Genomic DNA, 284,906 nt, shown 5'->3' on the forward strand with positions numbered 1-284,906 from the left:
TTGAATTCTGACAGTTTAGCTCCCGCAGCCCTCCAACTGAAAGACTCCCAGTGAGAAAGTATTTACAATGTTATGGATGACGGGGTCGTGTTCACCCTTCTCCTCCACTCATTATTTTGGGCTTTTATGGAAAGCAACTCAGATCAATTCAGACCTGTCATTGAACAAAGACATTCCTCGTGGCTGTATCAAACAGCCGACACGACGTATGGGTCACAATGATCGTTATTGTTGTGGTCGTACTGAGGGTACTGTAGCTTCGATAACTGGACTCCTCGTCTTCTTGAACATGTCGGTTGCTCAGGTAAAAAACTTTCATGATGTATGAGGTATCCTACAGTCTTTTGAGCTGATACATTGGAAGTGAGTGAAGAACAGTTTATTAGTCTACTGATTTACAAATGACATATTATCCGATAATTAACCATTTATGAACTACAGTGCCTAAAGGAAGTAATGTAATGTATTCACACCCCTTGACTTTTTCCACATTTTGTTGTGTTACAGCCTGAATTTAAAATGAATTCAATTCCGATTTTGTGTCACTGTCACACCCTGACCTTAGAGAGCCCTTTTATTCTCTATTTTGGTTAGGTCAGGGTGTGACTAGGGTGGGCAATCTATGTTTTCTATTTCTTTGTTGGCCGGGTATGGTTCCCAATCAGAGGCAGCTGTCTACCGTTGTATCTGATTGGGGATCATACTTAGGCCGCTTTTAGTTCATACCACCTGTAGTTGGTGGGATCTTGTTTGTGTGTAGTTGCTTTCTGCACTGCATGTAGCTTTACGTTAGTTTTTATATTTTGTTGTTTTTTCGGTGTCATTTTAATAAAAGTAAAATGTACACCTACCACGCTGCACCTTGGTCCAATCCATCTTTCAACGAACATAACAAAAGATCCCACCACAAACGGACCAAGCAGCGTGGCCAGGAGGAGCAGACATCCTGGACATGGGAGGACATCTTGGACGGTAAGGGATCCTGGCCGTGGGAGGAGATCCTGGCCGGAAAGGATCGCCTTCCATGGGAGCAGACGGAGGCCGCAAGGGAGGAACAACGACGATACCGGGGTTCGCGACCACAACGGAAGCCCGATAGGCAGCCCCAAAACATTTTTTAGGAGGGCACACGGGGTGGTTGGCGGAGTCAGGGTTTGAACCAGAGCCAACTCCCCGTACTCACCGTGAGCAGGTGACCGGGCAGGCACCATGTTTTGCGGTGATACGCACGGTGTCTCCAGTGCGCATCCACAGCCCGGTGCGTGCTGTGCCAGCTCCCCGCACTTGCCGTGCGAAAGTGGGCATCTGTCCAGGACGGTAGTGACGGCTCAGCGCGCCTGGTCTCCAGTGCGCCTCCTCGGTCCAGGATATCCTGTGCCGGTCTACGCGCTGTATCTCCGGTGCACATTCACAGCCCAGTGCGTCCTGTGCCAGCTCCCCGCACTTGCCATGTGAAGGTGGTCCTTTGTCCAGGAAGCGTTGTGCCAGCTCTACGCTCCAGACCTCTAGTGCGCCTCCACGGTCCAGTATATCCAGTGATGATCCATGGCCCGAAGCCTCCAGGGATGATCCATGGCCCGGAGCCTCCAGTGATGATCCATGGCCCGGAGCCTCCAGTGATGATCCATGGCCCAGAGCCACCAGTGATGATCCATGGCCCGGAGCCTCTAGAGACGATCCATGGTCCGGAGTCTTCTGGCGACGATCTACGGTCAGGTTCCTCCGGCGATGATCCACGGTCCAGAGCCTCCGGCGACGATCTACGGTCCGGTTCCACGGAGCGATCCGCGAGTGGAGCGGGGTCTACGTCCCAAACCAGAGCCACCACCGAGGCTAGATGCCCACCCGGACCCTCCCCCATAGAGTCAGTTTTTGAGACCGGAGTCCGCACCTTGGGGGGGTACTGTCACGCACTGACCTCAGAAAGCCCTTTTATTCTCTATTTTGCTTAGGTCAGGGTGTGACTAAGGTGGGCAATCTATGTTTTCTATTTCTTTGTTGGCCGGGTATGGTTCTCAATCAGAGGCAGCTGTCTATCATTGTCTCTGATTGGGGATCATACTAGGCAGCTTTTCCCACCTGTAGTTTGTGGGATCTTGTTTTGGTACTGTGCTGTTAAGCCCTACTAAGCTTTACCTTTCATTTGTGTTTTTTTTTCTTTTTCGGTGTTCATTGAATAAAATAAGATGTACGCCTACCACGCTGCACCTTGGTCCGATCCTTCCATCAACGAGCGTAACAGTCACTGGCCTACACACAAGACCCCATAATGTCAAAGTGGACTTGTGTTTTTAGAACTTTTCAGAAATTAATAAAAAATGAAAAGCTGAAATGTCTTGAGTCAATAAGTATTCAACTACTTTGTTATGGCGAGACTAAATAAGTTCAGGAGTAAACATTTGTTGAACAAGTCACATGAGTTGCATGAACTCACTCACTGTTTGCAATCATAGTGTTTAACATGATTTTTGAACAACTACCTCATCTCTGTACCCCACATAAAAGCATCTATCTGTAAGTTCCCTTGGTCCAACAGTGAATTTCAAACACAGATTCAAACACAAAGACCAGGGAGGTTTTCCAATGCCTCGCAATTAAGGGCACCTATTGCTAATGGCAACAACAACAACACTTTTTCAATTCAAATTAAAAGCAGATATGGAATATCGGTGCGAAAAATGAGATGTATGTCCTGAATACAAAGTCTTACATTATTCTTCACCCCTTGATCAGAAATATAATTTGCAGCATACTTCTCCAATTTACTTAACCATTTAGATTTTACCTGCTGATTAAAAGTGAATTATGTCTGCATAAAGTATCAGCATACACTGAAGACTTTGTTACTGCATGGAGATGAATGACTGTGATAATCAAAGTAGACTAAGGCTGTCAGGTTTGATCAGTGTCATTGGTCAGAGTCTTTTCTCTCTGTAGTCTGGCATGGGATCCCATGGTTTGGCTCCAGTCCCGGGTTTGTTACAATGACTACAAAGCCTGTTAGCAAAGACCCTGTGAGTCACAAATATGACCATACGGTCGAAGAAACTAACCACATCCCTGAGAAATACATTCTATTACGTTGATATTGATTACTGAACTGTTAGGTCTTGCACGAAAGGCATTTCACTGTACTTGTGCACGTGACATTAAAACTTGAAACTTGAAGTTAACCACAGACATTGGTCATGACAATGAAACTGGTAATGGGTAGCAGTGATTGAGTCTTTTTCTTATTCTATGAATCACCACTCACCAGGCAAATACTAGTTGAGATGGAAAGTTGGATTTGTAGTCCACTGCAACTCAAGACTAAGTAAAACTAGGCCTGTCTAACAATTGTACAAAGTTACGAAAGCTGACAAGTTTAGAGTCAGCAAGGTTATGTGAGGAGGTGTCGGCAAGGGGGCAGGGAATGGTGTGTTGTTGTTTCGATTGCACCCATGGAGAACGGCCTAATCATTTACACAACTGAGCTTGTACTTCACTACTAATCTGTCACAACTTCCTCCCGAAGTCGGTCCTTCTCCTTGTTCGGGCGATGTTCGGCGGTCGACGTCGCCGGTCTTCTAGCTATCGCCGCTCCACCTTTCATTTTCCATTTCTTTTGTCTTGGTTTTCCGCACACCCGGTTCACATTCCCTCATCTGACTAAACATATTTTACCCTCTGTTCCCCCATGTCTGTGTGTGGAATTGTTTGTTTGTTACGTGTGGTTCGCATCAGGCTGGTTTGTGCCGGGTATGTGTTTGACCTGTGTGTTTTGTTTATTGTACTGTTTGTGTACTTTGGGCGCCATCATGGACTACGTCGTCCAAACAATGGCCCACTGGGAGAGACAGGGAGTCCCTCCAGCGCCCTCCCCAGCACAACAGGGGTCTCCACTACTCGCCTCTCCTGTACCCGGTCCCCGTGGGATTCGTCTCGCCCTTCCCGGGGAGTTTGATGGGACGGCAACACGCTGCCAGGGGTTCCTGCTGCAGCTGGAACTGTATCTGACGACCGTCTACCCGGCTCCTTTAAGACGTGAGAGGGTGTCCGCCCTCGTCTCGTGCCTCTCGGGGAAAGCCCTGGAGTGGGCCAACGCTGTGTGGGTAGAAGGAGATGCGGCAGTCTTCGACCACCCGCCCAAGAGTAGAGCGGCGGGTGAACGTCTTTTCCACCTGAGGCAGGGGATGAGGAGCGCCCAGGACTTCGCCTTGGACTTTCGGACCCTGGCCACAGGAGTGGGATGGAATGACAGGGCCCTGATCGACCACTATCACTGCAGCCTGCGTGAGGATGTCCATCGGGAGTTGGCCTGCAGGGGCACGATCCTCACGTTTGATCAGCTGGTGGACCTGTCCATCCGGCTGGACAACCTGCTTGCCACCCACGGACCTTTTAGACGTAGCTCTGTCGGTTCCATCTCCTAGCACCACCGCTCCGGTGCCTATGGAGCTGGGAGGTACTGCGCTCAGGGAGGCTGGAGGAGGGTCCTTCACGTGCATCATCTGTGGCCGCAGAGGGCACACTGCCGGTCAGTGTCGGATTGGTTCCTCTGGGGGCAGCAGGCAGGGCACTCTGGCGTCACCCCAGGTGAGCCTGCACCATTCTCATCCAGGGCCCTCTCCAGGGATCCCCATTGTTCCAGTGGCTAAGCCCTTCCCAGTTCATGCCTTAGACAGTCGACTAATAGGGTCAGGGTTAATTAGGGAGGCCACTGCTCTCCTGGGTATGGTGACGCAGGGGGGTCACAGGGAGAGAATCAGTCTCGTCCTCATTGACTCTCCTGCGTTTCCCGTGGTGCTAGGCCTACCCTGGTTAGCCTGTCATGACCCCACTGTTTCGTGGCAACGGAGAGCTCTCACGGGGTGGTCATGAGAGTGCTAGGGGAGGTGTTTAGGGGTTTCCGTTAGTGCTACTATGGTGGAAAGTCTAGACCAGGTCTCCACCGTGCGTATTCCCGCCGAATATTCCGCATTGGCTCTCGCCTTCTCCAAGAAGAAGGCGACTCAATTACCACCCCATCGTCGGGGAGATTGTGCGATAAACCTCCAGGTAGACGCTGCACTTCCCAGGAGTCACGTGTATCCCGTCACAGGCGGAGACGGCGGCTATGGAGTCAGGGGTACATTCGGTCCTCCACTTCACCTGCCTTGGTGCGCAAGGTGCTTGGTCGACTGTTGGAGTATGACCTGTATGTCAAGGCTGAGAAATGCCTGTTCTTCCAGCAGTCCAACTCTTTCTTAGGATACCGCATCTCAGGGGTGGAGATGGAGAGTGACCGCATTTCAGCCGTGCGTAATTGGCCGACTCCCACCACGGTAAAGGAGGTGCAGCATTCTTTAGGGTTTGCCAATTACTATCGGAGGTTTATCTGGGGTTTTGGTCAGGTAGCGACTCCCATTACCTCTCTGCTGAAGGGGGCCCCAGTGTGTTTGCAGTGGTCGGCTGAGGCGATCAGGGCATTTGATCACCTACGGGCTCTGGCGCACCCGGATCCTTCTTTGGCGTTCATGGTAGAGGTGGACGCGTCCGAGGCTGGGATAGGAGCCGTGCTCTCTCAGCGCTCGGGAACGCCACCAAAGCTCCGCTCCTGTGCCTTCTTCTCAAAGAAGCTCAGCCCGGCGGAACGAAACCATGATGTGGGGGACCGGGAGCTGTTGGCTGTGGTCAAGGTGTTGAAGGCGTGGAGACATTGGCCTGAGGGGGCTTAACACCCTTTTCTCATCTGGACTGACCACCGCAACCTGGAGTACATCCGGGCAGCGAGGAGACTGAATCCTCGTCAGGCAAGGTGGGCCATGTTTTTTACCCGTTTTGTTTTCACCCTTTCTTTCAGACCAGGTTCCCAGAATGTTAAGGCAGACGCAGTGTCCCGGCTGTATGACACAGAGGAGTGGATCCTACCCCCATACTCCCGGCCTCCTGCCTGGTGGCACTGGTAGTATTCAAGCTGGACGTGGAAATTGAGTGGGTGTTACGTGCAAAGCCCGCTCCCCTCCAGTGTCCCGCTGGGCGTCTGTATTTTCCGTCTGCTGTCCGTGACCGGATGATCTATTGGGCCCACACGTCACCCTCCTATGGTCATCCAGGCATCGGTTGGACGGTGCGCTGTCTGAGTGGGAAGTACTCGTGGCCCACCTTGGCTAAGGACGTGAGGGTTTATGTTTCCTCCTGCTCGGTGTGCGCCCAGTGTAAGGCTCCTAGGCACCTGCCCAGAGGTAAATTACACCCCTTACCCGTTCCACAATGGCCTTGGTTGCACCTGTCGGTCGATTTCCTCACCGATCTTCCTCCCTCACAGGGTAACACCACAATCCTGGTCGTTGTGGACCGTTTTTCCAAGTCCTGCCGTCTCCTTCCTCTGCCTGGTCTCGCTACGGCCCTACAGACTGCGGAGGCCTTGTTTACACACGTCTTCCGGCACTACGGGTGCCTGAGGATATAGTGTCTGATCGGGGTCCCTAGTTCACTTCGAGGGTCTGGAGGGCGTTCATGGAACGTCTGGGGGTCTCGATCAGACTTACCTCGGGTTTTACCCCGAGAGTAATGGGCAGGTGGAGAGAGTGAACCAGGATATGAGTAGGTTTCTGTGGTCTTATTGCCAGGACTGGCCGGGGGAGTGGGCGGCGTTCGAGAAGGACTTTCCTGCACCTGACTTACCTTCAACCAGTTGCGCACATCATGACATAATCAAAGCAAAAACATGTTTCTGGGAAAATTCCAGGGCTGGATGGCATACCAGTGGAAGTATTCCAATCCTTTTTTGATATACTCAGAGGATCGTTATTAGCGTGTTTTAACCACACCTATGTAAACGGTAGATTATCAGACACTCAACAAGGTCTGATTTCATTATTACTGTAACAATGATACAAGTGGGAAATGTAAAGATCCAGTCCATTAAAAAAATTGGAGGCCCCTTACACTTCAGTATTGTGATGCAAACATGCTGGCAAAATGTATAGCGCATAGAATTAAAAAGTTATTGTCAGACATTATTCATTCTTATAAGATTTTTTTTTTACATGGACGATTCATTGGAGATAATATAAGGCAAGTACTGTAAACAATATGTCCCACCCCTCTCCTTGTTCGGGCGGCGTTCGGCAGTCGACATCACCGGTCTTCAAGCCATCGCCACTCCACCTTTCATTTTCCATTTGTTTTGTCTTGTTTCCCTGCACACCTGGTTTACGTCTCCTCATAATTACTATGTGTATTTAGCCCTCTGTTCCCTCCATGTCTGTGTGGGATATTGTTTATTTGTCAAGTTTGGCACGCTTCTGGCTGGTTTTATGTATTACCTGTGTTTTGTGGCAGCCTGTACTTTGTACTTTGTTTGTGGTACTTTGTGCTGCCTTACTTGTTTTGGGCATTTGGTTTTGGTGATGCTGTTGCATTCTGGTCTTACTATTTGCCCCAGTAAAGTGCTTTGTGTTCACTCAACTCTGCTCTCCTGCGCCTGGCTTCCATGCACCAGCTACACCCACCATTGACACAATACAACACTATGAAAAATCTGGGAAACCTGCCCTGCTGTTCATAGCAGACTGAAAAGGCTTTTGATAAAGTTCAACTGGAGTTTATATATAAATGCCTGGAAGATTTCAATTTTGGAGAATCTCTTATAAAATGGGTTAAAACCATGTATAGTAACCCTAGGTGTAAAATAATAAATAATGGCTACTTCTCAGAAAGTTTTAAACTGTCAAGAGGAGTAAAACAAGGTTGTCCACTATTGACATATCTATTTAATAGGGCCATCGAAATGTTAGCTATTAAAATCAGATGCAACAATAATAGCAAGGGATTAGAAATACAGGTGTCATTGTAAACATGATTCATGTTTTCTTTTGAATCCACGACTTGGATCCCTCCACAGCCTCATTTGTATCAGGTAACGACCTGGGGAACAGTTACAGGGGAGAGGAATGAGCCAATTGTAAGCTGGGGATGATTAAGTGACCATGATAGTATGAGTTCCAGATTGGGAATTTAAACAGGACACCAGGGTTAACAACCCTACTCTTACAATAAGTGCCGTGGGATCTTTAGTGACCACAGAGAGTCAGAACACCTGTTTAATGTCTCATTCGAAGACGGCTGTAATGAACACGAGGGGAGACAGAGAGCTGGTTTCAAGTGCAGGGCGCAGCAGGTGTCTATTGCAAAGGACCACAGGAGGAGGCGGGTAGCTGGGTCCAGGGACAGGCAGAAGGTCATACACAGGGGTCCCGAAAGGGCAACAGTACAGGCAGGGAAAAGGCTTGTAATTGAGTCTGGGAGATTAGGCAATAGGTAGATAACAGGAAATCCAATAGGCTAATGTACAGGCAGGGAATAGGCAAAAAGCATCGTTAGTGAGGCAGGCAATACACGGGAGGAGTAAATCACGGGACAAACAGAGCTCTGAAAGACGTGTGTCACAAAACAAACAATAACTCACAGTGATGGGATGCAAAGAACTGAACTAAATAGTGTGTGATAATGAAATACAGTTGTCTGAACAGGTGATTATAATTCAGTTGATTGGGATCTAGAAAGTGAGCTGCGTTCAGGGGTTCTAGGTGTTTGAGAGTGTGAGCTGGAAGCAGACATTACAAAGGCACCCTACACAGGGCAATGACCCCAATCACTGCCCTGGGGCATTGGGATATTTTTAGACCAGAGGAAAGTGTGCATCCCATTGGACCTCCAACACCACTTCCAACAGCATCTGGTCTCCCATATTATATTACGTATTGGATCCCTAAAAAATACTACTTTTACTTTACCATGTAGTTTACCAATAAAATGGTGTGATGGTGATGTGGATATACTCGGTATACATATCCCGAAGAAAAAAAAAAAAATGTAACCAGGAAGGCTCATTGCAATCTCTTTTTTGTCATGCCCTGATCTGTTTCACCTGTCCTTGTGATTGTCTCCACCCCCTCCAGGTGTCGATAATTTTCCCTAGTGTATTTATCCCTGTGTTTCCTGTCTCTCCGTGCCAGTTCGTCTTGTATGTTTCCAAGTCAACCAGCGTTTTTCCCCGTTCTCCTGCTTTTTGCATTCTCCTTTTTCTAGTCCTCCTGGTTTTGACCCTTGCCTGTTTCTGGACTTTGTTCCTTCCTGCCTGACCATTCTGTCTGCCTTGACCACGAGCCTGTCTGCCACTCTGTACCTCCTGGACTCTGATCTGGTTTTGACCTTTTTGCCTGTCCACAACCATTCTCTAGCCTACTCCTTTTTGGATTAATAAACATTGTAAGACTCCAACCATCTGCCTCCTGTGTCTGCATTTCGGTCTCGCCTTGTGCCTTGATACTTTTTCAAGAGCATCCTGGCCAAGATAGACAGCACCTAGTCATTACACAATTAGACAGACAACATGAAAAACTTCTAAATTATCTCACTTCAAAACATTTTTATAGAAAGTTAGCAAAAATCGATAAGATCTTGCTACCATGGAAAGGTAAATACCTTTATATTTGTGGAAAAATCACCCTGATTAACTCTTTAGTCATATCCCAGTTTACCTATTTGCTTATGGTCTTGCCTACACCCTGAGCGAACAATTTTTTTTATTATATGAAAAAAAAATATTACATTTTATTTGTAACGGCAAGCCAGACAAAATTAAACAGGCCTATTTATATAATGAATGAATTGGGAGGGCAGAAATGATTAAATATTAAAGCATTAGACCTCTCACAAAAGGCTTCAGTCATACAAAAGTTATACTTAAATCCAAACTGGTTCTCTAGCAAATTTGTAAGAATATCTCACCTAATGTTCAAGAAAAGCCTTTTCCCCTTTATTCAGATTACAGGCAGACTCATTAGATCATTTGTTTTGGTACTGTCTATATGTAGCTTGTTTTTGGTCACAGGTCGAGAAATGGCTGAAGAATTGCAATATTTACCCGGAGCGAACTTAGCAGATAACACTACTAGGTGATTTGAAAAGTCATAGTCAATCGATAAATAACAGAATAATACTTTTAGCAAAAAAAATGTACATTCAAATTACAATCTGTAGAAACAATGAGAGTAGAAAGGTTCAGAACTTTTGTGAAACATCACAGCACAGTTGAAAAATATATGTTGTATTTTGTAAAGTATTAGTAGTGTATTTTATATATTGTCTATTGTAAAGTGGCTGTTCCACTGGATGTCTTAAGGTGAACGCACCAATTTGTAAGTCGCTCTGGATAAGAGCGTCTGCTAAATGACTTAAATGTAAATGTATATGGCAAATAGAAATCCAATATGGATGGTGTTAAGAGGCATTAGAAGAAGACAAAAATGTATGTTACCAATTGAACGACATCCATTGCAGGATAAATCAATGTGAAAGTTTACATAGCTGGCCATAATGGATGTTAAATGTAACTTTATGGCTTGGTTATGTAGGCTTCGTCTAACCAATCACTTTCTAATACATATAATAATTGTCATGCCCTGACCATGGAGAGCCCTCGGGGTTCTCTATGGTGCAATAGGTCAGAGCGTGACTAGGGGGTGTTCTAGTCTTTAATTTCTATGTTGGTATGAGTATGGTTCCCAATTGGAGGCAGCTGATGATCGTTGCCTCCAATTGGGGATCATACTTAGTATGGTGCTTTCCCACCTGCGTTTGTGGGATATTGTTTCGTTTTGGTTTAGTGCTATGTGTGCTACGAACTTCACGTTCGTTTATTCTTTGTTGTTTTTTGAAGGTTCACTTTATTAAATATGTGGAACTCTACACACGCTGCGCCTTGGTCCGCTCATTATGTATACAATGAACGTGACACAATATCCCAACACTACAGGACCAAGCAGCGTACCATGGAGGTAAAGGAGAGCTGGACATGGAAGGAAATAATGGGGAGATGCGAGACCCTTCCTTGGTGGGAGTCGCCAAGGAGTATAGGAGGACAGCGACGACACCGGGGTCCGCGGCCACAGAAACCCCAAGATTTTTGGGGGGGTGGGAACAAGGGGCTGTCGGTCGAGCCGAGGAGAGAACCAGAGACTGTCGGGGAGTCGATGGAGTTGTTTGAGGACGGAGATTGTAGAGAGATGATGGTTAGGTGTATTCTGCAGCGCATTCGCCCTGAAGAGTGTCTTCCCAGCCCGGTACGTCATGTGCCGGTTCCTTGCACTTGTCCTGAAGAGTGTGTCATCAGTCCGGTGAAACCTGTGCTGGCTCCACACACCAGGCCTCCAGTGTGCCTCCCCAGCCCGGTACATCCTGTGCCAGTTCCTCGTACTCGCCCTGAAGAGCGTGTCATCAGTCCAGTGCCACCTGTGCCGGCTCCACGCACCAGTGCGCATCCCCAGCCTGGTACATCCTGTGCCGACTCCCCGCACTCGCCCTGAAGAGTGTGTCATCAGTCCAGTGCCACCTGTGCCGGCTCCACGCACCAGGCCTCCAGTGTGCCTCCCCAGCCCGGTACGTCCTGTGCTGGCTCCCCGCACTCGCCCTGAAGAGCGTGTCATCAGTCCGGTGTCACCTGTGCCGGCTCCAAGCACCAGGCCTCCAGTGCGCCTCCCCAGCTCGGTACGTCCTGTGCCGGCTCCCCGCACTCGCCCTGAAGAGCGTGTCATCAGTCCGGAGTCACCTGTGCCGGCTCCCACGCACCAGGCCTCCAGTGCATCTCCCCAGCTCGGTACATCATGTGCCGGCTCCCCGCACTCGTCCACCAGTGCATGTGTACAGTCCGGAGCCTCCAGCGATGGTCTACAGCCTGGAACCTCCAGCGACGGTTCAGTCCGTAGCTTCCAGCGACAGTTCACGGTCCGGAGCTTCCAGCGACGGTCCACGGTCCGGAGCTTCCAGCGATGGTTCGCGGTCCGAAGCTTCCAGCGACGGTTCGCGGTCCGAAGCTTCCAGCGACAGTTCACGGTCCGGAGCTTCCAGCGACGGTCCACGGTCCGGAGCTTCCAGCGACAGTTCACGGTCCGAAGCTTCCAGCGACAGTTCACGGTCCGGAGCTTCCAGCTATGGTCCACGGTCCGGAGCTTCCAGCGACGGTCCACGGTCCGGAGCTTCCAGCTATGGTCCACGGTCCGGAGCTTCCAGCGACGGTCCACGGTCCGGAGCTTCCAGCGACAGTTCACGGTCCGGAGCCTCCAGCGACGGTCCACGGTCCGGAGCTTCTAGCACGGCGTCCAGTGCCGCTCCATGGCCGGAAACTTCCACTGCCCTTTCTCTGCGCCGGTGGCCAGTCCGGGCACGGCGTCCAGTCCTGCTCCATGGACGGAGCCTTCCTCTGCGCCGGTGCCCAGTCCTAACCCTCCCCATCTAGTTTCAGGTTTTGCGGTAGGAGTCCGCACCTTTGGAGGGGTACTTTCATGCCCTGACCATGGAGAGCCCTCGGGGTTCTCTATGGTGCAATAGGCGCGTGACTAGGGCGTGACTAGGGTGTGTTCTAGTCTTTAATTTCTATGTTGGTGTGAGTATGGTTCCCAATTGGAGGCAGCTGATGATCGTTGCCTCCAATTGGGGATCATACTTAGTGTGGTCCTTTTCCCACCTGCGTTTTTGGGATATTGTTTTGTTTTGGTTTAGTGCTATGTGCGCTACGAACTGCACGTTAGTTTATTCTTTGTTGTTTTTTGAAGGTTCACTTTAATAAATATGTGGAACTCAACTCACGCTGCGCCTTGTACCGCTCGTTATGTATACCACGAACGTGACAATAATACGATGAAATTATATCTTTACATTAAAAACAATATCAGAATTCCAGTCAATCCAATAAATGTTATACCCCTTGATCTTCAAGAATAGAATTTGGAGATATTGAAGTATAGATTAGCCAAATTGTTTTACCTGAGCATAAACCCCAAACTAAGGACTTATTAGCCAGCCCTACTCTGTTGTTTAGGATTTTGTTGTCATGGAGGACTGATTGCATTCATTGATTCGAGTTGAGAAATCTAATGCTGCACTCATGGAATGGCATGCTTTGAGCACTACTGAAAGTGCTATTTACATGTAAAAAATGAATGCCATGTGCTGCAATTGCTAGAGGCCTATTATTTACCTTTTTGTTGGGTACACTTTGATATCTTGATAATATGCAGCTGTATAAAGGGCAAATCCACAGTTGAAACAACACAAAACGGCTGCACCGCCTCTGTTTTGGTCAAAAGCTGAGGGATGGACCTGGAGAAATGTAACCACTCTCAGATTAACAGACAGATCTATGGATGCAAGGACTGACCATTATTGGTATCAAATGTATTGTTTTAACCATGTTATGAGGCTATATAGTGTTTGTTTACATTGACAATGTAAACATTCCAGAAAAACAAGCTTATATTTTGGGTTCTCATGGAGTGTGACAGTTGAACTAAGCTCATGAGGCATTTATAAGCTATATTCTTCAAGAATCAATGGATAAATATACAGTTGAGGTCGGAAGTTTACATACACTTAGGTTGGAGTCATTAAAACTCGTTTTTCAACCACTCCACAAATTTCTTGATAACAAACTATAATTTTGGCAAGTCGGTAAGGACATCTACTTTGTAATTTTTTCCAAAAATTGTTTACAGACAGATTATTTCACTTATACAGTGGGGCAAAAAAGTATTTAGTCAGCCCACAATTGTGCAAGTTCTCCCACTTAAAAAGATGAGAGAGGCCTGTAATTTTCATCATAGGTACACTTCAACTATGACAGACAAAATGAGGAAAAGAAATCCAGAAAATCACATTGTAGGATTTTTAATGAATTTATTTGCAAATTATGGTGGAAAATAAGTGTTTGGTCACCTACAAACAAGCAAGATGTCTGGCTCTCACAGACCTGTAACTTCTTCTTTAAGAGGCTCCTCAGTCCTCCACTCGTTACCTGTATTAATGGCACCTGTTTGAACTTGTTATCAGTATAAAAGACACCTGTCCACAACCTCAAACAGTCACACTCCAAACTCCACTATGGCCAAGACCAAAGAGCTGTCAAAGGACACCAGAAACAAAATTGTAGACCTGCACCAGGCTGGGAAGACTAAATCTGCAATAGGTAAGCAGCTTGGTTTGAAGAAAACAACTGTGGGAGCAATTATTAGGAAATGGAAGACATACAAGACCACTGATAATCTCCCTCGATCTGGGGCTCCACGCAAGATCTCACCCCGTGGGGTTAAAATGATCACAAGAACGGTGAGCAAAAATCCCAGAACCACACAGGGGGACCTAGTGAATGACCTGCAGAGAGCTGGGACCAAAGTAACAAAGCCTACCATCAGTAACACACTACGCCGCCAGGGACTCAAATCCTACAGTGCCAGACGTGTCCCCCTGCTTAAGCCAGTACATGTCCAGGCCCGTCTGAAGTTTGCTAGAGCGCATTTGGATGATCCAGAAGAAGGTTGGGAGAATGTCATATGGTCAGATGAAACCAAAATATAACTTTTTGGTAAAAATTCAACTCGTCGTGTTTGGAGGACAAAGAATGCTGAGTTGCATCCAAAGAACACCATACCTACTGTGAAGTATGGGGGTGGAAACATCATGCTTTGGGGCTGTTTTTCTGCAAAGGGACCAGGACGACTGATCCGTGTAAAGGAAAGAATGAATGGGGCCATGTATCGTGAGCTTTTGAGTGAAAACCTCCTTCCATCAGCAAGGGCATTGAAGATGAAGCGTGGCTGGGTCTTTCAGCATGACAATGATCCCAAACACACCGCCCGGGCAACGAAAGAGTGGCTTCATAAGAAGCATTTCAAGGTCCTGGAGTGGCCTAGCCAGTCTCCAGATCTCAACCCCATAGAAAATCTTTGGAGGGAGTTGAAAGTCAGTGTTGCCCAGCAACAGCCCCAAAACATCACTGCTCTAGAGGAGATCTGCATGGAGGAATGGGCCAAAATACCAGCAACAGTGTGTGAAAACCTTGTGAAGACTTACAGAAAACGTTTCACCTCTGTCATTGCCAACAAAGGGTATATAACAATATATTGAGATAAACTTTTGTTATTGACCAAATACTTATTTTCCACCATTATTTGCAAATAAATTCATAAAAAATCCTACAATGTGATTTTCTGGATTTTTTTCTCTAATTTTGTCTGTCATAGTTGAAGTGTACCTATAATGAAAATTAAAGGCCTCTCTCATATTTTTAAGTGGGAGAACTTGCACAGTTGGTGGCTGACTAAATACTTTTTTGCCCCACTGTATATCACTGTATCACAATTCCAGTGGGTCAGAAGTTTGCATACACTAAGTTGGCTGTGCCTTTAAACAGCTTGGAAAATTCCCGAAAATTATGTCATGGCTTTAGAAGCTTCTGGTAGGCTAATTGACATCATTTAAGTCAATTGGAGGTGTACCTGTGGATGTATTTCAAGGCCTACCTTCAAACTCAGTGCCTCTTTGTTTGACATCATGAGAAAATGAAAAAGAAATCAGCCAATACCTCAGAAAAAAAATTGTAGACCTCCACAAGTCTGGTTCATCCTTGGGAACAATTTCCAAACGCCTGAAGGTACCACGTTCATCTGTACAAGCAATAGTACGCAAGTATAAACACCGTGGGATCACGCAGCCGTCATATCGCTCAGGAAGAAGACGCGTTCTGTCTCCTAGAGATTAATGTACTTTGGTGTGAAAAGTGCAAATCAATCCCAGAACAACAGCAAAGGACCTTGTGAAGATGCTGGAGGAAACAGGTACAAAAGTATCTATATCTGTCACGTTCTGACCATCGTTCTTTTGTGTTTTCCTTGTTTTAGTGTTGGTCAGGACGTGAGCTGGGTGGGCATTCTATGTTGTGTGTCTGGTTTGTCTATTTCTATGTTGGGCCTGATATGGTTCTCAATCAGGGGCAGGTGTTAGTCATTGTCTCTGATTGGGAACCATATTTAGGTAGCCTGTTTTGTATTGGGTTTTGTGGGTGGTTGTTTCCTGTCTTTGTATTTTATGCACCAGTTAGGACTGTTATGGTTTTCACGTTTATTGTTTTGTAGTTTGTTCATGTTTGAGTTTTCTTATTAAAGAACCATGAACTATAACCACGCTGCGTTTTGGTCCGCCTCTCCTTTCCAGGAAGAAAGCCGTGACAATATCCACTATAAAACGAGTCCTATATTGACATAACCGGAAAGGCCGCTCAGCAAGGAAGAAGCCACTGCTCCAAAACCGCCATAAAAACGCCAGACTACGATTTGCAACTGCACATGGGGACAAAGATCGTACTTTTTGGAGAAATGTCCTCTGGTCTGATGAAACAAAAATATAACTGTTTGGCCATCATGACCATCGTTATGTTTGGAGGAAAAAGGGGGAGGCTTGCAAGCTGAAGAACACCATCCCAACCGTGAAGCACGGGGGTGGCAGCATCATGTTGTGGGGTTGCTTTGCTGCAGGAGGGACTGGTGTACTTCACAAAATAGGGTCATCACAAAGCCCTGACCTCAATCCTATAGAAAATTTGTGGGCAGAACAGAAAAGGCGTGTGCGAGCAAGGAGGCCTACAAACCTGATTCAGTTACACCAGCTCTGTCAGGAGGAATGGGCCAAAATTCACCCAACTTATTGTGGGAAGCTTGTAGAAGGCTGACCGAAACGTTTGACCCAAGTTAAACAATTTAAAGGCAATGCTACCAAATATTAATTGAGTGTATGTGAACTTCTGACCCACTGGGAATGTGATGAAAGAAATTAAAGCTGAAATAAATCAATCTACTATTTTTCTGAAATTTCTTACATTCTTAAAATAAAGTGGTGATCCTAACTGACAAGGAATTTTTACTAGGATTAAATGTCAGGAATTGTGAAAAACTGAGTTTTAATGTATTTGGCTAAGGTGTATGTAAACTTTCCGACTTCATCTGTATATAATTTACAAGTTCAAAAATTGAAGTCGTTCAAAAGTGTGCGAGTTTGTGTCCATTAGGCCTATAGATTTTTTTATCAGCATAAATTAGATTGAGCAATAAAAGCCCCACTTTTATTCCATAGGCTGGGATCCGCACTATGCAGCTGTTGCAAGAGCCCATTTTTCACTGGCTGTCGACTGGTTTCAAAAACAATGATTGATAGGCAGCTTAAACTTCTTGAATTCAACCATTTATTGGGTTCAAATGCACATTTAGATTTGTGAACAGCCATCCACAACAACCACAATCCGTAAGGCGCAAATAGCTAAATGAGAGAGCAGCAGTGTGATTCACATCAATGTGCTACGTAGATATCAATAATGAGTGATATCCGTATCACCGTAGACTACACCACTGCTGTCATCCTTACCTCCAAGCGTTTATTCAAGTTGGATCATCTTTGGAGGCCGATAGCAGTCGCACCATTGGAAGACATACCTTGGACACTTGCCTACAAAAGACCGTTTCTGCTACTTTCCATCAAACACAATTGGTGTGTCATCATAGTGGTCTCTGATTTATGGTCAGACTCGCTCACGTTGGACAAATTTAAACTTGCAGGGTTTTCAATGCTGATTTGAATGTCATTGAGAAAACAGCGAAGTGTCAAAGATTGTTTTTTGCAAACATCCTTTCTGAATTTAAAAGTAATCCTCGAAGTAATCATCTAGTTTTTCAAAAGTATCTGTAATCTGATTACAATATTTTTTGCTCGTAACGTAACGGATTACAGTTGCAGTTTTTTTTGTAATCCCTTACATGTAACGGATTACATGTAACCCGTTACTCCCCAAACCCTGGCAAAATCAAGCGTCTACAAAGACCATCTGAGCAAATAAAAGGTGTGGCATCGCTCATCTATCTCCATATCAAATTCTCTCAAACAGCGGCATGATCTCCCATAAACCTCAGACCTCAAAGACAAGAGGTGCCGTTTTCATATATCACCACCTGCGATCTGTCTGATCATACAGCCAAGAACGCACTGATATCCTTGTGAATGAATACGTCAGAACAGCTGACACAGATTTGCTTCTTTCCTGGAAGTTTTGCTTGCCTCTTTCTCCCATCCAATCCTCCTTACTGCTCTTTCCCTGCTGCACTCATTTAGCCAAAGTTAAAGAAACTATTGTTAAAGGAATCTAACCATACTGTATGTAGCAGTGGCTAGTAAAAGTCTCCACACCCCTTGCACAGTCTTCACATTTTGTTGCCTTAAAATAAAATTTAAAAAATGTATTGAATTTTTTATTTTCACACTGATGTACACAATTATCTCCACATTTCCAAAGTGAAAGAAAAATGATACAAAAAATTCCAAATGAATAAAAAATGTAAAACGCAGATGTCTTGATTGCATATGTCTTTACAGCCCAGAGTAAATATTTAGTGGAAGCACATTGGGCAGCCATTACAGCTGTGAAACATTATGAATAAGATTCTACCAACTTTGAACAACTCTTAGGGCAACATCTACTACATGACCAAAAGTATGTGGACGCCTGCTCGTCGAACATCTCATTCCACAGTCATGGGTATTAAATGGAGTTGGTCCCCCCTTCGCTACTATAACAGATTCCCCTCTTCTGGGAAGGCTTCCCACTAGATTATGCAACATTGCTGTGAGGATTTGCTTCCAATCAGCCACAAGAGCATGAGTGAGGTTGTGCACTGATGTTGGGTGATTAGGCCTGGCTCGCACTCTGCGTCCCAATTCATGCCAAAGGTGTTCGATTGGGTTGAGGTCAGGGCTCTGTGCAGTCCCGTGAAGTTCTTCCACACCAATCTCGACAAACCGAGGACAGACGATTTTTATGTGCTATGCGCTTCAGCACTCGGCGGTCACATTCTGTGAGCTTGTGTGGTCTACCACTTCGCGGGTGAGCCGTTGTTGCCCCGCGATGTTTCCACTTCACAATAACAGCACTTACAGTTGACTGGAACTGCTCTAGCAGGGCATGAATTTGACAAGCTGACTTGTTGAAAAGATGGCATCCTATGACGGTGCCACGTTGAAAGTCCCTGAGCTCTTCAGTAAGGGCATTGTACTGCCAATGTACAGTGCATTCGGAAAGTACTCAGACCCCTTGAATTTTTTCACATTTTGTTACATTACACCCTTATTCTAAATTGGATTGATTTCATTTTCATCAACCTACACACAATACCCCATATGACAAAGCGAAAACAGTTTTTTAGACATTTTTGCAAATGTATTAAATATAAAAAACATAAATACCTTATTTACATAAGTATTCAGACCCTTCGCTATGAGACTCGAAATTGAGCTCAGGTGCATCCTGTTTCCATTGATCATCCTTGAGATGTTTCTACAACTTGGAGTGCACCTGTGGTAAATTCAATTGATTGGACATGATTTGGAGAGGCACACACATGTCTATATAAAGGTCCCACAGTTGAAAGTGCATGTCAGAGCAAGCCAGGAGGTCGAAGGAATTGTCCATAGACCTCCGAGACAGGATTGTGTCGAGGCACAGATCTGGGGAAGGGTACCAAAACATTTCTGCAGCATTGAAGGTCCCCAAGAACACAGTGGCCACCATCATTCTTAAATGGAAGAAGTTTGGAACCACAGAGACTCTTCCTGGAGATGGACGCCCAGCCAAACTGAGCAATCAGGGGAGAAGGGCCTTGGTCAGTGACCAACAACCCAATGGTCACTCTGACAGAGCTCCAGAGTTCATCTGTGGAGATGGGAGAACCTTCCAGAAGGACAACCATCTCTGCAGCCCTCCACCAATCAGACCTTTACGGTAGAGTGGGCAGACGAAAGCCACTCCTCAGTAAAAGGCACATGACAGCCCACTTGGAGTTTACCAACGGGCACCTAAAGGACTCAGACCATGAGAAAACAAGATCCTCTGGTCTGATGAAACAAGATTGAACTCTTTGGCCTTAATTCCAAGTGTCACGTATGGAGGAAACCTGGCACCATCCCTACAGTGAAGCATGATGGTGGCAGCATCATGCCGTAGGGATGTTTTTTGAACCCGATCAAACATCTCTGGAGAGACCCCCAAATACAGGTGTGCCAAGCTTGTAGCGTCATACCCAAGAAGACTCGAGGCTGTATTCGCTGCCAAAGGTGCTTCAACAAAGTACTGAGTAAAGGGTCTGAATACTTATGTAAATGTGATATTTCAGTTTTTTATATTTTGTAAATTTGGAAACATTTCTAAAAACCTGTTTTTGCTTTGTCATTATGGGGTATTGTGTGTAGATGGATTGATTTTTATTTTTGATCAATTATCAATTTTAGAATAAGGCTGTAATGTAACAAAATGTGGAAAAAGTCAAACGGTCTGAATACTTTCCGAATGCATTGTATGTCTATGGAAACTGCATGGCTATGTGCTAGATTTTATACACCTGTCAGAAATGGGTGTGGCTGAAATAGCTGAATCCACTAATTTGAAGGAGTGTCCACATACTTTTGTATATGAACTCAGCAAAAAAAGAAACATCCTCTCACAGTCAACTGTGCTTATTTTCATCAAACTTAATATGTGTAAGTATTTGTATGAGCATAACAAGATTCAACAACTGAGACATAAAATCATAAACTGAAAAGGTTCCACAGACATGTGACTAACAGAAATTGAATAATGTGTCCCTGAACAAAGGGGGGGGGGGGGGGGTCAAAAGTAACAGTAAATATCTGGTGTTGCCACCAGCTGCATTAAGTACTGCAGTGCATCTCCTCCTCGTGGACAGCACCAGATTTGGCAGTTCTTGCTGTGAGATATTACAACCACTCTTCCACAAAGGCACCTGGAAGTTCCCGGACATTTCTGGCGGGGAATGGCCCTAGCCCTCACCCTCCGATCCAACAGGTCCCAGACATGCTCAATGGGATTGAGATCCGGGCTCCTTGCTGGCCATGGCAGAACACTGACATTACTGTCTTGCAGGAAATCACTCACAGAACGAGCAGTATGGCTGGTGGCATTGTCATGCTGGAGAGTCATGTCAGGATGAGCCTGCAGGAAGGGTACCATATGAAAGAGGAGGATGTCTTCCCTGTAACGCACAGCGTTGAGATTGCCTGCAATGACAACAAGCTCAGTCCGATGATGCTTTGACACACCGCCCCAGACCACGAATGACACTCCACCTCCAAATCGATCCCTCTCCAGAGTACAAGCCTCGGTGTAAAGCTCCTTCCTTCGACGATAAACGTGAATCTGACCATCACCCCTGGTGAGATAAAACCGCGACTCGTTAGTGAAGAGCACTTTTTACCAGTCATGTCTGGTCCAGCAAAGGTGGTTTTGTGCCCATAGGTGATGTTGTTGCCGGTGATGTCTGGTAAGGACCTGCCTTACAACAGGCCTACAAGCCCTCAGTCCAGCCTCTCTCAGCCTATTGCGGACAGTCTGACCACTGATGGAGGGATTGTGCGTTCCTGGTGTAACTCGGGTAGTTGTTGTTGTCATCCTGTACCTGTCCCGCAGGTGTGATGTTCAGATGTCCCAATCCTGTGCAGGTGTTGTTACACGTGGTCTGCCACTGCGAGGACGATCAGCTGTCCGTCCTGTCTCCCGGTAGCACTGTCTTAGGCATCTCACAGTACGGATTTTGCAATTTATTGCCCTGGCCACATCTGCAGTCCTCATGCCTCCTTGCAGCATGCCTAAGGCACGTTCACACAGATGAGCAGGGACCCTGGGCATCTTTCTTTTGGTGTTTTTCAGAGTCAGTAGAAAGGCCTCTTTAGTGTCTCTTTAGTGTCCTAAGTTGTCATAACTGTGACCTTAATTGCCTACCACCTGTAAGCTGTTAGTGTCTTAACCATTCCACAGGTGCATGTTCATTAATTGTTTGTGGTTCATTGAACAAGCATGGGCAACTGTGTTTAAATACTTTACAATGAAGATCTGTGAAGTTATTTGGATTTTTACAAATTAACTTTGAAAGACAGGGTCCTGAAAATGAGTTTATATTGTACATTCATAGTTTTTGTCAAAATTGCTCAAGCTCAGTCAATTTGTTTGGGAGTCATTGGTGGACAAGCAGATTTAAGTCAGGAATGAGACTGGAGTATTCAGGAACACTCGACAGCTATTGCAAAGCCATTCTGGTGTATATTTGGCATTAAAATGTGTATAATTGTCCCACTGAAAAACAAAACTCTATCCCAGGGTTTGGTATTCAGAAGACTGAGGCAGGGTTCCCTCTAACATTTTACCTGGGCTTTGCTCCTTTCATATTTCTATTTATCCTGGCACTCCAATCCCTGCCGGTTGCAAGCATACCCATAACATGACAATACTTGAAAATACAGAGGATCGACAACATTGCTTTCACTCTACAGTACAGGCCTGTATGACCAAGGAAAAAGAATGAAGCCTGTGTTTTTGAAAAATCTGCTCCAAATCCTCCATTCTGTTTGCAATAAGGCTGTTAAGCAATACTGCAAAACAACAAGGGCAAATGAACTAACTTTTTGGCCTAAATAAAAAAACTACAGGCTGGGGTCACATCCAATACAACACAACATCATGTTGTGGGTATGCTTCTCACCGGCAGGGACTGAGGAGTAAATAGAAATATTGAAGGAGCAAAGCCCAGATAAAAAGTTAGAGGAAAACCTGCTTCCACCCGGTCCGGTCCTGGGGAAACCAGAGCTTCCGCACCCATCTCTACAACATGACCCTGTCTCACGGACGCCTCCGTATCCCCCAGTCTGGACGCTATTACCTGTATGCCCAGGTTTACTTCCGCTACCCCTCACCTCACCCACGAAGGGGGTGACCCCCATGGGGGCACCTCCAGCTACCAGCTGGTCCAGTGTGTTTACAAGAAGACATCATACGCCAGGCACATTCAGCTTCTGAAGGGGGTGGGCACCAAGTGCTGGGCGCCTGACACGGAGTATGCCCTCCACTCGGTCTACCAGGGAGGCCTGTTTTGAGCTGCACGCCGGAGATGAGATCTTTGTCTCTGTGTTGTCACCTACAGCTGTGCACACAGAGGACTAATCCAGCTATTTTGGGCGTTCCGGTTTGACCAATGACCATGGAGGTTAAGGATGGGGAAAAAGTTATATCACACAAGAGAACACTAAGCATGGACATAGACTGAACAAAAATATAAAGGCAACATGTAAAGCGTAGGTCCCATGTTTCATGAGCTGAAATAAAACGTCATAGAACTGTTCCATAGGCACAAAAATATGATTTATCTCAGATTTCTCGCACAAACTTGTTTACAACCCTGTTATTGAGCACTTCTCCTTTGCCAAGATAATCCATCCACCTGACAGGTGTGGCATATCAAGAAGCTGATTAAACAGCATGATCCTTACACAGGTGCACCTTGTGCTGGGGATAATAAAACTGTGATCTAAATGCAACACAATGCCACAGATGTCTCAAGTTTTTAGGGAGCGTGCAAATGGCATGCTTACTGCAGGAATGTCCATTAAAGCTGTTGCTAGAGAATTGAATGTTAATTTCTCTATCATAAGCCTCCTCCAACATTGTTTTAGAGAATTTGGCAGTACGTCCAACCAGCCTCACAACCGCAGAACATGTGGGCGAGCGGTTTGCTGATGTCAACGTTGTGAACTGAGTGCCCCATGGCGACGGTGGGGTTATGGTATTGGCAGGAATAAGCCACGGACAATGAACACAATTGCATTTTATTGATGGCAATTTGAATGCACAGAGATACCGTGATGAGATCCTGAGGCCCATTGTCGTGCCATTCATCCCCCGCCATCACCTCATGTTTCAGCAAGATAATGCACGGCCCCATGTCGCAAGGATCTGTACACAATTCCTGGAAGCTGAACATGTCCCAGTTCTTCCAAGGCCTGCATACTTACCAGACATGTCACCCATTGAACATGTTTGGGATGCTCTGGATCGTCGTATACGACAGTGTGTTCCAGTTCCCGCCGATATCCAGCAACTTCACACAGCCATTGAAGAGGAGTGGAACTATATTCAACAGGTCACAATCAACAGCCTGATCAACTCTATGTGAAGGAGATGTGTTGCACTGTATGGAGCAAATGGTGGTCACACCAGATACTGACTGGCTTTCCGATTAACGCCCCTACCTTTTTTTGAAGGTATGTGACCAACAGATGCATATCTGTATTCCTAGTCATGTGAAATCTATAGATTAGGGCCTAATGAATTTATTTCAGTTGACTGATTTCCCTATATGAGCTGTAACTCAGTGAAATCTTTGAAATTGTTGCATGTTACATTTATATTTTTGTTCAGTATAGATTACACATTTTCCTGACAAGTCTATGGACAGACTTCAAATCATCCATGGTTATGAAATAGCCAGCCACAGACTTGTGCACAGGCCATTTATACAACTGGCTCACAGGTGGCTTGGCATCAACAACTCTACATTAGAATGGAGGGGTGTGGGCGAATTGGCATCACACTTTGGTACTGAAGCACAATCACTAATAAGTATCACCAGCACTGAGGGAAGAGGCCATTAGAAAGACAAAGGATGTGTGAATTCTCCCCAAACACTGTAATGTAGAGGTATACAGCACTACCAGCTACCCGAGGCAACTAAAGCCCTGGTGTCCATAAGGAACCACTCTTCTTTTCTGATAAACAAGAACTCATTCAGCAGGAGGGTTCTTTTAGTGTTGAATGTACCTATTGACAATATCATTACAAGCTTTTGTGGTGGATGTGGTTTGATAACTCTAGTTAATTATGGATAAGAAACAAACAATGGGCTCTTGAGGGGTAAAAACAAGGAACAATTAACTTCTTGTTGATCCTGCCATTATCTTCTAATTTGTACAACATCTTTAAGGGGTGTCAGTAAGGCTACAAGGGATTTTGGTAATGGCCCTCTTGGGAGACCTTCATTATACTGAGAATTCTGCTATTTCTTCTGCTTAGAAATTAACTGCAGTAATTACTGAGGGGGGGGGGGGGTCAGTAACAACTTTTGTGTTGCTCTTCACTGTGGGTGGAGGTATTACGGATTACCGCAGTTAACCATAGTTGTACTATTCTTTAGTCATACAAAGAATCCCGAGCTGGACAGTAGAACACTAAGTATAGTCTGAGCCAAGTTTGAACTTCCTGTTAAGCACTACGTAGACTCATATCCTAAAATGTGTTGACGGCAATGTAAAAAAAATAAATAAAAAAAAGACTTTTCTTGACTGTGTATCTGACTATTGCTTGAAACAATAAACAAGATTTACTGTCAAGACATCTTCACTTTCTCGTGATGGGCATGGAAGGCCACCCAGGCCGTTCACCGACAGCAGTGAGTCATACTCTGGTTAGACCCTCAGGGATAGACTTAACGGGTTCATGATGTTGGGAGTGAGAATGACTCCAAACTCGTGTACTGTACTTGTACATGAATAGAGCACATATCTATTCATGTGAAAGTTAACATGGTTTTAATTCATAGCAAAGTTGAAATGACAGGGGGAATAAATTATTCATCTTTCACATTTTTGAATCTCAGTTGCACCTCTTTACATGAGATGGTAGTGATACAAAACCATTGCAGATGGTAGTGATACAAAACCATTGCAGATGGTAGTGATACAAAACCATTGCAGATGGCATAAATACTAATACATACAGACACAGTTTAATAATGTAACTCTAGCTACACCCCCCCCCCCCCCAACAAAAAACCTGATAAGTACTTTATTTGTAAATAAAGTGCATTAAAAATGAAATATGAGACCCTACAGTTAAAATGAACTACGGTATACAAGTAATACAACAATGGAGACACACTTATGGATAAAACAGGGTGTCAACGAATCCATAAACCTAGCTTAAGAATGGCCACCATCAACCTGCTCAAGGTAAAAGTGAGATTTGAGCATTCCTCGCAGGGCAGGTTCCTCAGCTCGGTTCGCGTTTAAGAGCGTACGCTACACTTTAGTCGCTCATTCTTAGTGTGGACTTTGACGTCGTACGACAACGAGGGTCTCGTGAGACGGTAAGAGAATGAGTTAAGAGGGAGAAAGAAAGAGATCCAGAGTTCTTCACTAGTGTTGACAGGCCAGTCCTCTCTCTAGATCCGCCAGCCCTTGCCTGGGGCTTTAGCAAGAAGACAAGGATGTGAGCGCAACAAGAACACTGGACACGTGTGCCCCTCTCAGACCATGGACAGACGAGGAGATAACAGGAAGACGATATGAGATGTGACATACTGGAGACCTCTTCCTCCTCTCGATCACTCCATAATACACCAACACTGATCTTGTCCATGACCTCAGACTGCCTGTTAAGACTGATCATCACTGACTTGATGATTGTGTAGTGTGCTGGATAAAGTGATCGGTGTACTTGTGATGCAAGTATATGGGCGCAATAAATACTAGTCACTGAAAAGGTCATGAAGCTCAGAAATATAGGGGTGCGTCTTCAAAATGAGTAATGCATATTTTCATGGTTGCACTTTTGAGTGTTACTGATCAGTTGATAAAGTTTAGTAATCAGTCCCTCCTGGATTGCACCGGGCTTTTTGGTGATATTTGCAGGACAAAAACCTTGACTTCGCTGCGGCAATTCTGACATTTTGCATGTGCTGATGAGGGAAGCATTTTGTTGACGTGTGGCTTGATTGAACCACATTACGCTGTAAATGTGCAGTGATTGGCTGAAATTCACTGTTTGCCCTGCGGTGATGGGTCAGTTTAACGCAATAATTAGACTGTTTCACGTGGAAATTGTGCGGTGATTGGTCAAATGTGCAAGCCATCGCATAATATGCCAAATTGACTTAGCAAAAAAAGAAGAATCGATAGCAGAATTCTGGAGAGACTGAGCCGGTTAGTGCTGGTTAGCGCACAGTAGTGCCTCCCTGTGGTCAAAGAGGATAACCACAGCACGCATGTTTCCGAGGAAGGTTATTTTAGTCTGTTATAGTGTGTCTGTCATCTCCTGGTCTGTGTCAAAACCACCACCCATTACATGACAACAACAAAAAGACAATGCCAAAGAAACATTCATTTCTTTGGAGCTAAAGTGTTTAGCTATTACACCCGGGAAAAAGACTTGAACAGCGACATAAATATGTCAGGCAGACAGTAACTTCACACTTTCAACTGTGATTGATAGGTTGAAGCTGATTATTTCCACTCCTAGCTTAGTGATTGTATGGCGGTTAAGTTTTCAAATGGCAGTGGTTTGGCTTGTACCTCAGGATTCCAGACTTGGTCTCAGCTCCTTTAGGATCCTTGGTAGCTCTAGGAGACACATGCTATACCTGAACAGCTGACGAGGAAGACCACTCCTGCCTACACGGCCAAGGGGGGAATTTTTTTTCTCCCAGTTACCGACGGTCATTTAATAAGCCATAGACTTTTTCCTAAATCCAGTTCATCGTTTGGGTCAATCCTGGAAAGCCAGCTTGCTGTTGAAGTGCAATGAATTCTCTGCTTCTATAGTTCTAATGAAGCGGTCAGTTGTCACTGTAATGCTTTCAAAAGTGGGAGGAAATCCACTAGTTAGACATGAACATAGTGCAATGGATTTGGCCTGGAGACCGGCCTGGGTAAAAGCTGTGGTTCTGCAGCTGGTACTGAAGCATCAGTTGAAGAGGATCGAGTCTGGGTCCCGGTTGGCTATCTGGGCCACGTGCTTCAGAATGTCCTTCTTTGTGATAATCCCCAGCAACCGACTGCAAGATAGACAGGGACAAAATGTCAGAGGTCTGGACTTCTTACCATATACAAACTCTTTTACATAAATAAGTTCTGTCACTTTTTTTTGTCTGTCTTGGGGTTTCTGTTCAGTTCTACTCATGAATGTACACTACCATTCAAAAGTCTGGGGTCACTTAGAAATGTCTTTGTTTTTTGAAGAAAAGCACAAAAAAAAATGTACCATTAAAATAACATCAAATGCTGATTAAAGAAGCAATAAAACTGGACTTCTTTAGACAAGTTGAGTATCTGGGGAATCAGCATTTGTGGGTTCGATTACAGGCTCAAAATGGCCAGAAACAAATGACTTTCTTCTGAAACTCTTCAGTCTATTCTTGTTCTGAGAAATGAAGGCTATTGCATGCGAGAAATTGCAAAGAAACGGAATATCTCGTACAACGCTATGTACTACTCATTACCCATTATGCTGATAATGGGCCTCTGTACGCCTATGTAGATATTCCATTAAAAATCAGTTTCCAACTACAATAGTCATTTACAACATTAACAATGTCTGCACTGTATTTCTGATCAATTTGATGTTATTTTAAAGGACCAAAAAATGTGCTTTTCTTTCAAAAACAAGGACATTTCTAAGTGACCCCAAACTTTTGAACGGCAGTGTATAGAAGTAGTGGTTCCTAGCTACATAGCTAGTTCTCAGTAGCAGCTTTACCCATTGTGTGTGATGAGGCATTGGCGCAGGCCCAGCTTCCTGAAGATGTCCACCACAATGTCCATGGCGGTGTGGTCTGTGACAGTGAAGGGACTAAGGTCCATGATGCCCCGAAGCTTCAGAGGAGGGGGCTGCTGGGGGGCTGAGGGGGCGTGTACTCCGTGAAGAAGATCCTCGAGGTGCTCACTATCCCATCCTGACGCTGTCTGGCATTATCTGAGAGGGGAGAGAGGGTTTTTACAGAGGAGTGGCAGAGACAAATAAAAAGGTTGTAAATACACTGCTAATGACATTGAGAACATTTACATAATAATTAGTCATAATTAGATATTAAACTGATTACGGCAGAAGGCAGATTACATTAGTCATGTTAACACCTTACTCCGCTTGTCTTAAAATTAAAACACCCATTTTTCTTTTCTTTTTAAAAAAAAATCTTTTGAAATATTAGGACATGTAAACACCTTAATCAGCATTCCAGCGGTATATTTGATCTACGGATGTGCTAGCACCAGCTGAGCGAGCCTCCCTCTCTAGTGCGAGTGAAGTTGAGCTCAGAACAACTGAATGTACGCATCTTAGAAATAGTTTGAACATACAAAGTTTGTATGCCCCGACTCAAATATGCGTTCCAAAAATAACAAGCCCGCTGTGGAAACAAAAGTTTATTTTGATTTGGCCATTTTCGGGCATTGATCAGTGCCACCAGTTAGCCTGATTTCAGAATGTGTCCGTGCAAACAAGACAATTAGGGAAATCGTTCTTCTTGCAAAGCACGTAAACGTTTGAATCAAACCATCATATTCACCTGACTATCCACTATAATTGCCTTATTGTGTCCATGTAACCACACTCAGTTATGATGAACATGTTGGTCAAAAGCCAGCACCTAGCACGACACAGGACGATGACCCAACATCCATACCTATGGAGATGGTGAGGTCCCTGCGCAGCACGAAGCCCACCAGGCGCTGGGACTCATGGGAGACCACCACGGGGAAACCGCTGTAGGTGGTCTCTGTGATCATGGTCTCCACGTCCTCTACCGTCATGCCGTCCTGGGTCAGTACGGAGAGCGGCGGGTCATTGCGACGCGGCCGCATCACGTCCATGGCGAGGGTCTTATGGCTAAACTCCTCCTTGGCCTCCAGGAAGGGGTAACCGTTGAGGCGGATGTGCGCCTCGTAGATGCCCTCGCGCCCGATGGCGTCCGCCACCCACTTGCTGGTCATGGCCGCGGCCATCAAGGGCACGATGTACTCCAGCCCTCCGGTCAGCTCGAACATGATGACCACCAGGGATACGGTCATGCGGGTCACCCCACCTGTGGGCACAGAGAGAGGGCTGGAGGCAGAAGTCTCGAGGCTATGCCTCATGTCGACATTTAACCAGGAACAAAGGAGTTCAGAGTAAAGACAAAACCAAGTGAAGAAAACACTCGTAGACATGCAAGGTGCCAACATATAGCACTCTTGCAGGCCTTACCTAAGCAATCAGCAGGCCTTACCTAAGCAAGCAGCAGCCCCCACCATGGCGTAGAGGCCTGGGGTGATGCAGTCAGCACCAGGAGAACACCAGCCCCTGAAGATCGCCCAGTCATGGTGGTAGTAGGCCAGCTGCTCCATGCCTATACCCAGCAGCCTGCCTGCAATCGCCCCCACCGCCATACTAGGAATGAACAGCCCGGAAGGAACCTGGAGGAACAGAAAGACATGATTTATAGAAAAGACTCAAATCCCATGGAAGAGCTCGCAATGAAATCATACAAGTAAGCAGTGACATCTCTAGACAGATGTGCCATACAGACAGGCTACGGTAGAAGGAACAAGGTCCTCTCATACCTTCATGCCGAAGGTAACCACGGTGATGAGCATCTTAAAGACAAGGGCCAGGGACAGCTGCCACATGGCCGTGTAGACGTCATCTCCAGCTGGACGGTCCGGCAGCTCGTTGCTGCTCTTGGTGACGTTGGCGTTGTCATAGTTACACAGCTTGGAGGAGTCCAGCAGGCCACAGTCGTTGAAGAGCTCAGAGATGAGCTCGCTGGTGCTGGTGCGGGTGTAGCTGTTAGGGAAAGCCACCACTGCCGTGACTGCGGTGACAACCAGCACCTCCAGGACCGGGTAGTGGCCCAGCCACGTGGTCTTACGCCGCCGGCACCACGCGATGTTGGCTCGGATGAAGAAGGCGCCCCAGATGCCGCCGAAGATGCCAAGGAGGACGAAGGGTATGAGCTCCAGGAGGTGCCAGGGGGTGTGGAACTCCACGTAGAACAGCACCAGGCGGCTGTTGCCAAACGGGTTGATGGAGCGCAGGGTGAAGGCTGCCACCAGGGCCGCGAAGAACGACCGCCACAGGGTCTTCAGAGGGAAGTAGTAGCTCACCTGAAAGGATCATGAGGAGCAGAACAGTTACCATAGACAAATGTCAACATTTGAATTGAATGTTCAATTTAACTTGAAGAGTAGTTCAACTTGAATCAGAAAGCACATGGCTTCTTCTTCTTATGCAAATCTAAGGCATTTCTCACCTCTTCCAGACTGAAGAGCACTCCTCCTATGGGGGCACCAAAAGCCACAGACACACCAACGGCAGCAGCAGCAGACAGAACCTGACACAAATAACCAAGGAGAAGGTGGTGATCAGTGTGTCCTTACACTAAGACTTTATAACACAGCACGGCAACAAAGCTGAATAACAGCTCATATAATGCTGTGAATCAACGGCAAATATCTCAGGCGCAGTGCTAACAGAATTGAGAACGATAATTGCTGGCACTGCACTTCCATTCATACTAGCTCGCTGTGGCAGGGGAGAACAAGCATCACCCTGGGGTATATGTTCATTGAAATCGTAAACCCACAAGACCATCTACAGGCTATTTATAATTTCATGGGGGTTTCCCGTGCGGAGTCTGACTTGAGGCTCTCTCAAATTCTTTTGACACGGTGTCAACGCAAAACAACATCAGTGTTCCTAGTTTTTGGAATTTGTGTCAGCTCCATGAAAAAGACTGTCAAAGGTTAACCTGTCCATCCATATAAAATGTGCAAATGTTTGTGAATAGCCCACTGCCATTGTTCCTCACCTCTCTGCGCTTGGCCTCGTTCTTACGGTACTTGGTGAACAGGTGGCATAGGATGTTGCCACAGCAGCAGGCCACGTGGACCAGGGGCCCCTCCTTCCCCAGGCTGAGCCCCGACGACACAGCCAGGACTAGGGTGATGGTCTTGATGATCAGGGTCCACTTCCCCAGGTACCCTCGGATGATGAACCCACTCAATATGGTTTTGATCTGGGAGAGAAAATAAACATCACGGGTAAATGAACCACATCATTTGTCCTCTTTCAAAAGACATATCAAACAAGGCAAGAGGCATAAAGTAGTCATACCTCTGGGATTCCAGAGCCACAGGCATAGGGGGCGAAGGCCCTGACCAGTGTCACAGCCAGAAAGGCGAATAGTAGAGCCCAGCACACGTACATTAGGTAGTTCGTAATGTACGCAAAGGGACCCTGCAGAGAGAAATTTCACAATAAGACTGACCAAAATAAATCACGTTAAACAAAAACAATGGCTTGAGTAGTACAATTTTAACCCGCCTCTGTCGTGCCAATGATGAGCTCGGCCCAGCTTTTCCACTGGGGACACTTGTCCCTCTCCTGGAAGGTGGTCTCGTTGGAGGTCCAACAGCAGTGCTCATGGTTGAACCAGAACCCGTTCAGACAAACCCCTTCCTTGAGGTCTGTCATCCAGTGGGCTGATATGTCGATCCCACCTGCCAAAGCACCTGGAATAGACCACAAGGTAAAATTACTAACACTATCAATGGTTTCCAGGGTGTTGCCGTGAGGGGTTTAGTAGAAGGAATCAAATGAAAAAGTCTAATGATAAACATCTGTATCCGTTTAGACTGACCTGACATGAGTCCGATCAGCACCATGAGCAGCCATCCAGAGAAGGCATCACTGACACTCTTCACCAGCGCCCATGTGGACTCTTTACTTTTACTGGTAAGCTACAGAGAAAGACGTAAATATTCAGCTGGGCTGAAGTGCGATTCGGTATACCCTTTTTCCATTGTTCACATTCACTCTTCCAAGATCTCGTCGAGCCAATCGAACCCAATACTGACATTGGCAAATTAAACAGAGAATTGGAAGAGTAAAGAAAGAGACTGGACAATTATGGCATTCTATTGGAGTATCTCTCAGGGGCCTAGAATTAACAATTCTCCCTGCTTTTGTCTTAGAAGACAGTCATTTAATGCAGAGACAGGACAATATTTTTGAACAAATGCTCTCTAGATTCTCATGTTGCTTGTCATTGCAAAGACTAAAGCAGAGATAGAGATAATGTGACAGAGTGCTACTACAGAGTGATTTTTTTTAACCCTTTTTGCTCCCCAATTTCGTGGTATCCAATTGGTAGTTACAGTCTTGTCTCATCGCGGCCTCGGGAGAGGCGAAGGTCGAGAGCCGTGCGTCCCCCGAAACACAACCCAACCAAGCCGCACCACTTCTTGACACAATGCCCACTTAACCCGGAAGCCAGCTGCACCAATGTGTCGGAGGAAACACTGGTGACCATGTCAGCGTGCACCTGGCGACCGTGTCAGCGTGCACTGCGCCCGGCCAACAGCAGGAATCGCTAGTGTGCGATAGGACAAGGACATTCCTGCCGGCCAAACCCTGCCCAAACCTGGACAACGCTGGGCCAATTGTGTGCCCTATGGGTCTCCAGGTCGCGACACAGAACCCAGAATCTCTAGTGGCAAAGCTAGCACTGCGATGCAGTGCCTTAGACGACTGCGCCACTCGGGAGCCCTACTACAGAGTGCTCACGTCACTTCCCGTTGAACGCAGAACGAGGGTGAGCTCTATTTGATGTTTTGGAAAGTTTTGAAAATCTATTGAAAAAGTTTGCTTAATAGCTTTTGAGTTTGGATCCCGTGACATGGTTGGCATCAGTTGCTGAAACCACTACTATCTGTCCTGTGATCCTACCGACCAAGGCCGGGTCTGAGGAGCTGCTTGGCGTAGAAAGTAGCCCAGTTGCTAGCTAGCTAGCTGCCTATCAAGCTAGCAGGGTTTTCTTGAGGGCTTGAACGCAGCCTGTAACGCGGCTGCGTTAGTGATGTAAAATATATCACTAGCCACTTTAAACAATGCTACCTTATATAATGTTACATACCCTACATTATTCATCTCATGTGCATACGTATATACTGTACTCTATATCATCTACTGCATCCTTGTGTAAGACATGTATCATTAGCCACTTTAACTATGCCACTTTGTTTACATACTCATCTCATATGTATATACTGTACTCGATACCATCTGCTGTATCTTGCCTATGCTGCTCTGTACCATCACTCATTCATATATCTTTATGTACATATTCTTTATCCCCTTACACTGTGTATAAGACAGTAGTTTTGGAATTGTTAGTTAGATTACTTGTTGGTTATTACTGCATTGTTGGAACTAGAAGCACAAGCATTTCGCTACACTCGCATTAACATCTGCTAACCATGTGTATGTGACAAATAAACATTTGATTTGATTTGGGTTAGCCATTGTGGCTGGGGCTGCGGATTTTCCTGGGCTTGTGACTGGCTAGATCCCTGCTGTTTGTTGTTGTGTTCAATCTACCCTGTGACCTGCCCTGTCTGGAACTGCGAGGAGTGACAGCTTAACCTACATTGCAATAAAATGCTAATTAATTACTTAAAATCATACAATGTGATTTTCTGGATTTTTGTTTTAGATTCCGTTTCTCACAGTTGAAGTGTACCTATGATACAAATTACAGACCTCTACATGCTTTGTAAGTAGGAAAACCTGCAAAATCGGCAGTGTATCAAATACTTGTTCTCCCCACTGTATCAGACCAGCGGGACCGACAGCGTGAGCTGGAAGGTACAAAATAGTTAGACACTCGGAAACTTTCAACAGAGAAGAAGAAAATCTCTACAACTCCATGCTCTCTGGTCTATAGCTACATGTTGAAATGGTTGGCAATTTAAATGGCTACCACTCTATAGACCAGTTACGAGCAGCGCCAGCTGAATACGTTACAAATTAGGGATGCATGATATAAAATCTGTGAACATATCTGAATCGGCCGACATTAGCTAAAAATGCCAACATCGGCATCGGCCCGATGTCTAGTTTAACGGCGATGTGCATACCTATATAATCCAGCCACCTATATAGCCACGTCAAATGCTGCGCTTCACGTGCAGCACACCATTCCTGACATAGCCCACAATGTCTGCTGTGTGGACTGAGCAGTTGAAAGAGTAAGAACATTTCAGCGAGACAACTCAAAGGTGAAGGCCATTAACGCCAAGATAATGGAATTAATGGCCCTCAACAATCGACCGTTCTCTGTCGTGGGTGAACTAATTTATTTTAATTTTACCTTTATTTAACTAGGCAAGTCAGTTATGAACAAATTCTTATTAACAATGACGGCCTATGGGACTCCCAATCACGGCCAGATGTGATACAGCCTGGATTCGAACCAGGGACTGTAGTGATGCCTCTTGCACTAAGATGCAGTGCCTTAGACCACTGTGTCCATGTGTGTGTTAACTATTTAACTGTACTAGAATGCTTAAAAGGCCGCTAAAATCAGTGCATCACTATTACAAATGGTTAAGAAATCTACAAAACGAAAGACAACACATTCACAGTCTGCAGCTGAGCGCCACTACCCAACACACATGCCCAAAGACAAAAGGAAGAACCGCAAGCATCGCACAAAACACAGGGGGGGTGAAATGCCAGAAGGGGGGAGGGTGAAATGTCAGATTTTCTGTCTGAAATGCCAGTTCCCTTTGCGTTTCCTGGCAGTGAGGGACTGCTTCAAAGACTATCACAACATGCACCAGCTACGGTGAAAGTGAAACCTAATCATCTTTACCTGGGATGTAAAACGAACAAGAATGCCATTTTAAATAGATCAGCTCATTTCTATTTTTGCACCTTTTTTTTTAGTGAAGGACACGTGTCTAACCAAGTTTGAGTTTGATAAGACTTTTTATGTATATCTGTTGCTTTTGTAATTGTTTTTGTAAACAGTTCATTTGTATGTGGGACCAATACATTGGATATGCCTATAGGCTAAACGTTCAGCTACTTTGTAGAGGTTGAAAAAACACATGGATATCCCCTGTATGTACCCCGACACCCACACAATGTTTGAGAGAGGTTGGTGTTGTAGAAATTGAGTTTTATAGTGAACAATAACTTTTAGGCACATCCAAGTGTACAAAAACAGTGCAATTACCACATTCAAACTCTTTGGACAGGTTGAAGGGACACTTGAACGTACCCTGGATACCCCATAACACCAGCACAATGTTTGAGTGAGGTTGATATGGTAGAAATTGTGCTTTTATACTGAACAAATAGCATTTAGGGATTGCAAATATGTAATAGCACTGGAATTATCTAATTTAGAGACATATGCCAGTTTAGAGAGGTTTAGGGACACTTGAAAAATGTCCTGTGACCACACTTGACACCACTAACTAAAACATCTGCCCATTTGTAGTTGTTACAGTTGAAGTGGGAAGTTTACTTATCAGACTTGTGGAGGTCTACAATTTTTTTTCTGAGGTCTTGGCTGATTTATTTTGATTTTCCCATGATGTCAAGCAAAGAAACAGTGAGATTGAAGTTAGGCCTTGAAATACACCCACAGGTAGACCTCCAATTGACTCAAATTATGTCAATTAGCTGATCGGAAGCTTAAAAAGCCATGACATCATTTTCTGGAATTTTCCAAGCTGTTTAAAGGCACAGTCAACTTAGTGTATGTCAACTTCTGACCCACTGGAATTGTGATCCAGTGAATTATAAGTGAAATCATCTGTCTGTAAACTATTGTTGGAAAAATGACTTGTATCATGCACAAAGTAGATGTCCTAACCGACTTGCCAAAACTATAGTTTGTTAACAAGAAATGTGTGGAATGGTTGAAAAACAAGTTTTAATGACTCCAACCTAAGTGTATGTAAACTTCCGACTTCAACTGTATGTCTATCAATAACATTTTTTCCCTGATGTTGTTCACATGTTGTGGAAGCCATCTGATGCGTTTCCAGCTGTGGGAATCAATAATTCACTTATAGCTTGTCAATGAAAGATTACTTTCAAAATATATATATATATATATATATTTTTAAATTGTTATTTTGTGTGTGCTTGATCTTGTGTATTCTGAACTATGTAACTCCTATCTTCTGATTGTTTCCACATAATCTTCCAGATGTTTTCTTTCCAAATATACCAAGTTTTGGCATGTCAGAATCATGTAAATTACACATGAATGGCAGTTACTCGTCTATTTTGGCAGAAATCTACATTTTATATTACATTTAAGAGGTTAAGGACCAAACAATTTACAGGTCGCAAATAGTTGGGAGATTTTTGATGTACCGATTCCATGGCACATGTTTTGGGTATCAGTTCATAAACCAACGCTGGATTCAAAACTTATTTTCCATTTTAAGTTATTATACAAAATTCTTGCAAACAATAGAATGTTATATAAATGGGGGATACAACCATCCCAGCTCTGCAGATTTTGCTGCGAAGAGACAATCATTAGATTACTTGTTTTGGTACTCTCCATATGTAGCTTGATTTTGGTCACAGGTTCAGGAAGGGCTGAAAAATTGCATTTACTTGGAGCTAACTCTTAAAATAGCACTGCTGGTTGATTTGAGAAGTCATAGTCAATTGATAAGTTGGTAAAAATGTATATAGTAGTATGCATGAGCTGGAATTAAAAGTGTTGTTGTCCATTAGTTTACTCCAATTAGGGGAGGGGTGCTAGGATTAGGGGAAAATAATAAGGAAAATATATATATATTTTTAAATGTTAATATTATATATATATATATTATTGACAAAAATATATAAATGGGTGACTGGAAATGATGCAGACAATTACATTGTTAGAAGCCACAATATAACTGCACTATTAAAGCTGATCTACCTATTTTTTTTAAAGAGTGAAATTGATGCCTACATTAATAACAGTGCTTTAGACCAAGGTTGGATTACTGAAAAGGAGAGGGATTTCCTCATCACCTCTCACCCAGTATGTTCAGCTTACTATGGCCTACCTAAGATCCACAAGAAACTACCTGATCCTCCTCTGAGGCCTATAGTCTCTGGTAACGATCGTCTCACAGAACTCCTATCCCAATTTGTCTATTTTTTTCCCATTAAAAAGTTGGTTCCTTCCCTCCCAGCATTCAATACCGACACCACTGATGTGCTAAAGACCCTTGAAAATGTCCAAGCTGAATGTAATGATATACTTATAACTATGGATGTTCAAAGTCATTATACAAACATCCCCCATGCAGAAGCCCTCTCCCACTAGCTATAGCAGATACACACCCTAAAGGTCTGCTGCCCCCTTCTGGTTTTATTTGGAAATTAACAAAAATGGCGTTATCTATTAACTTTGTTCATTATGCTGGCTCTTTTTACCTAGAGTATGAAGAATACAATTGAACAAAGCTGAATAAAATGGAAATAATATTTTCTCCAAACAATTTGAGGGAGTATGCACATGCAGCTAGTCTGTGCTGAGCGTTAAGAAATAAGTATTCCTATATGCTTAATTTAGAATTATTAATGTAACTTTGGTTGTTCTACAAACGTTGGGCTATGTTTGGATTTTGAATACATTGTACGGCATAATGTGACTAATGATGATTTGAAAAAAGGTCACAAGGTTTTTTTGCGCAGGCTGCACACTACATCAGTCACAATTTGACAAGCACTTGATAATGCCTAGAATTTCACAGCGGCATCCCCTTTGTGTGTCCTTAATTCACCCTAAAAGAATCCATGCCATTCGCAGCCAGTGGCCGTAGTGCCCTTCTTCATGAGTGCTGCGAGCTCCATCACATGATCAGGTCTTTCTCACAGGCTACAAGTGAAGACAGACACATCGGGGATGCAACTGCACGCGTCCTTATCCAATTCCAAGATGCATATTGAAGATATTGGAAGAACTGTCCACATTTACTTTTCATCAGCCAACAAGACGAGTAGGCCTAACGATCAGCAAAAGCACTAGCCTATGTCAATCTACTATCCCCAATAGTGCAAAGGTTGACCTATTCTATTCTGTTCGAGAAATAAATATTCCAAACATAGACTGGGACAGTTGTGGGATGCGATAGATCCCAAATTAAACAGATCAGAACGTTTATCTTAAAATGTTGATAAACTATTAGGCTATTTCTTCACATTATAAGCGCAGCAATGCGCACATGGTAGTAGGCTATAAGTGCGAACGTTCCATTAGCGGAAAACACCATTATCAAAAGTGACCGCAAATGCAATTATGCTTGCAATGCTTTTATTATAAAGGTGCATTTTTATGGTGAAAATGATCTTCCCCAAACTTGAAACTCACGCGCTGCTTATATATGTTGATTATCAATGTTACCAATGTTGATCCAAGATGGCGTAGCAGTCGGATGTGTGTTTTTGTCTGGTCTCCTGTCCCGTGTAAACATTGTTTTTCCCTGTATGTTTTTTTATTCCATGTGTAACTCTGTGTTGTTGTATGTGTCGAACTGCTGTGCTTTTATCTTGGCCAGGTCGCAGTTGTAAAGGAGAACTTGTTTTCAACTAGCTTACCTGGTTAAATAAAGGTTAAATAAAAAAATATGCTAGTTAAGCTCTACACCCCTTGTAAAGTGGATTAATGTGGTTAATTTTAAGAAGTTATTTGGCCACTTTAGTTGTGATACAAACCTTATTAAAACATATAGGCCTACGGGCTAGGCTACATGAGGTGTGCGACTATGTTTCGAAAAAGTCACACAAAAAAGGCACTGTTTCTTATGCTGGGCATCATTCACAAGTGATAGGCTAATATTATCACCCATTAGACTAGTCTTGATTTAAAATTATTTACATATAATAAATAATATATTTGTGAAATTTGTTTCCGATTTAGAATGGACCATGATTTAGAATGCACCTGCTTTCGAAACAGGGGCAGCGTGAAGTTCTTAATATTAGGAAAGTTGAGAAATAAATATAGTAGGCCTAGTCTATAGAAAGCTGATCCTCCTCTTTTTAGTAGAGGCCATCACTCTCTCTTTTCTCACGCAATTGCATAGTCTATTGAAATGTTGCGCAACATGAGCTCATGGACTCTCATGGAGTGTTTGATTAGATTTTCAAATACATTTGCATTCATGTCAGTGTGATTAGAGGGACAATAGAGTGCTGAGTACCAGGTAGTTAGGCTACGAATTACCAAGTTTGATAGGCTATGAATGACCATGAGCAGCATCAGAGCATGAAGAAGCCTAATTACCATGACCGTGGAATTTGACTGCCTTCATGACTCATGACCGCCGGTGTGGCTGTAATACGGTCACTGCAACAACCCTAGTTAAGAGTTAAAAGAACAAGGAAATAAATAGTTGTAGGTCACCTCTCTGTGGCGGTCGCGGTCTTTGGACTTCTCCCGCACCCAGTCTATGGTGTTAAAGTCCTCATAAGTGCCCACCCCTGGCACCGGATCATCCAGCAGGTCCATCAGTTTAGGCACCCCGTTCACCTCCTCCATACCTGGGTTATCCCCTGGACGAGAAGGGAGAGACGTGAGGATTTAAAAGTGTCACATATTCTGGTGTGAAATAATACAAATAAAATAACACATTTGCAATACCCATGATTTGTTTTGGCACAAAAGATGTGTGTGTAAAATCAATACAACACAGACAGGCGTTGGTCTTACCAGAACATTTGTCTCGGTCCAAGGGTGGTACATCCTCTGTATTCGAAAAGTCTAACGTCGCCCCTGCTATCTCCACCATGTCCTCGTCACTTGTGCTGCTATCGTTGCAATATCCGGTGTTATCCATCGAGAATCCTAACGGAATACACACAGCATAAGGTCAGGGTCCAAAAGCAGAGAGTTCAAAGAAATCCTCCACCTAACTACATTCGCTAAATTAGCTACATCTGGGGTGAGACGTGAGCTAGCTAACGTTGGCTAGTTAGCTCTGTCTGTTTTAATTTATTGTGTTCGACTGGCTGTTGTGGTTAGCTTCTAGCTAAATACTGACTGACATCAACCGGCATGGAACCTAGCTAGCTATTTATCTAACGCTAACGTTAGATAGGTGGCTGGACAGCTAACTAAAGCTAAATTAACTAGCGCGGTAGCATCAGCCACACACTCATAAACCTTGAAAGCAATAGTAAGCACAGAGCTTCCTGTGCAAGCACATACTATTGACATCATATTAATAAAATAAAACAAGTCGTTATTATTACTTCGTTGGATGGATTTCGACAGATAACTCCGCTCTGTTGTTATCCTATCGGATTTTAACCGAATTCCAACAACTTCCTGCCACAACAGACATTGAGAGCGGATCCCAGATGCTAATACTGATCAGTTTATCGTTGATGGATTATTCCTTTATTTCCCCAAGGATTCTGGCTAGAAACCCGTCACAATGGAAATAGAGTAGATTTTATTTGACTATTGAACCCACCAGTACAGCAAACAAGGATCACATTATGCCTAGTCCCCAAACTCATTGCCAATGATGATTCCCTGGGCGTCACACACAGACCTGTATATTTGCATGTATGCAGATGATAAAGTTAACAGCATTAAGTATTTGGGTGTATTTCTTCAAGCATGCATTGTAGAAGGTTCAATGACTCCTCAAAACTGTCAACCTCATTGTTTTCTAGAAAATAAACACAGCACAGACAATGGTGAGAGTTAGTATCCTAGTGTACCCTCGGTTGAATAAATCAGACTTTGTCCACAGTGCATATGTAGCCTAGTGACCTTTCCTTGCCATCTCTGCTTCATCTGCACCAATATTTGGACATAGGATTAAGTGAAAACAATATGATAAGTAAATCACCTTCATCAGTTCAGTACTTTCACGACAATCAATGACTGGAATGCAAGATGGTAGATAGCCAATTCAAATAAAATGTTATTGGTCACATACACATGGTTAGCAGATGTTAATGCGAGTGTAGTGAAATTTTGTCAATTGACATGTAGGCTGGTCTACAGAATTAGTCTGGGGTATGAGTCAGTACAGGTCCATCAAAGCTGGGACCAAGAGACTGAAAAACAGCTTCTGTCACCAGGCCATCAGACTGTTAAAAATTGAGTCACCACCAGCCGACCCCCTGTATGTGTTTCTGTTCCAGACTCTGACATGCTTGTTATAATATTTATTGATTTACATTTTTAGGATTTGTGTGTATTGTACTGTTAGGTATTACTACACTGTTGGAGCTAGAAACATAAGTATTTCGCTGCACCTGCATTAACATCTGCAATAGCATCTGCTAAATATGTAGGAGACCCATAAAATTCGATTTGATTTTTTAAATAATCAAACCTGGTATAAAAGTCTGTGCATGGAGACCTAAAAACTTCCCAAAATGATTGTGTTATTTATTAGTATGACAAAACATCCAAACATGTCACAACACGGGTCATGAATTACATCCTCTAAGTCACCCTGTGGATATTTTGTATTCCCTATGGCTACATTGTTTCTGGTCCTGGGGCTATTATGAATATGTATGACTAATTCTGAATAATGAGTGGAAGCTGCATGCCACAACTCATAATCCCAGTTCTTAACACGTAAATCTCTCTTTCCCCTGCCACTGCTCCACCAAAGATTAAGCTATGTGAAGTCCCACTGGGCACACACTGGTTGAATCAACGTTGTTTCCACGTCATTTCAATGAAATGACGTTGAACCAATGTGGAATAGACGTTGAATTGGCGTCTGTGCCCAGTGGGGATTTACAGCTAAATTTAGGAACACAATATGTGGTAGCTGTTTATATTTTTGTTTTTTTGTTTGTTAAATGCATGATTCTGCTGATGCAAGATCTACTTTGATTGAACTTTTCATATTAGGGGCCAAAAGAAAAAGGAACACTCAAGTGATTTGGACTCATGGGTTATTCCATGCCAGGATGGCCCAAAGATATGTATGATGTTTTGGATCTTCCTGAAATAAAATACATAGAAAGGTCCTTTAAATAAATGGAAACATAATTAATTATTGGAAAATGTGTGACATTTTGGCTTTACCCGGACCTTCTTTTAAGATACTACAATGATGAGTCTGTAGATGAAGCCAGTCTGGGTGACATTTGAAACCTTACCATGTGCTCTGAAATATGAGGAGTGTTTATACTAATAATACAATTTCTTTTTACATACATTTAGGGATAATTAACCATATACATGTAAATATCTCAAAAGTACAATTTTTGATGTTGTTCATTTTTAGACATGTGTTTAACAATATACTCTATAAGTACATACAATTTCCAGAGTGGGCTCTCTGGTACATTTGAAGATATGACCCATGATATACATATAATTTGGCATTATAGATCATTAATCAACCACCAGCAGAGGAAGTTCCCTTTGAATCCATTTTCTGATTCACTCTGTTGGTGGTGCTCATAAAATGAAAAATAACTTCAAAAGTAGCAGAGAGCCCACCCTGGAAATGTGATGTACTTGTAGAGTATATTGTTTAAAACAATGTTTAAAAATGAGCAAAACCAAAAAGGGTACTTTTGAGATATTTACTTTATATGTTTTATTATCCATAAATTAATGTAAAGAAATTGTATTCTTAACACTACTCATATTTCAAAGCACACGGTAAGGTTTCAAATAACACCAAGACTGACTTTGTAGCATCTACAGACTCATTGTCAGCATGACGGTTCAACCTACTGCTACTTCTTTAGCACCAGATAGGTCTCTGCTTTGCTATCCACAAGAAGCTGAAAGGATCCAAAAGATTGTTGCTCTGACTTGCATCGTCTGAAAATGTATAGATTAACAGTGAAAATGAAGACATTGACAGTGAATCCACATCAACATCATCCTCACCAACTTTAAACATCTGCTATCTGAGCAGCTAACCGATCGCTGCAGCTGTACATAGTCCATCGGTAAATAGCCCACCCAATTTACCTACCTCATCCCCATACTGTTTTTATTTATTTACTTTTCTGCTCTTTTGCACACCAGTATCTCTACCTGCACATGACCATCTGATCATTTATCACTCCAGTGTTAATCTGCTAAATTGTAATTATTCGCCTACCTCCTCATGCCTTTTGCACACCATGTAAATAGACTCTTTTTTTTCTTTTTTCTTTTTTTTCTACTGTGTTATTGACTTGTTTATTGTTTACTCCATGTGTAACTCTGTGTTGTTGTCTGTTCACACTGCTATGCTTTATCTTGGCCAGGTCGCAGTTGTAAATAAGAACTTGTTCTCAACTAGCCTACCTGGTTAAATAAAGGTGAAATTAAAAATTAAAAAAAATATTGGGATAGAAGAGAGCAAAATCTCCAGGTTTGTTAGATAATAGTTGGAGAGAGAACCATGTCGAAGTACTGACCGTGGGATGTGCTAAGTTCGCATACAGAACAAAGAACTGACCAAAGACCAAGGGCAGACATCAATCTCCGTTTTATGTGTAATACACACCTAATGTTGTATCTTGCATGCCGTCATATCTTGGACATGTGCCAGTTTTAAGTGATCTCCAATTATCTACTTGAAAGTAATAGGAAGAATGCTGTGCATGTAAATCGTAACCTACTAATGGAAATCAAAGACTGGATAAGAAAGTCAACACATAGATGAAAATACATCTGTAGTATTAACTGCAGTGTTTTTTGTGGACATTAATGTAGTACTTACTATAGTGTTTTTGTTTTATTATCTTTGACATAGAAGTCAAGGCTTTCGCTTTACAGAATCCTACTGGAGAAATACTAAAATATAACATTTTCCATAACCTGTAGGTAGGTAGGACTGAGGTCTAAACGGATAGCTTAGAGATTCTGCTCCTTCTATAACCTGAAGGGAACACAATATATGGTCTGTACTTGAGGTTTCTCACACATGGGTGGCACAAATTGGGATACAGGGGAGGAGAATGGGCAAGGCACATGCACATTTTAATACTGTAGTAATTATATTTGTTTAAAGTTGTGTTTTTGCAGACATTACTGGGCTCCTGAGTGGCGCAGTGGTCTAAGGCACTGCATCTCAGCACTAGAGGCTTCACTACAGACCCTGGTTCGATTCCAGGCTGTATCACAACTGGCTGTGATCGGGAGTCCCATAGGGTGGTGCACAATTGGCCCAGTGCTGGGGTAGGCAGTCATTGTAAAATAGAATTTGTTCTTGACTTGCGTAGTTAAAGGTTTAATTTTTGTTTTTAAACTGGCTTGGTTTATACATTAGCTATGCTTAGAAGTGGAGGAGCCCGAAATTTCTCCCCAATCAGAGAAGACTTACTAATGCCTTCATACAGTCAACAAACCTGTTGGGAAACTTCAAAGACATGGTGAAGCTTAGAGTGCAAACTGTTTTAATGTAGGCCAGGGATTTAAACATTCAATGGAGTGGTTCTCGGTTTAAGGTATAGTCAACTCACATGTACATCAAAAGCACTTTAACTTACATTTGTATGTGTTGTATAATACTACATCAAGAGCCTGAAACAATGATCACCAGTCAACATTGCATAAATGTCCATGTAAACACTATAAGATGTTATACTGTACTTGTAATATGCAGGATGCAATGTTAACTGAAAAGGGTGTAAGCAAGAAATGCTATTATCAAGAGGCAAAATATACTTTTATTCCATTTAAATAGCACACCAAAGATTTGCTCACAAATATTTTCATAAGAGGAGAGTGTAGAGAAGTCAATGTACTCTGCCTGCCCACCTTGTTAAACGAGAGAAGACAAACTAAAAGCTCCAAAAATAAAAAGCTTCTGCTAATTTTGATCTTGTTGTTTATTCATTGTGTTGGGGCGGTGAGTTGGAAGCAGGTGAAACGTTTTAATAAAACAAAACCAAGAAAGACACTAACATAAGGCAGATACACAAGTGAACCTGGGAGAGTGACATAAAGGGGAGGAAAAGATGAAGGCAATGGAGTCCAGGTGCGCATAATGGTGAATCCCAGGACCGGTGGTTAGTACTCTGGCTATGCCGTCCCAATGGAGGGGAGGAGCAGGATCAGATGTGACAGTATGCTGGGGGATGACCCCAAGGACGAGGAGCGGGTCGGTCGGGCGCAGGTGGAAATCACAGATGTTGGGGTCCAGAATGTCCTCCACCGGAACCAAACACCGCTCTTCTGGGCCATACCCCTCCCGGTCCACCAGATACTGGAGCCGACCCCCACAATGTTGGGAGTCCAGTAGGGATCTGAGAGTACAGCGGGCTCCCCTCGATGTCCGGGGGGGGGGGGGGGTTCGTGGGGGACAGCGTCAGCTAGGGGACCTGGAACCACCGGCCTGAGAAGGGAGACATGAAAAAGAGGGTGAGATATGGTATTGACTGGGTAATTGTAACCTGTATGTCACCTCATTGACCCTCCGGAGAACCTTGAATGGACCCACAAACCGGGGGCTCAGTTTCTTGCAGGGCAGACGGAGTGGGAGGTTCCTGGTAGAGAGCCAGACGCAACCCCCAGGATGGAACACAGGGGTCTCACTGCGGTGACGGTCTGCCTGCTCCTGATGATTGACAGCGCGCTGGAATCTCACGTGCGCATTGTTCCACACTTCCTCCGGGCACTGGAACCACTCATCTACCGCAGTAGCCATGGTCTGGCCCGGGGTCCAGGTCCGGCTAGAAACCCAACACACTTGAAGGGGGTCAACCAAGTGGAGTGAGGTAGAGAGTTCTAGGCGTACCCACTCACCCTGCCAGTCCTGACAGTGACTCCTCAGGAACCTCCCCAGCTCCTGATTCATCCTCTCCACCTGCCTGTTAGACTGAGGCCGATACACGGATATGAGGCTAACCGTGACCCCAAGCTTCTCCAAGAAGGTCCGCCATACTCGGGATGTGAATTGTGGGCCACGGTCTGAGACGATGTCCTCTAGAAGGCCATAATGCCGTAAGACCTGCTAGAAGAGTGCCTCAGTGACCTGGAGAGCAGTGGGAAAACCAGGAAGAGGGAGTAAACTACATGACTTGGTTTCACCACCATTCTGGTGGTGGAGTGATTCTCCATCAGAAGGGGGAAGATCAGTAACAAAGTCAATGACAGATGGGACCAAGGTCGCTGAGGCACGGGAAGTGGCAGGAGATTCCAGGGGGACTTGGTTTGAGCACACACGGAACAGGAGTTGACATACCGCATAACATCTTGCACCAAGGTGGGCCACAAGTATTTCTCAGTGATGGAATGGATGGGGCAAGAAATACCTGGATCTCCAGAGACGACAGCTGTGTGCCCAGGTCAGCAGCCGATCCCTTATCCCGGTGGGAACGTAGCTGTGCACGGAAGGACAATTCCGGGGTGCAGGCTCCCGCTAGAGCCTGGCGGATGTCCACATCTACGTCCCAAACCACTGGACTCACGGCTCGGGAGGATGAGATTATGGGTGCCCTCTGGACAGGAGCCTCTCCCGAATCGTAGATATGGGACAGGGCATCGGCTTTGATATTCTTAGAACCTGGGCGATAGGTTAGCGGGAAGTCGAACCTGGTGAAGAGGGCCCACCTGGCCTGGCGCCTATTCGGTCTCCTCCCTGTCCGTATGTACTCAAAGTTCCAATGGTCGTGAGGATGACAAATGGTTCCTTGGTACTCTCCAGCCAGTGTCACCACTCCTGATGCCAACTTCACCACCAAGAGCTCACGATGGCCAATGTACTTCCTCTCTGCAGGGGACAGTTTCTTGGATACAAATTTTAATGTGTCCCCCTGTCTTTGACAAAACTGCCTCCACACCCACCTCCGATGAGTCTACCTCAACCACAAAAGGTGTGTGGGATCTGGGTGTTTTAGCAGGCGGGCGGAGGTGAAACGCCCCTTGAGACGAAAGGCCTTGTCGGCTGCTGGAGAGCAAAGCAACCTAGGTGAGAGGGGTCTTGTAAACTGGTGATGAAGGGGATGTTTTCCTGTTGATTGGGCTCCACAGTGAGGGTGAGTGGTTGGGAGATGTGTGTGATGGTTCCGAATCCTAGAGGCCAACAGTCTAGACCTTGAACCGGAAAAGGAGAGCCTGGTTCTTCGCTAGGTTTCTTCCTAGGTTCTGGACTTTCTAGGGAGTTTCTCCTAGCCACCGTGCTTTTACATCTGCATTGCTTGCTGTTTGGGGTTTTAGGCTGGGTTTCTGTTCAGCACTTTGACATCAGCTGATGTAAGAAGGGCTTTATAAATACATTTGATTGAGAGGAGAGCAGGTAGGTAGTAATATTGAGAGAGGCAAGGGTCTGATCCATAAAGTTCTGTGGCGCCGGAATCCACTAAAGCTGTAGACACAGGGCATGAGGGACAGTCAGCCAGAGTGATGGGTACCTAAAAGAGTCGAACAGGAAGAGCAGTAGATGGAATACTCACTCCTGGTCCAGGTGATGTAACATCACATGACCATCCCTCTGCTCTAGTGGATCCCAGATTCTGAAGTAATGGACACCGCTGGCGCTCGTGCCCTCCCTGGCCACAGTACAGACAGAGCCCCAGCTGCGTCGTTCCGCCGTGGGAAGACGTGTGACCCCTACCGCCATGAGTTCAGGGTCTGAGCCCAGACACTCGCCAAAGGAGGGAGCGAAGCGATGTAGATGCCAACGCTCCCGGAGGAGGTTAACCAGACGGTTAGTGTGAGGTTGTCATCTCGGCAGGCCAGTTCTGTCTGGACCTCCTCTCGCAGACCTCTTCTAAATAAAGTGCTGAGCGCCGGCTCATTCCATCCACCGGAAGCTGCTACTGTCCAGAAGGTAAGCGCATACTCAGCAGCCGTCTGATTCCCCTGCTGGAGCTGAAGCAGAAGCTCACCTCCCTCTCCGCCCGCCGCTGGATGATCGAAAATACAATTAACACAGAGCCATGAACCCCTCATAAGACTCAAGCTACCCCTCTCCTACACGGCCGTAGGCCATTCCAATGCCCGCCCAGTCAGCAGAGAAATAACCGTGGCAACCTTAGACCTCTCGGTGGTGGGAGCTCCCACCTGAGCGGGTTGCTGAATGGCCTGACTCGTTGGGTAGACTGGCTCTATAATGTCCTCCACTGTTGAGACGTTGTAGACTGCGGAGAATCTCTTCCATGGCCATCCCCAGTTGATCATGGTGTTGACAAAGAAGGTCGCCTTGTTCATTGATCGTCTGGGAGATTGTCCTGCTGCTTCCATATTTTTAGTTGGTATTCTGTAATGATGCGGCAGTGAAGTCAGAAGCAGGTGAAACGTTTTAATAAAACAACAAAACCAAGAACACGCCACTAACATAATGCAGACCACCGATACACAAGAACAATACCATCTGTTAAGTGAACCTGGGAGAGTGACATATAAAGGGGAGGAAAAGATGAAGGTAATGAAGTCCAGGTGTGAATCATAATGATTCACAGGTGCGCGTAATGATGAGTTCCAGGTGTGCGTAATGATGAATCCCAGGACCGGTGGTTAGTACTCTGGCGATGTTGTCTGCCGGAGGGGAGGAGCAGACGTGACACATTGACTGCTCATATTGATGGAATATATATTTCCACATTTTGTAGACTTTTTGGTTATAGCTTTATTTGTGTATATATATTTATATATATATATATATATATATATATATATATACACACTTTCAAAACTTTATAACTTATATTTAACTTGATGTTATAGTTTATGACAACTCCATCTATTGACATTGTTACGTTGTTCTTTAGAAGATGCTAGTCAACTGTACACTGGGTATAGGCCTACTGCACACAGAAAATACAGACCAACTGGTCTGTGAGCAGCCAGGGGCAGTGTAACAGATACTGTGAGCAGAACGCACCCTCCTAGACTTTGACATTTGCTTCCCTCTCATGTTCTCATCCGATGGTGCAACTACATAACAAGCTGTATTAGAGAGAATGTCAGCGAGGTTTGAGGGCTGAAATTCAAGCAAAACATCAAGCAACATCATGAGGAGCCGTAGTAACTCTGGGGTGAAACTCGACAATTATGCGCGGATGGTTACGAAAACAATACTACGTCACCAGGTGAGTGCACTGTGGGCCTATTTATGACAATAGGTTACCCTTGATGTGCTGTATGTGTAGTAGCCTACTTATTTACCCATGTTCAGATCATGTAAAGCAAAAAATAATAATCCCATGACTGACACTTAAAGGGAAACTCCTCTAAAAAACTATCTTTTGGTCTTGTTTTTCATTAGTCAACTGTTGATACAGTCCCAAAATGTGTTTGCATGACATCAGTCAAGTTTTCAAGATATTGGCCTCATGAGGATGTGATCGATGACACTTTGCTAGAAAGTCCAATATCTTGAAAACTTGACTGCTGACATGCAACACATTTTGGGACTGTATCAACAATGGACTAATGAAAAAAATATATATATATATAGTATTTGAGTAGAGCTGTCTTTAAGTCAATCTCCGATCGATTGCCTGGGGCTAAGTTAACCTCCCCTTTCATATAAAAAAGTAATGACCATCATGCTTTTAGGGAAAGAAGATTTTGTAAGTATGTTAAATTGCGAGTTTGACCAATTCCAGTCCCCTTGCTTAGTGGGTCTGGGGTATTCCCTGCGATCATTTTTATGTAGACGGAATGAGAGGCTCAGTTCTAGGGACTTTTTAAAAGGACTCCAACTCCAAAATGAATTTTTATTGAGGTTCTACACTGATCTAAAAAACGACCTCTCCAGAATCCATATGACGGATATCTGAGGCCCCGCTAGGCCTAATTACTAACTACCAAACAGAAACTGAAATAACAATTTACAAATATAATTTGTATTTTAAACTGCACTGCTTGCCTGTTGGAACAATTCAGAATTTGTCACATCAGTCAACATAAACGGTGGTTAGAATTCATTCACTATGACTGGCTGATTGTGTGTAAATGATAGTGGATTTTGATTTACAATCAATTGAAATTATAGGAAGAAATAAAATGTCAATGATTACTATTAGTTTGATTATTATTATAATTGCATGTGAATGCTTACACATGGGTGATATTGTGTGTAAACATTCATGTTAAGTATGTATGTATGTATGTATGTATGTATGCATGTAATCACCATGTATCTGTGTATGTCCAGTGTTACTGAATGTGATGCTATGTTCCTCTTATGACCAGGATCCGGTGACGGGGCTTCTCCCAGGGGACCCGGAGAACCACCATGCCTGGGTCCGGGACAATGTTTACGGCATCCTGTCTGTGTGGGCCCTCAGCTTGGCCTACCGCAAGAATGCTGACCGAGATGAGGACAAGGCGAAGGCCTACGAGCTGGAACAGGTGGGAGGGCCCTTCCAGTTACCTGTCTGTCTCAAACCAGTATTGTTTAAAAAAAGTTTGAATGGGAGTAACGCAAGTATATATTTTCTAATACCTGGCTGACAGTAACCCCTATAATTATCTTCACGTCTGTCCTTGGCATAGGGATTTAGCAGCTGTAAATAGACCTAAATTGGTCCGGCCCATGGTAGGTCAGTGTGTGTGTCTGTTCCCACATGGAAATGCCAGGGGGCAGGCCATTACGCTTGGGACGGGTTTCAGGTTACTCTGATTCTGCTGGCTGATGGGGGAGGTTGAAGGTCATGGTTGAGACTGGGTGCTGACTATCTCTCCCTCTATCTCTCCACAGAATGTCGTTAAACTCATGAGGAGCCTGCTGCAGTGTATGATGAGGCAGGTATGCAGGCAAGGATTGTGCCATTCACAGTTGTAATGTGGGCCATGGAAAGAGTTTAATCACACTTCAGCTTGCATGCTGTGGTGGTTCATTTCTAATCGAGCAAAAGGAAATCAAAGGAAAGGTCACTGTTTGAAATAAACATGTCAATAAGATCAACATACTGTACACAGATGACAGAATATGACCTGTGGCTTCTCTTTTAGGATTAGCCTACAAACTGCTTTTTTTTTATTGACCTCAAATGAACTGGTCTTAAGTCCTGGTGTTTGTGGTTGTTCCATTTTTCTCAGATTGACAAAGTGGAGAAGTTTAAATACAGCAAGAACAAATCTGACTGCCTGCACGCCAAGTATGATTCCCAGACAACTGCCACGGTGGTGGGAGACGATGAGTGGGGTCACCTGCAGGTGGATGCCACCTCCATATTCCTGCTCTTCCTGGCCCAGATGACTGCATCAGGTAAACTCATACTCCACTGTGTGCCCCAGTGGCATCGGCATGATTTTAGCAATGGCGTGGACGCATTTCAGCACAGGGTCTGGGGGTCTCCCCCCCTCCGGCATTTTCTGCATTTAAAGGCCCAGTGCAGAAACAAACAAAAAAATATCAATATCAAATTGTTTCTGGGTAACGATTAAGTACCTTGCTGTCATAGTTTCGCATTAAAATGGTCAAAAAGTTCCAAAAACAGATTTTAGCCCCAAAAACGAATTCAAGCAGTAATTTTGCAAGACTGTCTGGGACTGATCTGAGTGGGGAGGGGTAGGGCGCCAAAGCAGTGCATTAACCACAATGTGGATCAATCCACCAACATAGAGGGGCCTAATGGGAGGGATATGTAACCTGGAAATTAGCTGTTATTGGCAGAGAGGTTTCGAACGCTCTTTGTTATTGGTGTATTAACTTATACCACCTGGTGATGTCACCTGGCAAGCCAAAATTTCACTCATGGAAAACCTGTTGATGCGAAAGTCCTGTGTAGATTGCATTTTCAACCAACAACCATTACATATCACATAACATTTTCACACTTTTAAAGTGTTAGTTTCTTCAGCTGTTGTATAACTATGATACAAAATACATGAAAAACAGAATTGACTGCACAAAGATTGCCATTTTTCCATTCACTATAATTGTGTATCCTGTTTTCGGCTAACGATGCCTGCAGTACCGCGGTCGGCCTTGAACTTCTGTGGTTTCAATACAGGGGGCAGTCATTCTCCCCTGATTTGCACCCAAAGATATTGAAAATGTCAGGTTCCTGTCATGCCAAATAGTGTAAGCTGGCAAATAGTGTTCACCCCCTGCGTCACAATGGGCTAAAACAGGGTCACACAGGGTGTTTTTTGGTAGTCTTACAAATCTTCATGGTATCAAAAGTATACACCACACACACACATGGTTTTGGTTCAAATTGAAGAAGACACCTGTCCCATGTCAGATATTGAGTTAAATGTGTTTAAGTTTGGGTTTACATCCCAATATTACACTTTATATACAGAAGATTAAAACATTTTTAAAAAACACTTGTTTGTTGTTATTAGGTGTACACGAAGAGGGCTATTCAAAGATGCTCTGTTGGTCAATGATCCAGTGTTCATTTTGTAGATTTAGTCTTAGTCACATTTTTGTCAGTTGAATAATGATTTAGTGTAGTTATTGTCAACATTTCGAAAACAGTGGGCCATTTTAGTCAACGAAATGCCCTTTTGTTTTTAGTCACGTTACATTTGTATTGCCTCATTAACCTATAGTAAGCATACATCACTGACTTTCATGTGCACAAACATACATAGCCTTGTCCTACCAGCATATTTTTCTGCATAACATATCTCATAAAGAAAGGGGGAGTGAGAGAGGGGGGGTAACTCAAAACACATTAGCTAGATCTCTAACACTAAATATATTACCCACTGCTAGTAGTCATGTATTAATCTAACAGTAAATGCAATGTCCTAAAAACACGATGCAGTTGTACCCTGCAACTCTATATGCACTTGCAATGGCTGATGCGCAATTGCGCATTTCCTGTCTAAAAGCCATATAACAAATCCCAGTTGTAAAATAGTTGCCATTAAGCTCAATATTAAATCAAACATGTTCCTTTCCTCTCAACAACTAATTAGCTCACATTTGTTTCTCTTTAAATAAATATGAGCTTGCGCGCGTTGTAGTATTCTCTCCTCGAGCTGTCGTGTGCTGTGGAGCTTTTGTAAGGACTGTAAGCCACTGTCAATTATCATTACAAATGATTCAAGTAGTTTCTTCAAAAGCTATGGATTTCTCCCAATTGCTTTTGAAATGTTCGAGAATCAGACGCCTTTTTTCTCTCCCGGAGCGCACATCATCAGCCCGCTCATCACAGCAGCAGCGAAACAGGCCCAGGGCCAGGGCAGACACGTTCATTACAGGACTCATGATGATAATGTAGTTTACTGTTTGACCAAATCATGGTTTTTAGCAGCCCCCCCAAAAAAATAGGACGTTTTGAGCGAGGTCACCATGTAATGGATGTTCAGCTCGCACTAATGCGACCAATGGGAAATTTGACTCACAGCCAAGTCAAAAGCTAACTCAATGGGAGTAAATGATCGCAGACTGGAGCCCTGCCCCTTGACATACTATAGCTATTGTAATCAAAGTTCTGTCGTAAGTAGTGGTCTGATAGGTTGCAGCAAGCTAACTAAGTAGTCTTATCAATCTGTTATTACCTGAGCGTATATGTTGGAATGATGCGCTTTCAGATGGCTCTTGAGGTTGATATTATTTTTTTCCCTGTCAACGTTTCTCCCGTAGAAACGTGACATTTGGTCTTGTTTGAATCAACACAATAAGCAAAGTGGCTCCGAACGTAGCCCATTTTTCTACCGGGAGTTTGTGCCACCAGGTTGCTGCCAGATTGGAAAACAATTGGAGGACAGAGAGGTGACTGGTGAATGACCTGTGCTGGGTTTCTCAAAAGCGTTATGAGCACTATGATCATCCTAATTCCATTGAAACTAAATGGACGAAAGATGATTTTAGTGCTCCTGCTCTGAGACCAGGTTGCAATGCTACAATGGTTTTGGGAAACCTAGCCCTGGGCTTGGTATTGATTTTCTACCCCATTGCAACATTGCAATGAGAAAGCCTTACTAAATCAAGCATGATTTTGATTGGACCCAACAAATAACACTGAAAAGCTCTCAATCTCCAAAAACTATTGTTAGCAAGATACGCTAGTTAGCATTAGCTTGCGAAACTACCTCTTAGCTTCATTCATACTGGACACATAGACATAAAAATGGTATCCCTCTGAGAAAGTCCCAAAGTATCCCTTTAACAAATCACATAATAAGTTCCATGGACTCATTCTGTGAACAATAATAGTGGTTGACATTTTTATGACCACCCCATCTCTACCACACGCATACAATTATCTGTAAGGTGCCTGAATCGAGTAATGAATTTCAAGCACAGCTTCAAGCACAAAGATCAGGGATGTTTTTCAATGCCTTGCAAAGAAAGGCAATGATTGGTGGTTCTGTAAATAAATGTAAAAAAAGCAGATGCTGAATGTCCCTTTGAGCATGATGAAGTTACTCATTTGGATGGTGTATCAATACAGCTAGTCACTAGAAAGATACAGGCGTCCTTCCGAGAGGGGTCCAGCTGCAGCATCATCTCTCAGAACCCTTCGGGTCTCTACGCTGCCACCCACTGATATGTAATCTCTCAGGAAAAGTGGTGGTTTCGAGAAGAACCATATAATGAGAAGTATGGGTTTCAAAAGGTGCCACTCAAGATGTTGTTTGTTTTCATTGCTGCCAGCTAACGTTAGCTACATTAACTTATTAAAAATGAATTAATTTTACAATGTATTATTTATTATTGAAAATTTGAAATAATAATAATTGAAATATCTAGTCATGGCGGTTCTAGTAGTTATGGAATTTCAGAGCTTCTAGTGTTAAAAGACTACTTTTAAAATGCCCACTTCTCCTTATATGGTTCCTTTTGAAAGCCAACTCATTTAAAAAAAAATAACTTTTCCTGAGATGTACTGAGATGACATATCAATGGGTGGCAGCATAGAGGCCCTGAGGGATGACTGCTCTGAGAGATGAAGCTATTGGTCCTTCCTAACTCAGTTGCCAGAGAGGAAGGAATCTGCTCAGGGAGTTCACCAAGGCCAATGGTGATTTTAAAACAGTTACAGAGTTTAATGGTTGTGATATGAGAAAACTGAGGATCAACAACATTCTAGCTACTCCACAATAAATTACAGAGTGAAAAGAAGGAAGTCTGTATAGAATACAAATATTCCAAAACTTGCATCCTGTCTGCAACAAGGCACTTAAGTAACACTGCACAAACTTTGGCAAAGCAATTAACTTTTTGTCCTGAATACGAAGCATTCTGTTCCAACACAAGATATCACTGAGTAACATTGACAGGGCTTAAAGAATTTTCAAAAGAATAATGGACAAATATTGTACCATCCAGGTGTGCAAAGCTCTTAGACTTACCCCCAAAACACTCACAGCTTTAAGGTGTTTCTAACATGTAGGGGAGTATAAGGGGGGTGATGTCATGTCCTGACCTTAGTTCCTTTTTTATGTCTCTGTTTTAGTTTGGTCAGGGCGTGAGTTGGGGTGGGCATTCTATGTTGTGTATTCTAGGTTTTGTATTTCTGTGTTTGGCCTGGTATGGTTCTCAATTAGAGGCAGCTGTCACTCGTAGTCTCTGATTGAGAACCATACTTAGGCAGCCTGTTTTCCCACTATGGGTTGTGGGTAGGTATTTTCTGTTTAGTGTTTTTGTTGCACCTTGCAGAACTGTTCGTTTGTCGGTTTGTTGTTTTTGTTTGAGTGTTCATCTTTATTAAAAGTATTATGAATACGTACCACGCTGCACTTTGGTCCTCTTCTCCTTCTCCCAACGACAATCGTTAAAGAACTACGCACCACAACCGGACCAAGCATCGTGGTAACCAGGAGCAGAGGGTTCTGGACTCCTGGACTTATATTAGGAGATATTGGAAGGCAAGGGACCCTGGGCACAGGCTGGGGAATATCGCCGTCCCAAGGAAGAACTGGAGGCAGCGAAAGCTGAGCGGCGGCAATATGAGGTAAGGCAGCGCAACAGGCACGAGAGGCAGCCCCCAAATCTTTTGGGGGGTGGCACACGGGGAGACTGGCGGAGTCAGACGATAGACCTGAGCCAACTCCCCGTGCTTACCGGAAGAAGTGCAGTACTGGTCAGGCACCGTGTTATGCAGTCAAGTGCACGGTGTCGCAGGAAGTGCTCATAGCCCGGTGCGCTATTGGCCAGCCACCCGCAAGTGCCATGCGAGAGTGGGCATCCAGCCAGGGCGTATTGTGCCGGCCCAGCGTGTTTGGTCTCCGGTACGCCTTTTCAGCCCAGGGTATCCTGTGCCGGCTCTGTGTACTGTGTCTCTGGGGCGCTGGGAGGGTACAGTGCGTCCTATTCCTACGCTCCGCCCGTGCCGGTCAAATGTGGGTATTGTGCCTAAGGGAGAGGTGCGAGTGGTATGCACCAGATCTCCAGTGCTCACCCACAGCCCGGTTCAACCTGTGCCTGCACTCTGGAGGGTCTGGGCTAAAGTGGTCATCCAGCCTGGAGGAGTGGTGCCAAGGCTGCGCACCAGAGCTCCAGTGATCCCCCACAGCCCGGTCCATCCGGTGCCTCCTCCATGCACCAGGCCTCCTGTAGGTCTCCCCAGCTCTCTCCGTCTCCTCCCTCCAGGTTCCCCCGTCTGTCAGGAGCTGCAGGAGCAGCCCGTCTGTCAGGATCTGCCGGAGCCGCCCGCCTGTCAGGAGCTGCCGGAGCCGCCAGTCAGTCAGGAGCTGCCGGAGCCGCCCGTCACTCGGGAGCTGCCGGAGCCGCCCGTCAATCGGGAGCTGCCGGAGCCGCCCGTTAGTCAGGAGCTGCCAGAGCCGCCCGTCAGTCGGGAGCTGCCGGAGCCGCCCGTCAGTCGGGCGTTGCCGGAGCCGCCCGTCAGTCGGGAATTACCCGAACCGCCCGTCTGTCGGGAGCTGCCGGAGCCGCCCGTCAGTCGGGAGTTCCCGGAACTGCCCGTCAGTCGGGAGCTGCCGGAGCCGCCCGTCAGTCGGGAGCTGCCGGAGTCTCCCGTCTATTCAGGGCCCGCTGCAAGGGTCCCCAGTCCAAGGTCGGCGGCGAGGGTCGCCGCTCCAAAGACGCCACTTAAGTGGTCTAAGACTATGGTGGAGTGGGGTCCACGTCCCGCGCCAGAGCCGCCACCGCGGACAGATTCCCACCCAGACCCTCCCCTATGGGTTTAGGTTTTGCGGCCGGAGTCCGCAGCTTTGGGGGGGAGGAACTGTCATGTCCTGACTTTAGTTCCCTTTAGTTCCTTTTTTATGTCTCTGTTTTAGTTTGGTCAAGGCGTCAGTTGGTTGGGGTGGGCATTCTATGTTGTGTATTCTAGGTTTTGTATTGGTTTTGTATTTCTGTGTTTGGCCTGGTATGGTTCCCAATCAGAGGCAGCTGTCGCTCGTTGTCTCTGATTGAGAGCCATACTTAGGCAGCCTGTTTTCCCACTATGGGTTGTGGGTAGGTATTTTCTGTTTAGTGTTTTTGTTGCACCTTGCAGAACTGTTCGTTTGTCGGTTTGTTGTTTTTGTTCGAGTGTTCATCTTTATTAAAAGTATTATGAATACGTACCACGCTGCACTTTGGTCCTCTTCTCCTTCTCCCAACGACAATCGCTACAGGTGAATATTTATCTAATCAAGATATATAGATGCTTTATTTATTTATAAATGTTATAGTTTTTTCTCCCACTTTGACATTACAGAGGATTTTGTGTAGATGGTTGACCAAAAATTACAATTAAATACATTTTAATCCCACTTTGTAACACAACAAAATGTGGGAAAGGGGTTGTGAAAACTTTCAGAAGGCACTGTAAGTTCAGCAGGAACCTGGAATACAATATACAGTACATAGACATAAACAGTGTCACGCCCTGACCATAGAGAGCCCTCGGGGTTCTCTATGGTGTTTTAGGTCAGGGTGTGACTAGGGGGGGTTTCTAGCTATTATATTTCTATGTTGGTGTGTGTATATGGTTCCCAATTGGAGGCAGCTGATGATCGTTACCTCTAATTGGGGATCATACTTAATGTGTCCTTTTTCCCACCTGCGATGTGAGATATTGTTTTGTTTAAGTGCCTATGTGTGCAACGTATTTCACGATCGTTATTGCGTTGTTGTTTTTGGAAGTTCCATTATCATTAAGATGTGGAACTCTTCTCAAGCTGCGCCTTGGTCCAATTATTCATACGACGGTTGTGACAAACAGTCACGAATACAATTTAAATAATGGGCAACCCTTGACGTTTTCCACATTTTGTTGTGTTTTAATTGTAATTTTTGGTTAATGATCTACACAAAATACTCTCATGTCAAAGTGGAAGAAAAAATATAACATTTATCCACCTGGATTAATTGGATAGAAAATTATTGGAGGGGGGTTCAAAAAGCCCTCTTGAATATTGAGGGAGGATGTGTCACCCCCCCCTCTTATATGTCAACTGCTCCTATGGTGTGCCCTCTCCTCTCCTCCAGCATTGCTGCAACCTTAATAGATGCAGTCCGGGATAAGCACGCAACATATGGACGTAACCTATGAAATGATTTTGGAATCTATAGAAATGCATTTATTAATCTCTACATTTTGTTTTTGACAAGTATATTACATTACAAAGACCTGAATGCATATTTTGAAATGATATGTGAACTGAAGATAAACATTCAAAAGTTGTTTTTCAATCCTGTCTGCTGTCATTGGCAGGCCTTCACATCGTCTACACTCGGGATGAGGTGGACATCATCCAGAATCTTATGTTCTACATCGAGGCTGCATATAAAGTGGCAGTATGTAAAAATAAAAATATTTAAAAAAAAATTGGACATGATGTTGACGTTCAGTGTATTTGCAGAGTGCTACGGTAGCCACGTGTCTTTGATCTAGAAGTATGAACCAGTTGTTAATCAGTTTGATTTGTGTTGATTTTCGCAGGATTTTGGCATGTGGGAACGTGGGGACAAGACAAACCAGGGGATTCCGGAGATCAACGTCAGCTCAATCGGCATGGCAAAAGTAAGTTGTCTTTTACACAACATGTACTGAATATCAATGTCTGTTGACTTATACTTATGGAACGCTTGTTGATAGCACAAATCACGGACGCCAATAACACTCAGCCAATTCTGTTTGCCCCCCTTCCGTCTTTTCATCAACTAGCAACTTATAATAAATGCGACCTTTTACTGTGGGTGATACCAATGGGTATTATTTCAGTGTCATAGTAATGTGTGCACACTGACAAAGGGATTGTCATATTGACAACAGCCATCTATTTTCCCATGTGTGTCTGTAGGCTGCACTTGAGGCCCTGGATGGCCTCAATCTGTTTGGCGCCAATGGGGGTCATGAATCGGTAGTCCATGCGTTAGCTGACGATATTCAGCGCTGCACGGTAAGCCTTAGGATGGCCATAGAGCGAGGACAGGAGCCCAAGCTCCCAGCGACATGTTCACACTCACTTTCTCAAGTCTTTGAAGAAGACATTACTCTCTCCCTCCCCCCTTTCTCTCTCCCTTTTTTATATGGTCAGTCAATCCTTAGTTCCATGTTGCCAAGAGCTTCCACATCCAAAGAAGTGGATGCTGGGGTTCTGTCCATTATCTCGTACCCAGCGTTCGCTGTGGAAGATATTGACATCGTTAATATGACCAAGGAGGAAATCATTTCCAAGTTGCAGGTGAGGTTGTCCTCTACTGTTACATTCAGTGTTGTCCTTGTTTGGAGTTTATCTATTAAACATTTTGTGTTAAATATCAGCCTTTTAATTAATAGTCTGGTATTAACTGCCGAGGAGAGTGTGGTGAAACGTGTGGTGTATTGGAATAGGAAGGTGATGACAGGGCCGGTCAGTGCGGTGTGCCGACATTCTCTGTCTGTTAGAGCAGAACACTGTAATGACGACTGTAGCATGAGAGCACAGCCCATATGGTCGATGTGTCACTAACTGTCTCTCTATCTTTCCTCTTAGGGGAGATATGGATGCTGCAGGTTCCTCAGAGATGGACACAAAACCCCCAAAGAGGTGAAAATTATATTTCATATTTATGTTTTGCCTCTTTTTTTGACTGGCCAAGATATCTACCCCCACAGCCTTATTCCACCTTCAACTGATGAATGGATTCCTTTGTGTAATTTTGATATATTCTGTACATGTTCATGTGAACTCCAGGACCCCAGTCGCATATATTATGAGTCATCTGAGCTGAAGCTCTTTGAGAATATTGAATGTGAGTGGCCACTTTTCTGGACTTACCTCATTCTGGATGGGATCTTCATCAACAGCCCTGAGCAGGTCAGTCAGGGGGGATGCGGACATACAATGGCCAGGGTGTAATGGCTCCATTCGGAGACCGCGTCCATTCGGTCTCGTGTGTGGGTTCAATTGTGATCAAGAGTTTGCCCTGTGTCATCAGGTGCAAGAATACAGAGATGCCCTGGAGGCTATTATGATCAAACAGAAGGATGGCCTTAGCCTGTTGCCTGAGCTCTATAGTGTCCCTGCAGACAAGGTGAGGGCCACCCCCATCTACATTCATTATCATAATAACTGAGTCCACATAGAATATACAGCAGGTAAAATTAGTACTGTGTGTTTTATACAGGTAGACGAGGAGTATGAGAATCCCCATTCTGTAGAGAGAGTTCCCATGGGCAAGTTACCTCTGATGTGGGGACAGTCTCTGTACATACTGGGAAACCTGATGGCTGATGTAAGTCAATCTATTCACTGTTTTCGGTAACACTTTATTGGGATAGTCCATCTGTAGATGCTCTACAGACTATCTACTAACCCTAGCTCTAACCCTAACCCTAACCCTTATTGTAAGCTTAAACTTAACCCTCACCCAAACCCTAGTCCGAACCTTAACCCTTATTCTAAGCTTAAACTTAACCCTCACCCAAACCCTAGTCAGAACCTTAACCCTTATTCTAAGCTTAAACTTAACCCTCACCCAAACCCTAGTCAGAACCTTAACCCTTATTCTAAGCTTAAACTTAAACTTAACCCTCACCCAAACCCTAGTCTGAACTTTAACCCTTATTCTAAGCCCAACCCTAACTGTAACCTTAGCAAGCAGTTGCTTGTCAAGTTGGTTGGCAGTATGTCCATCTGTAGAGCATCTATAGACTAGACTATACTAGACTAGACTAATAAAGTGTGACCCGGCTTTCCTTTTAATTACACTACACAGGGTTAGTCAAGAATGTTCATTATTGTTGAAAATGTATCATTATTTCTCATTGAATGGATGAGGTGTTTACAAGTACCCAAACAAAATGTAGAGTGCATTGAAATCTTAATGCCATGAACTACTATGATCAACATGATTATTGTTGCGTTATATTGTACGTAATGCCCTTGTGACTCTCAGCGGTTATTTCCTTTCTTCGAGACCAAAGTTTTATTTGTTTAGTTATTTTTGTGTTGGAGGGGTTAATGGTCCATTTCAAATTCAAAGTTCATAAAAACCTGTACCCGTAGGCTGCCAAAAAAAAAATGAAAAAAGTGTTTTTAAGAAATATATACAGATTTTAATACTAAATTCAGTGTCCCATTCCCCGAACCCCACCCAGCCAATGTGTCTCCATCCAACCCCCACCTCCCACTCCCGGAAACCATGTTTCGCACCCTTTCCCACCTCCCTAGGGTTGTTTGTCAGTCAGAAGGTGAATGGTACACATTCTCAATTGTCTCAAGGCTTAACAATCCTTCTTTAACCCGTCTCCTCCCTTTCATCTACACTGATTTGAAGTAGATTAAACAAGTGACATCAATAAGGGGTCACAGCTTTCACCTGGATTCACCTGGTCAGTCTATGTGATGGAAAGAGCAGGTATTTTTAATGTTTTGTACACTCAGTGTCTATACAGAATGTTGTTTGTACGTATGTGTTGGCCTTTGTGAATTGTTTCTTTGTATGGGTTGGGATTTAGCCGAGATGATTCTTTACAGAGTCAAGTATATTTGTCCAGGCCTCAGTTGTTCCTTGACGAGCACCATTCATTCGTTCTGTTGATAATTCTGATGTTAGAGCTTCTAATAGTAACTGTATCCACTGGTGACTTGGGAGAGAGTGATGTGATTACCATCTAAGAGCCAACGTTTTTCACAGCTGTGCTGCCTACCAGCAGTAATCGTCTCTGATTGACTGAGAGATTCAAGAAGCTATCATCGTTAAGTAACATAATAGATGCAAAGCATTGAATATTTATATTCATACACTTCAAAATTAATTTAGTAACTTTGCCCCAGAAGCATTCGACTGCAGGTCACTCCCACGTCATATGGAGGAATGTGCCTACCTTATTTAGGGGACATAGTGAACAGTTGGGGCCAATCTCATCGTAAAATGTTTCCTTGCTGTTAAATACAGTCTGTGAACAAATGTTCATGTATTTTCTGATCATTTATTTATAAAGCCTATTCGGTAGTTTGGTTTCCCAAGGGACTCCATAGCCCAGCATAGCTGATCTAAGTTGTAAATACAGAAAAAGAAGTTGCCTGGTAATGTGTATGTGTCTTTCAAATCTTGGAATTTTCTCAAGCCATTATTGTCCAGTTTTTCAGCAAGGGTACATATTCCACATTTGGACCACTGGGGGGGGGGGGGGGGTGCAAATCAAACGATCAAATGTATTTATAAAGCCCTTTTGACATCGGCCGATGTCACAAAGTGCTATACAGAAACCCAGCCTAAAATCCCAAACAGCGAGCAATGCAGATGTAGAAGCACGGTGGTTAGGAAAAACTCCCTAGAAAGGCAGGAACCTAGGAAGAAACCTAGAGAGGAACCAGGCTCTGAGGATTGACCAGTTCTCTTCTGGCTGTGATGGGTGGAGATCATAACAGTACATGGCCAAGATGTTCTAAACTTCATAGATGACCAGCATGGTCAAATAAAAGTAATAGCAGTGGTTGTAGAGGGTGCAACAGGGCAGCACCTCAGCAGTAAATGTCAGTTGGCTTTTTATAGCCGATCATTCAGAGTTAGAGACAGCAGGTGCGGTGTAGAGAGAGAGAGTCGAAAACAGCAAGTCTGGGACAAGACAGCACGTCCAGTGAACAGGTCAGGGCTCCATAGGCGCAGGCAGAACAGTTGTAAATGGAGCAGCAGCACGACCAGGTGGACTGGGGACCTCAAGGAGTCGGGCCAGGTAGTCCCGAGGCATGGTCCAAGGGCTCAGGTCCTCAGAGAGAAAGAGAGAGAATTAGAGAGAGCCCACTTAAATTCACACAGGACACCGGATAAGACAGGAGAAATACTCCAGATATAAGACTGACCCTAGCCCCCCGACACATAAACTATTGCAGCATAATTATTGGCGTCTGAGACATGAGGGGTCAGGAGACACTGTGACGCCGTCTGACTATACCCAGACAGGGCCAACCAGGCAGGATATAAGCCCACCCACTTTGCCAAAGCACAGCCCCCACACCACTAGAGAGATATCTTCAACCACCAACTTACCATCCTGAGACAAGGCGGAGTATAGCCAACCAGGTCTTATTGTAAAATATTGGAGTATGAGCATGCCATTTTGATTAGGGTGAAATGCTAGTGCCTGGAAATACACGTTCAAGTTTGGTACGGATAGTCCTATGTCTTTCCTTGTTTGCAAGTTTGTTAATTTTATTCAGGCTCGCTTACCTTGCTACATACATTTTGAAATAGCACTATGGATTTTTTTCCCAATAGCCAGAAGGGAGAGTATTTGGTTATTTCGGATAAATGTATACAACGGAAACTGACAAATTCTCAATTGATTTCCATGTCCTTATTTTTTAGGGTTTTTTAGCCCCAGGAGAGATTGATCCTCTGAACAGACGGTTTTCCACTGTATCCAAACCTGATGTTGTGGTTCAAGGTAAGATTGTTGACAACTCCATTGTGTCCTCCTCCCAGAGCGCTAAGAACCTTGGCGTGATCCTGGACAACACCCTGTCGTTCTCAACTAACATCAAGGCGGTGGCCCGTTCTTGTAGGTTCATGCTCTACAACATCCGCAGAGTACGACCCTGCCTCACACAGGAAGCAGCGCAGGTCCTAATCCAGGCACTTGTCATCTCCCGTCTGGATTACTGCAACTCGCTGTTGGCTGGGCTCCCTGCCTGTGCCATTAAACCCCTACAACTCATCCAGAACGCCGCAGCCCGTCTGGTGTTCAACCTTCCCAAGTTCTCTCACGTCACCCCGCTCCTCCGCTCTCTCCACTGGCTTCCAGTTGAAGCTCGCATCCGCTACAAGACCATGGTGCTTGCCTACGGAGCTGTGAGGGGAACGGCACCTCAGTACCTCCAGGCTCTGATCAGGCCCTACACCCAAACAAGGGCACTGCGTTCATCCACCTCTGGCCTGCTCGCCTCCCTACCACTGAGGAAGTACAGTTCCCGCGCAGCCCAGTCAAAACTGTTCGCTGCTCTGGCCCCCCAATGGTGGAACAAACTCCCTCACGACGCCAGGACAGCGGAGTCAATCACCACCTTCCGGAGACACCTGAAACCCCACCTCTTTCAGGAATACCTAGGATAGGATAAAGTAATCCTTCTCACCCCCCCCTTAAAAGATTTAGATGCACTATTGTAAAGTGGCTGTTCCACTGGATGTCTTAAGGTGAACGCACCAATTTGTAAGTCGCTCTGGATAAGAGCGTCTGCTAAATGACTTAAATGTAAATGTAAGATGATTACATCAGGCAGTCTGAAAGAAGAAAAGATATTGACCTCAGTAGGAGAATACACATATTTGTATTCATGTGTACAGTAGGTGACTGTGATAAATTGCAGTACAAAAGATGCCATTTGGAAGAGATTGTGCCTAACTGAGTCTCATAAATCTGCTACAGTGATTGAAATAATACATTCTCTTGGTGTTAATTGTTTTAAATGACTATAATAAACGAGAGACTCCTTTAGCTCTTGAGGTTCCTTTAAACTAGACAAAATTGAAGTGTTCTTGTCTGATTTGCTTTCAGTGTCCATCTTAGCTGAGACGGACCACATCAAACATCTGTTGATGAAACAAGGGATAGATGCTGATACCTTGGAGGACATCCATCCTATCAGAGTCCAACCCTCCAGGGTGTTGAGCCACATCTATGCAAGGCTAGGTGAACTGAACACTACACCTAGAGATGAATTAAAAGGATAAAGATACAGCCTAATGCTTGTGCTAATAGCTTTTGTTGTTTATGATGTTAATTTAACTTCTTGGCTTTAAGAGCCCATTTCTGTGATGTGTAAGCCAGGTTTAGAAATATAATGTATGCCATGATTGTCCCAAAAACTATTCATCGTGTTGGCCATGCAGGTCGCAACCAGAGACTAGGCCTCACTGGGAGACCATACAGACGCATTGGCACTCTGGGGACATCAAAATTCTACATCATCCGTGACACTGTCTTCTCCTTCACCCCTCAGGTGAGATGAAGCCCTGTCAGGACATGTTGTGTGTTAGCTACCAGCTGTTGATTACACTCAACACGGACATCTCCCTGTCTCTCTTGTTATGTCCAGTTCATTGATCATCAGGAATTCTACTTGGCGTTGGACAACCACATGATATTGGAGATGCTGCGCAATGACCTTTCCTACCTGGCTTCCCGCTGGAGAATTACCGGCTGTCCCACGGTCTCCTTCCCCATCTCATCCAATATGCTCAGTGAGTCACTTGAACTGACCACCGCCCCATCATGACTCTGCAGCCTAATCAAATAGTATACCGTACGTAACGTCCTCCTGACAATCCACTCTCTGGAACTCTATTTCAGCTGATGACCACAAAGAGCTGGACCCTGCAGTACTAGCCGTTCTGAGAAAACTGCAGGATGGTTACTACGGCGGAGCAAGGTGAGGTGTTCCTGATAGAAGAATGGCTAATTAGATCGTGGGATTGAGTTCCACCGACTGGCCTATTAGAATGATCAACGTCAGTGTCAAAACCAGAAAGGGACATTTCCTAAAGGGAAATGTGTGTCTGTGTGGTCTGGAGGTATTTAATGGTTGTGAAACATTGTTAGTGACGGCAGAAAGTAGTGGTGTAGGGATTAGTAGTAATAGGGCCTTCGTAGGCTATGTGTATGTTATAGTGAGTTATTTTAGGGTGGTTGGTAAGTGTGGAGTTATTATAGTGAGCTAGTATAGTCGGCTAGAGTGAGTACTTAAGCTCTGAGCAATGTTTTAGTTTGAACGTTCTGAATGTTCTGTGGACATGATTTCAGTTTAGAATGTCGAAGCCTTTATTCCGCCATTGAAATGAATGGCGACGCAACACGCTTTATAGGTTATGAAGTGTGAGTTAAAGCAAAAAGCTGTAGTGGAGCAATCTAAGTTGAGTCGGTCTCTGCACATTTCAACTTTGGGTTGGTGTTTGTCGTGGAAACGGATCAAGAGCAGTGGCGAATCTAACATTTACCTTTGAAGTCTACGGAGCTTTTACGCAAGTGTTGAATGGATATAGTTTAAAAAGCACAAATAACATCAACAATACTTTATAAATTGGGTCAATATGTTGGTTTGGAGTATGCAGCATAAATGGTTCAAGAGCAGGAGAAAATCCAAATCCATCCTATTGTAACCTATGGAGAGTTTATACTAATATAAAATGGTTGTAGTTGAAAAAGTATAATCAGTATAAAAATCATTTTGACAAGCAATCAATTGTGATTAATTCAGCACATTTAAACATTGTTCTTGAACTGTTTATGGTTAAAAACACTAAACCAATTCTAAAATATGCAGACTTACACAACTTACATTGCTTGTCAAAAGTGTGTTGATACTACTGTATGTATACTTTTGGAACTATAACCATTTTACATTTGCATAAAAGCTCCATAGACTTCAAATGGTAAATGTGGACACGACGCCGGCAAATCAAAATATTTTCCATTGAAGCCTATCGAGCTTTTATGCTAATTTAAAATGGTTATAGTTAAAGAAGTATACATGCAAAGCTGAATACAAGCACCCTATTCCAGTTTTCAAGTTTGAATGGCGTTTGTAGCTTAAACGGTTAAAGACCAGTTACGACCGGAATTTTTACGATTCTAACCAATGAACATTGGAATCCATTGGGAGTTATGCAAATATGGTTGTCGTGTGAAAACTGTAAGTAGCATCAAAAAGTTGTTTTCAAGCACACTGAAGACAGTCAGCCTGCACACTTTAATGTTGTTTTGGTGTTGGTAGCTTTTACAGTTTTGGCACTACACGTGGCAGCGGAAAGCAAAATAATAATACGAGTAATTGTCGGATTTTCAAAGTTGTTCTTGCTTTCAGCAAGCACACCTAATGACGTTGGTTGCTCTTCCCCTCCTCATGCAGGGTTCAGACAGGGAAACTGTCCAAGTTCATGAATACTTCCTGTTGCTCTCAACTGTCCTTCATGGACGATGGTGAGCAGGGTGGTGACTACAGTGGTCACCATGACAACAGTGTCTGTGTGGTTACAATGCTGTTGAAGCTGTGCATGGCCTGATAGTGTAATGATGTTAGGGAGATGGGCTAGAGTGGGTAAAGCCTAGGAAAATGACTTTTGTCTCAGGCAAAACATCACAAGATCCTAAAGTTCATCTCTAGCAAAAGAAATGTCAGAAGAAAATAGGTTTACCTGTTTTCACGTTGCCGTAAAACCTTGTCAATACAACAACAACGCCTGTTTTGATTGTTACTTCCTTACCCTGTTGTCAATTCCCACACAACTAACCATCTTAAAATCTCCCTACCATCTCGTAAACCATCTCGTACCATTTCTTACATTTGACATTTCTTCTGTATATTTACTGGAGTCTTCGTAGCTGACTGATAATAAGTCAGCTAACTGACAGTGTACTGGCTGGCTGCACGTGTCGCTCATTTTGTAAGCATGCTTATAGATTCCTTGAAAGGTCATTTACCTGTGCGTGCGCGTGCGTGTGTCCCACTCTTTTCAGAGGTGGATGACCTGGCTCAGTATCTGGACCAGTTGCTGTCCATACCGAAACACAGCGAAAAGATCAGCTCCCATAAAGGCGGTCTGAACCGCTTCCGGGCGTTGGCCAGAAAGACCCGTGAGATGGTCTCACTGGTGCACAAAGCACGGGAGCTCGACATCCACAGTGAGCCGCGTGCCTTCTACTCTATACTATCTGTCGTTTTGTGGAGGACTTTTTTGTTGTTGTTATTTTCTTGAAATGTATTTCAGATAAACCACACACACACACACACACACACGCGGTCACCATCTGGGTATCATGACAATGTTCCTCTGACCTCTCCCTCCACAGACGTGCACATGTACCTCCCAACCAAACTGTTTCGCTCCCGTCAGCCAAACCTCCACCTGGTGGATGTGGATGGCAGGGTATGGCATTGTACCTTGTGAATGTCATGTCTGCGGATTGTTAACCAGTGTGATGTTGTATCCACTGAGTTGTGCACCGTGTCTCTGTCTCCCAGAGCTCCAATGCCACACCTCCAGCCCAGATGAATCTGCCCAGGGACACGACTGGAGCTATAGACTACCAGGCCCTGGTGCAGGTGCTGAAGCAGACCCAGAACCTTCAGGATCAGGCCGACATCCTCTACATTTTCTTCAAAGACAAGTAAGGACCCATTCTAAACCACAAATTCCCTATACCCAATGAGTGGTTGGTTTTGCTGGTTCATACTAGCTAGGTAGATTTTGTAGAGATGGGCTGATTTGTGTTTGTTTTTCTGTGTGTGCGTGTGTGTGTCAGGGGTATGGACTGGGACACTAAGCTGCACGGTAAAGGCTCCACTGTTAGACGGCTGCTGAGCAGTCTGTACGACAAGGCTGGGAACCTGAAACTCTGGGGCCTCGTCCGCATGATCTCTGGCATGCTCCGGAAGAAAGTGGAGGAGCTGGATGAGGTATCTATCCACTCACTGCCCATCTCACTGTCACACCACACCATTGATAGGACCGGTTACACTTGAACTTGGTGTCGGAAATTAGCCGCAGAACCACAGACACATTTCAAATCCATTCATAACGGTTTATCCTCCTTACTCATGTTGATTCATGCACTGTTATTTAGGTTAGCCAACATACATGGTTGATCAGATCCAAAGTTCTTAAATGACAGGAAGGTAGTGCCACGTCTCAGGTGATCAGATATACCATTCCAATGTTTTTTTTTACCTCTGAACTTTAGGTGTTTTTTTTGTTGCTTTGTTGACAGGCCTGTTCAGATCTGCTGGCCCACCAGAAGCACCTGACAGTGGGTCTCCCCCCTGAGCCAAGGGAGAAGACCATTTCAGCGTGAGCTCACCGTCCTCAATCCTTCACACACCCGGCACCCTCATGACAGTATTCAGCATATATTTTTAGAAAGAGACCAAATGGAAAGACAGAAACAAGCTCTGCTTTGTGAGTGATGTTGTCATTGTATCCACATAGCCCCATGCCCCCTGACATGCTGGCAAAGCTAATTGATGTGGCCAGTGAAAATAATCTGACCATCGCCATTCTCACTCAGGTAAGGACGATATGAACGCCCGTGGCTCAGATATTCAAATTATAATTCTGAATGCAATGGTTACTACTAGTCCCAGCGGTATGTTGCGTATTGATTTGTGCCTCAGCGTGCTGTAAGCTGGTGTTTGTGTTCCCCCTGCAGGAGATTATGGTGTTCCTGGCAATGTGTATCCGCACCCAGCCAAAACTCTTCAGTGAGATGTTCCGTCTCAGGATCGGACTGATCATCCAGGTCATGGCTACTGAGCTGGCCCAGTCTCTCAACTGCTCTGGTGCGCTGACATAGCACTAATGCTAGGGTCAGATGTTACAACCTTCAGATTGATCTTAGCGATGGTTCCTTCCATTATGTTATACAGTATACGATGGCATCACTACATTAGACGTTTGCAGACAGTCGGACACATTTTTAAAGCGACCATTTCTATCATTTATAGGTGATGTGTGTCTTTGAGATGTAAGGTCAGAGGAGGGAACATGTAGAAACAAGTGTGTGTTCTCTGTGCGTGTTCCAGGCGAGGAGGCCACGGAGTGCCTGATGAACATGAGCCCTTCAGAGCTAAAGAACCTCCTGCACCACATTCTCAGTGGGAAAGAGTTTGGCCTGATGAAGAGTGGTGAGTGACAATGGCTTCGATCATCGTTGATATTAGTAGCTTACCGGAGAGCTGCTCAAAAACCGGCACGTACGTTTTCTCCGTTTCATCCTACTTGTATTTTGTCAAGTAGCCATTTTGTCTGTGGTGTTCTTTATTTTAAGTGGATCATTCTTTCCCACTGTATATTTGCAGTGCGTTCGGGTGCAACAGGTACAGACTCCATTGCCATCCAGGATATTTTGCCTAACTCTAAGAGTGTGGGCGGTAGCAAACATCAGAGTAAAGTGAGGAAGCTGGTGAGGACACTATACTGTGTTATGTATGACTGCATGGTGATCTACGTCATCAATACAGACATACCATTGAGGACGTACTAATGTGCCCGCTGATCGATTTGCCTTTTTACCTTGTGTTTTTTTGCAGTCCTTATCCGTGCATTCCCTTGACATCGAGCACATTGAATCAGGGGTGAGTGGCTTGGGTCAGTGAGTACAGAAAGTAGAGATTGAGCATGCACATGTACACGTGTGCATATACACGGAGTGTACAAAACATTAGGAACACCTGCTCTTTCCGTGGCAGACTGACCAGGTGAGTCCAGGTGAAAGCTGTCATCCCTTACCGATGTCACCTGTTCAATCCACTTCAAATCAGTGTAGATGCCGTGAGACCATTGAGACATGAATTGTGCACGTGTGCCATTCAGAGGGTGAATGGGCAAGACAAAATGTTTAAGTGCCTTTGAACGGGGTATGGCATTAGATGCCAGGTCTAAAATGATTGCCACCCTTTTATAAAGATGCGCAAAAAAAGACTGTAAATTATACAATACAAATACTGAGCTATATTGTATGTAAAAAATAATATATATTATTTTATACTATATTTTATACTTATGCTCAGGGAAAGAGATTTTGTTTTCAATACTTTGCGAGGATGACGGCACTGAGCCTTTTTCTAAAATGTTTTATGAGATTATAGAACACGTTGGGAAGGATCTTGGATTATTCCTCCATACAGAATCTTTCCAGATCCTTGATATCCTTTGCCGGCACTTATGGACTTGCCCTCTTCGAGTCAAATCACAGGGTTGAATTTTTTACATAAGCAAAAGCAAAAGACAACTTAACATTTACATACATTGATGACATCACACTTGCTCAGACCCACATCTTCCGACAGTATCCACACCCAATGATCATCAAATCAAATGTATTTATATAGCCCTTCTTACATCAGCTGATATCTCAAAGTGCTGTACAGAAACCCAGCCTAAAACCCCAAACAGCAAGCAATGCAGGTGTAGAAACACGGTGCCTAGGAAAAACTCCCTACAAAGCCCGAAACCTAGAGAGGAACCAGGCTATGAGGGGTGGCCAGTCCTCTTCTGGCTGTGTCGGGTGGAGATTATAACAGAACATGGCCAAGATGTTCAAATGTTCATAAATGACCAGCATGGTCAAATAATAATAAACACAGTAGTTTTCGAGGGTGCAGCAAGTCAGCACCTCAGGAATAAATGTCAGTTGGCTTTTCATAGCCGATCATTAAGAGTATCTCTACCGCTCCTGCTGTCTCTAGAGAGTTGATAACAGCAGGTCTGCGACAGGTGTGCTACCTGTCCGGTGAACAGGTCAGGGTTCCATAGCCAAAGGGCAGAACAGTTGGAACTGGAGCAGCAGCACGGCCAGGTGGACTGGGGACAGCAAGGAGTCATCATGCCAGGTAGTCCTGAGGCATGGTCCTAGGGCTCAGGTCCTCCGAGAGAGAGAGAATTAGAAAGAGCATACTTAAATTCACACAGGACACCGGATAAGACAGGAGAAGTACTCCAGATATAACAAACTGACCCTAGCCCCCCGACACAAACTACTGCAGCATAAATACTGGAGGCTGAGACAGAAGGGGTCAGGAGACACTGTGGCCACATCCGATGATACCCCCGAACAGGGCCAAACAGGAAGGATTATAACCCCACCCACTTTGCCAAAGCACAGCCCCCACACCACTAGAGGGATATCTTCAACCACCAACTTACCATCCTAAGACAAGGCCGAGTATAGCCCACAAAGATCTCCGCCACAGCACAACCCAAGGGGGGGGGGGGGGCGCCAACCCAGACAGGAAGATCACGTTAGTGACTCAACCCACTCAAGTGACGCACCCCTGCTAGGGACAGCATGAAAGAGCACCAGTAAGCCAGTGACTCAGCCCCTGTAATAGGGTTAGAGGCAGAGAATCCCAGTGGAGAGAGGGGAACCTCTTGCAGAGACAGCAAAGGCGGTTCGTTGCTCCAGAGCCTTTCCATTCACCTTCACACTCCTGGGCCAGACTACACTCAATCATATGACCCACTGAAGAGATGAGTCTTCAGTAAAGATTTAAAGGTTGAGACCGAGTCTGCGTCTCTCACATGGGTAGGCAGACCATTCCATAGAAATGGAGCTCTATAGGAGAAAGCCCTGCCTCCAGCTGTTTTCTTAGAAATACTAGGGACAATTAGGAGGCCTGCGTCTTGTGACCGTAGCGTACGTGTAGGTATGTACGGCAGGACCAAATCAGAAAGATAGGTAGGAGCAAGCCCATGTAACGCTTTGTAGGTTAGCAGTAAAACCTTGAAATCAGCCCTTGCCTTAACAGGAAGCCTGATGTTTCTAATGCTTGTAAGACTCTGCCCCATCTAACTTCAGATCATGTTGTTTGTCTTTTTCTGTCTATTTTTTTTCTATATTTTAATAATAAAGCATTTGACCCTTCCATTCTCTTAACGTAAACCAGAGGTTTTCAATGGGCTTCAAGTCCGGAGACAGATGGCAATTGCAAAATGTTGATTTTTGTGGTCGAAGGATGTCAAGGATGTGGAAAGATTCTAAATGGAGGAACGGTCTGAGATCCCTCCCAATGTGTTCTCCAATCTCATAAAACATTTTAGAAAAAGACTTTGTGTCTTTATCCTCACGAAGCGGGTTCATTCTATAATACTCAAAACAGGGGTGCCAATAATTTGGACCCATTTTTTAAATTACCTGTTGAACAGAATCTCTTTCTCTGAGCAATTATGTTAGTATAAAATAATATTTCCCTTTTTTTACCAGCAATATAGCTCAGTATTTGTATTATTTATTTTATACCGTGTTTTTTGCTCATCTTAATCAAGGGTTCCAATATTTTGTACCTTACTGTATATATGAATATGTACAGTACTTCAAATCATGCCGTTTGTCTTTTTCTGTCTGTATTTTTTCAATATTTCAATAATAAAGCATTTGATCCTTCCATTCTCAGTCAAAGGTTTGGACAAACCTTCTCATTCATGTCAATGGCGTGCGTCCTGGGAGCGGAGTCAGGTGCAGGAGAGCAGAGAGTTGTGAACAGGCGCACACTTTATTGAGGCAGGAGAAACTAACAGACAGACGTCACTGCGTCGAAACCTCCAGCCAATGCAGAAGTGAAAACGCGCAAACAGTCACAGTAATACTGTATAAACACAATGACATACCTCGTGAAATAGAACACGGAATAAACGCATACCAGTAAAGCGCGTCAACATAGACACGTAACACAAAACAATCGCGCACAAAGACATGAGGGGGACCAGAGGAAAAAATACATGTAGTGTGATTGGGGAATGAAAACCAGGTGTGCAGGGAACAAGACAAAACAAATGGATAAATGAAAAATGGAGTGACGATGGCTAGAAAGCCGGTGACGTCGCGCACCCGTACAAGGAGAGGGGCCGACTTCGGCGGGAGTCGTGACAATTCAAGGGTTTTTCTTTATTTTTACATTGCAGAATAATAGTGAGGACATCAAACCTATGAAATAACACATATGGAATCATGTAATACAATGGACATTAGACCAGTGGAAATCTGTCCTTTGGTCTGACGAGTCCAAATTTGCGATTTTTGGTTCCAACCGCCGTGAGACACAGAGTAGGTGAATGGATGATCTCCGCATGTGTGGTTCCCACCGTGAAGCATGGAGGAGGTGGTGTGGGGGTGCTTTGCTGGCGACACTGTCTGTGATTTATTTAGAATTCAAGGCAGATAACCAGCATGACTACCACAGCATTCGGCAGCGATACACCATCCCATCTGGTTTGCACTTTGTGGGACTATCATTTATTTTTCAACAGAACAATGACCCAAAACACACCTCCAGGCTGTGTTTAGGGCTTTTTGAACAAGAAGGTGAGTGATGGAGTGCTGCATCAGATGACCTGGCCTCCAGAATCACCCGACATCAACCCAATTGAGATGGTTTGGAATGAGTTGGACCGCAGAGTGAAGGAAAAGCAGCCAACAAGTGCTCAGCACATGTGGGAACTCCTTCAAAACTGTTGGAAAAGCATTCCTCATGGAGCTGCTTGAGAGAATGCAAAGCTGTCATCAAGAGAAAAGTGTGCAAAGCTGTCATCAAAGCAAAGTGTGGTTACTTTGAAAAATATAAACTATAAACTATATTTTGATTTTGATTTAACTTTTTTGGTTACTACATTATTCCATATGTGTTATTTCATAGCTTTAATGTCTTCACTATTATTCTACAATGTAGAAAATAGTAAAAAAAAAATATATATATAATTAAAAACTTGATTGAGTAGGTGTGTCCAAACTTTTGACTGTACATAACTTCTGGGAATACAATACCACAAATATGTATTATGTGATAAACTCAAGTGGTTTTATACGATCTAACAATGAAGAGAAAGCTTAACTATAAGTGTTTGTTTTCCCCTGGTGTGCTCCAGCGGTACAGACTCCCATCCATCGAGTCGTTGCAGAGCGCTACAGAAAAGATGGCGGTGAGAGACAGCCGCCATGGCCAGTGGTTACGTAGGAGACGTCTAGACGGAGCCCTCAACAGAGTCCCTGTCGGCTTTTACCAGAAGGTCTGGTCCATCCTCCAGAAGGTGAGATGCTGTGGGCGACAGGTACTCTTTGCACAGTAGTCCAAACACTTTGTTCTAGCTGGTACATGTACAATTAGCATCCGTGAAACTTGTTTCTACCTGGTTCATAGATGTAATTGCCCTACTTTATTTTTCAGTGTGACGGTCTATCTATTGTGGGGTGCATTCTCCCAGCGTCAACCACAAGAGAGGTACGCCCTAAAAGATCTCCAGGCTGAGCCACATCAACTTCACGTTACTCCTTCATCTAAATGATTTCACCTTCCTGTACTCATTCAAGCACATGCTCACCTCTGAACCAGATTTGTTCAATATCACACTACATGATGCACTAACTATTTCCTATCCACCTCCCCTGGGGGGGTTGTTGATCACAGATGACCCCCGGTGAGATCAAGTTTGCAGTGCACGTGGAGACGGTGCTGAATCGCGTGCCCCGGCCAGAGTACCGCCAGCTGCTGGTGGAGGCCATACTGGTGCTCACCCTGTTGGCCGAGGTGGAGCTGGAGAGCATCGGCAGTGTCATCCATGTAGATAAGATAGTCCACATGGCCAGTGAAATGTTCTACCACGACCAGGTCAGTCAGTGGCCATACGGTAGTCTCACCTCTGCTGGCGAAACAGACCGCTGTTCTTTCAGCATTGATTTTCACAGTGGAACATGTAAAATAAACATTGTTTATTGTGCTTGTTATTCGGTTACATTTACTATTCATGTATTTACTACTATTCAGTTACATTTCCTGTAAACCCCCACATGTTAAAGGACATTAAATAGCACATTGTCTTTGCAATGTCATCCTTACATTGTGTCCATATTCCCCTCTTCTGCAGAAAGTGCTGGGGGCTGACGACACCCTTCTGGAGAAAGATCACTCCAATGGGATCTGCAGGCTGCTGTATGACAGCGCCCCTAGTGGCCGCTACGGCACTATGACCTACCTCTGCAAAGCTGTGTGCACCTACACCCAGGACTTCTTGCCAAGCGGTGCATGTGCCATCCAATGAGCTTCTATTAGTCTGTGCCCTCCAATTAGCTAACAGCAACACATACTGTAGTAGGGCTCAGAACCTGAGAAAGGCTGATTTTTATCTAGTCACCTGACCTTTTCATCATGGAGTTGAATTTGTTTTGATATATCCCAGCAAGCCTGTGCCTGACATGAACAAATCGTTGTGAGGGGTCCCAGTATTTTAAATACTAACTTCCTCTGATATGGCAGATTATTCTCAGAAAAATTAATGAAGATAGGTTTCCAGACTTGTTATTTACAGCAGGTAGATATTTCTTACCATAAAGATGGTGCAGTGATTCTATGTCAAGAGTGAGCGGTTGTCGCAACACTAGTGGTAGTGCTGCTTTTGAAAATGATAATTTTCCTATTGTGATGTGACAGGTGTACTGTATGGATCTTTGATTAATACAGCATAGTGGCAATCTTGTACACTTTGTGAGTGACAGTGCTTCAAGGCCCTCTCATAGCCAACTGGCATGATGCAATCTGACAATTATTCACGAGTATGAATGATGCTTCAACCTGCCGATATTCGCTGTCAAGGTGATTACCTGTATATATCCAATAGAAACGTGCATTGCACATCTACCAACAAGCGGTCACTGATAAAAGGTACAAAAGGATACAATGATGAGGACCGCTGCAGAATAACGACATAACTTGAGCAACATATGACATTTTATTCAATTGTCTTCCAAAAACAACAACCTCTGCATTTAAAAAGAAAAACCAATTGTTTATAACAATGTAATTTAGCATTGACAATACAGTGTATTGTGTTATCAATCCATTTGATGTAAACAACAACAAAAAAGGAATGGAGCCTCACTTCCAAAAACAGGACATCCTAGACAATGCTTCGTTTCATCACAAGGGAAAAAAAAAAAAAAGTTTTCAGATGGGCAATATGGAGTAGAACACAGTAACCAACAGATGGGTATACTGTGCTCATTGTTAAATATGCATAAATGTACATTATACATCGCCAGAGTACATCGGGCAAAAAGTGACAATGCACGTTGACATCCTTCAGTGGCTAAAAGATCAGGGAGCGAGATTTTCCACTGCAAGCGCAACGGTAGATGACCAATATTGGCAGAGAATGACGTGATCCAATGGAAGAGGGACAAGACTGAACATACTTGGAGAAATCCTAAAAACTCGGAAGGAAAAAGAGCAAGCGCTCAACAAATGTATTGAAAATAGCAACGTTTTAACAAGGAGGGGTTTACAAGACCTGAATGTCTAGCTAGCTAGGTGATGCATAGCATTTATATTCATGTCTCACAAAATGTGTGGTCTCGTAACTGAATAGGTATTTGATAGGAGCTTTGAATTGCATTTCAAATGCAAAAAAACAAAACAGTTATATCTGGTGGGACACACACATTTATGAACGCTAATGTAAAAGAGGCAAGTCAAAATCTCATGGAGAAATTCCTAAACATTTGCAAACACACCGGTAAGTGAAATTTCACATATGATCATGCTCTTTACCGGGCACACAAGTCAATAGAAAAAGACAACACTAATCATGCAAGAAGGAGACTTGTCGCTGAAATCAAATTCCTCCAAATTGGATATCAGCAATGTGACCGCGGAGAAAAAGCTGCGCTTGATGACTTTGGTGCAAAATGTTCCTGTTACGGAGAGGACAGTGTCCACTGCCACAATGAAGACACTCTTGGTAGACCAGTTGTGATACTGTTGAACCTAACACACACACACACACACACCCCCACCCCCATCCCTCATCAAGATATACACAAACATCACAGACGTACACCCCATGACACCGCCAAGCACAATGACCCGCACCACAGACACGGCAATAAACAACCCCCGTCTCCCAATGGGGCTATCACTTACAGAGAGAGCACATGTCAAAAAACATACAAGGTTACATACAGAGGACAGCGTTAACAGTCAGAATTGGTCTATGGGACAGCGTGAACTTGCATAAAAGCATTCAATTGACACAGGTGACATTGAGACAGAATTACGTTTCAAAGAACATCTACAAAATGGAAGCCGGTCACAGGGCACCGGAATGCGGTAGTCTTGACAGAGCCCATGATTAGCAGAATGAGAGGCTCTATAGCAAATCTAACAGACGACCGACTTGTATTGAGACACGTTACGACACTCGACTACTCATGGCTAAATAGACACTACCAGATGGCCTGGATGGCTTCAGTGACCCCCACTGACCTCGGAGGACCAGAAGCTGGGAGGCCTCGTTGAGGAACACTACCCTGTTTATCTCACCGGGAAGGGCATGGAAATATAGAAACACAATAAATAGAAAAACAAGGATTTCCCCCAGCCCCTTTGACTGTACATCCCAGCAATGGTTTTAGTTTTGTGCAGTAAAACGCTCGCCCCCCCTCCAGGGTTTGTGCTATATATGTCGTCTGTCTGTCACAGTTACGCACACCGGGGAGTTTCTGGACAGACACGACCCTCGATCACATTTACAGATCTCTCTACTTTCCTCTTCGCTTGTCCTCTTGCCCTCCGGCAAACAAAACAAAAAAATGTCCAGGACAGCAAGCTAGGGCTCTCTCTGGGGCTGGAGTTGGAGCGTGGCAGATAGTAGCTGACTTACTGGAGCGATTGTCAGTTTCACTGTCTCGCGAAGCAGTCTCTCAGAAACGAGCTCCTCAACAACATTCTCCATGGGTTGGTGGGGAGCTCCACCGCAAACACACTGCCACTCAGAAACACAACAATGACACATGCGACAACTCATTGGGCATCGACCTGGAGCGATACGAGAAGAAACACAAAGAACACTCTCCCAACGTTTACTCACTGACATGGGGGGGGGTGCAAGACTGGTAGGACCGTTACAAGGACAGTGTATCTGTTTCAAAGAGCAGAATCGAAACGCGATGGCGGGAAGTCCCATGCTCCGTTGTGGTAGCTAAAGGAACATGGATCACGTATTTAAACTCAAATAGCACCGAGCAGAGTGAACAACGGGTGGCACGGCAGAGGCAGAACGTGTCATGACCTACGACGGTTCCGTGTGAAATGAGTGGGCCGCCTTCACTTCTTTCATAGGAGTACACCGTAGGTCTATGTTGGCATGGAGCACACCGTTTAAAAACAAGAGTACAGTGGGCAGCCCTCGCCACGCAGATCATGGCTTTCACAGGAACCGAAGAAAACATGACACAATAGCGGTTGTACATTTAGATCAGAGTGCACCGCAAATGAACACACAGACAGATATACTGTACATGCACACACACGCGTACACAAACCATGTGTCTCCAAGCCATTTATCCAATACTATAACTGGTTGTGAAACAACAACAAAAAAATGGAATGAATACGGAGTCGACTCCAAAATGTTTGGTGAACATCGATTGAAACGCATGAAAACGGTAGCTACCGCAACTCTGACATGAACATTGGGGAGAAAAGACGTAGGAGTGTTGTAGTGGTTTGTATGAGATCCTAATTGGACAATGCGTATGTACACCCGTGGCAAAGTTCACATTTGATTAAAGTGCGTGCAAACTATCAGAGAAAGAGATGTCCATTGACACTGACGGATGGGGGGGTGAGCCAAGCTCCAAACTGGAATGCAGCTGTCGTCATAGCATGGGTTCAAACAGCATGGGTTCAAACAGGTCGAAACGATACCCATTCAAATGAGCAAATCAAATACAGAATGAATGTGAGCGGGGACTTGTCAAAGGACTTGGATTGGGACTCTTATATCAGCCATGATGCAGAATGTAACAGAGGTTCCATCCCACAGGGAGGCCACTGAAAGAGCACCGACACCAACACATCACCGGTCTGTCTCCACCACAGTCTTCTGCTCCTTTCTCTCTTCCACCTTGCATTTGGTTCTGGATTGGTTCGTCTCTCTGCTTTTACTGTCATGGTAAGATGCTCCCAGTCCTACATGAAGTGCATCTGCATAGGAAAATAAGCCTGTTACGGTTTAATAATATCCGTCTAGTTTTAAAAAGGCTTGAGACTGGATTATAAATATCGCAGTAAAATAAAAAATAAAAACGGGTACTCTAATACCAAAGGTTTCATAGTAACAAGATCTTAAATAATTCCAGAACCTAGTGGTAAACAAACAGTAGTTAGCATTGACAAATTAACTATTAAAAGGTTAACATTATAAAGCAGCAAAGACAGCATTACAATTATGATTAACATACTTAGGAACTGATGCCTTGAATCATGATTCACATGCCAGAAGTGGTTGGGGAGTGGACAGTGGGATTACCTGGGCTCCTGGCATGGGAGCGAATGGATTGGTGTGCCGAAGGACAGGTTGGTTGTACATCATATGCTGTGGTGCCATCATAGGGACTCCACCCATCTGCCCCATCTGATGAGGAGGCATCTCCAACAGGGAGAGAGAGAGATGAAATGTAAACTGGGTATCAATGGTCTTGGTGTACAGATCCTCCCCCCTTAGACCCGACCTTATATTGGAATTGTTATTTTATATTGTGTGACGTTTTATTCGATTTCTTCCTTGAGTTTATTCAGTAAATGTTTTCTTAACTCTATTTCTTGGTTAAGGGCTTCAGGGCATGTAAGTAAGCATTTCAGGGTAATGTCTACTACGCCTGTTGTATTTGACGCGTGACGACAAATACAATTTGATTTGACTGTTAGACCTGGGTACTGTACCACGGGTGCAGATCATTCCTTACCATTCCATAAACAGGCACTTGAGGTGTCGTCATAGGAAAAGCCACTGGAGCCGGAGCCTTACGGAGAGAAAGGGCGGAACGGAAAAATGAAAGACCAGTAGAGCACACTGAGAAATGGACTTGTGGAAGAATGCAGCGACTCCCTCTACAGAGAGTCACGTACTTACATAGCCAGTATAGATCATTCCATTCTGCAGCAGGGTTGAGGAAACGAGGAGGAGGGAACGAGGCAAATGGAGATAGGAATGGATGGTGGATAATTCAGTGGGAATTTTACGAGAGAAGACAGATGAAACGCGAAATGAGAAGAGGAGAGACAAATAATTAGAGTGCAAACGAATTCAAATAGACAAGAGGGCAAATGAGAATCACCAGCGCCTGTGGAAGAGCCGCAATAACCACTTCCATTTTTCGAAGATGTGATTTTCAGACGCTCATAGAGTTTTCTAATGTGTGCTACTAGATTTCATAAGGAAAAAGTACACTACCTTCTGCATTGCTGGCTTGTTCTCGGTATTATATTTGGTGAGCGTGACCAGGCGTGTATGTCTCACCATTTGTGGTATGGGCATAGGTTGAGGAGCCATGGGGGCATGATGGTTCCAGTTGGGGCTGGTGCACATGGTTTTGGACTGCCAGTGAGTCCCTCCTGTGGGCTTCTTCTCTACCAGCTGGGCCCACTGGGGCTCTGGCCTGATGGACAAACAGGGTTCAAATACAGCCACAGCATTAGAGCAAGACAGATTAGATCAGGATTCATAAATGCTCGGATGAATAGCTACATCCAAATATATTACTGTAGGTGCTCTCAGCTCCTTTCAAAATATCATATACTCACTTTTTGGCTGGTGTTCCTCCGAACTGCAAGTCTGGAATATGAGCGATTAAGATATGTTACATGTTCAGATGTGGTTACAGAGCATTACTGTGTATGACCATTTTATGACTACTGAAAAATGTTAGAATATGCAAAGCTACATGTAAAATAGGGGGGAAGAGAGACTCACTGCCAACAAGGTTGGCTAAGGAGGAGTCCAGGTCAGTGGGCATCATCTTCCCCCCAGATTGCAGTGGTATCCCAGGGCTGTGGATGTGTGTGGGCTGAGCTGGCTTCAACAGGTCCCCTGGGAGCCCCAAACCTGAGGACAGAGACATACAGGGAGCGAGAGTCAGGCTCCGGGTCTCACAGGGAGCGAGAGACAGGTCTGGCTAATGCGGAGTGATTTGTGCTTTTTGAGGTCGGTTCGGTTTCGGTTTGATATTTAAAAAAGGAATCAAGGAAATGAAATAATAACAAATTATTTTAGAGCTTTTTACTGGAAATTCCAAACCCCAAAATAGTGAACATTCAATTGCCAAAACATTGAAAATATTCCATAGTCTCTGGCATGTCCACATTGGGTAGGCATCAATAGAAAAATTGCTATGAAATAATACAATATTTCCGTTCTGTATATTACTTCATTTTCATGACTAATATTTTTTATTCAGAACATCATCTCGGTTTAGGAAGTAGCAGCCAGCCAGCCCATCTAACACAGTGGTATTCAAAGTAGGGGTCACGACCCCAACTGCAGTGGGGTAGCCAAAATTAGGAACAAAAAATTAAGAGTACAGATTATTGTATGGGACGATATACAAATGTTTGAGGAAGATCATTTGAAATATACAATTGTATTGAGTAAATGTCTTGATTGGTTTTATTTTCATTTGACGAGAAAATGTAATTGATTGAAGGTCATTTGTTGATTTCAAAATCTAAATGTATCGATTTTAAGGTTGCATCATCGGATGTGGGGTGACTTCGAGTTGCAAGAAATGATTGGGGTGGGGAATAGGATCTCCGCTGAAAAGGCTTGAATACCACTGATCTAACGCCATCTCTGTGCTCCCCATACTGTACGGTCTTTAGTCATCCTATTTAGCTAGGCTAGCCTGCCTAAGTATGCTGCAGAGCTGTCTGACTAAATCATTTAACTATTCAAGGTAGATAACGCATACTTTCACGAACTGTCTCTATTCCTCGCTGTCGTTGTGTACGTTCCTCTCTCATTGCGGTCTGTGTAAATCCTAATTTACCAGGCGGAAAAGTGTATCAGTCTCTGTCTGAGCCGGAAACGACGAGCGCAATGGATTATGGCAATTGTCGTTAATTACCACACTTTGGCGCTGAAATAAGTTGAATATTTGCTTCGTGAAAACTACAACTCCCTTCATCCCAGCGCCGCACGTAGTTCTTGACATTATTTCTCTCGGGAATGATTTGATTTCTCTCTAGAGAAACCGCGCACTGGGCTCACAAATAAAACACAACTCAATGGAATTCAAGTAATAGTACTGACATCGGTCAATTAGTTGTTTAACAGACCTGCCAACCCTGTCCAACTTTTTAGAGTACCAGACGCGTGCGGCAAATTGGAGATACAACTTGTAATTCTAGTGCAAGTGCATTTTTAAAAGCATTGGCTCTATAGCTAATACCGGACACTCATTGGGTATGCATCATCTCGCAGTCTTCTAAACTTCCGACTCCATTCAATTTATTTTTGATTATACTTTTATAATGCATTTTGTGACGTGGATCATAATTACAGTCTATCCGATTGCGTGATCCTCGTAATGTTGTGGAAAATACAACTAACGGGACGCAGAATTAAAATGTATATCACACTCGCACAAATGCGACCAGGTATTTTATCGTATTTGTATTGATTTTCTTTCACTAGCAAATGCGAGTGAACTGCTGGCACTTTAGAGCCCACGGAATGTCCACCATTCGCTAACTTTAGCTTGAAACAATCAGTGTTTACCTTCCCCCAACACACGGAATCGAAAAGGGATTTGGCCATGTGTTTACCTACAGCTGACAGTCGGCAAACTCAGCATCACAACAAACAGGAGAGGCAGACACGGGGTAGCTATGACGAATAAGGATGTATTAATCTCCATGTCCGTTGACACAAAATCTGTACATATATGTGTGTTGCAGCTCGAGAATCGGGATGTTAGATTTACTCAGTGGATTTATGTTTTTATTAAAATATAAATATATATTTTTTAATCAGGCCCTATTCATTTCGGCATACTTTTCACTCGGATCTCATGGACAGAGAATTGCTTAGTTGGTACGCTAAATGCTTGCATGTTGGCAGGTCTGGTTAATAACCCCAACTAACAAACAAGAATGGTTAATCGCTCAGCACTCCCTGGGTCACACAGGGAGAGCGAGTCAAAGTCAGTCTCAGGTCACAGAGAGACAGGCTGCAGGTTACACAGGGAGAGAGCGAATCAGGCTACAGGCAATAACCCTAGCCCCAGGCATATTGTAATGCTATTTCAGTCCTGTCAGCTGTCCAGTAGAGTGATTACAAGCCATATTGACTCACGAGAGAGAGAGAGAGAGAGAGAGAACAAGCCATATTGACTCACGAGAGAGAGAGAGAGAGAGAGAGAGAGAGAGAACAAGCCATATTGACTCACGAGAGAGAGAGAGAACAAGCCATATTGACTCACGAGAGAGAGAGAGAGAGAGAGAGAACAAGCCATATTGACTCACGAGAGAGAGAGAGAGAGAGAGAGAGAGAACAAGCCATATTGACTCACGAGAGAGAGAGAGAGAGAGAGAGAGAACAAGCCATATTGACTCACGAGAGAGAGAGAGAGAGAGAGAGAACAAGCCATATTGACTCACGAGAGAGAGAGAGAGAGAGAGAGAACAAGCCATATTGACTCACGAGAGAGAGAGAGAGAGAGAGAGAGAACAAGCCATATTGACTCACGAGAGAGAGAGAGAGAGAGAGAGAGAACAAGCCATATTGACTCACGAGAGAGAGAGAGAGAGAGAGAGAGAACAAGCCATATTGACTCAGAGAGAGAGAGAGAGAGAGAGAGAGAGAGAGAGAGAGAGAGAGAGAGAGAGAGAGAGAGAGAGAGAGAGAGAGAACAAGCCATATTGACTCACGAGAGAGAGAGAGAGAGAGAGAGAGAGAGAGAGAGAGAATCCAGCAGGGATAGGTATCGTAGCAGGGAAGAGGAGAGGAAAAAAATGCATTGGGACACAACTGGACATTTAATTTCTTCTAATAAAGGTTGGGGTTGACATCAATTAATATCTTATTTATGTCCTGCAGTGACTGATTTCTGTCCATCACAATATGCTCAATGTATCTGCCTTCGTTTTAAATACAATACTAGTCTTCAAGAGTATACTGTGTGTGTGTGTGTCAGTATGTGTTTTTGTGTCCCTCACCTCCCCAGGCGTTGTTGTTAGACGGCACAGTGTGTGTGGTCTGGATATTCGGGTTGAAGGTGGGCTGGAGGTTGAACAAGTCACTGTTGAGATTTGGCACGCTGGGGAAACAAGAGCAGAGAGAGACAGAGATAAAAATCATAGCAGAGCAGACCCCTTCAGGCCACAGGGCAGAGAGGAAGAGAGTTACAGCGGCCAGGACCAACCACTTGGAACACTGCCATTCAGCCATCCATTTTAACGTGGCTCACAGATCCTTTCCACTAATAACCCAACTAATATACTGTGAAGTGATTTAACCACCTGCCATTTTAAAATCAGATACATACAGGTTATATTATACAAACTGAACAACCTGTGTGAAATATACCCCACAGGTATTAACTCAAGCACAAGGATTATCAGACCGTAGGGTCTGCCTTACTTATTTGTAACGGATACAACAGATGAGTTGGAGAAGAGTTCTGTGACCCCACTGCTGCCGTTGGCACTGCCCACTGACTGGGAGCTGGGAGAGACGGTCGGCGTCTGCACGTCAATCACCTTGGCTCCCTCGTCCTGCCCGGGACAAACACATCAAGTCAAGCCGCAAAAAAGTGACAGTACAACAGGGTTGAGAAAATAATATATATTCAGACTCATTCATACAGTAGCGCATCGACATTGTAATGAGAAGTTGCTGTACAGTGACCCTGTCTGACCTTGAACCTGTTCTCGTCCTCCTTCTCGTCCATGCGGCTGAGGGAGATTCCAGTGCTGGACAGTGACGACACAGCACTGGACAAGGTGTTAGCTCTGGAGAGACCACACAGCGCTTATCAGTGACCACCACGTACACGTCACTGTCACACAAGGCCATTCTGGGACTGACCACTGATGAATAATTCATATTTTTTTCTGCCGAACGTTTCTGACTCTTGCGTGTCGTAATTGTCATATAGTAGACAGGTCTGACACACAAACACATTAAAACACTCCCAAATCCAGGATAAATGAGGCCGCATTGCCGTTGTAGTCCAGATGACATACTAGCTAAGGGTGGACCACTGGCACAGCATCATTTGCACATTCGTCCTCATACCTATCAAAGCTTTAGTGAGTGACAAATGTTCTGAAATGCCTGCTTCAGTCTAAATGCCTCTTTCAGACACAAAGCCTGAAACATCAGCATCTGTGTGTGCGCGTGTGTCTGTTTGTTGGTTACCTGGTGGCTGTGGAGAGCTCCTTGATTTTCCTCCCCTCCAGAGAGGCCAAATGCTGCTCCAAAGCTTCCAGGAGGCTGCTAGGGGCCTGGGGGGCATGGGGAAACAATGCACCAAGTGAGGATAGCACTGTGTAGAACAATTGGGAAAACAATCACGCGTGCGCGCACACACACACACTGCATTTGCATACACTCGCGTACAGGCACACAGACATTTGGCACCGGCGCAAGCGCAGACACAAGCCCGCGCAGACACACGCGCCCGCACACACACACACAGCGGCCAAGTGGCACATTGTCCTAAGCTTTATTCATGTTCAGTCTAGTCTCCATATTTGCAGGTATTTTACGTAAGACAATACATCTGGTATAATTAGGTTTGGCTCCAAGCCAGACATGCACAGATCAGTCCTCTCTCATGCAAGCAAGTACACAGGCCTGGGAGGTCATTTGTACAGTGTGTCGGCTCCTGTGGGGTTCAGAACACATCACATCGTCTGTTGGCATATGGAAAGGAGCTTAGAAGCCCATTCACAGGTGTGTATAAATGCTCTCACACACACACATCCCAGTGCATAAATTGTGAGTTAACCAATGGATTCCGTTTCCTATAATCATTTGGGTAACTATTCATTCATGAATATCAAATTTCATAAATGTATTTTACAGGTTAGAGTAGAAATTCTACTAGCAGACGGTCAAATTTGGTCATTAGCTTTAGTGTCTAGTTCAAAAAGGTTTGGAAGCCGAACGAGTTAACTCACAGAAAGGCAAAACGTCTGATGAAAATGAGGTACACGCACTTGGGAAATGAACTTTGTATTTTATAAAAGACATACAAAATGATGGTTAAATAAACCAAGGATCAGTGAATTCAATTCCCCACACGTGATACCCATGTTTCAACCCAACATTTGCCTTTCATTACAGAATGCAATCTTAACACGTGCAGTAACTTGCAAAAATAAGAATTTCCATATACTTATTTTGGGGGAATAAGAGAGAATAATGAGAATTCTGGATATCCTTCTTCTGAGAAATCTAGAATATACTAAAAGTTTCAAATAAGCAGAAAAAAAAATCTACAGCTCAGTAAAGACATGGGTTACTATTTAGTTGAACAGGGATACAGAAGACCTTCATAAGCACTGCAAACATGACATAATTGACAGAAACATTTGTTCGTGTTTATTGTGGAGGGAAACACCATTAGTGTCATTGAAGAAAGCTTCAACCAGTGTTTGTAGCATCACGTCAGATGTTACGCAAGTGCTTAGGATTGCATTATGTATACCATTCAAGTAATATTTGCAGAAACCTATTTGGTAGAAACCATTCACTGCTCTCCCCACAGCTATTTTGATGGGACATCTTTTCCGGGAAAAAAAAAGATATACAAATAGTGTTCATTTTGAAGCAACGCAAAAGTTAAACTGCGAGAGAAATCAAGAGCTTGAACTCTATCAAGAGATGTCATCCCTTAACGTACAAAAGGCTTATATGGGCCTGACACAAGCACCATACGCCCATATTCGTTAGGACAGAGGCTGAAGAGGTGCCTGACTTTTCAGCACCATTTCAAAATCAAACAAACAAAAAATATGTTTTTTTGTGGGTTAACTTTCGAAAACTGCGACTCAACTACACAAGCGACTCAACTATACAAAAGACTCAAGTCTAAGTAAAGACATAAAGGATCGGTCTACCTAAAAATCTGCCAAAAGACATAAGACGGTGTTTTGCACAATCTCCAAAATGAGGAAACTAAATATGAGGCAGCAGAATCCAAGGTTCACATATTAGGAACCCATTTTTTGAAGTAGGCCCTCTCTACCCTAGAGCTCAGAGAGAGGGAGGTAAAAATCAGGTAGAAAAGGAGGGGGCGGTTGGAAGCCTGTAGGGTGAGTAGGGAATGGGAGCGTTCAGAATGGAGCTACATGGGAGATATTGAGATGAAATGCACCACTGACCTGTGTGAGATCGGGGATGTCACCCTGATCAATTCCAACTTGCTGTGTCACAAAAAAAGGGGGGGGGGGGCAAACAAAAACCAAACATAATAAACAAACGAACACAACCACAGAATAACAAAAGGGGGAGGGGTAGGTGTGTGGAGGAGGGAGAAAGAAGAATCAAACCAAAGAATCCATTACTCCATGCAGTGACTAGAAACAAAACAACAAAAAGACAACAGGCAGGGGAATTGGCATGCCCACACACGCACTCACACACATACGTACTCACGCACAGGATCTGAAGACTTGGGTTTGAAATGAATGTTTACACACTGAAATGCCACTGACAGGTGTGCCGGGTACATTGGGCTGTAATACTCATGTGACTGCAAGGTGAGAAACATCCAAAACAACAGCAACACACAACTAATGTTGACTTTGAACAACAACAAAAAAAGGCTGGGGAACAAATGACAAACACATTGTTAGACGAGTAAATGAAATGGGCCCTTAAAGTCAACGTTAGTCCGTTTTTGGATAGAAACACACCCCCATCACCCCAAACCTTCCTCCAAATAGTTACCAAATCAGTAAAGACAGCAAGAACGCCTTTCAATAAAAGAATGCACGAGAAATGAGAAAACTACAGAGAGATACGGATTATCTTTGCAATAGGGCCTTGTGAATTGCGAGTAGTACTTTACGTGGATAACAGCAGACATTCATCATTGGAAAAGAGAGAAAGGGAAGGAAAGAGTAAGGGGGGGGGGGAAACCTCTTGCTAAGACATGCAACGCAGGCATCAGAACAGGCAGCACATGGAGGGGCCTTCACCTTGAGCTTTTCAGGCTCACTAATAGGCTAACCTCTGCATTCATGACCAGCATTAGCCTCCACCACACGGCAACAGAGAGAGCGAGAGAGAGAAAGGGGGAGAGGAGCAGAGGTCCGGGAGAAGAGCCCCACCTTCTTGCTGGATCTATCTGACACCTTCCTTTCCTCAAAACAAGTGGAAAAGGGAAAACATTACCTCTGCAACTTTGAGAAACTCTGACAGCTTGGTCATTCTGTTCAGAAACGTCTTATAAATCTCCAGGGCGTCTTTGCATTGGTTCTTCTTCATATCAAAATATTTCTCTTTAGGGTACAAAAAAAAGAAGATAGGTTAACTGAAAAAAAGAAAAGGAAAAAGGACTTGGGCTATTTATTTTATATAGCGTACACTTACAAACAGCAGTGGCACCATAGTTATCTAACAGATATAGAGTGTACTTACCCAGCATGTTGATGACTCCTTCATTGTACGCGGCAAAGAGGCGGATGGAGTCTTTGAAGAGCAGCATGAAGGCGCTGTTGATGACGCCATTGGTCAGTTCGTTAGAGTTAGCCTGGGAAAACAACAGATCGAGAGACCACACATTGAGAGTTCATGCAGACAGCTCACGGTCATCACGTTGCCCGTGCTCATTTAAGGACCACCAACGCCAAAACCATGGACCCCTGCAGCCTACCTGAAAATCCAGCAGTGCATCCAGCTGATTCTGAATGATCGGTAGAGTCTTGATCAGCTTCTCAACCGTCATGGTGCGCATCACACCGTCGACCCTGTCGACAAGAGGCACGGAGGACCGCTTTAACAGGGCAAGCAACGGACAAAACACGAACAGATAAAAAATCTCCGTGTCAATCATGCTGAAACTCAATATAAGGCACACCATTTCCAAAGTGTCTGCTGAAATGACTTGGCCAGTTGAGCGGAGTTACCGTGACTCTATTTAAGACCCGCCTCCACTGATGTAGCTTACTGATGCATCTTAGTGTGACACAGGGGAGGTGTTCCACACTAGCCACAAACAGGACATCTTACCCTCTCTTCATCTTGGTGAAGTCCACAGCCACCAGTCTGTAGGACATGGCCTTCTCATTCAGATACCTGATGTAGCTTACTGATGCATCTTAGTGTGACACAGGGGAGGTGTTCCACGCTAGCCACAAACAGGACATCTTACCCTCTCTTCATCTTGGTGAAGTCCACAGCCACCAGTCTGTAGGACATGGCCTTCTCATTCAGATACCTGCTGTAGCGTCTGATGAACGTTGACATGTCATAACCTGGCAGAGAGGGAGCACTTGTATTACTATGCGTGTAAGTTCTAGCTGGTGGCTTACAGAGCCAAACCTCTGCAACGCATTCAGAACGACGGTTTGAACTGGGGCATTTTTTGTTCATGCATTGCACGTTTCTATAGGTTGTTTTGTACCTGTGACTTATGTACAGTGTGGCGTGGAATTGCTTCCCACGGACAAATTCCCAACAGTACCTTGTAATGCTCCCTTATCCAAGAAGTTGTTCAGGTTAAAAAGTGTGTTTCTGGACGCCAGATACTGGATTAATCGCTGGTGAAACAGAGAGAGAGAGAGAGAGGTCATAAACAGTAAGAAGAAAGATTAAAATCAGTGAATAACATCTAATAATACACTGTAACAGATTATTTTATCCAAAGTGATTTACAGTCGTGCGTGCATACATTGTCTTTGTACGGGTGGTCCCGTAAATTGAACCCACTGTTCTGGCACTACGAGCGCCATGCTCTGCCAGCTGAGCGACAAGAGGACCACTTTTAACAGTGAAGCCAGTCTGTCAGCGGGTGACTCACCTCGTTGCCGTACATCATGAGGTGGTGCGTGGTGACGAGGGCCTTGAACACCACCACCCAGCTGTTGTTGGCCGTCCTCTCAAACAACGTGTCAGCCAGGTGGGGGACACTCACGTTCAGCTCGTTGGTGCAGTGGATCAGGTCTGCCGACGACACAGAATGGTGACATTAGAAAAATGTGACAGTGCTTAAGAAGTGCTGTACTCTACACTGAGGCTGATCAACTCGCACACAGTTCCCTCTTCACTGAAGACGACGTGGGCGATGAAACTACGGGAAACCATTCATTCCCAATGGAAGCGAAGTGGGCGGAGGCCCATTTTGACGACGCGAGCCTGCTGGGCGACAGACGTGAACAGGGCGGGACCAGAGTCGGGGAAGCTGAACTTCATGCAAACACTCTGCGACGTCGATGAGCTAGACACCCCCTGCTGGATAGGCTGCTGATACCTAGCACTACCCAGCTTGCTTGCACCCACACAAGGGCAAAGCTGGCGTGGCGAGGCTGAATACAAGTGTTAGTGAAAACATATTGTCATGCTGAAAATTCCTAGCAGCAGTTGGAATCTCCGCTCGGCCCCCTCACACCCTTCAAAGAGAGACATTCTTTTACTAGTGAATGAACTCTAATTTATTATGCCTTAGATTACAGCGACTAAGGCTGCAATTAACATTTCAAATTGGAAATCTGATTGTAAATAAGACAGTCAAACAAAATAAACCTCATATGATTGTGTCGTCAGTCCTTCAAGACATTTCACTGTAGGAGGAGTCTAAGCTTATGCTAAACCTTAAAAGGGAACATAAAAGGAAACATAAACGGAATATCAAGGCGTCCGGGATAATCCAGAGGAATTACACTCTTTAAATAACTAAATTGCAGTCGGGTACCACATTTTTAAATCACATTTGAAAGTCTTCCCAAATGCCACTCAGAGAAATGGCAGTTTTATATGACTACAAGATTTTAGCTTATGTCATCCACTCTGCGTGACTCGAAGGTGACTAAAATGTTCACAATTGGATTACTTTGGATAAAGGTTGGGCAAAGAATTGTACAATTAAAAAACATTCCTCTGGGTCTATGGCATTTGTTGCAGCCCAGAACCAGACTGATTGATCTTAATTGATTGACTTGGGCACAATGTTGACTGTGTCATGTCATCATTTGGGTATAAAGCCACCAGTAGTTAAACTTAGAGAAAACACTTTCAACCCAATAATTGCTCCAGTTCCACATTCCCTCACACAGCTCAACACACACGTTGAGCTCAAGATGGTCTATGACACTGCTGCCACTGAATAAATATGAATGACCCATGGACACCAGCTCATCACAAACTGAAGTAGCTGAGAAACCTCAAAGGCTACATACACCACAATATACTAAGGTATTAATGCTAAATTGGACACATTTTCATCTAGAACTCGGTAGGAAATTAAGAAATGGTTTGCAATAGGTAGACTGACTCCAATTGTGCTTCTTTAAACCTACGCTGCCAATTAACATTTTCATAGCCTATAGAAAGGGACATTTACAAAATTATTACTGCATACAATGATTAACAAAGTGTAGTAGGCTATGTGGGCATTTGCATCTGATGTGCTTGCTGTTTGGGGTTTTAAGATGGGTCTCTCTCTGTACAGCACTTTCTGACATCTGCTGATGTAAAAAGGGCTTTATAAATACATTTGATTGATTGATTTTCTTGTATGACACTCAGTAATAATAATATATTTGTCTCATCGTGTTCAGGCTACAACACGATCGACTACCGTAGGATAATGACACTGTATGATAATGATTGACTACTGAGCTGTTGAAGCCTATGATGCGCAATTATTCATAGCCCAATAGAATCATTTCGATAAACCCTTGGCCATACCAAATATGATGTACATAACGACAAATAAAGGTCGTCTTGAATATTCAATGTAACCAATGCATTTGCCGCTAATATGTAGCAACGGCGGTGCACTGGTGGTGTACTTAACCTACAGTCAAGGTGTTTCTTCTTGGGTCCGCTGACTTCATGCGTCGTGGCCTTGCAGACGGCTTTGCTTATAGCGGATCCGGTCATGCTGTGCTGAGCCGCAGCGATCCGATCCGTGATAGACTGTCCAGACATATTCCAAAAGCAGTGATTGGGGAATCAGAAATCAAATTGTCTTCAGTTATGATAGAGAGGGTGCCCTCTAAACAAACTGCCCGTCTGAAAACAAAAACGTACACTGACGCGAATCCGATGGGAGAATTCATACGGCGGCCAAATACAATTGACGGCTACATTCAGTCAAGGAAATGGCAATCCAATTGTCCTCACAAATACAAATACAAAAACCTAAACCAAACGACCCACACCAATATCAGCTCAGAATGATTCGTTCGGAGGTCGAGATGCTACAATATATCCGCGTAATAGCTTTCCAATGGTGATTCCGGTTAGAGTGTACAGCCGCAACAGTAGCCTGCATGAATACAATTGAGCATCAGGAGAGAGACAATCATTGATTAGTTAGCCTACCAATCCTCGGCCGGTGATCACGCGACGTTCTCTCTGGTTATGATTGGGGCTAGACTAATTTTGAAGACGTTACAAAATAGCATATGCATGTATTTTCTCTCAAGCTCCCCTCTGTTCGTGTCGAGGTCTTGTAGCAGTGACTCCTCCTCGTTTTTCCATGTCCTTTAATTGACGTGCTCCATATGGTTTATTCTGAATGCATTTAATCTTTTTTACAAATGTTTTTTTTTTGTTAGGTAGTCGATTATTCATTATTTTTTTCTCACTTAAACTTCATGTGTAAAATGGCAGTGTAGCCTATGAATCAGGTGACTTAGAAAGGGGTTGATTGGGCAACACAGAAAGGGTCCGGGGAGGGCATCTTAAAGCGGAACACCGCAACTGAATATTAGGCAGCTGCTTCTTGATTTGAAGTGGATGGAATCTGTCCGACTCTGCAGTACTGTCCAATCAGATCCAGACACATCTGAAGACAACCCCCTGGGTTAGTATGCTATTGATGTTAATACCATTGTCATTGGACTATAACAACAACCTTTCACAAAGCACCAGCTTCTTAGTTTCCTGCAGTTCTCTATAGGAATGTAGGACATACAGTACATGTAATGTTTAGGCATATTGTCCCAAATGTGACTCTACTCGGCCTGCAAGTGAGATAAAATCTCTAATATGAGTCAGATTTGGCATTGAGATGTCCTCTATTTTACAAATGCTGTACAGGATGTATATGCCTTTTTATAGACTACCGACTGTATGAAAAGATTTGAAATTCACTGGTTCTCCTCCCTTTCTGGTCCATCCTGGTCCTGGGATCAACTCATGGTGGAGGATGCAGATTAGGATGAGAGGAAAACTGACATCAATGCTATCCTTTTATACCTGTGTAGGAATAATATAATGACATAGTAACAATGTTGCATTAACATGCTATGTTGGACAACTGACATGGTCAAAATAGGCTACAAAAAGGGACAGGACAACTCTGCTGAACCCCACATCAAAGCCATTTTAATGAAGTTAAAGCTATAGGCCTACACTGCATGTACATTATAGGTACACCAAGGCACTGTGGCAGTGTTGTCCCTCTCCTATAAACAGAAAACCCCCTTTTGTATCAGACTGATGTCAATCAAACGACATCTTTATATCACACAGTCATACATCCTTGGTTATACAACTGTAGACGTCATAATGTGTGTCATCTCGTTGCTGATATTCTCAGCTTTGTCATTTTGTTGTCTGAGGGACTGAAATGAGTTGGAGCCCTGCTTTCACAATGTAGAGAGGTGGTTCACACCAAGATGTTACAATAATGTATTTCTTGTGAAAAGAAAAATGGTTCCACTCATTATATTATTATTTTACAATTCCTCACACAAACATGATCATAAATCCACATAGAGAAATACACCACATCTCTCTCATAACATATTTTCTCCCATGGCCCCTCTCAGCTTCTCTTGAAGATGTTCTTTAATTGGACCGGTCCGACAGACTACAGAGAGACACGTACAGACCCTTGAAGATCTTCCTCTTTCTCCATTCTCTTTGATGGGTCAGAATTTGTTACATGATCCACAGCGAACTCTTTCTTTAACACTGCTGTTGAACCCAGGCAGAACCTGCACGTCTGGGTCTGAATCCAAGACTGTACTCTCTTCATTGGCCAGGATATGTTCAACCAGACATCTCGCTGCCGCTTCAATGTTAGTGCTCTCCTACAAGATGAAACAGAAGACACAATCATGTACAGCTAAATGACAAATAGATCTTAGAATGATCTCAGATGGGAAGTATGCCCTGGCCAGATCGGCTCAGGATTCAAAATCCTCTTACCTCAGGCAGAGGGATGTTGCTAATCTTCCATCATTATTATGGGGCGGCAGGCTAGTGGTTAGAGCGTTGGAATAGTAACCGGAAGGTTGCAAGTACAAACCCCCGAGCTGACAAGGTACAAATCTGTCGTTCTGCCCCTGAACAGGCAGTTAACCCACTGTTCCTAGGTTGTCATTGAAAATGAGCATTTGTTCTTACCTGACTTGCCTAAATAAATAAAGGTAAAATAATACAAATAAATTAATGTAAGCTACCAGTTGGGTAGGCCCCAGTGACATATTCACCCAATCAGCCTTCACACCCAACTGAGTAACTCATTAGAGAGTGGCTGTGAGTGTCCCCTTCCTCTCAGGTTCAGCCTGTGAGAAGGGAACACACCTTTCACAGCCTTCTGGAGCATTTCACACGTTCCTGTTCACATTCCCCTCGGCCTGTAGTCCTTATACCCCAGGGTTCGCTAACATTTCATTCCAACTGATCTCATGTATTATTCAGCCGAGTGTGATTGCATTTCATTGAACACTTTAAAGTAACCCAAGCTGACAATCAAAGGCTGTTGTCAAACTTATGCTCTTTATAATTTCATTTGTTTTTTTATTATTTAACCTTTATTTAACTAGGCAAGTCAGTTAGGAACAAATTCTTATTTACAATCACGGCCTACCCCTGCCAAACCCGGACGACGCTGGGCCAATTGTGCACCGCCCAGTCACGGCCGGATATGATGCAACCTGGATTCAAACCAGGGACTGTAGTGACGCCTCTTGCACTGAGATGCAGTGCCCTAGACTGCTGCGCCACTCGGGAGCCCCAAAAATGAGAGATACCATACTACATAGTGATCTTCCATAGGGGCAAGACTGTCAAATGTTAGCAGCCAAAAAATTACCCAGCAGGAGTCGGTGGAATATATTTAGAATCATTGAGATTGTGATGCTTCTCTGTCACATGCACACACACACTCCAAGTGATCAGACATGATGTATTTTAGGACAACCCTAGACTTTCTAGCCAGCCATGAAGCAGCCCACATGTGTCAGTTGGGAGAAGCTATGACTACAGTACACAAGCTTCAGCATCTTTCTTCCTCACCTTGGCTGAGGTCTCAAACCATCCCACAAATCCATTTTCCCGGCAGAATGTGTCCAGTCTGGGCTGCTGGGAGCAGACTTGATCGGACTTGTTGGCCAGCAGCACAGCTGGGACAGGTTTGCCATGACTCAGGGTGACCTTAGAGTCCAGATCGTCCTTCCACTTGAGCACGGCATCAAATGTGGAGGCGCGGGTCACGTCGAACACCACCAGAGCTCCCACGGCCTCCCGATAATACACACGAGTCATATTTCCATAGCGTTCTTGTCCTGGGACAAACAAATACAAGAACAGCACACATCAGAGTCAGAGGCACACAGCACTGGTCTGTCTATACTTGAATGATATGTATTTAACTATCTAATTATATTGAATTATGACTTGGCACGATCCAAAAACTGGTCAGGTTTTTCATATTACAGAGAGAGAGAGAGAAAGAGAGACTCCTGGCAATAACTGCAGTGCTCATGTGACTCTCTAATATGAGCATGACACCAGCTGAGCCCAACACAAGGCAACATTCCTCCACAGTGCACATGAAATACCATAGGGAGAAATACTACACACTATTAATTAGGATGATTAATGTAACATTGGCTATCTATCTATGGATAAAACCAAATATAAGTCTCATAAAAGTGTGTTAATTCATTGATAAGCCTGTTGAGTTGTTGAAAACATCAATGTGATTTTACGCAAAATGCTAAACATGAATAAAGTCTGACGAATCGTCCAAACCACTGGTATTACAATGAATGGATATATAACGTCAAATATCAAAGTAAAATATCAAAGTCAAATGGACTGGTTAAGACATACCGGCAATATCCCAAAGCTGTAGTCGTATAACGGTGTCACTGTCCCAGTGCAGAACTTTGAGCGCAAAATCGACACCAATAGTTGCGCGATAATGTTGAGAAAAGATCTGATGGACATAACGCTTGATGATTGACGTTTTCCCGACCCCAAGGTCGCCTATAACGAGAACTTTGAACAAATGCTCATGCGGCATGGTCTGACTTTGTACAACAGCCCATTCAAAACGCACCACCACAGGATTCACTATTTGCCAGTGATGATGGCTTTCTAAAAGACAGATTATGATTTAATACTAATTCCGTTCCAACTACAGCCTACATTCTTTCAAGTGTTTCCATATAGAACATTGAATGTTGACTGTAGGCTTATGTCACCGTGCACCCATACGGAATTATGCCTTCATATCCAAAGGATGAAGTCAAGCAAATTATGTAATCCAATTTGATTCCATCCACCGTAGCCAACACGAAATGTTAACTTTTAATCTTATAATATTTTCAGCATAGGCCAACTTTCTCCTCAAAAGAAAGTCTACTCCATAGCTCTAACACCCCAGCAATGAGTTTCTCTCCCTCCAGTCGCTTCGAGACCAGTTTGCTACATGATGTCATGATACCAAAACATTTGAAAGCCCCCAAGACTCAGCCACACCCATTATCTTCTACCCTGCAATAGCCTACTGTAGGTCTACTTCAGAGCAGGATTCGCGCACAAGCTATTTAATCATTTGGGGACATTAGGTTACACAGTAGCCCACAAAGATAACCCGAATCTAATCTACGAAAAAAATACCTACATTTAAATGTTCCTTTATAGCACCCGGTGTAGCACCCTCTATTGAGAGCAGCGCGTAATTGCGGAGACATTTTTGCTGCGTTGCTGTCTGGGTTCTTACGGTAATGGTGCTGATGAGGGATGAGTCGCGCTATGTGATGCTGTTGTTACTGCCATTTCATCAGCGGATTTTCAAAAAATATCTCTCCATCTTTAAACATGGAATTACCATAAAATGAAACCATCGACAAGTTTTAAAGACGGCCATTAGCCTATTTCACATGAAACTCGCCAGTATAGTAACAAATCTCAGTGTAGAATAAAATCAAATGATAGCCTAGGACAAGGCCTATTTGCGGATTACTCCTTGGTGTTTGACTAGGCCTCCTGGGATCACTGTTTCAGAGAGCATCTTCGAGAGAAAATATTTCTCAAGATCATGGGGTTTGCTATTGCCAGGCGTTGATCGCCCACCCAACAAGGTAATTTAACATAAGGTTGTAGACCTACATGCCGATGTTGTGTTTATTATGGATTAATATGGCATTGCCATAGAGAAGACCGTTGTAACTCGATCTATGAAGGGCGGAAAGAAGATCAGTTGAATGTGTTTTAAATTAAGATGGCTTATTGTAAAATGTCAGACTTATGTAGCCCAGACCTAACACGTTTCCAAATTTTGACTCGGGTGAAATTAGTATTCAATATGTAGCCTATTGTTTGTCTATAAAAATGTGCATAACTGCCCTTTTAATTTAGTTTGTCATTAAAACATCTATGTTATTGCACTTGATTGGCTTTGCACCAAAGGTGTTTCTATGAGAGCTGAATATACGAGTTAAGAACCAACGGTGTTTCTATGGGAGCTGAATACACAAGTGTTCTTTTGCAAGAGCTGTCTGTGCATTTACACTGGAAAGAGGAGCGGCCTTTCCCTCATTGTAATGTAGGCTAGAGCAGGCAGACTACTGTTTTTCAAGAATACGCAATTAGTCCGTCCGCAGTAGGCTATTGAAATTCTACATTTAATAGTTCTTAGCACCACTCATGTCGATTTTGGATGTTGCGCACACATCATCACGAATAGGCCGCGAAAAAATTGTCAGGCCCATCACAGAACTACATAAAAAAATAGGCCGATAAGGATAACACTTTGTAAACAATGTTTACAAAAATTGGAGTCAAACAAAACATTGGAGTAAAACAACCCACTGGACACACACTGGTGAATCAACGTTGTTTCCACGTCATTTCAACGAATATACGTTGAATTGACGTCTGTGCCCAGTGGAAGCTTACACCAGTTGAACTAAACTCATGATAAATATACTGTTTAAGTGATATTCTTCAAGAATCAGTGTGCATATAGGCGATCATTAATGCATGTACTGTAGATACGAAGGAGTCTAGATTTAAGCTAGTCTACTTGATTATAGGTTGATTATAGGCCATTTACTATTAGTTTTTTTGTGTGCCATAGATTCTGTGAGATATGGAAGCGATATGGCTGTACCAGTTTCGACTCATCGTCATTGGGGACTCGACAGTAGGAAAGTCGTGCCTGATCCGGCGATTCACCGAGGGACGCTTTGCGCAGGTGTCCGACCCCACAGTCGGTGTAGACTTCTTCTCAAGGCTAGTGGAGATAGAGCCAGGGAAACGCATTAAACTTCAGATCTGGGACACTGCTGGACAAGAGCGATTCAGGTTACGTTTTTAGATTGTATTTTCCTTTTTTAAATCTTCCATTGTAAAGACGAAATCATTTGTCTTTCAATAAATCACGTTTTTTGTTGTTGTTGATAGTCATCTGTCAATATTATTGTTATAACAATATAGTATTTTGATCTCTGTATTATTCATCTCGGAGCCTTTCCTTGTCTTGATGTTTGAACCTCACCACTTCCCTGTCACATCCTTTGTTTTTCCATTCCCCCACTTCTCAATAAGTATATTTACAATTTCTTTCAATTCTCTCTCTCTTCTTTGCTTAACCCCCTCAACCCTCTCTAGGTCTATTACCAGGGCCTACTACCGCAACTCTGTTGGTGGGCTACTGCTGTTTGACATCACCAACCGTCGCTCCTTCCAGAATGTGCATGAGTGGCTGGAGGAGGCCCGCAGTCATGTCCAACCTCACAGTATCGTCTTCCTGTTGGTGGGTCACAAGTGTGACCTGGAGTCCCAGAGGCAGGTGAGCCAGCAGGAGGCTGAGAAGCTGGCAGGTGCCTATGGCATGCGCTATGTGGAGACATCGGCTCGCGACGCCATCAACGTGGAAAAGGCCTTCACTGAGCTAACGCAGGACATCTTTGAGCTCGTGAAGAGCGGTGACATCAACATCCAGGAGGGTTGGGAGGGGGTGAAGAGTGGCTTTGTGCCCAATGTGGTGCACTCCTCAGAAGAGGTCACCAAGAGTGACCGCCGGTGCCTCTGCTGAATGTCCTGTCTGTCTAGTCGGCTTTACCCCCCGCTCAGCCCATGTATTCCTGTAACATTATGACCCATTAGCTCCCTGTCTTATCACCTGGCATTTATTTGGCTCTCTCACTCCTATCCTGAATTACTGGAAGGCCATATCAGCTCTAGTCTACCACTGGAGCAAAAATGGACAAAGCGATTTGGGTCGTTCCATGAAAAGAGTGCCTTTTGTGTCCCTTGGATATTTTAAGTAGAAATTGTGCCCCAATATTGAATTTGAATAGCTTGTTGCATTTTGACATGTCCTTCTCTCAACCCCGTGTCTCTTCTAGGAGGATTTTAACCCACTTAATCCCGACATTTCTCAAAGTAACATTTTTTTGTTGCTTTGCCAAAGTTATTTCTGAAGATTATTATTCATTTCATGTGATTAGTGTTTATGTCCGTCCCTCATTTTAAGGTCAACTGAACTCCCGTTTTAATATTGGTGAAGCTATTCCTTTTAATATATATATATATATATATATATATATATATATATATATATATATATATATATTTCTTTTAAAGAAACATTGAACATCCTAATAGCGAAATCATAGAGTAAAAGCAGGTGAGCTGGTTCTACAATTTTGGGCAATTTTCTGGTGTTTTGTGGTGGAAAACTGAGCGGGTCGAGCACAACACATCAACCCTGTCACCCATAGATAGACAGGCTAGAATTTTTTTTTTTTTGGGGGGGGGGGTGAAGCTCGCATTCAATTGCCAATCCCTGTGCACACAACAAGCTTCCATTGCCCCTTCACATTTCAGATGAAATCATCAACCCTGTTATGGTCAACCCTGTTATGGTCAACCCTATTTGGCACTTAATAGGCCATTGCTATAGTAATGGGAAAACTCTTTTTTTTAATGAAGTTGAACATGTGCTGTCACATTATGACAGAATGTTAAAATTAGGTGAAACCCCCCCCCCCCCTAAAAATGTACCAAGTTACACTTCTCAAAAGGCACCGAAATGGTGGAACGACCCAATTGCCAAAGTAACCTTCCTCGCCTCTGTCTTACCTGTTAGATGCACTTGAAAGAAAAGAAATGCCCTGCTTTATGGTGAGATGTTCCTCTCTGTAGTTATGCCCTTACGGAAGGAACACACCTCAAACTTTACAAGTCTGTCCTGGAGTCTGGAGCGCTCACACAACTTTCGGGAGGACACCTAACCTCTCTAGTCTGTTTCTGGCTGGTGTGTGCAATACAAGGGGACACCAAATCTAGCTCTGCTCTTTAAACCCTCTCTATGGAAAGATCCAATTCACAGAGGGAAGCATATGTTGTATTAGCACTGCGTGAGCATGCGGGGAATGGCACACTGCAGTGTGCAAATGCCTCCTCTACTTTAGTTCGTGAGACTGATGGCACCACCAGACAAATGAACAACCTGAGAACACATCATTGCCATCATCCCTTTGATCATAGATAAGATGGAACCAAAGTTTATGTGTACCGATTCAGTTGCCAACTGTGTTTCTATATGAGTATCCACAGGGAATTTGTACCGTTGAGTGTGGGTATGCACTGTGAAATGCCTAACATCTATGTTTTTATTGCGTTTTGCGTCCTCGTTGCTCATATTAAATGCACAGTTGGTGACAGAAGGTAGATGTACAACATATCACCCCTTTTAGCTACCCTGTCCATCGATCATAATCATTACAGAGAATGTGTCTCATGAGAAAGCCGTTTTATGTACTCCGTTGTCTTAAACTGTACGCCCACCCCTTAAACATTGACATCTACTCATATGCCTCCTGATGAACACTGAAGCTTTAAATGGGGTCAGCTGCACTAGGGTTGTTTGCCTTTAGTGTCTTAAGACCTCCATACTGTATGGTCGTATGCTTGTAGTTTTAACACGATTATAAGCAACATTCTGCATAACGCAACATGTCCGATATTTCTTCCCGCCCTACACTGTAAAAAAAAAAAAAAATCAACCTACATTTTTTTTACTCCAACTGGTTACAAGTAACTAAGTTAGGGTTTCTCAATTGAAAAACAACACATTTGTTGAAACCAAATACAGTCGTATGAAAACGTTTGGGCACACCTGACAATTTCCATTTATAAATAATTGGGTGTTAGGATTAGCAATTTCATTTTGATCTATCAAATAACTGATGGACACAGTAATATTTCAGTAGTGAAATGAGGTTTATTGGATTAACAGAAAATGTGCAATATGCATCAAAACAAAATTAGACAGGTGCATAAATTTGGGCACCCCAATAGAAAAATCCCATTCATATTTAGTAGAGCCTCCTTTTTCTAAAATAACAGCCTCTAGACGCTTCCCATAGCCTCTAATAGGTGTATGGATTCTGGATGAAGGTATTATGGACCATTCCTCCTTACAAAACATCTCCAGTTCAGTTAGGTTTGATGGTTGCCGAGCATGGACAGCCCGCTTCAAATCATCCCACAGATTCTCAATGATATTCAGGTCTGGGGACTGGGATGGCCATTCCAGAACATTGTACTTGTTCCTCTGCATAAATGCCCTGGTAGATTTTGAGCAGTGTTTTGGGTCGTTGTCTTGTTGAAATATCCAGTCCCGGCGTAACTTCAACTTTGTGACTGATTCTTCAATATTATTCCCAACAATCTGCTGATATTGAGTGGAATCCATGCGACCCTCAACTTTAACAAGATTCCCAGTACCGGCACTGGCCACAGCCCCACAGCCACACAGCCCCACAGCCACACAGCCCCACAGCCACACAGCCCCACAGCCCCACAGCATGATGGAACCACCACCACATTTTTACTGTGGGTGGCAAGTGTTTTTCTTGGATCGCTGTGTTCGTTTGCCGCCCTGCATAACATCCCTTGTTATGACCAAATAAATCAATCTTTGTTTCATCAGTCCACAGCACCTTATTCCAAAAGGAAGCTGGCTTGTCCAATTGTGCGTTTGCATACCTCATGAGACTCTGTTTGTGGCGTGTGTGCAGAAAAAGCTTCTTCCGCATCACTCTCCCATACAGCTTCTCCTTGTGCAAAGTGCGTTGAATTGTTGAACGATGCTGAGTGACACCATCTGCAGCAAGATGATGTTGTAGGTCTTTGGAGGTGGTCTGTGGGCTGTTTTTGACCGTTCTCACCATCCTTCGCCTTTGCCTCTCCGATATTTTACTTGGCCTGCCACTTCTGGCCTTAACAAGAACTGTGCTTGTGGTCTTCCATTTCCTCACTATGTTCCTCACAGTGGACACTGACAGCTTAAATCTCTGCGATAGCTTTTTTTTTTGCCTTCCTCTAAACCATAATGTTGAACAATCTTTGTTTTCAGGTCATTTGAGAGTTGTTTTGAGGCCCCCATGTTGCCACTCTTCAGAGGAGAGTCAAAGAGAACAACAACTTGCAATTGGCCTTTTCTCATGATTGGATGCACTTGTCTATGAAATTCAAGGCTTAATGAGCTCACCAAACCAATGGTGTGTTCCAATTAATCAGTGCTAAGTAGTTACAGGTATTCAAATCAACAGAATGACAAGGGTGCCCACATTATTGCTACACTAAAAATCTTTGTCTGGACAATACCCCAGTACTCAGCTTTTATTAGAAAATGAATGGCATGCCACTGTGATCATTTTCTGTGACGACAGAGTAAATTATTATGCAGCCTCAGAGGGGTGCCCAAACTTTTTCATACGACTGTATATGATTCAATGACGACAGTTTTATTTCATTATTACCAAACCTATATTTGAAGTTGCAATGTTTTTTTTATTTTTTAACTCAACTTACTTTCCCCCTTTCGGTTAAACCTAATAAATAACAAATACAAACTCATATTTCATGTAAATGTAACCAATTTTTTTCATATTGTTCCAAGTTCACATTTTAATTTGGAATTACCTATCCAAATCCAATTAAATCAATTCCCTGTAAATCAAGAAATTAAGTTGGTTCGATAACTTGAAATAATGTTTCCAAACATATTCTTTGTACATTTAGTAGCCACAATATCATAACCAAGAATTAGCTGCCTTAACATAGAAACCTTACCAGGCTCTTTAGTACCATATGCACTCATGCAAGTATCATTACAGATGCTGTCAGTGTACGAGTTTGAGTTTGAATAACAGATACAATAGACCACATTAACAGGAACGACATTTACTCTCACAGGTGGGCAAAAATAACTAACTGAAAGCCACACCCCCCCAATAAGCTATACCTCCAGCGCTTTTGATAGGCTGCCGCCGCTACATTGCCCCACCGCTATTCAATGCACATGCGCTCGCTCATGAGGTGTTGAAAGCAATTTAGAACTTTCATTCAATCATTTGTTTGATTGTCAAATTTGTTATTTGATTTCAGGGAAATTTTATAGAATAGGTTGAATGAACCAAAGTGTAATTTGTTATCATTCCAATCAGTAAATGCACTGCAGAACAACAGCATCTTCCCACCTTTTATTTTTTACAGTGTATTAGACTCAGCCATGTGCTTTATCTAACCATTAAGACTTCCAACCTCAATCCTTAGTACCTCCTAAGCGGTTTTCTTCCTCAATGCCAGTTTCCACCCACCTTATTAAAACTTTTCGGTAAGCTATGAACCCCTTTGCTTCAAGGGCCCCCATGTCCATATTTCTGCAAGCAGACCATGTCTGAGAGCAATAATCAGGAGCCTCCTGGGTTCAAAGTATCTATGCACTGAGAAACTAACCATTTGCTCTAAAGGAACGCTACAACATGCATTCATTCATTTTTACTGTCCTCCAAACCCTCACAATGTGTTGAACAAGAGGGTTGTTCATTGCCGCACGTGTATAGTTGCATTTCACCCATTTTACATTTGATTTTCCAAAGAATTACAAGTGTCTTAATGGATTTCTGATATAACATATTGTAAATAGCCAGGGTGTACTGGGTGTATTTATTTCTAGAACATGAAGGGTAATATTGGTGTGATAGAATTCCAGTTTTACTTTCTCACGATATGGGGAGAAAATGCCATACGTTTCAATATTTGTAGGATGTATCATACAGTAACTGGAGTGGAAAGGGAGAAGGCTTTGAAATGGTTGTTGCTCTGTTCCGGGTATTAAGAGAGTTTTGGTTTCCCCCACTTTCACTGAAGTCGTACCTATGTATCATATGAAAGGAGATATATGAGAAATGAACGTCCGCAACCTTCATATTGTCATCCGGAACCTAAATACCCTACATGCTTATTGAGCCTACATGTGCCAGACACATTGCAGTCTGTTGTTGAATGGACTCCTGTCTCCATTCTCTGCTTAAGCCAGGTACCAGATCAGCTGCTCATTTTACAATCACAGCACTGGCGCCAAACAACCGTTGTGTTTCTTTCTAAACCACTGACTGACTGTAATATAGGGTATGTCGAGAGAACATTCAGACAGACGGCTCGCCGTAGTTCATGATCTCTGCTAGACACCGGAGGCTCTGGATGACGCAGCTTACCTGCACGTCACGTGGCCGTTTGAAATGGCGACATATATCTCTAGTCAAAGCAAAGATGGATTTCCAATGAATTTAATGTGACTTGTAAATGTTATTTGAAACAAACATAAAGCCATGTTCCTTTAGCGTTGTATAGGTTTGGGGTGCATAGAAGGGGCAGGTTTGGTGTCTCATGCTTGTAAGGAATAAACATTTCATCTCAGCAAAGGCACGGTCAATATTACCAATGCTCTATGATGCCCATCCAAAATACATGTGTTCAGTGTTAGTTACCTCTGCATGCACACTTATAACCCCAATGACTTAGATATTCCCCCAGCCTGGAAAAAACATACTGTTTATTCAACAAGCAGTTGAAAGAATTTGATATTCCGTAAGTGAAACTGGATATACAAGCAGGTCAGACACATGGAGACTAAATTAATGTAATGTCGGTGATGTATCTATTTGTACCACAAAGATACTATGAACTAACTCCCTATTAAATTGAACACTTGATACGAAAACGTTTGTAGTCTCCATTAGTGTAACGCTGCAATGCCATGTACAAACACAAGAGGGCAGCACACACGAAAGAGTTGGCCTTGTAAATGGTTAGACGGTAACAATCACAAGGCGCAACATTAAAAGTTAAAGACACATATGGTTCAAATACAGGGTGACAAAAACATGGGATTCTACTGTGGATCTAGAAAGAATTCCTATTGAATGTGTATATAATGTAATCTTAATCATCATCGCCCATGCACACAGCGAAGCAGCACCATGTAGCCATGTCCAGCTGCATCCAGCGGTGGAAAAAGTACCCAATTGTAAAATTAAAGATGGAAAATTACTCAAGTAAAAGTGAGTCACCCAGTAAAATACTACTTGAGTAAAGGTCTAATAGAAAAAGTGATTTTAGATATACTTAAGTGTCAAAAGTAAATGTAATTGCTAAAATATAATTAGGTATCAAAAGTAGTGTGTTCGGGAAAAGTATTCAGACCCCTTGACTTTTCCATATTTTATCACAGCCTTATTCTGAAATTGATTAAAAAACTTACTCTACACAATACCCCATAATGAAAAAGCAAAAACAGTTTTTTAAATACATTTTTGCAAATGTATTAAGAATAAAAAAGGGAAATATTAAATTTACACAAGTATTCAGACCCTTTACACAGCACTTTGTTGAAGCACCTTTGGCAGCGATTACAGCCTCGAGTCTTCTTGGGTATGACGCTACAAGCTTGGTACACCTATTTGGGGAGTTTCTCCAATTGTTCTCTGCAGATCCTCTCAAGCTCTGTAAGGTTGGATGGGGAGCATCGCTGCACAGGTATTTTCAGATCTCTCCAGGGATGTTAGATCAGGTTCAAGTCCGGGCTCTGGCTGGGCTACTCAAGGACATTCAGACTTTCCCGAAGCCACTGCTGCGCTGTCATGGCTGTGTGCTTAGGGTCGTTGTCATGTTAGAAGGTAAACCTTCGCCCCAGTCTGAGGTCCTCAGTGCTCTGGAGCAGGTTTTCATCAAGGATCTCTCTGCATATTGCTCTGTTCATCTTTCCCTCAATCCTGACTAGTCTCCCAGTCCCTGCCACTGAAAAACATCCCCACTCCATGATTCTGCCACCACCATGCTTCACCGTAGGGATGGTGCCAGGTTTCCTCCAGACATGACACTTGGCATTCATGATAAAGAGTTCAATCTTGGTTTCATCAGACCAGAGAATCTTGTTTCTCATGGTCTGAGAGTCTAGGTTTCTTTTGGCAAACTCCAAGCAAGCTGTCATTTGCCTTTTACTGAGGAGTGGCATCTGTCTGGCCACTCTACCATAAATGCCTGTTTGGTGCAGAGTGCTACAGAGATGGTTGTCCTTCTGGTACCGTTCCCCATATCTGTGCCTTGACACAATCCTGTCTCGGAGCTCTACGGACAATTCCGTCGACCTCATAGTTTGCTTTTTGCTCTGACAACTGTGGGACCTTAAATAGACAGGTGTATGCCTTTCCAAATCATGTCCAATCATTTGAATTTACCACCAGAGGACTCCAATCAAGTTGTAGAAACAACTCAAGGATAATCCATGGAAACAGGATGCACCTGAGCTCAATTTCGAGTCTCATAGCAAAGGGTCTGAATACTTAAATACGGTTTCTGTTTTTTTAAGTTGAATAAATTTGCAAAAATGTATAAAACCCTTTTTTCCCTCGCTTTGTCATTATGGGGTAGTGTGTGTAGATTTCTGATGAAAAAATATGTAATACATTTTAGAATACAGCTATAACATATCAAAATGTGGGGGGAATCAAGTGGTCTGAATACTTTCCAAAGGTACTGTAAAAGTATAAGGAATTTGAAATTATTTATACTTTTACAGTACCTTTGGAAAGTATTCAGATATCTTGATTTAAGCAAACCAGACCGCACCATTTTCTAGTTATTAAATTTACGGATAGCCAGGGGCACGCTCCAAAACTCATTTGTTTTCTCATTCATTTTCAAATGAAGAATGTGTTTGGTGTGTCCGCCAGATCAGAGGCAGTTGGGATGACCAGGGATATTTTTCTGTCCTGCTAAGCATTCAGAATGTAACAAGTACTTTTGAGTGTCAGGGAAACTGTATGGATTAAAAAGTACATTATTAGCAGAGAACAGTCTGATTAGGGTGGCTGGAGTCTGACAATTTGTAGGGCCTTCCTCTGACACCGCCTAGTTCTGGATGGCAGGAAGCTCGGCCCCAGTGATGCACTGGGCTGTACACACTACCCTCTGTAGTGCCTTGTGGTCGGAGGCCGAGTAGCTGCTGTTTTCACTTTAAAGTATTTTAACTTAAGTACTTTACACCACTGGCTGCGTCATAAGGTAGATTTGGACAAAGACACTAAAACAGAGGAAGCCAAGGCAACAGGGGCACCTAGAAAGGGGAGAGAAAACAAGTAATCATTTTACTGCATATCTAGCTGTATTATAAAAAACTGTGACGACAAGGTTGAAAACCAATGAATAAACACTGCACCTGTTGTTTACACCTTCAATAAGTATTCAGAAACTAACCCTGAAGGTGAGGGCTTCCTTGCTCTCAGGTTGCCTCCAGATGATGACACAAAAGGGCACAGACCAAGGCCAGGAGAATCTGAACACATCATATTCATCACATGAACCAAATTAAGAGCGACTGAACAAAAAAAAAGTTGGTTGAAAATGGCCTGTGGCATCTATAAGAGTTCTGGTTATTCTAGTGTCAAAATTGACTATGAAGTGTAAATAGGATAACTTGAGTCAAAGTCAGTCTCTTTCAAAACGTAATTTGCAAGATTATTACGAAATAAGGGTATGTAACAGAAGGAAGGGTACGTACATTTTCCGTGGGTTATTTCAATCCTGCCCAAATCTGGCAGCACCCAAGTAATCATTCATTTGAAGCACTGACCATGGTACATTCGGTTTCACTTTTGATATCTCAATGGGGCTATTTAGGGACCATCAATAAATGTTTAAAAAAATGTACATGTACATGGTTTCCCATCCCTTCAAGGCACATTGAAACTCTTCTGGCAGTTACCTGTACATGCAACATTCAAAAGTTGTGGATCTGTAGATGAGGGCAATTTGTTTTATGGATGTATTCCCTCCCCCTGCTTGATAGGATTATGAATTTTCTAAAACAATTCCATTTATTCTTGAGAATCAAAAAGGCATAGAATTGATAATTAACCATTTTATTTAGAAAAGAACAATGAAAATACAGCTCATTTATACAGGCAATTACACAAAAGTATGTGGACACCCCTTCAAAAATAGTGGCTTTGTCTATTATAGCCACTCCCGTTGCTGACAGGCGTATAACATCAAGCACACAGCCATGCAATCTCTATAGACAAGAGATTGGCAGTAGAATGGCCATACTGAAGAGCTCAGTGACTTTCAACGTGGCACCTTCATAGGATGCCACCTGTCCAACAAGTCAGTTTGTCAAATTTCTGCCATTAGAGCTGCTCCGGTCCACTGTAAGTGTTGTTATTGTGAAGTGGAAACATCTACAGGAACGCCTCAGCCGTGAAGTGGTAGGCAACAAAAGCTTACAGAACGGGACCGGTGAGTGCTGAAGCCCGTAAAAATAGTCTGTTCTCGATTGCACTCACTACAGGGTTACAAACTGCCTCTGAAAGCAACGTCAGCACAATAACTGTCAGGAGCATCATGAAATAGATTTCCATTGCAGAGCAGCCGCACACAAGCCTAAGATCACCACGCGCAATGCCAAGCGTCGGCTGGAGCGGTGTAAAGCTCGCCACCATTGGACCCTAGAGCAGTAGAAAAGCGTTCTCTGAGTAATGAATCACCCGTCACCATCTGGCAGTCCGACAAACAAATCTGGATGCCAGGAGAAGGCTACCTGCCCTGAATGCATAGCGCCAACTGTAAAGTTTGGTGGAGGAGGAATAATGGTCGGGGGCATTTTTTCTGGTTTGGGCTAGGCCCCTTAGTTCCAGTGAAGGGAAATCTTAATGCTACAGAATACAATGACACCCTAGACGGTTCTGTGCTTCCCACTGTGGCAACAGTTTGGGGAAGGCCCTTTCCTGTTTCAGCATGACAATGCACCCGTGCACAAAGCGAGTTCCATACAGAAATGGTTTGTCGAGATCGGTGTGGAAGAACTTGACTGGCCTGCAGAGGCCTGCCCTAAACCCCATCGAACACCTTCGGGATGAATTGGAACGCCAACTGCGAGCAAGGCCTAATTGCCAAACATCAGTGCCTGATCTCACTAATGCTCATGGCTGAATAGAAGCAAATCCCCACAGCTATGTTCTAACATCTGGTGGAAACCTTTCCCAGAAGAGTAGAGGCTTTTATATCAGCAAAGGGGGGGGGACCAACTCCATATTAATGCCCATGATTGTGCACCGAGCAGGTGTCCACATACTTTTGGTCATGCAGTGTATTTACAGTATATAAAACCGAAGATAAAACCTGTGTCTTGGTTTACCAGCCAGTGGGATCTTTGAGGTGGTAGGCATTTTTAGGAAACGGTTTCTTTTGGAGATGTCTAACAAACCCTCAAGAAACGATGTTAAAAGTAATGCCAAGAAGCACAACTATAAAACATATCCATTTGTATAATATACAGCATTCTACTAATAAAAATACAGCTATACACACTGTACATCTACAGTGATTATCTACAGTTATTACTGTACTACAATACCATATCTATCAATTATCCTCACCATCTCCAGGGTCTTTGGAGATGAGCAAATAAAGTTCAAATTTAGAGACCAGTTTTTGCTGGTCATACTCATGTTCTTGAACCAGTGTCTCCAAAGCAAAATGTAATTTGGTCAAGCAGCACCACAACTAGTGACTATTAACAAATAGATTCACGAGTAGACCTGTCAATTATTTGGTGAAGCAAGTTTTGCTATATATACAGTAACACATTAAAAGCAAGGGGGTAATCAAGAGTACATGTAAAGAACACAAAACATCTATAAAAAGCACATTACTCGATTAAAGTCAGTTGAAGGGCAGAGCAGGAAAATAGATGACTAAAATGATGCAAACTCGACAGCCAAGCTGCCAAGAACAAGTTTCAATGGAAACTAAAAATGTTTGTGAAAATAGGTTCACAAGAAGCTACAACTAAAGTAATATTAGTGGTAATAGCTGACCAGGATTAAAACCACTGCCTTTAAAAAAAGACTCAATACAGCGCATCGTCTAGATCACGCGGGTCATTTCTTTGTTTGACAGTTAAATCTACGTCTGTAGACAGCTCAAGCAAATCGAGGCAGAGATCTCAAACTCAAGTATTTACATATAAAAAGGGTAGCTCAAATTTGTCCATCAAAACTCCAGAGATAAATAGAAATGCATATAAAAGGGGTTTACAAGAGTACAGAACAGCCCCAATGATGATACCGAAATTAAAGATTATTCAGCACAGTGCAGAGGTGCGTTATCACCCTCCAAAAGGTAGATTTTTACCTCAGTCAATTCTTTGGATGGACCTGAGGCAAGTAACACAGGGACTTACATCACCATGAAAATGATAACATACATCATTACTTTGACTATTTTTACCATACGTTCGAAGACAAAATGTACGACAGAAAGAATCACCGGCAACAGATTGTTCATAAATGCCTTTAACATTATAGGATATGTAGTTTGAGGTCTCCGTGGTGATATCTCATGCAGCTTACTGAAGAAGCTGACACCAACAACAAAAAATTATCATTTCTGCAACTAGGTGCACAAGGTACTACTGTTAAATCGGTTGCTCTTTGGCAGGTGGAGGACAGCTCGTCTACGACAGTCATCCCAAAAACAAAACGCCCACATTGGGCCTCGGCACGGTTAACAAGTTTACGGAGGCCCTGACCAAGACTGTAAACCCCACAGACACACTGGTACCCAGTAATACATATGGCCCTAACCAACAGATCCTGTACAGCATATTGCTGCTGCTGCTGGAGGCCCTGGGGGGGGCTAACGATTGGAGGCACGGCCACCAACTAGCAAGAGACTAACGGTTAAGAAATAAATAAAAAAATCACTAGTAATGTTAATAGCAACTTTAAGTGTTGAAAGTATTACTCATCAACTGTCCAATAAAGTGTAAGACAGATCTCCCAAAAATGAAAGGTAACCAATCTAGAGACACACATTGCAGTGTCAGTTGAATTGTCTGCCTCCCTTCAGTGGTATAACGTGTGGGGTTTCCTCCAGTCCCTAGCCGTTCAGGGGCTCATCCCCTCCGCCTCACTCTCGTCTCTCCCCAGGTAGATGGGCTTCTTCTTGGTCTGGAGGGCAGGCTCGTATTTCCGGGGGGTGCTGTTGACTGCCTCGCTGCTGTGCCAGATCCCGTAGCAGAAGTAGATTGCAAATCCTGAGGGAAGGAGAAAGAGAGAGGAATTAAGTTGACTGAATTAAAGAGGGAATGTTTAAAATGGTGAATCTGCCACGTCGGTTTGTGATATTACAAAGTTAATGCAAACAAACAGTCCCCCCCCCTCCGGCATCATTGCACGTGCGATAGAACAGCAGAATATGTACTGCAATTACATTGATCATGGGGCAGACGGTTTCCACTACAGCGGATTCCGTGATTAACATGTGATTCGATAGTGAATTTAGAAACATTTCCTACTCTGTATAATGTAATCTAACTTACCAATGCCCATCCAAACAGCAAAGCGGCACCACGTAGCCAGGTCCAGCTGCATCATGAGGTAGATGTTGACGAAGACACTGAACAGAGGCAGCCAAGGCAACAAGGGCACCTGGGGGGGGAAACAAGTGAGTTGTTTTACTGCGTACAAGTTGTATTATGAATTGGTTATAAGCCGTGAACAAACACTGAAGTATCCAGAAACTAACCTTGAAGGTGAGAGCTTCCTTGCTCTCAGGTTGCCTCCAGATGATGACGACACAAAGGGCACAGAGCAAGGCCAGTACTACACACACCGTGACCCACACAGGCTGAACCTCGATCAACTCATCCAGCTTCCCCGCCAACACCACACACAGCACAGTGATGAGCACCGCTAGAGAGGACGAAGAGAGAATCAAAATGTGCTTTCTCTAAAAAGAGCCGCTTTGAAAACAACCCGTGTTCAACTGCATTACAACGCCATAAGTGAGAGAGAAAGAGAAGAGGCGTCACTCACAGATAATGGCCGTGGTGGCATAGACGATGTTCCCAGAGATCTTAGTGGGTAGATTCCCGCTGGCGAAGAGGAGGTGGCGGGGGGTGAACTTCTCCCGGAGGGGTCGGTCCTCCAGATCCAGGCCGTCCTCGTCACCGCTGTCTCGCCCGGACACGGCCACCTTCTCCCCTCCCACCAGCTCCACCAGCTTCTCACTCTGACTGGACGAGCTCAGGGTGCCCGGCTGGTACCTGGACACACACGGACAGGAGGGAAGAACAGGTCAGTTTCCTGGACCATGAGAGGTAATCGCACTGAGAATGTCAAACACCATTAGCAAATCACATAATTGGAGACAAATCATAATTTCAATACCAAAACAATGCAGTGTTAGGCATTATAGTATATTTAAAAGAAAAAGCGGTACAAGTCGTCACCCACCTGAGGATGAGCACACAGATGGCCACTAGTGAGTAGGCCAGCAGTGTCCCTATGGACATGAGGTCAACCAGGGCAGCCAGGTCAAAGAGGAAGGCCATCAGAGCTACAGGGAGAGGGGACAATGAGCATTACCATCATACATACTATAGAAAACACAATCCACATCCCCTCAGTTGGTTATTTACTCTAATTATTCCGGCATTCAAAAACAATGAAGAAAAGAGAAAAGAAAAACACGTTTAAAAAGCATTCCACTGATCAAAGGGTCTATTTCGACAGGCTTCCCTCCTGCTGCACATTCATAGTTTCATACATAAACAAAAACATAACAGCAGGAGTTGACTACAGTGGAACCCAGAGGTAGTAGAGCAGAACCAGATGAATGAACAGAGGGTGGAGGGCTGAACTCACATGCCACACAGCCAGAGACGATGGTGGCCATCAGGGGCGTCTTGGTACGCGTGTTCATGCGGGACAGGCCACGGAACAGGAGCCCATCCTCTGCCATGGCGTAGATAACCCTCGGCATGGGGAACATGGACCCAAGCAGGCTAGGAGGACAACAAAACCAACATTATATACACACACGTAACAAAGGGAGTGCATTTGATAGCTTGACAAGAACACCAAGTACTGAGGAGTGTAGAAGACAAGGGAGATACAGAACAGTAGCCATAGTGCGGTCTATCGGCCTAACTGACCTGGTGGAGAGAGCACAGAGGGAGCCCACAGCCACGATGTAGTGAGCAGCAGGCCAGCCTACGTGGATGAAGGCCTTTGGCAGGGGGCTCTTGGTGTCCAGCAGGTAGTAGGGCATCATGAGTGTGAGGGCTGCAGACACCCCGAAGTAGGCGAAGAAACAGATGAGCAGAGAGGCCACGATGCCCACAGGGATGGAGCGAGTTGGGTTCTTAGCCTCTTCGCCTGGGGAGGGGGGGGGCAAGGCACAACATTTATTTGTCTGGAACTATGAGAGAGTAACAACCAACTATACATTCCAACTATTTAGCGAAAATTGGCCACCATATTAAAGAAAAGCTACATTTTGATTAAGTGGCATGTAAGTGAGCGCTCAATCTACAGAGAACAAACGACGTGGTCCTATCTAATGTTTAGCTTTGGAGCACAGTAAATAACTCACTTGTAGTGGCGATGCAGTCAAACCCCACAAAGGCATAGAAACACGTGGCAGCACCAGACAGAATGCCACGGATGCCAAAAGGAGCAAAACCACCAGTGCCAAACGTCTTATCCACAACCCTGAGGGACATAGAGGCGGCATGGAGACGCGTCAACTATATGGTTTTATTTCTGAAGCCAAATGCAGAGATTAAAACACAGCTAGACACATGAAAGCATGATTTAGTCAATGGTAGTGCCCTATAATGGAATCTCTGGCTAAATCTCAGCCGGTATTAATCTGTATTGGAGGACTCACTCTTTGGATAAGCTGGACATGTTGGTGTTACTGGCGTTGTTAAAGTCCTCCAAAGTAAGGTTCCAGTTAACTGTGTCTCCCTTCACAAAGCCTGAGATGATGACGAAGCCCAGCACCACCAGGTTGACCCCTGTGAAGATCTTATTCACCAGAGCCGACTCACTCACTCCAAACGCCAGCAGCCCTGGAAGAAGCAACAGTATGGCATTAGGAGACACAAATCAAGTCGCATTAGGTACATGTACATTACAATACATGCAAGCTTTTACAATGAGGCTATAACTTATGTGTTGCCTCCCCCAGCACTATACATTTTAGTTGACTGAAGTCCTCACCGGTTAATAAGAGCACGAGGATGAGCGCAAACAGGTCCGGGTATTCAGCCAGTACCCCCCCCGGGGCGCTCATGGCCATGGACGACCTGAAGAAGTCTGATATCCTCTGCTCCACCAGGCTATCGAAATTAGAACTCCAGGCTCGGGCCACACTGGCTGTACCTAAAAAAGGACCATGGAGAAGAAGAAGTTAACGTCATGGAAACCGTCGACCAAACTCAAGAGGATAAGGCAGACTAGAGACTAACCACAGTGAACATTGTGGCTCAACGCAAAAGCATTTGAAAACAGAAGCAATTTCCAATCTACAAACTCACCGAGGACATAGGAGAGGATGAGGTTCCACCCTGTGATAAAAGCCCAGATCTCGCCAACCGTCACGTAGCTGTACAGGTACGCCGAACCAGTCTTGGGTACGCGGGCGCCAAACTCGGCGTAACAGAGTCCGGCCAGCATGGAGGAGAGCGCAGCGATGAGGAAGCAGAGCACGATGGCAGGACCAGCCTTCTCCCTGGCTACCTCACCAGCTAGGACGTACACCCCTGCCCCTAGCGTAGAGCCCACCCCCAGGGCCACCAGGTCCAGTGTGGAGAGGCAGCGGGCGAATCGGCTCCCCTCATCGGAGCAGTCCAGTACCCTGCGTCGCAACAAGATCCGGCCAAAGGAGGCCATCTTGTCTACCATGGTCGCGTCTGCGGAGGGAGCTGCAAAGCTGAAGGGGTTGACTGAGCAGAGCGGCGAAGAGTTAAGACGGAGCAGGAGAGATCCTATGATCAAACAGAAGGGAAGCAGATTAGCCTACAGTTTAAGCTAGCGGTTGTTGCTTTACTTTGTTTCGTGCGGATCCCTTGTTTGCAAACCAACCGTCTCTGGGATACTGAACTGACTGATTAGCTCTCGTGCGTATTTAGTCAAGTTGATAAGTTACATTTCTGTATGGTGCCACACTCGTATTGGTTCCTCCTACTCGGGTAATTCCAGTAATGTTTTAATTCCCCTCCTGCAGGTTTCCAGACAAGCAAACCACATTCTTCTAAGGAACAGCATGCTGCTATTATGAGTCTTCCCAGAATTACATTTCTCCACCTTCAATAGTGCTTTGTAAAAAATGTTTCTAAACATGACCTGACCGGTAGAGCTTCGATAAGCAGATAAGCAGACACGATAGTGAACACCAATCTCTCTGTGCCTCGCTATTCACTAATAACCTTACTGGAGGACTACAATTTTAAAAGACATGGGCAATTCCCAATGACTCAGATTCTTCACTTTAAAAATGTATGCCAAAAAAGTGACAACAGCGCAACATTTCAAGCAAAACTTTTGCTCAGCAATCTCGTGTTAACGACAACAAAATCGTAGCATTCACGTCAGCGACGTAGCGTTTTGGCATCACTAGGGGCATCGCTGACTAATACTGATAGCACCAGTTACAACAAACCCCGGCCCCCTTCAGCTCAAGGACAGACAGCATCGCTATCTGTGCAGGTGCCAGACTGCAGGGACACTCACACACAACCACCTCATAAGCATTTGGAGGCTCTGGTCACATGACCTTGTCTAACTGGCGGCAGCTGTCCACACAGCTCCATGTTGACATTAAGCACGTTGCACAGAACGTCTGGTCCCTGTCCCGACCAACCGTAAGGTCATCATGGCTACTGCTTATTCGAGATATCTGAGACACTGCCTCTTCAGCAGCACACCAAACACTCCACAAAAGGTTGGTGACTTGGAGGTGTAGCTTAGCCTCTAACACCTATAATAATAAACGTTTTCGGCCCATTCTACGTTGTTATCCATAGGACACTGTGCACAATCACCGGAAGGTTATTGAGAAAACCATTTGCAAACACAGAACAAAAAAAGGAGGAATGTCAGTATAAAATAAACATATCCCCTGGTCTCTGAAGGTAACAGGAAATTAAAACTGTTCAAAAATAACTTTCATGTATCAGGCATTGTTGTCACTGTCAAACTGTCTACAGGGAAAATAGTCAACGCTGGTTTGATCGGGCAGTCAGCCTGGGCTAGCGTCCGTGATTGGATCACAATGGTGCAACCAACTATATTCCATCCTGCACTTGGACATGCACAATGGCTTCCTTACTGAAGTCTGCACGGGCTTGGCATATCCACCTTGTAACTTAAACCAGTGTTTAAAAAAATCAAATAAAAAAACACACCATGGCTGTGCTCTCCAGGGATTATGATTGAACAACGGAATAGTTAGGCAAGACTGAAACCGCATACAGGGTCTGCTCTCCTAAAGAGTTGCATTAGCTGTTTTAGGAGGCCGGCGGGCAGGGCAGGCATCATCTCCGGCCCTGGGAAAGGTTCACTTCTGGGAGTCCCCTGCCTGCGATTAATGTGCGGCGCCTGAGAGGTTTAGTCTGTTCTGCCCACACAGTAAGCTCTGGAGGTAGGCCACCCTGCGTCACCTAGACCAACTAGGCTAATCTTTTCCTTGTGGTCTTCACGAGGGGTGGCTGGCCTCTGTGAAACAGCGGCAGCTTCAGACCAGGTTGTGAAGACACCAACACGCAGCTCCTCTAATTTACCACCTGGATGCTCAAATCAGGCATGCTGTAATAGGTAGGCTATAGTATACAATGGGTAGGAGTACTTCAACCACTTAAAAAGCATTAAAAACTAGGCCTAGTCTAATTGCCTAATACTTGGGCTGGGAATTGCCAGGGACATCACAATACGATATTATCACAATATTTAGGTGCCGATACGAAATGTATCGAGATTCGATACTGTAATTTGATTGCGATTCGATGTTCCAAATATTGCTCACCTCTGCCGCAGGGGGACAAGAGAGCCATGGTATTGCTACCTAATACCATAAAGATTAGATTTAGGTGTATGTTATAAGGCTTTTAACTAGGACTTCCAGCACACAAGTAACCACCCAGCGGAAGCTTCCGCAGATACTGTATATTATTTGCCTCACTGAGCTTTTCCAAAGCACATGCTGCAACAGACTAAGAGGATTATCTTAGCTCTGAATCTCATTACAGACTGTTGCTCACTCCACACAAAGCACTTTTTTTTTTTTTACTCACTGTCTAGCCTCAACTCTGCCATCACGATACAGTATTATGATTAGCCTAGTTTGTTATCAGGGTGTCCTAAGCTTCCTAGGCTTTATGATAGCATATGAAATAAACAAAAGTTAAGACCTAGGCCCTCATCGTTAGCTAACTTATGATACTCTATAAAGTGGAAAGAGTGGATTCCCTTATTGGTTAGTGTTCCTGCTCACTGGTAGGTAGGATCACGTTTATTTTTATTCCCTCGTGGCAGTTTCCATCCAGTTATGTCAAACCTTATAAAATAATAAATCACAACAGCTATGACTGAAATAGGATGTTGTTTTGGTACAATATGTTCATTCGACATGGTGGGATCTTTGTCTGTACAATTAAATCATGATAGAAATGGTCGTAGAGTCACGCAATGATATGGTGTGTGGTCCTCCCAGAGCAACTTAGAAAACCATGCAGTTTATTAGGCTAGAGATTAAATAACTTATGAGGAAGTTCACAGGGTGGTGAAAGTGCATGGTGATCTTGATGCTCCTTTCCAATAAATATTGAGGGTCTGAATCTGGCGACTTGACAAGTGATGCTTGACAAATAAAAACATTCTCACTTATCCAAACTGATGACATCATGTAGACTTGCCAACCCACAATGCAAGCTGGTGGCTAGAGCACATGTGCCAAGACCAGAGTAGCCACATTTGCTATTTGGCGCAACAGTTTTGTGACAAAATTATCGAGAGTTGAAAATGCGATGGAAACACATTGAACTTTAGATGTTTATTCGGTACATAAAAACTTAAGTGAAAAGGTATATTGTGTGCACTGTAATCACCCACTGATTTGTATCTGCAATAAGTCCATTTGGTGGGAACACAGCACTTGTTTGAGACCATTTGAATGAAAATATGTTGCCAAATTGGATGGAAACCTAGCAATAGACACTGAAATACATGGATATGGACCAAATTTAGACAAATAATTACACACAATTAAGATTAGATTTATTAAAAGGCAGCTGACCTCAAAAACCTACTTCTCTGCTTCAAAATAACCGATGTTACATTGATAGTCAAAAACAGTGTAAGAATTTACTACAGTGTAAATAGCACAATTTGTCATAAAGTCAGTATCTTAAATTGAGATTTGAGCGATTTAGGTAGTACCTCCCCAAAATGTACCCTATGCTAAGCCCCATCCCATAATTTTGAGCGACCAACCACAGCGGTCAAATCTGATAGCAACTGTTGTCTAGTCCGACACCTCAGACAAGCGCATGTTTAAAGCCAGTCAGGGCTATGGCAAGAAAGTATTCTTCCCCCCAAAGTTAAAAAATATATATATTTTAAAATTGTGCGCTGTCATCCTACAATTACAAATAACCATTCAAAAAATGAAGTAGCAGCCTGTTCGCTCTCAGCATATCCTTCTCCTTTAATTTTTCATTCCATCTTCCATTGATTAGATATCTCCTTACTTTGGCCACACATGGAGGCTCTATGACTGTAGACTATTGCCACTTTGATGACTTATGATTGGCCAACAACAAACTACACGTTCCACACCCCACTCATGAAAAGAAAGAGCAGCAGCAAAAATTATCGTGTTCAGATCTGTACAGGCCCTTCCAGACAAGTCAGTTAAAGTAATACATACCAGAGATAACAATCATATCCAATCCGACCCAGACCCGTGACATTATTTAGACGGGTGCCACTAAGTTACTCAGTTGGTGGCATGCAATAGAAAAAACATGTATATTCTTGTAAAGTATTTCGCAGTGCTTTAGTAAAGTGCAATAGACTAATGAGATGTTATTTCACCATCTCCTCGTGTTTTGAGTCCAAATATTTTAAAGATGCACTACGCCGAAATCACGCCACAATTTACTGGTTCCTAAAAAGAGCGTTCTTGCACCTCTCAGTCCTGGAGTGTGGGACAGAGAATGTGAGTGATACGGGTGGTTCTGCCTTGTCACTTGTCCTCGACAGGCTTGCAAAACAGTTTGCAAAGTCCAGGCACCACTGCTATAATCTTCAACAATGTTCACTGTAACAAGCATATCAATTAATGGGTGCACTGTATAACATAACCAGATTTGAAAATGCCTCAAAATGACAGCTTTACTCCAGCCCTGCATTTTATGTTCAACTAATGACTGCTGACTTCATGACCAGGTGGAATCATTTGACAAACTGGCTCACCATGCAATTTGTGGGTACAATTACCATATTTAAACGTTAAGCAGACAAGGAAATTATTTTAACACCTACACATGGTGTTTCTTGCCCCTTTTATATGCTTTTTCAGATGTTCATTGGGGGAGTGGATACTTTAATAGGCTGGTGCAGAGTGCCCTTTCAGCATTCTCATCTCAGTGGGCGAGGTCACCCTTGGAGCGATGTGATGGGCGGCACACTTCATGCATCACAGACAGTCAATGGTTGTCTAGCTGTTTGACGCTATGGTGCAATCCGTTTTCTAGTCAAAAAAGGACTACTGCTATGAGTGAACTTCAAGCCACTGGAACAGAGCCAACAGGATCCCTTCCTTCTTCCTCAATGTCCAATGCCTCTGCCATGACCAGTCTACACAGAGCTTGGGGCAAATTTGCCCCTGAACATTTCAGAAAATGTCCCAGCAAATGTGTATTTCCATCCATCAGCTTAGAATACTAGGGTGACCAAATAAATGCCTTCAATCCCCCTTACAATAAAACAAAAATGTTCCTCTGCATGACGACCAACCTGCACATGAAACAATTACTAAGTAAGGCGGTAGGGTTTATGTTCCTTAAGAGTACATATTGGGCTGGCGATCCATGAACAACCGTCTGACATGAGACTGAGGGCGAACAACTTTCAACACACAGACCAGGAGTCCTGAGGGTGAATGTGACGTGTAACACATTTTTGCTAGTTGTGGCTAGTTAACAGCAGCAACTATAAAATCCTGCTAGCTAGCGAACTGAAGCTGATGCAATAGCTGATGCAACATGTTAAAAAATAATGCGGTTAGCTGCAGTAGTCAAGCCAAGGACCCGTCTATTGTCTAGCTAGACTGGTATATTATGAACGTTGTTTGTGATTAGTTAACAAACCAGTTGCTTTCCCACTGTTAAGATAAAGTTTACAGGTTGCACACATGCATGCCTACAGTTCACTGATGTGTACATTTCTACCTGACGATAGTTATAGCTAGATAACATTATCTAACTAACGTTAGCTAGCAAAGTAAATTTAACTAGTTGACCGATGACTTTGTTTGATAGCTAGCAAGTAAAACAATGAATGATGGCACGCGGCAGTTTTTACACCCGACAAGATAAATCCACGTTGCTGCAACGAACTAGTAGTTTACACAGCACATCTTCGATTATAACGTTACCTAGCTAGCTACAGTTAATAGCCAATATGCTAACTGGCTAAATTAACGTTCCCCGCTAAAAACAACCGCCTCGCGAGCAATGGTATTGGTAACTAACGTTTGTTGGAAAACCTTAGGTACCCATCTACCTATTTATTTCAAAATAAACAGCCTAATGACTATTCTAACCCCTAAAATACGTAACCAGTAATGTACGGTTTTAAAAGGGAATATCGTTATAATAGTTTGTTAAAGTGAAGTGTTTCTGACAACACACGAGGGTATGATTACGTCAGAATGAGCGCGAGTAAAAGACTACGGAGTCTCTACACATGGACCACCACATCGAAACGTAAGCACATACTTTTCAGTGCAATTAAAAAATTGTGTGGTGTTTGTTACTTTACCTTTGGGTTTACTTTGGAGTGTTCGAAGGCTCGACAACACGACCAAATACAGTTGACTTCACGTTCGCTGATGAAACAACCCGCGTTCCTTAGTTCTTGTGTGTCGGTTTTTTTGGTTAACAGGGCGGACACAGTGACGTAGATGTTCGTAGTATAAACAACCCTCGCCTATGTCGGGTGGCGCAAACCATTCATGTATTTCAGGGTGCATCTCCAATGTACTACAGTGGCTTCCTCGATTCGTTTCCCCGCCACAAATTGCACTGATCTTAAAACATACGAGGCGAAACGTAATTACGCTTAAATTTCTCGACTCCTTTCGCGTCGGTTCAAATGAAGGAAATGCAACAGGGAGAGGAAGCTTTTTTGAAAATGATTGAGATAGACCCACACTTTGATCTTTACTTTGTTTTTTAAAAGCAAAATTCAGAGAAATTCTACTACAAATCCAGGAGAGGTGTGCAGTCATTATGCCCTTTCAAGCCCGTTGTGTTGTGCGTGTGAGTGCATGTCATTCCCCTTTCAAGATCTTTCACTCCAGCAACTGAGCTAGCTCCAAGGGCTTTTCACTATATCCGCTGTAGCTTTGTCAACCGGATTAATAGAAGGGGGGGAAATTGTTCTTCTTCATCTCTGCACTCCATGCCCTTGTCTGGAGTGTTAGATGTGAAATGACCATGTTTAATGAGGCTATACTAATGGTATGACATATGCCCTTCCCAGTCCTGAAATCTCACTGGCATGCAAACTCCACAACAGGAGAGGTATATTACTCCCACCAATGATAGGAAAGAAGAAAACACAATTATTCTTTCTACTGTAATATTTTGAGTTGAAAGGTCAACTCTAATACTTTTCAAACTCATTTTCATTATCTCTCCATCACAATATCAGCGTCTACCAGTGGTGTAAAGTACCTTAGTAAAAATATTTGAAAGTACTACTTAAGTAGTTTTTTTGGGTATCTGTACTTTACTTTTTTCTATGTTTTACTATTTTTAATGAACTACATTCCTAAAGAAAATATTTGGTGGTGTTTCCACCAAACGGACTTCACTGCATTATGATCTAGTTCACACAAAATGTATTTTTTTGCTCATAATCTAAAGATCAATGTGTTTCAATCACATTTTTAACTCCACGGATAGTTTTGTCACGAAAACTGTTGCGTTAAATAGCAAACGTACCTACTATGGTCTTGGCATTTGCGCTCTAGCCAAACAGTGCAGGTAGACTAATCTACATGATGAGATTATTATGGGTAGCCTAAAAACGAGAATATTTTTATTTATCAAACGTTAGTCAAGCATTGATATATATTTATTGGAAAGGATCATTTTTTTATTTTACCTTTATTTAACTAGGCAAAGACGGTTAAAAACCAATTCTTATTTTCAATGACGGCCTAGGAACAATGGGTTAACTGCCTGTCCAGAACGACAGATTTGTACATTGTCAGCTCGGGGGGTTGAACTTGCAACCTTCCAGTTACTAGTCCAACGCTCTAACCACTAGGCTACCCTGCCGCCCCGCATCAAGATTAACGTGCACTTTCACCACCCTGTGAAGTTCAAGTTATTTTATCTGTAGCCTGATAACCTGCATCTTTTCCCGAGTCATGTGACTCCAAATTGACTTCGATATGGTTATTATAGAAATATTTGCACATAAAAGGTGCTTCCACTGCCATTTCTCGCATAATTAATTTTACCGACCCAAAAAGATCCCATCATGTCGAACTAACAAATTATCTGTCTGCATTTTTTAAAAATAACTTAACGTCCTGTTTCAATCACAGATATATTTTCAGTTTTCGCTATGATTTTACTGGCATAAAAACTGGATGGAAACGTGGTTACAGAGAAGCAGTAATTAGGACCTTCTGTCTTGCCTTTTTCATATTATGTAGACACGGGTATTATGCTTGAGATAATGAATGAGGTTGAAAAGTGGCGGAATTGCCCTTTAACTTTGGGTAATACCCAACCTATTGTCCTTGCTCAGTGACATCTGCCTCCCTTCAGGCCAGCATGGAGTTGCTCTTTCAATTAACTTCCACTTTATCAAGCTAACAAAACTGCATGTCTCCCTAAATAAAACAAGCGTCACCGCTGAAAACCAGGCTACAGCCTTACATTCTGGGATTGTATCTGCGCCATTAACATAACACTGCTAATCTCACTGCTGTCCCATACAGCTCATCCATTCTGTCTGCTTTCATTGAACAGGACAAGGCCTGGAGATCAAAGACAGCCTTGTGGGTTTTTGCCTTCAGTAGATATTCTGAGTCAGTCTCGATTGGCATCAAATGTGCACTCTAGTTTTCGTCATGGGTTCTGCAAAAGCTAAACTTTACTTCACAACCAGATGACCACACATACATTATCATTTTTGTATAGCACTATAGTCCAAGACATTTGACATGGGGACATGAATGCATGTTCGAATGAAAAAGTGTGTTGTGTTTGTAACCCTGGCATTCCCAGGGCCAGGGCTTGACATTAAGGGTTGTCCTATTGCCTGGGGCAAGTGAACTGAAGTCAAGCAAGTTGAACCTGCTCCGAGGTTTCCCCATTGGGCAGGTGATTTAAAAAGAATAATGGAAACAACCAAACTGCAAAGAATTCCAATAGCCTAAAAATGACAAGACACAATGGCTCTTACCCATTATTTAAGTGAAAGACAGGCAAATTGAGCCTGAGATTATATATTTTTTTGACTGATAACTAAAATACAAAGAATTTCAGTACTAAACTTTTTGATTCCTCCCCTGTGTACGTGAAAGGCAGACAATATATGGTACTTCTGCATATTAGACAATTTACATTTTTGGGCCAGTGATCATAATCTTCAGTCAGCCCCCCCCAAAAAATACCCTTGACTTGCCCGATGAGCAAATGCATTTCAGACTTTAATGTCAATCCCTGATTCCTATTAATAGTTGTTCATGAACAGCCCTTTGCAGATCATTTCCTCCACCCACATTTTATACCCTGCTAATGTAACCACTGCATATGCGGGTGGCTACAAAGGAGTGGAAAATCCTACTAGTCTTAATGCTACTTTCAATTAAAACTTAACAGACGGTTATTTGGGAAAATTGTGTCTTGTTATTTTTGAACCATGCACTTTACAGGTCAAGGCACACATCAAAAGCTATTTTTGGGGTACATTTAATCCACCTGACTACATTCCCCTCCTCCCTGTTAATCCTGTCGATTCCTGGAGTACGCTACTAAATTAAATTGAAGAGGTTCAATTTTAACAAAGTAACCCCACACATACACACAAACTACAGCACTTTGGTTGTCCACGTAGTGTAATCGTAAAAACATGCGGACCTATTCAAATGTTATTAAAAGAGCTTATGTTTTTACAAGGACTGTGATTGCTGGAAAATACTAGGTTCATTAGAAAATATGGACTTTCTTTTGCCAAGAACTGTGTTTCCATAAGATAATCTCTTGGAACAGAGATGCCATTCTACTTCCATAATTAGCTGGCCACATAAGAACTGGCGACATAAGGAAATGCACTAGAAAAAATAAAATATACAAGATGCAAATGAGAACCATATACAATCCCCTGAAATTCATTTGAAAAGACTGTTTTGGACATGGCACAGCAGGCAGAGATTTTATTGATAGTACAAATAAGGCAGTTTATATGAAAACTGAAAGCTGCATGATTAAATGTACATAATGATGAAGAGGTAAAAGACATTTAAAGAATACTTTGGGTCAATAAACTTCATGCTGAAAGCTTTATCAATAAAAATGTGTGGATTATTGATCAGCCCCTTGTTTTCACAGTGGTTTGATTACCTGACATTCCATAAGCAGACTGAAGACAACTTATGCAGAGCTCAAGGCAAAGTTACAGAAAGAAAAAAAAGCATAATACAAAAATCACACTAAGAGCATGTTGACGTGCAAAGAAACATGGAATGTCATGCTACAGGAAGTAAATCTCCCATTTAAAATAGTTGTTTTGCTTAACTTTGGAAGGTATAATTTACTGACATCCATCAGAGATGGGAGACATACAATTGGAAGAACAATGTTGGTTACTGTGGGTATGAAGGGACAGAGACATGATGATTGAATACTTAGATGGGATAACACTATTTCTCATGTATTTTTATATATCTCCAACAATGCACCAACTTCCCTGTCACACCCCCCATTTAGTGTTCTTTGAGTAAACAGCCCCAATACAGTGCTGCAGAGGGACATGCACCATTGTTGCTGGGGCAACTAGCAGAATATACTTTTTGTATACAGTACAAGGCATTAGAGAGTGACGCAAGCAGCTGTCAAAGGTGGTTGCGGCCACGACGGGGATAGGTTGCGGTATGCTTAAATCAGGCCGAGGTGGTAAAACAGACGAGTCCTGGTCTGCGTTCAGCACGTCTTGCCTCTGGATTACTGGATCTGGAGTCCAAACAATTGCGTCCCATGATCAGATGTTCTTTCCATTACTGAAAGAGATGTTGCAAAAATTGTGAAATGCTTATCCTCAAAGTGTCAGGTCCGACTTGTTTTTTTTGTTTTTTGTTGAGGGGGCCCGAGACTGCGGATTCGTAGGCAACTGTCCTGCTCTGCCCCCCTGAAAAGATCCGTAACGTGTTCTGTGTTTCTTTACGAATACATTTTGTGGTTACCATCCCTTCACATTTCTCACTGTCAACATTAAACTATGCTATCATATTCGATTCTGTTATGTACAATACTATCATAACGTGATGTTGCAGATATTGATTCCCCTTTGATCTAACTTCATTGAACAAGCACCATTTGCAAGAGAAGCTTGTTCTCTACGAGGAGAGCAGAGAAGCTGTGTAAATAGAGAATCCCGCACATGCGCAGACGCTTCGGGACCTTTAGCCCCCCGGGATAAGGGGGTCCACCTTTTTTTAAACTAATGATTGTGTCCATGCTATGTTCTAAACATTCTAAGAGATTTTAGAGTGTCAAAAAAAGTCAAACTTACTTCATTCATACCTGCATAAAAGAGAGAGAATACATTTAAAGCAGTAAACTCACTTGATAACTTAGCATACAGTGCCTTCAGGAAAGTATTCAGAACCCTTAACTTCCCCACATTTTGTTACGTTACAGCCTTATTCGAACGGATTAAATAAAAACTCCTCAGCAAGCTACAGCACACACAATAACCCATAATGACAAACCATAAACAGGTTTACATTTTTATTTACATAAGTATTCAAACCCTTTGCTATGAGACTTGAAATTGATCTCAGGTACATTTGGTTTCCATTGATCATCCTTGAGATGTTTCTACAACTTGACTGGAATCAACCTGTGGTAAATTCAATTGATTGAACATGATTTGGAAAGGCACACACCGGTCTACATAAGGTCCCACAGTTGACAGTACATGGTCAGAGCAAAAACCAAGCCGTGAGGTCGAAGGAATTGTCCGTAGAGCTCAGAGACAGGATTGTGTCGAGGCACAGATCTGGGGGAGGGTACCAAAACATTTCTGCAGCATTGAAGGTCCCCAAGAACACAGTGGACTCCCTCATTCTTAAATGGAAGAAGTTTGGAACCACCAAGTTTGGAACCACCTAGAGCTGGCCACCCGGCCAAACTGAGCAATCAGGGGAGAATGGCTTTGGTCAGGGAGGTAACCAAGAACCCAATGGTCACTCAACAGAGCTCCTCTGTGGAGATGGGAGAAACTTCCAGAAGGACAACCATCTCTGCAGCACCCTGTAGCAAACAGGCATTTATGGTAGAGTGGCCAGACAGATGCCACTCCTCTGTAAAAGGCAAATGACAGCTTGCTTGGAGTTTACCAAAATAAACCTAGACTCTCAGACCATGAGAAACAAGATTCTCTGGTCTGATGAAACCAAGATTGAACTCTGGCCTGAATGCCAAGCGTCACATCTGGAGGAAACCTGGCACAATCCCTATGATGAAGCATGGTTGTGGTAGCATCATGCAGTGGAGATGTTTTTCAGCGGGAGGGACCGAGAGACTAATCAGGATCAAGGCAAAGAGGAATTTTAGAATAAGGCTGTTAGAAAATGTGGGAAAAGTCAAAGTCTGAATACTTTCCGAAGGCACTGTATATATTCCTACACAATATTATATACAAAATATCAAATAAAAGTACTGCACCACTTTGAATGGCAAAGAGCTCTGTGTATAAACAACAACGGAAGAGCAGAGCAGAGGGACAAGAATAGAAAGCAGTCATTTCCACACCACATTGTAAACCCCAACTCCAAACCCTACAGACGTACCTTTCCGGGAACGTAGTTGCGGTCGATGCTCTCGTCCTGCAAAAACATGTGAAGACAGCGCTCGTTTTGGGCCAGAGGGTGACCTGCAATTCTAGAAAAAAATATATAAGACATGAATTCATTAAAAGTCATTTATGTGCAGTTCAAAAATGGTGTCTAGAAATGAATGCATTTTAAATGACCCACACCAGCAGAAGCCACACCAGCAGAAGCCAATTTCAAATCTGCCACAAAAAAAACTTCAAGTTGATGCAGGTTATTTCACATCATTACACCTGTAATGTTTAATAAATTGAGGGCCACCTGTTGATGAACTGCTCAAGACCCACACGCCGCTCTTCAATGAAAGCATCTTCAAAAATGCCTTCATCCCCACGGAAAGGTAACTGTCTCTTCAGTGCCTTCCCAGGCAAGGGAGGCACTACAATCTGGGGGAAGAAAATCAATAGCAATGCATTTAGGACATAGCAGATCCACTTAATCATGATTCATTAATTATTGCTCTAGCTAAATGTATTTAGCCTAACTTATGGAGACATCACCATGGAGTAAAATCCTATTGTGTAGTGTAGATATAGTTGAGGCCAAATATATTGGCACCCTGGCACTTTTCTTAAATAGATCCACCTTTCTTTTCTAAAATACGTTTAAAAAAAATAAAATTTAAAAAATAAATGGGTCACCACATCCTGTAATCGGATTTAACATTGCAGAATAATTGTATTTTTGTCAACTTATGTTCAATTTGAATTTTTAAAATTAAAACAAAATGGCATGGACAAAATTGGCACCATGGAGCTTTTACTTGGTTGCACAGCCTTTGGCCAAGATAACTCATTGTAGCCATCATTGAGTTTGCTGCACCTTTCTGCTGGCAGTTTGGCCCACTTTTAGCAGCAAACTGCTCTAATTCTTCAATGTTTTACAGTGTCCTCCACCAACTGCTATTTTCAGATCTTGCCATAGGTTTTAGATGTGATTCAGATCACGGCCGATTTCCTAAAAGCATCTTATGGCTTAGGTCATAGTTAGAATGCTGAGTAGCTTCCCAAAACCTTTGTTACTAAAGTTTCACTTGAAAATCCTTGTTATTTACCGACTGCCTCAGACCACTCGTAAAACAACCCCCAAAAAAGTGTTGTTATACTGAACAAAAATAAACACAACATGTATAATGTTGGTCCCGTATTTCACGAGCAGGAAAAAAAATCCCCGAAATGTTTACATCCCTGTTAGTGAAAATTTCTCCTTTGCCAAGATAATTTATCCACATGACAGGTGTGGCATATCAAGAAACGGATTAAACAGCATGATTATTACACAGGTGCACCTTGTGCTGGGGACAATAAAAATACCTCTAAAATGTGCAGTTGTCACACAACAATGCCACAGTTGTCTCAGGTTGAGGGACCATCCAATTGGCATGCTGACTGCAGGAATGTCCACCAGAGCTGTTGCCAGAGAATTGAATGTTCATTTCTCTACCATACGTTGTTTTAGAGAATTTGGCAGTAAGTCCAACCAACCTCACAACCTCGCCAGCCCAGGACCTCCACATCCGGTTTCTTCGCCTGTGGGATCGTCTGAGACCAGCCACCTGGACAGCTGATGAAACTGAGGAGGATGTCTGTCTGGGAAAAACTCCTTCCGATTGGCTTATGTCATCCCAGACCCACCCATGGCTGCGCCCCTGCCCAGTCATGTGAAATCCATAGATTTGGGCCTAATAAATGTATTTCAATTGACTGATTTCCTTATATGAACTTTAACTCAGTTGAAATTGTTGCATGTTGCATTTATATATTTTTGGATACTTAAGTTAATACCTGCAGTCAACTTGTGCAATACCTTAGGAGTAAAGCAGATTGCATTCTTAAATTTTACCCAGCAAATTATTTTACATAATGAAGCTTACCATACGTACTTCTCAAGAACAGTTGAGCCAGTCACATTTGTAAATAGCACAATGGGAGAAAGTGAGAGCTGGTGAGTCCAAAGAGTTTAAAAAAAAAAAAAAATTATTGGTGAGTCTGTTGAGAGGCACACGAGGCGATGAAGTTACATATGTATGCAATTCACTACTAAATGTTAGCCATCAGATATCTTATAATGGATTTCTGCCAGAAGTCAAAGAGCTCTGGATAAGTTCAGTAATTGCCATTTTTCCTGTGTGCTTCCTATTAGCATTTTCTTCCTCCTCCGCTCTACTCAGTGTACACATGCTGCTCTTCCTTCAGAAAAGCATACATCACAACTCTGTTCATTTGCACAATTTCGCTCATAAAATGTCCACACTCACAGAGGTTGTTACAAGCCTAGCTTGTATACCTTTATGAGCTGGATTTGTTCATTTTTCGCATGTTATCATTTTGCGATTTTTGTGATTTCGCTATTAGTTTATGCCAATTTTGTTAAAATTCTGGTAATAAAGGCCCAATGGCCTTTTCTTGCATTTTTAGCACCCCCTTGTGTGCTCTGCCGGTAATACTGTAAATCACAGAATGAGCGAAGGACAGCATGAACATCTGGATACCGTCCAAGCCTAAATCGGTAGCCACCGTCCGTTATACCCAATGTCCCCTCTAAGCTGAGTGTGTGAGCGGCCGCATACTTCCTCCAGGACTGCCGCTCAGAAGAAATGCCATGCCGCGCAGAGACGCAAGAGATTGAAATTCAAAGCGTTTGCCCCATTTGTTTGCACAATATAGATCAATGTTTTTTCTGTGAACGAATCAACATTATATCAGCCCCTTTTCAATGCAACAAACCAAACCAAACCCAACTTCGCAAGATTGAGTATGATTTTCTTGTAGGCAGAGCACAACAGAAGAAGTCTATTTGCGGGGGTAACCCACGAGCTGTCTTTCAATAACCCACAAGTGAATGTGCTTTTCGGATTAGTTCAAGAGTGCAGAGCCGTGCGTGTGCACATTTGTTGATATTCTTTGCTAGTTAGCGAGTTATTCGCCCAGTTCTAGATAAGTATAGGTCAGCAATGGGAAGTTACTGCTTCCTACAATGGGAAGTTACTGCTTCCTACAATGGGAAGTTACTGCTTCCTACAATGGGAAGTTACTGCTTCCTACAATGGGAAGTTACTGCTTCCTACAATAACACAAAACAAGTAGGTTAGAATTCAAGTTGTCTTTGAAAAGTCAGGTAAAAAGCTTAAGATCTTAATTAAAGGGTCAGTGTTGTATTTTCAGACAGGCTGGAATATGCAAATAAGCCAATAGGCAGAAGGGTAGTCTACATTGTCTAATTCTCGGAATAATAATATTAATAATTCATTTTATAAAGTGGTGTCTTGCATCATACAACACAATACAATTTACAGTCACCTATTTGGCCCATGGTGTTACAGACCAAGTAAAAAAATGATTTAATTAATGTCAAACTACTGTAGGCTATATCATAGAAATCGAAAGTTATTTCCATGTGAAAGTGTTATGGGATTTGCTCCATTGGTTTTGTTTGTAGGCCTTCATTATGTTCAAATAGCTACAATAGCCTATTGAATACTGTCTAAACTGTAAGGGTACAGCCTCAGTGTTCACTGTAAACACACACTGGAAGTTGCAGAAAATTCTCACAATGTTCAAGTTTCTGCTCACAAGACCTCAAATTTGCTCTGTGCCTCCAAGAAAATGAGGGAAAATTGGTTACTTGCATACATTTATAACTGTCACAACTTTAGTGTTAGTTTCCTTACATTTTGCATCATTCCATTCCATTGTTAGTTAACCTTTCTTTCCTCCGTCACGTTCGTGTGGTTGTTCCTGAGGATCGATAGCAATAGTGGATCATATTAGGCTAATGTATTACAAAGTTGTGTACTTATTTGGGACATGTAGCCAATTTGAATCATTATGGAACGCACACCAAACGTTAACAGTTTAAACCTGAATCTGGCACACGGTTCACAACGACTGGACCGTTGACAACAGATCCATGACTAATGAAGATTATTAGGGTAGATGTATAAGACTACTGCTCAAGCCCTGTTGTACACTTTTCTCACCTCTCATTGTGCCATGATTGAAAAATTGAATACGGCAACTCTGGATGAATCAAACCACTATTTTTGATTCACCAATATATTTAGTGTGTAAAGGCTTTTCAAACCAGTTTTTTATTATTCATATAAATACTTCCTAACCCTAAATAATAGATTTTTTAACAACCAAATTGGTCCTGAAAAGTAGACGAATATGCACGTTCTCTCCATATAGTAATCAATTTGTCGAGAAAATTATAATTAAAGGATCACCAAATTGAAAGGGATGGCTTTAGATAAATGTACTGGAAACTCGAATGAACTCCATGAGAATCTGTTGGCCAGCAAGTGGGAAGGTTTTCAGCGGTTGATTTTATGTACTCAGCGCACGCAAGGCAACCACGCCTGCAAAGCCCATCACGCACCTGCGTAAGGTAAGTCTGAATACCAGCTACTGAGAAGTGCGTAGGAAAGGTGTACACTCCTTAAGTCTGAATCGGACTCTAGGAGCTGATCAATCACTATTGTGGAACAATTCTAATGCGAAGGTAAGATTTGAATGGAGAAAGTAGATTTGAGAGCAGAGCTGGCTTTCTTTCAATCCTATCAGTATCAAATGCCTCAACAACGCTTTTTCTTCGTGGCGTTTTGGGAAACGCATCTTCAGCCGTTGCATTGTTAAAACACTTGTTAGCCTAAATTTCAAAGCGGTTGTTGGCCACTCCAGAATAGTCCAACATCTCTTCTTGAACCACATGGTGTGTGTTTTGGGGTCATTGTCCTGCTGGAAGACTCAAAACCTTCAATGGAGACCCAGTTTTTGGACACTGGGTTGAACATTGGACTTCAAAACATGATAATCTGCTGATTTCACAACCTTAAGGCCCCCAGTACCAGAGACAGCAAAACAACCCCAACCCCAAACAAACCCATAGCATTATCAAACCTCTCCCATGTTTGATTGTAGAGAGGGCGTTCTTTTCATGGAATGCTTCATTTGGTCGTCAGTTAACACAGCGCTGATCTGTATTGCCAAAGAGCTGTAATTTTGGTTCATATTTTTTCTTCAATCAGGCTTCCTTGGGTCTCCTTCAGCAGTGGGGTCTTCCTATGTTTACCAAATGAACCATTCAAAGAAAAGAACACCCTCCCTACAATCAAACATGGGAGAGGTTTGCGAGGTTGCTTTGCTGTCTCTGGTACTGGGGAGGCATCATTAAATCATCAGATTATCAATGTGTCTAGGAGTGCAATGTCCAACCAAGTGTCCAAAAACTGTGTCGCTGTTGAAGGTTGTGGGTCTTCCATCAGGACAACAACCCAAAGACACATCAACAGAACCTTGGAAATATTCAGAAAGAAACGCTGGACTGTTCTGGAGTGGTCAGCGAAAAGTCCAGATCTGAATCACAACCTATGGCAAGAGCTAAAAACAGAAGTTGGTGGAGGCCACCCCTCAAATTAATTTGTGTATCACAGTCTTTTCACATTAATCAGGCAGGCCATAGCTACAATCTTTCACTCACCTTACTGTCTCGCTCCAACTCATTCTTCAGCCACTCAAAGTCACTGTATCTTCTTCGCACAGTAGAATCCTTCAACTTAAAAATCGGCAGGTTTGTCTGCATTTATTGAAAACAAAAACAATAAAATTATATATTCTCGTCAATAGACAGCCATCAAGTAAACGCTAGCTAGCAAGCTAGCTAACCCATCTTAGCTTAAAAAGGCTCCCTGACGTGCAATTTTAAACACTTCCTTAGCTCACAAAGCTAACTAGCTAGTAGGCCAGAACAAGTCCTGGGCCTCGATTTTCATCCATCTAACCTTAGCAAAAGCTACAAACATGTTCAGCTAGCTAACAATGTCGTGACGACAGACTTCTAGCTATAATAACCTACCCGCATACGGACTTCGTACGTTGTGAAACGGTTCCGCCCGACTCCAACAGTTTGGGGGTCATAAACATCCATTTCAAGAAAATTGCTGGGGGGACCATAAGCATCCGTCAGGTCCTGAGGTTTTGAATTTAACCGGCGAGTATCAGCCACTGTGGGATCTGACATCTTCCTTGTCCGACAACCCGCAGGATGTTCACGTTATAAAACTCAATAGCGAGGAACAATTCTCAGATAGATCTCTCCTATTAATTTGATGTGTTCAGCAAATTTCAACGCGGCGTAAAAAAACACACACACACACTTTTTCTTCTATGGTATATATATATATTTCTTTTTTTGTGTGCGATGGAATATGCGCTCCGCCGCCTACTGTCCGGGATGAAGACAGGATTCGCAAAAATGGAACAAAATACCAAAATGTGGTGTATTGACAAATGTATGTGTTAATGAGTTTAGATTTTAAATGGTTGCAAATAGCCAATGGGGTTTGTGTGCAGGGGTTGAGTTATTTTAATTAACAAATGACAATGGGGTTTCAGTTCTTGCATTGAAGTGATTGGATTACGAGATGCAAGCAGTAAAAGTTCAATGACATATGGGAGAGTTGGGCTGAAGACATTGTAGAGAGTAGTCGACTGTAACAGGCTGACTACAACTACTGACTTTTGCAACGCACGTGACGCTCGCGTCACAAAATAAATTTAGAAATCTATATATTATTCAATTATTGCACCCACACTGCTCGCTCACGCCAAGAGCGTCTGCGTTGCCATGGGCTAACACGGAACCCAAACCGGCTGTGCGTGCACCATCGTGCATACATTTATTTTGTCCCCCTACACCAAACAGGTTAAAATATCAAAACAAACCATTGAACCATTTACATTAATTTGGGGACAGGTCGAAAAGCATTAAACATTTATGGCAATTTAGCTAGCTTGCACTTGCTAGCTAATATGGCCAATTTAGCTAGCTTGCTGTTGTTAGCTAATTTGTCCTGGGATATAAACATTGAGATCTTCTAGGCTTTTTCTTCTCTAGACTTTATATTGCGATTGGCAACTTTCATAAATTAGGTGCATTAGCGCCACTGACCTCGTTCGTCTTTCAGTCACCAACATGGGTACCTGCTTCTATAAACCAATGAGGAGATGGGAGAGGCAGGACTAGCAGCGTGATCTGCATCACAAATAGAACTGACTTCTATTTTAGCTCTTGGCAACGCAGATGCAACGCGAGCGGTGTAGACAGCCTGTAAAATAGAAGTCAGTTCTATTTGTGACGCAGATCTCTCTGCAAGTCCTGCCTCTGAGTCCCCAAAGAATTTCTGCAGCAGCCACAATAACGTTCAGTTACTTAGATTTCTTTGAGACTTGTGCCGTACAGTTTATAACTGTGTCAATGAATGCCACAAAATCCACCTTTTTAACACACAGGGTATCTTTTTCCTGGCAGCAAACATTTAATACAGGCTGTGATGCGTCCACTACCATATCTTCACTAGCGTCACTTGTTTTCTCAATTATTTGAATCGCTTCCGCATAGGAGATTCGACTGATCCCCACGCCAATTGCAACACCGTAGTCCTTCTACTCACCATTCTTCAATAAACTCTGTCCGTCTGCACACACTTGAAACATGGCCAAATACTTTACAATTCTTACACTGCAATGGCTTGGAGACAAAAGCTCGTACAGCGTATCTTACATAACCAAACTTCACATGCATAGGTATTTGCTCTTCATCAAAAAAAAAAAAAAAACAGGACTGACTGTCACGACTTCTACCGAAGTCGAAGCCTCTCCTTGTTCGGCGGGGGTCAACATCACCGGTCTTCTGGCCATCATTAATCAATTTTTTCATTGGTTTTGGCTCGTCTTCCTACACACCTGGTTTCAATCCCATTCATTACCTGTTGTGTATTTAACCCTCTGTTTCCCCTCATGTCTTTGTCAGAGATTGTTTTTATTCAGTGTTGTGTTGGTGCGTGACGGGTCCTCGTACCCACTTTGTTTATTGTTACATTTAGTGTTTGGCGTATGTTTCGTTTATTGTTATTAAATAACTCCATTACACTCAGTATGATTCTCCTGCGCCTGACTTCCCTACCACCTATACACACGACACTGACAGACTTTCTTATTTTTCTCCATTTACCCAGCGGGTCAGATAAGGGGCACCAATCACACCGGGAATTCTCTTCAGGGATTCAACCTGAATATCTGTTGTCACCCCTGAAAGGACTCATTTGACTGGTGCTCTACTCCGAAGCTCAAAACACAAAACTTCTGTTGTCCGGATTCTTTTGAGGCTAACTGCAATATTCTTCTTTTCTTCAGAAATACAATTACTCAAAATAAGACCACTCCTGGTCACTCTGACAGACTCCACTTTTCCCAGCCTATACTTCACCATTTGACACCTCAAAGGGGTCTCCCACATATGCATCCTTACTCAACATACGCATCCCAACAAGAGGTCATTATCATTCATACAAGTATCCTCCACTACTGTTGTCCATTCACAACATCCATCTTCACCAACTTTGTTCGACGCGCTGCTTGATTTGAATTGTTCATCCAATTCCGCCATTTTCCCCCTGCCACTCTTGAATAGTAATCTGTTCCGCTCAATCATTTGGTTTATAAGGCACCATGGTGTATCATCCAGACGCATACAAGATCTATTATCCATCAAATAAATTATTTAATTTTCGAAATAGTTTTCATTGGGAAGGCAGATAAAGCGTTTTTATCAAAAGCAATCACTTTTACATGGGAAAACACAGAATCATACTACTTCACGTCTGACAGATCAGGGCACCTGGTTCTGTCATGTGATTTTTCTGGATATTGAAATCAGGTTAAATTTAGGTTCTGATGAAAAATGAAAAGATGTATTTTCCATACATTTAAAAAAAAAAATTCCAGGACTTTGAAAGAGCGTATTTTCCGGATGTTGAAAATCAGGTAAATTTTTGGTTCTGAATCAAATTTGAAACGCGCAATTTATAGACGTTTATGTTTGGGCCAAATCCAGGCTGGTCCAGACTGGACAAAATCTGAACCAAACATAGACGTCTATGATTGGTTCAGATTTGATCTGGACCGGACAAAAAAATCTATGTCCGACGTTGAAATCAAGGCTGGTCTGGACTGCACCAAATCTGAACCAAAGATAGACATCTATGATTGGCTCAGATTTTGTCTAGACTAGACCAAAAACCAATGTCTGTGGATGAGGAAATCAAAAAACCCAAAAATATGTCCAAAAGACATTGGCTCGTGCTTACTGGGGTGTAGCCTACCATGTCTGCAAAAATGTGGATCAATTTGTCTATTTAAGCTCGGAATATCAGCTACCCAACGTCATCAGGAGGTATTGTGAGCCTCTTTGCAATGTGTTTACACAGCGGGAAATTCAGAAGTTTTAGTTTTTTTTCGCAATGGTCAGCTTATCAAACATTGATGGACTTGATGGAAACCACTGATCATGACAATGGGGGTGAAACTCCTGGACAACAGTTGTGATTGTCCATTCCATATTGTCCATTTTACTTTGACCTGTCCTGTTTTAAGGATATGTTGTTTGTTGTTAACAGGACAAAGCATTTTTATTTGATTGGGCGCCATTTAGGTTATGCTATTTGATTGGATAAACCTGCATAATGTAAAAAGTGTCCGTCTCATTACATTGTCATACATTTTATCTCCAGCCTGTAGTTACAAAAAAGGCCACCTACTTTTTCTACCATATCCTATATCTGCTACATGATTTATGTTAGACAATATTTTTGTTGCAAGTGTAGCGTTGTATTTTTTTGTGGCATCCTCACATCATCTACCTACGTTATATAGGTATGCACGTTAGCTTTGACATGGGTTTTGCACATCGGCGTTAAACTAGACATTGGGCCGATGCCGACGTTGGCAGTTTTAGGTAATATCGGCCGATTCTGATATGCTTACCGATATATCGTGCATCCCTAATGATAAACATACTGCACAGATATATCTTGAAATTCACTGTTCTACACAATATTGTATCACATTTGATGAGATACTGACATGTCCATCCACAGGCTCAATCTGCTGTAATCTCTACAACTGGACGCTTGTGCTCGGATCACACTGGCACAGGATGTCAATGCACCGGAAGGCCAGAGGGACGCACTTCTGTTGGACTGGAAAACAAAGAGACATTTGGTCAGTGGTGGGTCTGTTTCAATGCTGGATCAACTTCTTTATCTGGACAGAGACTTCATTGTTTATAACGCAAACCCACATTGGACAATGTGACAAGTGGTCCCTCAACACCCATCCTCATGCCTCATTGTTTGTTCTTGTTTCCCAATCAACAGCTACTTCTCTGATGAGTCGGTTTTGGAGGTTTACAAGTGCACAGCAAGTCTGCACCAGCACATTACTATAACAACATAAGGATCTCAGGATTTCTGACTATTTTTGTCAAGCATTTGCCCTCTCAACATGGATCTTGTTTCTCGCTATGTCTTTTGTGAGATGTATTTCACTGTCTGTGAACCCTCTGTGGTTCAGGAATGGGGGAATGTTTATAGTGACTCCTGCAGGAATCAAGCTCTGGATCAAGAAGCCTTTGTCTGCCAAGATCACGTCTCCAGACATGAAGATCTTCTCAAACCTTGACTTCTGGACAATGGCTTCGTCCGACACATATACAGATCACTGCAGTATGTTATCATCACATTCGGTGCAACACCCATGAGTAGCTTGAAGGAGTGCATTGAACGGTACACAGAGTAGGTTTGTTTCTGTAGATCCATCTGACTTGGATTAGCAACTTCTATGTCAGTACAGTCAATGACGATCCTGCAGTTTTTGCTGGACCCCTGAAACGATGCAGGCAAGCACATTTGATTATTCTCCTGATTTGGAACAGTCTTCATGATGCTAATGGAAAAAGGATTGTGGATCACATGAATGAAAGTGACGGTAACATTGCTGACAGTGGTTGCACTTTAATGGAATAGTTGAGCCAGGTGCAAGTTGGTGTAGATGTAACGCAACTTCTTAAGCCTACTTTCTTCAGCCTGCCGAGGGGCCTGGAACTTCATCTTCTGTCATGGTGGATGTGTCTGGATCTTCATCTTCTGTCATGGTGGTTGTGTCTGGATCTTCCTCTTCTGTCATGGTGGATGTGTCTGGATTTTCCTCTTCTGTCATGGTGGATGTGTCTGGATCTTCCTCTTCTGTCATGGTGGATGGGTCTGGATCTTCCTCTTCTGTCATGGTGGATGGGTCTGGATCCTCCTCTTCTGTCATGGTGGATGTGTTTGGATCTTCCTCTTCTGTCATGGTGGATGGGTCTGGATCTTCCTCTTCTGTCATAGTGGATGTGTCTGGATCTTCCTCTTCTGTCATGGTGGATGGGTCTGGATCTTCCTCTTCTGTCATGGTGGATGGGTCTGGATCTTCCTCTTCTGTCATAGTGGATGGGTCTGGATCTTCCTCTTCTGTTATGGTGGATGTGTCTGGATCTTCCTCTTTTGCCATGGTGGATGAGCTACCATTTCTCTTTCCCACCGGAAAATGGCAGCTGCAGACTCGAGTGTTGTAACTGGGTTTCCGGCCCGCCCATCTGAATTTCTTTTTTTTACTAGCTAGCTGGGTTGATTACTAAAATGGTAACATCTATATTTAAATACCATAACCCACAAACTTCACTATAGTAACGGTAAAATAGATTGGGCTTTGGTCGATCTGCACATAAAAGAATCTTACCATTTGGATGGGAAATTTCTGCTGGGCTGGAGGAATTATTTGTAATGCTCAACTAGACCAGGACGGGTACCATTGCCCAAAGAGGTGAATTATTGCGATGGGCTATATGGCTGTACTTATGATTCTAATTCTCAAGAGGAAAGTTAAAACCCTCAGCCATGAGGAGGACCAACAGTCGTAGAGGGATCGTCTGAAAGGGACTGACATGCAGAGATGGAACATAAGGATTTTGGGCACTGGCCAGCAGACCACGATTTCTACTAGCCTGGGTAACATTCCGGTCCTAAATCTGTGACATGTGATGTTTGTAAAGGCAAAGTTGCACTGCTGTGTCAGGCTAGTTCGGCAGATTGTCTACCCACCAATGCACCCGTGAAACAAAACCGTTTCTGGTTTTTGTATGGGGAAACATTGAGCCCACAAGTACTTTGTGAGATAGCTAGCCAGCTAGTTAGTGTTAGCTCACCATTCATGTAGTCACACTTTTCCATGTGGTGACATGCTAGCTAATGTTAGCCCACCAGGGCAGGGATATCAACACCAAGGGCATGGGAAGGGTAAACAGTAATTAAATGGATAGTTCACCCAAATGTTCTTACCCTGTAAGCTGTCTATGGACAAGATAGGCCAGCAGTCCATGCTTTGTTTTTGTTTACCTAACCAATGTTTTCAAATGCTCACGATTTAGCATTTGTAACACAAATCCAATTCAATGGTACTTATTTTTTTATTTTTTTTATTTTTATGGGGTTTTGTGTGCTGTGTTTCTACACTGCGTGTTCCCTGTTGCAACTTGTAATAAACCAGGTGTTTTTGATTGACTTATCTGCAACTGCTCTTCTCTTTATCTTCTCTTTTGTTTAAATACAGCATTTTAATAGCAGAGTATCTGAATGTAATTTGGAGAATATAGCTGGTTTAATGTAACCCTTAAGGTCTGTGTGGAATCCTGCATCTGGCCCACCTGTGGACCAGGGACCTAGGCGGGAACTCAGCCGTACCTTTGTGCCCTATTTAGGCCAGACCTGGGCTGTGCCTTTTTATTTGACAATCATTTTTCACCATATGGCCCAGAACTGATGACTGAGATGTATGTAAATGTAAAATGTAAATGTCGTCCCTTTTGGTTCGTGACATGTTTGTGAAACTACAGTATATAGACATTTACAGACTGTCATTTTTATTGAAAACGTTGCATTCTATATTTGCACAACATATGTCTTGTTTGTGTGTGACTCACTATTTAAGACATTTCGATAGATATCGTGGTGGCACCAAGTTATTGTTTTACAAGTCACAAGTCCAGTCACAAGTCAAGACAGGCAACTCTCAAGTCCTAAACTTTGAGTTTTGAGTCCTAAACAAGTCATAATGTGCTCTTCACCAAATGTAATACCATTTCATATTTTTATCAAGATTTATAGTTAGAATATTACATTTCGCAAATCATGAATGCTTTTAAAAATATCTATATATTTATTACTTTCCAAGTAAACATTATATTTCCATGGAAATACATGGGTAGCCATGAGAAAGACACCCCCCCCCAACAGTGATCGACTATCGAGGAACCCTATGGGGCGCAATCAATTGTACACAATCGCCCAACCTTAACACACACACACACACTCTCTGTGGGTGGCTACAGTAGGCTAATGTATGTCAATGGTTTTAGGAACAGCAGTAACATCAGGCAGGTTTTAGGCTACTAACTGCCTGGCCTGTTGTAGCTCAATCTTGGGTGCAATGATTACATTCCTGCACTGACTGACTATGTGGAGGCTCATTGATTTAACGTTACATTAGCTTACATGATACACTAGTACAGTAATAAAATATATAGCTGTCGGCTATATTAGCCACGATTTACCGTTCATTGTGCAGCATCAAATGTCGAACAAAGTTGGAAATTGCTGCTCCTCAGTCTGTAATTTTCTTCCTGCATGTTTTGCAAGTTGCAATCTGTTTTTTGTTGATACAGCGTCGTCTTTAAGTCCGAAAATAATCATTTGGGGTATCATCTTTCCAAGGGCTCCATCTGAATTCACCCGCCGACATTCCTCTACACTGCCACGCACAGCTTTTTCTCAGTTGGCACAATTTGATTTGCTGCTGTCCAATTCAAACTGTAATCCGTTAAATGAAGAGTTGATGCGCTGCACACTTTTTTAAATAGCATCATTTTTAATATTTGGGCTTGGGGAGGGTATCAAGTCAGGTCGAGTCAAAAGGCTCAAGTCCAAGTCAAGTCACGAATCATTGGTGTTAAAGTCAAAGTCGAGTTGCAAGTCATCATATTTGTGACTCCAGCCCAAGTCATGCGACTTGAGTCCACACCTCTGGAAATCGATCTCCATACATTATGCCTCTGGGCTTGAGTGAACTACTGTATCTTTATCCAGACATATCTGTCAAGCCGATACTAAAATGCCCCAAAAAAGGTAGCTTTAATTTTTTTAAGTATTTTTGGTGTCACCAACCGAAGTGTTTCAGGTCCCACTTGCATTTAACGACTCAACAACAGGCCCATTTTTGTGCAGTTCATGAGAAAAGCTGCAATAATAAGTTACGCTATTTAGGCCTAATGACGAGCTACATTTTTTTAATGCATTTAATAATTCCAACAGGATGTTCTGAAGTTTGTTAGGCTGGCGGAACAGTGTGAACTCGAGTCACAAGTTACTAGCCAGCTGGTTAGCATTCTCAATCCGAGTCTTTTCGGTGTGGAGCATCATTTGGCAGAATTTATGTCTCCCGACCCCTCCTGTCTCAGCCTCCAGTATTTATGCTGTAATAGTTTGTGTCAGGGAGCTAGGGTCAGTCTGTTATATCTGGAGTATTTCTGCTGTCTTATCCGGTGTCCTGTGTGAATTTAAGTATGCTCCCTCAAATTCTCTTTCTTTCTCTCTCTCTTTCTCTCAGAGGACCTAAGCCCTAGGACCATTTCTCAGGACTACCTGGCCTGATGACTCCTTGCTGTCCCCAGTCCACCTTGTCGTGCTGCTGCTCCAGTTTCAACTGTTCTGCCTGTGGCTATGGAACCCTGACCTGTTCACCGGACGTGCTACCTTGTCCCAGACCTGGTGTTTTGGACTATCTCTAACTCTGAATGATTGGCTATGAAAAGCCAACTGACATTTACTGGTGCTGACCTGTTGCACCCTCTACAACCACTGTGATTATTATTATCTGACCCTGCTGGTTATCTATGAATGTTTGAACATCTTGGCCATGTACTGTTATAATCTCCAACTGGCACAGCCAGAAGAGGACTGGCCACCCCTCAGAGCCTGCTTCCTCTCTAGGTTTCTCTAGGCTTCCAAACGGCACTTCATTCAAAATGGTTGAAAATCGACCTAGAACCAAAGACAGTACAGTATGAAGATTGGAGAAGCAGTTTTTGCCTATAGAAATCCTTGATCACAGTGTGGTGCCAGGAAAATAACCTCTCACTCAACATCAACAAAACTAAGGAGATGATCGTGAACTTCAGGAAATAGCAGAGGGAGCAACCCCCTATCCACATCAATGGGACCGAAATGGTCCACCCACATAGACAGTGTGGTGAAGAAGGCGCAACAGCGCCTCTTCAACCTCAGGAGGCTAAAGAAATTTGGCTTAACACCTAAACCCCTCAAACTTTTACAGATGCACAATTGAGAGCATCCTGTCGGGCTGTATCACCCCCTGGTACGGCAATTGCACCGCCCACAACCGCAAAGCTCTCCAGAGGGTGGTGCGGTCTGCCCAACGCATTACTGGGGGCAAAGTTCCCACCCTCCTGGACAACTACAGCACCCTATGCCATAGGAAGGCCAAAAAGATCATCAAGGTGTAATGGATGTTGAAGGAGGAAGACCAAGGTGCAGCGTGGTGAGCGTACATATTCTTTATTTAAGATGACGCCGAACAAAACAATAAAAACTACAAATAAACCGTGAAGCTAAAGGCTATGTGCCCTAAACAAAGTCAACTTCCCACAAACACAGGTGGGAAAAAGAGCAGCCTAAGTATGATTCTCAATCAGAGACAACGATAGACAGATGTCCCTGAGTGAGAACCCTACCCGGCCAAAACATAAAATACCCACCCCAACTCACACCCTGACCAAACCAAAATAGAGATATAAAAGGATCTCTAAGGTCAGGGCGTGACACAAGCACATCAACCACCCGAGTCACTGCCTGTTCACCCCGCTATCATCCAGAAGCCAAGGTCAGTACAGGTGCATCAAAGCTGGGACCAAGAGACTGAAAAACAGGTTCTATCTCAAGGCTATCAGATGGCTAAACAACCATCACTAGCACATCAGAAAAAATGTAGACAAATAGACTGGCCACTTTTAGAAATGGATCACTAGCCACTTTAATAATGTTTCAGTATCTAGCATTACTCATCCCATATGTATAAACTGCACTCCACAATATTCTACGGTATCTTAGTCACTTTTAAATTGTGTTTACATATTGCATCACCCATTTCACATGTACATACTGTATTGTATTCTGTACTACACCACTGACTGTTAAACAGCCATCTCCAGGACATCAGAGGCTGCTGCCTATAGACATAGATGAGGATTCACTGGCCACTTTAAGGAAATGAAACATTAGCCACTTGTCTCCGTATCTTGCATTACTCATCTCATATGTGTTAACTGTACTCCATACTATTCTACGGTATCTTAGTCACTTTAATTGTTTGTAAATATTGCATCACCCATCTCATATGTATATACTGTACTCTATACTATACCACTGTATCTTAGTCCAATGCCGCTCTGAAATATATGTATATATATATTCTTAATCCATTCCTTATTTAGATTTATGTGTATTTTGGGTTTATGTTGTCAAACTGTTAGATATTACTTGATATATATTATTGCACTGTCGGAGCTCGAAGTACAAGCATTTCGCAACACCCGCAATAACATCTGCGTATGTGACCAATAAAAACTGAAACGGATGGAGGAGCTTCTGGGTGGCGCTGAGAACATGACTTTTCACAATTTTCTCAAGGCATTCCATTACTAAGGATGTCAAGGCGACAGGGCGGTAGTCATTCAGCCCAGAGGGAATTAGATGCTTTAGGAATGGGTATAATTATTGAGTTTTTCCACAATACTGGCACGTGTTGCTGGTCGTTGACTCTCGCTTTGAGTCAACTACTCACCACATTTTAGCCACTGCAGTCCTAGCTAGCTGTAGTTTATGCTTTCAGTACTAGATTCATTCTTTGATCCTTTGATTGGGGAGCTCTGATAGGTTGAAGGACATCCTCCGGAAGTTGTCATAATTACTGTGTAAGTCTATAGATGTGGGTGAGTACCCAGAGCCTCCTAGGTTTTGTGTTGGAGTCAATGTACCCAGAGGGGGACGGAAACTAGCTGTCCTCCGTCTACACCATGGTGCTACCCTACAGAGTGCCGCTGAGACTACTGTAGACCTTCATCGCAAAACAATGTGATATTTAGTGTAGTTTTATCTAAAGGATAAAGGATAACTTTTTTTTTTAATGAAATTCACTGAGGAGGTGAATAGTCCTCTTCCTCCTCTGAGGAGCCTCCACTGGTACACATATTTACACACAGGTACGCACACGGTTTCAGCCTACCTTTCATAGGTGAGTCTATCACATGCTCGTGTGTGTGTGCTTTGTCCTGCAGGTGTGGCGGCCATGTTGTTGTGTAGGAGGACTCAGGCTCACTACGCCTTCAACGACCTTTCGTCTGACTCCCAGGACAGAGTCCAACCGGTACTGGAACAGATGCCAGTCTATTGGTCTCTAAAACCATGCTGTTGGTTTTTGTTAGACAATGCCTGGCCTGACATTTGAATTTAGATTTTTGGTGTTCAAATGTTAATTTTTCATTAGATAAACACAACAGTTCTAGCCATAACAATCCAGTCTTCAACTTGGACCCACCATTCGGGAAGTTCTGTTCAATGGTGATTGTATGTACAGAATAGTGCAGTGCAGATGCAATGTTAAACATTATACGCTAGAGGGCACTCTTTGAATTTCGTTTGCAATGTCAGTTCATGTGATACACAATCAGTGAAAATATGACGAGGCACTAAATGCCTTTTATAGAGGTTATTCCTTTATTGATGATGATCGTGCTCAGACTACTATAAATCAAGCGCAGCAGTTTCATACAGGAAACCCGAATGTTTCATTAGCTGATAGCATCACATCAAATAGATTCATCACACTACCCTTAATATGTTGGTCTATTTAGCCGACCAGGTTGAGCACACATTCTCTGATGGCTGTTGTTCTCGGTGACATTCTAATGCTGTAACATGTGTTACTCGCAACGCTTATCTGTTTTCTGCTTTCCCACCAACCACCCCGGCCTCCACCTGTTTGGGATTTGCTTTTGTTTCGGTCAGGGGGATTGGTATAGCATGCCTTGTTCACTGCCTGCTATTATTATATCTTACATGATATATGCTCTGGCAGTGAGCTACCCCGAAGGAGCCGAGCCAAAAGGCCAAGACTAATGTATAGTAATCTCCTAATGAATTGAAGGAATCCGTGGCGTTTTGAGGATTAGATCTCTTGAGTGTAGCCTCCTCCAGCTACCTGAATCCGCTGTTGACTCACAGCGGCCCACCCCTTACTGCCACCCTGCCAGGCTGCTGTGGCCCCTTGGCACGCTGTCTCACCAGCCCTCAGGCATATGAGGTGAGTGTTCACAAGCAAACACACTCCCACACACACTGGTAATGTAATGGTTGTGGTTCTTTATTCGTTCTCTGTCCAGAATGAAGGGCGCATTCACAATGATGAATCTGACGAACTGAATGACGGCAATGCAACCATGTATTGTGACGTCACAATGAGCACCGATGCCTCAAGCACCCGCACCACCAACCGCAAATGCCTGTCTGACTCCACAAGGGGTGTGACCTCCTTGAAGCAGGTGGTGGTGTTTGGGGAGCATGAACTGATCATAAGGGGAACATGTCTGGTCCTGCCCATGGACGACACCCCTGAGCCTACTGTGATTTGTACATATTAATGAATAATTTACACTAAATCATTTGGATTATTATAACTTGAAACCCAGCTCAATGTTATACCAATACACTGCAGAATATAATGTGTATGAGCAGACTTATTCATAAGCAGATTTATGTTAGGAGATCCCTGCCTACTCAAGTCTTGCTCTGTGCACTACAATGTCTTATCCATAAGCAGATGCCTTGATACTGAATCTATTGACCTGAAGAAGGATTTGGTATGACACTGTACAGGGCTGCTGTCTATGGAGTACACCCTGGCTTAATGCGTGTATGGACTCCAAGACAGGAAGCTGGAACTGTAACTCCGAGCTCCCGCTATGCAGGATATGTTTTTGTTTTCAAAGAATTATACCTGGCAAATCCCTTTCTTTTTTAGTCAGGTAGGCAGAAACTAAATCTAAATCAAATCATATTAGTCACATGCCCCGAATACAACTATAGACATATTCTGACATCTGTTCTATATTACATTTTTGTATTTTCTTTTATTTTCTTTATTTAACATAAGCCACTTGCGCTAACAAATTCTACCCTACCACAGACAGTAGATAGTGTAACCACATGTTATGAGTACTGTAACTGTACCAGTGTATTGTAGTCAGTATATGAATGGAATTCTTCCCATAGTCTACCCTGGAACAAATCTAGTCTGTAAGTAGGGTTGTAGGTGGGGTTGTAGATATTTAGTATATAAAAGGCCATTTGTTGAAGTAGCAGCAAATTCAACCTGAAAAGGTGAGGCAGTCTTTACTTGTTCCAATTGTATTTGGGTGTATGATGTTGATGTATATTTTGTTTTTGCCTTGAAATGTGAATTCAAAAAATAAAGTTAAATTGGTGGATGTGGGGAGAAACAAAACCTTAGATCTGTATTATTCATTTGTACGTGACAAAGTTACTAACAGCACAATAAAATACTGTATTATGTGAACTTAATGTGAACTTAATGGTGAATAAAAATAAATGTTGCAATTACCAAAAAAAGCAAATCCATCTCACTGTGTGTGTATTTATGTACAAGTATGTTATAACTGTTAAACTGTAACTTGTTTTATATCACATAGGCCAGGGGTTTTCAAACTTTTCTTGCCCAGAATCCCCTGCCCAGGCAAATCAGCGACCCAGGGACCCCAATTTATGTTAGCATAACAAAACAACATCACGTCTTGTTTTATCATCAAGTGAATGATAATGGCAAGTAGAAGTAACGTTAATCAACATTTTAAAATTAATATATTTGGTAGACAGTCATTATTTGAACTCCCCACATTGGAAGAGCAAGTGTGAACTCAGTAATCTAGCTAGAAAGCTAAAGGTATATTGACGGAGTAGAGAAAATGTTGCTTTTGTAAAGCAAATTTTCTGCAATTCTTCAGGTTTTTCTATTGAGCTGAGAGAACACTTTGCAGTTTTGAATCTAATTTCCAGCAAGTTTGGCATGGAGCTGAGAGACATTTTAGCTCTATGCATTTTGCCATGGCTAAATGTTCTTCTGCTCAAACAAAACAAAATCAATGGCCATGTGCCTTGAATGTCTGTTTTTCTTTTTAAACATGTTTTGATTCTTCCTTACTGTCGAGCTTTTATTTGATTGTTAGTTCTCAAAGATGGTATTAAATATATATAGATATATCTATATATATTATTTTAAACATCTGCTTGCTTTCTGTCTGTTTTTGGTCGTTTAACTGTTTTTCCATCCCGAAAATTACCACTTCTATGCAGAAACAACCCTGTAATTAGCGCCAGTAATTTCCTTCCATATTAAAGGGATAGTTCGAGATTTTGGCAATGAAGCCATTTATCTACTTCCCCAGAGTCCGTTGAACCGGAACAGCTAGCATGCTAACGTCCAGTCATTGCGCTAACGCTAGTTAACATTGGCTCATGAAACTACTTCTAACTTATTTCATACTGGATGCAAATACATAGAAATGGTATCCATGATAGTGTTCTTTTGCAGCTAGCGTTATTCATAATTTTGTTTTTTAAATCAACAAACCCCCCTCTCAAAAAAAGTTTCCCAGTTATATATATTTTTAAATCGCAGACCACCTGCAGTACCTCCGCAGATCCCAGTTTGAAAACCCCTACCATAGGCTACACTTTCAGTTTAAAACAATTGTGTAAAGAATAGTGCTACAATTAAAAACAAAGATCAATCAACATTTCAGACCAATAAGTAGGCTTATTGTTAATTCAACCATTTACTGAAGACCTGGCTAATATATTCTGCATGGAAATACAGTACTTTTGCGTTTATTCGAAGGCAGTCATATCCTGTCATGATTTATTACCCTATATCCTGCCTCCAGAGTGGTTTGCATTTTTTTGTAGGTGCCTTATACAGTAGTAGGCTATATCCTGTGCAGAATAACTGGCGCTTGTGCAGATCAGGGAGTGCGTGCGCGTCCCACAACTTTATTTGAACTTGGTAAGTTGCATGGACAGATCCAAATCTTGTCGTTATTGATTAATACAAGGACATTGGAAACTATTTGTAGACCTGTTGGCAAGGCATGTTTTTCGATTCAATTGTGAATGTAAAAGCTATGTAAACACGAATGTACAGTTAAGCAGTCCATATAATGCAACATGGCAACAAAGACTGATATTGTTTCTGATGTGCATCTTCGGCTTCTGCATTTCATGTCTGTCTTTTATTCGAGAATCAGCAATATATACCGCATTTTAACAAGCCTATTATTAATAGTTTTCTGCACATGAATTGGCTCCATGATGATTACATAGCAAACTCTGGCGACTTCCGTTAAATCACCGGCGTTAGTAATAGGAATATGCCTGCTTTAATAGATCGTCATCTTTCTTTAAACACCGAATACTATTTCCTTTTAATCAATTAGAGACTTTAAAAAATGCTGTAGGGCTATTTGCAGTAATGTGTTGAGTTGGTTGGGGCGTTGGCTGAAATATCATATGCAACATGCTGACTTGTGAAAATCTTCCTCCAAAATCTGTTTCTTATTAAGATTTTTCAGTGTAGGGATGGACCTCTGGGACTGAGGCATGTGGTGGCAGAAACATGCATCACCAAGATCAATTAAATGAATTCCTGTCCTCTCTCTCTCTATCTCTCTCTCTTTATGTCTCGCACTCATTCTCTCACCTCCTCTCTCCGTCTCTGTGTGTCTGTGTTTGTCTGGTTTAAAGTCCAATTGTGCTATCGGACAGATGTTGGCCCATAGAGCGCTTCTTTCAGCAGCTTTCCCGCTCCCAGAAAAGAGCTAACGTCAGAGGTCGCACGCAGAAAATTAATTACAATGAGCGCAGTGCTCCATAAAATCTTAATTTGCTCAGATTTCTGTATGGCTGCTATATAAAGCTGACTCTTATCCATCCTGTAAAATGGTAGGCAGTATACCCCAAAGATCTTGACACCTAGATAGTTTGTGTGTATGCATTGATATATAGGCTACTGTGCGTTTTTAAAATTGTATGTAGTTCTGTGCTTGAGCTGTTCTTGTCTAATGCTGTTCTGCATTATGTCATTCTGTATTATGTTTTATGTTTTGTGTGGACCTCAGGAAGAGTAGCTGCTGCTTTTGCAACAGCTAATGGGGATCCTAATAAAATACCAAAATACCTACAGTACCAGTCAAAAGTTTGGGCACACCTACTCATTCAAGGGTTTTTCTTTATTTTTCCTATTTTCTACAGTGAAGAATAATATTGAAGACATCAAAACTATGAAATAACACATATGAAAACATGTAGTAACCAAAAAAGTGTTAAACAAATCCAAATATATTTTAGAGTTTAGATTCTTCAATGTAGCCACCCTTTGCCTTGACAGCTTTGCACACTCTTGGCATTCTCTCAACCAGCTTCAACTGGGGTGCTTTTCCAACAGTCTTGAAGGACTCCCCACATATGCTGAACACTTTTCCTTCACTCTACGGTCTAACTCATCCCAAACCATCTCAATTGGGTTGAGGTCAGATGACTGTGGAGGCCAGGTCATCTGATGCAGGACTCCATCACTCTCCTTCTTGGTCAAATAGCCCTTACACAGCCTGAAGCTGTGTTGGATCATTGTCCTGTTGAAAACAAGTGACAGTCCCACTAAGTGCAAACCAGATGGGATGGCGTATCGCTGCAGAATGCTGTGGTATTCATGCTGGTTAAGTGTGCCTTGAATTCTAAATAAATCACTAACAGTCACCAGCAAAGCACCTCCTCCTCCATGCTTCACGGTGGGAAACACACATGCGGAGATCATCCGTTCACCTACTCTGCGTCTCACAAAGACATGTCGGTTGTAACAGAATCTCACATTTGGACTCATCAGACCAATGGCCAGATTTCCACCGGTCTGATGTCCATTGCTCGTGTTTCTTGGCCCAAGCAAGTCTCTTCTTCTTATTGGTGTCCTTCAGTAGTGGTTTCTTTGCAACAATTCGACCACGAAGGCTTGATTGACGCAGTCTCCTCTGAACAGTTGATGTTGAGATGTGTCTGTTACTTGAACTCTGTGAAACATTTATTTGGCCTGCAATTTCTGAGGCTGGTAACTCTAATGAACTTATCCACCGCAGCAAAGGTAACTCTGGGTCTTCCTTTCCTGTGGCTTTCCTCATTAGAGCCAGTTTCATCACAGCGCTTGTTTGTTTTTGCGACTGTACTTGAAAAACTTTCAAAGTTCTTGAAATGTTCCTGATTGACTGACCTTCATATCTTAAAGTAATGATGGACTGTCATTTCTCTTTGCTTATTTGAGCTGTTCTTGCCATAATATAGACATGGTATTTTACAAAATAGGGCTATCTTCTGTATACCACCCCTACCTTGTCACAACACAACTGATTTGCTCAAACGCATTAAGAATGCGTTCACTTTTAACAAGGCACACATGTTAATTGAAATGCATTCCAGGTGACTACATCATGAATCTGGTTGAGAGAATGCCAAGAGTGTGAAAAGCTGTCAAGGTTAACGGCGACTACTTTGAAGAATCCCAACTATAAAATATATTTGGATTAGTTTAACACTGTTTTGCTTACTACATGATTCCATATTTGTTATTTCATAGTTTTGATGTCTTCACTATTCTACAATGTAAAAATAAAGAAAAACCCTTGAATGAGTAGGTGTGTTAAAATTTTTGACTGGTACTGTATATCTTTACATACAGTGAGCTTCAAAAGTATTGGGACAGGGACACATTAGTTGTTGTTTTGGCTCTGTATCTCAAGGCCGTCGTTGGAAGGAGACCAAAGTGCAGCGTTGTGAGTGTACATTTCTCTTTTATTTAGTAAATGTCGCCAACAAAACAACAAATAAAAAACAACCGTGAAGCTTACAGGGCTATAGTGCCACTAACAAAGATAACCTCTCACCCTGAAGGGAAAAGGGCTACCTAAGTATGGTTCCCAATCAGAGACAACGATAAACAGCTGTCACTGATTGAGAACCATACCCGGCCAAAACATAGAAATACAAAATCATAGAAAACAAAAACATAGAATGCCCACCCCAAATCACACTCTGACCAAACCAAATAGAGACATAAAAAGGCTCTCTAAGGTCAGGGCGTGACACTGTACTCCAGCACTTCGGATTTGAAACGATACAATGACTATGAGATTAAAGTGCAGACTGTCAGCTTTAATTTGAGGGTATTTTTATCCATATTGGGTGAACCGTTTAGACATTACAGCACTTTTTATACATCGTCCCCCCCATTTTAGGGGACCAGAAGTATTGGGACAAATTCACTTCTACTGTATGTGTATCAAAGTAGTCAAAAGTTAGTATTTGGTCCCATATTCCTTTCACTCAATGATTAAATCAAGGTTGTGACTCTACAAACTTGTTGGATGCATTTGCTGTATGTTTTGGTTGTGCGAAAATGTATCCACTCACTACTGTAAATTGCTCTGGATAAGAGCATCCGCTAAGTTACTAAAATGTAAATGTAAATGTTTCAGATTATTTTGTGCCCAATAGAAATGAATGGTAAATCATGTATTGTGTCATTTTGGAGTCACTTTTAATGCAAATAAGAATTGAATATGTTTCTAACCACTTTTACATTCATGTGGATGCTACCACGATTACCGATATTCCTGAATGAGTCGTGAATAATGATGAGTGAGAAAGTTACAGACGCACCAGTGTAGGCTAGCTACATCAGTCTAGCTTTTCTACCTGGAACACGAGCTAGATCACACTTTGCTCAATGAATAATATTTATTAGAACCATGGAGGATGCTACCCTTACACGGGGAGAACCGAGCAGGTCTGACACACCCGTGTCCATGCTGGGCTATGATAGCAGGCATAGACAAACACCACATGTGCATCACCTGCTTGGGGTTTGAGCACGCTAATGCAACACTCACTAACCCTGATTCCGGCGTACAGCAGTGTAAAGTACTTGAGTAAAAATACTTTAAAGTACTTAAGTAATTTCTTTGGGTATCTGTACTTTACTATTCATATTATTTACACCTTTTACTTCACTACAGTCCTAAGGAAAATAAAATAAATATTTTTTATTCCATACATTTTCCCTGACACGCGAAAGTGCTTGTTATATTTTGAATGCTTAACATGACATGAATATGGTCCAGTTCACGCACTTATCAAGAGAACATCCCTGCTCCTCTCCATCAAGGGGAAGCAACTACTCCCAGTGGTCCCAGCTTGCGTGGCGGAAACCCAACTCAACTGGGACAAGCACTTGTCCAGCAAGGTCCAAACCAGGCACTTTGATAGGCCTTGGCAAGCTGCCGGTGGTCGAGCCGTCATTGGCTAGCCACCTCAACCCCAGTTTCTCTTCTATGACCGCCACTGCTCTCCCTGGGAAGACGGAGCGCTTCACAGTCTCCATATTCAAAAAAGTTTACGTATTTGCGGCACGTCCAGTACAGGCGTTGAACGTAACATCCCTACTGTTGGCTTACCAGGCAGATTTGTTACAAGAGATGGGCAATCTCTTAATCAAAGACAGCCAAACCAGGACCTATGGGACGAGATCTGCATCATTGCAGATCTCAATCTCCGGGCAACCAGAGGCGCCATCCAAGGCTGTGGGCGTGCCATGATCCTTGGGGTGCTGGGGGAGAGAGCCTTGTGGCTCAACTTGTCCTACCTCACAGACGGGAAAAGGGCAGATTTCCTCTGTTTGGACCTTCAGTCGCCACCATGCGGCAGAAGTGTGAACTTCGCAGTAAGGAAGGCGAGTGCCCCGCTGACCTGGGTACCGTGACAACCCGGTGTCCCCCTCCACGAGCCAAGGCTTCGCGGCACGGAGAGGGCAATTTGCTTGCCCCATCCTGGACATACGGGTCCTCAACTTCTTTCTGAGACATGTTCTCTCGCTCCATTCACCGAGGTGACTGGTTTACATCAGTCGACATGCAGGACACTTAAGTATTCAGTCAACTCAGGAGGTTTCTCAGGTTTGCCTTTTGTTCCATTCGGGCTAGCCCTGGCTCCCCTGACGTTCAGCGAGTGTGTAGAGGTAGCTCTAGCTCTTCCTAGATCGTCGATTACCTGCTTGGCTTCCCTACGCAGGAGCAAGAGGTACGTGACACGGCTTCCCTTGTAACCCACCAAACCGAGTTAAGGTCCAAGATCAACCAGAAAAAGAGCTGTTTGGTGCCCACACAGAGAATAGAATACCTAGGCATCAAGTTGGGTTCTCTCTCTTATCGAGCTACTCTTGGACGACCACATCACGTTGTTCCCGACAGTGCCTCTACCTGTTCAACAAGGTGCACTCGGTCACACTCAGAACATGTCTCCTAGCGCTGCGGTCTGCACAGGTCATCACCGGGGGCAAACTACCTGCCCTTCGGGACACCTACAGCACCTGGTGTCACAGGAAGGCCATAAAGAGCATCAAGGACAACAACACCCCGAGCCACGGGCCTGTTCACCCCGCTATCATCCAGAAGGCGGGGTCAGTACAGGTGCATCAAAGCTGGGACGGAGAGACTGGAAAACAGCGTTTATCTCAAGGCCATCAGACTGTTAAATAGCCATCACTAGCACAGAGACGCTGCTGCATGCATACAGACTTGATATCATTGGCCACTTTAATAAATGGAACACTAGTCACTTTGATAATGTCACTTTAACAATGTCTACACCAATACAGCTGTGGTGACATATCTTGCATTACTCATCTCATATGCATATACTGTATTCTATACTATCTACTGTATCTTAGTCTATGCCTTTCTGCCATTGCTCATCCATATATTTATATATTCTTAATTCCATTCCTTTACTTAGATTTGTGCGTATTAGGTATTTGTTGTGAAATTGTTGGATATTACTTGTTAGATATTGCTGCACTGTCGGAACTAGAAGCACAAGCATTTCGCTACATCTGCTAAACACGTGTATGTGACCAATAGAATTAGATTTTATTTGATGGCGTCCACCATCTCACTAGTACAGCTAAGATTACTGAGAATGAGAGACTCCCAGCGTTGGTTATCTGCCCATTGCCCGTGTCCATGACAGCACCTTGATTGAAAGATAACGTTGAGCACAGATTGTGGTTCATTCCCTAATACACTTTCTGCCCTTTCTTCGAAACTGTCACATCCTTGTCAAGACAGAAAATACGGCTGTGGTGACATACATCAACCAACAGGGTGGAACTTGCTCTCTGCATCTACACAGACTAGCTGTCAGGATTATTCTGTTGAGCAACGCATACCTCAAATCAAATGTTATTTGTCACGTGCCGAATACAACAGGTGTAGACCATACAGTGAAATGCTTACTTACAAGCCCTTAAAGAAAAATTCACGTCCTTGGTCTACTTAATTTAGGGACGGACTAGTTGTCCAGAGGGAATCCCCTTTACGGGGATTGGAGACTCCATCCCCAGATGGTGAACCAGATCTGGGAGAGATATGATATAGCCACCATAGATCTCTTCGCATCGCACAAAGATATGCGCTGTCCGTTGTTCTTTGCAATAGCAGGATACGCACCACTGGGATTGGACACGTTGGCTCTACTCCTTTCCTCCTCTATGCTTGATACTCCCCACCCTGAACAGAGTGATGGAACAATGATTATTCCTAATCTTGGTAGCCCCTCGATGGCCAGGCAGGCTCTGGTTAGCAGAGATCATTCTTCTGCTTTACGACAATCCCTGGCAACTACCATTACGAATTGAGAGATTTTCCATCCTCACCTAGGAACCATGGCCCTCTGGGCCAGGCCCGTGACAGGAGAAATCTGAATGCAACAGGCTGGACTCTCAGAGTCACTGAGACTATACAGTGCCAGAGCCACTTCTACACCCTCACTGTCTGGAAACATGTCGTGGGACCGAAAACAGATTATTCCTTACCAATGCTCTGTATCCGAGGTTTAATGCTTCTTGCAGAACCTTTTGGACAGAGTGAAGGCTTTATCCAATGTTAAAGTCTAACTAGCTGCTATCTCATGTAGGCTTCGACATTAACAGAATAGGGAAACACCTTCTGTTATGTTACGCTTACCCCCATTCTCCAGGCCTTTAGCCCCATCTTGGGATCTGTCTATTGTGCTTGAGGCAATTCCACAGCAACCTTTTGAGCCTCTGGAAGGTTTGGAGTTGAAATATCTCTCCTTCAAAACATCTTTGCTGATTGCCCTTACATCTGCAAAGCGAGTGAGTAAGCTACACGCACTGTCAGTCCACCACTCGTGCCTAAAGTTTATCCAAGGTAACATTTACTCAATGCCGCCATTACACCTGAGGTCCGTTTCAATTGCAATTGTCTCGCCTTAGAGCTTATGGCTTTCCACCCACCGCCCTTGACTTCTACAGAAGAAGGAGTGGTGATGATGTTGGGACTACCCTGGCTTCGGAGAACAAATCTGTCATTCTGCCCCTGAACAGGCAGTTAACCCACTGTTCCCAGGCCGTCATTGAAAATAAGAATCTGTTCTTAACTGACTTGCCTGGTTAAATAAATGTAAAATTAAAAAATAAATACGGGAGTTAGCCATATCCCATTGTGAGAATGCTTTTCATTGACTACAGCTCAGCGTTCAACAGCATAGTGTCCATAAAGCTCATCAGTAAGCAAAGGATCCTGGGACTAAACACCTCCCTCTGCAACTGGATCCTGGACTTCCTGACAGGCCGTCTCCAGGTGGTAAGGGTCACATCTTCCACGCTGATCCTCAACACAGGGCCCCTCAGGGGTGCGTGCTCAGTCCCCTCCTGTACTCCCTGTTCACCCACGACTGCGTGGCCAAGCACAACGTCAACACCATCATTAAGTTTGCTGACAACACAACGGTGGTAGGCCTGATCACATACAACGATGAGACGGCCTATAGGGAGGAGGTCAGAGACCTGGCAGTGTGGTGCCAGGACAACAACCTTTCGCTCAACGTGAGCAAGACAAAGGACTACAGGAAAAGGATGGCCGAACACACCCCCATTCAAATTGAAGGGGCTGTAGTGGAGCGGGTTGAGAGTTTCAAGTTCCTTGGTGTCCACATCACCAACAAACTATTATGGTCCAAACACACCAAGACAGTCGTGAAGAGGGCCCGACAACGCCTTTTCCCACTCAGGAGACTGAAAAGATTTGGCATGGGTCCCCAGATCCTCAAAAACTTGCATCACTGCCTGGTATGGCAACTGCTCGGCCGACCGTAAGGAGCTACAGTGGGTTGTGCACACAGCCCAGTACACACTGGGGCCAAGCTTCCTGCCATCCAGGACCTATATACTAGGCGGTGTCAGAGGAAAGCCCCAAAAATTGTCAAAGACTCCAGTCACCCGAGTCATGGACTGTTTAATAAATCTTTTCTTAACTCTTATTTTCTTAAAACGGCATTGCAGGCTTGTAAGTAAGTATTTCACGGTAAGGTCTACACCTGTTGTATTTAGCGCACGAGACAAATTAAATGTGATTTGATTTGAGCGTCAGACATCGAAGCGAGTATTTGCGTAACCCCGGTTCTACGATAATAGGAGTAGATGTCTCACCGCATTTCCATGCTCGAAAGAGCGCAAGGAACAGAGGCACGCTTGAGAATGACCAGTGGATGGGCGAGTGGCGTCTTATTCGGAGGAGAGGGGCTCACCTCATTCGCCACTCACCTTGTCTGTCTCCAACAGACATTGTGTGAGTCATTACTCGAGCCATAAGTGATCCACTGAGTGAATCCGATTGTGAGACATCTCACTCACATTATCGTGGAACCAGGGTTATGCAAGTAACCCCAAGGTTTTGTTAGCTGTTTAGTGTCTGCTCTTTTCTGTACAACCTAACTTCTCAGTTACCGAGCTACTGAGTTCAGGTGAGCTCTTTAGGGAAAGAGGTACTGAGAGAGAGCAAGAGAGACCGAGAGAGGGGGGCATACATTGCCTGTTTTGGCCTACTTTCAACCTTTTTACAAGTATCTGTGAAAGTGATCATAACGTATGACTCACACCCTTGTAAAATGCCCATGTTGGTCGGTGTCAGTCAGCTGCTGATAGATATCTGGCTCATGTCTAGTAAAAGTGTATTGCTGGAAGGATAGTGTGTACTTGTGTGTGAACTAGACTATAGGCAGTTTCTGAGAATAGTTCGGCAGTTTTTGCAGACTGTTGACAGCTTGAAGCAGACTGTGCCACCAGTCTACCAGACGTCCTGTTTCTCAGCTTTTCTCCACATTCTTTAGTGATATGATCATGCCAACATACCAGAACCCTACAATGCTTCCCCAGCTGCTGAATTGTCTTCTCTCTGTTTGTGTGTGTGTGTGTGTGTGTGTGTGTGTGTGTGTGTGTGTGTGTGTGTGTGTGTGTGTGTGTGTGTGTGTGTGTGTGTGTCTGAAAGCTGTTTGAACCACAGGATGATGTCATTGTCCCAATTCTAATTAGGTCTCCCTCATCTGTGCCACTGGTTAGGGTGAGGTAAAGCACCAAACCCTTTTCCATGGCCAGAGGGATAAAAACAACTTTACTATAGAGAGAGAGGGAGGGGGAGAGAGGCCACAAGGCAGTATATGGCTTGCCAACCACTTTGGAATTTCCGTAGAGTCCCGTGGCTCATGCGTATCCCCTGCTGAGAGAGACCTGGCCACAGATGCTCTGGTTTTGCCGTGTCCCCTCTTTGGCTGTAGCCCTTCACACATACCCAACCAGGATCCAGATGCTGGCACGAGATGTCAGAGAAGCAAGAGTCTACCGCTCTGTTTCCAAATAACTCTTATCGTTTCCATGGAGATTAGATCAATTCAGATAAAAGAAGTTTGCTTACCTCTGATGTCATCGTCAGAGTCATTGTTAAGTTCCTGTGCGTACGTGTCTGCATTTGTCGAGGATTGGCCAGAAAACAGTGATGATAGCATGCAGCACAGAGCAGAATGACTGGCCTATGAATGGCGGTCATTGTTCTGAGTAGCTCAAGTTACCTCTGACTGCCAAACCACCCGGGCTACAGATAATGGTGGTGGTGGCTCACTCAGAGATAAAGAAAAGTCATTGACTTCTTTCATTTCAATGTTCTCATTGGTCATACCTTAACATAGATGCCAGTTCTCCTTTTTTTCTGGGGGGGATAAAAGCAACATAAGAGGAGGGGGAAATGTACATAACGTCACGTGTGTCTATGAAAGAGAGAGAGCAAGAGATGGGGGGTAAAAGCAACATAAGAGGAGGGGGAAATGTACATAACGTCACGTGTGTCTATGAAAGAGAGAGAGCAAGAGATGGGGGGTAAAAGCAACATAAGAGGAGGGGAAATGTAGATAACGTCACGTGTGTCTATGAAAGAGAGAGAGCAAGAGATGGGGGGGGTAAAAGCAACATAAGAGGAGGGGGAAATGTAGATAACGTCACGTGTGTCTATGAAAGAGAGAGAGCAAGAGATGGGGGGTAAAAGCAACATAAGAGGAGGGGGAAATGTAGATAACGTCACGTGTGTCTATGAAGAGAGAGAGCAAGAGATGGGGGGTAAAAGCAACATAAGAGGAGGGGGAAATGTAGATAACGTCACGTGTGTCTATGAAAGAGAGAGAGCAAGAGATGGGGGGTAAAAGCAACATAAGAGGAGGGGAAATGTAGATAACGTCACGTGTGTCTATGAAAGAGAGAGAGCAAGAGATGGGGGGTAAAAGCAACATAAGAGGAGGGGGAAATGTAGATAACGTCACGTGTGTCTATGAAAGAGAGAGAGCAAGAGATGGGGGGTAAAAGCAACATAAGAGGAGGGGGAAATGTAGATAACGTCACATGTGTATGAAAGAGAGAGAGCAAGAGATGGGGGGTAAAAGCAACATAAGAGGAGGGGGAAATGTAGATAACGTCACGTGTGTCTATGAAAGAGAGAGAGCAAGAGATGGGGGGTAAAAGCAACATAAGAGGAGGGGAAATGTAGATAACGTCACGTGTGTCTATGAAAGAGAGAGAGCAAGAGATGGGGGGTAAAAGCAACATAAGAGGAGGGGGAAATGTAGATAACGTCACGTGTGTCTATGAAAGAGAGAGAGCAAGAGATGGGGGGTAAAAGCAACATAAGAGGAGGGGAAATGTAGATAACGTCACGTGTGTCTATGAAAGAGAGAGAGCAAGAGATGGGGGGTAAAAGCAACATAAGAGGAGGGGGAAATGTAGATAACGTCATCACGTGTGTCTATGAAAGAGAGAGAGCAAGAGATGGGGGGTAAAAGCAACATAAGAGGAGGGGGAAATGTAGATAACGTCACGTGTGTCTATGAAAGAGAGAGAGCAAGAGATGGGGGGGGTAAAAGCAACATAAGAGGAGGGGGAAATGTAGATAACGTCACGTGTGTCTATGAAAGAGAGAGAGCAAGAGATGGGGGGTAAAAGCAACATGAGAGGAGGGGGAAATGTAGATAACGTCACGTGTGTACGAAAGAGAGAGAGCAAGAGATGGGGGGTAAAAGCAACATAAGAGGAGGGGGAAATGTAGATAACGTCACGTGTGTCTATGAAAAGAGAGAGCAAGAGATGGGGGGGGTAAAAGCAACATAAGAGGAGGGGGAAATGTAGATAACGTCACGTGTGTCTATGAAAGAGAGAGAGCAAGAGATGGGGGGTAAAAGCAACATAAGAGGAGGGGGAAATGTAGATAACGTCACGTGTGTCTATGAAAGAGAGAGAGCAAGAGATGGGGGGTAAAAGCAACATAAGAGGAGGGGGAAATGTAGATAACGTCACGTGTGTCTATGAAAGAGAGAGAGCAAGAGATGGGGGGTAAAAGCAACATAAGAGGAGGGGGAAATGTAGATAATGTCACGTGTGTCTATGAAAGAGAGAGAGCAAGAGATGGGGGGTAAAAGCAACATAAGAGGAGGGGGAAATGTAGATAACGTCACGTGTGTATGAAAGAGAGAGAGCAAGAGATGGGGGGTAAAAGCAACATAAGAGGAGGGGGAAATGTAGATAACGTCACGTGTGTCTATGAAAGAGAGAGAGCAAGAGATGGGGGGGGGTAAAAGCAACATAAGAGGAGGGGGAAATGTAGATAACGTCACGTGTGTCTATGAAAGAGAGAGAGCAAGAGATGGGGGGGTGCGCGATGGTGGAATAGAAGGGTAAAAAATAAGGATTTCAACCGAGGAAGTGAAGAAGAGAAAAGACAGAGAAGGTGTGGGTTGGCCTCGGCTGTCAACTCAACAGAAGATACATTCGATTATGGAAACTTTCTGTGGGCACTGGCCCCTCTCGTTTTTGTTTTCGCATGTGCTTAAGTGATGCGTCAGTCTTTTACAGGTTACTACGGGAGATGAGGAGATGGTAGGGAAGATATTTAGAGACAACATGGGACATGAATGAGCTCCAATTTGGTTTGTGCATTCGGACTGTCGTAAAATGTCACTGTCTGAAATATGCTAGTGCAGTGAAAATGGCCGGGCTATTTGAGTCTGTGGTCAGGTCTAAGGAAGTGGCAGACATTCCCTGGGTTCTGACTGCTTTACACTGCACTTACAACAACAAGCTCTTTAACACGATTTTCATTTTTCAAACACCATCGGTTCATTATTGTAAGTGTTTGCACACAGCATATGGATTTTGTTGTGTTAAACATGCATATTCCTGTCCTAGCAACAATGGAATAACCGTACACATTGTAATAGATGAACGTAAGAGTCTAGTTTTTGTGTGCTGTGGGTCCTTAGTACCTCTTCTGCTTCACAGAGGGGGTCCAAAGGGAGGGTACGCTCACTGGGTCTGTCAAATAGCTGTGTCAACAGTCCAGGTCTCACCACATTCATACCAGGCATTCCTTCATGTGCACACCTCCCTGCACAAACATACTGTTCACACGCACGAACGCATGTTCACACACATACACACTCACACCTAGTACATGCAGAAGAACATGCTGATATAGTAAAAAAGGTGTGTGTAGGCTATAATCAGTCTCCGTTGTTTAGGTTCCACTCATTTTACATATGGATTTGATTTATTTTCGGTCATCCTAACCCTACCATCAGGGATCTATTTGTGATCTATGGCAGGGCACGTGGTGATTTTCTCCAGACCTTTTTATGCCCTTTCAACCAGTCACAGTTCATTCTCCGTTTTACAACATCCCTGCCGGTCATATTAGTTGAAGATAAGCATAATGTGAGGAACATGCACAGTCTACCTCTTGTTTGCTGTGATTACACAGCAAAGCAACCGGGCTCCAACCCAGTTCAATGTTCTCCCTTGTTAAAAGATGTTGAACAAATAGCATCTTATAGCACCTTGAGTAAATATTACGGCATGGTTTCCCCGGCAACGGTTTCGATTGAATAGTGTTCCGTCTCTCCTTGTTCACAGTTCACTTCTTTCATTCCCTCATATCGTTAGAGCTACACTACTAGAGCTACGCTGTCCCTCTGTGGCAACAAGAAGTAATGCAAGTGGCCAAGTAATCAGATTACCACATCTGATAGCTTTCCATTGTATTGATGTACTCTGCAGGACTTACACCGTTTTACTCTGACGACAGCTCCTGAAACATACCACTTGTGGTAAACAGAGCAACAGCTCAGTATGCCCTCTACGCCTGTGTGTTTTCCAGGTGTTTGCTGCCCTGCTGTTGATGTTGCCATGGCGGACAGTATGAACTGTAAATACTGCCGGGAGGACCTGAGTGGGAAGAAGTACGTTCAACAGGAGGAGAAGCCTGTCTGTGTCCGATGCCATGACAAGTTCTGTGCCAACAACTGCACTGAGTGCCGCCGTCCTATTGGCATCGACTCCAAGGTGTGTGTGTGTGTGTGTGTGTGTGTGTGTGTGTGTGTGTGTGTGTTCAGTGACACCTCCCATGTCTTATATACTGCCATGAAATGTATTTTACGTATTACATGTGTTATGTTTTATTGTGTGTTTCCATATGGGTTTGTTTATACCTGCACACTGTCAGCACGTGTTTTCATGACTGCAGACTGTCTGTCTAGACTTGTTTATGAGTGCACACTGTCTACACAGCAGTTGAGGGAGAAAACCATTCTGCTCCTCCCTTCCTAAAGATAAAAACTTAAACAGGAAGTACCCGTGTAAGGACTGTTCAACTTTGGTCTGACCAATCGGAATCTATGCTTCAGGATTGTTTTTTCAATTGTCACGTTCTGACCTTAGTTCCTTTGTTATGTCTTTGTTATAGTATGGTCAGGGCGTGAGTTGGGTGGGTTGTCTATGTTCCGTGTTCTATGTTGTGTTTTGCGTTTGGCCTGGTATGGTTCTCAATCAGAGGCAGGTGTCGTCCGTTGTCTCTGATTGAGAATCATACTTAGGTAGCCTTTTCCCACTTGTGTTTCGTGGGTGTTTATTTTCTGTGTCTGTGTGTTCCACACGGAACTGTTTCGGTTAGTTATTTCACGTGTCGTTTATTGTTTTGTTTCAGTGTTCGCTTGTTTTAATAAAGAGCATGAACACGTACCACGCTGCGCATTGGTCCTCCGATCCTTACTACTACTCCTCGTCAGTAGTAGGAGCCGACGTGAGAAAGATATTTAAACGTGTTAACCCTTGCAAGGCTGCCGGCCCAGACGGCATCCCTGGCCGCGTCCTCAGAGCATATGCAGACTAGCTGGCTGGAGTGTTTACAGACATATTCAATCTCTCCCTATCCCAGTCTGTTGTCCCTATTTTCTTCAAGCTGTTCACCATAGATTCTGTTCCCTCATCACTAAGCTCGGGGCCCTTGGTCTGAACACCTCCCTGTGCATCTGGGTCCTGGACTTACTGACAGGCTGACCCCAGGTGGTGATGGTAGGCAACAACAAGTCCACTATTCTGATCCTCAACACGGGGGCCCCACAAGGGAGCGTGCTCAGCCCCCTCCTGTATTCCCTGTTCATCCATGACTGCATAGCCACTCAATCATAAAGTTTTCAGACAACACAATAGTGCTAGGCCTGATTACCAACAATGATAAGACAGTCTACAAGGAGGAGGTGAGGGCCCCTAAGACACTCATGAACTTCTACAGATGCACCATTGAGAGCATCCTGTTGCGCCATGTCATCGCCTGGTACGGCAAATGCACCGTCCACAACCGCAAGGCTCTCCGGAGGGGTGTGTGGTCAGCCCAACGCATCTCCGGGGACACACTGCCTGCCCTCCAGGACATCAACAGCACCCGGTGTCCCAGGAAGGCCAGGAAAATCAGCAAGGTCCTCAGCCACCAAGCCACAGCCTGTTCACGGCCTGTTAACAGGCGCATCAAAGCTGGGACTGAGAGACTGATAAACAGCTTCCATCTACAGGCCATCAGATGGTTAAATAGTCATCACTAGCCGGCCTCTGCCCAGTACACTGCCCTCAACTTTAGTCACTGTTACTACCACCCAGTACTCTACCCTGCACCTTAAAGACTGCTGCCTATGTCAAATGAAATCAAATGTATTTATATAGCCCTTCTTACATCAGCTGATATCTCAAAGTGCTGTACAGAAACCCAGCCTAAAACCCCAAACAGCAAGCAATGCAGTTGTAGAAGCACAGTGGCTAGGAAAAACTCCCTAGAAAGGCCAAAACTTAGGAAGAAACCTAGAGAAGAACCAGGCTATGAGGGGTGCAGTCCTCTTCTGGCTGTGCCGGGTGGAGATTATAACAGAACATGGCCAAGATGTTCAAATGTTCATAAATGACCAGCATGATCAAATAATAATACAATAATCACAGTAGTTGTCGAGGGTGCAGCAAATCAGCACCTCAGGGGTAAATGTCAGTTGGCTTTTCATAGCCGATCATTCAGAGTATCTCTACCGCTCCTGCTGTCTCTAGAGAGTTGAAAACAGCAGGTCTGGGACAGGTAGCACGTCCGGTGAACAGGTCAAATCAAATGTTATTAGTCACACATGAAAGGCTTACTTACAAGCCCCTAACCAACAATGCAGTTTAAAAAATATGAATAAGAATAAGAAATAAAAGGAACAAGTCATTAAAGAGCAGCAGTAAAATAACAATAGCGAGACTATATACAGGGGGTACTGGTACAGAGTCAATGGGGTCACCTGTTAGTCGAGGTAATTGAGGTAATATGTACATGTAGGTAGAGTTATTTAAGTGACTATGCATAGATAATAACAGAAAGTGTCATCGGCCAACTTAATGATGGTGTTGGAGTCGTACCTGGACGTGCAGTCATGAGTGAACAGGGAGTAAAAGAGGGGGCCGAGCACGCACCTCTGAGGGGCCCTTGTGTTGAGGATCAGCATGGCGGATGTGTTGTTACCTACCCTTACCACCTGGGGGCGGCCCGTCAGGAAGTCCAGGATCCAGTGTTTAGTTGTTTAGTCCCAGGGTCCTTAGCTCATTGATGAGCTTTGAGGGCACTATGGTGTTGAACACTGAGCTGTAGTCAATGAATAGCATTCTCACATAGGTGTTCCTTTTGTCCAGGTGGGAAAGGGCAGTGTGGAGTGCAATAGAGATAGCATCATTGGATCTGTTAGGGCGGTATGCAAATTGATGTGGGTATAGGGTTTCTGGGATAATGGTGTTGATGTGAACCATGGCCAGCCTTTCAAAGCACTTCATGGCAACAGACGTGAGTGCTACGTGTCGGTAGTCATTTAGGCAGGTTACCTTAGTGTTCTGCTTAAAACATGTTGGTATTACAGACTCAGACAGGGAGAGGTTGAAAATGTCAGTGAAGACACTTGCCAGTTGGTCAGCGCATGCTCACAGTACATGTCCTTGTAATCCATCTGGCTCTGCGGCCTTGCGAATGTTGACCTATTTAAAGGACTTACTCACATCGGCTGCGAAGAGTGTGATTACACAGTTGTCCAGAACAGCTGGTACTCTCATGCATGTTTCAGTGTTATTTGCCTCGAAGCGAGCATAGTAGTAGTTTAGCTAGTCTGGTAGGCTTGTGTCACTGGGCAGCTCTCGACTGTGCTTCCCTTCGTAGTCTGTAATGATTCGTCGGAGGGCATAGCGGGGTTGCTTTTAAGTTTCCGGGTTAGAGTCCCACTCCTTGAAAGCGGCAGCTCTAGCCTTTAGCTCAGTGCGGATGTTGCCTGTAATCCATGGGGTATGTACGTACGGTCACTGTGAGGACAACGTCATTGATGCATGTCTCAGTGCCATCAGAGGAATCCCGGAACATATTCCAGTCTGTGCTAGCAACACAGAACTGTAGCTTAGCATCTGTTTCATCTGACCAGTTATTTATTGACCAAGTCACTGGTGCTTCCTGCTTTAATTTTTGTTTGTAAGCAGGAATCAGGAGGATAGAATTATGGTCAGATTTGCCAAATGGAGGGCGAGGGAGAGCTTTGTACGCTTCTCTGTGTGTGGAGTAAATGTGGTCTATTGTTCTTTTCCCCTCTGGATGCACATTTAACATGCTGATAGAAATTTGGTAAAACGGATTTAAGTTTCCCCGCATTAAATTCCCCGGCCACTAGGAGCGCCGACTCTGGATGAGCTTCTTCCTGTTTGCGTAATTATTATTATTAGATTTTTTTTACCGTTATTTAGCTAGGCAAGTCAGTTAAGAACAAATACTTATTTTCAATGACGCCCTAGGAACAGTGGGTTAACTGCCTGTTCAGGGGCAGAACGACAGATCAGGGATTTAAACTTGCAACATTCCGGTTACTAGTCCAACGCTCTAACCACTAGGCTACCCTGCCGCCCCAATACAGATCATTGAGTGCGGTCTTAGTGCCAGCATCGATCTGTGGTTGTATGCCGATACAGCGAATAACCAGACAGATGTGTGTTGATAATGTCGTCATTCAGCCACGACTCTGTGCAGCATAAGATATTACAGTTTTTAATGTCCCGTTGGTAGTTTAATTTTCTTCGTAGGTTATAGATTTTATTTTCCAATGATTGCACGTTAGCTAGTAGAACAGACGGCGGGGGGGAGGGGGGGAGTTATTCGATCGCCTACGAATTCTCAGAAGGCAGCCCGACCTCCTTCCTCTTTTTTCATCGTCTCTTCACCAAATGACGGGGATTTGGGCCTGTTCCCGGGAAAGCAGTATGTCGTTCACATCGGGCTTGTCTGGCTCGTTAAAGGGAAAAAAAGCTTCTGCCAGTTCTTGGTGAGTAATCGCTGTTCTGATGTCCAGAAGTTTTTTTTTAAAGTTACAAACAACACAAAAAAAACGAACTAAAAAACACATTTGGTTAGGAGCACGTAAAACATTAGCCATCTTCTCCGGCGTCTTGATACAATGTACATAGGCATTGAACACTGGTCTCTTCAACAATGTTTACATACTGTTTTACCCACTTTATATGTATAGTTGAAGTCGGACGTTTACATTCACCTTAGCCAAATATATTTAAACTATAGGATTGAGGTCAGGGCTTTGTGATGGCCACTCCAATACCTTGACTTTGTTGTCCTTATTAAGCCATTTTGCCACAACTTTGGAAGTATGCTTGAGGTCATTGTCCATTTGCAAGACCCAAGCTTTAACTTCCTGACTGATGTCTTGAGATGTTGCTTCAATATATCCACATAATTTTCCTTACTTATGATGCCACCTATTTTGTGAAGTTCACCAGTCCCTCCTGCAGCAAAGCACCCCCACAACATGATGCTGCCACCGCTGTTCTTCACGGTTGGGATGGTGTTCTTCGGCTTGCAAGCCTCCCCCTTTTTCCTCCAAACATAACGATGGTTATTATGGCCAAACAGTTCTATTTCTGTCATCAGACAAGAGGATATTTCTCCAAAAAGCACAATGTTTGTCCCCATGTGCAGTTGCAAATTGTAGTCTGCTTTTTTATGGCGGATTTGGAGCAGTGGCTTCTTCCTTGCTGAGCGGTTATGTCGATATAGGACTCATTTTACTGTTGATGTAGATACTTTTGTACCTGTTTCCTCCAGCATCTTCACAATGTCATTTACTGTTGTTCTGGGATTGATTTGCACTTTTCACACCAAAGTACGTTCATCTCTAGGAGACAGAACGCTTGAGCGGTATGACAGCTGCGTGGTCCCATGGTGTTTATACTTTCATACTATTGTTCGTACAGAACGTGGTACCTTCAGTTGTTTGGAAATTGCTCCCAAGGATGAACCAGACTTGTGGAGGTCTACAATTTTTTCCTTAGATTTTGTCTGATTTCTTTTGATTTTCCCATGATGTCAAGCAAAGAAGCAGTGAGTTTGAAGGTAGGCCTTGAAATACATCCACAGGTACACCTCCATTAGACTCAAATGATGTCAATTAGCCTATCAGAAACCAAGCCATGACATCATTTTCTGGAATTTTCCAAGCTGTTTAAAGGCACAGTCAACTTAGTGTATGTAAACTTCCGACCCACTGGAATTGTGATACAGTGAATTATAAGTGAAATAATCTGTCTGTAAACAATTGTTGGAAAAAATGCATGTCATGCATAAAGTCCATGTCCTAACCGACTTGCCAAAACTATAGTTTGTTAACAAGAAATTTGTGGAGTGGTTGAAAAACGAGTTTTAATGACTCCAACCTAAGTGTATGTAAACTTCCGACTTCAACTGTATATACTGTTTTCTAGTCAAGGCTCATCCTATATAACTACTGCTGCACACACCTTTTCTATTCATATACTGTCCATAATGTCTGTACACACCATCATATACATATATATTTATATTCCAGACTCTGACATTGCTCTTTGTGAAATGTTTCTATTTCTTAATTTGTTTCTTTTTATTTTGGGGGATTTATGTGTATTGTTTTGTAATTGTTTGGTATTACTGCACTGTTGAAGCTAGGAACATTAGCATTTCACTTCACCCGCGATAACGTCTGCAAAATATGTGTACGCAACCAATAACATTAGATTTGATTTGAAAACATTGACTTTCTTTCCCTCCTCCATTCCCTTTTTCTCTCTGCCTTCCTTCCTTCCTTCCTTCCTTCCTTCCTTCCTTCCTTCCTTCCTTCCTTCCTTCCTTCCTTCCTTCCTTCCTTCCTTCCTTCCTTCCTTCCTTCCTTCCTTCCTTCCTTCCTTCCTTCCTTCCTTCCTCCCTCCCTCCCTCCCTCCCTCCCTCCCTTCCTTCCTTCAGGAGTTGCAACATAAAGGCCGTTATTGGCACGCAGACTGCTTTCGCTGCTACAAGTGCTACAAGCCATTAGCCAAGGAGTCCTTCAGTGCTAAGGATGACCGCATCATGTGTGGCAAGTGCAGCTCCCGGGAGGATGCCCCTCGTTGTCACGCCTGCTACAAAGCCATTCTAGCCGGTAAGGGACACTATGGGCTAAGACTCACTGATTTGCGTTTGACATTAAATGAAGCTAGTGATATTTATGCCCTCTGTATGTTTCATTTCTTAGATGCTCTCCATCACGTGAACTTAGATTAGTAAACGCTTTCCTGAATTTCAGTTCAGTGGAAATGTGCAGTTCAAACAATAACAAAGTGGACACCCCACTACTGTTTTGATAAATAGCTGAGGGTTGGGTCTGGAGAAATGTAACCAGTTTCAAATGCATAGACAGAGCTATAGATGGAATGACTGACCATCCATAAAATTGATGTTTTGAGGCTATTCAGTACTTGTTTACAATGACATTATTTACAACCAAAGGAGTAAAACAAGCTTTTATTTTGGGTTCTGATGGGGTACGACAGTTGAACTAAGCTCATAAGTTCTATTCAGCAAGAATCAATCGGTATATACAGTCGTGGCCAAAAGTTTTGAGAATGACACAAATATTCATTTCCACAAAGTTTGCTGCTTCTGTGTCTTTAGATATTTTTGTCAGATGTTACTATGGAATACTGAAGTATAATTACAAGCATTTCACAAGTGTCAAATACTTTTATTGGCAATTACATGAAGTTGATGCAAAAAGAGTCAATATTTGCAGTGTTGACCTTTCTTTTTCAAGACCCCTGCCATCTGCCCTGGCATGCTGTCAATTAACTTCTGGGCCACATCCTGACTGATGGCAGCCCATTATTGCATAATCAATGATTGGAGTTTATCAGAATTTGTGGGTTTTTGTTTGTCCACCCGCCTCTTGAGGATTGACTACAAGTTCTCAATGGGATTAAGGTCTGGGGAGTTTCCTGGCCATGGACCCAAAATATCGATGTTTTGTTCCCCGAGCCACTTAGTTATCACTTTTTCCTTATGGCAAGGTGCTCCATCATGCTGGAAAAGGCATTGTTCGTCACCAAACTGTTCCTGGATGGTTGGGAGAAGTAGCTCTCTGAGGATGTGTTAGTACCATTCTTTATTCATGGCTGCGTTCTTAGGCAAAATTGTGAGTGAGCCCACTCCCTTGGCTGAGAAGCAACCCCACACATGAATGGTCTCAGGACGCTTTACTGTTGGTATGACACAGGACTGATGGTTGCGCTCACCTTGTCTTCTCCGGACAAGCTTTTTTCCGGATGCCCCAAACAATCGGAAAGGGGATTCATCAGAGAAAATGACTTTACCCCAGTCCTCAGCAGTCCAATCCATGTACGTTTTGCAGAATATCAGTCTGTCCCTGATGTTTTTCCTGGAGAGAAGTGTCTTCTTTGCTGCCCTTCTTGACACCAGGCACCAGGCCAAAAATCTTTGCCTCACTGTGCGTGCAGATGCACTCACACCTGCCTGCTGCCATTCCTGAGCAAGCTTTGTACTGGTGGTGCCCCGATCCCGCAGCTGAATCAACTTTAGGAGACTGTCCTGGTGCTTGCTGGACTTTCTTGGGCGCCCTGAAGCCTTCTTCACAACACTTGAACCGCTCTCCTTGAAGTTCTTGATGATCCAATAAATGGTTGATTAGGTGCAATCATACTGGCAGCAATATCCTTGCCTGTGAAGCCCCTTTTGTGCAAAGCAATGATGTCGACACGTGTTTCCTTGCAGGTAACCATGGTTGACAGAGGAAGAACAATGAATCTAAGCACCACTCTCCTTTTGAAGCTTCCAGTCTGTTATTCAAATTCAATCTGCATGACAGAGTGGTCTCCAGCCTTGTCCTCGTCAACACTCACACCTGTGTTAACGAGAGAATCACTGACATGATGTCAGCTGGTCCTTTTGTGGCAGGGCTGAAATGCAGTGGAATTTTTGGGGGGGGATTCAGTTCATGTGCATGGCAATGAGGGACTTTAGAAATGAATTGCAATTTATCTGATCACTCTTCATAACATTCTGGAGTACATGCAAATTGCCATCATACAAACTGAGGCAGCAGACTTTGTGAAAATTAATATTTGTGTCATTCTCAAAACGTTTGACCACGACTGTATATATATATATATCATTAATTCAAAAGTCAAAAAATGTATGTACCAATTGCAGATTGCCCCTTTAAACCATCATAGAGACTGATGTGTGTTTTTTTCTTTCCTAAAGGCTCTGAGAATGTGGAGTATAAAGGCAATGTGTGGCATGAGGACTGCTTCACCTGTTACCAGTGTAAAAAACCCATCCGCTCCCAAAGCTTCCTGACCAAAGGCACTGACATCTACTGTGGCCCTTGCCATGAGAAGAAGTTTGCTAAGACCTGTGTCAGCTGTAAGCAGGTAACATAAAGATTTCATTTTTTCAATGACCTCCAAATTCTTGGATATCATTGATGGATGTTCATTGTCAATAAGCCAATTGGACCAAAGTGGTTGATTTGAAACCAATGGTTCTCCTGTATAAAGGACATGACGATTCCCCTCTAAACTGACTTGACTCTCTGCGACCCCTGTCTAGACCATCACCTCCGGGGGAGTGAACTACCAGGAGAAGCCATGGCACTCAGAATGTTTTGTCTGCAGCTCCTGCCGAAAGCCTCTGTCTGGGACCCGCTTCACCTCCCACGAGGAGAAGGCTTTCTGTGTGGACTGCTACAAGACTACTGTAGCCAAGAAATGCAGTGGCTGCCAGAACCCCATAACAGGTCAATACACGCTCGCACACACACACGCTCGCACACCCACAGACGCACACACACAAGCACACACACACTCTCTCTCTCTAATGCCACTATTGAACGATTGTACACATTTGTAATTGTTTTTTTGTTTTTTTCTCGGTCCCATCCAGGTTTCGGCAAAGCCACCAATGTGGTGAACTACGAGGGCAGCTCGTGGCATGAGTACTGCTTCAACTGCAAGAAGTGTTCCCTGAGCCTGGCTAACAAGCGCTTTGTGGCCAACGGAGGGAACATCTTCTGCTCCGACTGTGCCAAGGACTGAGGTGAACTTGGAACAGAAACAGTGGGTCTGCTATGCCAGCTTTTCAGGGATGTGAAGCTGAAAGCAATTGTTTTACTTTTCATTTTACAGCGATAGCGAGGGATACAAATATTTGGCTGAAATCTGTGGATTCGGTGGGGTAATCGAGTATCTTCCTAAAGATTGGGGTCATGTTCTACAGGAGACATTTCAACCCTGGGGAACTTCAAAACCGTAGCTGTTAATTCAAAGGTCTTAAAGGGAAAAACAGTGTCCCAGAGAGATTGCTTAGCTAATAGTTATTGTGATGGGTAATTATAAGCACTTTAAATTAGTCACTTACCGTGCACAAAACCAATGAAAATATCTGAAAATCCAATATAATGAACTGCATGTCTGGTGTCTTGCATATGTGGGTCTGTAATCAGCAATAAACAAATATATTTCCACAAAGTTGTGTGATTTTCCTTTTTCTGTGTTCCCAAGCATTGGGAGGGACTCTGGTTTCTTTTGTCATGATCGTTGTAATTACATTGAATTGTCATATGTTGGGTTCAGTATATACTAGGTATAACATCCTTACTCAAATAAAAAGACAAAATCTCAGACCCATGGACAAATGCCTAATTTATCCAGCAACACAATACGTTTTACTGTACGGTTTGTGTGCCACCCAAACCAAGAGATTGAAAATGTAACAAACATCCATTGATTATAAGCGTTTGGAGAGCGCAGTAAAGTAGGGAAGAGAAGAGCTCATACCCTGAAAGCTGATTCACTGTCACAGCATATAAAGCAAAGAAGGAATAGGCGGGGGGTTGGGGAGGAGGGCGGGGGGGTGGAGCGACAGTCAGGTCGGGGTTTTTCCATGTGTGTACACCTACAGGTCTCACTGACACTAGAAAACACCATCGGTCTCATCCATCCATTCAGGGATAGAGAAGATGCTAAATAACGCCATACAATAGGCTACTATATATCAGGACCCTCTGCAGTCAGTTGTATGCCTCCTCATGATTTGGTAAGTCAATTTACCATTTATATTACTGACCTTTTAAAATGTACTTTAAGACGATGGTTTACACAGCGGTAAAGTGTAAAGTGATGTTTTAAACTCTATTCTCTGTTGAGAAAATCCATTTCCAACTCAATTTCATTTGAATCTCAATGTCATCTCCCGTTCATGTCCTACATTGTCATCTTTTATGATTGTCCATAATTCTGTTGGGATTATTATAAATGTTCATTACTGTAAATATTGTCATATTGTCTCATTTGGAATTCAATTCAACCGTCCCTCGACGGACTAGAAAGGCTTTGGCAGTGGAAGCGATATAATAGAAACAAAATATGCAAACACGTGAACAAAGTGCAATTGGGTAGCTACATTTGCTTTGATATTGTATCGTGTCGGATAATAGCAGTCTTGACAACCACCCTGTAAAGTGTTCACCCAAAATGTAAAGCTTATACAATGATTGATAGATTGATGCTACAGAGAACCACATTTTGTCCTACAAAATACGATCTTCAAAGAAAAGACATTATACCGATAGATAAAACATCAGAGCAAAAGCTTGAGAACGGGTCTTATTCTTATTTGTGTTTATTTCAGAGCCGTGATGAAGTTCAGTGAGACACTCCTCCTTCTCAGCCTGTCTCTACTAAGCTGTGGCTCTCGCAGGGATCCAGGTTAGCAGCTGGCCACAGCACTGCACAGCACTCAGCACTCTTTACTCACACTCAATAACACACACAACTGATCAATAACACGCCACACGTAGCCAATCCTCTGAGAGACACTGTATCTGTAAGATGTGTAAGTTAATAATGGAGATGTACACGGAGTGGACAAAATATTAGGAACACCTGCTCTTTCCATGACATAAACTGACCAGGTGAATCCAGGTGAACGCTACAGTATGATCCCTTATTGATGTCACTTGTTAAATCCACTTCAGTCAGTGTAGATGGGGGGGAGCAGACAGGTTAATTTTAAGCCTGGAGACAATTATGACATGGAATGTGTATGTGTGCCATTCAGAGCGTGAATGGGCAAGACAAAATATTTAAGTGCCTTTGAACGGGGTATGGTAGTAGGTGCCAGGCACAATGGTTTGAGTGTGTCAAGAAATGCAACGCTGCTGGGTTTTTCACGCTCAACAGTTTCCCGTGTGTATCAAGAATGGTCCACCACCCAAAGGACATCCAGTCAACTTGACACAACTGCGGGAAGCATTGGAGTCAACATGGGCCAGCATCCCTGTAGGAATGCTTCCGACACCTTGTAGAGTCCATGCCCCGACGAATTGAGACTATTCTGAGGGGAAAAGGGGGGTGCAACTCAATATTAGGAAGGTGTTCCTAATGTTTTGTACACTCAGTGTAGAAGATAACAAAATCCAAATGTGCTTGTTGACAGTGGCCCATTTGCCCTGTGTACACCAGAATGTTCTAGCGTGAGCTTGTGGGGGAAGATGGCTGACTTCACAGGGGAGTGCAGTTACTGGCAGCTGAGTCCGGACCTCTCCATCCCTGCCCTGGAGGAGCTCAGCGTGTGTGTCCACCTCCAACGGCACATCAGCACACCGGCCTGGACAGCCTTCATTTACCGCCACCCTGACGGGCTGCAGGCTGAGCTGGGCCTGGCGGGTCAGGAGGGCCTGGTCCACACCTGGCTGTTTGGGATGAGGTGGTCAGCCCCCCTCCACCTCCCCCTGGGCCACTGGCACTACGTCTGTATAACCTGGTCTGGGGCTTCTCACCAGCCAGCCCTCTACGTCAATGGGACCAGTGTGGATGTTACAGCCCATGCTAACGAATCCCCCCTGTCCCCGTCCTGCTGCAGGCTGGCCCCGCACGGCACGCTCACCCTGGGTGTCTCCCACTACTTCATCCAAGGGGAGATGCATGTGGAAAACGGAACCAACCTCAATGGGAGTGTTTCTCTGTTCCGCGTGTGGGGGCAGGCACGCACCCCTGAACAGGTGTCGGACCTGAGCTGCACAGAGGGGGATGAGGTGCGCTGGGATGCTGTTGACTGGCTTACCCTGAGCTGCCCTCCAGTCCCAGACTCCCATCTACAGTGTGGTGAGGCAGGAAACCATTAACATTTTATATCCATTTTGATTGTCTATAAATGTATATTGAATGTCATTCTCTATGGAAAAACTGATTGGTGTTCGCTTTAATGAGCAGCCTTTTTTGTCATGTTTCCACGTCTCTGGTGGCCTCATCTCCTGTTCCTGTTACGTGACTGGAAAATATTGATCTTGTGAACCCATTTTAATGGCGCATACACAGGGTGCATAATTAAACTTGTTAATCATCAAAGCTTACTGCAGATGTTTTCATGTCGTTAGAGATGGTCCTTTAACATTGTATTAAGTACACTGAACAAAAATATAAAGGCAACATGTAAAGTGTTATTCCCATGTTTCATGTGTAGAAATAGAAGATCCCAGAAATGTTCCATACACACAAAAAACTTATTTCTCTCAAATGTTGTGCACACATTTGTTTACATCCCTGTTAATGTGCATTTATCCTTTTCCTAGATAATCCATCCACCCGTCAAGTGTGGCATATCAAGAAGCTGATTAAATAGCATGATCATTACACAGATGCACCTTGTGCAGGGGACAATAAAACCCCACTCTAAAATGTGCAATTTTGTAATACAACACAATGCCATAGATGTCTCAAATTTTAAGGGAGCGTGCAATTGGCATGCTGACAGCAGGAAAGCCCACCAGAGTTGTTGCCAGATAATTTAATGTTAATTTCTATTCCATAAGACGCCTCCAACGTCGTTTCAGAGAATTTGGCAGTATGTCCAACACGGCCTGATGAAATTGTAGGTTCGCACAACCAAAGAATTGCGGCGCAAAACTGTCAGAAACCATCTCAGTGATGCTCATCTGTGTGCTCGTCGTCTTCACCAGGGCCTTGACCTGACTGTAGTTTGCCGTCGTAACCAACTTTAGTGGGAAAATGCTCACCTTCGATGGCCACTGGCACACTGGTAGTGCGCTCTTCACGGATGAATCCCGGTTTCAACTGTACCGGGCAGATGGCAGACAGCGTGTATGGCGCCATGTGGGCGATGCGGTTTGCTGATGTCAACGTTGTGAACAGAGTGCCCTATGGTGGCGGTGGGGTTATGGTATGGGTAGGCATAAGCAACGGACAACGAACACAATTCCATTTTATCGATGGCAATTTGAATGCACAGAGTTACCCTGACGAGATCCCGAGGCCCATCGTCGCGCCATTCATCCGCCGCCATCGCCTCATGTTTCAGCATGACATGCACGGACCCATGTCACAAGGATCTGTACACAATTCCTGGAAGCTGAATGTCCTAGTTCTTCCATGGCCTGCATACTCACCAGGTGTGTCACCCAATGAGCATGTGTGGGATGCTCTGGATCGACGTGTACGAACACGAGTGGGACAACATTCCACAGGCCACAGTCAACAGCCTGATCAACATGCGAAGGAGATGTGCTGCGCTGCATGAGGCAAATGGTGGTCACACCAGATACTGACAGATTTTCTGATCCTACATTTTGCTTAAAATATCTGTGACTAACAGATGCATATCTGTATTCTCAGTCATGTGAAATTCATAGATTAGGACCTAATCAATTTCAATTTCAATTGACTTATTCCTTTATATGAACTGTAACTCAGTAAAATCGTAGAAATGGTTGCATGTTGCGTTTATATTTTTGTTCAGTGTAGATATATAGGTAAGTTAAGTAGCGATAGCTACAAATCAGAAGGTAAATGGGCTAAACACCAAGGTAATGCTTTGTCTGTTATACATTGCTACTGATCAATGCCATCATTTTCCTAATTTGTGTCAGCCTGGTCTTTGTACGAACTTAAAGTCAAGATTGCCATCATCTGCTATGATGGAAACAGTACAGATGTATACAAAGCCAGAGACCTTGCACAGAAATGGGTAAGCTAATGGGGTCACATTTCACTTACTGTTTGTTGCACAGTGTTTTAAATGGTTCCGAGATGACTCGGCACATGCAGTGTTCTCAATTTGAATGTCTACATTACCTTTATGTCCTTGCAGCTCAGACACATATTACCATCCAACAAATATCATTTGTACAGAGTCTCTGTGTCAACCAGGTAAGGAAAGTCCAAAATACAAAATTAGTACAGGTGTATCGTGGATTTATGCATGTAATACTCTAATCAATAATCGTTTCATCTCAATTGCAATCACCAACACAAGCTATTTCACACTTTTGACAGTGTCGGTGAGACATATGAGGACGGGGCCCATGTAAGTGTTGAACTTGACGGAATGACGATACTACACAGTAACAACAATAATGTGATAGTTACATATACATTTACTCTGATAATCCGTGCAACGGAGTACAGATGATAGCATGTACTACAATTTCAATTCCCCAGGACACACCAATATTGCGGGCTGAATTTGATGCAAACCGGTAAGAAAGACATTATTCTGGGGGCGTTCATAAGTTTTGAGTTTCCCTTTTTTTTTAAATGGTCTCTGTGACACTACAATTGGCAGAAATGAACACAAAAATATACACACTGTTTAACATGTCCAGGAGCTGTTTGAAGGTATAGGTTTGGGACTAAAAGGACTTGCCCTTGTTGTGGTTTGATAATTGCTGTATTCCCCATACAGCTTTGACTGCCTGGTCCACCTCAACGTGATCCCCAGCTCTGATGTCAGTACAGTGCAGAAACAGGTCTCTCAGTTGCTGAACACACCTCACAACGTCGGATATCTCACGCTAATGGCTAACCCCAAGAGCATCCAAGTGAACGCTGTAGGTAAGTCACAAACCATTCCAAAAGGAATCCCACCTCTGGAGAGAAAGTCATAACTAAAGAGTAGCCAACTGGGGAAGAACGGTTACTGAATGATTAGGCCCAGAGTTTTTCCTGGTCACATGGCCAGGAGGACAGATTCCTGGCCCTATATATGATATAGAAGAGTGATGCCAATGCAGGTCCATGGTTCCACTGTGATGATGAGAGTGATTGTTTCTTTCCCCAGAGGACTTCCCCCCTGCCACAGTCAATCCTCCCATTGTCATGGCCACTGGAACCTCTTCTGACACAGCCACAGACCTTATTGTCACGACTGGTGGCGAACTCTCAGGTTAGTGTCTTCTTCTGTTTCAGGAAATGATCCAACCACAACCTGTCACGTTCGTCGTATACATAATGAGCGGACCAAGGCGCAGCGTGCGTAGAGTTCCACATACTTTATTACAAAGGGGACAACCTGATCCCCAATTAGAGACAGCGATAATCAGCTGCCTGTAATTGGGAACCATACAAATACACCGACATAGAAATAACAATACTAGAAAAAAAACCTAGCCACACCCTGACAAAAAACACCCCGAGGGCTCTCTATGGTCAGGGTGTGACACAACCAAACTAATTACAACATGTGATATCATATCTGGCCTGAAATATCTCACACTCTCAGTGTTAAACTACTTAATGTTGTCTTTCATCACAGACATATATTTTGAAGTTGATGTGAACGTGACCCTTACTGGGTTCTGTATCCATCCGGAACTGACAATCATTACCTGGGTATGTAGCCTGAAAGGACAGCTTTTCTTCATTCAAATCCTTGATTTCCTGATGAACCCAGGTTTCATCTCACACTGCCTGTTCTCTGACAATTTCAGCTGCATGTCACTCTACCTGATGAGATGTCTGTTCTGACCTTCCAGCTTTTGGGAAAGGCATCCAGGTATGTATCAGAAAAACACTCACTAATACAGGAAAAACTGCATTTTGAATGCACTGGGCCTATGAGGTTCGAATTAAGAGCAAGATAAAATCTCCCATAATTCCATTTGTGGGATTTAGTGAGCTCTTAATATGAACCTCTTAAAGGCCCAGTGCAGTAAAACATATAAAATGTCCTGTGTTTTGTATCATATTCTAAAAGAGCTGATGAAACTAACACTGTAAAAGTTATTTTTTCCTTTGACAATTTTAATGGGAACCTATTACAGAATGGTAGGTAATTGTTACTCAGAAATGATCCGATACTGAGATAAAAATGGCTGAATTGGGCCTTTTAAGAAAAAACTGATACGCAGAGAGTATCAATTTAATCAGTAGGTGTTCTATCTTTCAGTGTGCAGCATCCATCTCCACGATCCAACACGGTTGAGTCTGATGGGTTAGGTATCGGCAGGACATTCAAATTATTAGTTGAGGCAGCAATACATGTAATTGCGAGAGTTTAACATATTCCCTTTGAAAATAAAAACTGCTTTGACCTTCCGCTACTGTTTCTGCTCAAATATTCAAGGCCTGTAACCACTAAACAGTGTAATTCTTTCTTACAACCTTCCTTGCTCAAAACGTCAAGGTATGATCATACAAAAGAATAGCCCAAAAGTCAGACATACACTGAAGACAACAAGACACCGCATGTCATTTATGATGAAATGGGAGTGAGCCATATGTATGATTTAACTTAAGGAGCAAGTCGTTTGGCCCACAGATGTATGTAATGTTTCCCCATCCATCCACAGACACGGCTGTCAATTCCAGATGTATGTAAGGTTTCCCCATCCATCCACAGACACGGCTGTCGATTCCAGATGTATGTAATGTTTCCCCATCCATCCACAGACACGGTTGTCGATTCCAGATGTATGTAATGTTTCCCCATCCATCCACAGACACGGCTGTCGATTCCAGATGTATGTAATGTTTCCCCATCCATCCACAGACACGGCTGTCGATTCCAGATGTATGTAATGTTTCCCCATCCATCCACAGACACGGCTGTCGATTCCAGATGTATGTAATGTTTCCCCATCCATCCACAGACACGGCTGTCGATTCCAGATGTATGTAATGTTTCCCCATCCATCCACAGACACGGCTGTCGATTCCAGATGTATGTAATGTTTCCCCATCCATCCACAGACACCGCTGTCGATTCCAGATGTATGTAATGTTTCCCCAACCATCCACAGACACCGCTGTCGATTCCAGATGCGGGTGACAACGTCATCAAGTCAAGAGGAGACAAGGACACGGATCCGTACCCTCCTGGAGAGGACATACACCAATGGCACTATAACCATGGAAAACAAGTCCAACGACATTAACATCCGTCATATACGTCAGTTTCACTTTGTTGATATGAAACAATACCCATAAAAAACGGAAATTTAATGGACTCTGGTACTATCTAGACAAGAGCAAAAGAGGTTTAGGGGTCTAAGAACCAGGACAAAAATTGCATTCCCTTTGATGTGAATGATTTGAAAATACACCCTTTGTCCCTGTGAATTGCGCAGGAGTTGATGCCTTGTCTTCCTTGTTCCCCCAAGCGCCAGGGAGTTGTCCTGAGCACCGACACCAGACCAGACAGGGCCTGTTTGTGTGGCCAGGCACCTGGGCCCCCGGGACTGCCACGCTGCCATGTCAGGGAGACACCAGCAAGACAGCTAGCAGGCTCTGGTGAGACAAGCTGTCAAGCTAGAATATTGTAGTACATAATGTAGTTAGTATGTTATGCAAGGTCATGAAAATTACCAACGTATAAAGGGCTCTTGTGGTCTCAAATGGTGTCTCTCAGTGAACAACTTGAGTTGTAGAGGTTTATCGTTTCTGGCTCATTGATTTTATAGCCAATTTCATCTTGTTGTCAGAGACAATGTGCTGCCTGCAACATAATGACCAAGCTGTCTCTCTTTAACATTAGAATAGGGCTATTTGCATTGAACAATTATGACTAAATCAATTGATGACTGTACATCTGGAATATGTCCTGCAATAAAAGCATGAATCTGTTATAGATAATAAGCAGAGTTAATATTTTAATTATAACCATGATCAATTTTATTATGGGTGTTAAATACTGTTTGCGAGGGACGTGATAGTGTTTGTCTCTGAGAGACCTGTTTGCCTCCATAACAATAACTATGTGTAGGGATGAAACACTGCAAATTACATATGTGGTATCCTAATTTGATCACTTCGTTGTCACTGAGAATTTTCCTGCGCTAGAGGAAACTCAAATTGTGATGTAGATACATTTTATGAAAGCCTGCAGTTCTCTTTTTCTTTCACTCGCTGAAATGTTAAAGCACCAGGCAGAATACATGTCCTACTAGTGTAAATCCTACTACTGCAAAAGTCAAATGAACAAAAATGTATCTGAAATTCATCCAAACACATCAACAACGTTGTTTTATATACTGTAGCTTAATAACACAAACTATATATTGGTCTCCACTACGACATACATGAAATGCAGCCGTAAGCTACACCTAAACTATAGCCTACCATAGGCTATCAAAACTAATTTCCCGTTACAAATAGCACTTTTTTGAGAATAATCAAATCCTCCTGCTGCAGGATTAATTTACTCCTGCGACGAAACTGGAAGAACATATATATTTACATATATATACATATATGTATATATATTTACTCCTCAGCACCCCCAAGGAGTATTGGCTTCACAACACGTTGTCAGGACCCGGTTACGAACCCGGGTCTCCGGAGAGAGAAACAGTCACTTAACCAACTGAGCCACGAATAGTCGGCAGAACCCAGAAGATGAGGCAGACACAGCAGTACTTGAGACGGTGTATTTAATGTAGTAAAAAGTGAAGTCCTTCAGGAACACATGTAACTCCACAACCTCAAAAGGAATTCCACAAGAACAAAAGGTAATCCTCCAAGACAAAAAAGGTAAATCCACAAGGTGGTAGGTATAGCACAAAAAGCCTCAAAAGATACTCAAAAATAAATAAACAAGAACAAAAAACAGAATTCCACAAGAGCGTCCACCGGGATCAACAAGCGTTAACAGAATACTAGGGCTGGGTGCTAACATACAAACACAGAGCAAAGGACTGAGGAAAACAAAGGGTTTAAATACAATCAGGGGAAACGAGGCACAGGTGCAAATAATAATGGGGATCAAGGGAAAACAAAAGGTCAAAAGGCACAATGGGGGCATCTAGTGACCAAAAACCGGAACAACCCTGGCCAAATCCTGACACACGTGTCACGTTCTGACCTTAGTTATTTTATTATGTCTTTGTTTAAGTTGGTCAGGGCGTGAGTTGGGTGGGATGTCTATGTTCCTTTTTCTATATTTTAGGATTTCTGTGTTTGGCCTGGTATGGTTCTCAATCAGGGGCAGCTGTTTATCGTTGTGAACCATATTTAGGTAGCCTGGTTTCACTTTTGAGTTGTGGGTGATTATTTTCTACGTTAGTGTTTGTGACCACACGGGACCGTTTCGTTTGTGTCACTTTGTTATTTTGCATGTTTGTAGTGTTCAGTTTGTCTTATTAAAATGGACACTTACCACGCTGCAAATTGGTCCGACCTCTCTTACTCCTCATCAGAGGAAGACGACGAATGTTACACTGCGGTCGTGAAGCCAAATTCTCTAAAATGCCGTTGGAGGCAGAGAGAAATTAACATTCAGTTCTATGGCAACAGCTCTGGTGGAAACTCCTCCAGTCAGCATGCCAATTGCACGCTCCCTCAAAACTTGATACATCTATGGCATTGTATTGTGCGACAAAACTGCACATTTTAAAGTGGCCTTTTATGGTCCCCAGCCCAAGGTGCACCTGTGTAATGATCATGCTGTTTAATCAGCTTCTTAATATGCCACACCTGTCAGGTGGGTGGATTATCTTGGCAAAGGAGAAATTCTCACTAACAGGGATATAACAAATTTGTGCACAACATTTGAGAGAAATAAGCTTTTTGTGCATATGAAAAATGTCTGGGATTTTTTATTTCCGCTCATGAAACATGGGACCAACCCTTTACATGTTGTGTTTAGATTTTTGTTCAGTGTATATTATACTCATTGACTTTGATATTTTTGTCTGTCATCTGTTTGACCATGGGTGGATGACGCCTGACACACCTGTCCTGCTGACAGTCTGTTGGGTTTTCCAATCCATTGGGGCGTCCCAGATCTGCACCAGTGCCCATTTGTGGTTGAGACCATTCCAGACCTAGACAACATTGATGTCACTCCTGGTGAGTTGACTTCACCTGGGTAGTTCTACTGCGTCCCTTTGGGGGGACGCACACTGTCTATGACCATAATAACCAATGCATTGTACTTTTTATGTTTTCAGAGAATGCTATGGATGTGGTGGAGATGATAGAGGACCTGCTGAAAGACCATCCAGACCTCAATTGCACTGAACTGAGCACCATTCTGAAGAAACTCAAAAACATTGTTTTCATCAGCTGTATGACCCCACCTCTGGGCGAAGCTATCATCAACATCATCTCAGACATCTTGGAGTCTAAGAGCTACCTGCAGCATGTCACCAACCAGTGGGTGTTTTCTCTCTGTTCCACTCATCCTACCCACACAGATCAGGTGGTTAAAGAAATGGAGGGGTGATCAGGAGGAGGCTTCCTCAAAACCACACGGTCGTACGAGATACGCCTGGGATCCGATCCAGGATCCATACTAGCCTACCAATTAGAATGAATTAATGTTTGGGCTAATGTTAGTATGGATATTGGAACGTAGCCCTGGACTATTGAAGCTGTACAAATGGATAACGTGTTCTCTCTCATTTTCCTGTACGTTCTGCTATCAATATTTACTGTGTCCTCAACTTTGCCCCCTGCTCTTTGCTCTGCAGAATACTGGACATTACAGAGATGGTTGGCGACAAGATGTCTTGTTTTGACAAGACAAATTACACGTTGGTTGCTTCTGCGATGGCAATCTCCGTGGTGGACGTAGACCTGGGCCAGTTTCAGGTCCTCACTTTTGGCGTCTCGTCTGCTGCAGAGGGCCTAAGCCCCGAGGTTAGTGCTAATTCATTGCCAAACATTAAAATGGTTCCCCAGAGTTCTACTTCTAAACACAAGGTGATATAACCCCTCCATGTTACCCATCTGTACAGTTATTGATATTAAGATGGCATTGTTCTGATCCTGGCCTTAATCTTGGTGTTGTAGATTTATATCAACAAGGATCCGTTCAAAGGGACTGTTGCGTTCATCTCCTTACCCTCAGCCTTGAAGTACAGATTTCCTCAACACAGTGGAGCCCAGCCGCGGGTTCAGTTTCAGTTTTATGGAGTCCCAACTCTCTTCATGGTAACCGAGTTGTACCACTGCAGGGCTGCCTTTATTATGTCAGAACGGGCACTGTATTATTGGATAGAAGTAAATCGCCGGTCTTGTGCACTTTAACATTTCAGAACAACCCGGATGGGAAGATCCTGAACACTTATGTGGTCTCAGCCAGTGTCACCAACGCCAGTGGCCCCATCAAGGACCTAGAGGAGGATGTAGAGGTGACACTACATCACTTGACGTCCAATCCAGTATGTGGAACACTTCCTGACAAGAAATCAACTGAACAATCACTTGTAAAAGGATCAATCAAACCCATATTTTTGCTGCCTGATCTAATTGGATTTTCTCTTGAAGCTTGGCAAGGAGGTGCAGTGTGTCTACTGGGACTTCAATCAAAATGGTGGGTCCTATTATAAACCTCAGAGGAATAATCCAGCAAATGAAATCCTAATATTTTGGAAAGTGTGTACTCCGAGTTGATCTGTGTAGTGTGTGTGTGTGGGGTACAGAGGAGGCATGGGGTAGATAAATATTGTATTTTACTACAGAAGGAAGGGGAGGATGGGAACAGCATGGATGCAGGAAGCACAACACCAGTGCTGACTATACCACATGCCTGTGTGACCACCTCACTCATTTTGGAGTACTTCTGGTAATGAACCTCTTTGAAATGCACCAAGGGTGGTTACCTTGCAAAAAAACGGTACACAAGCTTTGTTCTCACCACGATGTTCTCCTCTACGCCACGATCCTCCCTCGTACTGTAGGATGTATCCAGGACTCAAATTGACATACCAAATGAGGAAATTCTGACCATCATCACTCATCTGGGCTGCGGTGTGTCCTCCGTCTTCCTGGGAATCACTGTGTTGACATACACAGCATTTGAGTAAGACTCAATTCAGCTACATCTACACTCTGCACCTTCAGTTTTTGGAGTGGCACCGTCTTCCTGTTTTCACACTGTATCGTCTTTGTGCGTTTTGTAAAGTGGCTTCCAGTGTTCTTTCCACAGCCTCCTTTTTTTTCATGTACTTTAAACCATCTGCTCAAATTTTGCCTTCTCAGCTTTCTCTCAATCTCACATACCCCCATTTTCCCTCACAGGAAGCTCCGCAGAGACTACCCATCCAAGATCCTCATTAACTTGTCTCTGGCGCTGCTGGGTCTCAACATGGTTTTCCTGGTCAACTCCTGGATCTCCTCCTTTGGCAGCTATGGGCTTTGTGTGGCGGTGGCTTCCGCACTGCACTATTTCCTACTGGCCTCTTTCACCTGGATGGGCCTGGAGGCTGTGCACATGTACTTTGCCTTGGTCAAAGTCTTCAATGTTTATGTGCCCTCATACATCCTCAAGTTCTGCTCCCTAGGATGGGGTGAGATCAACTTCGTTCAAATAGAACAATAGCGAAATGCTACCTTTTTAAAAAAAAAGTACAGTTATCCGTATTTCCCCTTAGTCTTATCAGTTGAACCATATCACGTGTTCTACTTCTCCATCTTCCTCCCCTCTCGCAGGAATCCCTCTGGCTATATGCTGCGTAGTTCTGGTTGTGAAGAGAGAGTCCTACGGCAGCTCCCTCGGCAGTGAGTCCATGGAACCACTAGATAACTCCGAGGCGTTGTAAGTATTAGATTCATCCTGTTGTACTTTTATTGTTCCATGTCACTATCATTAGATGAACAGCACCCTTTTCTGACCCTGAATGACATGTATCTGACACTCAATGTCAATTCAAAACTTTCGACAGTTACGTTGGGCTACGTGTAGATCATGAATGATCATTGTGTGGTACTAGAGTCTGGGTATTGTAGATTCTGGCAGGGGGGCAACTTTGGTTTTAGAAGTGGGGGGGACATATATATTTTTTCTTCCAGTCAGATAAACACTCCAAACAGCTCAGAGGCGTCCACCTGGTCCTAAAGTACACCGCGCCTTGTTTTGTATCACCTTCCTATGATAAAACTGGGGGGGACAAAAATGCAATTTCAGAATGTGAGGGGGGAACATGTCCCCCCAGTTCCCAGTGAAAGTTACACCCCTGGATTCTGGACTGAGGTTGTTATTCAGATGTGTAGATAAAGTCCATCTATCCTATTATCAGCTGCTGGATCCAGGATGAAGTGGCTTTCTATCTGTCTGTGGTGGGCTACATTCTGCTAGTGATGCTGTGCAACATGGCTATCTTCGTGGTGGTCCTGGTCCAGATCCGCCACATGCGGGTCAATCAGCCGGCTGGCATCCACAGCGGCCTCCTTCTGCAAGACCTGAAGGGGGTTTCCAGTCTCACCTTCCTGCTGGGTCTCACCTGGACTGTGGCTTTCTTCGCCTGGGGGCCAGCCAAGGTTCCCTTCCTCTACCTCTTCTGTGTCCTCAACAGTCTGCAAGGTGAGTGACTGCTGCCAGGCGTTTATTTGTTTAAAGCATGCTAGCTGTTCCTGTAGACTTCCAGTCATGGCGCTAACGCTAGTTAGCAATGGCTCCAGAAACGACCTTAAACTTCATTCAAACTGCACGCAGAGACGTGAAACTGGTATCCATGAGATAATCTGACTCTGGGAAAGTAGAACAAAATGGAATTGCCAAGATGTCGCACTATCCTATCATAGGGTGTAATGTATAGAAGGTATAAACCTGATGCCAGTGTCACTGGTGTGTTTTAGGGTTCTTTATATTTCTGTTCCATTGTCTGATGAAGGAGAATGTGAGAAAACAATGGAGAATCCATTTGTGCTTTGGCCGCTTCAGACTCCAAGACTACTCTGGTAATGCAACCACATATCAATATACTGTAATATAACCACCCAAATCAGAAATTCAATTAATGTTTGAACGTGATCAGAATAAAACAAATGTTTATTTTTTTATATATACACTGCTCAAAAAAATAAAGGGAACACTTAAAACACAATGTAACTCCAAGTCAATCACACTTCTGTGAAATCAAACTGTCCACTTAGGAAGCAACACGGATTGACAATAAATTTTCACATGCTGTTATGCAAATAAAATAAACAACAGGTGGAAATTATAGGCAATTAGCCAGACACCCCCAATAAAGGAGTGGTTCTGCAGGTGGTGACCACAGACCACTTCTCAGTTCCTATGCTTCCTGGCTGATGTTTTGGTCCCTTTTGAATGCTGGCGGTGCTTTCACTCTAGTGGTAGCATGAGACTGAGTCTACAACCCACACAAGTGGCTCAGGTAGTGCAGCTCATCCAGGATGGCACATCAATGCGAGCAGGAGGAGCACTGACAGAGCCCTGCAAAATGACCTCCAGCAGGCCACAAATGTGCATGTGTCTGCTCAAACGGTCAGAAACAGACTCCATGAGGGTGGTATGAGGGCCCGACCTCCCAACTCCGTGCAGGACGTTTGGCATTTGCCAGAGAACACCAAGATTGGCAAATTTGCCACTGGCGCCCTGTGCTCTTCACAGATGAAAGCAGGTTCACACTGACCACATGTGACAGACGTGACAGAGTCTGGAGACGCCGTAGAGAACGTTCTGCTGCCTGCAACATCCTCCAGCATGACCGGGTTGACGGTGGGTCAGTCATGGTGTGGGGTGGCATTTCTTTGGGGGGCCGCACAGCCCTCCATGTGCTCGCCAGAGCTAGCCTGACTGCCATTAGGTACCGAGATGAGATCCTCAGACCTCTTGTGAGACCATATGCTGGTGCGGTTGGCCCTGGGTTCCTCCTAATGCAAGACAATGCCAAACCTCATGTGGCTGGAGTGTGTCAGCAGTTCCTGCAAGAGGAAGGCATTGATGCTATGGACTGGCCCGCCCGTTCCCCAGACCTGAATCCAACTGAGCACATCTGGGACATGATGTCTCGCTCCATCCACCAACGCCATGTTGCACCACAGACTGTCCAGGAGTTGGCAGATACTTTAGTCCAGGTCTGGGAGAAGATCCCTCAGGAGACCATCCACCACCTCATCAGGAGCATGCCCAGGCGTTGTAGGGAGGTCATACAGGCACGTGGAGGCCACACACACTACTGAGCCTCATTTGGACTTGTTTTAAGGACATTACATCAAAGTTGGATCAGCCTGTAGTGTGGTTTTCCACTTTAATTTTGAGTGTGACTCCAAATCCAGACCTCCATGGGTTGATACATTTGATTTCCATTGATAATTTTTGTGTGATTTTGTTGTCAGCACATTCAACTAGGTAAAGAAAAAAGTATTTAATAAGAATATTTCATTCATTCAGATCTAGGATGTGTTATTTTAGTGTTCCCTTTATTTTTTTGAGCAGTGTGTATATATATATATATATATATATATATACAGTACCAGTCAAAGTTAGGACAAACCTACTCATTCAAGGGTTTTTATCCATTTTTACTATTTTCTACACTGTAGAATAATAGTGAAGACATCAACACTATGAAAGAACACATGGAATCATGTAGAACCAAAAAAAGTGTTAAACAAATCAAAACATATTTTATTTTTGAGATTCTTAACAGTAGCCACCCTTTGCCTTGATGACAGCTTTGCACACTCTTGGCATGCTCCGTAACGGTTTTCGTCCTCCTCTTCTAAGGAGTAGGAAGGATCGGATCAATGCACAGCGTGCTAAGTGTTCATAATGTAATTTTAATGAAATATAACTGAACACAGAAAACAAAAGAAAATGAGAATGAATGGGGAAAATGGGGAAAACAGGCTACCTAAGTATGATTCTCAGAGACAACGATCGACAGCTGCCTCTGATTGAGAACCATACCAGGCCAAACACAGAAATACAACATAGAAAAAAGAACATAGACTACCCACCCCAACTCACGCCCTGACCAAACGAACAAAAGACATAATAAAGGAACTAAGGTCAGAACGTGACATGCTCTCAACCAGCGTCACCTGTAATGCTTTTCCAACAGTCTTGAAGGATTCCCACATATGCTGAGCACTTATTGGTTGCTTTTCCTTCACTCTGATGTCCAACTCATCCCAAACCATCACAATTGGGTTGATGTTGGGTGATTATGGAGGCCAGGTCATCTGATGCAGCACTCCATCCCTCTCCTTCTTGGTCAAATAGCCCTTACACAGCCTGGAGCTGTGTTGGGTCATTGTCCTGTTGAAAAACAAATGATAGTTCAAATAAGCCCAAAACCGATGGGATGGCGTATCACTGCAAAAATGCTGTGGTTGCCATGCTGGTTAAGTGTCCCTTCAATTCTAAATAAATCCCAGACTGTCACCAGCAAAGCATCCCCACACCATCACACCTCCTCCTCCATGCTTTATGGTGGGAACCACACATGCGGAGATCATCCGTTCATCTACTCTGCGTCTCGCGGCGGTTGCAACCAACAATCTCAAATTTGGATTCATCAGACCAAAGGACATATTTCCACCGGTCTAATGTTTCTTGGCCCAAGCAAGTCTTCTGTATACCCCCGCTACCTTGTCACAACACAACTGATTGGCTCAAACGCATTAAGAAGGAAATCAATTCCACAAGTTAACTTTTAACAAGGCACACCTGTTAATTGAAATGTATTCCAGGTGACTACATCATGAAGCTGGTTGAGATAATGCAAAGCTGTGTGCAAAACTGTCATCAAGGCTAAGGGTGGCTACTTTGAAGAATCTAAAATATAAAATATGTATATGTTTACTACATGATTGCACGTGTTATTACATAGTTTTGATGTCTTCACTATTATTCTACAATGTAGAAAATACTAAAAAATAAAGAAAAACCCTGAAATGAGTAGGTGTGTCCAAAATTTGGATTGGTACTGTATGGATTATGTTGATAATGAAAATCTAAAGTTATGGATGTGTAATTTGTCTTGTTATTCAGAGTGGAGCCAGACTTTTACAGTTGGTGCCAAATCCAGACCTAACCCTCTGGTGCGCATGCCCTCAGTGAGGTCCATCAAGTCCAGTGCCACAGAAAGCACCTCGGCCTCCTCCGACTCCAGTCAACGACAGGTCTCCATCAGAAGACCTAACTTGAGTGAGATCCCATTTTTTTTTGAAGGAAGAACTATTCTGATTTTGAATTATTCTATGACTCCTGTGATGACGTTATAATGAGTGATTTGAGCTCGAGCGCATGGTGTAGAAATATATTTTCTGCTTGTTGTTTTCGGCAGACCTTGTGTATGAGAATAACTTGGCACTACCACTTGTCCAACGCAACTCCACTCCTCTACCTCACAAGAGTGCCTCTTTCCCAGAGGAGGGGCACTGCGAGGGGCCCTCTTGGAAAGACGGATCTCACCCAAGACATCGGCTACCCATTCCTTAAGACCTTTGAAATACGGCAAGGAGGAACACCTTAATTTGTGCTAAATGAATGAATAGAGAAACAAAGATTGTAACTTGTGCAATCTGAAATATCAGACAAGGCTTGGTTCTGTGTAACATGGCAGCTTTCGCTTTGACTCAATCTGGGACATGAATGCACATGTATGATAAAGCAACATTTAGGACATAATATGAATGATGTCCTGTCCATCTTCACTGATCTATTTATTGTACTGTGTGTGACAAATTAGACTAGTATGCATGTGTGCAAAACGGACAATAAATGACATTGGCTGCAATCTTTTTTTAATATGAATATTTGTGTATCAAAGTTTTATGTGAGATGAAAAATACCAGTATGCGCCTGAAAAGTTGGGATGGGAGATTTTATTGATCTGTGGTTAACGGGTGGTGCTCTCTACTGCCCCCTGCTGCCATGCATTATATGCATGGGCAGAGAGCAAGTTGCGAAGTGAGAGGCTCCACACCTGTCAGAATCTGTCCATGTGAGAATACAGCGGTAAGCAGACCGACTAAGGATTCTTTGTATGAGAGAGTGTTGGATCTGATTTGATCAAATAGTTTTGTAATGTTACGGTAGTTACGAATGTACTGATATAAGTGGACGCACGTGGCATCAACAAAAAGTTGTCTGCTGTGCACACGTATCTGCCCTCTCATTTGCTAGAATGTTCCCACCTGATCTCGCCTCCTGCCGCCTGCCTTTCCGCCTTCTATTTATGGTGCATTACCGCCAATCCACACAATCCTCAATTTGTCTACAGTCGGTTGCTGACGCCCGACCACTCAAACGAGCCCAGACAATTGTTATCTCCATAATGCAACACACATTGAAAGGCGGTGACCAATGATGGTCACGACTTGATAAAAGTGATCCGCTCGAACGCGCCCAACGACTCCTATTTTTGAGGGACGAGACAAGACGATCTGTGTCATGGGCGTGTTCGAGGGGATCACTTTCACACACATACCAGCAACAGTACATCCACCATCATCACTACTTTTAATCAAATATAAACAATTGTGAGTTTTATTAATTGAAAAATGTATAATTATTTGTAAGAGTAAAATTCAACTCAGACAAAACAGAAGTCCAAACTCTCGTGGTAAGGTAAGAAAAAAAAAACTTTGCTCACTCAAAACCGTCTAACAAATAACAGAGCGCAGATGTTACACCCATTGCTGTTGATCCATCCATTTCTATCACAACACCCACTTTCAGGCACACTCTAATGCTGCGTTCATAACAAAGTGGGAAAGTAGTATTTACTGGAAAAATAAACTTGAACTTCCCTTCAACTGGTAATTACTAGTCTATCATTCCTGAGCTCCGACTTCTCCCACCTCTGATGTCAACTACTAAGGAAATTACCTTGATATCAGTATTTTCGTTAGATTTTTTTGTAATTTTATTTATTTATATATATTTTTACCCCTTTTTCTCCCCAATTTCGTGGTATCCAATTGGTAGCAGTTACAGTCTTGTCTCATCGCTGCAACTCCTGTACGGACTCGGGAGGGGGGAGGTCGAGAGCCATGCGTCCTCCGAAACACAACCCAACCTAGCCGCACTGCTTCTTGACACAATGCACATCCAACATGGAAGCCAGCCGCACCAATGTGTAGGAGGAAACACTGTACCCCTGGTGACCTTTTCAGCGTGCACTGCGCCCCGTCCGACACAGTCGGTAGTGTCGCTAGTGCGCGATGAGTCGCTAGTGCGCGATGAGACAAGGATATCCCTGCCGGCCAAACCCTCCCTAACCCGGACGACACTGGGCCAATTGTGCGCAGCCCCATGGGCCTCCCGGTCGTGGCCAGCTGCGACAGAGCCTGGGTTCGAACCCAGAATCTCTGGTGGCACTGCTAGCACTGCAATGCTGTGCCTTAGACCACCCGGGAGGCCATATTTTCGACAGTTAACTGCAACAACAATACATTATTTATAAAGAGCAATCTATTAATATAGTTTTTGAACACTATGATTCGTTTACAAACATGATAGCTGTACTTTGAGTTTATGGTTGACAAAGCATGTTGGCCATTAGCCAATCAGAGTTTCTCAAGGAGTTCAAAGAACGTGGGCGCGTTTGAGTGATCACTTTTGTCAAGTCGGTGACCCTCAATGGTCACCACCTTTCAAAGGTGTGTTGCATTAATGGGCATAAAAATTGTCTGACTTGCAACTACGTGATGAGCGTATGAACTTTACAAAAATCATGTGACCAAAGGACATTAAGTTTTTGATGAAGTCGCCTTCAAGTAGCTGCAATTGCTTATCACCAACTATACAATGCAGGTTGGAGACACTATTTGTCAACCAATCATTAGGGTATTTTTGTTTGCCCCACGTGAATGTGGCCAAAGACATGACTGAAACAGGAGCCAACTTTGCCACGGTTCTAAAGCTACAGGAGATATACATGAAAGTGATATTTGCGACCTCGCTCTAACCAATTCATCTTCCACGCATTATGTTTGCAGTTTGTGAGTGTGTAATATGGGGGTATAGAAAAGTTTATTTGGACAGACGGAAACTTTTAGAAACAATAGCAGCTATGTTGACATTGCCGTGTTGATCTGAGCCTTGCTGTTGGAAAACCACCAGTGTCAGACTTTACTCAACTTTCGTCTGCAGTCGGCTTCGTTAGGCGTACTACTAGAACTCACCCCGTGAATGCATTCAACTGGTATTTACGACTTCCAACTGGGAATTACCACCTTCCTACTTGGTTATGAATGCAGAATTCGTAAGCAGTTACCCATACTTGGATCATCTCGTCATTAGAGTATCACTGGCAAGATGTCCCAAGGATTCTGTTTAGACTCATCCCACTCTGGTATGCTACATGTTTAGTGTCATGGGTACCTGCATATGTGGAGTGTGTCTGAAAGTGGGAGTTGAGAAAGAAGTGGGGGGATCAACATAAGTGGCTGTATGTATGGAAACCTAACAGCTAAATGTGAAGATTGGTTGCCTCTCAAGACCATTCAGTGGCTGCTTGCTGCTTCCTTGTAGCATTTTTAGCAAATCCTAACGCTTTTCCTAACCTTAACCTTATTCTCCTAACCTGCTAGGTTAGTTCTCCTAACCTGTCACATTAATTATCTTAACCGGCTACATTCATTCTCCTAACCGGCTACATTAATCCTCCTAACCTGCCAATTTAATGATGAACAGATTTTTTTAAATTGCGCGCACAGAAGTCATGAGGATAATTTAGTTGCAAATGGCAGCCTGCAGTACCCCAGTCGGCCTTCAACTAGAGTTAACGCTTAGACGTTGCATGCATCAACCAATAGTTGCGTGCTATGTCATCGACTGTGTCACCGACTGACAGATTGCTATAACATATAATGTGGTTCGCCATTTTTATTCATTTTGGTTGTGGAACTTCTACCTCTAGATATTCTGAATGATGCTAATTTGTATGGCTTAACCATTTTTAACAAAGAAATCAACATTTCCCAACTGGCTGATGATTCTACTCTTTTCTTAGGAGACAAAGACCAGGTCGCCCTTAATGCTATAACTGCATTTTCTATTGCATCAGGATTAATGCTGAATATTTCTAAATGTGAAATCTTATGTTTATTTGACTCTGATAAAGAAATATAAAATATTCCTGTAAAGGACTGTGTTAAATACATCTGTCAAAAAAACACTTAGTCAGACAACATTTGAATTTCTCTCCTAAAATTAAGAGAACTAAAAATATATTTAATTATTGGCTACAAAGAGATCTTTCTATACTTGGGAGAGTACTTCTGTCCAAGGCAGAGGGACTGTCTCGTTTTGTGTACCCCCTCATTATCGTTATGTGTAAATCCAGCTACTTGTAAAGAGATCAATAAGACCTTTCTTGACTTCATCTGGAAAAATAAGTCTCACAAACTAAAAAAATATGTCCTTTCTAACAAAAGAGCTGAAGGCGGTCTAGAAGTGTTGGATTTTGTTGACATAAATAACACTTTCAAGATAAACTGGTTGAAAAAATGTTTGCTTGATACTGATTCATTATGGTATTTCATTCCAAATAATGTGTTTAATAAATTGGGAGGTCTTCAATTTGTACTGAAATGTAATTATATTCCTGAAAGATTACCTGCAAAATTGGCTAGATTTCACCAACAAGCTTTACTGGCCTGGAAAATATGTTTCCTGCACAATTTTTCCCCTCATAAAGCTCTTTTGTGGAATAATTCAGACATAACTGTAAGGAATAAGTCATTGTTCTATCCCGGCTGGCATGAGAGGAATATTGACTTTGTTCTTGATATTTTCGACAACAGGGGTAATATTCTCACATATGAACAATTTATAACATTGAAAGAGTTTCCAATACCTTTCAGAGAGTTTATTTCTGTGATCAAAGCCGTACCCAGTGGTCTAACTACACTTGTGAAAAGTAATCTAAACTTTGGGAATGATCACAAAGTTTATCCAGAACTCAGATTGGAAGGCGTGGGCTTACTTGAGAAATCTTGTTGTAATAAATATATAATACAAATTCTTCATTCACAAAACCAACTTACACCGAGAGGAAAGTTTTTCTGGAACACTTAACACGCATGGTTAAGATCTTACAAATACTCTATACTAAACAAAGTTAAGGAAGTGCACTTCAACATTTTGCATAAGATGTATCCATGTAATTCTATGATTTCCACATTTGTGGCTATTAATGATATCTGCGTTTTCTGTGAAAAAGAAGGTGAGAATCTGTCTCACTTGTTCTTTGAATGTAAATTTGTGTCAGAATTGCACTTATTTACCATTATGAACACTGCCTATAATTTTAACATAAAATATATAACATGTTACTATTGCAATGATAACAAAACCACTGAAATTATTGTTAATTTTTAAAATTCTTGTTGCCAAATACTTTATACACAAACAAAAATTCCAAAATTCTATACCAAAATTACCAATTTTTCTGATTTAATTTAATTATCTTATTAAAACACTAACCCTAGTGAATAACAAAAAGAATAACATCTTCATGAATCATTATAATAAGATATTTTCAGAGTGAAAATAATTGCACTTAAATTGTTTATTTTTTGTAATTTATTTTTATTTATATTTTTTGTATGTTTGAGCATTGTTAATACCTGTGTTTGGTTTGCTAGACATGTTTGATGTAGCAATGTAAGTTGATTTTTGTATTATGAATAAAATAAATGTATAATTTAAAAAAAAATATATATATAATGTGGTTCGCTGATACTTAAAATACCTATCCAGGCGTTGTAAAGACCTGGAACGCGTCAGCAACACATGGGCAGAGGAATGCTCCCTATGTCTCCATGAGACGCCATTAACCAACTTCATTTGGCTTCAATGCGCTATTGAGTCTTCACAAATTAATGAATGGTGTAAAGTGATCGATGGCTTTGTCCATTCATATATACAGTACATGCGGTCCAATCGTGTTATTTCTACCCCCTCGGCCCTCACGCTAGCCACTTTCCCTCGGGGGAATCTCTGTTGAAACTGGATGGAGTGAGATTGCCATCTTAAATTGCGGTCCAATTCATAAAAGTTGCCCCTTGGTCCTCGATTTAGCTTGAGGGAGCAAGTGAACAACTTTGATCACCAAGTGTCAAATTAAATCAACATGCAACATTTTTTTTGGCATGTGAGACAAAATTATGATGCTAGGTAAAAAATATACATATAGATGGCGTTGATTTTTAGCAGAGGCAAATGGGAATATGACACTCACTCATAGGAACCTTTAAAACTATATAAAAATATGTCAAATATATCTGGAATAAATAACCAAACTATAAAACTAGCTCTGCCAGCTTTGGTTAACTGTAGCTAGCTACCTGACATGAGTACTAGCTACCATAGCCTGCTAGGTACATCAATAGCTTCAGGTTGGTTGTTATTTTGGCTCAATTTCAAGATTTCCAACAAGGACTTTGCCTCTCAGATCAAGGCTCATTCGGGTGTGACGATGTAAAACGTAATTTAAGGTGCTGTCTTTTTTATTTTATTTAACCTTTATTTAACTAGGCAAGTCAGTTAAACCGCCTAACCAGGACGACGCTGGGCCAATTGTACGCCGCCCTTTGGGACTCCCAATCGCAGCCGGTTGTGATACAGCCTGGAATCAAACCAGGTTCTGTAGTGACGACTCTAGCACTGAGATGCAGTGCCTTAGACGTTGTGCCACTCAGAAGCCTGTCTACTTCGCGTTGGGACCATAATCATTGTTTTACAGACTATTGCAATTTACAGACTATTGCAATTACACATACCACCATCTTTGCCCATAAAAAGTCATGAAAATCGCCATAATGCCGTGGACTATATTGGGGGATCCTGTTTTCTGCAAACAATGCCTGCCTGTAGTACCACGGTCGGCCTTGAATTGCGTGGCTTCATCAAATATGTTCTGGCTTCATTTTTAAATGTCTAATTTAAAAAAAATATATATATATATTTTTATTATTCATAATACGAAAAATCAACTTACATTGCTACATCAAACATGTCTAGCAAACCAAACACAGGTATTAACAATGCTCAAATATACAAAAAATATAAATAAAATTTAAAAAATTAACAATTTAAGTGCAATTATATTCACTCTGAAAATATCTTATTATAATGATTCATGAAGATGTTATTCTTTTTGTTATTCACTAGGGTTAATGTTTTAATAAGATAATTCAATTCAATCAGAAAAATTGGTAATTTTGGTATAGAATTTTGGAATTTTTGTTTGTTCTGGCTTCATTGAGAGGCAGTTGTTCTCCCTTGGTGATAACACAGGTTAGGTTATGGCTAGAAAGCCTCCAGCTTTTGTCAGATTTCACTTTTCATAGCAGGTTAGGATAATTAACGTAGCAGGTTAGGATTAGCTAAAATCCTTCATTGTTTGTACTTAAAAAAAACATTTGACGTTTTGAGTTGACAAAAGCTGGAATCGTTCCAACCTTGACTCCATGGGTTTATTACTACCAGAAGTTCTTCTTTGACACCGGAAGTGTATCTTCAGTCATCGTTGGCGGCGGACCGTCAAAGCCAAAGGTAGCTGAGCTGGCTAATGTTTTAACGTTTAATTAGCGAACTAATCAATAATCCACATACAAATAATGTATCTTCAAAGACAAGCATTGCTTCCCTTTGGCTCGTTATGTAACGTTACTTTCTAGTTGAATTCCTGGCTAAATACACAAAGCAGAGTTTGCTAACGTTAGCTTGTTAGCTAACTAAGCACACTTGCTTGATTGTCAGCTAACGTTAACTTAGTAGTTACAATTTTTATAAATAAACAAAGCTAAATAGATAGGTCCAGTCAATTGGCTAGATATTAGTAACGTTAGTAGTTATAAAGATGTGTATAATATACTTTTCATTGTCTGATTTCAGATTGTCACGCAGCACCCATGGGCTACTAGCTAACGTAGCTCACTCGTTAGCTAGCTAACGTTACTGTAGCTATACTGAACAAAAATATAAACGCAGCATGTAAAGTCTTGATTTCATGAACTGAAATAAAATATCCCAGAAATGTTCCATACGCACAAAAATACGTATTTCTCTCAAATTTTGTGCACAAATTTGTATATATCCCTTTAATGAGCATTTCTCCTTTGCAAAGCTAATGCATCCACCTGATATGCGTCGCATATCAAGAAGCCGATTAAGCAGCATGCGCATTACACAGGTGCACCTTGTGCTTGGGGGACAATAAAAGGCCACTCTAAAATGTGCAGTTTCGTCACACAGCACAATGCCACAGATGTTTTGAGGGAGCGTGCAATTGGCATGCTGACTGCAGGGATGTCCACCAGAGTTAATTTCTCTACCATAAGCCGCCTCCAACGTCATTTTAGAGAATTTGGCAGTACATCCAACCGGCCTCACAACCGCAGACCACGTGTAACCACGCCAGCCCTGGTCCTCCACTTCCAGATTCTTCACCTGCGGGATCGTCTAAGACCAGCGACCCGGACAGCTGATGAAACAGGAGTATTTCTGTCTGTAAAAAAGCCCTTTTGTGGGGGAAAACTCATTCTGGTTGGGTCGTCCTGGTTCCAAGTGGGTGGGCGTATGTCCTCCCAGGCCCACCCATGGCTGCACCCCTCTGGTCAGGTGAAATCGATAGATTAGGGACTTATTTATTTAAATTGACTGATTTCCTTGTATGAAGTGTAACTCAGTAAAATTGTTGCATGTTGTGTTTATATTTTTGTTCAGTATAGATTTAAAGCTAGTTCACTAACGTTAGCTAACCAGCTAGCTGTCCACATAGCTATCGACATCTTGCTAGCTGCAACTCTTGACTTGACAGTTCACAAGTCTTACGTTTGTTTTAAATTGTTAGCTGGCCAGTTGGCTGGCACACTATTCTAGCTGGCTGGCTGCCTGGCCCACTATTCTAGCTGGCTGGCTGGCCCACTATTCTAGCTAGTAGTGGCCCATTCAACAACAACACATGTCCTCTAAACAAGCAAGATCTTCAATGTATGTTCTTGTATCCACCTGTGTTTTCCTGTGTTGTTTAGATGAGTGGTGATACTGATCGAAATAAGGAGTTCCATGAGCAGCTCCGGTTGCAGCAGCTGTATGGCCAGAGACAGGGGGACGGAGCTGACCCTAACACCTTCGTGGACCCAGAGGATGGGACAGTGTATGACTGGGACCATGACAAGAAAGCATGGTTTCCTAAAGTGTGTTACCTTCACGTCTTCTGCTTAGCTAAAACCTTTCATTTCTGTCTGCAACAACTTGATGTTGTAATACAAGGATGGGCAACTGGCGGACGGATGCGACCCGCCTTTTTGAAGGCTTGCGGACCAATTTCCCCCCTTGTGCTTGTGCATTAGCAGTCATTCAATTAGCCCATGTCAGCAAACATTTTTAGATTGGTTAATTAGTCTAGCGGCCAGCTATCATAACGTGTTGTAAGCATGGTCAAAAAACCGACCTTGGTCTTCAGTTATCATATTAAAAAAACTGCAAACATTTTTCTCCATTCTATGACAAAATGTGTATAATTGCAGGAAATTAGCTGTATAACAGCACATTTTTCTCTCCTCCCCATAACAAAATGTTTAGAATTGCAGCAAACTTACTTTAAAACGGCAACATTTTCTCTACGCCCCATGGCAAAATGTGCAGAATTGCAAGAAATGGTGGGAGATGACCCACGTGCCGCTGCGGCCCCTCATGACGAGTTCTGATTTTTTTGATGGCCCCCACCCCCAACAAAGTTGCCCATCCCTGTTTTAATGTTATGCTTCTAGATCCTTTTAGAATTGCCATGACCCTCTGTCAGTTTCCATTGATCACCTTTTGGTTGTGAGAATATGTTGTGCGAAATAGTGGTTGGGCTAATTCTGGTCTTGTCCAGATAACAGAGGACTTCCTTGCTGCGTATCAAGCGAACTACGGCTTCACAAAGGATGGGCAGCATGATCCAAATGCTGCGTGTGCACCTGACACGGACACAACAGCCAAGCCAGAGGAGGGGAAGAAAGCCGAGAAGCGCACTGACACGGAACAGCTGAAAGATGGCAAAAAGGAGAAAGGAGAGAAAAGGAAGGCTGATACTGCAGGTACAGGATGTTTTACAGACATGTGTTTAGCGTGAAATCGACATGTGACTTTGTGCATCCTCAAAGGGAATACTCAAACAAATGTCATTGTCTTTGCAGCCTGGTTTGATGTGGAAACTGACAAGAATACCAATGTGTACGTGTCAGGTAAGTCTCCCTTCTCTGAATATGGCTACCAGACCTAAGTTCAAATACTATTTACTGTATTTTGAATACAGTACTTTCAAATACATTTCAAAACAATTATTTAGTTTCTTTGAAAATACAAGTAGTTGAATATTGGAATGTATTTGGAGGGCTCCAGACGAACATTTTCTCCTGGTACCACTAAGTTCTTGGTGGCACCATGCTCCAATGTTTTTTGCAGCGTCGCGCATTAGAAAACGTGTAATCATCATGTAAAGTTATTCACAGTGCTTTATTAAAAAGTGTAATAGACTAATGAGATGGTATTCAATAAATAAGTTGTTTTATTTAACATGTTGTGATTCTGAATATTTAGATGTGCAACCTAATCCATTTAATGTCATGAATTGTGGGTTGACAGTATGCTTTTGTTGTTATATCGTATAGTTAAAATAGGCCTTTAGAATGTTGTTTTACATGTTTAAAAAAAAAAATCTATTTGCCTGCATCTACACCTACTCGTTCAAGGGTTTTTTACTTTATTTTTAATATTTTCTACATTGTAGAATAATAGTGAAGACATCAAAACTATGAAATAACACATATGGAATCATGTAGTAACCAAAAATGTGTTAAACAAAAAAAAAGTAAAAATAAAGAAACACCCTTGAATGAGTAGTTCTAAAACTTTTGACCGGTAGTGTATGTGCACTAATATCAAAGGCCAATTCACGACCTGAGTAAATGGAAACGCAAAACACGTTAGCTAAATCGCTAGCTCTAAATTTAATGCCCACTGCTAGTAGCCATGCGTTAATCTAACAATTAATTGAGGCCTATGCAATCGTAATGGCTGTTACCCATTTAGCGCACTCTGTATCTCAAAGCCATATCAAATATGTTGGCTGTAAAATAGTTGCTATTGAGCTCAACATTGAGAGTTGAAAAAAAAAACATTTTATACCTATAGAAATCTGAGAACCTCCTCTCTTCAACCGTGACAACAGGATAACTGTGTTTTACACGCAGTTGGATTTTAAAATGTTTTTTACAAAATTACCTCTGAGCATTTTTGAGAGAGAGAGAGACTCGCGACTCGCTCAACACAGCATCAGGGCCCAGTGGAACAGGGGCAGGAAGACACTTTCATTACAAATCATGGTTTGAGCCTCCACCCAAAAATAGGATGTATTTAGTGAGGTGGTGCGATTTAAATGGTCGCAGTCTGGATCCCTGATTTGGAAATATGTCTTGAAAGTATTGGCATGTATTTACAACTACTTCAAATATAAGTAGTTGTTTTTGGCTATGCTTTGGCCAGTGTATTTGAAAATACTCAAATACACAGAAAAACAAGGAATACAAATGTTTAAATACACGTGTCTTTTGAACCCAGATCTGATGGCTACCAACACAATTGAGTTTCACTGTTTCGGCAGAAATGAATTGTTCAGGCAAGTTCCTACTGTCCTTTCAGTCAGGGAAGTTATTTTCTATTCCTCAGGTCTTCCACCGGACATCACCACGGAGGAGTTTGTTGAGGTCATGTCTAAGTGTGGCATTGTTATGAGGGACCCCATCTCCGAGGAGTACAAAGTCAAACTCTACAGGGACGGCCAGGGGAACCAGAAAGGCGACGGACTCTGCTGTTACTTAAAGGTGAGTGCTCTGGGCTTAGCGTTGTCATGGTTCGTTGTGGTCTTACGAGGAGTGTAATTGAGACGATTAGTGTTCTCCCAGCGTTAGTGGGAAATGTCTCGCTGGATCTCTTTGTTGCTATGCGTCTATTTCCATGAGAGGGTGTGTGTGTGTAGTGTGTGGCGTTTCCATTCAGCATGCCTCTCCGTTCCCCCTCCCTTGCAGAAGGAGTCTGTGGCCCTGGCTGAGCGACTGATTGACGAGTCAGAGATCAGGGGGTATCAGCTCCACGTGGAGGCTGCCAGGTTCGAGCTCAAGGGCCAGTACGACGCCAGTAAGAAGAAGAAGAAGAGCAAGGATTACCGCAAGAGGATGAAGGCACAGCAGAAGTATGTCCCGTCCTGACAAATTCTGCAACCGGAATTGGAATAGCTCAATGCTTCTGGGCATTTAGGTGTCCCTTAACTGGCTTTTGTGTGGCTCATCTCTCACCATTGATCTGACTGATAGGCAGCTGGACTGGAGGCCAGAGAAGAAAGGGGAGGCGCGCAAGAGGCATGAACGTGTGCTCATCATCCAGAACATGTTCCACCCCAGTGACTTTGAGGTGAGCAAATACCTCACTCACTCACGACCACAAAGAGCTGGTGTGAATAGATATAGATGACTGGTGTGAGGACAGCATATACCCCCAGTGCAATGAGTCGTTTAAACTGATTTAGACTCCTTACTATCGACAGCACTGTGGTATTTTAGGGAGTCAGGCTTGAGTCTTTCTCCGTAAGAGATCAGGAATCGTTGTGTTCTAGTTTCACATCCCAACACTTCACCTCCAGTCCTTTTCTGCACTGTAGTAAACCTGTGTACTGTATCTCTGTCCTACAGGAAGACCCCCTGGTGTTAAATGAGTACCGAGACGACCTCCGGACTGAATGTGAGAAATTTGGTCAGGTGAAGAAGGTCATCATTTTTGATGTAAGTGCCTACTGATGGGAATCAGCTCACTTCATTTCTGTCACTCTGGTATAATTAAGCACGAAGGCCCGAGGGGGTGTGGTATATGGCCAATATACCACGGCTAAGGGCTGTTCTTAGGCACAGCCCTTAGCCGTGGTATATTGGCCATATATCACAAACCCAGAGGTGCCTTATTGCTATCATAAACTGGTTACTAACGTAATTAGAGCAGTTAAAAAAAAGTTTTTGTCGTACCCGTGGTGTACGGGCTGATATACCACGGCTGTAAGCCAATCAGCATTCAGGGCTCAAACTATCCAGTTTATAAACCAAAATAACACACTCCAAAATCCGAAACATATCCTCCGTAAGGTGTCAATTGGGAACCATATCTTTAGTGTTCTGACAGTAGCCATGTTTCTATCCAACCATTTGTATGCAGTGAATGCCCTGTTGCATAAAACAAACTCACAGCAGGCCTGGTGGAAACAGCAAATTGTCGGTAAACTTTCCTGAATGTTGACAACATGAAATATATTCTATATGGGGGTGGGTAGTTTTTTGTCATTGAGATAATGCAACAAATGGTAGTGGAAATGCTCTTTTTTTTGCCTAAATCGAGATATTTTGTCGAAGTAAACTTAGAGTCAAGCTAGCTCTGTTGTGTTCTCCTCCCACTACTACGACGTGGATAACCATGGAGGTTATTAGGCTATGCAGTTGACCGGACTGAAGTAAGTTATGGTGACAGGGTGGTGAAGGGACTGCATTTTCACGTCACCGGGGTATTTGTTTGCGGGTGACGTGATGATCGGTGCCTCGCTGTCGTGTAGGCTACCATGTCAGAGAAAATCCAATAGAAACCCTTCAAACTTTTTAAATGGATCAATCAAAGATTATGTGATGAGTGTTTTGTCACGTGTGACGTCACTGGGTTGCAGTTCTTGATTCGCAAACCAGCAAGTTAGAAGGAAATACCTCCGGTGGGGGGGAATTTCACATTCAAATCTTTCGGTCAATTTTGGAGGGGAAACCTAGCTAGTGACATGGTTCCTATGTCCTCCATAGAGACATCCTGATGGAGTGGCCTCGGTGGCCTTCAAAGAGCCAGAGGATGCAGACGTGTGTCAGATGGCGCTGGACGGCCGCTGGTTTGGTGGCAAGAAGTTATCAGCACAGCTGTGGGATGGATCCACTGACTACCAGGTAAGAACCGTGTGCTGTTGCAACATTAGAAGCTGCTATGGCCCACATGTCAGCACAGATGGGGCTCACGAAGAGACAGCGACAGGTAGTACAGTTGCTAGGTCACTATCACGTTAGAGTTGAGAGAGGCTTAGCACCTCGTCAATTGTTTCCGGGGAACATATCAACCACCTCAATTAATGTACCCTAGCGAAAATAACTGTGTTTGCCGTGTGTCTGTATAGGTGGAGGAAACCGCGAGGGAGCGAGAGGAGAGACTGAAAGGCTGGGCAGCCTACCTAGAGGGTGGGAGCAAGGGGCCTGCACCGCCGGGGGCACCGCCAGGGAGTACAGAGGGACCAACCACAACCACAGAGGAGTCATCCAGCAAGGCAGAGGGGCCTGTGACAGAGCCCTCCAACTCTCAGAGCCAGGAAGCAGGAGCAAAGGCAGCAGTAGACCCTGGGGTGGAACCAAAGACCTCTGAGGACGCAGAAGTAAGTTCCACTGACAGCAGCCTGGCAGGAAGTGATGAAGAAGACACGTAGACAGACACACAGACTTCACTGTACACCTCCTTGTGTTCAGCATATAAAAGGACAGTCTTGCCTGACATCTGCTAAACTGCCCCCACACCTTGTTTGATTGGTGGAAAGTGACACACTGAGGAATAAGGCTATTGGGATGGAAATACTCTGTTGCATACTTAGTGATGAATAATAAAAAAAAGTTATTTTCAATTCTTTCCCTCCACAATGACCTGTTCTATTGATTGACCTCAATAATTTGCAACATCACTTTTATGTCTTTTATACTAGGAATTTGTGTAATGAACTAAATGATCTTGGTCTTGATTTGAATACGCTGGGAATGGATACGCAGTTAGAGACCAAGCTTCTGAGAGGTCTGAAACTGAAAGGATTTACATCCATGTTTCTCATTGTCTCTCTTGAATATAGCAGCGAACTCGATTTCAACCGTAAAAGCTCCATCCTGTCCTGTCATGATTTGTTTTGAGATGGAAAATAAATGTTACCAGTGGCAACCGTGCATGGTATGGTGTGTAATCTTTCACCCATGTTATTGATTTCTGTGTAGCTATTGCCGTGAGGCAGTAGACTTGTTTTGTGTGTGAATGTCTCATGAACAAAGTAACAAAATACAATAGGAGTTGTGGAATGTTAGAAAGGGCAGCAGACACTGGGGAAGTAGTGGGAAGTGTTTCTGTCAGTGTTGAGGTTTCAGCCTGTGTGGGAGAAAGAGCTAGATATCAGTATACTCTCCCGGTAGCAGGCTGGCTGTACTGAAGGCAGGTTCACTTGGGTCAAGGCCTCCCAACACCTCCAGCTTCACGTGCAGCCTCTTAATAATGTGCCCTAATGCGCTGTCACGCCAATAGCCATTGTCTTTGACACACAAAATGCTGCTGCCCCCATCCTCTAACTGTAACAGATTGTCCATCTCCCAAGTAATGTTTTAAAAAATGTAAAAAATCTTAAATAGCCTAGCAAGCCGGACGTCCGCGTCACAATGCCCCTAAATTGTGTGTAGATGGGAAGCGTGTTGGGTGAGACTGCACGTGAGATTTGTGGTTGTATCCCCGCCCTCAAGATGTGGTGTGCCCACAAGGTTAGTAAAGAAACGAGAGGGGAACGAAGTGTAAAGCGGGATTTCCTTTTCTTCCCGCACACGGCCCTCAGACCCAGTCGAGAGGGTGACAATTCTGACGCCTGCAGGTGCCTAATTGTCAGTTATTTCGTCTTGCTCTGTCCAGGTAAAATGGAAGTGGAGAATTCATGACTGTTCTAACTCAGACGGGAACTACAGTGCATTCGGAAAGTATTCAGACTAGAGGTCGACCGATTATGATTTTTCAACGTCGATACCGATACCTATTATTGGAGGACCAAAAAGGCCGATACAGATTAATCGGCCGATTTAAAAAATATATATATATATATGTATTTAAAAAAATTATTTGTAATAATGACAATTACAACAATACTGAATTAACACTTATTTTAACTTAATATAATACATAAATAAAATCAATTTAGCCTCAAGTAGAAAATGAAACGTTCAATTTGGTTTAAATAATGCAAAAACAAAGTGTTGGAGAAGAACGTAAAAGTGCAATATGTGCTATGTAAGAAAGCTAATGTTTCAGTTCCTTGCTCAGAACATGAGAACATATGAAAGCTGGTGGTTCCTTTTAACACGAGTCTTCAATATTCCCAGGTAAGAAGTTTTAGGTTGTAGTTATTATAGGACTATTTCCCTCTATACCATTTGTATTTCATTAACCTTTGACTATTGGATGTTCTTATAGGCACTTTAGTATTGCCAGTGTAACAGTATAGCCTCCGTCCCTCTCCTCGCTCCTCCCTGGGATCGAACCAGCAACACAACGACAACAGCCACCACATCGAAGCACCGTTACCCATGCAGAGCAAGGGAAACAACCACCCCAAGGCTCAGAGCGAGTGAAGTTTGAAACGCTATTAGCGCACGCTAACTAGCCAGCCATTTCACTTCGGTCACACCAGCCTCATCTCTGGTGTTGATAGGTTTGAAGTCAAACAGCGCAATGCTTGACGCACAACCAAGAGCTGCTGGCAAAACGCACGAAAGTGCTGTTTGAATGAATGTTTACGCGCCTGCTTCTGCCTACCACTGCTCAGTCAGATACTTAGATACTTGTATGCTTGAATGCTCAGTCAGATTATATGCAACACAGGACACGCTAGATAATATCTAGTAATATCATCAACCATGTGTAGTTAACTAGTGATTATGATTGATTGTTTTTTATAAGATAAGTTTAATGCTAGCTAGCAACTTACCTTGGCTTACTGCATTTGCGTAACAGGCAGTCTCCTTGTGGAGTGCAATGAGAGAGAGGCAGGTCATTATTGCGCTCGACTAGTTAACTGTAAGGTTGCAAGTTTGAATCCCCCGAGCTGACAAGGTGAAAATCTGTCTTTCTGCCCCTGAGCAAGGCAGTTAACCCACTGTTCCTAGGCCGTCATTGAAATAAGAATGTGTTCTTAACTGACTTGCCTAGTTAAATAAAGATTAAATAACGGTGTAAACATTTTGTTTTTTTAAATCCGCAAATCGGCGCCCCAAAATACTTGAAATCGGCCCGAATTAATCGCCCATTCCGATTAATCGGTCGACCTCTAATTCAGACCGATTCACTTTTTCCACGTTTAGTTAAGTTACAGCTTTATTCTAAAATATATATAGTTTTTAACATTCTCATCAATCTACACACAATACCCCATAATGATAAAGCAAAAGCAGGTTTTTAGATTATTTGCAAATGTATAAAATAAAATAAATCTCCTAAAAGGCCAGCATTCTTGAGTCGCCTCTTCACTGTTGAAGTTGAGACTTATCAGGTACTACTTAATGAAGCTGCCAGTTGAGGACTTGTGAGGCGTCTGTTTCTCAAACTAGACACTCTAATGTACTTGTCCTCTTGCTCAGTTGTGCACAGAGGCCTCCCACTCTTTCTATTCTGGTTAGAGTCAATTTTCACTGTTCTGTGAAAGGAGTAATACACAGCGTTGTATGAGATCTTCAGTTTCTTGGCAATTTCTCGCATGGAATAGCCTTTATTTCTCAGAACAAGAATAGACTGACGAGTTTCAGAAGAATGTTATTTGTTTCTGTCCATTTTGAGCCTGTAAACGAACCCAGAAATGCTGATGCTCCAGATACTCAACTAGTCTAAAGAAGGCTAGTTTTATTGCTTTTTCAATCAGCATAACAGTTTTCGGCTGTGCTAACAAAATTACAAAAGGCTTTTATAATGATCAATTAGCCTTTTAAAATTATAAACTTTGATTTGCTGACACAAGGTGCCATTGGAACACAGGAGTGATGGTTGCTGATAATGGGCCTCTGTACTCCTATGTAGACATTCAATAAAAAATCTGTCGTTTCGAGCTAAAATAGTAATTTACAACATTAACAATGTCTACACTGTATTTCTGATCAATTTGATATTTTAATGGACTAAAAATGAGCTTCTTTTTCAAAACAAGAAGATTTCTAAGTGACCCCAGACTTTTGAATGGTAGTGTATATCCAATGCCAAAAACATCTACGTTTAAATGGTATTAATATTCATTTCCATATATTTCCATTATTTCCCATATATTCCCGTGAATTCCCATATATTCCCGTTAATTCCCTCTGAAGTTTCCAACCCTGAATATTCCCCAAAATGTGCAACCCTTGTCGAGGCACGGATCTAGGGAAGGGTACCAAAAAATGTCTTAAATGGCCAAACTGAGCAAGACTCTTTGGTCTGATGAAACCAAGATTGAACTCTTTGGCCTGAATGCCAAGCGTCATGTCTGGAGGAAACCTGGCACAATCCCTACGGTGCAGCATGGTGGTGGCAGCATCATGCTGTGGGGATGTTTTTCAGCTGCAGGGGCTTGGAGACTAGTCAGGATCAAGAGAAAGATGAAGGTCGCAAAGTACAGAGAGATCCTTGATGAAAACCTGCTCCAGAGCGCTCTGGACCTCAGACTTGGGCAAAGGTTTACCTTCTAACAGGACAACGACCCGAAGCATACAGCCAAGACAATGCAGGAGTGGCTTCGGGACAAGTCTCTGAATGTCCTTGAGTGGCCCAGCCAGAGGCCTGACTTGAACCCGATGTAACATCTCTGGAGAGACCTGAAAATAGCTGTGCAGCGACGTTCCCCATCCAACCTGACAGACCTTGAGAGGATCTGCAGAGAATAACGGGAGAAACTCCACTCCAAATACAGGTATGCCAAGCTCGTAGAATCATACTCAAGAAGACTTGAGGCTGTAATCGCTGCCAAAGGTACTTCAACAAAGTACTGAGTCTGAATACTTTTGTAAATGTGATATTTCAGTTATTTATTTTCAACAAATTAGCAACAGCCCCAAAACACTGCTCTAGAGGAGATCTGCATGGAGGAATGGGACAAAATACCAGCAACATTGTGTGAAAAACTTGTGAAGACTTACAGAAAACGTTTGACCTCTGTCATTGCCAACAAAGGGTATATAACAAAGTATTGAGATAAACTTTTGTTATTGACCAAATACTTATTTTCCACCATAATTTGCAAATAAATTCATAAAAAATCCTACAATGTGATTTTCTGGATTTTTCTTTCTCATTTTGTCTGTCATACTGGAGTGTACCTATGACGAAAATTACAGGCTTCATCTTTTAAGTGGGAGAACTTGCACAATTGGTGGCTGACTAAATACTTTTTTGCCCCACTGTATATATATGGAGGTAAATAATGATTCTGGATTTGCAATGGTTACTTGAAGGGACTGCATCCCATAATAATAGGCCACACCAACCACTAAAATGACCAAAGGGGTAGAATAGAAGAACTTGAAGCCCCAGCCATTGTCCTCTCCATGACCTTGTGACCAGTCTGGATACCGCGGTGATGAGGACCTTGTATCAACAGATGACCCTGCACCCCGAAGCTCCAAGACTGGGCTTGGATGGACCCCCTCGTCCCCATCACACTGTATAGGCTTGGCCAGCATGCCTGCCAGTAATGGAGCCACAGATGGAAGGACAGACATCTCAACATGCCTTCTTGTAGATTATTGATGCCCTGGCACTAATATTAGTTTCTTCCATCTGTTTCATCTAGATGGAGTTTTTAGATGGACAATGACAAGAATTCTTCAGATTTCTCCTACCCAATTTTACCCTATACCGGTCTCGTGTTCTAGAACGTCAGAGACAGTCGCTAGCCTGGCATGTATTGTTTTATCCAATGCATCCTGCTACTCTGTTACTTTCCTGCTCGCAGGCCAGCCTCATCTGAAATGTCAATGTGGGGTTGACAGTACATGTACAATATGGCTATGTTTGTTATAGAGCACGGTGCTGCCAGCCCTACATGAAGAAATACTATAGTTTACTGTAGTATAAATACTGTAGTATTAGTGTTTATGCGGACATTACTGTAGTATTTCTTTCTAGTTTTTTTGTTGCGGATATGACTAGTATATTCTGTAGTATTCACTATACACTGAGTGGACAAAATATTAGGAACACCTGCTCTTTCCATGACAAACTGACCAGGTGAAAGCTATGATCTCTTATTGATGTCACTTGTTAAATCCACTTCAATCAGTGTAGATGAAGGGGAGGAGACAGGTTAAAGAAGGATTTTTAAGCCTTGAGAAAATTGAGACATGGATTGTGTATTTGTGCTATGCAGAGGGTGAATGGGCAAGACAAAAGATTTAAGTGCCTTTGAATGGGGTATGGCAGTAGATGCCAGGTGCACTGGTTTGAGTGTGTCAAGAACTGCAACGCTGCTTGCTGGGTTTTTCACACTCAACAGTTCCCGTGTGTATCAAGAATGGTCCACAACCCAAAGGACATCCAGTAAACTTGACACAACTGTGGGAAGCATTGGAGTCAACATGGGCCAGCATCCCTGTGGAATGCTTTCGACTCCTTGTGGGGTCCATGCCCCGACAAATTGAAGCTGCCCTGAGGGCAAAAGTGGGCACAACTCAATATTAGGAAGGTGTTCCTAATGTTTTGTACACTCAGTACATCATTTTTGTTTCTTTGCATATATTACTGTAGTATAATATAGTATTTACAGTTTACTATAGTATAAATACTGTAGTTAAAAAAACAAATATAGTATTTACTCTAGTGTTTTGTTTTATTATCTTAGTCATCGAAGTGGAGTCTTTGTTTTTTCCTAAATTCATTACATTTTTTTTCTCTGTTCAATCTAAATCAAAAGCAATAGTCAAATTCAATATTAAGTTTCAAATCAATCAACAGTCAAAACTAAACATCAAATCAATTCTAACACATTAAACCGCCTAACAAACATTCTAACACATTAAACCGTCCACATCACCAACAAACTAACATGAACCAAGCACACCAAGACAGTCGTGAAGAGGGCATGAGACTGAAAAGAGACTGAAAAAGATTTGACATGGGTCCTCAGATCCTCAAAAGGTTCTACAGCTGCACCACTGCCTGGTATGGCAACTGCTCGGCCTCCAATGTCAAGGCACAGAGGGTAGTGCGAACGGCCCAGTACATCACTGGGGCCAAGCTTGCTGCCATCCAGGACCTCAATACCAGGCGGTGTCAGAGGAAGGCCATAAAAATTGCCGAAGACTCCAGCCACCCTACTCTCTGTTGTTATCATCTATGCATTGTCACTTTAATAACTCTACCTACATGTACATATTACCTCAACAAACCAGTGCCTCCGCACATTGACTCTGTACCGGTACCCCCCTGTATATAGTCTCGCTATTGTTATTTTACTGCTGCTCTTTAATTACTTGCAACTTTTTCTTATTCTTATCTGTATTTTTTTTTAAACTGCATTGTTGGTTAGGGGCTCGTAAGTAAGCATTTCACTGTAAGGTCTGTATTCAGCTCGTGACTAATACAATTTGATTTGATTTGAAATCATCAACACAACAAAGGTTACTGTCATCCCAGAAGGAAAAAGCAACGAATCACCATCAAAGCAAAAAAAAAGTAAGGTCTATGGATGGAACATATTGGGATATGGGGGATGGGTATATGCAAATTAAAACTCTGGCATATCAATACAGTGTTTAGTGTAGCCTTCTACAGTTTATCCACAGAATTCTATAGTAAGTACTACTTTCTTTTTATTTAACTAAGCAAGTCAGTTAAGACAAATTCTTATTTTGTGGGTTAACTGGCCGTTCAGGGGCAGAACGACATATTTGTACCTTGTCAGCTCGGGGATTTGAACTTGCAACCTTTCGGTTACTAGTTCAACGCTCTAACCACTAGGCTACCCTGCCGCCCCCCTACCTACTGTACACATGATTGAGGGATGCTACAGTGTGTAATATACAGTAGTATTCTACAGTATACTACAACATTATATAGTAAGTCAGGGCTCCAGACTAACCTTTTCCCCTGCTGAAAGGTTTTGATGGCACCAGCCAATGAATCAGACTCAAAGTTTTGCCAAGGCATCACACAATAGGAAAAAAAATGATCTCATAAAATCTTACACCTAGCAAATCAGCAGGAATGCATAATGCAACATATTTTTATGTGCAATCTAAACGAGATTTGTCATGAATTTGGGATTGACAAGTAGACTGTTGCTATACCAAAATGGGACTCCAGAATTTCATTATTTTGCAGTTCCTCAGCGGGGTCAGTTCCTCTCTGCTTTCCTCATGTCAAAATAAAAGTCCCACACAAGTTCTTGCTTTTTTTTGTTACAGGTTAGCGGAGGGGAAGTAGGTCAACAGACCCATGTTTGGAAAGCCTGTTTAAATGGCATTCTATTAGAAGTTTTTTTCTCAATTTCCCCCACGCATAAGGACCAACCCTTTTAGCGTTGCTAAAAGCAGCTAGCTTCTTGGTAGCTATTTATAAGGTTGTAAGATTGGGAACTTTTCTGGGCTAGCTAGCGCCAACTTCATAAAATTGCTTAGGGGCTAGTAGTATTACAGGGGAACAACTATCAAGGCACAAGGCGAGACCCAAATGCAGACACAGCAGGCAGATGGTTGGAATCTTATAATGTTTATTAATCCAAAAAGGAGTAGGCAAGAGAATGGTTGTGGACAGGCAAAAAGGTCAAAACCAGATCAGAGTCCAGGAGGTACAGAGTGGCAGACAGGCTCGTGGTAGAGGCAGGCAGAATAGTCAGGCAGGCAGGTACAAAGTCCAGAAACAGGCAAGGGTCAAAACCAGGAGGACTAGAAAAAGGAAAAAAGCAGGAGAACAGGAAAACCGCTGGTTGACTTAGATACATACAAGACGAACTGGCACAGAGAGACAGGAAACACAGGGATAAATACACTGGGGAAAGTAAGCAACACCTGAAGGGGGTGGAGACAATCACAAGGACAGGTGAAACAGATCAGGGCGTGACAAACAAAGTTACCCCACATAGCCTGGTTCCTCTCTAGGTTTCTTCCTAGGTTTTGGCCTTTCTAGAGAGTTTTTCCTAGCCACCGTGCTTCTACACCTGCATTGCTTGCTGTTTGGGGTTTTAGGCTGGGTTTCTGTACAGCACTTTGAGATATCAGCTGATGCACGAAGGGCTATATAAAATAAATTTGATTTGATTTTGATTTGATTTAAATAAAAAAAACTGAGGGGCCCCTATGGGCCAATGAAGGGGCCCCCAAGGTCCAATGAAGCCATTTTTATCTGAATATAAAATCATTTCTGGGTAACAATTAAGTATCTTACTGTGATTGTTTTAAATTAAATTGGTAAATAATAAGAAAAAAAATAGCTCCTTAGCAAAGAGGAATTTCACAAGCAAGAATTTTGCTTAGGACTGTCTGGGAGTAGTCTGAGTGGGAAGGGGAAAACCAAAAAATGAGTTATTTTTGGAACAGAAGTTTAGAACTCTTTCTTATTGGTCTATTAACTAATAATGTCAACCAGGCAGGCCAAACTCTGTCCCACCAAAACAGGAAAACATTTCAGGCAGTCTTTTCAAACAGCTCTTACACTAAAATGGCAATGTCATAATTTTCACAATTCTACAGTATTGTTCCAGCCTCGTCGTGTGGAAATATATATAAAACACGGGAGAATCACATTTTTGACTGCACTCGGCCTTTACAAGTCTACAGATCCCTGATATTTGCCCCTCATTCCTCTTGCCTCAGCCCCCACCTCCTACATCAACTGATCTGCTGTATTATTCCGGGATAAGTGATTACTTTTTGAGACGATGTTGAGGATTTACAATTCATTACCACTGTGGAAGAGCAAAGCAGAGAGGGGATCAAGAAGCTGCACTGATGTGACACCTGGTCTAATAGACTGCTGAGACTGATGAGATCGAGGGTGTATCTCTCTCAAAGGATTACATCCTGACCCCTGGAAGCTTGTGAGCGTTATGGCTCAGAGAAGTTCTTTCTCTCGGATAACAATCTGAAAAGCTTTTGAGCAGCCTCATTGCACATTCTCAGGTTCTCAAAATAATAAATGTTATTTTTGTTGTACTCTTTCGATGACCAACATACTCAAAGCTAGAGGTACAATAGTATTGTTTACACTGAAATGCAGTTCTACTTGACAGCCAAAAGAGATAGTCAGACTATTTCAAGTGTATTGTCTTGCTTTCTGTTTTGATGGGCATCAGGTTCCACATGGTCAATAGATAAGCAGTGTGTCTCTGTATGGGGAAAGTGAGATGCCCCATGAGATGGGATAGTATCATGGCACTTCAGACAGAAGATGCCTCTTTCTTCAACCACAGGAAGAAGAGCTCCATTCAAATAAAAGCCTTGGGCCACAGATCTTCTTGCATGCAGCTATTTTTATATTTACAGGAACATAGGTGTAACATTATCTGACTGTGAAAAGTATGATATATCCAAGTGTGCAGGTTGTGACTAATTAGGGAATTAGCCACTCAACAGAACACCTTGTATTCCGTCATGACTCACGGCTCGTGGTAAAAATACACTCTCTGTGCATTAGTGCAATAGCATGCTTTCTTCATGGAATAGAAATGATTTTGGGTGTTCGTCTAATCACATTAGTCTATTAACCGTAGCCTACCCTTGTTGGTTAATACAACTACACTGAACAAAAATATAAACGCAACATGTAAAGTGCTTGTCCCATGTTTCATGAGCTGAAATAAAATGTGTTTTACATCCCTGTTAGTGAGCATTTCTCCTTCGCAAAGATTATCCATCCACCTGACAGGGGTAGCATATCAGGAAGCTGATTGTGCTGGGGACAATAAAAGTGCACACAACACAATGCCACAAATGTTTCGAGGGAGAATGCAATTAGCATGTTGACTGCAGGAATGTCCACCAGCGCTGTTGCCAGAGAATTTAATGTTAATGTCTCTACCATAAGCTGCCTCCAACGTTGTTTTAGAGAATTTGGCAGCACGTTCAACCGGTCTCACAACCGCAGACCACCTGTAACCACGCCAGCCCAGGACCTCCACATCTGGCTTCTTCACCTGCAGGATTGGCTGAGACCAGCCACCCGGACAGCTGATGAAACTGTGGGTTCGCACAACCGAAGAATTTCTACACAAACTGTAAGAAACCATCTCAGGGAAGCACATCTGCGTGCTCGTCGTCCTCACCAGGCTCTTGACCTGACTTCAGTTCGACGTTGCAAATGCTCACCTTCGATGGCCACTGGAACCCTGGTGAAGTGTGCTCTTCACGGATGAATCCTGGTTTCAACTGTACCGGGCAGACGGCATACAGAATGAACGGTTTTCTGATGTCAACGTTGTGAACAGCGTGCCCCATGGTGGTGGTGGGGTTATGGTATGGGAATGCATCATCTACGGACACAATTGCATTTTATGGAAGGCAATTTGAATGCACAAAGAGACCGTGACGAGATCCTGAGGTCCATTGTCGTGCCGTTCATCCACATCCGTCACCTCATGTTTCAGTATGATCATGCACGGACCCATTTCTGAAGGAACTGTACACAATTCCTGGAAGCTGAAAATGTCTCAGTTCTTCCAAGGCCTTCATACTCACCAGACATGTCACCCATTGAGCATGTTTGGTTTGCTCTGGATCGTCAGGTACGACAGCGTGTTCCAGTTCCCACCGATATCCAGCAACTTCGCACTGCTATTGAAGAGGAGTGGGACAACATACCACAGGCCACAATCTTTGTGAAGGAGATGTGTCGCCCTGCATGAGGCAAATGGTGGTCACACCAAGATACTGACTGTTTTTTTGATCCACGCCCCTACCTTTATTTGAAGGTATCTGTGACCAACAGATGCACATCTGTATTCCCAGTCATGTGAAATCCATAGATTAGGACCTAATGAATTTATTTAAATTGACTGATTTCCTTATATGAACTGTAACTCAGTAACATCTTTGAAAGTGTTGCATGTTGTGTTTATATTGTGGTTCAGTGTATTTTAGAGTAATTCCCTGTTCTTTGCGTAGCATGGTATTCAATTAAAACGAAGACAGATGCCAGTGAGATAAATAAAGAGTTGGCGTTGAGCTTATGTCGATAGATAGCCTCGTACTCTTTTGGAAGTGCATAGCTACAGATGTGTGATTTTAATTTGAGCCAGTTTGCTACAACAGTCAAATAATCCTAAAGCAACAGGAAATGTGAATTATGAGTATTATAATCAGGCGGAATGGATATTTGTTGTATTGGTTACATTTTTCGTTAGGGCAAAACAAATCTGACATTTTAAATTGAATATTACAATATTTCGAAGCCTTTTTAAACCTCGAATACACTATCATTTTGCATTTCCTTCTGTGCAGGAACATTCTCAGCAACAAAAGAGTGATCAAATTAAGAGCCTACATCTGTAGAGCTGCAAGCGAGAGCAGGAGAAACTGAAATCTGCAGGCGACTGATATTTATTGCCCATGTTTGCACTGATAAGGTGTGAGTGGGAGATCCAGAACAACTCTCCCCCGGCACCTTGAAATTACTCGTCCAGCGCCACCAACTCAGCAAGTGCTACCATGGTAGTTGAGAGCGGCAATTTAAATTTTAGCACCGATGACAGCTCCGGGACGAACCTCAGCCCGAAAGACAGTGTCCGCGACACTCTCACGTCCAGGGACCAGTCCGACCTCGGCAGGACAGGGCACACAGTGGTAGCCGTGTTTCTCGGTGTCATTTTCCTGTTAGGATTCCTCAGCAACTTATTCGTCCTTCTTGTCTTTGCGCGGTTTCAGGTGCTGAGGACGCCCATCAATCTCATCCTGCTCAACATCAGTGTGAGCGACATGCTGGTGTGTATCTTCGGAACTCCCTTTAGTTTTGCCGCGAGCCTCTATGGCAGATGGCTCATTGGAGCCCACGGGTGCAAATGGTACGGTTTCGCCAACTCGCTTTTCGGTGAGTTGACATGATGATCTATAAGCTTCATATCCTATCCTATTCATACTGGTAACGTTTCAGAGAAACTGGAATCCGATGGAGAAAAGTACGTCATCTCATGTTTCAACAGGTCCCCTCACGCCATGCTCTCTGCCCTGTGAGAGAGGTGCTACATGTAGTCTTGAATGTGATGGATGATGAATTAACATAACAGTAAATAAGCAACGAACAGTTTTGATCTTCGAGACACGCTACAGTCAGTTTGACTGGTAAAGAGACATACTGTATTTTGAGCCAAATGTTCCCGAGTCAAACCAGTCTTTCTTGATACATGTTTGTATTATTTTGTTATGCAGGCCTAAGTTTACTCTGTATTTTCTCCATAGCTCAACAATATACAAACTGTCACCTTGGTTAAGGCGTCTGCTAACCATTAGAATCATACCTACATCATATTTAGCTGACTGGATTTTTTTTGCCACAGCGGGAATGATCAACATTGTGCTCTTGTGCATGCTCTGCATGCCTTTCATACACCAAGTGGAGTAACCTGGGCTTGGTTAGGACTTAAAATGCTGACATCTGGAGACAGAGTGTAATTTATATTACAGGTTTTAGAGTGCAAGGGTATGAGTTAAGGATTGCAATGTGAAAACATTTACTTCCTCTATGCTCAAGCATGTGAATGTACGTGCCACATGCATTGCAATGGCCAATTGGTAATGTACTCCATGTAGACATTCTGGACAGTGTATTGCATAACCTTGGCGTTTGACGAAGTCCACAGCAAGAATGTAGCATTATTGCTCACCACAGCTACAACTCTACCTCCATCCATTTCTCTGTCCAGGCATCGTTTCTCTAGTATCCCTGGCAATCCTCTCCTACGAGCGCTACTCCACGATATTGTGTTACACAAAGGCTGACCCGTCTGACTACAAGAAGGCCTGGCTGGCTATCGCGGGCGCCTGGCTCTACTCCTTGGTGTGGACGGTGCCACCTTTCTTTGGCTGGAGCAGCTACGGTCCTGAGGGCCCAGGCACCACATGCTCAGTGCAGTGGCACCAGCGCTCTTCTGGGAACATCTCCTATGTCACCTGCCTCTTCATCTTCTGCCTCCTGCTTCCCCTGCTGCTCATGATGTTCTGCTATGGGAAGATCCTCTTTGCCATCCGTGGGGTGAGTCAGTGTCTTTGGTTCATGCTGTACGGATTATATTGATCACGGAGAGAATTTTGATGATGGTGGTGGGCATGCTTGCGAAGATTTATTTGACCTTTTATTTAACTAGGCAAGTCAGTTAAGAAGAAATTCTTATTTACAATGACGGCCTAGGAACAGTGGGTTAACTGGTCTAGGAACAGTGGGTTAACTGGTCTAGGAACAGTGGGTTAACTGCCTGTTCAGGGGCAGAATGACAGATATGTACCTTGTCAGCTCCGGGATTTGAACTTGCAACCTTTCGGTTACTAGTCCAACGCTACCCTAGGCTAGGCTACCCTGCCGCCCCATGACAATGGACACAATGATAATCATGTCAAGGTTGATTATGTCTCTTCGATTGCTTGTCCCGCACACAACGTTGTTGATGTGCTGACGGAGTCTTGAAATGGCTTTGCCCTGAGTAAACATCTTCACCTCTCTCTGATGGCAGCATCTGTCTCTCAAAAAGCATATTTCAGGACTGTGTGATCTTTAGGACTGTGTGATCTTTCGGACTGTGTGATCTTCAGGACTGCGTGATCTTTAGGGCTGTGTGATCTTTCGGACTGCGTGTCTTTAGGGCTGTGTGATCTTCATGACTGCGTGTCTTTAGGGCTGTGTGATCTTTAGGAATGTGTGATCTTTAGGGCTGTGATCTTTACGGCAGTGTGATCTTCAGGACTGTGTGATCACAGCAGAATGAATAGATTCCACATGTTATGGTGAAATGTTAAAGACAGAGAAAATAATTGAAAAAGCAGGAAGTGGAAATGTCTCAATGTTTGTATAGCAGACCTTAGTTAAATATATTAGCAAGAAATCCTTGAACCACAGGTTCAGTCCATTGAAACAATTTATCATGTTGGGACAGCTGTGAAATTCTAGTGGCCAACATCATTAAGGCTCAGTTCTGCCAGCTTGCAGTCCTCACTCTGAAAGCGAGGCAGGCTTACAAGTCCACCTTTCCACTAGTGCAATAGTGAGACATTTGGGACATAAACAAATAAAAACATAAAGGATGCTTGACTCTCACACATTTTTTGTGAAAAAATATATAGAAGATGAGTAACAGCGGTTGTGGCAATGGCACCGTCTGTCTTTCCTCCAGGGGGAAAAATATGCTTAGAGAGGTCAGGTTTACAACAGGCTGTCAGCCTTAACTCAAATGTGGCTCATCCATATGGGTGCCCTTTGAGGTGGTGTCCTTCGCCTTGTGGCGGAAGGTTGGGCGGGAGACGGGGAGAGCTGAGTTTGATTGAGATAGCTGCTGATGCAACCTGTCTGAAAGTCGTCCGTCTTGGTGCCCAGAGCTCGTATAGGTCTCATGAATGAATCATCCCGGGGATTATTTTTAATCCAGATTGAATGTGTCTATCATTGGTCACTAATGACGACAACCTGTGGTACCGCTGACTTCCTTGTGTTATACCCATGTCACATGGAGGGACCAAGGACAAGACAACATCAGAAGTGTTTTGTAGAAGACTGACTGCCGTAGAGGACATTCTGATGGTAAACCAGAATTTCTCAAGGCCCTTCTGAAACCAAACGCTCGGAGGAGTACCCACATTGCCGGTCCTTTATCCTAACATAAACGTATAAGTCTTTGTTCACTCTCCTTTCATTCAGATCGATACTCCCTGTGGCCATTTAGGAACACGTTTTCTTGGCGTTGGGCCACAAATGCATGCTGCTTGGGTATGATTTCGAGCACCAGTTTTGCTACGCTTATATAATGTAGACCTACTGTGGTTTTATGCATTAAGCAGTCTTCAGTGCAGCTTGACTTTCTCAGCAAATCCGTAGGACTCAATAATGACTGCGCTGTAGGTGGCTGACAAGTTGGAATGGCAGCAGAAATTGACACAAGGTTGTTGATTTACCCCCCCATTGTGTTTGAGTTCCTTTGTCAGGTGTCAAGGCGTGTTCCACTCCAGTGTGCCGTATATTTGTTGTGGTTCGATTATTAAGATGAGATATTACTTTTCATTCATGTAAACAAGTTGAGATATCTTTTAGCCAGATTTCTCTGTTTCAGACACGTTTTCTTATTTGATGAAAAATGCGACAATTTGGTTACTAGGTAGTCTACATCTGCGTTGCTAAATTGTAATTGATGGGGGGTAATATTGTTCCACATCCATCAACAAGAAGTTATCTCCACCCCACTATTCTCATCATTACCTATAGTTTACCCTGCAGGGAGAACTATCAGTTAAATGCAGCATATGAAATTATTTATGGATTTCATGGGAATAGTTGTGCAGAAAAACATTGGTGGTCATGACATCATCGTTTCTTAAGTGGGCAAACAGAATATGTACAGACTTCAAGGAGTAAATCAACGATCGTAAAGTTTTACTGCTTGCTTTACTGCTTACTGCTACTCAGAATCGGTGTTGTTTTCTATCATTTAACCATTCGATTTTCAGGACTCGAGCCTATTCCATGGAGATTTGGCCACCACCCTTTAGCCATTATTAACCATGACCTCTAGCTTCTATGCCTGTTTTTTTTAGGTTAGAGCTCACACCCTATGACTGTCTGTGTAATGGTTATATGATTTCCCTGCGTAAACATGAAATAAGCGTGTTTTATGAGTTCATTCCCTGACATACTGAAATCACGAGGTAGCCTTTACACTGCTGTCACTGTGACCTAAACCTGACCACTGAGAATGTTAATGACCCGATGGTAGTTAGGCTTTGGTACAGGGTTTTGTAAGTAACTTGAAAAAAATGTGTTCTCTCCTCAGGTAGCCAAAATCAACCAGTCGTCTGCACAGCGGCGGGAGACCCATGTGTTGGTGATGGTTGTCTCCATGGTGTCCTGCTACCTGCTGTGCTGGATGCCCTACGGGGTGGTGGCTCTTCTGGCCACCTTCGGCCAGGTTGGCCTGGTCAGCCCCACCACAAGCATTGTCCCCTCCATCCTTGCCAAAAGTAGCACCTTTCTCAACCCTGTCATATATGGGCTTTTAAATAACCAGGTAACGGCTTATCAATGGGACACTGGCCATTTTTCTACTTTTTAGCGATCTGATATGGAAATGGGGAAAAACCTTTAACGTCAGTACTCCGTTATTACACAGTGGACGCATTGATGATGTCATGTGTGCCAGTTCTACAGGTGCTTCCTGGCCTTCATGAGCTGTGGGTCAGAGGCAGCAAGCAGCCACACCCTCCACACCGTGCCCAGCAGCCGAGTGGTTGGCCCTAATGGCAACTCTCCAGCCCCAGAGGAGCCTGGTACACGCGAGCCTCTGGACGGCAGTGGGACCTCCTCGAAGACTCAGACAAGTGGCCAGTAGAGAGACAAGCGTGACCTGGTCCTGGTTGTGCACTACACCCCTTGAGGAACAGAGGTATTTTGGGCCGTGGAGAAAGAGCCCACTCCCCTGCTCATAAGAGCCTAAACACATGGTGCCCCACACTGCAACATATGATATGATAGAGGAAGTTATCTATTCGGCTGCAAACTGGAGATACATTAAGTATCTCTCTTTTCGTTAGATGGTGTAATTTGTCACCTGGATGTGTAAATGCTCTGTCATTTATATCGCAGCAACCTTTTCCTTCACCCTGCGGTTGAGTGTGTGCTGTTCGGCCACAAGGTGGCAGCCTGCTGTAACATTGACCTATGCTGGAGTCTGTAGAGATAAAAACATTCATCCGTCTTAGTAAACCCAGCCCTTACATACCACCAGATGTAAGATCTCCTGTATATAATCTTTGTACCAAGTGGTCGGTGAGTTGATGTGGCTGCAAAACTTGATGGCAGTGTTTCCAATGTAGATTATGAGACGGCAACTCATTGTTCATCACAGGTTCTCTCTCTCACATGTAACTAGAACCCGGATGCCTTGTTGTGTACGCATGTTCAAACACAGTAACATTCACAACGCTCCCGCTATTCATTGTTACACTTTGACATTGAGTTATCATTGATGTAGTGACCTGTTTAATAAAGATGTTTTACAAAGATCATGTGTAAAGGAAGATTCATTGTTATTTGGACCGTCACACTGCTGAAAGGCTGCCCGCTGCATCTCCTCTTCACCACTAGATGGCACTATGAGTCCCAATGGGCTTTTATCACTTCAATGAACCACACCTCAAAATGGAATGCCACGAGCAGAGGTAAACTACTTCTAAGGTCATGGCTGGAAGAGTTTCAGTTTTTGTCAAAATTGACTTCTCGTAGCATGTTTAGGAGAACTTACGCAGCAGGTTAGGACAATAAACGTGGCAGGTTAGGAAAGGGTTAGGGTTAGCTAAAATGCCAAAAAGAAAAGATACATCTAAAGATCAATTTGAAAAAGCTGGAATCACATCTAGACATGACTCACTTCAAACCCATGTGATACATTATGAATCAGCCCTCTTTTTACGTGACAGTCCTGTGAAGTTGACTCTTCCTCTTCTTTCTGCATACAGCTACTACTGTACGAGGGGGCTTATAATATAGCGCTAGCTCATCTATCTGTCCAAAATGACCCAGATGTGAAGATAGGAAAGTGGACAAAAATAGGGACCAAAGCAATTGTCTGTGGAGGGGGGGGGGGGGGGGTCATTGATTGGGCCAGTGCTCTGAGCCCAGCAGGTGGTCAGGGGTAGATGTGTACCTTACTAGCCTGGAGGCTTGGTCTGGCAATGAGAGGAGAGACAGCTGAAAATAAGTTGAAAAGTCATGAAGGGTAGTAGACACAAATGCATATATGCACACAGAGAGGGGGGAAAAAATAGTTTGGAATCAGAAAAGCAGAGCGACATTTTGGAATGAATGATGAGGACCTATAATGTTTTACAAATAGTTTATTTTTCTCTTTCTCATCGGTCTTCAGATAATCAACTAATAGTTGACTATAAACGGTTTTGTGAATGCTAGGTCTCTTTAACTTCCCTTCCCTCCTCGTCCGCCTCAACTGTAGATGGAATTTCATATTTATTCATCAGTTTCTCCTCTCCCAAGTTTTCCAAAGAGGTGGAAGATTATTTTTTGTTCAGTTGAGTGAGTATGAGAGATGAGCCAGTAGGAGGTCTTAGTCTGTGACTGGTTAGGACCCTCACCTCCTCCTACCCCCCCTGGCTGTTTCCATGGTTGCAGGGTCAGGGGCCCCCCTCCTGCTGGGCCCTGATCCAAGACAGGCCAGCACCTCAGCAGGGGCGCAATTACTGCAGGCTCGAGTCTGTCACCACAACCTTCACCACCACCACCATGGCTGACTGCTCCTCTCCTATGACAGGAGTCTCCTCAGAACAGTGTCGTGGAGGTCAATGAGGATGATTATGGTGAAGAGGAAGCAAGAGAACAGGGAAGATGAAGATATGGGGGAATTTTTTTGGGGAAAAAATTGAAATCAAATGTGGCAAGCATGACTACTCAATCGCTTGTGAAATTGGAAATTGCGGTGATGTAACTGAGTACACATTTTATACTTGTGAGGTTGTCCCCCAAAACGCAGAACCGACAGGAAGTCTGTTGACATTGGCACAGCCAGGCTATTCTTTAGAAATCAACACGACTAGACCCCCTCAACGATGACACAGACACTTGCGTGACAAAGGGCCGTTGGAAAATGCTTATATGGGTTGATCCTCTTAGAACGTAGTGCGAGCTAAGCCAGCAGATCTAGACGAATAGAGCCGAAGGTTAGGTTGAGGAGGTGAGTAACTGTTGTGTGCCCGTTCAAGGCCAACAGTAAAATAAACACTTGCAATAGATAATACATGAAAGGTGCAGTGCATTGATTTAAATATGGGTTCTCTCTGCTCATCGTCAAAATTGCATTCATTCTAATAATCTGATAAAGGATATCCTGGTATTTCAACACAATTTCTTAATTTTCTAAGCAGACGATATCTCATAGGCTATATTGAGAGCAGATTAGTGTACGGATCTAAACAATGTACAGCATCGTGATAAATAAACAGGGAAGGCAAAATTAAAGTAGTACCAATTTATTGGCCATTTGGGATACACTGCACCAATGGAATCCTTTCGAACTAATCAACTAGTATGTTGTTCAGTTCGTCAAAAAAACGAACTGAAAATTTAAAATAAATTAAAGGCCACCATTTTTTTTAAAGGTCAAATTTATGTAATTTATTATTATATTCTTCCTGATATTTATGAAACTTTTGCCTTGTTCTATGGTAGTTTACATTTAGCTTTCATTTAATTTTTGAATTCCAGCGAGGAAAAACAACAGATGCCTACTTGAGTCTAAATCTGATGCTAGTTTTGACGAACTGAACAACATACTAGTCCTATACCAGATGTGTTTAAATTGCTTGTTTAAAACCTTTCCCTTGACGTTCAACTGAATACTTTCAGATTATTTTGTGTCTTGTGGGCAGTAATGGGTTGTCAACTTTAGCATTGTCCTCAAACACTGGATGTGGGAATCATTTAGCAAAAGGTAGGTTACGACTCCAGAATCAAAAAAAATAAACGCCCAAACATCTATACAAATGGATCTTATCTTACCTAAGTTATTAGACTCAACATCGTATAAAATGCCCATAAACATATTTCTTATTAAAGTTGACTCAAGTTGCATGCCTCTTAGAAATATAATTTGTATTTGATTTATTTATATCCATAAATGTATACACCAACATAATACGTTGCAACAATAACACAATGAAATAAATGATATTATAAACGGTATATTTTAAGATAGAGAAATAAAGCCATTCATTTGTATGTCTGACGACCACAGTAGACCTATCGTTTTCTGTCTGAAAACGGATTCTGACAAAATAGCTCAAATAGGCTAGCGCTAGCCTATCAACAATGCAAATAGGCCTATACTGTTCAACTCTATTTATTAATATATTTCCTCGGAAATCTGCTTTCCTTCTTTCTTTTTATACATTTGGTTTCTATAGGCCTATTTGACTTTTGCTTATTCATTTCGTATATTTTTGTCTTTCATCATGTATTCATTTATTTGTCTATTTATCAGTAGCCTATAGGCTTATACAAAGAGGCCTGTCTATTAATTTAAAGGCTTTGCGTGGCTCACATTTTCATCTGTTATACAGTCAATGTGTAGTCTATTCCAAGGATAAGACTTTTCCAAACATTTGGGAGGGAGGAAATTAATTAATTAATAGAAATTACTCCAAAATTACAGCATTTTATGATGGCGCCTTTAAAGCGTAACACTAAGGCAATGCATAGGCCTATACCCTGTGTTCTCTATAACTTTGTTGAAACTGTTGCAAACCGGCCTGTGTTCCTAATTCTATTGACGTTTTAGTGTTTACACTTGGACAGTTAACCCTTTCAAACGTACCATTCAACCAAATCGGTTGAGAGATCCTCTTTAAATATTGACTTATGACGCAGCAGCATGGATGTTTTTGTCGAGTCTTTGATGGTTGAGGATGTAGGTCTACACGGAGCTGGTGGCGTGGACGACTCATATCCAGACGTTCCCGTTGGGGAGTTCTCGGAGGTTTGAGATTTGTGAACCTGCGAAGTGAGAAAATGTATTGTACATTTGATCATTTAAAACTGTATTTTTTTTATTGATCCAATTGATAAACAAAAAATGCCTATGTGGTCCTTCCGTTGTTTTTGTAATATTTTGTGTGTGTTTAAAAAAACATTGAAATAACAATGCAGAAACGTGATTTCTAGGTCATATAGGCCTACAGGTAACTGCCAAAATAATGGAAACACTTGAGTGACTGAGGGATAAAACGTCTATTGAAAGCAGTTGCTTCCACACAGGTGTGGTTCCTGAGTTAATTAAGCAATTAACGTCCCATCATGCTTAGGGTAAAGTATACAAATGCTGGGCAGGCCATTACTTTAGATAGGATGACAATGCTCCCATCCATAAGGTAGGAGCGGTCACAATGGTTTAATGAGCATGAAAACGATGTAATCCATATGCCACCACGGTCTCAGTCACCAGATCTTAACCCAATTGAACACTTATGGGAGATTCTGGAGCGGTGCCTGAGACAGCGGTTTCCACCACCATCAACTAAACACTAAATTATGGAATTTATCGTGGAAGAATGGTGTCGCAACCCCCAGACACTCTATGCTGAAGCTGTTCTGTCTCCTGATGGCCTAACGCCCTATTGACACTTTATGTTGGTGTTTCCTTTATTTTGGCAGTTACCTGGACGTTTGCATTCATTCTCCAGAAAAAAATGGCTTACCTTCGAGTGTTTCCTCAGAGAGCTGGGATGAGTGTAGGCCTTGTCGCATAGCTTGCAGATGTATGGCTTGTCTGAGGTATGAACGTGCATGTGTTTTTTTCTGTCGCTGCTATTTGCGAACCGCCTGTCGCAGCCTTCGAATTCGCATTTGAAGGGCTTCTCACCTGCCAAAGAAAATGTGTAAGCCTAATTTTAACACAGACGTGGAGTTCAGAAATTGTAATGTGTTGTAGGTCAAAATTGCAGTTGGATATGCCTATTGACTGGTAATTGGCCCAAGTTGGACCCATAGCAGTCTTAAACAAAATCATTGTAACTTCCACCAAGTTCAAATGAAACATTAAATATTGCGTGTTATAAGCCGGTTGGTTTTACCCGTATGAATCCTTTTATGTATTTTCAAATTTTCCGACCTGGCAAACATTTTCCCACAGCCATGAAAGGGACAATTGAATGGCTTTTCTCCAGTGTGTACACGAATGTGGTTGACTAATTTATACTTCGCTTTAAAAGATTTGCCTTCTCTCAGACAATCCTCCCAAAAGCAAGTATGCAGACTCTGGTCTGGACCGCCGACGTGATCCACGGAGACGTGCGTAACCAGCTCGGACATACAGCAAAACATCTTGCCGCACGTTTTTTGGAGTTGATTCGTCTGATTCGGATCTATCCATTTACAAGTGGCATCCTGCTTAGAGCGCTGTCGCATGTATCGAAAGAAAGCACCGTGACCAGTCTGTGTTGTCACTCTCATGCCCATGGCCACATTGTGATCAAAGTGGAGCTGGGTATCACTGAAATGCGGGTGCGGGCTCGAGACAGGTTGATGCGGATCTGCTCCCACGAATATGTCTCCCCGTGTACCCAAATGCGCCCTGCTAGTCGCCATGTATCCATTTGGGAATGCGCTCTGTTCACCTACAGATGAAAAGAGAGTGTGCGCTCGGTTTTCAGAGATCCTTGGGGGAATTCGCACACTTCCTGTAGCGGTGCGGCTTAAAAACCCGTGTCGAGTATCTCTTGCTGCGGAATCGACAATGTCTGGAGTGCGATAGGTAAATGTAATATTCCTGGAATCGATAGCTCTGTATCCATGTGAACCGATGTGCCCTCCGCAGTGGCTTCCTAGCGCAGCTGCGTATCCGGAGACTTGGGGAATAAACTGGGACTTCTGTGCGGGGGCAATGAAATTGAAGGCTGCGAAGTGAGAGGTCTCTCCATACGGGCTGATCCCTAACCGAACGTCGTTGTCCCCCGGTTCATGTTGTCTTGGTATTCCAACGCCCCCGACAACAAGCGCGGAGAATTGCTCACCATCGTCAACTAGCTTGGTCATTGAAGCGCAGAAGATGGAAAATAAATAAAGCAATACGGAAACCTTTTACAGCTTCATAACAGCTAAATGGTCTCCAACATGGCCAAACTTCGCGAAAATCGTATGTATGCTTCCAATCTGTTAAATGTTGGCTAACCCACAAAATTTATTGAAACCAAGCTTTTCAGAGGGTACAAAGTGAGAGGGGGTCAAACTCCTAACACTTTCGATTACGTAGGCTATAGTAGCCTAAATGTATTTGGTCGAATCAAGTCAATCACTCCACCAAAATACGACAACAGCAGCACCCATACAGTAACCAATGACATCCAAGATAACTCTTGGCACGTGATTTTTTCGCACAGTGAATTCATTGACAAGCTATTTCCTCATTGCAAACTGGTAGCCTGCATGTCCCATAAGCGTCTGTAGTGACACCAAACCCGGCCAGCTCTCCTATTTCTTGTCTATCAAAAAGTGTACCTTTATTCCCATGTCTTCCATGACTCTGCTTTGCGTCATTGCTATACGCTTGACCCTAATTACCACCACTACCTGCAATGATGCTGCTGCTGCTGCTTTAGATCGGCAATGTTTGGAATTTCAGTATTGGGTAATTCAACCAAACCCGCACTGAGGTATTTACACCGTAACCTCTCACGTGTTACCGGACAGGTCCTTACGCCCATGCCCATGAAAATGCCTCCAAATAAATATTACATTCGTGCCGGTTGAAAAATGATAACACTGAACCAAAATATAAACGCACCATGCAACTATTAAAACGATTTGACTGAGTTACAGTTCATATAAGGAAGCCAGTCAATTAAAATAAATAAATTAGGCTCTAATCTATGGGAACACACATGACTTGGAATAAAGATATGCATCTGTTGGTCACAGATACTTTTTTGTAAAGGTAAACCAGTCAGTATCTGGTATGACCACCATTTGCCTCATGCAGCATGACACATCTCCTTTGCATAGAGTTGATCCGGCTGATTGTGGAATGTTGTCCCACTCCTCTTCAAAAGTCTGTGCGTAGTTGCTGGATATTGGCGGGACTTGGCTCACACTTTCGTACACGTCAATCCAGAGCATCCCAAACCTGCTCAGCGGGTGACATGTCTGGTGATTTTCAGCTTCCAGGAATTGTGTACAGATCCTTGCGACATGGGGCTGTGCATTATCATGCTGGAACATGAGCTGATGGCAGCGGATTAATAGCACGACAATGGGCCTCATGATCTCGTCACGCTATCTCTGTGCATTCAAATTGCCATCCATAAAATGCAATTGTGTTCATTGTCCGTAGCTTATGCCTGCCCATACCATAACCCCACCTCCACCATGGGACACTGTTCACAACATTGACAAGGGGCCATGCAGACTACCTTGCGACATGGGGCTGTGCACTATCATGCTGAAACATGAGGTGATGGCGGGGGATGGATGGCACTACAAAAGGCCTCAAGATCTCGTCACACTATCTCTGTGCATTCAAACTGCCATCCATAAAATGCAATTGTGTTCATTGTCCCTAGCTTATGCCTGCCCATACAAACACCCCACCTCCACCATGGGGCACTCTGTCCACAACGTTGACATCAGCTAACCGCTCTCTCACACAACGCCATACAAGATCATTCAATGATTTAAAAAAATACAAATTGCAGGACATCATACATTTTCAGTTCACATTGACAACACAAAACAAAATAAATTGAAAACAGACAAGATAACCACGTAAGAGTAAACATTGAGGTTTACCAAGAGGGTAGAATATTATCATTACACAACCTCAAATGTTTTGCAGAGGAACACAAATAAGCATATCTGAAGAATAAAAAAGGTCCTTCACTTCCTTTTACTCTGATGACCTTAGAGGAAAAATATTGAGGTTCCTGTATTTGAAATCTTCAAATTGAGGAATTTAAAAACTGTATGTTTGAAAGAGATGCCCCGTACAGTTGAAACGGGATTCATGCGTGAAGAGCACACTTCTCCAGCGTACCAGTGGCCAGCGAAATGTGAACATTTGCCCACTGAAGTCGGTTACAATGCCGAACAGCAGTCAGGTCAAGACCCTGGTGAGGACGACGAGCACGCGCATGAGATTCCCTGAGATGGTTGCTGACAGTTTGTGTGGAGGTCCTGGGCTGGCGTGGTTACATGTGGTCTGCGGTTGTGAGGCCGGTTGGATGTAATGCCACAAATTCTCTAAAACGACATTGGAGGCTTCTTATAGTAGAAAAATTAACATTCGATTCACTGACAGCAGCTCTGGTGGACATTCCTGCAGTCAGCATGCCAATTGTACGCTCCCTCAAAACTTGAGACATCTGTGGCATTGTGTTGTGTGACAAAACTGCACATTTTAAAGTGGCCTTTTATTGTCCCCAGCACAAGGTGCACCTGTGTAATGAGCATGCTGTTTAATCAGCTTCTTGATATGCCACATCTGTCAGGTGGATGGATTATCTTGGCAAAGGAGAAATGCTCACTAACAGGAATGTAAACAAATTTGTGCACAACATTTGAGAGAAATAAGCTTTTTGTGCATGTGGAACATTTCTGGGATCTTTTATGAAACCAACTCTTTGCATGTTGCGTTTATGTTTTTGTTCACTGTACATAAAAATATCTGGGACATTTGAATCACAATTTCAATAAATATAGCCTAAGAATAGACATCATTCCAATTTGCATTGGTGCATGTGTGATTAATTCAAGGTTTTAAAAGCTAGAATCCTTAGTTGCTACATCCATTTTTTTACTTATAAATTAATGATATATACCCATTGATTCTTGAGGAATATAATGTCAGGTCCATAATTATCCTTGATAAAGATATGCAAAAATACTACACAATAAATATACACACTGAGCTCTATTGCATGCATTTTTTTGTGTGAAAAGTAGAGTACCCGTTAAAAGTTTGGGAAAACCTACTCATTCAAGGGGCTTTCTTTATTTTTACTATTTTCTATTTTGTAGAATAATAGAACACATATGGAATCATGTAGTAACCAAAAAAAGTATATTTTTTATTTGAGATTCTTCAAAGTAGCCACCCTTTGTCTTGACTGCTTTGCACACTTTTGGCATTCTCTCAACCAGCTTCATGAGGTATTCACCTGGAATGCATTTTAATTAACAGGTGTGCCTTCTTATAAGTTAATATGTGAAGTGTATTTCCTTTTTAATGCGTTTGAGACAATCAGTTGTGTTGTGACAAGGTATGGGTGGTATACAGAAGATAGCCCTATTTGGTAAAAGACCAAGTCTGTATTATGGCAAGAACAGAAACGACAGTCCATCATTACTTTAAGACATGAGTTGGACCCCAGAGTGAAGGAAAAGCAGCCAACAAGTGCTCAGCATATCTGGCAACTCCTTCAATACTGTTGGAAAAGCATTCCAGGGGAAGCTGGTTGAGATAATGCCAAGAGTGTGCAAAGCTGTCATCAAGGCAAAGGGTGGCTACTTTTAAGAATCTCCAATAATTTATTTTATTTTATTTGTTTAACACTTTTTTGGTTACTACATGATTCCATGTGTTATTTCATAGTTTTGATGTCTTCACTAGTATTCTACAATGTAGAAAATAGTACAAATAAAGAAAAACCCTGGAATGAGTAGGTGTGTCCAAACTTTTGACTGGTGATGTATATTAATATTTTATACTAATACAATTGCTCAGAAAAAGAGATGTTGTTTAATCATAACTTTAAAAGATAAGGGTCAAAATCATTGGCACCCTTGTTTTCAGTACTACTCCAGCACCCTCCCCTTGCGAGGATGACGGCACTGAGCCTTTTTCTAAAATGTTTTGTGAGATTAGAGAACACTTTGGGAGGGATCTTAGACCGTTCCTCCATACAGAATCTTTCCACATCCTTGATATCCTTCGTCTGTGCTTATTGACTGCCCTCTTCAATTCAAACCACAGGTTTTCAATGGGGTTCATGTCTGGAGACTGAGATGGCCAATGCAAAATGTTTATTTGTATGGTCAATAAACCATTTCTTTGTGGATTTTGATGTGTGTTTGGGGTCATTGTCTTGCTGGAAGATCCACTTGCTGCCAAGTGACAGACTCCTGAAAGAGGCAACCAGGCTTTTGACTAAAATAACATCAACAATCCATCACAATATTTTACCGTAGGTATGAGGCACTTTTCTGCATATGCTTATTTTTTTCAATACCAAACCCACCACTGGTATCACAACCGGCCATGATTGGGAGTCCCATAGGGCGGCGCACAATTGGCCCAGCGTCGTCCGGGTTAGGGTTTGACCGGGGTAGGCTGTCATTGTTAATAAGAATTTGTTCTTAACAGGCTTGCCTGGGTAAATAAAGGTTAAATTAAAAATAATAAATAAATGGTGTGCGTGGCCGAAGAGCTTTATTTTCATGTTATTATTTAACCATAGCACCGGTTCCAATCCAAGTGCCAATCAAGTTTAACAAACTCCAGGCGGTGTCACGGATCAGATTGGGGCATTACGGCGTCCCTCCGTAGGTAGCCTATCACATAGAGTACCAGGTGCAGCAGACCGTAGCTCTAACGAAATGAATAAATCAATACAAGAATGAACTATCCAGGTATCCTGGTCTATGACATTTCTAATTCGGGGAAAACGGAGCTAAAATTTGAAGAGGTTCAATGGTGCCTTTAATCGTAATCCCATTGTTGTAAAAACAGTTTGGAGCCATTGGAAACGGTAGGTCTGGCGGATCAAAACGTGCAAGTGATGAAATCCCGAAGCTTTCCCCCATCATTAACATGGATCTACTTTTTGGATGCAAGAAGCATTTCCCTTTGCTAGCCATCTACTTTCTCGGCCATCTCAGAAATGCCAGCCCCTAGTTATGATGTTTTTTTCCCTCATCCACTAGCTGCAGGGATGTCCCCTCTGTTTCCTATTTGAGGAGTCAGTGTGACCATTGTGATCCATGGTTCGAGGGCTCGCGCAGGTTTCTCAGAAGTAAGGTGTGTTCAATAACCCCATAAGCAAACAAATTGATACAATTCACGCAACAAAAAACAACAATTGGATTGGTAATATTATGTTTGTGATAGGCAATTAACATGTGCACTAACCAATCTAGCGTGTTGGGACGTTGTATACAGATTCGTTCAAGTGGCCTCTGCATCAGAGGCATCAGCAATCTCATGCAACTACTATTCAGAGGCCTTTGGCATTGAAAATGAATTATCCGCAACCACAGAGTAAACATGAATTAATTCCTTGTTGATGATCACTCCTTCTGTCTTTGGTCGAAATGCAAAGCATTGAATGCAGGCCTCAATAGCAAGCTCCTTAATAATTCAAAACTCAAAAGGCAGCGTTCACAGTGTTTGCCTTGGGCAGGAGCTCACCGGAGCTCAGTACATGACTTCAAATATTCTACTGCTTGATCTCCTGTTCCTCATAGAACATTAGCTCAGAAGTATTGTGGAGCTCCTGCATCTAAATACAAACATTACCAGCATCCAAAATGAATACCAGCACCTAATTCAGTCCAAGTCAAGTACTGAGCATACGAGATTCAGTTCATAGTAACCGAGTTCCATTATTAAATTAATATCAAAACACTCTCAGGATCCTAAGGGCACCAGTACGAGACAAAGGATGTTGAGGCATCAGGAAGCTGAAACATCTCTGAGCCTGATCTTTAATACAGACACAGTAGCATAGATTGAATTTGTTCAAAGTCACTCACTGGCCAAATGGATTAAATAGATCTAACGAACGCATCCCTAAACGCACCCAACCAACACGTTATTTTTTTATGTCTGTGTATGTAAAGAAAGGCTAAGATTATGTTACGAGCTGTCATGCACTGCATGAATTTGTCAAGAAAAAATATGACTCAGGAATGGTAGCCATTTTTAGATGTTCTTGTCCCTGGTAGGATGAAATGTTGTATCAGGATGCTCCGTGTTTTGTGAGAGTCTGATGTTTCAATGAGTTGGGAATATTATTGAAATATTTGTCAGTGAGAAAGATTTGAAATATTACTCACGGCGTGACTTTGATTTTGTAATGTTTAATTTGATCACAGCCTTTGATATGGAAGAACATTTGTAATTGCAACTATTCCAATACTAGCAGTGGCAATGTAAGAAAAAATGATATTTGTGACTGTCTCATCTCTCTGTTACTTATGAGAAATGTATCAATTGATCCTTACTCACTATTGTCACAATATGCTCATTGTATAATTGATGGGTAAATATGATCTTTGACACTACGGTTAACTTTCCATGTCGCTGTGTGTTTTCGTATTAGCAAAAAGCAGAGGCAGCATCGATGGTGAAGCTTAAAATAATTTGAGAAAAAAAAGGAAAATCCCTACTATTGAGTCTTCAACAGTAGTATACAAGGTATTGATTCTTGTAACCTGTCCCAAACATAATCCTTACCCCAAAATGTATTACCACAAAATCTGTCCATGTATTTCGAATGTTTTCACATTAAAACCATCCCCAAACCCTTTATTTATCGCAGAGGAGAAAAGTGAGAAGAGGGTACAGTACCTTGGAGGAGCACTGCTGAAAAGTGAGAAGAGGGCACCTTCATATTTCACTGCTGGCTCCGGTGCCTATGAAAAGATCCCCAATATAAGCATACAGGACAATGGACCACTCACTTAAGACTACAGATTCTATTTGGGCCAGTAGCTTTTATGAGGAGATACTAAGAAGGAGTCTTTGTGAGAATTTGGATGGCACATTAAACCTCCATTATATGAGCCATCAGAAGAGAACGATATTGGACTTTAGGTTTCTTTTTAAAGTACAGATCGAAGATCTGATCATACAGCATATGTGGAAGAAGAGGGGGGAGGGAGGTGGGAGGGTATTAAAGTAGTGGTGTCCCATTCCCTTATAAAAGGAGCTCTTGCTGTTTTTGTCTCTTTTCAAATGTCCCCCACACAGTTATACAAATAACTATGGTCTTGCTCATCGTGATGATCAATCTATAGCAGGCCTACCACTTGACAGAAGAGAATAAACAGTTGAATGGCTGACAGATTGAATAGGTGATTATTGATCTGTTTATGGATGAAAAGGGGAGAGGAGATGTGAGAGAAATGATATAGATTAGAGGCCTTTCTCGTCACAAAACAGGGGACAGACAGAAAGCTATGCCCCCTACTGGCTAGTTCTGTCATTCTATTGTCTTTTTCCATGAATGGTTATGTGAGATGATGAGAGTATTATGATGCTGTTCGCAACACTAACTATGATTTAAAAACCTTAGTAGTCCAACCGTGTTTTGGACGATTTGTGGGTTTGGTTTCAATATAAATAAATGAAATCTTTGGATATGTCATCATATTTACATGATGGCACATATCATTTTATCCCATTTATATTACACTTTACCTGTACTATTCAAAATAGTAGCACAAAAGGTAGCAGAAAATGGACATTTACATTAGAAGAGAGTGCCCTCTGCTGCATAGCTAAAACTAGTGCACTATTGTTGATGCAGCAATTTATCTTGAGCTCGGTACTCAATCTTAAAGGTTCAATGCAGCTGTTTTTATCTCAATATCAAATCCTGAAGTACCTTACTGTCATTGTTTTCAATTCAAATGGTCAAAAATAAACAAAAATAGCTTCTTAGCAAAGAGAAATTCCTCAAATAAGAATTTTGCTAGGACTGTCTGCCAGTGGTCTGAGTGGGAAGGGGGAAAACTGAAAACTAGCTGTTATTGGCCGAGAGTTTGGAACTCTCTTTCTTATTGGTCTATTAACTCCACCCCACCAAAACAGGTTGAACTTTCAGGCGGTCTTTTCAAACAGCCCTTACACTAAAAGGGCATTATCATCATGTTCACAATTTCACAGTATTATTCCAATCTCATAGCGTGGAAATATAAAACACAGGAACATCAAGTTTTTTTTCACATTTTCTGTCCCACCAAAATGGTTCCAGATGAATCCATAATCACTTCCATATAGAACAAATTCAAGAAGCAACTTCTGCTGGAAGGATGGAAGGTCCATGTTTCCATGTATGTGTTGAGGTAAGGCATTTCTGAGGCAGATAAGAGAGGGGGGAGGGGGGCTGCTCTATTAAATCCCTCTATATCGGAGTGACCAACCATGGCTGTGTGACTGTTTCTTTTGCTGTATTCTGCCGTGAAAATTGATTCAACCCAACTTAATCCTACCGTTGTTCTCAACAATGGCCGCTAGTGGCCCTGACACATCTCAAACCAGAATGATATGGCTGTCCAGTGGGATTCTACTGCATTGAGATAATGACCCTGTTGGTGGGCTTTAGTCGAGCCAAACAGACAGTTACCCAGATGGCATGAATCAAGCCCTGACTCCACACAAAACCACAGCAGAAATCCTTAACAACCAGGTGTCAAATACAACTCTTTACTGCACCTTTGAACAAGTGAATGAGCCCTAATCATTACACAGACTAACTGCAAGGGAGAGAAAGAGAGAGTTAACAAATAACGGGGTTAACAAATTCTAGAAGTGCACAGATGACCATACCTTGGCCTTTTCTCATTTGGGCAAAAGTCTGTCCTCCGTTCTCTGTCCTACGTGACCAGGATGCCAATAGGTAGTCGAGGACTGTGTCAATTCATTAGCAGACAAATGGAAAACGGTCCTCCCCTCCTCCTCGATAGCCTCCTTTTGGAGAGGAAGCAGAAGTCTATCCTACTGCGGAATACTTTTGATATCTGCCACACCCAGTGGTGTAAAGTACTTAAGTGAAAATACTTTAAAGTATTACTTTAAGTAGTTTTTTTTGTATCTTTACAATTTATATTTTTGACTACTTTTACTCCACTACATTCATGAAATAAATATGTACTTTTTTACTCCCATACATTTCCCTGACATCCAAAAGTACTAGTTACATTTCGAATGCTCAGGCAGGACAGCAATAATGGTCCACTTCACTGGACCTATCAATATAACACATTGTCATCCCTACTGCTTCTGATCTGTCGGACTCACTAAACACAAATACTGCATTTGTAAATGATGTCTGAGTGTTGGAGTGTGCCTGTCTGTTCGTAAATAAAAAAAATAAAAAATAAAAATTGTTCCGTCTGGTTTGCTAAATAAAAGGGATTTGATGTTTAGCATTTAAAGCATACTTTGTACTTTTACTCAAGTATGACAATTGAGTACTTTTTCCACCACTGTACTTAAGTACATTTAAAACCAGTTACTTTCGATTTTTAATCAAGTAGTATTTTACTGGGCGACTCACTTTTACTTCATTTTCTATTAAGCTATCTTTACTTTCACTCAAGTACGACAATTTAGTAGTTTTTCCATCACCCTTTGAATCAGATGTTATATTGTACTGTAGGAGAAAAGCATGCATAGTCTACATTTAAAAACAATATTCTACTTAATAATAAACATGTATTGCACAACTAACTGCATTTGTTTTTATCACTTTGCACATTTATTTTGGGATCCCACCCCTGTAAACATCTTTTGCCTGGTGATGTGCGAGTGGGCACTGGGCACAGACGTCAATTCAACATCTATTCCACGTTGGTTCAGTGTCATTTCATTGACATTACGTGGAAACAACGTTGATTCAACCAGTGTGTGCTCAGTGAGGAAGGCGCTTTTCATTTCATACAAGCGCATTTTCGCCCACGTTCAGTCTCCTGGCCGCCTCTCCTCGATTTACCTTCGACCTTTTTCAAAAGGAGTCGAAAGTAGACGGAGGAGAGAGGACGCAGGAGTTAAACCGAAAAGAGCATTGTCCAGTCGGCGCGCGTCTCTACATTACATTAAAGGTTCAATCTGCATTTGCTACATACATTTCTTTCTCTCACCCTACACTGCCTTTGATTCTTGAAGAATATAACTTAGAAAGGCCTTGTGAGCTTAGTTCAACTGTCTAACCCAACCAGAACCCAAAATATAAGCTCGTTTTACTTATTTGCTTGTAAACAAGGCATAGCCTCAAAACATGGTTAAGACTGTAATTGTAACGTCATGGATGGTCAGTCCTTGCATCCATAGCTCTGTCTATGAATTTCAAAGCGGTGACATTTTTACAGCCCCATCCCTCAGCTGTTTCCCCGAAAGTGGCTGGGGTAGGCGCTTTGTTTTTGTTTTAATGGTAGATTTCCCATTTAAATGGGTGGCTCCCTTTGTTCACCAGTAGATGGCGACTCTGGTACTCACAGACGATGGCGAGGCTGCTGCAGAACTCCTCTCAAATCTTGGCTACACATCTGCGTTCCTTCAGGAGTGTGTCCCATGGAGAATTAATTCCACTCTATTCACAAGAAGTCATTGTCATGTTCCCAACATAAGGCCTTACATCGGTTGACCTTGCATCGGTTGCCTGTTGTGTAGGCTAACCACAACCATTTCATTTGAACCTATTAGGCCAAATTCAATTCAATCAATAATTCAGAATCAATCATTTGTTATATCATGGTAGGATGTTTGTTTCTAGTGAGGTCCATCTCTACCTTGACAGAACCCCTTGTTCTGACATTTTTTTGTCTCTGACATACACTACTTGACCAAAAGTATGTGGACTCCTGCTCGTCAAACATCGCATTCCAAAATCATGGGCATTAATATGGAGTTGGTCCCCCCTTTGCTGCTATAACAGCCTCCACTCTTCTGGGAAGGCCTTCCACTAGATGTTGGAACATTGCTGCGGGGACTTGCTTCCATTCAGCCACTAGAGCATTAGTGAGGTCGGGCAGTGATGTTGGACGATTAGGCTGGCTCGCAGTCGGCGTTCAAACTCATCCCAATGTTGTTTGATGGGATTGAGGTCAGGGCTCTGTGCAGGCCAGTCAAGTTCTTCCACACCAATCTCGACAAACCATTTCTGTATGGACCTCGCTTTGTGCACGGGGGCATTGTCATATTGAAACAGGAAAGGGCCTTCCCCAAACTGTTGCCACAAAGGTGGAAATACAGAATAGTCTAGAATGCTGTTGTATGCTGTAGCGTTAAGATGTCCCTTCACTGGAACTAAGGGGCGTAGCCCAAATGATGAAAAACAGCCCCAGACCGTTATTCCTCCTTCACCAAACTTTACAGTTAGCACTATGCATTGGAACAGGTAGCGTTCTCCTGGCATCCGCCAAACCCAGATTTGCCCGTCGAACTGCCAGATGGTGAAGCGTGATTCATCACTCCAGCGAATGCTTTTCCACTTCTCCAGAGTCCAATGGCGGCGTGCTTCTGGGAAAACCCTTCCCTGAAGAGTGGAGGCTGTTATAGCAGCAAAGGGGGGACCAACTCCATATTATTGCCCATGAGTTTGAAATGAGATGTTCACGTATCCACATACTTTATGTAGCCATTCCCTGCACTGATTGGGACTCAGGTTTCAGTAAAAGGCCTTCAGTAAAACGCCTTCAGTAAAATCTAGCTGTCTCCTCTATATCCTCAGAAAAGCCAGTCACATGTCTGAGGTAATAGCACTGTGGCCACAGTAAGTTTCTCGTTTGAATCTGTCAATATTGTTGAATAACTCATACAAATACCAAATAACAGTGTTTTATATCATAAGAAAGTAAATGAGATTTGAGGAAAGAGTTGACCTCACGAGATACTAAGACAGTAATGCATTTTATCCTGAGGCTAAGTGTGTGACTTGAAAAGGTTTCCCAACAAACATAACAATGGGTAGCAAAGTGAGTGGTCAGCAACAGCTCAGAAGTTGAGAGGTCAGGATCTGAAAGATTACAGTACCACACAGTGCGGCCCTTAATCTATGAAAGTATTGTTAAAAGAAAGTACATAATTGTTGATCGAAGTAAGCCATTGTGCTGTGGTATGTATCTGCCCATAGTAATGGCTATCTAGAGGGCCTCCTCATTGACGTGAGGCTCTATTCAATCCGGATTGTGGAAACTCAGCGCTAAAGCCTAATTAAAGGCAATGTTCTCCACGCTGGCGGAGACGGCGCTCACGGTGACCGCTGGATAATGTCAGCTCAATCAGAAACGACCTTGACATTTCTATGGTCGAGTCTTTAACGCTTCAGCTTGACAGGTTGACTTGAGCCCTTAGAAATGTAAGTAAAATAACATTCTCCTCTCACTGCCATTTGACCCTTCATTGACCCCTCCAGAGCGATTGATAAGAGTGGGCTATCATTCACTGCTCTGGCATGTTAACCTTACCCTTGAACCCAGCGCTCGAGGTCCATCTATCGATTGTTGTCAAGGAAGTGCACTGTCCTCTGTGTTGTCATCAATACCATAATCAATTCCAATGCAGGACGTTTATGAGCCTAGTGGTACTTCCTGTTTCATGAGTGACAGTTAGTCCCTTTGTTCTTGACCATGTACAACTCATTGTCTTAATCTGATCGCTCTTTTGTTGGTGAGAATCTTCCCCCGGAGAGCGGGAAATGCTAACTTATAGTGTATTCAAGGTCTAAAAAAGCTTCTAAAGTTGTAATTTCCATTTTGAAATGTCAGACTTGATTTGCCCGAACGTGTCTATTAATTATAATCCATATAATAATGAACTTTTCCTGTTGCTGCAAGATTTTTATCCTGCTGTAGCAAACTGGCTCAAATTAAGATCTTACATGTGTATGCTTCCTCCACCCTCACTGCACGGAAGGGCTCTCCCCACAGTACTACATTTCTTTATTTCTGTGGCGAATAGACATGCTCTACCAAATAAAATAAAACAAATGTTGTTTTTTTTTGCCAATATTTTATTTTAGTCTGCACAATTTCTCCTGACCCTCTCTGTCTCTTTCTCGGTTTGCGGGCACTCACATTTATAACGCTGTTTGTACTGAGGTCTATCCCATCTCAAGCAGAGCTCTAGAGTTGTGCTCCACTCTGGCGTGATTGGCTACCCCTCCTGCTGAGATTGCCTTGGATTTCAACATGTGAGGAATTACCATCAATATTAATGGCCTCTCAGTCTTTAGCACCACTAGAAGAGGGGTGTATCACTTCCCTAAGGATTCATTGAAGATGATCTAGCTAGCCCATCCATAATGGATGGATGGACATTTTACACCGCCCAGGATATTGTAGTCTCAGTATTAGCACTGATGACAGCGGTTTAACCCTTTCATAGCTGGGGAGGGGCCACTAGTATCAACAAGTGGAAAAGAGGGACAGCATAAGCAAAATGGCATTTCCTTATAAACATTTTATTCAGTGCTTTTTCATTAGAACAACAAATAACAAACTGGAAGAAGGTTCCAGATTAAATGTGTGTCTGTGCTATGGATCATTCACTAGTAGTCTGGTACAGACTGGAACACAGGGTCCAAAACAGATAGATAATAAGAACACTAGACCTACAGTAGTACATCATGCTGCTAGTTCCCAGAGGTCCACAGTCTCCCATGCAATAATAGTGTCAATAAATAAATGCATCAAACCAAATGGTACTGAACAGAAATATAAACGCAACATGTAAAGCGTTGGTCTCGTGTTTTGTGAGCTGAAATAAAAGATCCCTGAAATGTTCCGGCACGCACAACAAAACGCTTCTTCCTCTCAAGTTTTGTGCACACGTTGGTTTACATCCCTGTTACTGAGCCTTTCTCCTTTGCCAAGATAATCCATCCACCTGACAGATGTGGCATATCAAGAACCTGATTAAACAGCATGCGCATTACACAGGTGCACCTTGCGCTGGGGACAATAAAAGGCCACTCTAAAATGTGCCGTTTTGTCACACAACATAATGCCACAGATGCCTCAACTTTTGAGGGAGCGTGCAAGTGGCATGCTGACTGCAGGAATGTCCACCAAAGCTGTTGCCAGAGAATTGAATGTTAATTTCTCTTATGTTGTTTTAGAGAATTTGGCAGTACATCCAAATGGCCTCACATGCCCGCCCAGGACCTCTACATCCGGGTTCTTCACATGTGGGATCATCTGATCATCAGCCACCCGGACAGGTGATGAAACTGTGGGTTTGCACAAACTGTCAGAAACCGTATCAGGGAAGCTCATCTGCATGCTCGTTTGCCTCACCAGGGTCTTGACATGACTGCAGTTCGGCGTTGTAACCGAATTCAGTGGGAAACTGTTCACCTTCGATGGCCACTGGTACGCTGGAGAAGTGTGCTCTGGATGAGTCCCAGTTTTAACTTTACCGGGCAATTAACAGACAGCATGTCTATCGTTGTGAGGCTGAGCTGTTTGCTGATGTCAACGTTGTGAACAGAGTGCCCCATGGTGGAGGTGGAGTCACGGTATGGGAAGGCATAAGCTACGGACAACGAACACAATTGCATTTTAACGATGGCAGTTTGAATGCACAGAGATACTGTGACGAGATCCTAAGGCCCATTGTCGTGCCATTCATCCGCCACCATCACCTCATGTTTCAGCATGATAATGCACAGTCCCATATCACAAAGATCTGTACACGATTCTTGGAAACTGAAAATGTCTGAGTTCTTCCAAGGCCTGCATACTTACCAGACATGTCACGCATTGAGCATGTGTGGGATGCTCTGGATCAACATGTATGACAGTGTGTTCCAGTTCCCAACAATATTGAGCAACTTCACACAGCCATTGAAGAGGAGTGGGGCAACATTCCACAGGCCACTAACAACAGCCTGGTCAACTATATGTGAAGGAGATGTGTCACGCTGCATGAGGCAAATGGTGGTCACACCAGATACTGACAGTTTTCTTTTTAAATCCATGCCCCTACCCTTTTTTTTAAAGGTATCTATGACCAACAGATGCACATCTGTATTCCCAGTCATGTGAAATCCATAGATTAGGGCCTAATGAATTCATTTCAATTGACTGATTTCCATACATGAACTGTAACTCAGTAACATCTTTGAAATGGTTGCAGGTTGCATTTATATTTTTGTTCAGTGCATTTGGCCCCAGGGAAGAAAAAAACAATGCAGGAGAATACAAACAATCATTTTATCTGGACGAGCCCTCCATTTCACTAATAACCCCCACTTGATTGTACATTTAAAAAAAATTGAGGATTATGTTATTATCCTTGCACATACACGTAATACACATACACGTAAACAAATGACGAAACACATCTAAATACACTATGAAACTACGTTCGTGGTTTGCTATGTCCCCTAGAATGGAAAAGGAGCCTACTAATGACACAAGGCTGTAAAAGGGTTGATATAAGTGGCCTATTCAAACAACAAGATCTCCCAAAACTCAAGAGGTCTCTAGTTAGGCTTCCGGATGTAATAACCGAAGATGGTCCCTATAAAAGTCCCTATAAACCACACATTGGCCGTGTCCAATTACCCCTTGTCCTACTCATAGTCTACTTGCGTTCGACAGAAAGTGTTATAGGGTATCAAATTTCGAAAATGTTATTCGCTTTAAATGCCACGATGCCATAGTCATTTCACGTTTCATCTAGTACGAGTTCGCTACATGCTATTGGGGGGGAAGAGAAACATATTTTCAGACCAACGTGTGCTTGGCAACAGCTGATAATCAGATAAGGGGAAGAGTTCTGCATTCTGCATTAGATGAGGCATTTTCAGTATGAGTGAGCCTAGTATGTTGAAATGTGTTACTTATTGTATACATTTTTTGCCAAACAGTATGTTGTAAATAGTATGTAGTACGATTAGTCCACAGTTTTTCCGACTTTTTTTTGTCTTCAGCAAAACCAGAGAGACAGGTTTGAGTCTTTGGTACACAGGAACAAATGAACGCAATTGGTATGGCTGGCAAGCAATGTATAGGGCAGATAGTAGGACCGATGCAGAAGGCTTGCAGATATGTACACCTTTCTTGGACTCAAACACCCCAAAAAAGAGCTTTTTTTTAGGAGGCATGGAAGCGACCGATCACGGACCACATAAATACTGGCCAGTAACTCTCCCTCTCAAGGCCCTTGGAGAAAGAGATACATGGCTAATACGCTACATATGCTCAAGAATAATCCAAGGAAGAATATATACTCCAGACCAGCAAAAATGGTTTAGGCCTTTTGTATCAAAGTTCATAGCAAATTTGACCCGCAGAAACCCATGGATTTTTTCAATGATGATGTCATAGTCTGTCACAGTGGTTTCAGTACACGCTAAGCTAAGCTAATTCCCTTGCTCTCCACCTGATCAGTTGGACGAGGATCAGTTGAGTCTGCTTACTGTACGATTGGGAGAGCCGCCCTCTGCCCGAGACGGACTCCCCACAGCTATGTGGACTGCTCGTTCTGGCTCAGTGTCTTCCCTCCTCCGTTCAGCAAGGCCGATGCACTGCGGCTCTTGGTGGGAGTACCGCTGCCGGAGCGGGAGAACTCGGTCAGGTCATGGAGTGAGGGTTCTCTGTACATGGCAACTGGAGGAGAAAGAGGCAGAGAGGAGCTCACGTTTGGTAAAGATAAAGTCTGGTTATCTGTATTATGCACAGTGTTGGGGAGTTAGTAATTACATTTTGCTCCAGCTTGGTGGTGGTTGAACCACATTCAAATCCTGGTGGTGTTTACAGTAGTTTAAATACTTTGTTTGCCATGTAGCAGTGTAGCTAACTACTGGAACTACGCACTACTTCTTTTGCAGAAAGTAAATATGGATCAAGTAAGCCAGAATTTCCTTTCTTTATCGGCATCGAAAGTAGTTTGGATGTCGGGAACTACTTTTTCAAAGTAACTTTAGTTAAGTAAACGATGTGTTTCATCAGGGTCGCTTTAGTGTAGCTGAACTTCAGCCGGTGTGAAGTAACCGGTAGCTTGGTAAACTATATTTCCAGAGTAGCTTCCCCAACACTTGATTATGCTTTTGACAAACATTCTTCCGTAAAACGCCAAAAGAAAATATACTAGGGTGAGTCTTTCTAACGAGCCACTTCAGGGTTCCCACCAACAGACTTTCACACAGACGCACAGAAAAAGGCCCACTTGCCTTTCAGTGGTTTAGGGATGAAGTGGGCCGCTGGTTTATTCTTCTTCACATGGTTGCCCTTCATGATGACCCCCTCTTTATTGAGGCCAAGGTACCAGGCTCTGCCTGACTGCTGCTGTCTGTAGAGCATGGAGGAGTAGGTCACGTAGTAGTTCTCAAACACCGACTCCTTGAACTTACACTCCGGGGTGAAGTGCTCCTAAAGAGGGGGACAGCGAGGAGAGAAAGACAGGAGGGGGAATGTGTGTATGTGAGAAAATAAATAAATAGAGAGAGAGAGAGAGAGAGAGAGAGAGAGAGAGAGAGAGAGAGAGAGAGAGAGATCCACCTAGTTTCAGCCATTTCACTCTCACCTAGGCTATCCATTCATATCGAATGCCCAAAGGGGGAGTAAATGACGACAGAAGGGATGGAAACAACTAACTGGAATGAAACACTGACAGAATCGGGTTGAAAGCGGACACAGAAGACTGAGCTAAAATGCATTTGGGACCAATTCCAGTTCTATGCTTGGGAACCTTTTACGTACAAGTCAGGATAGGCCGGCCACACAGTGCCCGGCAGCAAATCTACGAAATCCTCAGTTGTGACTGGTGAGCTGAATTGAACTCGCTTGCCATACTATGTGAATAAGCCTAGGATGGGAATCTCTGATTTTTGGAGCCACCATGAGCCATCCATCACTCTCACAGCTTGCTCAGATTGTGACTTTTAAACTGCACGCTATGAAAACACTGACTCATTCAATTGCCAGACAAAAGTCAATACTTTCATTGGTAAAGATTGATGCAAAACCACATTCTGGCACGAGATATCCAGCGGCACCAATGTTCATGGTGACCACATTCACACACACACACACACACACACACACACACACACACACACACACACACACACACACACACACACACACACACACACACACACACACACACACACACACACACACACACACACACACACACACACACACACACACACACACACACACACACAAATAAATAAACATAATGAATTAACCTAAAAAAAGTGTTTGAAATTCAATATCCATCCATATTGCTAAATAACCTTACCAAAGCTGAAACATGAACAACTTGAGAGGGTTAACATTAGCATTGCCATACTCATGTGTCTCCATGGTAACTTGCAACTCTTCCAGAAACCAGCCCTCTCAATAAGATGCAGGTTACCAATGGGGACATAACAAATGGAACCAACTTGTGTTTTCACAGCAACAAGTGATACTTAAATAGAATTAACATGGCGGTTAAGGTGACTTTCAATGTAATCAACTAGCTCAGTAATACAGGTAATTACTATACTGTGATATACAGTGCATTCGGAAAGTATTCAGAACCCTTGACTTTTTCCACATTTTGTTACGTTACAGCCTTATTGTAAAATGTATTAAATTGCTTGTTTCCCTCATCATACATTTACATTTACATTTAAGTCATTTAGCAGACGCTCTTATCCAGAGCGACTTACAAATTGGTGCGTTCACCTTAAGACATCCAGTGGAACAGCCACTTTACAATAGTGCATCTAAATCTTTTAAGGGGGTGAGAAGGATTACTTTATCCTATCCTAGGTATTCCTGAAAGAGGTGGGGTTTCAGGTGTCTCCGGAAGGTGGTGATTGACTCCGCTGTCCTGGCGTCGTGAGGGAGTTTGTTCCACCATTGGGGGGCCAGAGCAGCGAACAGTTTTGACTGGGCTGCGCAGGAACTGTACTTCCTCAGTGGTAGGGAGGCAAGCAGGCCAGAGGTGGATGAACGCAGTGCCCTTGTTTGGGTGTAGGGCCTGATCAGAGCCTGGAGGTACTGAGGTGCCGTTCCCCTCACAGCTCCGTAGGCAAGCACCATGGTCTTGTAGCGGATGCGAGCTTCAACTGGAAGCCAGTGGAGAGAGCGGAGGAGCGGGGTGACGTGAGAGAACTTGGGAAGGTTGAACACCAGACGGGCTGCGGCGTTCTGGATGAGTTGTAGGGGTTTAATGGCACAGGCAGGGAGCCCAGCCAACAGCGAGTTGCGGTAATCCAGACGGGAGATGACAAGTGCCTGGATTAGGACCTGCGCTGCTTCCTGTGTGAGGCAGGGTCATCAATCTACAGTACACACAATACCCCATAATGACAAAGCAAAAAAAAAGTTTGGGACATTTTTGCAAATGTATTAAAAATAAAAAACCGAAATATCACATTTACATAACAATTCAGAGCTTTTACTCAGTACTTTGTTGAAGCACCTTTGGCAGTGATTACATCCTTGAGTCTTCTTGGGTATGACGCTACAAGCTTGGCACATCTGTATTTGGGGAGTTTCTCCCGTTGTTCTCTGCAGAACCCCTCAAGCTCTATCAGGTTGGATGGGGAACGTCTCTGCACAGCTATTTTCAGGTCTCTCCAGAGCAAGGCCCTTCTCCCCCGATTGCTCAGTTTGGCCGGACGGGTTATTATGTGTAGATTGATGAAGAAAAACATTTATTTAATCCATTTTAGAAGAAGGCTGTAAATGTAACATAATGTGGAAAAAGTCAAGGGGTCTGAATACTTTCCGAATGTGCTGTACAACCTGTGTGTCGCGTGTAGGAGACCCAATGTTGTGGTTGGGAAGGAAGGAGACTCACAGAGGTATACAGGAAGCCATCGTTGTTCATGGCCAGGTAGAGTTTGGTCTGAACCCCCTGGATGGCCACAACTCGCAGCCCAACAGGAATGAGGTTGAACACAGCTGCAATGTGGAATACAAAAGAGAGAGGGTGCGTAGTATACTGTATAAGAGAAACATTATACTCAATATGCAATAGTGAAAATACAGCTACAGGAAATGTTTGAGCAAAAAAAATCAAGCCAACATTTCTTCTTGAATTCGACATAACAATAATCTGAAATCGGCACGAATTAAAGGCAAAAACACAGTCAAATGCACACAGTCCTACCATGGCTGTTGTCCTCGTCCTTGGTTCCATCGATGGTTCCATCAGCTTGCATCTGAAGGTAGAAGCCTGTGCGGCTGTACAGTCTTGTCACTATCCCCTTGAGCTGGGGCTCTGTGGAGACGACAGGGCAGAATGGGAGAACGGGAGGAGAGGGAAGAGAGGGGGAGAGGAGAGATTGGACATATGCCAAGTCTATAGTCCAACGCTACTCGTTTGCCACGGCTTCACAGTCAGTAGTAAACTTTCAGGGGAGAACCTCAGGCATCCCATAGACATCACACTATGGCACAAACCCAGACAGTGTGATGGGTACCTGGGATCGTGGTGGCCGGCCATGCAAAAAAAAGAAAGAAAAGAAGCTCATTCATAGATTCAAAAACAGGTGCACTAGCTTTCTGGATACGGTGCAATGTATTTTGAATGTAACGCTTGTTTAGATGATAATTTCATGCACAACAGAAGCATGGAAGTGTGAAGGTGTTGTGCACGTATCCGATAATGACACTGAACGTATTGCTGGTGTCTTTAGTGTTCGAGTGAGGTAATGAATTGATGAGTGCATGGACTTGCAGGATCACCAGAGTTTGATGGAATAGGTCTTTCTTACAGTGGAGCAAAAAAGTATTTAGTCAGCCACCAATTGTGCAAGTTCTTCCACTTAAAAAGACGAGAGAGGCCTGTAATTTTCATCATAGGTACACTTCAACTATGACAGACAAAATGAGAAAAGAAAACCAGAAAATCACATTGTAGGATTTTTTATGAATTTATTTACAAATTATGGTGGAAAATAAGTATTTGGTCAGCTACAAACAAGCAAGATTTCTGGCTCTCACAGACCTGTAACTTCTTCTTTAAGAGGCTCCTCTGTCCTCCACTCGTTACCTGTATTAATGGCACCTGTTTGAACTTGTTATCAGTATAAAAGACACCTGTTCACAACCTCAAACAGTCACACTCCAAACTCCACTATGGCCAAGACCAAAGAGCTGTAAAAGAACACCAGAAACAAGATTGTAAACCTGCACCAGGCTGGGAAGACTGAATCTGCAATAGGTAAGCAGCTTGGTTTCAAGAAATCAACTGTGGGAGCAATTATTAGGAAATGGAAGACATACAAGACCACTGACAATCTCTCTCGATCTGGGGCTCCACGCAAGATCTCACCCCGTGGGGTCAAAATGATCACATGAACGGTGAGCAAAAATCCCACAGCCACACGGGGGGACCAAGCGAATGACCTGCAGAGAGCTGGGACCAAAGTAACAAAGCCTACCATCAGCAAGGGCATTGAAGATGAAACGTGGCTGGGTCTTTCAGCATGACAATGATCCCAAACACACCGCCCAGGCAACGAAGGAGTGGCTTCGTAAGAAGCATTTCAAGGTCCTGGAGTGGCCTAGCCAGTCTCCAGATCTCAACCCCATAGAAAATCTTTGGAGGGAGTTGAAAGTTCATGTTGCCCAGAAACAGCCCCAAAACATCACTGCTCTAGAGGAGATCTGCATGGAGGAATGGGCCAAAATACCAGCAACAGTGTGTGAAAACCTTGTGAAGGCTTACAGAAAACATTTGACCTCTGTCATTGCCAACAAAGGGTATATAACAAAGTATTGAGATAAACTTTTGTTATTGACCAAATACTTATTTTCCACCATAATTTGCAAATAAATTCATTAAAAATCCTACAATGTGATTTTCTGGATTTTTTTCTTCTCATTTTGTCTGTCATAGTTGAAGTGTACCTATGATGAAAATTACTGGCCTCTCTCATCTTTTTAAGTGTGAGAACTTGCACAATTGGTGGCTGACTAAATACTTTTTTGCCCCACTGTATGCAATAACATCACCATTTGGACAGAGGTGCCATTACTCCAAGGTCTTCACGCTTTAAAGTGGGATAGAAGTGGTGCTGTTGGCGTTCGTGGTGATGATCAGTGGTGTAGTGAAGGGTATACCGACTTGTTTTTCAGCGGGCATTGCGTATACTCACTTCGTAGTCCCCACGATGCGTATCAAAGTAGTGTGGTGGAGGTACGTGCCATTGTCAATGAAAAAGGCTAATTGAACAGATCAGAATGTTTATCTTAAAATGTTGGCCAACTATTATTGGTTCACATTTTAGGTGCAGCGGTAGGCCTTATGTGCAAATGTTCCGAAGTGCAATTTGCGGATAAATACTGTTCTAAAAATGCGTACTGCACGTGAGCATAAATTTAGGAAGAGGGGAGATCTAAAGATGCAACAACTATCATGGGATGCTAATATGACTAGGATAATGCCTTTGGCTGCTAGACAATGAAAGAAAGTGGAAAGAAAACCAATAGAACAGGAGAACGCATAATGAGGAAGTCTATAAAATACTTGCCTCCATGTTTCTATGGTGGGATTTTGGCTATAGGCTACTTTAAAGCAAGGTAAGACATGCCTCATAATACAAAGTAAAACATCCAGGTTTCAACAATTAAGGAACAGGAAAAATGCAACGATGGCGATGATAGGCCTAACCGGCTTCTGGTAGACGGAAAAGGCTTTCCCATAAACCTTCTCAATTAAATATTAAATAGCTACAAAGTAGCCTATGCCTACCTGGCAGAATGATATCATGATTATTTGCATCAATCCCATTGGCAATTTCTTTGGCAAACTCCATCTTATGTGCTACAGAAACACCACTAACCAACCAACAGTGCTAGGTGCCTGCACACTTGAATTAAAGGGTAACTACACTTAAAAATAAAAAATTCTTAGATTTTTCCCAAACCTCAAAAATGGTCTCCTGATGTGGTTTAAGGTTTGTTATCGACTTAGAACATGAAATGTTGTCTTTTTTTTCTATTAAAAAAGTGTGACTGTGAGACCAAAAACCTGAAGAAAATGCGAAAAATGCTAAACCTGTACATTTCTGAAAGCCTCATTTATCTGTTTCAATAGTAGGCCTACAATTAGCCTAATTGCACAGTACGTCTTGGGTTGGCCTGACTGTGAAAGACCCATATGGGATTCATCATTTTAGGTCACTGTTTCTCATAGAATTTCTCACACAGGGCACCTTTCCTTTTTCCGGGCTGACCGTTTGGGAAATTATTAGCAAAATGAAAGTATACCCACTTCTCCAGGCATCACTACACCGCTGATGATGATGATGGTTATGATAACCGTTTTGTTTTGTGTTAAGTCGAAAGATCACACCTGGTCGCCTTATTCTCTTCCGTTTCTTAGAGCCAAAGAGTTTGACGCGTGAGAACACGTTCAGCTTGCTGGGTTTCTCACAGGGTCCCCTGTCCCCTGCTTTGCAATTATCCGGACTGCTTGCGCAGCGGCAGGCATTCGCCTTCTCCCGCTCCCTCGCCTGCCTCTTCTGCCGAATGAGGGAGCTGGCGATCGCCGCGGCCATAGCCAGCTTGGCGGCTTGGTGATGACAAAACGTCCCAGGAGAAAATTTGAGATCCTCCGCTCACCAAACAATGAATATTATCCAATGCAGTCTTTGTAGTATTGTTTTTAAGTCAACCAAATAATCCATGGTAGCCTTCAGGTGTGTAATAAAAGCATTATATTAGCCTTCACATTTTAATTGTCAAAGCTGGAAAAAAAGATTCTGGATAGTCCAAGCAGAAAAACCTTCAGCTGTGAATCAACAGCTAGTCCCTCCAATTCATACATTTGATTTGTTGTTGATCACTGCAGCTTCTCTTGCATGCACACAATGGCTGTGATGTGTTCACTCTACGTGAGAAAAATGCAGTCCTCAAATTGTTTTTCAGTCAATGAAACAACTCTTGTCATAGTTGTGTGTGCCATTGATGCAGCAACCACAAGCAATCCCCAATGCCACATACAGTATGGCTTATGGTAAATAGACCCTGTTAAAGCCATGAGGTATAAAAATCATGTATGTTATGCTGTGAAGAGAGAGAGAGAGAGAGAGAGAGAGAGAGAGAGAGAGAGAGAGAGAGAGAGAGAGAGAGAGAGAGAGAGAGAGAGAGTCTAGCCTCATTTTGGTGCAGAGGTTCCCCTATTACCGTTCTCCTAGCAGCAGGATATTATGCTGGCTGCAAGAGCACAGGTTTTTATTTAATTTAAAAATAAGAGTCCCCCTGCAAAGACACGCTAAACTTTAGAAATATATATATATTTAGTACTCTAGTGCAGTACAAATGTTTTTCACAGCATTGCAACCACTTTAGAAGGCTTACACCAATACTGGTACGTTGAAAGCTATTGTGTAGACTATATTTAAAGAAATAAACATTTAATAAAATACAAATATATGTAACTGGAATTACTCAATAGAGTCTGCTAAACTTAAATTGGTCTGGGTAATGGGTTTAATACAGAGTGCTAGTGACTTCTTAATCCACCCTCTCCACACACTGTGTATAAATTACATATTGACTTCTATAGAAAAAGCGATCCAATGTGACGAGGTAAAAAGGGGGTTGGGATTACTCAGTGGGGTCTGTAGAATCTATGTATGGTGTTATTTCATGAGGAAATGTGATCTAAATACCCAGCAGGACTTTATAATACAACCAATCCATTAGTCCCCAGCAATTACATATGGGCTTATAGAGAAAGATACATCATATAGTTTATCTATGTATGGTGCCATTTAATGGGGGACTGTGGTCTAAATACCCAGCAGCACTTTCTTCTCTTCCTCCTCAATGCACTGCAATTCATTGATGACGCTGCACTTGAAACACCGAAGACATTTTTGACTGTAGATTTTTTTTAAAGTAGAGTACCCGTGTCGTGAAATGTGGGTCTGAAATGTATGAGGACGACCTCTATCAACAACCCTCAGTAATTCAACTACTTAATAGGAACGTTGTATGTTAAACCGCCTTACAATGATCTGGTGCTATCCGTGGTCCTGAAGTCAATGCCGATATCCACGCAGAACTATCAACACTCAAAAAACAAACGCACTTGCAAACATTTTATTCAAAATGAAAATCGTGTTTATTTACAAGGTAAACGTAATGAATATCAAGCAGGCTATTAGTACACAGTATAATCACGCTTTCAGAACAGCAATGGACACAATTATTTACAAGTTACAGGCCTTTATGAGTTGCTTACCTAGCAAGGTTAGCAGTATACAATAAAGGTCTATTAACTCGTTTTCAAAAACAATAACAGAGAGAAGATAATTTACAATCTATATTATGGTAATTGTCTATGAAGGTCAGCAATGGCATTTTTTCTGAGTTTAAAGTGCATTACGTCAGACAATCCACAATAACAGTCGAAAGAGAAAATATTCTGAGAAGCACTGGAATGTATTTAATAAAACGTGTCAGTTAATTCCCGTTTTAACACACTGGGATACATTAATTCATTTCAGTCCCCCGTTTCATAAAATGTTTAGGCTAAAAATGCATGGTCTAACACACTCTATGATTCGTTTCAATCACTCATTGAATAAATAATACAATGAATGATGGGCACCGATATGGAAAATCTATATCGACATCAATTGCATTTTTCGATTCAATATTGATATGTCGGTTTGTAGAATAACACATTGCGACTGTGTTGAATGTTTCTGTATAGTCCAGACAAGTGCTTGTGGATTTCCCATTGGGCCAGGTGTGTTATGGTGGCATAAACCTATCTAAACAGTTTTAAATACAATCCAAATACCATCCACAGTTGATGGCCCATCAGCAGGCAACTAAGTATGCTAAGGAACCTGTTTCAGTTTTAGTGGAGGTTTTTAAAGAATGAGAAGCAGCCTGTGAGAAGGTCTGTTGGAGGGCGTTGCGCATGCAGGAAGAGTTATGTAAGCTATTTTTTTTACAGAACACTGAAGAATAATCCAAAATCACGATATGAATTGCTCATATCGATATCAAACAATATCGATATCGACTTATCAAAATTGGTGCCCACCACTACATTAAATAAATAACAAATGTATATTTAAATATAATTTCATTATTAAAGGGCAATTCTGACACTTTTCAACCTCACATGCAGGAAGGTAAATGAACCCCTTTACAAACATATACTGGCTTAGAAGTCTATCCTTTGTTATGGCAAATGTTCATTTTATTCACCCTGGCATTAAATATACTGTAAATGGAGAATGTCACGGACTGTCACATTGATGTCTTCATGGCTGAATGAAAATGATGTTGAAAAGTGGTGGGCTTATATTTTGAAGGTTTCCTCATGACCATATAAAAGTGACGCCATAACTTGTGCTGCTGGCAGAATACTAGTGGTGCCACTACTCCTTTCACCTCCCTAACTCTGCGGTATGAATTGCGCAATAGACAGGAGTCTTGTCCAAATTGATTAGGAGAAACAGGTAACTGAATATAAGCATATGACAGGCATGAGACGCTGATCCAAAAACAATTCAAGAAAACGTTGTATCGTATAAATCCAGGGATATATATAGATAGCTCTGATGTCGCATATGTCCTCATCGCAAAAATAATCAGGAGAGGGAGGTGTGTCCAGTTGTGTTTTCTGCTAAGACTAACTTGTTTGCGGCAGATCATGCCTCATTCACCTCCCTGTCCGTCCCCTCTCCAACTGGGATGTGGTCATGTGATATGAATCTGCATAATATACTTTCCAAAAGGTTCATTCAATCGGTGCATTCCCGAAGCGCCGAGAACATAAACCGAGATCTCATCGGTTTCCAGAAGGACTAAGGTATAGGTCTTCATCCTGAGGTCAAATCTATCTAACGTCAATGCCGTGCCTGTCTTCACTCAGGTAACAACCACACCCGACATCAGATTGAAATGCATTTCAATTTAGTTGTGGTTTCGGATTTGGCGACATATATCCTATAGGTCTTTTCAGGTCAATGAAAGTTCGAGGATCAATGAGTGGCGTCTCCTGGTTTTATTTGGATGAATAATTAAAGCATAACCAATCATATTCTTCGATTGAGATTTAATGAGATCTAATGTGAAATAAAATGTCCATGTAGGCTAGTATAAATTTCCCCTATTATAACTTTCTTTGTATTTGGATGAATGATTTCCATAAAATTATAACCCTACTTTAAAGCCCTTTAGTTGCTTTGATTCGTGGTATAAATCTAGGTTTATACTAGTGGCACTGTTGTTTTGATTTTCTGTTTACGTTCCTCTGGTGTTCAATTGCCTTCTCTAAGGCCCTTAACACAGATCATTTCTTCAATTGCATCACCTGCAGTTCATAGAGAATCACTCACACTTAGAATGACCTAATTCTTGCCTTCTCGTATCAACAGTAAAATAACAACCTCACCCTTACCAACAACAACAGTTAAACTGTGAATAGATAAATGTTTTAACATCACATATCGCAGGAAGGTAACACAATGTCACTTAAGCACCTTGGACAGGGAGCGTCATTTATAACTTCAGGACATTGGAAAGGGATTATCACTTATGACTTCAGTGCCTTGGACAGGGAGCGTCACTTAACTTTAGCACATTGGACAGCGAAAACGTACACTACTATTTCTATGAAATACCGATTAAATTATATTTGACAGGGAATGTCACTACATTAGCACCGTGAGCAAAAACGTCACAAGATCAGCACCAGGGACAGGGATGTTACCTCTGAGCTCAGCACAATGGACAGGAACCGTTACTCTAAGATCAGCCCCGTAGACAACACTCATACTCACAACAGGCACTCCAGGAGGGGAAAACTACGTCAACCTATTTCAACCTACAGTATGCCAACAAGAGCATTAGGCTATGTAGGCTCAGTACACTCTTAGAAAGGAAGGTGCTATCTAGAACCTAAAAGGGTTCTGCGGCTGTCCCCATAGGATAACTCTTTGAAGAACACATTTTGGTTCCAGGTAAAAAACCTTTTGGTTCCATATAGAACCTTTTTGGGTTCCATGAAGAACCCTTTTCACAGAGTCTACATGGAACCCAAAAGGGTTCTACCTGGAACAAAAAATGGTTCTCCCATGGGGACAGTCGAATAACCCTTTTGAAATCCTTTTTGCTAAGAGTGTGGGCTAGGCCTAATATTTGATTGAATTGAATGGGAAAAGTACGATACTTTTTAGCTAAATCGGGGCCTCCTCCCCCCAAAACTCATTTTTTGCTATTTTATTTTAAAAACATAAAGATGATTCTATATTGTAACAATAAAACGTCTTTAAGTAAGCGTACCTGATGCTGATCTCCGCAGAGGGAAAGTCATGCTTCGCCAAGGAGGAGTCCTTTGTTAATGTTTCAGCAGGACTTTTCGAAGTTTAAACCGACAATTCTCAAAGGCATTCCATCCATTAAATGTGTGCACGTGGTTGTGATAGGATATCATTATAGAGCATTAGTGGAAGGCCATTATTATGACTTTAGAAACGCTCGTTAATGATTTATCCCAAGGTATCGCTGATCGGGGAAAAAAGCATGCATATCACTGGGCCACTGTAGCCTACGCTGATGTGCAGGAAGGTATGGGAACCCCTTTACAAACATATACTGGCTTGGAAGTCTATCCTTTGTTATGGCAAATGTTCATTTTATTCACCCTGGCATTAAATGTACTGTAAAGTGTGAATGTTATGGACTGTGACATTGATGTCTACATGGCTGAATTGATCTAAACATCATATAGATCGCAGGTATCCATAGACTACAACACCTCCCACAGCAGCCGTGGAAATAAAGGGGAAGCCAAGCAAACCACCCCCCTTAAAGATGGATTCTGCACTAGGGGGGAACAGAGCCACTTTCTGCCCCACAGCAGAAAGCAGAGGTGGGGAACGTTGCGCATCATGGCAAACAAAATGTACATACATACTTCTGTTCTATTGCAAGTGTTCATTTTCTGGAGTAACTTCTTTGTTGTAATATCGCAAACCAACGTGGCAGTTTCACCATTAAGGATTCCAGCTTTAAAGATTTGACTCGCAACTCATTAAATCCAGAAGTAATACGGAAGTCTTATTAGGCCTTATTAGGCCTTCCTGTTACGACACAGATGGTCGTCATCCTGGTGAACAATAGGCCAACGGTTTTGCATTAGAGACATGATCAAATGAAAAAAAAATATTTTAATAATTAGAATGAGTCATAATTAGTGCAGGGAGTGGGCTATATTTTTATTTATTTATTTCACCTTTATTTAACCAGGTAGGCTAGTTGAGAACAGGTTATTTAGATTACTTGTTGGTTATCACTGCATTGTCGGAACTAGAAGCACAAGCATTTCGCTACACTCGCATTAACATCTGCTAACCATGTGTATGTGACAAATAGAATTTGATTTGATTTGATTTTGATTTGATTTGAGGTTCTCATTTGCAACTGCGACCTGGCCAAGATAAAGCATAGCAGTGTGAACAGACAACACAGAGTTACACATGGAGTAAACAATTAACAAGTCAATAACACAGTAGAGAAAAAAAGGGGAGTCTATATACAATGTGTGCAAAAGGCATGAGGTGGTAGGCGAATAATTACAATATTGCAGATTAACACTGGAGTGATAAATGATCAGATGATCATGTACAGGTAGAGATATTGGTGTGCAAAAGAGCAGAAAAGTAAATAAATAAAAACTGTGGGGATGAGGTAGGTGAAAATGGGTGGGCTATTTACCAATAGATTATGTACAGCTGCAGCGATCGGTTAGCTGCTCAGATAGCTGATGTTTGAAGTTGGTGAGGGAGATAAAAGTCTCCAACTTCAGCGATTTTTGCAATTGTTCCAGTCACAGGCAGCAGAGTACTGGAACGAAAGGCGGCTCGAATGAGGTGTTGGCTTTAGGGATGATCAATGAGATACACCTGCTGGAGCGCGTGCTACGGATGGGTGTTGCCATCGTGACCAGTGAGCTGAGATAAGGCGGAGCTTTGCCTAGCATGGCCTTGTAGATGACCTGGAGCCAGTGGGTCTGGCGACGAATATGTAGCGAGGGCCAGCCGACTAGAGCATACAAGTCGCAGTGGTGGGTAGTATAAGGTGCTTTAGTGACAAAACGGATGGCACTGTGATAAACTGCATCCAGTTTGCTGTGAAGAGTGTTGGAAGCAATTTTGTAGATGACATCGCCGAAGTCGAGGATCGGTAGGATAGTCAGTTTTACTAGGGTAAGCTTGGCAGCGTGAGTGAAGGAGGCTTTGTTGCGGAATAGAAAGCCGACTCTTGATTTGATTTTCGATTGGAGATGTTTGATATGGGTCTGGAAGGAGAGTTTGCAGTCTAGCCAGACACCTAGGTACTTATAGGTGTCCACATATTTAAGGTCGGAGCCATCCAGTGTGGTGATGCTAGTCGGGCATGCGGGTGCAGGCAGCGATCGGTTGAAAAGCATGCATTTGGTTTTACTAGCGTTTAAGAGCAGTTGGAGGCCACGGAAGGAGTGTTGTATGGCATTGAAGCTTGATTGGAGGTTAGATAGCACAGTGTCCAATGACGGGCCGAAAGTGTATAGAATGGTGTCGTCTGCGTAGAGGTGGATCAGGGAATCGCCCGCAGCAAGAGCAACATCATTGATATACACAGAGAAAAGAGTCGGCCCGAGAATTGAACCCTGTGGCACCCCCATAGAGACTGCCAGAGGACCGGAAAACATGCCCTCCGATTTGACACACTGAACTCTGTCTGCAAAGTAATTGGTGAACCAGGCAAGGCAGTCATCCGAAAAACCGAGGCTACTGAGTCTGCCGGTAAGAATATGGTGATTGACAGAGTCGAAAGCCTTGGCAAGGTCGATGAAGACGGCTGCACAGTACTGTCTTTTATCGATGGCGGTTATGATGTCGTTTAGTACCTTGAGTGTGGCTGAGGTGCACCCGTGACCGGCTCGGAAACCAGATTGCACAGCGGAGAAGGTACGGTGGGATTCGAGATGGTCAGTGACCTGTTTGTTGACTTGGCTTTCGAAGACCTTAGATAGGCAGGGCAGAATGGATATAGGTCTGTAACAGTTTGGGTCCAGGGTGTCTCCCCCTTTGAAGAGGGGATGGCTGCGGCAGCTTTCCAATCCTTGGGGATCTCAGACGATATGAAAGAGAGGTTGAACAGGCTGGTAATAGGGGTTGCGACAATGGCGGCGGATAGTTTCAGAAATAGAGGGTCCAGATTGTCAAGCCCAGCTGATTTATACGGGTCCAGGTTTTGCAGCTCTTTCAGAACATCTGCTATCTGGATTTGGGTAAAGGAGAACCTGGAGAGGCTTGGGCGAGGAGCTGCGGGGGGGCCGGAGCTGTTGGCCGAGGTTGGAGTAGCCAGGCGGAAGGCATGGCCAGCCGTTGAGAAATGCTTGTTGAAGCTTTCGATAATCATGGATTTGTCAATGGTGACCGTGTTCCCTAGCCTCAGTGCAGTGGGCAGCTGGGAGGAGGTGCTCTTGTTCTCCATGGACTTCACAGTGTCCCAGAACTTTTTGGAGTTGGAGCTACAGGATGCAAACTTCTGCCTGAAGAAGCTGGCCTTAGCTTTCCTGACTGACTGCGTGTATTGGTTCCTGACTTCCCTGAACAGTTGCATATCGCGGGGACTGTTCGATGCTATTGCAGTCCGCCACAGGATGTTTTTGTGCTGGTCGAGGGCAGTCAGGTCTGGAGTGAACCAAGGGCTGTATCTGTTCTTAGTTCTGCATTTTTTGAACGGAGCATGCTTATCTAAAATGGTGAGGAAGTTACTCTTAAAGAATGACCAGGCATCCTCAACTGACGGGATGAGGTCAATGTCCTTCCAGGATACCCGGCCAGGTCGATTAGAAAGGCCTGCTCACAGAAGTGTTTTAGGGAGCGTTTGACAGTGATGAGGGGTGGTCGTTTGACTGCGGCACCGTAGCGGATACAGGCAATGAGGCAGTGGTCGCTGAGATCCTGGTTGAAGACAGCGGAGGTGTATTTGGAGGGCCAGTTGGTCAGGATGACGTCTATGAGGGTGCCCTTGCTTACAGAGTTAGGGTTGTACCTGGTGGGTTCCTTGATGATTTGTGTGAGATTGAGGGCATCTAGCTTAGATTGTAGGACTGCCGGGGTGTTAAGCATATCCCAGTTTAGGTCACCTAACAGAACAAACTCTGAAGCTAGATGGGGGGCAATCAATTCACAAATGGTGTCCAGGGCACAGCTGGGAGCTGAGGGGGGTCGGTAGCAGGCGGCAACAGTGAGAGACTTATTTCTGGAGAGAGTAATTTTCAGAATTAGTAGTTCGAACTGTTTGGGTATGGACCTGGAAAGTATGACATTATTTTGCAGGCTATCTCTGCAGTAGACTGCGACTCCTCCCCCTTTGGCAGTTCTATCTTGACGGAAGATGTTATAGTTGGGTATGGAAATCTCTGAATTTTTGGTGGCCTTCCTGAGCCAGGATTCAGACACGGCAAGGACATCAGGGTTAGCAGAGTGTGCTAAAGCAGTGAGTAAAACAAACTTAGGGAGGAGGCTTCTGATGTTGACATGCATGAAACCAAGGCTTTTTCGATCACAGAAGTCAACAAATGAGGGTGCCTGGGGACATGCAGGGCCTGGGTTTACCTCCACATCACCCGCGGAACCGAGAAGGAGTAGTATGAGGGTGCGGCTAAGGGCTATCACAACTGGTCGCCTAGAGCGTTGGGGACAGAGAACAAGAGGAGCAGGTTTCTAGGCATGGTAGAATATATTCAGGGCATAATGCACAGACAGGGGTATGGTGGGGTGCGGGTATGGCGGAGGTAAGCCCAGGCGCTGGGTGATGATGAGAGAGGTTTTATCTCTGGACATGCTGGTTGTAATGAGTGAGGTCACCGCATATGTGGGAGGTGGGACAAAGGAGGTATCAGGGGTATGAGGAATGGGACTAGGGGCTCCATTGTGAACTAAAACAATGATAACTAACCTGAGCAACAGTATACAAGGCATATTGACATTTGAGAGAGACATACAGCGAGGCATACAGTAATCACAGGTGTTGAATTGGGAAAGCTAGCTAAAACAGTGGGTGAGACAACAGCTAATCAGCTAGCATAACAACAGCAGGTGAGATGGCATTGACTAGGCAACTCGGCCGACAGATAAAACAAACAAGCAGAATGGAGTACCGTGATTAATGGACAGTCCAGCGTGCATCAGCTATGTAGCCAAGTGATCAGAGTCCAGGGGGCAGCGGTGGATGGGGCAGGGGGGCTGGGCTGGCGAGTGTTATATATAGTATATATAAACTACGATCTGTAAGCTGCAGTCATATTTGCGACCCTGTCTATCATTAGGTAACTCTAATAGAAAGTCTAACTGACCACAAACATTTCCACAGTCATTGGGGGAAAACTTTAAGGTAGACACAATAGCCAGCTTCCCGGAAACCATTTCCATTCATTTCTACCATTAAATCTCTACCATTGAACTTCATCTCAGGGCAGGGGCGTTCTTTTCCAATCCGATTCAGATTCTTTAGTCTACAGATTGTATTTTCAAGGTAGGCTATAAGAACACCAGCATACCAGGTATGCCCTCTTATGTGCAGTATTACAAACTGGTGATAACTTATCCCCGTTGAGTTGTAACTCGTCAAACTGGAACACTCTCCACTAGATGGAGCCAAATGAAAGTAAAATCATTTAGGAGTGAGTGGGGCTCCAGGGTCCATATTCATAAAGTGGGTCAGGATGTGAGTACTGATCTAGGATCAGCACTCCTACTCTGACACACTTTATGTACAAACAACAATGTGGTCCAAGACATCATCACCTACTACTTCTCCCATGAAGGAAAAAAATCATTGAAGGTTTACTGTAGTGCATCCAGGCTGGGGTTAGGGGGGTTCCAATGCCGGGGGAAAAGCATTGAAGGTTTACTGTGGTGCATCCAGGCTGGGGTTAGGGGTTCCAATGCCGGGGAAAAGCATTGAAGGTTTACTGTGGTGCATCCAGGCTGGGGTTAGGGGGTTCCAATGCCGGGGAAAAGCATTGAAGGTTTACTGTGGTGCATCCAGGCTGGGGTTAGGGGGTTCCAATGTCGGGGGAAAAGCATTGAAGGTTTACTGTGGTGCATCCAGGCTGGGGTTAGGGGTTCCAATGCCGGGGAAAAGCATTGAAGGTTTACTGTGGTGCATCCAGGCTGGGGTTAGGGGGTTCCAATGCCGGGGAAAAGCATTGAAGGTTTACTGTAGTGCATCCAGGCTGGGGTTAGGGGTTCCAATGCCGGGGAAAAGCATTGAAGGTTTACTGTGGTGCATCCAGGCTGGGGTTAGGGGGTTCCAATGCCGGGGAAAAGCATTGAAGGTTTACTGTGGTGCATCCAGGCTGGGGTTAGGGGGTTCCAATGCCGGGGAAAAGCATTGAAGGTTTACTGTGGTGCATCCAGGCTGGGGTTAGGGGGGTTCCAATGCCGGGGGAAAAGCATTGAAGGTTTACTGTGGTGCATCCAGGCTGGGGTTAGGGGGGTTCCAATGCCGGGGGAAAAGCATTGAAGGTTTACTGTGGTGCATCCAGGCTGGGGTTAGGGGGTTCCAATGCCGGGGAAAAGCATTGAAGGTTTACTGTGGTGCATCCAGGCTGGGGTTAGGGGATTCCAATGCCGGGGAAAAGCATTGAAGGTTTACTGTAGTGCATCCAGGCTGGGGTTAGGGGTTCCAATGCCGGGGAAAAGCATTGAAGGTTTACTGTGGTGCATCCAGGCTGGGGTTAGGGGGGTTCCAATGCCGGGGGAAAAGCATTGAAGGTTTACTGTGGTGCATCCAGGCTGGGGTTAGGGGGGTTCCAATGCCGGGGGAAAAGCACATCCTAATCCTGTTGAATGACATCAACATGACATTCAAAGGACAACTGAATTCAAGCAAAGCCCAAAGATGTATATCAAAAAGACAAACCAGGTGCAAACATGACATTTTCATGGACAAACCCTCAGGAGAGATTTCTCTTCCCATTCTGATGGCTTGCTTCAATCGACAGCAGAAGATTTTGTGACACGTATTACGGCAGGGGGACTCAATAATCTCCACCTCCACAGATTGGCTAGAATCCTGCCATAACCGAACATAATCCAGGGTCTTGCACCGTGGATATAATATATCCTACCATAAAATGAGTTCGATTGTGCACCAACAATACACATACTGCACACACACACAGTAAGACGTGGATGTATATAACCCTCTCTCACCAGAGACAGCAGAATATCCTTCGAGATCAAGGAAGAACACCCGTGTCCATTATCTTTTTGCCTGAGTATCTTTCTTCTGGAGGTAATACACACCATTTGGCCTGGAAAATTGTGACTAGGCACTGCCAGTACTCAGGATGAGTGACTGTGCTGCCAAGACACATGTCGATGGGCTCCTGTCATGTGTAACCCGGTGGTGAAGGAGTTTGGACAGAGGGTTTTTGGTGTAAATGGGATTTAAATGTCTTCAATAAAAGCCTTTGTGATACCTCTAGTTTGTCCATACAAAATTTGCTTTGTGTTTTTGGATAAATGATCAGTTGGCATAAATGGATACGTTGAAACGGTAATAATCAGAATCCAAAAATATATGCATGTAGTTAAATTGCGGTGAGTTACATTATCTCCAGCTTCCTACACTTTAATGCTGATGATAAACTGCCAGGATAGATATGTTAGTGTCCACACATGATCAGTGGGCGGTGAGAGACAGCAGTCTTGCAGCCCTAGGGTCTGCTGTGGCTATGGGCAGAGGCAGACCTCCATCTGCCGAATAACAGTCCACAATAATGTGGCTTACGCTGTCACAATTGACAGTCACTTGTGTTCATGTCTAAAGCGTAGAACAGGGCTTTAAAGCACCAATTCATATGGGACAAAAAATATATATAAAAACATTTGTTTATTGAAGATGTTGGAGCCTGAAACACAACACAAAACACCCCTTTGACAGTCCATCTGGAAAATCGAGTATGGATGCTGAGCTGAAACATTACCGAAGATACCCACCTTTAGTATCCTTTAAGGAAAAAGGCAATTGAAAGTGGCATCATCTCAACTTCAAATCCTTATGTTATCAACCGTTCTGTTCCTTTATCTGCACTTTATTTAACCTCCTTAATTCACATGATTTTATAAACGTTAAATTACTTTGTGTCTACAGTCTACACTAACTTAATCCACTGCAAAGTCTAAAAATTCAAGATCCTTTGGGGTCCTTAGAAACTGTCTAAATGACCTCTAACCTTCTACCAGAGAAAGAGAGAGAGCGAGAGACAAAGATAGAGAGAGAGCAGAGATGTTTTGTTGTACCCTTACCAGATAACTGTTTTGATTTATTCTTACTCTGAGTAGCTACAATGACCTAGTAGCCACCTAGGCTACTATTTAGTCATTCTAGTCATGTGAATGCTATGAATGAACCATTGTTTTTCTAATGTATGAATATGATGTCATTATGAGAGCTCCTGGTCTAAACCCTGTTAGGTCTACTCCCTGTAGAGGTCTACTCAATGAATTATATATATATATACTAGATGACTATTAAGGGGCGCTGTGTTGAAGCCACCGTGCCTCCATCTTGGCACTCCCCCACAGTGTAAAAATATTTTGGAACCTAATAGAAATGCATTTATTAACGTCTACATTCTTTTTTTGCCACATTTATTCTATTTCAGACAACTTATTGCAAACTTAAAAATGCAAAAGGGAAAAATATATACAAATATATTTTTTTAGAGATGACTCATTTTACTGTCCCCACTACAACAAAAAAATACTTCAATACATTAACAGGGAGTGTCAACATGGCCGACCGGTGGCTTCAAAGCCTCTCAATGGCCAATACATAGAATCAGCAATCCAGGGTTTATATACATCACTTGGTGTACTCCCTGTAGTGAAAGCAGTGAGAACTCGCGGTCTACTACCTCCTTTGTCTCCATGGCAATTTTATTTTCCCAGCGTCCATTGCGGCGTTTCCCGCGGAGATTCTGTTCATGACATAAATATTTGTCCAGAACGCGCACCTCGCAGTGAACCACCATAAACTCTCCATTACGCACTACAGTTGTCATAACAGACCGGGTGTCTGTCTCTCCTCTCCATGCACACGGCATATTCTGTTTAGCCTACACTGTTTACATTTTTATCCAGTCGTTTCTCCTTGTTATTTGCATATCGTATCGACTGTGTGTAGGTAACCTTGATAATAGTCAAAACCGTTGTGATATTATATTGATGAGGCGCACTGAATTCGTTTAGTTGAAAGATCATTAACCGACTTCATGTTAAATCCCTACATTACAGCGAAAGTGGCATAAAGCATTCCTAAAGGCTATACATTCTGTCATTTAGGTAGGCTGATCACTCACCTCTGGTTGCATGTTCCTTTTCCTCCTTTGTCACTTGTTTCGCCGTTTTCGCACTCATAGAGCCGTCTTGGTAAATCGCACAATGAAGCTTCAACCCAGCAGAACAACGCCACACTGGTTCTCCTTCGAATTACAAGAATATGTCAAGCGGTTTCAGATTTTTTTGTTGTTATCATCAGGTGGGGCTCTGTGGCACAAAAACACTAAGGATAAGCTACTTGACCGTAAACTACTGGTCGTTTAGCCAGGGAGTGTGCTGACTTGATTTATTGAGAGAGGTAATATATAAAACATAATTTACCATGTGAATTCAGTGTCCAGTAAAACACGTAATCTTAATGTAATATTAAATAAGATATTTTCAGCATTGTTGTAAACCACATAAAACAGTTCGATACTCAGACCACTCCGCCACGTTTTTGCAAGCAAAGCAAAACTGCCATAACCGAGACATACACACATTGATACAAATTATCATATTTCTAAGGTGTCAAATTGATAGCAGGTGATACAAAATGACAAGTGAACGGAGGTAGTTTACCAAGATTGAGTAACCTCCCTCCGTGTCCTTCCACAAGAACCGACAACGCATCCCCCACTCAGCCACACAGGTCCGCGCCTGCGAGACTCTGTCTGAAGAGCACTATTCAGGGACTCAAGATTCCAAGGAGCCAACTTCACAATGCAAGTGTCAAGTTGTTTAAAGAGATTTCATTGAAACAAAACAGTCAGTCAAAATGAATAAAACGACATTTAAATAATCTGAAATGCATGAATTACTCCCCGTATTTTGTATTATTACTCCCAATACAGGCACTAGCCTCTTCCAAAAAGGACTTCAATAACGCGTGACAGCCTAATCATCATCATCATCATCATCGTGATCAGAATCATCATCCTCATCATCATCATCTGTCATACTTCTTCGTTTTAGGTTGTTGTGATTATCACGACTACTTGGTAAACCTACTTGGAACATTTTATTATCTTAGTCTTGGCTTTCTTTCCTGTCATGATCATTATGACTTTCTGAGGTCCATTTAGTTCTTATACTAACGAACTAATCAAGAGTAACTGGCTCAAAACTACAGTCTACAAGATTGAGGGCAGAGTAGATTGACTGGGGTTATTAGGCATAAGGCCAACTGGGGGGGGTCTGAGTTATTTTATTGTATTTTTGTTGACAGGACAGAAGAAATGACAGATAGGGAGGCAGATATTAGAGAGGGTTACATAAAGTGGTGAAGGGCACAGACACAGACAGTCGGGGGAGTGGGCATATGTGATCCATAGTCCGGACCAGACTTCAGCACATTGATAGGATTTTTCAATTAGATTATTGTATATAAAATAATATAGGATTAGAATCCTATCGGAGTCAAATAGTACTGGTTCCAAAATCTGATAAGATTTTTCTATTGGATTCTAATTGCATTCTAATTGGATCGTTGTATTTTAATCCTATAGTATCCTATAGGATTTCGAGTTTTTTTGTTCTCCTATAGGATTTAAATACATTTTGTTGATGGGAATTGTATATATATTTATGTTACTTCAGGATTTTTTTCCTCAAAACATAGCTATACACTAATAGGATTCTGATAGAGGTGATACAAAATCTTACAGCATTGCGAGAATCCTACAGGATCCGTTAGGATGAGCCTACTTTTGATGTCCATGAAAGACAGCAGTCCAATAGGATTCCAATAGCTTTCTGATAGAGCATCCACAATCAATATTTTTTTTGTTGGATATTATGTTGCAACAAGATTAAAGTACATTTTCAATGGTAAGCAATTTATTTTGTAAGTGGATCTTTCCATGTCATTTCAGCAAGCCATCTCAGATTGTTCTGAAATCATTTCTGCAGTTAGAAAGAAGACAAGATAAGCTTTCCAGAAGCCATTTATTTTAATTTATAGGATTCATATAATATTAAATAATTATAGCACCCAACATCTGATTTGGACCAAACTTTTTTCTAACAATGAGTAAGACATGAGGAATCCAAAGAAGTGGTCAGAAGCTACCCACGGATCCCCCCACACACCATGCCAATCCCACCCCAACGACCAGTATATAGTTTCAGTTTTCTATGTCTGACAAGTAGTATGGTGCTGCGGCTTGGAAGTATTGTTTCTTCATCCTATGCAATGTATTCTCAGTGAATTTGTTATAGTCCCCCCTGTTTAGAGTCATTTGCCATTAAAGCTGTTGGGTTTACGTCCCATCCTACATCTTGATATTACCAGGTTCGGACTACTAGATGATGCTGTAAAAATGCTAATGTACCATAGGTACAATTGACTTGCGTTGGATTTGTGTCACAAATGCAATAAATTTAGCATTTGAAACAGTGGCTAGGTAAACAAAACCAATGCGTGGGTTGCTCCAGAGGGGTATCCTATGAAGCAAGCTAGACACATTCTAGCTCAAGCTTCATCTGTATATTACTCATCCTCTCAGTGTTGCCAGCTCCTCAGTAAGGAAAGTAGCTATTGGCTGTCCTAAAAGTCGCTAAATGACTTCATCACAAAATTTGCATTAATGGCCATGTGCATGTAATTGTGATGGATGCTGTAGGAGAGAGGAAGAATATCGTGGGAGAGACAAAAAGTGAGTAAAAAACACCCTAAATATGTTTAGAACTACAAATGAACTTTCTTCTGTCGATTCTAGTTTTTTTTAATGTCACAATTCCAACCCTCCTCCTTTATCCGGGCTTGGAACCGGCAAAAGTGACCCAAAAGAGACACTCTGGCGGAGTTACTTAGTTTTTTATTTTATTTTATTTTTAAAGTTTTTTTAGTTTAGTTTTTTACATTAACATCCCGCCCTGAATGTAAGCCATGGCGGGATCAGCCAGCAGTGGCTTCCTGCATGTACAATTAATTTGCAGTCTGGACAAGGAGTGGTGAACATCTCCTGCTCTGACTGCAGCTGGGAGGGACTGCTGCGTGAGGACTGGGCCGCCTGTGAGTGCTTTGGGATGGGGCCCACGGCAGCACCCGCTGCTCGTTGAGAAGAGTAAGAACGATACGTGCTTTCACGTCAGAGTCTCCAAAAGTCTCCAATAACATCAGAAAAAGTCGCTAGATTTGTTGCTAGTTGCTTTTTTGAAAATGTGTCGCTAGAGGGCTCTGAATACTCACTAAATATAGCGACAAAGTCGCTAAGTTGGCAACACTGCATCCTCCTGCGCTAACTCTAGCAGGCTAGTAACTGCGCATGCTTGTCGCATATGGCTAGTCAAACGCCAAACTCTTCATTGAGACAATGCTGATACAGCAATCCATGGGCGAGTCAGTGGCACTATTTCCTTTGTGCCGAAATCCAAATGAAATAAAAGTTATCTTGAAAATTCAGCAGGCTATGGTGTGAAATAGGCTTTTAGAAGTGCCATATTTATTTTATTACTTATCGTTAATGCCGTCTTTGATGTGCTTATCAATTAACAACCACAAGCACCTTTCCCCCACTCCTATCAATGCAATTGTCACGCCGTGGCCATAGAGAGGTTTTTATTCTCTATTTTGGTTAGGTCAGGGTGTAACTAGGATGGGCATTCTAGTTTCCTTATTTCTATGTTAGTGTGGTTCCCAATCAGAGGCAGCTGTCTATCGTTGTCTCTGATTGGGGATCATATATAAAGTTGTCATTTTCCATTTGGGTTTTGTGGGATGTTGTTTTCTGTTTAGTGTTTTTCTCCTGACAGAACTTGGCACTTTCGTTTTCACCTTTTGTCATTTTGTTTGAGTGTTTTTTGAACATTAAATCATGAACACTTCCCATGCTGCCCTTTGGTCTCATTCCAACGACAGCCGTTACAGCAATAATGTTATTAAATCATACGAAAGTGTTACCGTATGTGAAGTTTCAAATGCATTCTGTCATTACTAAATGTGTAATGTGACCCCTGGGGCCTCTCAGGGGTGTGCTTAGTCCCCTCCTGTACTCACTGTTCACGCACGACTGTGTTGCCGCACACAACTCCAGCACCATCATTAAGTTTGCTGACGACACGTGGTAGGCCTGATCACCGACAACGATAAGACTACAGGGAGGAGGTCAGAGACCTGGCAGTGTGATGGCAAGGACAACAACCTCTCCTTCAATGTGATCAAGACAAAGGAGATGATTGTGGACTACAAGAAACAAAGGGCCAAGCACGCCCACATCCACATCGACAGGGTTGTAGTGGAGCAGGTTGAGAGCTTCAAGTTCCTCTGTGTCCACATCACTAAGGTATTATCATGGTCCACACACACCAACACAGTCATGAAGAGGGTACGACAATGCCTCTTCCCCCTCAGGAGGCTGAAAAGATTTGGCATGGGCCCTCAGATCCTCAAAAAGTTATACTGTTATGCTGCACCATTGAGAGCATCTTACTTGCTACATCACCTCTTGGTATGACAACTGCTTGGCATCCAACAACAAGACGCTACAGAGAGGAGGGTATTGCTTACGGCCCAGTACATCACTGGGGCCAAGCTCCCTGCCATCCAGGACATCTATACCAGGCGGTGTCAGAGGAAGGCCCTAAAAATGGTCAAAGACTCTCTGACACCATACGGCAGCTTCTACCCCCAAGCCATAAGACTGCTAAATAGTTAGTCCGGGTAGCTATTGCTTAACTACTTAGCTATCTGCATTGAATCTTTTTGATAACTCTTTTTACTCATCACATATGCTGCTGGTCCTGTTGCCTAGTCACTTTATCCCTACCTACAGTATATGTACATATCTACCTCAATTACCTCTCACTCCTGCACATCGACTCGGTACTGATGCACCGTGTATATATAGTCAAGTTTTAGTTAATCATTGTGTATTTATTTACTCATTGTGTAACTACATAAAACATTTTCCTTTTAAGTATTTTCTTAGAGAGTACTAATGTTACTGTCCCCACTATAACAAAAATATACCTAAATAGATGTCATTTTGTCCTTGAAACATTTCATTCCATTCATTCCTATGGAGGACTGCTCCTACTGGGTAGTGCCAATATGGCCGACCAGTTGCTTCATATCCTCTCAATGGCCAATGCATAACATCAGCAATCCAGGGTTAATATGCAGTACATCATTGGTACCGACTCAAAGGGCCAAGCTTCCATAAACAGGAAGCAAATTCATATTTCAGCTCGTCATTGTAATTTCTAAGCAAAATATATTTATCTGTGAACAAGATCATTGCTTGAATACAGGTGCTGTCAATGTCCATTGGGGAGATGACAGCATTGTCTATGATAAATCTTACATTCTGTTAGCTGTGCAAAACTATATAATGGTTAATAAGGACTTTGTAGTTATACATTTGAGAAATATTCCCAATAGTTTCCAAGTCCTATGTTTTCTTCTGATGCTTTCACACTGCCTGTTCTGCTGGTAGTACCACACTCACATTGTGACTGCGTGTAAGCCTGTTTTAGAGGTCTTAGTGCCCTGTTTATACTCTTATCATCCAAAGGTCACGAAAGCTCAGACGGGGAAAACAGCAGGACAGTTAGATATTGGAAAAGACACAATTTGCGAGGCAGAACTTCATCAGCCTGAGCTGGCATCGTCCCTAGGAAGAGATCAGGAGCTGACAGTTTTGCGAGCTCTGCAAAAACTGTACAACTTAGAGTTATACTGACATGCCCACCTCTGCCCCTCATTTGGGTACACAATCAATGTTTTTTTTTGTGACACAGACTAGAATTTACAACAGCCGTTTTTAACCTTTATCAAGAGTGGAAATAACCTTGTGGTTGAAGAACCCCTATTCAGCGGTCTTGCACTTCAAACACAGAGTTGACACAAGTCAGACAGCAACTGTCAATATTTGTTGTGTTGCCCAAGTTTGGACCACATTTGTCTTCAATTAGTAAAAATGTATGAACAATTTCATTTGAATCAGCAAAATATATAGACCAATAGATTTAATAATAACAGTTAGGTTTTAACTCAAGCCACCCACAAAAAAAATTTAAACTCGAAGAGGAATTTTATACAGACTCACAGAGAGACGGAGAGAGAGAGAGAGAGAGAGAGAAAGCGAAAGGGAGAGAGATTCGCTTACCCAGGTGGTCATGTGCAAATAGTCTCCTGTACTTTGGAGTTTAGAGTCAAGTTTGTCCATTCCTTTTTGGTCTTTTCTGTTTGGTGGGATATCAATAAGAATAACTACCTAGAGCAACAAGATGACAAGGATTTGTTTATTTGTCATAACTGCGGTGTTCATGGTGGAAAACGAGTTCACTTCTGGAGGTAGGCTTCACACATTTAACAGAAAAACAGATATCGACAAATAGTATCCTATGCTTTTCACAAGTGCTTCTTTATCATTCTTTATGATAGTATAGAAATACCGTACGAATGTGATGTTTGATTCACATATTATTCACATAACATTTTCTATTATATCTGCTTCACATAAACCCAAACCAGGGCTTTACTTTGATTTCAGTAAACTGGCCTCACTTCTTCCCTGATAACTCATACCCGTAGTGGGCACAGGGGCATGTTCCCCCTCAGCTTTGTCCTGTTTAAAAATATATATATCTATTATCATTTTAATACATTTTTTTGTGGTTGTTTCTCTGTAATACCTAGCCATCTAGCAATTTTATGAAGTTGTTTTAGCTAGCCCAGATAGGTTCTCAATCACCCATCCTTATAACTAGCTACCAAGAAGCCATTTCAGGCTATCAAGTTAGAGTGGATTACTTGTATAACTATATTAGCTGGCATGCCTGCTGGCAAGGTTGGTAGACTTTAGAAAAGAAACGCAATATCTAAATGGATAAGACTCACATTCCTTTCAATCTTTTACACAGAAGTTAGCAGAGATGAAGGGAATCACACACTACGTGACCTAAAGTATGTGGGAAAATCATGGGAATTAATATGGAGTTGGTCCCCCCTTTGCTGCCTTAACAGCCTCCACTCTTCTGGGAAGGCTTTCCACTAGATGTTGGAACATTGCTGCAGGGACTTGCTTCCATTCAGCCACAAGAGCATTTGTGAGGTTGGGCGCTGCTGTTGGGTGATTAGGCTTGGCTTGCAGTCAGCGTTCCAATTCATCCCAAAGGTGTTTGATGGGGTTGAGGTCAGGGCTCTGTGCAGGCCAGTCAAGTTCTTCCAAGTTTTACCCCCTTTTCGTGATATCCAAATGGTAGTAACAGTCTTGTCCCATCGCTGCAACTCCTGTATGGACTCCGGAAAGACGAAGGTCGAGAGCCATGCTTCCTCCAAAACACGGCCCCGCCAAGCCTCACTGCTTCTTGACACGCTGTTCGCTTAACCCGGAAGCCAGCTGCACCAATGTGTCGGAGTAAACGCCGTACAGCTGGCACCACCTGGCCGCCACAAGGAGTCACTAGAGCGCGATGGGACAAGGACATCCCGGCTGGCCAAACCCTCCCCTAACCCGCACGATGCTGGGCCAAAAATCATTACAGCCTGGGATCAAACCCGGGTCTGTAGTGACGCCTCTAGCACTGCGATGCAGTGCCTCACACCGCTGCGCCACTCGTTAGGCCTCGACAAACCATTTCTGTATGGACCTCACTTTGTGCACAAGTGCATTGTCATGCTGAAACAGGAAAATGCCTTCCCCAAACCGTTAGCACAAGTTGGAAGCACATAATCGTATATAATTTCATTGTATGCTGTAGAGTTAAGATTTCCCTTCACTGGAATTAAGGGGCCTAGCCCAAACCATGATAAGCAGCCCCAGACCATTATTCCCCCTCCACCAAACTTTACAGTTGGCACTATACATTCGGACAGGTAGCCTTTTCCTGGCATCCGCCAAGCCCAGATTCATCCGTCGGACTGCCAGATGGTGAAGTGTGATTCATCACTCCAGATAATGCGTTTCCACTACTCCAGAGTCCAATGGTGGCGAGCTTTACACCAGTCCAGCCGACGCTTGACATTGCGCATGGTAATCTTAGGCTTGTGTGCGGCTGCTCAGCCATAGAAACCCATTTCATGAATCTCCCGTCAAACAGTTATTGTGCTGACGTTGCTTGCAGAGGCAGTTTGGAACTCGGTAATGAGTGTTGCAACTGAGGACAGACAGACACATTTTTACGTACTACGCGCTTCAGCACTCTGCGGTCCCATTCTGTGAGCTTGTGTGGCATACCACTTTGCGGCTGAGCCGTTGTTGCTCCTAGACGTTTCCACTTCACAATAACAGCACTTACAGTTTGACCGGGGAAGCTCTAGCAGGGCAGACATTGGACGAACTGATTTGTTGGAAAGGTGGCATCCTATGATAGTTCCACATTGAAAGTCACTGAGCTCTTCAGTAAGGCCATTCTACTGCCAATGTTTGTCTTACAAGATTGCATTGCTGTGTGCTTGATTGTTATGTCCACATACGTTTGTATATATAGTGTATTTAGTTTTTTTTTTAAATAACCACCAGTCGGGAGGATACAGATTGCTCAAGAGGTATGCTTAGACATACAGAAAAATAAGCATACATTTTTTAATAGAATTAAGCATAATGATTATGACTCTGGATTGCAGGAAAAAAGCTGTTTAAAGTGTTTGAAAAATGCAAAATTCTTCAACTTCCTGATGGGGGCCCTAGCCCCCCTCCAGACTCCCCCCTAAGTCATCCTCACATACTTTGTGCCCCCTCCGATTTTTGGTGTGCATGACACCCCTGCTCCTTCAAGTTCAGTTGTCAGTCAGTCAAATGCATTGGCACATTGTATAAACTTCAGGGTACAGATACAGGATGAGAGCATAAGGGCGAGGATGAGAAGAGTCAGAGGACGGGACGTTTTCTATATGTCAATGATGATATTTTCTTCTTCATGGGAAACGACATATGCTTTGCCAACCTGAACCTATAAGGGGAATTCATTTCAACTCAATTGTTCATTTAGTGACCCCCCCCATCTCTGTCCTCGTTTCCTCCCCAGCCTCAGTCTTTCTGTCCAGGCAGTCTGCAGACACCCTCCTGAGGAGGCAGAAGCGCTACAACACGGGGGCCTTCGAGGAGATGAAGAAGGACAACCTGGAGAGGGAGTGTATCGAGGAGCGCTGCAATCTGGAGGAAGCGAGGGAAGTGTTTGAGAACGAGGAGAAAACAGTAGGTAGCATCCCCTACAACCCCACATGAAGTCCATCTGCCGATTAGGCTCTGCCATGTCAAGTGATGGAAAGCCTCAATAATGGTGTTTCTTTGTCTTTTGATTTAGATGCAATTCTGGGCGAATTACCTTGGTAAGCATTAAGGCTCAAAATTAAAAATAAATCGATATTCTGTAGAGATAGTAGAGTTGTACAATGAGCTGATTGGTATAATCTATCTCATCTACCTGTAGTCAAGTCTTTGTCTATGTGCCCCTACAGACGGGGACCAGTGTGAGTCCAACCCATGCCAGAATGGGGGGAAGTGTATAGATGCCATGAGTGCTTACGTATGCTGGTGTCTACCTCAATTCAATGGGAAAAACTGTGAGATCGGTGAGTAACCTGTAATCTGTTTAAAATCAAATCAAACGCAGTAACGTCAACTATCTTGTCATCCACTTGGCATTCGATTGGATTTGCAGATATTCCTGCTTTAACTTGAACATTGCATAACACACCTTATAGTAGCTTACATGTTAACCTCGTTAATCTCCCCCCCCCATTGTTCAAAATCAACTCGTCTCCTAATCCTCTGTTCTCATGGATTCTCCCTACTCAGAGATGGCTAAGCAGTGTGACATTAACAACGGTGGCTGCTCCCACTTCTGTGTGCTGAACGCCCAGCATGCAGTGTGTGACTGTGCCACAGGGTATAGACTGGCTCCGGACAAGACCACCTGCGAACCAGAAGGTACTGATTGATCCTGCATATAAGTCCGCGCACCATGTTCTCTTTGCGTTGATTTAAACCATCTATCATCTATTTTTCAACCGGTCTCATCTATGTTTGTTTTGGCCAGGACCATTCCCCTGTGGTCATCTTGGCAAGGCTATAAGCGCAACGCTGTCCTCTCGGTCGATCATCACAGCCGTAAATGTTGATCAGACTCGGCAGTCCGACAACGCCCTCAACATCACTGAGACACCGGAGGCCTCTGTGAACAACACGTTGGATTCTCTTGCGGTCAATGCCACCACCACAACCCCCCACCGCGTCAGCGGCACCAGTAGCAGCCACTCTTCCTCAGTGCTGGGGGACTTGCCCTCCTGGGCCTTCTTCCCAACACTGCCCACCATCCAGGAAGAGACATCCCGCGACCAGCGCATCGTTGGGGGAAACACAGTGAAACCTGGGGAGATCCCCTGGCAGGTAGGCCAGTCGTGTGAGTGTGTGAGTGTAACTAAGCCCCTCCAGTCAATTTGTTTAGACTGCGGTTGTCTGTGCTAACCTCTGGGACACTGCCAGGTGTCCCTGATGAGCAAGCTGACCGGACAGAACTTCTGTGGTGGCACCCTCCTCAGTGAGATGTGGGTCATCACCGCTGCCCACTGCCTGAACGAGGGCAAGATTGGAACCTTCTTCATCAGAGTGGGTGAGTCAAACCAAGTAGGATTGACTGCCTATTTGGTATTTGTGCCTCATTCGTTCAAAATAATGTTCATCTGATCACAATGCCTCTCGCCAGGGGAGCACAACATGCAGGTCAAGGAGGGGACGGAGCATGACCACGCTGTGGCTGAGCATCACATGCACCCGAGATACGACGCCAAGATAAGTCAGTACAACCACGACATAGCCCTGCTCAAGCTCCGCACGCCCGCACGCCTCTCTGACTACAGCCTCCCCATCTGTCTGGGGCCCAAGGACTTCACTGAGACGCTGCTGAGGGAGGCCTCTATCTCGGTGGTCAGCGGCTGGGGCAGGATGCGCTTCCAGGGCCCTGAGTCCTCCATACTGCAGAAGGTGGAGGTGCCCTACGTGGACAGGACCGAGTGCAAGGGCAGCAGCGCAGAACGGGTGTCCCGCTTCATGTTTTGTGCCGGTTACCGCAGCGAGCAGAAGGATTCATGCCAGGGGGACAGTGGCGGTCCCCATGTCACCCAGTACCGGGACACTTGGTTTCTGACGGGCATCGTGAGCTGGGGGGAGGAGTGCGCCAAGGAAGGGAAGTATGGCGTCTACACACGTGTGTCACGTTACTTCCCGTGGATCTCCAATGTCACTGGGCTTAGAAGCATTGGTTCCAATTCTGAGCCTGATGTCTGAGAGGTCCAAGACACCCCCCATGCCCTTACGTTACTTAACGTTTTGGATGATTACCATTGTGTAATGTTTAACTGAGCTGATTTACTCTTTGTTGATGAATTAAAAGGGATCCGGGAAATGATGTCTCTTTGAATGTCTTCTGTAAGTTATTCAAAATAGTCAGGCAGATTCAGAAACATTAGAGACTGACCCAGAGGCCTACACCTTGTACAGTAGTATCAGTCAACATTTACAAAATGCACATCCACACCCATAAAGGTAAAAAAAAATAAAAAAAATAAAGTTAAGACATAGTAAAGAAACATTTATGAAAATGGATAAGAGTGTCTTCTAAATTACTAGAATGTAAAGAAAGACTCTCCCATCAGATCCGGTTGTGCTTGTATTTGGTCAAATAATTTCCATCCATATCATATATGAAATTCTCTGTAGATTCGCATGAATCCCCAACGTCCGTCTATGTGGAGAATTTACATAGAAGCTGCAACATCCAATCATCACACTCACTCAGCAGCAGAAGTAGCGGCAGCCGCAGCAGCACTGCGGGACCCTCCTCTCACGTCAAATGGTCAGACGACTGACACACCACCCCCTACTGGCACAAAACTGCAGTGCACATAAAAAGAAGCATTCGGCAATGTTCAACTTGGAACTGACCACTTGCAACACCCTGTCGACATTCATGCAGAATAGTGAGCATAGAAATACAACGCTTGGCACAGTTTGCTTGCTGTTAGCTTTCACACTGCAATGTCAGCTATTTACCATAGTAATTGGGGATAATGAGAGTGGTACAAAATGAGGCTGTTCTAACAAATAAAGCAGACAGGGAAACTGTACAATAGCATGTTTTGGCACATAACCTGGCATTGACGATATGTTGAAATCTGTTATGGTTCTATCATGAACCATGATAGTAACACACAAATGTAAAATAAAAAAAATAGAGATTGGATTCACTTTCACTGTAACAGAAGTAAAACAGTCCTTTTCTAAGTAAATGTATTTATAAAGTGGACTAGAAACAGTTCATGCATCTCATCCAGGAAAATGAAGACATGGAGATCCTATCTCCCGGGGTGACAGTTCTTTAAGGTGATGTTGTGATGCTGCCCGGGGTTTCGGAAAGTAGACTCAGTCCACTGCCTTGTGCTCGAGGTTGTTTGCTTGACGTGGGTAGGGACATTACCCACGGCAACACATGCACCCTCTGGAGGAAATGTAAAAAGACGTCCTTGTGGTTTTATCGTCATGGTATTAATATGGTGGTGATTATTATACATTTCTGGAGATGGACGGTTAAAAGAAGGCAAAGTCGACCCTTCAGATCCTCTGGTTTGATTGATGACTGGTCGGTCTCTGGCAGCATGTTCAAGGCCCCTGGAGACTCCAGGAAAGACGACCTTGGATGGGAAGGATGTCAGGACGACAGTTGTGGGGTCAGAGGTTGTGTCCGGACGGAGGGTGGATGGCACGTACTTCATTCAGAGAGAGCTGAGCTTCCGGGTTTTCTGATTCCCTGAAAGAGAAACACACAGGTAGTAAGGTCGTAATGTGCAGGTATGTTTGTGGATATGAGGACATCTTATTCATCCATGCTAATAGCTACAAACACCAGAACAGTGAGCTCAACTACTGGTCCACGGGGAGCCCCTCACCTTCCATCCTGCCTGAGTGGGCACGGCCACTCTCTCCCAGAATCCTGTGCAGGTTATCAGCTGAGACCCGACCCTCATCACAACGACTGACATTCCTCACGAGCCTGACAGAGAGAGAATCAGGAGTACTGCTGTAGTAACGACAGCAAGCAACAGCAACAGCAACAGCGGTAGTGATGTTAGTAACGGGGCTTCTCACCACTTCCCTACAGTGTCCTGATCCAGCAGCTGGATGACATCGCCGCACTTAATGATGAGGTCATCTGTACTGCACACACTACTTTCCACCAGGGCCCTGTACCTCCCAGGAACCTGTGAGAGGAAAGCATGTCCCCTTAAGACCAGATAAACAGAAAAACAGACTGACAATAGCCTCGTATTTTACATCGTGTTCTAACTCCAATGTCCAATTACGTCCACAAACTGTTTTGCAGGAACACTTGACAATACAACGCCGGGTGACGTTTAGACCGGCTCACCAGTGGAGTAGGGTCGTCCTCCTCGTCAGAGTCTGACAGGTTGGACAAGTCAGTGGTGCTCCAGTCCTCCGGACCCTCACAGATGTCCACTGAGTGGGAGGTGCCAGGCCAACCTACGTTTTACAGAGAGAAGCTCTTGATTACAACCCTCCCTGCAAGTCAAAGGCCTCTCACTTTCAAAACCTTCCCGCTGATGACAAAAACACAATTCCACTGCGACGACATGCTGGACTTTTCAGTGTCAAAACCTCACCGACCGGCCCCAATTGGCCAGTAGACTTGGCGTGTGTGAGACAAAATGGTTGCTGTTTTCCACGCATACTCACTGCGTCGATTGTTGTGCTGGGGCTGAGGGGAGAAGACCACGGGGTCTGTGAGGACGGGGCTGGTGCGGCCTGATGACTCGGCCTCCTCCGTGCTGAGGGACTGGTCTGGAGGCTTACTGTGAGGAAGGACATCAAAACAACCTGAGCAGCCAGTGATCTGCCTGGGACTCCACGGCATGCACACCGACATATGAGCCAGACTGTCCCGCGTCGCAAAGGAACGGGGGGCAGAAACACAACATCCACATGGTCACAAGCTTGGCCTCAGGCACTGGCTAAGTCACACCGTTCTCCAGACCAACTCCAGAGAAACAAGCTTGACATTTCGGGAGTCACTAGGCTGGAGATGACTTGAAACCAAGCTATGATTGGAATCGACCACAAACGAATCACACGCTACGAGCGCCATTTTCAAACATTTCCAGGAAATCCCCAACGTTCTCTTTGTTCATCATGCAAATTGTGAGACACGGGGACATGAGAGAACATGAGAGGACATGCAAAGAGCATCACCTGTCAGTAGAGGGAGGAGACAGAGGAGTCTGCTCTGAGAGTTGAATAGGGGGAATGTCTTCTGAGAGAGGGAGAGGGGGGGGGGGCAGAGGGCAGATAAAAGTCATTTTAGACCTCCAGGTAGTTGAACCAAACTACTGGCATGCAGACAGACGAGTCACATCACACCACAATAGAAGACAAGGGGAATGGATAACACACCCAACATGGAAGCTGACAGACAAGTAGACGCAAAGTAGAAACCTTGGAGGAGCCTCTGCTGGTTGGTGAGAATTTTCCTGATCTCTGTGAGCCAGGTGATCTTGATCTGGAACGTCGGGGCCTGGGGAACACAGCCACGGGCATCAGTACCGAGTGTGTGTCAGCGAGTCAAATCAAACCAAACTGTATTGGCAGCGTACACATCTTGCAGATGTTATCGCTGGTGCCGCGAAATGCTTGTGTTTCGACAAAACATAAAATAAAAGAATTGAGGAATGTCCGGACGAGCAATGTCAGTGTCCGGAATATCAATGTACAGGATGGTGTGTGTATAGACATTATGGACAGCGTAGGAATAGAAAAGGCGGGCACAGCAGTAGTTGTTTAGGGTGAGCCTTGACTAGAATACAATGAATACATATGAAGTAAGAAGCCCAGACCAAGCCCACTCCATCACTTGCCAAGGCACAGACTAAACTGAGAGCACAAGATCATCAAAATCAAACGATACATAATGTGGCCCTCACCTGAACAACGTACACCTCCTCTCTGCCACTGTACCAGAGCTCAAACTTCTTCACGTCTCCTTTGACATTCTCAGTGATGCCAACAGCACTCATCTGCAGAGAAAACACAATTCACCACCGCGGGTGTGTTGACTGTAATCAAAGCGAACGCGTGTCCATATGATAAGAACAGAAGTGCCGGACGTGCCCCCCCCCCCCCCCGCGGGCCTTACCCTCAGGCAGTGCTTGAAGCTGTAGAAAGGGGTGCGGTCGTGGCCCTCCCCATGCTCCTCACGGCGCTTGCAGAAGAGCAGAGCGTGCTCATGCAGGAAGAGGTGCCTCTGCATGGGTTTGAAACGGGCCTTCATCCTCGTCGGGCCCCTCTTATGGCTGATCCACACACTGAAGGAGCCCTGCATCAGCACCCGGCCCAGGTCACTCAGCTCCCCCTGGGGACACAGCCAGACACAACACAACCCAGCATGTTGGGATGTGGTAAGACATAATCATTACGAAATTCACGGAGAGAAAAACAAGATGCACATCTGTCCCTTTCTCATTCATTCTCACTTAGTCACTCATACATTCTCTCAATCACATGCTTTACCTCATAACCTGTGATGGCGATCTGGTGCATGGAGTCGTTGACAGACTTGAGGAGATCCAGCATGGACTCTAGTGCCCCCTGCAGCTCAGATATATAATCACTGTCTGCGCTGTGCTTCAACAGCTCCTGTCGGGAAAGACAGGAGCCCGGAAGGCCCCAATGTGTTCAAATGGAATGTTAAAGCACACACACGGACCATGTAAGTCAAGATGTCGGCTGAGCCCAAGCCCTACCTTCAGCAACAGCTGGTACTTAGTCAGTCTCTGGACAGGCTTTAGGAGGTATGAGTCCAACCCCAGTTTGTGCTCCAGCTTCTTCTGACACTCCTGCACAGGATGGAGACGTAAAGACTGGAGAAATCGTTCAAATGTATCCAGAAGTTCGTCAAAACTTTATCACTTTTATCAGCACGTGAAAGGGGATTCAAAAGTGGGAGGTAAGGGGAAGTGCATCTCTCTTCAATGAAAAAAAAAAACAGTTTGGCAGTCCACTTAGCCAGAGTACCTGGAAGAAGAGGGAAGCAGAGCACTGTCTCCATAGCAACTCAGAGTGCGGCTTGTTCTGACAGTAACGCTCGTACACCTGGAACTTTTCTTTCTGAAACGGACAGAGAAAACGTCAAAACCAAGCCAACTGACTGTAGAGGGTTTACAGGGGGCTCTGCCTGATGACCCCATACCACATGAAGTCAGAGAGGGGTGATCAGAAGCTTGCTCACCCGTCGTAGAAAGCATGCTCCAACCCTCTCGGGAGTCTCCAGGCACCCATCCAAGTCCTGGAGGAAGGTCCTGTAGAGAGGAGGGGCGGATGAGGCATGACTTCAATCAATACTCTCCTCACTGTAAAAACAGAGCTTTTGCTTATCAGTGCCTCAGTGCGTGTGAAAGAGCGAGTGTTTGTGCACTTCCTTGCCTGCTATGGAATTTGTAGATCTCTGGCATATTCCCGAAGAGGACCTCCTTCTTGCTGCGCAGGGCAGAGGGCAGTAGGTTGGAGAGGGCGGGGTTATCCATCTCTGCCCTGTAACCCTACAGAAATGAAGACTTGTTTTTTTAAAAATATTGTACCCTTTGGGATGGTTTGTGTGTCTGTGCAACTGTTAAATGAAACACCTTACCAGCAAGACAGAGAGCAGCTCCTCTACATAGATCCTCTCTGTCTCAATAAGCTCTTTGATTATGTGTCTGAAGACACAAAGCACAGTCAGCAAGATGCACAGAGAGAGAGAGAGAGACAGAGAGGCACCAGTAAGGGAAATTCCTTTATTAAATGAAATGCAATTACATTTTCTAGGCAGATAACAGACAAAGACAGATAAACAGTTGATGAAACCAAGCTGGAATCAGACAGTACATGCAAACTGATGATGAGTGGGGTTCTGTTTCACCGTTTCAGCTGGTCTGGGCTCTCCTCTCCCTCCTGGCCGTAGGAGAGAGAGTTGCGGTTCTCCTCATAGTCATGCATCACCTCTATCTGGAGGGGGAGAGAGAGAGAGGGCAAGAATGAATTTAGTCAACATGACAAGCTGAAACAGTGATAAGCCACTCTGTAGGACAAAGATGATGTGGAGGCCAGATAAATAAATAAAAATGCTATCCCACACTGGATATGCTATCCCACACTGGATATGCTATCCCACACTGGATATGCTATCCCACACTGGATATGCTATCCCACACTGGATATGCTATCCCACACTGGATATGCTATCCCACACTGGAGAAAATGCAAATCATGTTGACATGAAATGTAAAGTAGGGACATTTTATAGCCCTATTGGGACGGGGGAGGTTGGGATGGTCGGGTAATGTAATTATCCGCACGAGCACAAAACACCACATCCGTCATTTTAGTCTTGTCCGTATCTGCCATGTCAGTCATTTTTACTTGGCGGGAAGGTTATTATTCCAGACTCCCCAGGTTCTCTGCTAATACGTATCCCGTGTGAATCGTCATCCCTGTGTTTTGAGGGACGTTACAGAGTTGAACAGGTGCTGCACGCAGTCTTAAAACAAAGCGCTACGCGCGTAGCGTACAGATGTTGGATCTGCTTTGTCATTGTACCAACTTTCCCGCCTGCTGGGCACAGACTTTAACTCGACGTCTATTCCACTACGGTTCAACGTCCTTTCGTTACAATGACGTGGATACAACGTTGATTCAACCAGCGGGCAGTGCCTATTTCTCTTTTAAAAGATTAAGCGGATGATATTGTGCCAATGAATTGGTCAATTGGCAATTACGCCAGCTAATTGATTGACTGCATACAGTTCACGCAGGTAAGTCAATATATATTCACACCTAGAACAGCCTCCTGTCTCCCATCGCGATGGTCCATTTTGAATGAGAAAAATGATATATTTCCCGGGGCAGTTTGGTAAAACGAATCCCATTCGAATCGTCGATTGGGGAAAAAACGGACGTGTTCCGGTTCGAAACAACCACGTAGCCAAAGTCCTATATCAATACAGGTCTCGTGCGTGTCAGACACTTGATGAATGCAGTGGATCTTAAGGAACCTTCTGATCTGTAGGTGTCACAACCCAACTCTCACCTTTCGAGGGCTTTTCCGAGCTGCCCTCTTGCCAGGTAAGAGGTCAAAAGAGAACCTTGAGTTGAGAACCGAGTTGAAATCTACACCTGCAGGCATGAAAATGCACAGAATGATTATAAAAATTTTAAAAAGACGATTACTTCCAAGTATGAACACTTGATCTGAGGAAGACAGGCTGCTGAATGTCCACTATCATCCTTGAAAAACCTTTTCTCACACACCTAATAATCAGAGTACGAGAACTAACTCACATTCAGCGTCCGTTAGGCCTCGGTAAGAGTTTTGTGGTTGTGTATTTATGGTAACGTACTGTGTTTGGGGGAGAAGAGAGGGGATTTGCACCGGGGAGAGTGCTCAGGCCGAGGGGCCACCAGCTGGATGGGCCGCACCTGAATGTCAGCCAGCTTCCTCAGACATGCCTGTCTGTTGTGGATCATTCTCTGCATGGCAGACAGCTTCTCAGTGGCCACCCCAATCTGAGACTGAGATAGAGAGAGAGACAGAGAGAGAGGGAGAGAGATTACTGATAGAGATCGACAGGCCTATTGGATCTGCATGAGGGAGGAGAAAGGTGGAAAGTGCTGGCAACAGCAGGTTGTTGATAATAATACCCTACGCTTGTGGCAGTTGTAGTATTAGAGTACGTGTCAAGTTTGCCGTGTCGACAGGATGTTGTCGTCGCACCAAAGAGCTTTGGGATTAAATGATACGGTGATAACGGGAGGAAATGGCACGGTATGACTTGGAGCCAGGCTGGGTGGAAATGTGACTGATGCCAAAGAACACACTATGGAACAGGGATGCATACCTCTAGCTGAGGGGTCAGGATGGCCTCAAACTCCAGACTGAGGACATCAGGGCTTTGGCTCAGACACAACGGTGTCTCCTCCTGGAGTCTCTCTATATCCTGCAGCGCTCCCTGAGCTCCCTCCTTGGACTGGAACTTATCCACCAGCTGATTGGCTAAGAGGTAAGCCCCCTCGTCACACCAGCGCCGGGCCTGAAGGCGGATATAGACACACAAAGACAGACACACACACAGAGACGCATGGAAGCATGACACACTGACCATCACAGACATCACAGACTCTACAAGCTTTATGAGTGGATATGAGAGGATGGGTGTTACAATTGTGTGCGTGTGTGTGTGTGTGCGTGCGTGCGCCCGCATGCCTCTTCCAGACGCAGCAGCAGGTGGCGTATGCGGGTGAGGGTAGCCCGTTTGGCTCGGATAGCGGTGGTCAGCACGTCACAGTGGTGCCGCAGCTC

At 43.3% G+C, this 284,906-nt stretch overlaps 14 protein-coding genes and 1 pseudogene across 16 annotated transcripts in view; 7 read left to right on the plus strand and 8 right to left on the minus strand.

Moving 5' to 3' along the window:
• Window positions 1-25,252: 25,252 nt before the first annotated feature.
• On the minus strand, window positions 25,253-40,734 carry LOC115135481 (H(+)/Cl(-) exchange transporter 5-like). Its single transcript, XM_029670203.2, is given in 14 exon segments — window positions 25,253-27,512; window positions 28,214-28,343; window positions 28,346-28,429; window positions 29,139-29,537; window positions 29,721-29,907; window positions 30,055-30,597; window positions 30,744-30,824; window positions 31,302-31,508; window positions 31,607-31,729; window positions 31,817-32,004; window positions 32,133-32,232; window positions 39,705-39,853; window positions 40,011-40,145; window positions 40,553-40,734. Coding segments are annotated over 13 exon segments (2,409 nt in total). The 5' UTR covers window positions 40,138-40,145; window positions 40,553-40,734; the 3' UTR covers window positions 25,253-27,421.
• An 8,390-nt stretch (window positions 40,735-49,124) lies between these two features.
• On the plus strand, window positions 49,125-76,536 carry LOC115135482 (phosphorylase b kinase regulatory subunit alpha, skeletal muscle isoform-like). The gene is made up of 32 exons (XM_029670205.2): window positions 49,125-49,318; window positions 50,427-50,585; window positions 50,935-50,982; window positions 51,276-51,444; window positions 58,805-58,887; window positions 59,033-59,113; window positions 59,394-59,492; window positions 59,631-59,777; window positions 60,069-60,122; window positions 60,270-60,392; window positions 60,514-60,609; window positions 60,703-60,810; window positions 63,889-63,967; window positions 65,075-65,209; window positions 65,410-65,519; window positions 65,616-65,760; window positions 65,870-65,948; window positions 67,425-67,495; window positions 68,033-68,197; window positions 68,366-68,442; window positions 68,538-68,683; window positions 68,819-68,972; window positions 69,284-69,363; window positions 69,502-69,580; window positions 69,722-69,851; window positions 70,095-70,196; window positions 70,371-70,474; window positions 70,602-70,646; window positions 74,932-75,093; window positions 75,231-75,284; window positions 75,471-75,671; window positions 75,928-76,536. Exons 1-32 carry the CDS (start codon window positions 49,241-49,243, stop codon window positions 76,099-76,101), a joined length of 3,537 nt encoding a protein of 1,178 aa, XP_029526065.1. The 5' UTR covers window positions 49,125-49,240; the 3' UTR covers window positions 76,102-76,536.
• A 233-nt stretch (window positions 76,537-76,769) lies between these two features.
• Window positions 76,770-93,707, minus strand: LOC115135484 (phosphatidylinositol-binding clathrin assembly protein-like). Its single transcript, XM_029670207.2, has 19 exons — window positions 92,868-93,707; window positions 90,869-91,011; window positions 90,533-90,608; window positions 90,221-90,323; window positions 89,723-89,816; window positions 89,488-89,599; window positions 89,242-89,348; window positions 88,227-88,268; window positions 86,257-86,342; window positions 85,754-85,847; window positions 85,477-85,610; window positions 85,053-85,153; window positions 81,811-81,942; window positions 81,642-81,672; window positions 81,358-81,496; window positions 80,971-80,994; window positions 80,804-80,860; window positions 80,368-80,487; window positions 76,770-80,060 (listed from the first exon to the last, which is right to left on the minus strand). The coding sequence occupies exons 1-19, from the start codon at window positions 92,995-92,997 to the stop codon at window positions 80,028-80,030; spliced, it is 1,758 nt and encodes a 585-aa protein (XP_029526067.1). The 5' UTR covers window positions 92,998-93,707; the 3' UTR covers window positions 76,770-80,027.
• Window positions 93,708-94,379: 672 nt separating this feature from the next.
• LOC115135486 (ras-related protein Rab-38-like) lies at window positions 94,380-97,742 on the minus strand. Its single transcript, XM_029670219.1, has 3 exons — window positions 97,141-97,742; window positions 96,322-96,590; window positions 94,380-95,111 (listed from the first exon to the last, which is right to left on the minus strand). The coding sequence occupies exons 1-3, from the start codon at window positions 97,331-97,333 to the stop codon at window positions 94,950-94,952; spliced, it is 624 nt and encodes a 207-aa protein (XP_029526079.1). The 5' UTR covers window positions 97,334-97,742; the 3' UTR covers window positions 94,380-94,949.
• Window positions 97,743-98,105: 363 nt separating this feature from the next.
• LOC115135485 (ras-related protein Rab-39B) lies at window positions 98,106-100,380 on the plus strand. The gene is made up of 3 exons (XM_029670218.2): window positions 98,106-98,396; window positions 99,395-99,621; window positions 99,928-100,380. Exons 2-3 carry the CDS (start codon window positions 99,407-99,409, stop codon window positions 100,352-100,354), a joined length of 642 nt encoding a protein of 213 aa, XP_029526078.1. The 5' UTR covers window positions 98,106-98,396; window positions 99,395-99,406; the 3' UTR covers window positions 100,355-100,380.
• Window positions 100,381-109,519: 9,139 nt separating this feature from the next.
• Window positions 109,520-122,643, minus strand: LOC115135487 (cationic amino acid transporter 3-like). Of its 2 annotated transcripts, none has more exons than XM_029670222.2 (12): window positions 122,508-122,643; window positions 116,003-116,410; window positions 115,686-115,847; window positions 115,351-115,534; window positions 115,054-115,172; window positions 114,614-114,836; window positions 114,324-114,463; window positions 113,913-114,015; window positions 113,493-113,722; window positions 113,203-113,369; window positions 112,997-113,105; window positions 109,520-112,711 (listed from the first exon to the last, which is right to left on the minus strand). In XM_029670222.2, the coding sequence occupies exons 2-12, from the start codon at window positions 116,367-116,369 to the stop codon at window positions 112,563-112,565; spliced, it is 1,953 nt and encodes a 650-aa protein (XP_029526082.2). In that variant the 5' UTR covers window positions 116,370-116,410; window positions 122,508-122,643; the 3' UTR covers window positions 109,520-112,562. The 2 variants fall into 2 exon arrangements, with proteins under 2 accessions (XP_029526082.2, XP_029526081.2); XM_029670221.2 differs by having other exon boundaries at window positions 116,003-116,452.
• Window positions 122,644-126,115: 3,472 nt separating this feature from the next.
• LOC115135488 (sorting nexin-12-like) lies at window positions 126,116-135,005 on the minus strand. The gene is made up of 5 exons (XM_029670224.2): window positions 134,680-135,005; window positions 134,305-134,400; window positions 129,085-129,209; window positions 128,782-128,872; window positions 126,116-126,987 (listed from the first exon to the last, which is right to left on the minus strand). The coding sequence occupies exons 1-5, from the start codon at window positions 134,842-134,844 to the stop codon at window positions 126,985-126,987; spliced, it is 480 nt and encodes a 159-aa protein (XP_029526084.1). The 5' UTR covers window positions 134,845-135,005; the 3' UTR covers window positions 126,116-126,984.
• A 14,794-nt stretch (window positions 135,006-149,799) lies between these two features.
• Window positions 149,800-173,495, plus strand: fhl1b (four and a half LIM domains 1b). Its single transcript, XM_029670225.2, has 6 exons — window positions 149,800-149,906; window positions 163,489-163,673; window positions 169,939-170,113; window positions 172,231-172,400; window positions 172,579-172,765; window positions 172,912-173,495. Exons 2-6 carry the CDS (start codon window positions 163,518-163,520, stop codon window positions 173,061-173,063), a joined length of 840 nt encoding a protein of 279 aa, XP_029526085.1. The 5' UTR covers window positions 149,800-149,906; window positions 163,489-163,517; the 3' UTR covers window positions 173,064-173,495.
• Window positions 173,496-183,770: 10,275 nt separating this feature from the next.
• On the plus strand, window positions 183,771-191,749 carry LOC115136400 (adhesion G-protein coupled receptor G2-like). The gene is made up of 14 exons (XM_029671983.2): window positions 183,771-184,109; window positions 184,211-184,415; window positions 184,733-184,901; window positions 185,055-185,195; window positions 185,300-185,425; window positions 185,532-185,577; window positions 185,726-185,829; window positions 185,945-186,066; window positions 186,285-186,553; window positions 186,696-186,801; window positions 187,283-187,566; window positions 187,842-187,943; window positions 191,008-191,163; window positions 191,303-191,749. The coding sequence occupies exons 2-14, from the start codon at window positions 184,219-184,221 to the stop codon at window positions 191,455-191,457; spliced, it is 1,977 nt and encodes a 658-aa protein (XP_029527843.1). The 5' UTR covers window positions 183,771-184,109; window positions 184,211-184,218; the 3' UTR covers window positions 191,458-191,749.
• Window positions 191,750-198,425: 6,676 nt separating this feature from the next.
• htatsf1 (HIV-1 Tat specific factor 1) lies at window positions 198,426-206,015 on the plus strand. 2 transcript variants are annotated; one of them, XM_029670227.1, is made up of 10 exons: window positions 198,426-198,525; window positions 200,007-200,171; window positions 200,855-201,059; window positions 201,159-201,206; window positions 202,690-202,844; window positions 203,049-203,212; window positions 203,334-203,430; window positions 203,709-203,798; window positions 204,849-204,986; window positions 205,211-206,015. In XM_029670227.1, exons 2-10 carry the CDS (start codon window positions 200,007-200,009, stop codon window positions 205,511-205,513), a joined length of 1,365 nt encoding a protein of 454 aa, XP_029526087.1. In that variant the 5' UTR covers window positions 198,426-198,525; the 3' UTR covers window positions 205,514-206,015. The 2 variants fall into 2 exon arrangements, with proteins under 2 accessions (XP_029526087.1, XP_029526086.2); XM_029670226.2 differs by lacking the exon at window positions 198,426-198,525 and adding an exon at window positions 198,549-199,593.
• Window positions 206,016-217,376: 11,361 nt separating this feature from the next.
• On the plus strand, window positions 217,377-222,400 carry LOC115136401 (pinopsin-like; annotated as a pseudogene).
• A 1,460-nt stretch (window positions 222,401-223,860) lies between these two features.
• LOC115136402 (zinc finger protein ZIC 3-like) lies at window positions 223,861-228,782 on the minus strand. The gene is made up of 3 exons (XM_029671985.2): window positions 227,604-228,782; window positions 227,229-227,392; window positions 223,861-226,527 (listed from the first exon to the last, which is right to left on the minus strand). Exons 1-3 carry the CDS (start codon window positions 228,562-228,564, stop codon window positions 226,339-226,341), a joined length of 1,314 nt encoding a protein of 437 aa, XP_029527845.2. The 5' UTR covers window positions 228,565-228,782; the 3' UTR covers window positions 223,861-226,338.
• A 12,903-nt stretch (window positions 228,783-241,685) lies between these two features.
• On the minus strand, window positions 241,686-252,246 carry LOC115135491 (fibroblast growth factor 13-like). Its single transcript, XM_029670228.2, has 5 exons — window positions 251,477-252,246; window positions 248,366-248,476; window positions 248,054-248,157; window positions 245,424-245,622; window positions 241,686-244,860 (listed from the first exon to the last, which is right to left on the minus strand). Exons 1-5 carry the CDS (start codon window positions 251,760-251,762, stop codon window positions 244,718-244,720), a joined length of 843 nt encoding a protein of 280 aa, XP_029526088.1. The 5' UTR covers window positions 251,763-252,246; the 3' UTR covers window positions 241,686-244,717.
• Window positions 252,247-271,661: 19,415 nt separating this feature from the next.
• f9b (coagulation factor IXb) lies at window positions 271,662-276,914 on the plus strand. Its single transcript, XM_029670246.2, has 8 exons — window positions 271,662-271,857; window positions 274,533-274,702; window positions 274,812-274,836; window positions 274,966-275,079; window positions 275,306-275,437; window positions 275,547-275,896; window positions 275,993-276,119; window positions 276,213-276,914. The coding sequence occupies exons 1-8, from the start codon at window positions 271,791-271,793 to the stop codon at window positions 276,791-276,793; spliced, it is 1,566 nt and encodes a 521-aa protein (XP_029526106.1). The 5' UTR covers window positions 271,662-271,790; the 3' UTR covers window positions 276,794-276,914.
• A 248-nt stretch (window positions 276,915-277,162) lies between these two features.
• LOC115135503 (proto-oncogene DBL) overlaps window positions 277,163-284,906 on the minus strand; it is a 16,236-nt gene continuing 8,492 nt past the window's right edge. Inside the window, exons 8-27 of the mRNA XM_065023508.1 lie at window positions 284,811-284,906; window positions 284,446-284,637; window positions 283,948-284,119; window positions 283,638-283,723; window positions 282,471-282,556; window positions 282,201-282,267; window positions 281,996-282,111; window positions 281,802-281,871; window positions 281,559-281,680; window positions 281,317-281,419; window positions 281,084-281,209; window positions 280,710-280,925; window positions 280,498-280,590; window positions 279,971-280,091; window positions 279,770-279,830; window positions 279,257-279,456; window positions 278,931-279,043; window positions 278,651-278,763; window positions 278,452-278,555; window positions 277,163-278,312 (exon numbers count right to left, since the gene is read on the minus strand). The exon at window positions 284,811-284,906 is cut by the window's right edge and continues 96 nt beyond it. Coding sequence (XP_064879580.1) covers window positions 278,278-278,312; window positions 278,452-278,555; window positions 278,651-278,763; window positions 278,931-279,043; window positions 279,257-279,456; window positions 279,770-279,830; window positions 279,971-280,091; window positions 280,498-280,590; window positions 280,710-280,925; window positions 281,084-281,209; window positions 281,317-281,419; window positions 281,559-281,680; window positions 281,802-281,871; window positions 281,996-282,111; window positions 282,201-282,267; window positions 282,471-282,556; window positions 283,638-283,723; window positions 283,948-284,119; window positions 284,446-284,637; window positions 284,811-284,906 — 2,292 coding nt within the window. The 3' untranslated portion in view covers window positions 277,163-278,277. The remainder of the gene's footprint in view (window positions 278,313-278,451; window positions 278,556-278,650; window positions 278,764-278,930; window positions 279,044-279,256; window positions 279,457-279,769; window positions 279,831-279,970; window positions 280,092-280,497; window positions 280,591-280,709; window positions 280,926-281,083; window positions 281,210-281,316; window positions 281,420-281,558; window positions 281,681-281,801; window positions 281,872-281,995; window positions 282,112-282,200; window positions 282,268-282,470; window positions 282,557-283,637; window positions 283,724-283,947; window positions 284,120-284,445; window positions 284,638-284,810) is intronic.

The sequence above is a fragment of the Oncorhynchus nerka genome, linkage group LG10, assembly GCF_034236695.1.
Source record: "Oncorhynchus nerka isolate Pitt River linkage group LG10, Oner_Uvic_2.0, whole genome shotgun sequence".
NCBI lineage: Eukaryota > Metazoa > Chordata > Actinopteri > Salmoniformes > Salmonidae > Oncorhynchus > Oncorhynchus nerka.

Excerpts from the sequence above, each read along its gene's own strand:
- LOC115135482 (XM_029670205.2), top strand. The coding sequence starts at position 49,241 with ATGAGGAGCCGTAGTAACTCTGGGGTGAAACTCGACAATTATGCGCGG. Across the intron at positions 51,445-58,804 it reads GGCCCAGATGACTGCATCAG|GCCTTCACATCGTCTACACT; the intron begins GTAAACTCATAC and ends TGTCATTGGCAG. Across the intron at positions 67,496-68,032 it reads ACTGTCCTTCATGGACGATG|AGGTGGATGACCTGGCTCAG; the intron begins GTGAGCAGGGTG and ends CACTCTTTTCAG.
- LOC115135484 (XM_029670207.2), bottom strand. The coding sequence starts at position 92,997 with ATGTCTGGACAGTCTATCACGGATCGGATCGCTGCGGCTCAGCACAGC. Across the intron at positions 88,269-89,241 it reads AGTTTCTCAAAGTTGCAGAG|CAAGTTGGAATTGATCAGGG; the intron begins GTAATGTTTTCC and ends TTTGTGACACAG. Across the intron at positions 85,611-85,753 it reads AGGACGAGAACAGGTTCAAG|GACGAGGGAGCCAAGGTGAT; the intron begins GTCAGACAGGGT and ends TGTCCCGGGCAG.
- LOC115135486 (XM_029670219.1), bottom strand. The coding sequence starts at position 97,333 with ATGCCGCATGAGCATTTGTTCAAAGTTCTCGTTATAGGCGACCTTGGG. Across the intron at positions 96,591-97,140 it reads ACAGCTTTGGGATATTGCCG|GACAAGAACGCTATGGAAAT; the intron begins GTATGTCTTAAC and ends TGTTTGTCCCAG. Across the intron at positions 95,112-96,321 it reads GGTTTGAGACCTCAGCCAAG|GAGAGCACTAACATTGAAGC; the intron begins GTGAGGAAGAAA and ends TTCATCTTGTAG.
- LOC115135485 (XM_029670218.2), top strand. The coding sequence starts at position 99,407 with ATGGAAGCGATATGGCTGTACCAGTTTCGACTCATCGTCATTGGGGAC. Across the intron at positions 99,622-99,927 it reads GCTGGACAAGAGCGATTCAG|GTCTATTACCAGGGCCTACT; the intron begins GTTACGTTTTTA and ends AACCCTCTCTAG.
- LOC115135487 (XM_029670222.2), bottom strand. The coding sequence starts at position 116,369 with ATGGTAGACAAGATGGCCTCCTTTGGCCGGATCTTGTTGCGACGCAGG. Across the intron at positions 115,173-115,350 it reads ATGTCCAGCTTATCCAAAGA|GGTTGTGGATAAGACGTTTG; the intron begins GTGAGTCCTCCA and ends TATGTCCCTCAG. Across the intron at positions 113,723-113,912 it reads ATCTGTGTGCTCATCCTCAG|GTACCAGCCGGGCACCCTGA; the intron begins GTGGGTGACGAC and ends GTGTGTGTCCAG.
- LOC115135488 (XM_029670224.2), bottom strand. The coding sequence starts at position 134,844 with ATGTCAGATCCCACAGTGGCTGATACTCGCCGGTTAAATTCAAAACCT. Across the intron at positions 134,401-134,679 it reads CGTACGAAGTCCGTATGCGG|ACAAACCTGCCGATTTTTAA; the intron begins GTAGGTTATTAT and ends CAATAAATGCAG. Across the intron at positions 129,210-134,304 it reads AGTTGGAGCGAGACAGTAAG|ATTGTAGTGCCTCCCTTGCC; the intron begins GTGAGTGAAAGA and ends TTCTTCCCCCAG.
- fhl1b (XM_029670225.2), top strand. The coding sequence starts at position 163,518 with ATGGCGGACAGTATGAACTGTAAATACTGCCGGGAGGACCTGAGTGGG. Across the intron at positions 163,674-169,938 it reads CTATTGGCATCGACTCCAAG|GAGTTGCAACATAAAGGCCG; the intron begins GTGTGTGTGTGT and ends TCCTTCCTTCAG. Across the intron at positions 170,114-172,230 it reads CTACAAAGCCATTCTAGCCG|GCTCTGAGAATGTGGAGTAT; the intron begins GTAAGGGACACT and ends TCTTTCCTAAAG.
- LOC115136400 (XM_029671983.2), top strand. The coding sequence starts at position 184,219 with ATGGATGTGGTGGAGATGATAGAGGACCTGCTGAAAGACCATCCAGAC. Across the intron at positions 184,416-184,732 it reads CTGCAGCATGTCACCAACCA|AATACTGGACATTACAGAGA; the intron begins GTGGGTGTTTTC and ends TTTGCTCTGCAG. Across the intron at positions 186,554-186,695 it reads GTTCTGCTCCCTAGGATGGG|GAATCCCTCTGGCTATATGC; the intron begins GTGAGATCAACT and ends CCCCTCTCGCAG.
- htatsf1 (XM_029670226.2), top strand. The coding sequence starts at position 199,207 with ATGTGCAGTTTCGTCACACAGCACAATGCCACAGATGTTTTGAGGGAG. Across the intron at positions 200,172-200,854 it reads AGAAAGCATGGTTTCCTAAA|ATAACAGAGGACTTCCTTGC; the intron begins GTGTGTTACCTT and ends GGTCTTGTCCAG. Across the intron at positions 201,207-202,689 it reads TACCAATGTGTACGTGTCAG|GTCTTCCACCGGACATCACC; the intron begins GTAAGTCTCCCT and ends TCTATTCCTCAG.
- LOC115136402 (XM_029671985.2), bottom strand. The coding sequence starts at position 228,564 with ATGACCAAGCTAGTTGACGATGGTGAGCAATTCTCCGCGCTTGTTGTC. Across the intron at positions 227,393-227,603 it reads ACATAAAAGGATTCATACGG|GTGAGAAGCCCTTCAAATGC; the intron begins GTAAAACCAACC and ends TTTCTTTGGCAG. Across the intron at positions 226,528-227,228 it reads CTCTGAGGAAACACTCGAAG|GTTCACAAATCTCAAACCTC; the intron begins GTAAGCCATTTT and ends CTCACTTCGCAG.
- LOC115135491 (XM_029670228.2), bottom strand. The coding sequence starts at position 251,762 with ATGGCCGCGGCGATCGCCAGCTCCCTCATTCGGCAGAAGAGGCAGGCG. Across the intron at positions 245,623-248,053 it reads ATGGCTTCCTGTATACCTCT|GAGCACTTCACCCCGGAGTG; the intron begins GTGAGTCTCCTT and ends CCCCCTCTTTAG. Across the intron at positions 244,861-245,423 it reads CATCCCTAAACCACTGAAAG|TTGCCATGTACAGAGAACCC; the intron begins GCAAGTGGGCCT and ends TTTCTCCTCCAG.
- f9b (XM_029670246.2), top strand. The coding sequence starts at position 271,791 with ATGACAAGGATTTGTTTATTTGTCATAACTGCGGTGTTCATGGTGGAA. Across the intron at positions 275,438-275,546 it reads GACCACCTGCGAACCAGAAG|GACCATTCCCCTGTGGTCAT; the intron begins GTACTGATTGAT and ends TGTTTTGGCCAG. Across the intron at positions 275,897-275,992 it reads CTGGGGAGATCCCCTGGCAG|GTGTCCCTGATGAGCAAGCT; the intron begins GTAGGCCAGTCG and ends GGACACTGCCAG.